A 288,358-nucleotide genomic window follows, 5' to 3' on the forward strand; every position below is an offset into this window, starting at 1 on the left:
CCCCACTTGGGGTCAAGAAGGAAGAGGTTGTGCCTTCCCCTCAATTCCTCATCTGAACACGCAATAGAGGCCACTTGGTGTGCTCAGGAACATGACATTGATGCTTGACATCTTGTCATGGAGAAAAATGGTAAGATTACATTATCTAAAATGATTGCTGTCCTTCCTTCTGGCTCCAAAAAAGGGCTCACATTGTGTGTCTGTGTGTGTGTGTGTGTGGGGGGGGGGGTGATAAGGGAAAATAATTCAAACTGAACTATATCTACCATATTGTGACAGCACTCACTAGAGAACTTTGGGGAAAAGCCACATTCATTATTTTGAAGCTTAAGAGTCGGCTCAAATACCGATTTAATGGATGGGGGAGGCAAATAGACCAAAGGGTTCATACTGTAGTCTATGCCTATTCTCAGCTTGGATGTCCACTAGAGCAACTTGTTTTTCAATTCAATAAGCACCCCCCCCCCGCAATAGCTTTGTCTCTCCCCAATAAGCAATGTCCTTCACAGGTATTGCTTGCATGCCATTTTATCACAGCCATTTCTCCTTATCACCCACTTGACACAGTGATGGTTCTCTCCAGGCAAGTAGACTACACGCCATCTCTTGGTTGGGCCATTTTCCTTCATCATTCTCTCCGATTTCTCCCCCCTTCTGGGACGGAAGCTGCTGCTCTTCTTGGACTGTAATCTTACCTCTCCCATCTTGAGGCACATCAAAATATTTTTCTGGAAAAGACATACATATATAGCAAACACATCGTTGCCAGCACAATTTACATCCAAAATGCTTAAGAGAAAAAACAAAACAAAACCCAGATTTTTTTCGAAGCATATTTCAAAATGTATATTTTCCACATGCCTAGGCACATTAACAAAATTGAATTCTGGAACTACAGTTCCTGTTACTGAATGAATGTCAGTACACCTACTGTGCTCCTTCCTGTGCAAATTGTAGTTGATGTACTGACATGCACTCAACAATAAAGTTCATTACACCAGAACTCTACTGTTTGTGCAGCTGTACAGCCACAGATCACCACGATCTTAATAAACTTATGCTTGCTGCCTGCTGGGAATGCAAAAATGGTGGGTAGCACATGGCTCTTGGATTTGGTTCAGCTGGGTGCATAACAAAATCTGCAAGTCACAATTGTTGTCACCTGAAAGTGATACTTTATATTACATTTTGGTAACATTAGCAGCTGTTTATACTATCCTCTTGGTGAGGAAACATTTGTTGAATTATTTCAGCACTTCCCAGTGCTGAAAATCTGAGGACAAATACAGTGGTGCCTCGCTAGACAAATTTAATTCGTTCCACGGGCCAATTCGTATAACGAAAAATTCGTCTAGTGAATCCCATAGGAATGCATTGAAATTTTTTATTTTATTTTTCCCATAGGAACACATTAATTGAATTTCAATGCATTCCTATGGGAAACCGTGATTCACTAGACGAATTTTTCGCAAAACGAATTCATCTTGCGAGGCAACCTCCGCTAGACAAATCTATTCGTTGAGTGAAAAATTCGTCTTACAGGGCATTCGTCTAGCGAGGCACCACTGTAAATGGTGCTCCATCCTCTGAAGGTGCAGTTCTATCCATACTTACATGGAAACAAACCCCATTAAACTCAGCAGGTATTATTTCTGCATAAATACACAGAGGATTGGGTTGCAGAAGACAAAACCTTAGCATGGGGCATTTACCTCCCCTGCTCTACTTGTTCTCGCAACACTCCACCCAAGTAAAATATTTAAGTAGCAATAAACTCAGCCAGGCAAAAGGTGCTATGGATGTAGGAAAACGACAACAACACATTCAGCTTAATTCATATTGCAAAACTAAGTAAATATTTATTGGAAAAAGCAAACACAATAAGATGAATTGAAAATAAAACATGACAGGCAGACGGCTCTCCCAAAATTCAGATTTTGTATGAGACAGAACTGAAGCAACTACCCAGTTTGTGTTCTCATACAGTATGCATTGTACAGTAATTGATGTTGCTGTGAAATCGCGAGTCCCAATGACCAGCTTTCAGCACCATATCATGGACAGCTCCATGGCTCTTCAGGCTTGTCCAGCTGAAGATGACCTCTGACTAGAGATTATTAAGGGGGAGGAGAGCCATTGCGGTGTGCCAGTTAGAGGGCTGCACTAGCACTTGAGAGATCAGGGTTCCAATTGCCACTTGACCATGAATGTCACTGGGTGAGCCTGGGCCAGTCACCATCTCTCAACCTAATCTACCTTGCAGGCTTGTAGCGAGGATAAAATCAAGGGAATAACTATGTGTCCTGTCTTGTAAACGGCACCCCTCCCAGCCTTCCAAACAGCTCATGGGCATAAAGGTTGCCAGCTCCTGTTCTAATATAATGACATTTTAGAAGGTGAGCTAGGGAGAAAAATAATTGTTTTCTTCACCTGAAATACAAAACCAGAGGACAAACGTCTGCTACAGATTGAAAATATGAAAATGTGGCAAGATTGAAGGGAAATAAAATGGGAAATGAATACTAGGAGAACTAGTAAATCCAGGAAGCTTATCATCTGTCTGAAGTCATTACAGTTTGGAAAGAAGAGCTGGTTCCCCCCCCAAAAAAATTCTTAGATAGTTTAGGCTGGCAATGAGTTTAGCATTCTGTTGACAGGGGAGATGTTTTGCTGTAGAAATATAAATGATTTTATAGGAACTATCAATCAAGTCCCCTCAATGTGGGATAAATGATTCAGGTGCCATCAAAATGATTGGCTTTTGGGAGTGAGGCTCAGGCAGGGGCTCAGCACCCTGAAGAAGTAGGCAGAGTTTACGATGGGGGTGAGCAGACGCCTTGCTTATCAGATCTACTTTGGTTTTTTACTGGAACCAAAAGACCTACCAACCAGAGCCAGGTGCAAAAGGCAATTAAAAAGCAGGGTGATTCTGACCATAATCTGAACTTCAGAGTTTCTTTTCTTAGTACCAGAATGAAGCTGAGCCCACAATGCTCTCATACACTCACTGGCTAATCCAAGACGTCTTCAACTCAGCAGCCTAATTTGAGGATGTGTGTTTGTGTTCTTCTGCTACTGCAATTGTTAACCGCAGGGAATTTGAAACCCTGGCCACTCTAAGAAGAGCCAGATGGGTCAGAGCAATGACCAGCCTCCTGTTCTCACAGAGGCCGATGGGAAGCCCGAAAGCACAGCTGCACTCTCCTCTTTTAAGGCCTTCCAAGGTGGTGGGCATTACTGCCTCTTGTCGGAGCAAATTCCACAATTTTAACTACTGTTATGTGATGTGTGCAGAAGTACTTTCTTCTGGAAAAACATTCAGCTTCATTGGATGTTCCTGAGTTCTAGTGTTATCTCTATTCACTTTCACCGCACATGCATAATTTTATACTCATCCAGCATAGCTCCTCTTACCCCTCTAACTCGCCACAAGTGCAGCTCTGTGGCGGTGAAAAAATTCAACAAATGGTTTTCTAGACTGGCCTTCAAAGCATGTTTCCCTGTCCTTGCTAACCATGAAGAATGGGGTTCTGATCTTGAATATTCGCCATATATTCCTGATGTATCATCCCGACAATGGTCCAAACCTAGCTAATGTTAGGCACCAAAGAGTCCTGTGTAAACCAGTGGAGCAAATTAGTCACAACTAACGTGGCTCTCATTGGCTTTAATGAGATACACCAGGCATCCCCAAACTTCGGCCCTCCAGATGTTTTGGACTACAATTCCCATCTTCCCCGACCACTGGTCCTGTTAGCTAGGGATCATGGGAGTTGTAGGCCAAAACATCTGGAGGGCCGCAGTTTGGGGATGCCTGCTGTAGAGCTTACTAGTGCCTACTAACTATGCTTAGGAATGCAACAATTGTCATGACTAACTTCAGCTGAACTGGAGCCCATATACTTATTCTAAGAGCTCTCTTTAACCCTGATTATGCTTGACCCTTCAATTAGAAAGATATACACCCTGGGAACACAGTGGCCACCATGTTAGCTTGATGGAACGAACCAGACGTTCTGTGTTGCTTTGCCATATTTCACTCATAATGAATCCAACAACATGTCTGATGTGGTTTAATGTGCCATATTTTACCCGTATCATTGGCTTTACCTGGTGGGCACAGGATGAGGATGAGAGAGCAAAGAGACACTCAATATTTAGTTCTGTCCTCAATGGCAAATTCTGCTAGTGGGAAATTTTGCAAACTTCTTGTTCATAATCCTTTGACAGCAATGAATTTTGGTGCAAATAACGGCTTGAACTGTTCTAATGATAGAAATAATGTTGAGTCAGCAAGAAGACTTCAGCGACTCCTCCTGTTATCACAACCACTGGAAGTGCCTCCAGGAAGGTTTCTGAGCATTTCACATATTGCAACACGCTTAAAAGCTGATCACTGTAATCAACCTATCATTTGCATTCATTTTTGACCCTTGGTTCAGCCCAAGAGAAAGCAGAGCTTGTTTTTGGCTCAGCTCCCAAATGTATGGGATGCAGGTGGCACTGTGGTCTAAACCGCAGAACCTAGGGCTTGCCAATCAGAAGGTCGGCGGTTCGAATCCCTGCAATGGGGTGAGCTCCCATTGCTCGGTCCCAGCTCCTGCCAACCTAGCAGTTCGAAAGCACGTCAAAGTGCAAGTAGATAAATAGGTACCGCTCCGGCAGGAAGGTAAACAGCATTTATTTGCGCTGCTCTGGTTTCGCCAGAAGCTTAGTCATACTGGCCACATGACCTGGAAGCTGTACGCCGGCTCCCTCGGCCAGTAAAACGAGATGAGCGCTGCAAGCCCAGAGTTGTCCGCAACTGGGCCTAATGATCAGGGGTCCCTTTACCTTTACCAAATTATTACGGGCCCATGTTGCTTTCTCTGGTGGCCTATGTGCAAATCCAGATGACCAAGGGAGCACACAACCGCAATTCGAAGTGGGAAAAGGATACAGCTCAACATTGCACCCAGAAGGGATGAGATTCAATCCCCAGCATCTTCAGATAGGGCTGGAAATGTGTCCTGCCTGAATTTCTGGAGGGCTGCTGCCAATGAGTGTGTTCAACCCTCAGCTGGATGGCCCGATAGTTTGACTCTGTATAAACTTGTGCCTGGATTGTATCACATCAAATTACAGGTATGTGCTCACTTGACTGTCTTAACCCCCACAAACCTCACACATTGAAAATGAACATGTCAAAGAGAGGTCTAGACTATAACCCTTGACCCCGATGTCTAGCTTTTTATAAGGAGAATTTATTATTATTATTATTGATGTGAACATGCAGTGGAAGGTGGTGCAGCCCAGAAAGAGTGAGGCATGTCTTTGATGTGACAGGATGTTGGCTCTTGATGCAAATAATGTGTTGGCATCGTGTTTAGCAAATAGGGTTTTCTGTCATAGGAGACCTCTGGATGTTATTAAACTAAAACAAATTAAGAACAAATAATTATCCACTGGTCCTGCATAGCAATGAAGATTATTACAAATTTTCAAAATGTGTTCGTCAAAAAGAACCTGTTAAAACAGGTGTTCTTTTAGCATTTTGGGAGTGCTTTTATGCCAGATTTTGAGTTCCCACTGAGAAACCAATTAAACCAGAACAGAGTGTGCTCACAAAATACTAGAGGCTTTAAGAGAGCATGCTGTCAAGGATGGGTGTGCAAAAAAGCCTTCTTTTGGACTCTTAGCTGATTTGCTCATTAAGGCAGGCAAGTATCAAAACCAGGCTTAAATGTTAGTCAAGGAAAGCTACTGCCAGCTACCCCAGTGGTTTCACTTGACCCTGCTTCTATAGCAAATCCATGCGCTCTGTGAAATTGTATACACCGACAGCAAACTCATTTTCTGAGTGTCTCCCCTTATGTGGCCAAACCAGTACCAACCACGCACAAGACAGTAGGAGGCAATTTGGTGGCCTGCCAGTTTGAAGAAGTATAAGTCTCTCCCCCCCCAAAAAAAATCCCAGCCCCTAAACTGCATGCTCAGTGGGCATGGAAACCTGACAGACAGTTGTAGGGGGAAGGAGGGATGAAATGGAGTGGCTGGAAAGCTGGAAAGGAGCAAATCCCACTTGTAATAGTCCATCTTCAGTGTTCTTCAACCTTGGGTCCCCAGATGTTCTTGGACTACAACTTCCATCGCCCCCTGCTAGTTTAGCCAATGATCAGGAATGATGGGAGCTGTGGTCCAATAATATCTGAGGAACCAAGGTTGAAGAATACTGGCATTTTTTAAAATCATAATGTTATTTACAAATGTTAGCTTTTCTAACTCTGAATTTTGGAACCAACTGCCTAACTGCACAGTTCTCAGATTGGAGAACTGGCCCAAACTGAGGGACTTTGTTTATATATAATGGATGCAGCACCTCCACGACTATTTTGGGCTAGCTGTAAATAATCGTGAAAAAAGAGCCACAGAAATTATAATAAAAATAATAAAATAGTAACCAAAACCCTTAGGCGAAACTTATTCCATCAGAATCATGGCCAAAACATCTCTACTCCTATTCCAAGGTCCCGTTCCAACCAACACAAGCATGGCAGTATGCAAGTAGAACGGAGGCCTTCACTGTATATTATTTGCAGTGATTTAACCAACTTTTGTTGGCTGTGATTGATAACCACCCATGTGAATAAGGCTGAAGGTAGGAAGAAGCTGAAGCTGGAGAGGAGCAATTATCAATGATATTTACAGCATCATCAATGTACATGATGCTTCGTAAAATAATTTAAGGGGGGGGGAACCCAGACTGGTTGCTGTCTTTAGAATCCAACTTTCAGCACAAATGAAGGAGAAGAAATGAAATATTTTCAAATGCATATATAAAGCCATTAGTATTCAGGTCTTTCCCAAATCTTAAGGGGAACTCACACACCTGCCAGCATAGCCAAAGGTTAGGGATGATGGGGCAGGCTGGTCGAGGGGAGCAGCACAACAACACTCTCCAGAAGCAGAGTCTTCACAAGATGAGGAGGGTGCCTGCCCATTTCACTTGCATTCACAAATTTAAATTAAGAGTGACCATCAGCTTCTGTTTCACCTTTTCAAATGCAACGTGAAACTGAAATTAACCAATCTAGTCATCTTTGAAGAGCCTTTTGAGAGCAAAGCACAGAATGACTAATGTTTCCCTTTTGAAATTCTGTTGTTGCAGCCTGCCTTAGAAGATTGCTGGGCCGATTTCCAGATTTGCTATCAAATCTAAACAACCAAACAAAACACAAAGCAACTGCTTTTACAGGGTTGCCAGATTTATTGTAGCAGAGCATCAGATGTTCAGGTGCAACAGTAATGTTAGGGAGGTGGAGAGACACAGGTCAAAATACACCTGGGGATAAAATGTGTCTTTGAACGCCATTAATTGGATTCCCCCTTTTCCATTGCGCTCTCTCTCTCTCTCTCTCTCTCCCTCCCTCTCTCTCTCTGTGCTTCTGTCTCTGTCTTGCTCGTCCTCATAAACAGCAGCTTCCACCCACACCCTGTCGATTTTGACTGATAGGAGGGTTTAACCCTTTCCTGTTTTTCTGCTGAAAATTGCCTCCCTGCCGCCCCCCATGGGTGTAGACAGGGGGGGCAGGAGGGGGCAGCTGCCCCCCCTAGAAGCAAAAAAATATTGTATTTTACAGACCATAACCAATACTTTGCCCCTCCAAAAACTGAAGTGGAAAGGGCTTTGCTTTAGCAAGAGCAGCTCTCCACTTGCTGGGGGCGGGAACACAGCTGTAACAAAAACACATCAAATAAATAAAGCAAAGTGGCTACCAGTACTTAAGCAGTTAAGACAATGGAGCAGAATATCCCTTCAGGCAAGGTCCACCCTATTCACCCTATTGTTATTCAGTGGGAGTTGTTAATGGGCATTCAGGGATCGCATTAACAGTTATATTGGCGATTTAATGAGGGTGCAGAGGATTCAATTTGACTAAGGTGGCTCTGCAAGGCTAAAAGGAAGTGAATAAGAAGGGGGGGGCTGTAGCTTTGATAGACACAGTGATGTTTATAAAAAGCATTGGTGTTCCAGTCTGCCCCTCCTCCTGCATCTGTATACTGTAAATCAGGGGTGGCCACCTCCCAAGAGACTCTGATCTACTCACAGAGTTAAAAACTGGGAGTGATCTACCCCCTTTTGGGGGGTTCAGGTCAAAGCTGTTGAGTTTTTTTAAGGAAGGGAAGCCCTGTTTTGGGGGGTTTAGGTCAAACTTGTTGAGCTTCTTTTAGGAGGGAGGGAGGCCCATTTTTGTTTAGGGCTTCAGGTCATAGTTCAACTTTTTTGAGGGAGGAGGAAAATTTTGGGTGAGCTTTTTTTAGGGGTGCCAGTGACCTACCAGTGATCTACCACAGACATCCAGTGATCTACTGGTAGATCACAATCTACCTGTTGGACGTGCCTGCTGTAAATCAAGCAGAGAGAAAGCTGCTTACAAGGCTCCTGTACATGCAGAGTTCCAGCATCACAGCGTCACCCAGAGGCACCCACAAATGTGAGTTATCCCTCTCTCTATTTCTTCCTTCCTTTCCTCCCTCTTCCATCCTCAATAAAATACTGGGGGGGGGCAGATAAGCCCCACATAGAAAGCCCATCAACATGGGGGGGGAGGACTCTTTAAAATACAGTATTTACCAGTAATTTCTTTTGGGGGGGGGAGGCACCTAGGCCTCTAGGAGTTGGCTGCTATGCCTAGGACAATTCAAGAAAGCAGAATCATGCATATGCTATGGTAATATATCTAGAGAATCATGGAATTGTAGTCGGAAGGGACCACAAGGGTCATCTAGTCCAACCCCCTGCAATGCAGGAATTTTTCCCCAATGTGGGGCTTGAACCCACAAAATGGTTGAAATATTATGCTGATATGCAGCAACGCCTCGGAGCCATCGAGACTGCGGCCCTGTCTTGCCTCGCCCTCGCCTGCCCTGCCACCCCCTCTCCCCTGCCCGACCCTCCCATCCTCTTGCTGCAGAGTTCCAGCTTCACAGCATCACCCAGAGGCACCCACAAATATGAGGTATCCCTCTCTCTATTATTCCTTCCTTCCCTCCCTCTTCCATCCTTAATAAAATACTGGGGGGGGCAGATAAGCCCCACATAGAAAGCCCATCAAAATGGGGGGGTGACTCTTTCAAATACGGTATTTACCAGTAATTGGGGGGGGGGGAGAGGCACCTAGGCCTCTAGGATTTGGCTGCTATGCCTAGGAGTAGGACAATTCAAGAAAGCAGAATGATGCATATGCTATGGTAATATATCAATGGAATCATAGAATTGTAGTCGGAAGGGACCACAAGGCTCATCTAGTCCAACCCCCTGCAATGCAGGATTTTCCCCCAAGGTGGGGCTTGAACCCACAACATGGTTGAAATATTATGCTGATATGCAGCAACGCCTCGGAGCTGTCGTGACTGCGGCCGTGCCTTCCCTCGCCCTCACCCGCCCTGCCACCCCCTCTCGCCTGCCCGACCCTCCCATCCTCTTGCTGCAGAGTTCCAGCATCACAGCGTCACCCAGAGGCACCCACAAATATGAGTTATCCCTCTCTCTATTTCTTCCTTCCTTCCCTCCCTCTTCCATTCTTAATAAAATATGGGGGGGGCAGATAAGCCCCACATAGAAAGCCCATCAACATGGGGGGGATGACTCTTTCACATATGGTATTTACTAGTAATTGGGGGGGGGAGGCACCTAGGCCTCTAGGAGTTGGCTGCTATGCCTAGGAGTAGGACAATTCAAGAAAGCAGAATGATGCATATGCTATGGCAATATATCAATAGAATCATAGAATTGTAGTCGGAAGGGACCACAAGGGTCATCTAGTCCAACCCCCTGCAATGCAGGAATTTTTTCCTAAGGTGGGGCTTGAACCCACAACATGGTTGAAATATTATGCTGATATGCAGCAACGCCTCGGAGCCGTCGTGACTGTGGCCGTGCCTTGCCTTGCCCTCGCCCACCCTGTCACCCCCTCTTGCCTGCCCGACCCTCCCGTCCTCTCCAGCCAAGCAGGGTAGCCGCCGCCGTTGCCAGCCCCAGAAGCACAAGGTGGCCGCTGCCGCCGCTGCCGCCGCTGCCGCCACCACGATGTCGTCAGGCCAGCTGGCCCTGTAGCCCCGCCCACGTTCCCACTTTGTGGCCCCGCCCCTGAATGATCATGGCTTGCCCCCCCCCTAGTTTTGATCCTGGCTACGCCCTTGCCCCCCCCCCCCAATAGCAGTTTTGGGAGGAAAAAAACCCACCTGCATTGGGTGTTTTCAGTACGAAAATGGTACAGAGCAAAAGAATTTCATCATTCCTCCCCTGTGCAGCTGCTTTTGGTTTAAATGAAGCGAAGGAGAACAGAGGTGTACCTAGGCGCTTTTGCACCCTTGGCAAGGAACTGTATCGGTGCCTCTGAAGCTGGGAGAGATCATGTGAAAAAGTTTGCTTATCATCGCCTTTCACATGCCACCAGTGAGTTCCTCCATGGCCATCAGAGTTCATTCTGCTGTGCACTGCCTCTCCACTCCTCCACCGTTGGTCCACCCACCCACCTCCCTCCCTCCCTCCCTCCCTCCGCTCCCCACTCCCTTTTCCTCCTCCTGCAATTCTTTCCCACTCTCTCTGTCTTTCTTCCCTCTGAGCTCGCTGGATGCCCGCTCACGCTTCTAATAGTGCTGCTGGCTGACTATTCAGTGTAGCATAAGGTAAAGGGGCTCCTGACCATCAGGTCCAGTCGTGTACAACTCTGGGGTTGTGGTGCTCATCTCGTTCTATAGGCTGAGGGAGCCGGCGTTTGTCCGCAGACAGCTTCCGGGTCATGTGGCCAGCATGACAAAGCTGCTTCTGGCGAACCAGAGCAGCACACGGAAACGCCGTTTACCTTCCCGCTGTAGCGGTTCCTATTTATCTACTTGCACTTTGAGGTGCTTTCGAACTGCTAGGTGGGCAGGAGCTGGGACCGAGCAATGGGAGCTCACCCCGTTGCAGGGATTCGAACTGCCGACCTTCTGATCAGCAAGCCCTAGACTCTGTGGTTTAACCCACAGCGCCACCTGGGTCCCCTTCAGTGTAGTATACTATCAAAATAATTTTATTTATTTACAAAATATGGATAGATATCTTTTCAAAATGAGAGCAAGAACATCAAATGATACTGAAGACAATCCTAGTTGTGTCTTCCAATGTATTTCTTAGCAATAAAATATTTGGTTTGGCATGAACAAATTCCTATTCCGCAAATGTGGCCCAGAGGAAAAAAGTTTGAAAACCACTACATCGGGCAGATTGGGATGACTGCCTCATCTGCTGGTGGTGGGGTAGCTTGCTTGCCTTGGTGGCTCATCAAACCAAGCAGCTCTTGTGGGGCTCTCCAAAATGCTTATTCCTAAGAGTGAAGCATTCTGGGTGAGGTGCCCTGAGGGGTCTGTGCCGTTGTTGTTTTGCCTCAGCAGCTAGACAGTCTTTAAAAATAGTTGAAAAGTTTTCAGTTTATAAAGTAACCTGAAATATTTTATTTAAATGATAATTTCTAGCCACAGTGGCAGTGATAAAGGCACTCTTCTGGGCCCTGCCCACCCAGTGAGGTGGTGGTGGGTGGTTGGGTGGCAAATGCCCTCCCAAGGCCGGTGTGCTTCCTGCTTATCTGGGAAGGGGACTTCCTTCCAAATAAAGTTCAGGATCTGAATATTAGCCTTGCATAGTCGAGTACATGAGATCTTATAAATGCCAAAAGAGAACCTATAATTGGTTAACATGCAACTGCCATCGTTTGAGCAATTGAATTTAGGGCTGCAATTGACTGGATAATTACACTTGCATGGGGAAAATAACAGACAGATCATTCTTGTCTACTGACAGGGCCTTGTGGTTGTGTGCCATCCTTCCAGAAGAGGACAGAAAAAAATACAGAATTTAGTTTTCGGAATGCGTCAGCTTTCGATGAGAAAAAAATATGCAAGTTTCAAGGCCTTGTGGTAAAGATACGACTGAAAACGTATGCTCAACAGCTAGCAACTTGGAAAGGGGTGGCGGTTGGCAAGCCAGGGTTTCAATACAACTTCCCCAAGACTTAGCAAATCCAGAAATACCTAAAATAGTGACATTTCTAGGGTCAATTATTCAAAAGAAGATTCATACAACTGTGTTTCATTTGTGAAATATATTGCAAGCTACAGTATTAAGGTTTTCTGTTTCCACAGAATCCTAAATAGAGGCCATAATTTATATAAGCCCCAGTCTGTGTTTTCAGGTGGTCATGCTCAGAGAGGATCTTTCTGGTCAGATGTAGGGATGGAAAGGAATCCTTTCATCCAAAGTGGGGCTTGAACCCACTGTTGGTGGTGGTGGGGATGTGAGTCCCACTAAATACATCATGACCCATTTCCTTGTGCAAGAAATGCCACACAGCTGATCACAAGCATCTTTTTTTTTTTTAATTAATGCCCCAAATTTCTAGCCCAGTTTTCTACCAGGTATGCAAGATGGCTTACAGTTAAAAGCAAAACAGTATACAATACTATATAAAACGTCAATTAGAACGCAAATCATGGTCAAAGAAGTAAAAGCAAAAGACAGGCAACTCTCCATTTATGTGTGTTCAATGCATGTGCGCATTGCCACAAACCCAGAAGTGTCACGAAAAGGAGCAAAAATGGCCCTAAAAGAGCGTGAAAACAGCAAAAATGTTGCAAAAACAATCCCAGGAGCCTATTGAGCCTTTGAGGCCTGTGGAGTGTTTGGAAGGAGTGATTATGGTGGAGTTTGGGGGATTTTTTAAGGGCTTTTCAAGGGTTTCCAGAGCTTTAGAGGGTGTTTTCTAGCTTTTTCAATGGTGTTGCCAATATACACAATTTAACTCAAATGCGCAGTGCCTCAGAATGTACCCCCTGCATAAATGGAGAATTGCCGGTAAAAATAAAAAAAATTGACGGTAACACCACAGACTCATACTGAAAGCAATGTTCTTAACAAGCCGCCTTCATAAATGAATCCTTTGTGAAACAAAATCTCCTCTTTTGCCCCATCCTCCAGCCTCTCCTGAGAAGAATGATTTTTTAATGTTATTTTTTTTGCAATTGCTATCACTTAGCTAACAGTGCAATCCTATCCATGTACCTTTACCTTCCTGTACTTCAGGGTTCCTTCCTGCAGCGATACCACCAGGATTGATAGTCCTTATCAGTTGGACAGAATGCAAGGGGGAGGTTGGGATGCTTTTGGGGAGAGGCAATTTCTTTTGCTGGTGGTATCACTGCAGGAAGGAACCCTGAAGTACAGGAAGGTAAAGTGCCTGTGGCTGCAATGTGGTCTGTGGAAACCAGGAGAACTTTATGTTGAAAGTGCATTGGATTATTGCCCACTTTCTAGTGCTTTTGGTATCCTAAAGGCATACCTGCCAAGTTCTGGCCTGAGAAATAAGGGACTGGACCAGAAGTAGCAGACCGGAAGTAGCGCTGCCGCCATTTTGGAACTGGGCGGAGAATGCTCAGAAGCGACTTTTGATGCTGCTCTGCCCTGTTCCAAAATGGCTGCTGCACCAGAATAAACCGGGAAAAAACAAAAAAAAAATCCGTTTTTTTCGGCTGGGAACAGCTGGAAAAACGGGGGTTTCCCGGGGAATACGGGAGACTTGGCAACTATGCCTAAAGGGTGCACAATTATATTATCAAGCATGTGAATTATTATTCCCATTTCACAGATGGGGACCTGGGAACCATAACAATGGTTTGTTCGAAGTCATCACCCAAACAACTCTGGATTGAGTTGAGATTTGAAAACAGATCTTTCATAGGTTCAAGATCAACATTCCATTCAGTAGCCTCACAAGATTAATGTAGAATCATCTGTAGGTCTTTCCGTTTCATGGTTGCTTCTGTATATTTCCATAGTGCTTTTGAATGAGAAAGAAAGCAGATTAAGCAAGCAGTGACATATTTTTGCACCGATTTTTCTGACGCTTGCCATCAGACAGTGATTGCAAAACAGGTTCTATTCCCATCTCCTTCAATATAACCTGGAAATATGATCCATATACCTTTCTTTCTTTCACAAAAATCATTTTAAATTAAGCCATCCAGAGTGCTTTGGGGTAATGTCACCAATGCAAATGAACACAGCAGACTGAGAGTAAAAATAAATTAAACTGTCACCTCAGAAGATGGGAACCAATTTGTAATCATAATCAGAGAAGCGATTAGCCTCAGGTTAATAATAGGATTTCTGCAAAACTATAAACCTCTGATGTTGCTCTTCAGTCTCTGTTGTGAACACCCAAATCCAAGTTGCCAGAATTATGAATGATTGACACAAGCTGAGATCAGGACTGATGACTGTGATTTTTTTAAAAAAAGTACGGTGATAATAATATTGTATCCAGGCAAAGGGGCTACTGGCTTGGAGCTCTAGAGCACCCCCTTTCAGGATATTTTGACTGGCTATATATTGCTTATGTATTTAATGGAGACAATATTGCTTTCTTCCTATGTATCACCTTGCAAAAACCTATAATGCTGTCTCCTTTTAAGTCAAATCTTCAGGCCTTCTAAGCTCTGTACTTTCCAGTTTGCTGGCCAGCCGCTCGCTGAAGCCTCCAGCTTGAGATATATGCTGTTTCCAGACCTGTTACCTGAAATCCTGTTAAACTGAAAATGCCAGGGATTGGACCCAATATCTTTTGCACGCAAAGCATGTTCTCTTCCACTTCAGCAATGGACCCTGCCAGACAAGATTTAGATCAGGCGCCTTCTGTGAGAGGAACTGAGGCAGGTTACATGGCCAACTCAGGGAGCCTGCCTACCAGATTCTCCTTAAGTTCCTCTCCTCAGTCTGTCCTGCTCTCCAAGGGGTAAAAGTTTGCTAGAGGCCAGGAAGGGTGAGCTGGTGGTGGGTCCCAGTTGGACTGACTCGAGAGCCAGTGTGGTGTTGTGGTTAAGAGCGGTTGACTCCTAATCTGGGGAACCGGGTTCGCGTCTCTGCTCCTCCACATGCAGCTGCTGGGTGACCTTGGGCTAGTCACACTTCTTTGAAGTCTCTCAGCCCCCCTCACCTCACAGAGTGTTTGTTGTGGGGGAGGAAGGGAAAGGAGAATGTTAGCCACTTTGAGACTCCTTCGGGTAGTGATAAAGCGGGATATCAAATCCAAACTCCTCCTCCTCCTCCTCCTCCTCCTCCTCCTCCTCCTCCTCCTCCTCCTCCTCCTCCTCCTCTTCTTCTTCTTCTTCTTCTTCTTCTTCTTCTTCTTCTTCTTCTTCTTCTTCTTCTTCTTCTTCTTCTTCTTCCCTCCCCCCACATTTTTTCACCCCAAACTGAATAAAATGCTGCTAATGTATTGATGCTGCAGTGTCTTCTCCCAACTGGGGTCAAGAGTCGTAAACTTCCATAAATCCCTGGCGGAAAATGACTCTGGCATTTTCCCGCTGGGGATGGCGTTGAACCCCTCCCCCCCCCAGGCCCAGGTTGTAAGTGAAATGGTAGCTTAAGAAGAGGAACTGTGTGCTGCTGCCCTGCCAGGGGCCCAAGGAAAGCTTTTTTCCCCTGGGGAAGGAAGGACTGGGCACTCCAAGTATTCTTTGGAACTTGAGATTATTGCGACTACTTCTGAGTAACAACCTTCCACATGCTTGTCTTTCAAAAGTCTTTATTAGTGCACATTATTTACAGTGTAGTGAGTGGTCGGTTTCATGTCTCCTCATTCCGAATCAGAATCCGCCACTGCCCCCTTCCACAATTTGGACCAACATAAAAGCCTCGGGGCAGCGAATCTCCTCCCCTTTCTCCTCCTCAATTCTGGAGTCGGGGGGGGGGGGGGAGGGGAAGGGTCTGCGTTCTGCCTGTGTCCTCTCCTCTCTTTCCCTCTCCCTCTCTTCCTGCCTGTGGAGCAGGGGCTCCTGGATGTTGCCAGAGGTCTGGCACTCCCTTTCCATCTCCTGACTTTCCTCATCCGTCCCTTCGCTTTCATGACTGCTTGGAGATGGGCTGCTTCGGATGAAAGGGGGGGTTCTCTATAAGCCCTCCCCCTTACAAGAGGTTTCAGTGTTTGATTGGGCTACTCAATGAGGGCCCCATTCACTTTTTGAGTGAGCAGCCTTCTGCCTGCCAATCCTTAATTCAGATTCACCTGAGCCTTCGGTCATGCACAGACTCCACTGAAAAACATTTTGTCTCTGCTGATATTCAAAGAGATTGTATTTCTTGCCTGAGGTGTTAGGTAGGCTCATTCTGGCATGCAAGGAATTGCGTTTGTGCCTCTTATGGCCACAATGAAGTTCTCACTGCACGGGTCACACTCTGATCACATGCATGGTGGCTCTTGTGAATATTGATGACAAAGAACTTAAACCAGGCAAACTTGGCCCTCCAGCTGTTTTGGGACTACAACTCCCATCATCCCTAGCTAACTGGACCAGTGGTCAGGGATGATGGGAATTGTAGTCCCAAAAGAGCTGGAGGGCCAAGTTTGGCCATGCCTGACTTAAACCAAATGCACATTGATAGCATTTTTAAAGAAAAAGAAGAGGAAGCAATTCACAGGGGCACAAATGATCAAAAGAAGTGATGATATTCATAGCATGAATCCCCCTCCCCCATGTGCACACAAAGAGAGACATAGACTGTGGCCCAAATTATGGGTATTCTGGGAACAACAGGTTGAAAGGAGTAAGGTGGCATTTGATCATCGTTTAATGTTTATCTTATCTAACTCAACACTTTTATAAGATTAATGAGCCATCTTAGCAGAAGGAACTGCTGCTGTTCTTCTCCATGGAGCAAACGAACACAAAGTAACAAAACAAAAAGAACCTTTCAAATTTATTTCTTTGCAGTGTAAATGGGAAAAATGAGCATATGGGTGTTGCAGAGTTCTCTCTATTTTTATCGGCGTGGGGCCAGATTGTTTGCCTCCCCAGCTCCTCCCTAACAAAAAGTAAAATGTGTGAAAGAATTCTTGAAATAGTAGACTTTGTGAACTGGCCAGCTTCCTCCTCCTCCCGAAAGCACAACTCATCAAGAGGAGTCTGCCAGTACACACCGCAGCCTCTCGCCCCCATCTGCAATACCTAATTTGCTCTGTCAGAATTTGCTATATCCTGAAAGCTCCTGGAGAAAGCAGAGCAAACAAGGCCCTTGTACTCAGGACCCCTCCAGGCATCCTTTTTATGGCACTTTCATAATGATTTTGTGCTCATTATGATCCTGGTTTCAATACTTTTGCAACTGCAAAAGTTAAAGGGGAAGTAACTAGGGCTGGCCAATATCTGATTTTCAGCGTCACAATATATCACCAGCTAAGTAACAACGGGACACGGGTGGCGCTGTGGTCTAAACCACTGAGCCTAGGGCTTGCCGATTGGAAGGTCGGCGGTTCGAATCCCCGCGGCGGTGAGCTCCTGTTGCTTGGTCCCTGCTCCTGTCTACGGCGTTTCTGGGCGCTGCTCTGGTTTCACCAGAAGTGGATTGGTCATGCTGGCCACATGATCCAGAAAAACTGTCTGCGGACAAACGTCGGCTCCCTCGGCCAGTAAAGCGAGATGAGTGCCGCAACCCCAGAGTCATTTGCAACTGGACTTAACTGTCAGGGGTCCTTTACCTTTACCTTTTTAAGTATCACGATATCACATCACGATGTATATCTATGGCAGCAGAGGGCCTTGCTGGGCCTCCCTGCAGCACTGGAGGGTCTTAAAATGTAAGGAAGTAGTAGATTTAATAAAAATATTAAATAAACTTCCATATAATACATTTAATATAAAGGTAAAGGTAAAGGGACCCCTGGCCATTAAGTCCAGCGTGACCGACTCTGGGGTTGCGCGCTCATCTCGCTTTACTGGCCGAGGGAGCCGGCATTTGTCTGCAGACAGCTTCCAGGTCATGTGGCCAGCATGACAAAGCCGCTTCTGCCGAACCAGAGCAGCACACGGAAACACCGTTTTACCTTCCCACTGTAGCGGTCCCTATTTATCTACTTGCACTTTGACGTGCTTTCGAACTGCTAGGTGGGCAGGAGCTGGGACCGAGCAACGGGAGCTCACCCCGTCACAGGGATTCGAACCGCCAACCTTCTGATCAGCAAGTCCTAGGCCAGGCATCCCCAAACTGCGGCCCTCCAGATGTTTTGGCCTACAACTCCCATGATCCCTAGCTAACAGGACCAGTGGTCAGGGAAGATGGGAATTGTAGTCCAAAACATCTGGAGGGTCGAAGTTTGGGGATGCCTGTCCTAGGCTCTGTGGTTTAACCCACAGCGCCATCTGCGTCCCACATTTAATATATTTTCAACTATTTAACAGTAGTTTAAGTGATTTACTAGTCAAGTTGCATCTGCTTCCCCACTCAGGAGGTCTAAATGGAATCTGTGCACGCACAAGCACCATTGTGTTCAACTAAACTTACTTCTACTTTCCTGGGAGTAAGCCTCATTGAATTCAGTAGGGCTTGCTTGTGAGCAGATTCACATTTGCTTGCACTGCTTACCGAAAAACATCCTCCCCATCATTCTCACATAGTACCCAACCTCCCATTTCAGCCATAAGGCAGCCAACTAAATCTTCTCTCCTGCACCCCCCCCAACAGAAGCCCCCCCCCAAGCCCTCATCCCACCAAACTCTCCCTTTTTATCAAAGGGAAGGAGGGAGGGCAAGCAAGCAAAAAGGTAGTCTCCTTTAAATAGTTTTTTAAAAAACCTTTCTGATATGGAGGAAAGTTATTTAGGGGGGACCAACAACATAAACACCACCAGAAAACAAAAACAAAAATTCTTTCCCCTATTTTTTTCACCAGGGGGTGAGGAAAGAAAGAAGAGGTTTCCAGTTCTTTGTTTGCTTCTTTCTTCACTTTGCCACTGGATCTTGGTTGTCTAGCCATGGGGGGGGGGGTCCCTCCTGGATTGCTAGGATCTGCATAATTAGATGATGATGGAGCTGAAAGAGTTTACTGGTTTGTGTGAGGGCTTATCATCATTTCTTATTGGTTAGGAGGGAGAAGGGAGGGAGAGCAAGCAAAGCTGGAGACACAGTGCCTGCAAATTATCTGCAAAGTACCTGTAAAGTATTCTGAGCTACCCCCAGGGAAGCTGTTAAGTCTCCACCTCCTTTTGGTATATTGCCTTGTTGAAACACTTAAAGGTAAAGGTAAAGGGACCCCTGACCATTAGGTCCAGTCGTGACCGACTCTGGGGTTGCGCGCTCATCTCGCATTATTGGCCGAGGGAGCCGGCGTATAGCTTCCAGGTCATGTGGCCAGCATGACAAAGCTGCTTCTGGCAAACCAGAGCAGCACATGGAAACGCCGTTTACCTTCCCGCTGTAGCGGTTCCTATTTATCTACTTGCATTTTGAGGTGCTTTCTAACTGCTAGGTTGGCAGGAGCTGGGACCAAGCAACGGGAGCTCACCCCGTCACAGGGATTCGAACCGCCAACCTTCTGATCAGCAAGCCCTAGGCTCAGTGGTTTAGTCCACAGCACCACCTGGGGTCCCTGTTGAAACACTTATCACGATGTTATTTCAATACTGGTATCCAACAGATTTATTGCACATTCCTAGGAGTCACGCTGCTTCATTTTCAGTCCCATAACTTCCTGCTGAAACCGCACAACTTTTATGCCCCAAATGCTCTGGTTTAATTTTTGTCCTTCTTTTGTTCTACCATAGCCCCTCAGGATTGCAACAACATAGTAGCATTGGGGATTCATCACAGAAAAGTATACCAAAATAAATCTACCACCAGTGCTCTATTATTGTGTTAAGAAAATGTGGCAGGAAACAACTACAATGAAACAGCTGTTGGAGGGGTCTGTAGACTTTTCAGTTAAAATGCTAGCCAATTATAGCCTCCCTTTGGTCTGTTGCCTTACTGCCCCAAATGGGTACATTTCCGGCTTAATTCTCTTCAATAAATAATCTCCCCTGAGATTTCAACAGCTGGTAAGATTTGTTGAGCTCATGATCTTGCCGATGAACCGGGAAATCACCGTGGAGCAGAGCAAGAGAGCTGCCTCTTATTTAGTCGTGATCACCACCAGTGCGACAGCGTTTTGAGTATATTGTGGATGCATATCTCACAGAATCTTGATTCAGATCACACAACACTCAGATGGTTTCCAGACTAAAGAGAAAGAAATGCTGTAATTAGCGAGTGAATTTACTTGCTGCTAGAATCCTGGCGCTGCGTCAAAGTCAAAGTTATGGTTGCTGAACTTAATTAGCCGTCCCTCTTCGTCCATAAAACCCGGTCTGCTAGAGAGCAGCCAAGAATGTATGACAGATCCCAGACTCCTCTGGCTGTAATAATATTTTGACTATACATAGACATCTTCTCTGCAAACAAATAACTAAAGTGGGCTTCCACAACCAAAAGGCTTCAACAATTCCAAACACCTTTGCTTTTCCATATATTGCTTTAGGAGAGGAAAAGTAAGAGAAGCTTCTCAATGGTTTTAAAGCAACTATTTCATATTTACAGAGGATGGAATGGAAGACTAACCAGGTGTTTCCATAACTGAGACTTAAAGTGGCTCTTGCTTCAATTGAGTTGTAATATAGAACCCACATCATCAAAGAATCATTCACGCTACAAATGCCTCCCTTCCACATTTACAGCAATCAGATATTAAAATAAAGAGGACAAGAGAGGCTCAAAGGTGTTTTCACGTGTGAAAACACTGTTAGACTTTCAAGGATTTGGCCTGACACAAGAAAGAAACGAGGCTGTGCAAATTAAGTCACAACAGCATGCATGTAGGGAATTATTTTACTAGAAGGATTCCAACAGTTTCTGACCTAATCTGACATTTGGGCTACTGGTTACATTCATCAGGGGCATCAGCTAAACAGAGTCATCATGTAACAAATTGCCCTATTCACCTGACTATTCACCTACCAATGAGATGGAGGGGGAGATTATGTGCTGTTGGCCTGATTGATCTGGTGTGTGTGTGTGTGTGTGTGTGTGTGTGTGTGTGTGTGTGTGTATGAGTGACTGATGCTCACACACAGGGCAATGTGTAGTCCAGGACTTAGGGTGCAATCCTAACCCTGGCCAGCAGTGATGGGAATTGATGGAGTGGCACAGCCAACACACACAGCCTTGCCGCATGCTGGCCAGGGTGAAAGGTGGAGGCAGGAAAGAAATGATCCTATATCACACCAGCTCCCAAAGTGGTGCAGCAGAAGCCCAGATCAGGCCCACTGCTGTCACCTGCCCTCTTTGGAGGGCATCCTCTGACTACTGCTGGTGGGAACGGCACCAATGGTAGCTTCCACCCACCTGCCCTTTTGGTGGGTACATGGGGTCCTCCTCATCATTGGGCTTCCCTGGTGGAGCTACCCTGATGGCAGAGTCTGGTGGAGACGGCCAGTGCTGGGGGAAGGACCTCCTCTGCTCCATGCAATGCCACCCACTCCAGTGGACTGGAGGTTTGGATTGCTCTGCCCATTGCTAAAGTTCCATAGGTGGCACACACTCTTGAGAACGGGATGGAAAAGGTCCCCCTTTGACTCATTTTCTGTGGATGTGCCAGCCTCGTGGTGATGGGAAACAGCATGGCCACCTGCTCTTGAAATGGAAATTTTGTTGTTTAGTCGTTTAGTCATGTCCGACTCTTCGTGACCCCATGGACCAGAGCACGCCAGGCACTCCTGTCTTGCACTGCCTCCCACAGTTTGGTCAAAATGGAAATTTAAGCTCTCACATTATGCTGGCAGCCTTGGGAGCTGCTTCTTGCCATACTTTTGGAATAACCTGGACTGGCCCAAGAGATGTTGCTGCCTGGGGCAAAGGACAAAATGGCGCCACCTCCTATTCCATGCACAAAAGCTGACTGGACCGGCAGTTGGCTCTTACTTCAGCACCGGACAGCACCCTTTCTTGCATTTGAGGGCAGTTGGCGCCTTGGGAGGTGAAGAGTAGGTCGCATGGTACACACAGCCTGGTCTGCCAACACCCATTTTCTCAGGGATTGAATCTGCAGTGGGGAAGAGGCAAACCTCTCACATCGTCTAGGGCAGGCATCCCCAAACTGCGGCCCTCCAGATGTTTTTGCCTACAGCTCCCATGATCCCTAGCTAACAGGACCAGTGGTCGGGGAAGATGGGAATTGTAGTCCAAAACATCTAGAGGGCTGAAGTTTGGGGATGTCTGGTCTAGGGCTTTCCGTGTCACCCCGGCACTGCAGGCCCCCCTACACTGCAGGCATCTTATAAGAACAGTTTCTTAAGGGGGATCTCAAAAGCTTTTTGTGCCATAGCAAGCTCAAAGGAAAATAAAATCCCATTACTGTAAAAACCCCATTACGATACTAATGGTGATTTAGCATGCTTTTACAATTCCAGCAATGATTTCGAGGAAATCTGTATGTTCTTTTAATCCAAGTATGGAAAGAACTGCTGTGGTCCCATGCCCTGAAAATTTTAGTCAGTGATGAATGAGCTGTTTTTAATATTTGCACAGAGAAGGTTTTATTGTTGTTGAGACTAACCAGAGCAGATCCATAATCAGAGACTATGTAAAGTAGTAAGACTGAAAAAAACTAAAAGCACTACCTTTGAAATGGCTGAGCATGGAGAATGATTTGTTTATAAAATAAGTTGGTCATGGGTTTGTGACATGGCATGGTCCAGATTCCCCAGAATATTTTGCATTCAGTGCCTGCCACTGGTTAAGTATGAATTCAGTTCTCCCCCAAATCAGACTACAGACTCTAGTTATGAACTTAATTTGTTCCAGAGGTCCGTTCTTAACCTGAAACTGTTCTTAACTAGAGGCATGCTTTCGCTTGCTGCCGCTGCGCTGCCGGCACACGATTTTCGTTCTCATCCTGGGGCAAAGTTCTCAACTCGAGGTAACTCTTCCAGGTTAGCGGAGTTTGTAACCTGAAACATTTGTAACCTGAGATGTTTGTAACTTGAGGTACCACTGTATAAGCTGACAAGTATAATACAGAAGTACTGATTTTTCAACTTAGAAGTAGCATCTCCTCTTGAAATAATTTGTCGCGCAACACACTATACCAGACTTTAGCTTAGTGCAGGCATCCCCAAACTGCGGCCCTCCATATGTTTTGGCCTACAACTCCCATGATCCCTAGCTAACAGGACCAGTGCCCGGGGAAGATGGGAATTGTAGTCCAAAACATCTGGAGGGCTGAAGTTTGGGGATGCCTGGCTTAGTGAGACTGCATGAGGATATGAGCCTCTGGAGAGGAGCTCACAGGTGCTTTCCTCTTCCCTGGTCCCTTGGTTCAGGAGCAATGCAGAAAATGTCATTCTTGTGCTTAACTAGGGTCAAAAATCCAGCCCAGCACTTTGCAGTCATGTTGGTTTCAATGGGGAAATGAACCATGTATTTAAATGTCTGCCACTGAAATAATTATAAGTAAAAAGTGCTTAATCATGGCTCGAGCATGCCTTGCTACATGTTCGGGGGGGGGAGAGAAAAGTATTGCTTCTGTGAGACATTTCTACTCTACTAAGATCAACGAGAACCTGAGCGCTGGCATCAATGGGGTGAACAGAAACTCTATGCCTGATTTTTTTTTAAAAAAAAGGTTACTGAAACTTGCCATGTCTAACACCACAATTTTAACGGCGTCTTCTCAGAAGGGAGTCCTAATGAATTCACTGGGACTTGTGGTATTTCCTGATAAGTGGGGTTAGGACTGCAGCATTACTAGGAGGGGAGAACAAGAGGATCATGTGAAGGCAATGTCAATCCTTTGAACTGCCAGAGACTTTTAGAAGGAAAAGGGAAGAGCTGGGAGAGGAAATGTGGGGCAAGCCAGGTTTTGGGGGTGGGGTGTTGTCCCATCACAGTTGTGATTACAACTGTTTCAACTGTGTGGGCTACACTCACCTGATCCTAACATAGGACCCCCGTTTAATGCTTCAGAAGGCAAGTAAGAACAAAAACAGAAAAATGATGGTTAACAATGTAACAGCATGCATTTCTACTCATACAAATAAGAAAACATCACGCTTGAGACAAAGGTTTGAAAATAAACCCCCACCACCGCCGCTGCTGTCCTGCACTCTCAACTACCAAGATGGGAAATAATTGAGAACCTATTCTGCCTTGACTTGGCATGGAGCAAGGGGGGGGGGCTTTTCTGTCATGGGCAACCTTTGGGAGGTTGGGGCAGCGATGAGCAAGGCCATAGGCAAATCCTGGGTTGGTCAAGGGCAAAAGTTACCTCTCTGCCCTGTATTAACGGGACAAAAACAAAAACAAACCCCTGTGTTGCAATCCTATATAATAAAGTGCAAGTGTCTCTGCGCCCAGATTCCCTGTGTTCGCGCTACTGCACATGTGCCCCACAGACACAGGGACTGGACGAAGAGACTGCATGCACGTGCGCTCCCCCCCTGCCTCCTCCAACCGCCGCTCCCGGCCGGACACCGCCTCACTGCAGGGCACGTCGGGGAAGCAAGGGTGGAGGCCAGCGGAGGTGAATGGGGGGAGGAAGGGCGCACTTGAGGAGCCTGGTCCGGCTCCCGCCGCCGCCGCGGCCCCGGAGCCTGATGCCGCCATCTTGGTCCTCCTCCTCCTCTCAACCCTCCCTGGCCCGGGAGAGGTGCTGCCTCCAGCCAAACCAGGCCAGGCCAGGCCAGGCCAGGCCAGGGTGGGGGAGGAGCCTCTCCTCCCCGGTGTAGGTCCCGGGGTTCGGAGAAGCGCTGCGCAAGCGCTTCTCCGAACCCCGTGATGTCTCCTTCCTGTCGGCAGCTGGGGGAGAAGAGGGAAGGAGGAGAAAGGGCTGCTTTTTCCTCCTTCGTTCCTGTCCCCCTGCCGCCGACAGCATGGACAGGTCCCGGGGGTTCGGAGAAGCGCTGCGCAAGCGCTTCTCCGAACCCCGGGATGTTTTAGCGCCCATTTATTGAACGGGCTGAATTACACTAGTACAGAATAATCTGCTCAAATACAGCCGCAACAACACACGGCTAATAAATGTAGTAAATGTATTATTATTAGTGGTTAAAATGTCATCCAAAATTTACAAGTCATCAACTTCAAAATTATATATATATATATATATATATATATATATATATATATCCATAACCAAAAGGTAGTCAGTGTAATGAATTGCTGGGAGGGAACGCCACGTAGCAGGGAGGATGTCCAGATTGAATCAACTCTTTCGAAGGTGAATCTTTGTCAGCTGATGATGAAATTAAATATATTACATACAATAAATGACAACAAAAATAATACTGAGCAACCTGCATGTAAATAATGAATAGATAATAAATGAGGAATACATACCAAATAATTATTGATGTCATTCATTGTATGTAATATATTTAATTTTATCATCAGCTGACAAAGATTCACCTTCGAAACAGTTGATTCAATCCAGACATACTGTTCTGTTCTGCTTGTTTGCTGGTTGCTATTGAATTCTTCACGTTGGGACACCCACCACCCCAATCCTTTAGGGCATCATCCATTGAAGGGCATTGAATACATTTCCGTTCTCATTCTGGGGCAAAGTTCTCAACTCTTCCAGGTTAGCGGAGTTTGTAACTGAAGCGTTTGTAACCTGAGGATGTACTACATTTATTAGCCACGTGTTGTGGCTGTATTAAGGGGAGCAGCAGAGACCCCAAGCATACACCCTCTTTTGGTGCTTCTGCGTGGCAGGAATGTATCTTTGAACCTGGGTAATAATGCCTCTTGCTTGCTTGGATGGTGAGGTGTGTGCGCATGGAAACCTCTGGCTTCCATGTAGTTGGAATACAGCCTTACTATCCGAAAGGTGAGAGTAATATTTATTGCCCCGTCCACTTTGGTCTCTGGCCCTGCCCACCATGGGCACAAGGCAAGTGGAAGGTTCCCCATAAGCCAGGGGTCAGCAAGCTTTATCTTGCCTGGCCCGGATCGATCCCACAGAGATTCCTCCGTGGGCCGGATCACACATGCGCAGATGCGATTTTAGCACGGCTCAGTTCGGGGCCAGTCAAACAACCTCAGTGGGCCACTTCTGGCCCATGGGCTTTCGGTTGCTGGCCCCTGCCCATAAGCAAATGCAGGTTTGGACTGAAAAGGGTTCCCTGCCCTGCCCTACGAAAGCCGTATCTGAATAGAAACTGTTTCAATAGCAATGACCAGTGCTTTTTTTTCTGGGGGACACATACCCCTAAACATTTTGTGAATCTAAGTTTGGCCTCATTGAGGGGCAGTATTTCAATATGAGTAGGAAAATGAGAGTACCGCTAAACATTTTTTCAAGAAAAAAAGCAGGCAATAATGCTCATTTGCCTCAAGTGAAATTCCAAGAAAGAAGAAAACTCTCTCTCCCTCCCTCTCTCTCTCTCTCTCTCTCTCTCTCTCTCTCTCTGGGAGACACCTTCAGTATTCAAGATGTGGGCAGATTGCAACATTCGGAACACATGCTTAATTTTTAAACCTTCCAGCATTGGCACAAAATAGCTAAGTTGCAACGGAAAACTAAAACTACGGTCTGCTCCAGTTCAAATCAAGACAGCAGGCGTTTCTTCCACATCACAAGCGAGTGAGTGTAGGGAGGCCTTGTACATCACAAAGGCTCCTGAGCATTGTTGTGCAGTTCCCTGAAGAATTGCAGCCATTGAGGGCTAGAGGGAGCAGAGTCAGGGCTCCCGCCCCCAAGACGGACTGGCAGCTTTTCCAATTTTCAGGAAAATCACATTCCCTCTGCTGGCCTCTGGTGGTTCCAGGCACCAAGAATCCAACTATTAGTCACACTTAGGCCCTAGTGAAATCGATGTGAAGAGTTAGTTATGTCTAATTAACTCGCATTGATTTCAGTTGGGATGAATGCAAGCCAATGCATTTTGTGTTCTCAAAGTTTAGGTCTAGTACAAAACAAAATGTTGCCTAGATTTATTCATTTGCTTTAAAATTCATATGCCAGTTTTGACTTTCAAGGACATCAAAAAGTGTTGTAAAATCAATTTAAAACAACAACAAACAGCATAAAGTGATAGAACAAAGGAGACTGCATTCTCAATCGGACCGCACCAATGCCTAATAGCTCTTATTGTTGAAATGCTTCTTCATATATTGAGCAAAATCAGCTTCCTTACAACTGACACTCATAAGTTATAGTCCTGTCACCAAAAGGAAACTAGTTTGCTGCATCCTATGCGTCACAGTTCTTCAGGTATTTGAAGACCACATTCATGTATCCCCTCACCTCTATCCCAGGTTGCATCCCACTTATTCTACCCTATATGATTAAAAAAACCAAGCTGGTCTCTTACTACACATCCCCAGTTGAAGTTTCTTGGCACTATGTGGTGACTTGATGACACACTGTTGGCTGATTCACACATTACAGAGAGGGAGAACTCTTAAAAGTAGCCTGATGGAGTGGAACTCATCCATTTCACCAAACAAAATATCCCAAAGACCCAGCTCCTAGGATTGAGGGCCCATTACTCAGTGGCAGGACACTGGAAGCTCACTGGAAGGACAGATTGTGAAGCTGAGGCTCCAATACTTTGGCCACCTCATGAGAAGAGAAGACTCCCTGGAAAAGACCCTGATGTTGGGAAAGATGGAGGGCACAAGGAGAAGGGGACGACAGAGGACGAGATGGTTGGACAGTGTTCTCGAAGCTACCAACATGAGTTTAACCAAACTGTGGGAGACAGTGGAAGACAGGAGTGCCTGGCGTGCTATGGTCCATGGGGTCATGAAGAGTCGGACACGACTAAACGACTAAACAACAACAACAACACTCAGTGGCAGAGCACATGATGGACTCAACACTTTGTCATTAAAGGGATTTCCAGAAGCAGAGCTTAGAAAGAACTTTGCCTGAAGCCACAGAGAGATATTGGCAGTCAGAACTGGCTGTACTGGACTAGAACAGCCAATGGCGTGGCTCAGTATTCAGCCGCTTCATGTGTCCATATGCACATGCCCCGCTTTCTACAGAAGTTATTGTGAGAAGCTCAGTCCTCAAACAGAAAGAGAAGTCAATTAAACCATCAACAAAAACATTGTGCAACACTTCAGAACTTCATGTGAAGCACACAACCTCATCTTGTGGAAACTGTAATGACACATAATGAGGAAAACAGAGGCAGATTTCAGATCTGTGGACTGAAAAGTTCTTACACAGGTTGGATCACACTTCATTAATCTAACATTTTTCAGTTCAACTGCAAGATTCAATTTCCTTTTTTGTTTTCTAAATAGGCAGCTCTAGTCCCTAGATATAGTAAATTGAATTTATTATGGTCCCAGACCAGACTCACATGTCCCTAGATATAGATTCTGAACGTTTGCAAAGTTAGGGCAATTTGGATCTGGAGTTTCCATTTAGGCCACTGTAAGAACAAGAGCTATCGATCTATTTCAGATTAGCTCTGGTTTAGAGCATCTCAGAACAAAGAGTCCTATTTAGATTCTCCTCGAATCAAAAGGATAATGAAAATAAGCTTATTGAAATTGCATGAAATTAGAAAGGGGTGGTTTCCCCCAGGCATGCATTGCAACAGCTTGGAAAACATGCCAAGCTACTCTCCCCCAAACCAGAAATAATGCAATGTATTTTATGAGCTGTTCCAACATCTAACATCGCCCATCACTCTTTCGCTTACCCAGGCCAGAACCATCTAATCCCCTTCTCCCTATAAACTCAACTTACTGGGCCATGCCAGTGTAGCAGGAGTGATAGCAGGGAATTCAGCTTGGAGCAAACAGGCAGGTTCCTGGAGCATACCTGCCAAGTTCCGGCCTGAGAAATAAGGGACTGGACCGGAAGTAGCAGACCGGAAGTAGCGATGCCGCCATTTTGGAACTGGGCAGAACATGCTCAGAAGCGACTTTTGATGCTGCTCTGCCCTGTTCCAAAATGGCCACCGCACTAGAAGTCGCGCCGCAGCCATTTTGGAACTGGGCAAAGCAGCATCAAAAGTCGCTTCTGAGCATGCTCCGCCCAGTTCCAAAATGGCCGTCGCGCCAGAATAAACCAGGAAAAAACAAAAAATCCGTTTTTTTGGCTGGGAACAGCTGGAAAAACAGGTGTTTCCCGGGGAATACGGGAGACTTGGCAGCTATGTCCTGGAGTGGAGATTGCAGCTGCAGCACCTGGCCATGCTGCTGTCATAGATTAGTGCTGTGGTTTGTAGTTTAGTTATAGTTTAGTGCTGTGGTTTGTCTCTCCCAAACAAACAACAAGCAGTAAAGGAGGAACAAAGCTGGTTACAGCTCATCATTTGTCTGGCATTGTCTGAGGTGACTTTGATGAGGAAAAGAAAGCAAACTACACTTAAACCATAGTTAAGTGTATATCCATAAGTGTAATCCATAGTTAATACATGTCTGGATTCACATGTAACAAGATTCAACCATTGTCAAGGTCAGTAAACCAACAACACACCATGGCTTGTTTTCCCCCAACAAACTATACTTAATAAACAATATTAAGTATCTGAAGAAGTGTGCATGCACACGAAAGCTCATACCAAAATAAAAACTTAGTTGGTCTTTAAGGTGCTACTGAAGGAATTTTTTTATTTTAATAAACAATAGTTGCAGTACTAGGATGGGTTCATATGTAACACTAAACTGTGGTTTATTAATTAAGGTTTACGCAAATCATGGTTTAATGTTATGTGTCCATCAGAACCAGTGTATTGTGGTCAATAAGCCCTTAGGCTCTTCATTATTTCTGTGGTAAATCATAGAATCACAAAATTGTAGAGTTGGAAGGGACCGCAAGTGTCATCTAGTCCAACCCTCTGCAATGCAGGAATCTTTTGCCTATCATGGGGCTCAAAGCCACGAGCCAGATATTAAGATTCCCACGCTCTACTCCCCGAGGATTCCCAGCTACACTATCAAGTATCCGCTCCCTTACTGTAAGCTTCATGTACAGGTTTCCCATTTTTATTTTGGATAAATATTGGAAAAAGCTCCCTCTTTCTCTGTCTTTCATTATTCTCTTGCGCCTCCTTCTCCAGGAGCCTGGCATTTCCCTCCATAGTCCATGCAAAGGCTGCACAGAATAACCTTAATTTGCAGTAGCATCTTCCACGCCACCATTTCCTGTGAATTCTTTCCTTGTGCTCCAAGTTCAAACTCTGGAGAATACTTCTGATATCAAATGGCTCATTTCAGCATATCTCATGGGTGACTGAAGACTGAAGCCACTAATAAATCCAACTGAAACTTTGTCTATGCAGCCTGCGCTTGGAGCAGGCTCCCTCCAATAACAATATGTCAGGAAGAATTATTCACACATGCAGCATATATAACCGAGGGTTGCTGCGTGTTAGGCATACCTATCCATACCAAATACACAGCTTTCACACTGGGAGCAATGCCCTTGTACCCTGGAACTTATACCCTATAGTATCTTTTTATTAGAATAATTGTTGTCACGCTGCAGTTTGCAGGAGAAAGCAGAAAACTGTATGTAAAGAAATGGGGGGGGGGGAGAGAGAAAGTGAGTTACACTTCACCACTAGGGGTCCCCTTACTCCCTTGTCTAATTTCTGCAGAGAACAAACTTTGCAAGTTCCCCTCTCCACTTCGATAATGAGTAGGATGAGGGACGCGGGTGGCGCTGTGGCTTAAACCACAGAGCCTAGGGCAGGCATCCCCAAACTTCGGCCCTCCAGATGTTTTGGACTACAATTCCCATCTTCCCCGACCACTGGGTCCTGTTGGCTAGGAATCATGGTAGTTGTAGGCCAAAACATCTGGAGGGCCGCAGTTTGGGGATGCCTGGCCTAGGGCTTGCCGATCAGAAGGTCGGCGGTTCAAATCCCCGCAACGGCGTGAGCTCCCGTTGTTCGGTCCCAGCTCCTGCCAACCTAGCAGTTTGAAAGCACCTCAAAGTGCAAGTAGATAAATAGGTACCGCTATAGTGGGAAGGTAAACGGCATTTCTGTGTGCTGCTCTGGTTTCGCCAGAAGCGGCTTTGTCATGCTGGCCACATGAGCTGGAAGCTGTACGCTGGCTCCCTCGGCCAATAACGTGAGATGAGCGCCGCAACCCCAGAGTCAGTCACGACTGGACCTAATGGTCAGGTGTCCCTTTTAGGATGAGGAATAATGAACTTAGGCTCATTAGCTGGCAAGGAATGAGAACTCTCCCAAACTGTGGTAGAATGGGTTGTCTTCATTACAAGATGGTGGAGGTGGGGAAACAGAAAAGAAAAAGTCTGAAAGCAGATTTCTGCATAGCCATACTGGAAAGCAGTGCCTCATATGATTACAATCCTCACACTTGAAAACTACAAGGCCACTTAAAATATTACATATTGTGATGGGCTGGTGTATTTCTTAACCGTGTGACACTGGAAGTTGCGTCGACGTAACTTCCGGTGTCGCTTTGCCCTTCTATGGGCACCAAAAATGGCTGCCGCTGGCTTTGAAAGATACTTGTACGCATGTCAGGAAGTGCGTCGACGCAACTTCCGGTGTCGCTCTGCCCATCTATGGGCACCAAAAATGGCTCCCGCCGACACCGGAAGTCGCTTCTATGCACTTCCGGACATGTGTAGATGCGACTTTTGAAGCCGGCGGTGGCCAAATCGGAAAGAAAAAAATGGCCGCCAGCAGGAGAAAATAACGGAGAAAAACGGGAGACGAAGTGATACGGGGGACCACTGGGAAAAGGTAAGTAAAAACGGGGGTTTCCCGGGGAAAACGGGGTACTTGGCAGCTATGGTATTTAGGAGCTCTCGCTCATGCACTTCTCATTAAAACAGTGCAAACATAAACCCTTTAATTGGGGAAGTCACAAATTTAACCAGACCCCCTTTATAGGAATGACCCATGGCCTCTCTCTAGTGTGGAACATCACATTTCAACTTGTATGACTATGATGTACTTTTGAAGCTAGAAATCTCTACAGTGGTACCTCATGTTGCGTACGGGATCCGTTTCGGAGCCCCATACACAACATGAAGCGCCGCATCTGCAATGTGTGCGGCCTGATCCGGCGATTCGGTGCATGCGCATAACATCATTTATCGCGTCTGCGCATGCGCGAACTGCCGAACCCGGAAGTAACCTGTTCCGGTACCTCCGGGTTTGGCACATACGTATCCCGTGTCGTACGCAACCCGCAGCATTCGTAACAAGAGGTATGACTGTACTCACAAAGTAGAAATACAGGGTTTAGCAACTGCAAATATACAAAGGCTGGTTCTTCCTTGCTACTCACTACAAAAACCACTTCTATTAGCTAATTCAGGTACAATCAGCAAAAGAGGGAACCCCAGACCAAATGCACAAAGTTTCACAGAAAAAATGGGTCTCACATGACCCAGCCAGGTTCCTCCATGTTCTTTCACCATGGGATGGCTCAAGTCACAGACCTGGTACATCCACGGCCCATAAGGTGAGGTGCAAGCTTGAAGTCAGTCTCTTGCCATGTGTATGAAAATAATGAAAAATAAATAAATGATGGGTATTCCATGACTGCATGTGGCTGTTTCCACAGCAAACAGATAATGTGGAATGGAATAGGAAGCTATGTGCCGGCTTTGCCCTCCAGTTTTTACAGATTCTTCATGTATTTGTGTGGACACTTACAGCTCACAAACCAGCACAGGGTGATCGAAGTGAGGAATCATTCAATAATAATATTTCTCATCTGAAATGGTAGTCACCTCCATCCCAGGACTCTACTGCCTGTTCCTGGTGCATCCACAGATCTGGCTTAGTTCAGGTGATGATGGCGGGCCTATATTCTCCATACTGTACAGGCACCAAAGTATTAACAAAATCGCCCTGCTCTCATTGTCATGAATGATACACTTTCCTGGATAGCTGCCAACTGAAAACATTACAGTGCAAAAAGGGGGTAAAAAACAATAGGCACCATGGCCTTAAAAACTTACCAGGCAGTTGAACTCGGAAAAGACATCAGTGGCGGATTTAAAGCTTCTGCTCTTAATGCATGTACTGCCTGCAAGGTTTGAGGCGTAGGCTGAGTCTGAGCCTGTACTTGTCTTGGGTCCTGAGCAGGTTTAATCCACCGGCTTGCTTCCGGCTTCATCCATTTCCCCTGGATTCCCCATCTTGCCAGGTACAGTTTGCAAATATCGTAGTTCATCGAGGAGTAGTACAAAAGGTCCAGTACCAGCAAAACCACCACAAAAAACCCATAGATCCAGACGCCTAACAAAGCACTGTAATTACTGCAAAAAAGAGACAAAGCAAAAGTTAATAACGAGCCATGACTATTTACCGCTCCAGTCAGCCACTTAATATTTTAAAATGCATACAAGTATTTTCTGTCTGCCAGAATGTAGATTTTTTTTACCTCTCTCTCCCTTTACAAAGCTCAAAGCTGCTTACAAGGGGACTCTCAATGTTCATACAGTGCTACCTATTTTCTTTACATAGTCCAAGTACCAGATCGTGGCTCAAAATCACTCCAACACATGGCTGCTTCTAAAAGCCAAATTATAAGCTCAACAGGTTTTTGCTGGGCTGTAACCAACTTCAGTCTGCAGGTTGGGGAGTTGTGAGATGAAATGCTGCCCTCCACTTAAAAACAGCAATTTTTCATTGAAGACTACAGAAAACAAGCATGGCAGGGAAAACCTTTTCCTTGACACCTAATTTGCACTGGTTTTTTGTTTTTGTTTTGGTTGTTTTTATTATTTTTGAGACATTCAAGCATGCAACTGCTCAGTTCTGTAAGAACGGCAACCCATGATTCTGCTGATTGTGTGGTTCAGTTCTAAGAATAACACAGATAACACTGAATTACTCTTTTTCGTCTTGCTTTCAGCTTGCAGAAGCCTCCATAAGCACTAACATAAGGATAGCTTCCAAAACACAATGTTGAAAGCGTCCTTCAGTGGGTGTTAATGAAAAGGATATGAAGGATATGAAGTGTGTTGTGTGTCTGGTGGGGGCTGGAGCCAGCATACTTTCCTGGAAAGTAAGTATTTTTATTCCATAGTTCTGCTTTGGTTAATACCTCCATCGAACTCGTTGCATTATGCCATTCTGCTCCCAGCCTGGTTCATTTCTATGCTGCCCAAGATCCTTTGCTGTTCAGGATGTCACACAAATTACATTTGGGTGCCACAAATTACCATTGGAATTAAATGACAGGGAGAGGAAAGCATTTTATATGTAAATTTTATTACCCCAGTAAGTAGGAAAATTAAAAGACAAGAAAAACCTATTTGAACAAATTTTAACCAGACCTTTAAATGATTCCACCTCTTTCAAATACAATGGTTAAATTCTTACCTAGCAAGCTGCATAGCACTGGTCCTGTTTCAGAACAGAATGAAGCCATGTCAACATAAAGTAGGTTTTAGCCCAAAGTGGTTTATTATACATGCTTTACACTGCAAAGAATACATTTCTGCTGATATTTGCTTGTAAAAGTCAACTCTTCAATTATATAGAAAAGAGAAAGGAATTGGAGAAACCCCCAGGGTCTGTTGGGCCATAAACTGATGGTTAAGCAGGGCATGTGTCCAGCTTCACATCCGATGAGTCAGGAGACAGAAGTACCAGTTAATGCTCTGGGCGCTGCTGTGGGACATGAGCATTACAGCATTTTTGTGGAGGAGTGATTTGCTAAATCGGATCCTATAGTTTGCATTGCTTGCACTGTATGAATTCTGACTGTATGGCTGTAGCCCTGGGATGTCTTGTTTAGAATGCTTTCCAGTGCCTCTGTGTCTCTGCACCAAAGTGTGTCAAAGGGCAAAGCAAAAAGGAACAGGATGCCCAGCTGAAGGCTGGATGATGGCTGGCTTTGTCTGACGCGCAGTCTGATGCGCAGAACAGGCAAGATAAGCCAAGGCTCCTTGAGGGCAGCATTAGTCAGCATGTGTTTACGCACATGGCATAATGTGTGTTTATGAGAACAACTGGACACAGGAAGATGTGCACACCCCCTTGCATGCGTGACCCCCTTGCGTACGCACTCTTACAGAGGATGGGGAAAGAGCCCAAAAGAAGGGTATAAAAAGCTTTGCAATTTGTGTTGCTTTACTCCTGTCGTGAAACATGGGTCACCAGGAGTCTCTCTATATAGAGATTAAAGCTCTTTCTCTGAAACTCAACCCGGTGTCGTTTTGACTATCTTTTGTCCTTGCCTGGGTGCAACTTGAAAGGACCCTTACTAGCTGATAAGGTACATTTTAAGCTGCCTGCTGGAGGAATACTTAGCTGGATTAGAACAAGGAAGAGGTTAAGACAAAGATTGGGGGGGGGGGAATGTCTTAGATGAGCTGTGGAAATAAATATCTATCACCATGGTAACTTTATCACTTCTTGTAATAGAAAACTTCCATAAGATGTCACATAGCTGGTATCAAGTCCCACAACATTCAGCAAAGATACATCCAGATGTTAATGGAACATGCTGAAAATGTGGGGAGAAAGTCACAAATTATGTTTTGGTGGAGGTGTGAAAAGATTATGAGGTTTTCAATAGTTATTGCACATATACAAGAAATAATTGGATACTACATTCAAATGAACTCTAGTTCATATCTTAAAGAAGATGTGAAACCAAAATATCCAAATTTAGTTGGAGTTTTGTTAACTGCTACCAAAATATTGATAGAACCTAAATGGTATGCTTCTGTAAGTCCAACAGAATAAGTATGGTTTAATCAAATTTGGTTTTTTTGGCACCATGACAAAACTGATGGTACAGTAGTCAAAAAAATGAACAACCTGGAAATTTATGGTTCATTCTTATTAAGCACATGAAAACAGAATATTAATTAGAACTATTTAAGGCTTTTTCACTGCTGTCATAACCAACTAATTTGCACCATGGAACCTCTAAGTATATGATACAGGTTTCCAGCACTGTATTTTATATTTGCGCCGCATTACATTAAAGCTACTATTTTAGTGGATGATGATATAAACTGTAAATTTAGTGAATATTGGAATATGTGATTTGTCAGCCATAGAATAAAAGGGTAAAGGGGCCCCCTGATCATTAGGTCCAGTCGTGACCGACTCTGGGGTTGCGCGCTTATGTCGCATTATTGGCTGAGGGAGCCGGCGTATAGCTTCCAGGTCATGTGGCCAGCATGACTAAGCCGCTTCTGGAAAGCCAGAGCAGCACACGGAAACGCCGTTTACCTTCCCGCTGTAGCGGTTCCTATTTATCTACTTGCATTTTGACGTGCTTTCGAACTGCTAGGTTGGCAGGAGCAGGGACCAAGCAACGGAAGCTCACCCCGTCACAGGGATTCGAACTGCCGACCTTCTGATCAGCAAGCCCTAGGCTCAGTGGTTTAACCCACAGCGCCACCTGGGTCCCAGTCATAGAATAAGTTGGCTATAAATTATAAAATTTTGAGCGAGAAAAAAGGGGGAAAAGGGGGGGGGGTGAAGCAAACATATCTGGTGGGATTATTATGACACAAACACAGCTGCCCCTCTAAAATAGTTAGGCCAGTAGTTCACAGACACTGTGCTAAATGCAAACCCCCAAAGAATGCAGCTTTTCATTGGGAACAGTTACATGCTTACACTGCTAAAAAGAGCAAATTCCCATACAATGGAGAGAAGTGCAGGCAGTGCCCTGCAGTGTTCTAGATCTTCAATACTGCACAAGAGGCAGAAACAGCCCCTGGATTCAGCCCCCAACCCCAACTGAGCTCTATTAACCATCTGAGAGAAGGAGCCATGCCCCTTCTTAATTTAGGGTGGGTGTTGTCTTGAACCACCCAATGTATAATTCCCAAACACCATTCTACACTCCTGGCACCGGCACCTCTTTCTCACTGCAGTTCCACAATCTGAAGAGCGCTCCTGTTCAGTCTCTCGCAGAGCAGAGACCATGTTCAGTTTGTCAGTAGTGCAACATGTAAAACAGTGCTGGATCACAGCCATCAGAAAGACTTCTGATTTCCCCTCAAAAAAAATTCCGGAGGAAGAGGGAGAATGGGTGATTTGATTGTGTCAAACAACTTCCTTTGGTTGGCGGATTGGGGGGGGGGAGGTAAAAGAAATTAAGAAAAAGCTATTAGTGATGGAAGAAAAATGACTGAACTGATAGCGATGCTGATGAAATCACTCTTTTTTGGATTCATGAACCATTGCTACTCAGAAAAAAAATGAAAAGACAGAGTGCTATCAAGGGCAAGCCACTCACGAAACTTCTACACAGTGGACCAATGTGGATCCCAAGTGTTCAGGAAGAAGGACAGGCAGGACCCCCTCAAACAAGAGGTTTTTATTTCTTCCTTACCTTGCTAAAAGTCATGGCACTTGACAGCCCAACAAGAATTCAATGGCACAAATATTAGTGCCTCTTTAGATCATCATCATCTGTTTACCCATACACATAGTTTTTAAGGCACTCATTTTTGTTCATTAAAAATCATTTAGTGAAAAATGAATAGTGCTTTAAAATGGCAGCTTAATAAATTGACCATATGTGAGAGCTCCATCTGTTCCTTTAAAATAACATCTGCTTCCAACAAGTTAAAAATGAAAAGCCAGAAATAATCATGACCCCCCCCCCACCGCAAAAAGGGTTTTGTTTAAATCCTAAGGCAAAGTGGATATACTTGTTCCTTATTCCATTAAGCTCTGTCTTTTAGTATGATCTGGCAGGTCAAGTAATGGAGTGATCAACAGATACCACTTTATTGTACTATCACAGCTCTAAAATGAAATTCTTCTGAGCACTGGGGCTCTGAAGTGGTGTGCCCTCTCCTTTCCTGGAAAGGCTGCCCAGGGTGAAAAGGGGTTTGGTGAGTTAGGAAATGGGTCTCTGTGGACTTACTGGGCCAGAGCCACTCATCTTTGAGTGTTGTTGTTGTTTAGTCGTTTAGTTGTGTCCGACTCTTCGTGACCCCATGGACCATAGCACGCCAGGCACTCCTATCTTCCACTGCCTCCTACAGTTTGGTCAAACTCATGTTCGTAGCTTCGAGAACACTGTCCAACCATCTCGTCCTCTGTCGTCCCCTTCTCCTTGTGCCCTCAATATCTTTCCCAACATCAGGGTCTTTTCCAAGGATTCTTCTCTTCTCATGAGGTGGCCAAAGTATTGGAGCCCCAGCTTCAGGATCTGTCCTTCCAGTGAGCACTCAGGGCTGATTTCCTTCAGAATGGATAGGTTTGATCTTCTTGCAGTCCATGGGACTCTCAAGAGTTTCCTCCAGCACCACTATTCAAAAGCATCAATTCTTCGGCGATCAGCCTTCTTTATGGTCCAGCTCTCACTTCCATACATCACTACTGGGAAAACCATAGCTTTAACTATACAGACCTTTGTAGCAAGGTGATCATCTTTGATAGCTCCCACCAATTTCTGACTGCAATAAAAAGGCTTCCAATCCTTGACCATCAAGTTCCCAGTGGCTGTGAAGGGACCTGACCTCTGCCTAAACTGCTACACAAAATGCAATCACAAAATGCATGGATAGGGGAATATACTCCCTCTCAGTGCTGTTGCAAATTCATTTACACACCATGTATAGGGGTAAATCTCAGTCCTAGAAATACTGAAAATGGTGTTTATTAAAACAAGAAAAATAAAAAATGATGTCTTGTTTCCAATGAGGGCATGAAACAGGGCTCAGGCAGCGTAATATTTTAAATGCACACAGCTGAACGAGAGAGAAAAAGTCACAATATGCCAAAGTGCAAAGCTCGCAAGGGAGTCAGATGAATAATTCATCAAAGTTTTATAGCCTTAATTCATAAAAGAACTTTAAAGCAAAATAAAATGTTAAAAAAAGGCAGAAAGTGGAATGAATTCAATTTGCTGCTAAGGTGCTTTGATGGTCACTACTCACATTAGATTCTAAAAATGTGCATGTAAATGAATTTATCACCGCATGAAACTTATGAACTAGGGAAAGGCTTCTTCTTCTGTTTAAAAGGTAGGAAAGATCTAGTGCGATACAATCAAAGCAGGATGTCAGCCATGATGTTGCAAATTAGCTAAGGGAATTCACCTGAAATAACTTCTCTGGTTAGATTCATGGGACCAAACCACCAGGGTGTGACCATGTCAAAGTTAAAATGCTTTTAAGCCACACTTAAAAGAGAATTAAGCATTTGTGTCTATAGCTCTGTGATAGGGAGGCGCTGCAGCACCCATTAAATGGCAGGAGACTTTATACTAGTAGTTAATTTCTCCATGTTGCCAGCACAATTTACTTCGGCTGGCTGCTTTCTACTCAGGAGGCAAACTCAGAACAGCAACTCACTCAGAAACGCAGTCTTGGTTCCTCCAGTGGAAATAAATGCTTATCCGTTCACACACTAAAATAAATCCTTTTTGGGTATATGGCACTGAAGTGTGTCTTAATTATGCCTTCTCTGGAAAGTGCCACTAATAGAATCATAGAATTGCAGAGTTGGAAGGAACTATGAGGGTCATCTAGTCCAACCCCCTGCAATTCAGGAATCTTTTGCCCCACATGGGGCTCGAATCCACAGCCATGAGGTTAAGAGTCACATGTCTCCTTTCTTTTTCCAGCAGTGTTTCCAGCAATGCAGGCGATATCATCATTTCCTTAACCTTTCCTACAATAAAATGGTGTTTATTCCCGAAGAAATATCTTTAGCAGCGGGCCAGCAGAAGAAAACTTGTTTTATTCCTGTAGTCAGGATGGTGCTATGATTTAAGTAAGTTCTTAAATCTGCATGTTCTCAGAGCAAGTGTTCCTTAAAAAACAAAACAAAAAAACAAACCAAGGTTGGGAAACTGTTTTTTATTTGTTCTTAAAGGTAAAGGGACCCCTACATTGCAGTAATGATGTTAAAGGTAAAGGTCAAGGGACCCCTGACCATTGGGTCCAGTCGTGAACAACTCTGGGGTTGCAGCACTCATCTCTTGTTATTGGCCGAGGGAGCCGGCATACAGCTTCCAGGCCATGTGGCCAGCATGACAAAGCCGCTTCTGGCAAACCAGAGCAGCACATGGAAACGCTGTTTACCTTCCCGCTATACTGGTTCCTATTTATCTACTTGCATTTTGATGTGCTTTCGAACTGCTAGGTTGGCAGGAGCTGGGACCGAGCAACGGGAGCTCACCCCGTCACAGGGATTCGAACCGCCGACCTTCTGATCAGCAAGCCCTAGGCTCAGTGGTTTAACCACAGCGCCACCTGGGTTCTTAGCTCTTTGTTCTTAGCTCTAACCTATCAGGGATGTTGAAGCAGTTGCAGCGCATGGAATGACAGTGGAAGATAGAAATGGGATTGTTATGTACTGAGCTGAATCCTAGAACAATAGGATTCAGAATCAGCGGGAGCTACCCAATCCAACTCCAGGTGGAAGTGAATCCGCAACCTGATTGGCCTGCTGGAGCAGCCAATCAGGCGGCTGGCAGAAGTGAATCTGCTACCTGATTGGCCTGTAGGAGCAGCCAATCAGGCTGCAGGCAGAAGTCAATCCACAATATAATTGGCCCACAGGTGTAGCCCTGAAGTAGCCAATCACGCAAGGCCCATTGTGTAAATAATGTATATAAGCAGATGGTTTTGGGAAAAGAGCCATTCGTCTTCTCTTCTTCTCCTTGATGAATATGAGCTGAATAAAGAGCATGAAATTCACTCTCGACTCCGAGTATATTTCACTGGCGACGAAGGTGGGATCCTGATGAGCTGACCGCCACCACGCACTGCACCGCAGCACCGCCACCTGCTGCACCGCTGCATCGCACCGTGCATCCAGGCTTCAGCTCCAGGACCCAAGGAACCCAGAATGGCAACCGACAGCAGCTTCTTGCCATTCAAACCAGCATCAGGAGACTGGGAAGGGTACGCCGCCCGTTTCAACTTCCTCCTGCAAGCGAAAGAAGTCACCAACGATGCCATGAAGAGGGCGACATTCTTCAGCGTCTGTGGAGAGGAGACGTTTGAAATCGCCCGGGCTCTCCTTGCACCTAGAGATGTCGCTACCGTCTCTTACAAAACAATAATGGAACGGCTGAAGGAGCACTTTTCACCACAGCCCTCGGTGGTAGCTTGCCGAAATGCCTTCTACGCAAAGCGGCAAGCCCCGGGGGAAACCATAACTGGGTTTGTGACCTCCCTCCGCCAAGCCGCCCGGTTATGCAACTTCTCAGAGTTGGAGAACATGCTTCGTGACCGCCTCGTCGGTGGCCTGAGGGACGAGATGTTGCAACGACGCCTCTACGCCAAAAAAGACCTCACGTTCCAGATTGCTCTGGAGGAAGCCCTGGCAACCGAAGCCGCCGAGAGGTCAACGCAAGAGGCACGACCGGCCCCGCCATCCCAACCGAGGGTCTACCACGAAGACCTCACCGACGAATCCGAATCTGACAGGGAGGAAGTACACCGAGTACAGCGGCGCACTCAAGCAGCACACACACCACAGCAGCCTCGACGAGAAGGAGGGAACTGTGCAAGCTGCGGGGAGAACCACGAGAGGAGGACCTGTCGTTTCCGCAACGCAGAGTGCAGGCAGTGCAGAAAATTGGGACACATCGCCCGGGTGTGTCGGGCTCGACTCACCCGTCGACAAGCATCAGATGACCGACCCAGGAGCCCCAGGTCACACGGCACCATGCACCAAGGCAACTCGACGGAGATCACGGACTACCAGGTATTCCAGTTGCCCCATCCCAGCACAGAGAAAATTTATATAGAGGTACAGATAGAGGGAGCCCCATGCCGCATGGAGCTGGACACGGGTTCAACTCTATCCATAATCTCGGCCCGAACATTAAGGGAACTGTGCCCTAATGGGGGTCCCAAACTAAGGCCGGCCCCATTCACCCTCCGGGACTTCCAGAAACGTAAGGTCCCTACAATGGGGGTGGGGACCTTCAGGGTGCAATATCGAGGGCGAAAGCAACAATTGGACTTGCTGGTAGTTAAGGGCCCCTACGTTAGCTTACTGGGACTGGCATGGTTTGGACCTCTGGGGCTAGCCGTTACCGGGGTGAACCGCACTAGCTTACAAGTGGACGTGGACGCCATATGCAAAGAGTTTCCAGGGGTTTTCGATGGGGCATTGGGACGATATACAGGACCCCCCATTGCCCTACAGCTAGACCCCGCTGTACGACCCATCAGGCACAAGGCCCGCCGGGTCCCGTTCGCCCTGAAACCCCGCATAGACGAGGAATTGGACCGGCTCGTGGAGCAAGGAGTGCTGGAGCCGGTGCCCAACGCCCCCTGGGAAACTCCAATTGTCACACCCGTCAAGCCTAACGGTTCGGTCCGCATCTGTGCAGACTACAAATGCACCATAAACAAGGCTCTCACGGCCCATGCATACCCAGTGCCAGTGGTCAGCCATGTCCTCGCCACCCTGGCTGGGTCAAAAATCTTTGGCAAACTGGACTTGGCCCAAGCATATCAACAGTTGCCTGTGGACGAAGGCACAGCAGAGGCTCAGACGATTGTGACGCACAGAGGGGCATTCAGAGTAAAGCGGCTGCAATTTGGCGTTAGCGTGGCACCAGGCATATTCCAGAATCTAATGGACTCTCTCCTTAAAGGGATTCCTGGCGTCACCCCCTTCTTCGATGATGTACTGATCGCCGGGCCCACACCAGAGGAATTTGAGGACCGCCTCCGCTCCGTCCTGCACCGTTTCCAGACGGCGGGCCTCAAGGTGAAGCGGGAAAAGTGTTTACTGGGAGTGCCGCAGGTGGACTTTCTGGGATTTAAGGTGGACGCAGAAGGGGTCCATCCAACCGGTGACAAGGTACGGGCCATTTGTGAGGCCCCAGCGCCCAAGAGCAAGCCCGAACTTCAGTCATTCTTGGGACTATTGAACTTTTACCATGCCTTCCTTCCCCATAAGGCAGCGGTAGCGGAGCCCCTACACAGACTCCTAGATAAAAGGGCCCCTTGGGTGTGGGGCCAGCGACAAAGGGCCGCATTCCAGGCAGTCAAGGACTTGCTCGTCTCGAACTCGGTCTTGGCACACTTCGACGAGAGGCTGCCAGTGGTGCTGGCATGCGACGCCTCTCCCTATGGCATCGGCGCTGTCCTGGGACACCAACTCCCGGATGGAAGAGAGGTGCCGGTGGCATACTTCTCCCAGACGCTTGCTGCAGCCGAACGAAACTACTCACAGATTGACAAGGAGGGTCTGGCAATCGTGAAGGGCGTAAAAAAATTCCATGATTTCTTGTACGGGCGGCCCTTTACCATAGTGACTGACCACAAGCCGTTGCTTGGCCTGTTTGCCCCCGAGAAGCAGACCCCCCAAGTGTTGTCTCCACGTGTCCTCAGGTGGTCAATTTTCCTTGCCGGCTACCAGTATGCACTAATCCACCGCCCTGGGAAGGCGATGGGCCACGCAGACGCACTCAGCAGGCTACCACTACCAGAAACAGGCCCCGACCCAGCGCCTGCGCAAGAGGTTATGACCCTGGAGCTGCTTCCCGACCGACCCATTCAGGCACAAGAAGTTGCGCACCATTCCACAAAAGATAGGGTCATCTCCCGGGTCCTGGACTGGGTGTGGCGAGGATGGCCCAGCAGCAGCCCCGGGCCAGAATTCGCTGGCTACACAAACCGCAAATATGAACTGTCGGCCCACAAGGGGTGCCTGTTATGGGGAAGCAGGGTTGTTGTTCCCCAGCCCCTCCGCAAAAGGGTCCTCACAGCCCTACACGAGACACACCCAGGGGTAGTGAGGATGAAGGCCCTTGCCAGGAGTTATGTGTGGTGGCCGGGGATTGACAGAGAGATAGAGGCCTGGGTCCAACACTGCCAGACCTGCCAAGAATCCCGCCCGGATCCCCCAAGGGCCCCAGTCCAGCCCTGGGAGTCCGCCCGACATCCATGGTCACGCTTGCACGTGGACTTCGCTGGCCCCTTCCAGGGAAAAACATTCTTCATAGTGGTGGATTCCTACACCAAATGGCTGGAGGTCGCACTGGTACCGTCCACTTCTACGGCGGCAGCCATCCGGGTACTACGTAAGCTGTTTGCAACCCACGGGCTCCCTGACACCCTCGTCTCGGACAATGGAACCGCATTCACGTCAGAGGAGTTCCAGACCTTCACAGCGCAGAACGCCATCCGCCACATCCGCTCAGCACCATTCCACCCTGCCACCAATGGCCAAGCGGAGCGCATGGTGCGGACCACCAAGGACAGCCTCCGCCGCATAACACAAGGGGACTGGGAATACCGCCTTGCCGCATTTCTTCTAGCACAGCACAGCACCCCAAGCACAACGACGGGCCGGAGCCCAGCTGAACTACTCATGGGCCGGCGCCTTGCAACTAGACTGGACCGACTTCACCCCGACAGAGCTCAGGATGAGGTAGTGGTGGGGAAAGGCAGGAACCCCCGGACATTTGTGGCCCAGGACCCAGTGTATGCAAAGAATTTTGGGGCAGGCCCAGCATGGGTACCCGCCACAGTCACCAAGGTGACCGGTCCCGTGTCGTACGAGGTACTAACGGAAGGGGGGCAATGTTGGCGCCGCCACTGCGACCAGCTACGGCGACGATTCCCAGGAGGAACCCGGGAGGAGAGCGGGACAGAGGGGTCCCAAGGGGACAGCAGGGCAGTGAGGCCTGTAGAGCGAGAGGGGTGGGCAGGGGAAGCAGAAGCAGTAGGCACAGAGGGGCGCCCCGAGGCTGGAAGGACACCGGAACCAGAGTCACAACCTAGTGGTTCAGTGGCGCCAGACCAGACAGCCCCGGCACAGCCAGCAGCCTCGGAACACGAGCCAGAACCAGAACCCCTGACCAAGGTACACCCCAGGCCACAACGCACATGGAGGCGGCCAGCAGACCTTGGGGACTACGAATGCAACTTCCCGGGCAGGACTGGAACTTAGAGGGGAGGGGTGTTATGTACTGAGCTGAATCCTAGAACAATAGGATTCAGAATCAGCGGGAGCTACCCAATCCAACTCCAGGTGGAAGTGAATCCGCAACCTGATTGGCCTGCTGGAGCAGCCAATCAGGCGGCTGGCAGAAGTGAATCTGCTACCTGATTGGCCTGTAGGAGCAGCCAATCAGGCTGCAGGCAGAAGTCAATCCACAATATAATTGGCCCACAGGTGTAGCCCTGAAGTAGCCAATCACGCAAGGCCCATTGTGTAAATAATGTATATAAGCAGATGGTTTTGGGAAAAGAGCCATTCGTCTTCTCTTCTTCTCCTTGATGAATATGAGCTGAATAAAGAGCATGAAATTCACTCTCGACTCCGAGTATATTTCAGGGATCTTCCCACCCAAAGCCTCTCCAAGACTGTTAAGTCCAGGGTCTAAAATTACCACTAGCTACACTGCCTGCTTTAAACCCTTCTCCTCTTGCATGACGAGAAGGGCAAGCCTAGTTGCCTACGGCATAGCAATTACTGTGGATGTTTAGCTGGGACACCTGAGGTATAAATTATGCTTAATGAAGCACAGACAGTTTGATCTAACAGCAAAGGGACCTCTTCCTTCAGTTCAGTTTAGAATGAAGTTAATTACACTTGGAAAATAAGCTAGCAGTGATAATGCACATCATGTCTGCAATAATTAAAAAGAAGTTGGAATGTATTATTGGATTAAGACACAGCAGCCTTTGCAGAGCCAAAACTTTTTTGTGCAGCTGATAAAATGTTCTTCGAAACTCTCTCCAAAAACTTTGCATTTTCACACCATTTTGCTCCTGCTTTCCTATCCCCCCCCACTTGCAGATTTGGTGCATTTAAAAAATGAATTAAAAGATGGGTCCACTGACTGTGTGATCCAAACAATGAGGAGTCATGAAGCCAGTTGGATGATGTCATGGCAGCATGCAGCCAATCAGAGTTAGCCACAAGACAATACCTTGAAACCAAATTGTCCCTGCCCTCCCTCTGCATAAAAGTACTTTCTAACAAAAATATGCAAATATGCAATGTAAAAATTAACACACACACAGCCTCATTTCAGCTCAGCCCTAGCATATACAATACACAAAGACATCCTATGCCAGGCATCCCCAAACTTCGGCCCTCCAGATGTTTTGGATTACAATTCCCATCTTCCCTGACCACTGGTCCTGTTAGCTAGGGATCATGGGAGTTGTAGGCCAAAACATCTGGAGGGCCGCAGTTTGGGGATGCCTGTCCTATGCGATGCCCTACAGATCATAGAATCATAGAGTTGGAAGAGACCACAAGGGCCATCCAGTCCAACCCCCTGCCAAGCAGGAAACACCATCAAAGCATTCCTGACAGATGGCCGTCAAGCCTCCACTTAAAGACCTCCAAAGAAGGAGACTCCACCACACTCATTGGCAGCAAATTCCACTGCCGAACAGCTCTTACTGTCAGGAAGATCTTCCTAATGTTCAGGTGGAATCTTCTTTCTTGTAGCTTGAATCCATTGCTCCGTGTCCGCTTCTCTGGAGCAGCAGAAAACAACCTTTCACCCTCTTCTACATGACATCCTTTTATATATTTGAACATGGCTATTACATCACCCCTTAACCTTCTCTTCTCCAGGCTAAACATACCCAGCTCCCTAAGCCGTTCTTCATAAGGCATTGTTTCCAGGCCTTTGACCATTTTGGATGCCCTCTTCTGGACATGTTCCAGCTTGTCAGTATCATTCTTGAACTGTGGCGCCCAGAACTGGACACAGTACCCCAGGTGAGGTCTGACCAGAGCAGAATACAGTCTGACATGACTTATTTTTCGGGAAACCCATGCTGACTTTTAGTGATCACAGCGTTCCTTTCCAGGTGCTCACAGACCGTTTGCTTAATGATCTGCTCTAGAATCTTTCCTGGTATTGATGTCAGGCTGACTGGGCGGTAATTGTTTGGGTCCTCTCTTTCCCCCTTTCTGAAAATAAGGACAACATTTGCCCTCCTCCAGTCTGCTGGGACTTCGCCTGTTCTCCAGCAATTCTCAAAGATTACTGCCAGTGGTTCGGAAATCACCTCTGCCAGTTCTTTTAATACTCTTGGATGTAGTTCATCTGGCCCTGGAGACTTGAATACATCTAAACTAGCCAAGTATTCTCATACTACCTCCTTACTTATTCTGGGCTGGATGTTGTGGGCTCCAGCTCCCATTTGCCCATGATTATGGGAGTTGGCTCCCTCTAGTCTAGATGTTTTGAACGACATGTTGGCTACCTCTGCTTCTGCACTTCACATTCTCTCGGTCACAACAAGACAGAGGTTGAATGCTTAAAGAACAAGACGTTCCAGAGAAGCCATCCCACATCCATTGTTCTGCCAAGGGAAACTTGTGCACATTGGCGCCATAAAGATTTTTTTTTGTACTGCAAAGTACATCCTACATACTAGAAGATTTAGGGAATCTCTGGCCTGTGGACTTAATTATGGCCAAGCCACACCCACCTTCCCCACACCTGATGTCCTATGTGATTCCAGCTTACCTTCCAAGTCCCGGACTGCAGAATCCGGGACCAGCAGCCGTGTGACACCGGAAGTTGCATCAACGTAACTTCCGGTGTTGCTTTGCCCTTCTATGGGCACCAAAAATGGCCGCCGCCGGCTTCAAAAGTAGCTTCTATGCATGACCGGAAGTGCGTCGGCGCAACTTCCGGTGTCGCCACGCCCATCTATGGGCACCAAAAATGGCCGCCGCCGACACCGGAAGTCGCGTCTACGCACTTCCGGTCATGCGTAGATGCGACTTTTGAAGCCGGCAGCGGCCATTTTTTTGTGCACATGGAAGGGCAAATAAGAAAAAATGGCCGCCGGCAGGAGAAAATAACGGAGAAAAACGGGAGACGAAGTGAAACGGGGGGCCACCGGGAAAAGGTAAGTAAAAACGGGGGTTTCCCAGGGAAAACAGGGTACTTGGCAGCTATGGATTCCAGGTGTGGAGCAGGTAAAGACTGCAAGCACAGCCAACAGGCTGGTCAACAGGGCTAGATTTCAAACTGCATGCATGAAACATTGTGTTGTCAGGTGATTGACAGATGGGCCACCTTTCCCACCTGTCAAATTTGGCATCTAGGGGGTGGGGTAGACAAGGATGTGACCCAGGCCACCGGATCTAGATCCCTGCTCCCTGTCCAAAGGTAACCTCAACCATTAAACAAAGGGTCCCCTCTTTCCCTCTCTCAAATTAAGATGGGAGTGACTGAGATCTCACCAGCGCTGCCCTTTGCAGTGCACTCAAGTCCCATGTAAGCAAAGTTTTGTTAAAAAAAATGGGGAGGGAAAGGGGCAAAGTCATCCCATAGCAAAACCCTTGGTGACTGTCGCAATTCTCTAGGCAGGCAGGCAGGCAGGCAGGCAAGGAAAGTTCCCATCAACAGAGACATAGACATTATATTTTAAAAGCAGAGTGATCATCATCTAGAGATGGGGCTTTTGATGCCATTCCCCCCTCCCACTCCCGTTTCCTGGGGAGCCAAGAGGCAGCTGCCATTAGGAAAACAACAACAGAGAGGAATTCAGGATTTCAGCATAGTTGTAAGTGGGAAGCAGTGTATCTACACACTGACCTCCCCTCCCCGGAAATAATACATTCATGTAAAATGTATTTTTTTAATAAATAAAAAAGCAACAAGTTTCTAAGCATTAAAAATTGTCTTCTTAATGCAATACATAGTACAGTTATCACACCTGTGCTGCAAATTAGGGAGCAATAGCTAAATAAAAGGTAAAGGTAAAGGGACCCCTGACCATTAGGTCCAGTCGTGACCGATTCTGGGGTTGCGCGCTCATCTCGCATTATTGGCCGAGGGAGCCGGCGTATAGCTTCCAGGTCATGTGGCCAGCATGACAAAGCCGCTTCTGGCGAACCAGAGCAGCACATGGAAACGCCGTTTACCTTCCCGCTGTAGCGGTTCCTATTTATCTACTTGCATTTTGAGATGCTTTCGAACTGCTAGGTTGGCAGGAGCTGGGACCAAGCAACGGGAGCTCACCCCGTCACAGGGATTCGAACCGCCGACCTTCTGATCAGCAAGCCCTAGGCTCAGTGGTTTAACCCACAGCGCCACCTGGGTCCCAGGCTTAAAGACAACCCTAATGGCTTAAATATAACCCTGTAGTGTAGCCCACTGCTGGTATTGTAAACTGGAGATGCAGCTGAGGCTGAAAGGGCGATTTTCAACAAAAGCTTCATGGTGAGAACCCCCACCTCTTTTTCGACTAAAAAACACTGGCAACACCAACAACTCTGAGTAGCAGCGGCCTTTCCCAGTCTTGTTACCCAAGAAAACCTGAGCTGTGCCTCGTTTTCCGTTTTTCGTTTTAAAGGCACACCATGTTTCCTTCAGTGACACATGCTTTTCTGGGATTTGAACAGAGAACCTCTTGTCGTCAAAGTAAGCCTTGTGTCTCACTGCACTTGAAATACCATGATCACACAAACACAAGAGGTCAAGCAGATCGAAGCCTTCAGCTGATCCATACAGCCTTCAGGCATCTTATCACTTGCCAGTTAAGAGGATTTTTCAACTGGTTTTGCCAGACAGCTCCTGGTCCAATTCTAATGCTGGTCCTGCTTTTCAAGTGAGGTGAAATGGAGAGCATTTGGGCTACTTCCAGTTATTTAGTGGTAAGGGGAGAACAATCTGTACATGCTCAGTGGCACCAGGACCTAAGTTTGAATACAACATGAAGTCCCTGTTTAGTGTTATGTGAACAAGACTTTGGTCTCGGCACCTCTTTCCCTTTTCCCCCTCCAGCAAAAGCATTCACTTCCACTTTAAACCAACCACACAGATCATCATTTTGCCTGAACTGGGACAAATGCTTTAATTTAACTATAGCTTGTTCAAAGAAGCCAAGTTGAAAATGGAAGTGGATTCTCCCAATCTTTTTTTCTTGCAGCTGTGCCAGAGGAAGAAAGGGGAGGGGGCAAAACAGCTTGGATGAAATGACAATCTGTGGTTAGTTAAAAATAGAAGCAGACACTTCCAAGCTCCTCATCATTGCTGTGCTGGAGAAGGAGAGGGGAGACAGAGGGAGCCAGCTCTCGTATGCAAAGTGCGATTTCCAGTCCAGGCCACTATTACTACTTCATCTTGGCCTTGGCACTAAAAAGAAGATTTGGGGCTAAGTAAGTCCTGGGGAGTTCTGGCTCAATTGCAAACTTGCTTTCAAAATTTGTCTAATATTTCCTTTTGATTTTGATACTTCTTCAAAAAGTATTCTTAGAAAGGCATTTTTTCAAAAATAAAGAGAGTTATGGGATTGAGGCAATAAAACAGGCCACAGAGTTAAGATTAAAATATAAAAAAGGATTCTGGGGGCAGATTACACTCCACAGACACACAATCAAATGCACCTTGCTGTTTAAGTGCATGCGATTGCAAATAATTAATATGCAAAGCATGCACAAATTTAAAATAACAACTAGTCCTGCGAAACATTTGTGCTGTGCAGAAAGGCCATTTCCCTCTCCAGTGTTCTTCTCATCTTTGCCAACTTTTTTTTTAAGTTATGGAAACACATTTCTGTTTTCTGTAGATGCAGTACAATTTCACCAGGATACATTTGGGGGGGGGGAAGCTTATTTACTTACTTGTGCATATATCCATCTGCATTCCCTGTTAGGTTCATCTGCATAACAGTCTGAAACTCCGTCTCATTACAGCAGTATTTAAACACGGTGTTGTTATGGTGACAGCAAAAGATGTACGATTTATTGTCAGAAAGACGTGGACAGTGGAATCCAAAATGGGAGCGGCCTTTGTAGTCTGTGTATGGCTCACAGACTCGAAAATGTGTGGACAGAGCTGTAAGGCAAAAAGCAATTTTCTTTCTAACTCAAATTGCAAAAGAAAAACCAATAGATTCTGCAATATAAAAGCTATTGAAAACACCAATTCAGCAGAAGTTGATTTATGCTTGTTACAAAGTCGCAAGTTAGTTAAATGTTAGGGAATGAATAATTTGAAAGCTGAACTTCTGTAGTTAAGATATAATCCAAACAAAGGTTAAACTCTTTGAAATTTGATTTTTCATGTGTGAGATATAGCCATATACTTTATTTTCCCTTTGAAATCCATGGGACAAAGTGGTTAACTCTGGTGGAATCATACCCTTAAATAACTCCAGTCCATTGATTTCTATACGTTTATGTTGGATAGCCCCCATTGTGTATGGCTAATGGTCTTACGTAAAAAGCAAAATGTACGTCAGTGTTCAGAGATCAAAACAATCCTCAATTTACTTGGAGCCCAAGGATTAGTCCCCACAGTTAGAAATTCCTTTTAAAGACCTGTTTATGGAACATTTATCCTGGTTTCTTTGCACCATGTTTGTGGGGAAGTTGTATGATGTTGTGTCAAACAATGGTCACCCCACACGTCCCAGTGCATTTCTCCACCACTTTCCATTTAACAAAAAGGCCGATTTTTTTAGGATGAAGCAGGTTACTTGTGTAAGATAAAGCTCCACTATTGAAGGTCCTGGGGACCTGTCCTTTTTTCCACCTGGTCACCTCATTTCAGATATACATCAAAGATGTTTGGACCTCACAAGACCTAACTATTTATAGATGGAAATTAACTGCTGATTCACAATGTAGTTTTTGACCTTGGGTACAAAAGTCAAATGATCCTGGCAAAAGATGCACACCATGCAATCAGGAGGGTTTCTCTGCAACATATTCAGAAAATGAAAAATTGGAAAGGACCAGACTCTGCACCTCTCCGCATGGTATGGCAAAGCCCAGCCATGGAAACAGGAATGAACTTTTCAGAGTAGCTGATTCTATACATATTTTGCTATTAAACTCCAGCACTTTTTGTACTCTAGTTTGAAATATGGCTCATAGTAAGTTCTAAATAGCTTTACATGTGGTAACAATTAAAAATAAAACAAAGAAAGAAAGAAACAGGAAATATGACTACTGCATGCAACAAGAATATATATATATATGAAATATGAACAGGATACTGCTAAAGGTAAAGGGACCCCTGACCATTAGGTCCAGTCGTGACCGACTCTGGGGTTGCGCACTCATCTCGCATTATTGGCCGAGGGAGCCGGCGTATAGCTTCCAGGTCATGTGGCCAGCATGACAAAGCCGCTTCTGGCAAACCAGAGCAGCACATGGAAATGCCATTTACCTTCCCGCTGTAGCGGTTCCTATTTATCTACTTGCATTTTGACGTGCTTTCGAACTGCTAGGTTGGCAGGAGCTGGGACCAAGCAACGGGAGCTCACCCCGTTACAGGGATTCGAACCGCCAACCTTCTGATCAGCAAGTCCTAGCGCTCAGTGGTTTAACCCACAGTGCCACCTGGGATACTGCTAGCAGTGTTTTAAAAACTCACAAAGCAATTCAGCCCCCAACCTGACATGCTGGAGGGGATTTGGATGGAGGCAACCTGCCCTTCTTTCCAGTCATGCTTGGCTACAGCAGCTTCCACCGGCAGGGAAGGTGTATGCCATCAACAGGGAAGCTCTGACAGTGAGGAGTCCCCCAATGTGCCTACCCAAACTGTGGGTGAAACTGCACACCCCCTTGCAGTAGCCGGCAAAAAAACCCCAAAACAAGGCATCTGAAGGGAGGAAGAGGGATGGGGATGCCTCTGATGCCATCACCTAACAGCAACAGGTCCAATCTGGGTATCCCCACTATCCCAGCCTGGGAGTTGATGCAATGAAAGGGCCTTTCTCCTCTCCCTACTGCCCCAGTTTGTGCCCTATTTGGTGTGAGCACTGGGGTTGTAGATGCTGCACTGGCTATGGCCAGGTGTTAGGACTGCATCCTAAATTAGTAAAAACCTTGGGGCAACATGATGCACAATTTTACACTGCTACAAAGAGGACACGAGGGGAGGAAAATGCAGATTTGATTGCAAAAGTAAAGACTAATGGCTAACAGGGGCCAAATACAGTCTTTGCTGTGCTCATATAAGATGGCATCATTAGATTCCTATAAAACAGATTCTAAACTATTAGAAAAATGACAGATGCAAAGTATCACCATTTTCCAGGCCTCATATAAGATTTGTAAAATAAAAAAAAAGAACATCCAATGGCATCTCCCCCCCCCCTTTAGCTCAGGCAGATTTCATCTGGCAGTTAGTCTTCTTTTGGAAAGTCAGAAGTAGAACATTTTTGGACAAGTAATTCCAGTCTTTTATATCTCCATCAAAAGAACAATCGTTTTCTACTGCTGTGATTCTACAGATATCTGGATTAATATTAAGTGGATGGGAGAGAACACGGCTACACAATGGTCAGCACTGCTGTTGTAGATGGTGGAGTAGTCACCACCCCAGCTGTGGAGCTGCAGGTCTATGTTGTCCTACTACCGTATTTCACTGAGAATGGCTGTAACTGCTCTGAACAGTCTCAGCAGCCCTGGAAGATAGGGCATTAGAAGTGGGCCAAAGTTTCTGAGCTCCAGAGATGGCTTTGTTTGTTGTGCTACTGGTACAGGAGAGGGTAGGGTTACATGCTTGTGCAGTAGGTGCCTGTTGCCAGTTGGGTCCAAATTAATTAGTTACTTGCTTAATTTGCAGCTCAGATATTCTGAGAAGTTGGATTTTGTAGAATAGTGGGCAAGAAGGATGAAGACACAGCTCTCAAAATAACCAGCTCTTTATTCTAGCTCTGAGTCCAGACTGAACAGTAGCTTAGCCAACTGGCTTATATAGTACTCAGTAACTTGCGACAGTAATAAACTTCCCCTAGCTACCCAATCCGTGAACAGCACTCTCAATCCTTCATTTGCATGTTGTGGACCTGAGTGAGAACTGCAGCCACAGTGGGCAGGGTAAGAACTGCAGCCACGGTGGCCAGAAGGAGTACTGCAGTTAACTTAATACATAACAGATTTAACCATAGCTGCCAAGTTTTCCCTTTTCTCGCGAGGAAGCCTATTCAGCATAAGGGAAAATCCCTTAAAAAAAGGGATAACTTGGCAGCTATGGATTTAACATCAGAAGTCCTCATTATAAAGATGTATTTTTAAACTCTTCCAGAAAGAAATATTAGCAGACCTGGGTTTGACCCCTGTCAATCTCAACCTGCTCCAGATTTCATCAGAACCACTGCTACAACTTCCCATGGAATGATGGGGTTGGAAAAAAAGTTCCACCTTTCATCTTCATTCTTCCCATGTCCACTCATGGACTGTACTCTGCATATGACACCACAGCCAACAGGATAAGAGGCCATATTTGCTTTAAGTGCCATCAGGTTATATAGAACTATGATGTCAAATGGCAAAGGGAAGAACTTTAGGAAGAAGAGATAGGCATGTGATGAAATTAACTGGCTGACTTACCTAGGTTTCTATGTTGGAAATGCTATAAATAGTTCATTAGTAGAATTGCATAAAGTTTCACAGACCACTTGACTGCTCAGTTTTGGGCTATGTCAAAACAGTAAACATAAAATGCATGCAAAACAAAACAGAACTCCATTTTAGATCGAGGAAGGAAGCTCTGCGGGTATATTCTGTGCCAATACACATCTGGACACAAATTAGATTCCCCAGCACATCTGGTGCTTATCTGGATGAGACTAAACTTAATAACGCTTTTCCATTTGCATTCATGACCAAGTGAAATAAGCAAGCAGGCTGTATTTAACAAAATCCTACTGATAATAATAAACCACTGAAATTAATGAATGTAAGTAAGTTGTATTCATTAACTTAAGTGGGCCTACTCTGAGTTGAATACCACTGAACACTACCCAATATTTAGCAGATATCCTTATCTCTGCAAAACTCTTGGACTCGTTCTTTAAGGTGTTTCTGCTGCAGAATACTAAATGGAAGCATTCTTCTAGAATTTAAAAAGAAACCCAAGCCAAATAAAATACAAGGCTTACCTGTTGGCAAGAGCAAGGAGAAAACAATCATCAGCGTATTTAAGGATTGTAGACCACAACTTGTCATCGTTTTGTTTTCATCAATCCGTTTGAGAATTACCTGCTTAACAAAATGATATTTCAGAGTTAAGTGGCAGTAGCGATTTGCATGTGTGCATTCGTTTAACTATCAATTTTTCAAAAAAAATGCTTTCTTCAAAGTGTAATGCATGATGAGACCCCAAGGCACAATTCTGCGACAACTTTTACAGGTAGGTAGCCGTGTTGGTCTGAGTCGAAGCAAAATAAAAAAATTCCTTCAGTAGCACCTTAAAGACCAACTAAGTTTTTATTTTGGTATGAGCTTTCGTGTGCACACTTCTTCAGATACACTTGAAACAGAAGAGTCAGACCCTTATGTATATACAGAGGGTGGGGGTGGGTGGGAATGGATGATGGGCTGATGGGAGTGGCCTGTTTGTCCAATATAGAGAGCTAACAGGCCAAACCCTACGCCAAAAGATAAATGGACATAAATCTGACATCAGGAACCACAAGACAGAGAAACCAGTAGGAGAACACGTCAATCTCCCAGGACATTCTATACAAGATCTCAAAGCAGCTGTTTTATTACAGAAAAATTTCAGGAACAGACTGGAAAGAGAAGTTGCTGAATTGGAACTCATTACCAAGCTTAAAACCATGGAGCCACCTGGGATGAACAAAGACATTGGATTCTTACCTCATTATGCATGATCAAGCTTTCCTTAGCGCCTCAGCCCTTGCTTTCCCCCCGCAGGACCAATTGCAGTCATCAGCAGTCGTTAACAGCCATCTACAGGTTTACCACTCCCATCAGCCCATCACCCATTCCCACCCACCCCCACCCTCTGTATATACATAAGAGTCTGACTCTTCTGTTTCATGTGTATCTGAAGAAGTGTGCATGCACACGAAAGCTCATACCAAAATAAAAACTTAGTTGGTCTTTAAGGTGCTACTGAAGAATTTTTTTTATTTAACTTTTACACATGTAAGGTTTGCACACTTAAATGCTACTGAACATGCTCAGCTGCTATATGTATAAATTTGACAGGGAATCTTTAAGGAGCACATTCAGGAACAGCAAGGTGGAACAGAAGTATATCCTCGGCCTAAAGGAGCATCTCCACCCCCATCGTTCACGCAGGTCCTCCTCTGAGGGTCTTCTGCTGGTTTCCTCACTGCGAAAAGCAAAGTTACAGGAAGCCAGGCAGAGGGCCTTCTCAGTAGTGGCACCCTCCCTGTGGAACACCCTCCCTTCAGATGTCAAGGAAATAAACAACTTCTCTGACTTTTAGAAGACTCCTGAAGGCAGCCCTGTTTAAGGAAGTTTTTAAGGTTTGATGATTTAGTATGTTTTGATATATGCTGTAAGCCACCCAGAGTGGCTGGGGGAGCCCAGCCAGATTGGCGAAGTATAAATATAATCAATATTTATCATCATCATCATCATGCTGTTGGCAATGATCCCAGTTAGAGGAGGCTATGGTCTGACCTAATATATTCTATCTGCACTGTGGTCTACAGTAGTGGGTTCAGATAATTCCCAATTGTTGGTGCAGACCACTTCATGGTCCCAGTTATCTCATAGTGTTGGGAACGAATCTAGGCATTTCAGGCTACAATTGAACAGGTAAAAATGTGTTTCCTTTGATTCCTGGCCAATCAGTGGTGCTAGCTGCCAAGAAGAAGGCACACATCAGCTGGGCGATGCAGCAAAGACATCATCTTGATTTGCATACTATGCAAATAAGGCTGCCCGGTCTTGGGCAACTGGGCTATGTTAACACTATATAGGAAGCTTCCTTATGCAGGTTCAGACCATTGAGTCCTGCTAATTCAGTGTTGTTTACCCTGACTGGCAGCAGCTCTTCAGGGTTTCAGACAGGAGTTTTCCAAGCTGTACCTGAAGATTCTGGGGACTCAACTTTCTGGGAACTTTCTGCCTATAGAGCAGATGCTTTACAACTGAGCTACAACCTTCTCCCCATTTCTCTGCTCCATTTGAGCTTCTTCTTTTTCCATTCCATTCTTTTATATTAGTACTTCCCAGCCTTATCTTTCCCGGCTTTTCTTTTCCAGATTTTTAATTTTCACAGAACTTCCCTCTCTGTCCCTTTCTCTTTCTTCACACCAGAGCAAGTCCAAGCAGTTTGCTCCTTGCAGGCTCTAAAACAGGCATCCCCAAACTTCGGCTCTCCAGGTGTTTTGGACTACAATTCCCATCTTCCCCAACCACTGGTCCTGTTAACTGGGGATCATGGGAGTTGTAGGCCAGAACATCTGGAGGGCCGCAGTTTGGGGATGCCTGCTCTAAAAGATGTTGGACTGGCTCCTTCAGATTCAAACTATTTCCATTCCTCACCATGACATATAATGAAATTAAATGTATAAACCAAAATATAAAATTTGACATCTAGTACTCTGAAAATGAAGGGGGAGGGGGAAGCTTACTTTGTTCTCTTGTTCCTCCCTTAATAACAAAAATTGAACCCCAAACATCCTTTCTATCTCCCTGAACCCAGCACACATTGAAACTTCGGATTATCTCCAAATTTTGCATATCACCATCCAAAAATGCATTATATGATGGGAAATTATTTGCAAAAAAAAAATGAATTGAATTGTAGAATTGAATTGAATTGTAGAGTTGAAAGGGGGGAAAGAAAAAAAGAATTACAACCTTAGTGGAACTTTTGTTTTTACTCCTGCTGTACAGCAGCCTATGCATTAACAATATTATAAAAAAATTCCTTCAGTAGCACCTTAAAGACCAACTAAGTTTTTATTTTGGTATGAGCTTTCGTGTGCATGCACACTTCGTCAGATACACTGAAACAGAATCAACCAGACCCTTATTTATATTCAGAGGGTGGGGGGTGGGGGGTGGGAATGGGTGATGGGCTGATAGGAGAGGTGAACCTGTTGATGGCTGTTAACGACTGCCCCAACAACATCCAACATACCATCTCAGGACTATTTAATTGCTCATCGTCTAACATTGTGTATGCCATCAAATGCCAACAGTGCCCTTCAGCTCTCTATATTGGACAAACAGGCCAAATCCTACGCCAAAGGATAAATGGACATAAATCTGACATCAGGAACCAGAAGACAGAGAAACCAGTAGGAGAACACTTCAATCTCCCAGGACATTCTATACAAGATCTCAAAGCAGCTGTTTTATTACAGAAAAAATTCAGAAACAGACAAGAAAGAGAAACTGCTGAATTGGGACTCATTACCAAGCTTAAAACCACGGAGCCACCTGGGATGAACAGAGATATCGGGTTCTTATCTCATTATGCATGATCTAGCTTTCTTTTGTGCCTTGCTTCCCCCCCCCCCCCGGACCAATTGCAGTAAGCAGCAGTCGTTAACGCCGAACCCGCGCTCCGTCGGGCTGGGCTCCGCCTCCGCCCACCAGCCCTGCTTCTAGGGAGGGGCACAGCCCGGCGGAGCGCGAGTTCGCCATTCCCGCCGCGCCGCGCCGCACCCTCCCTCCAGCTCCCCGGCGCGCCCTCAGGCAAGGCCAAGCACGGCGGGGAACCAGGGAGCGCGGCGCAGTGGGCGGGAACGCCGAACTCGCGCTCCGCTGGGCTGGGCTGGGCTCTGTCTCCGCCCACCAGCCCTGCTTCTAGGGAGGGGCACAGCCCAGCGGAGCGCGAGTTCGCCGTTCCCGCCCGTCGCGCCGCGCTCTCCCTCCAGCTCCCCGTCATGCCCTCAGGCAAGGCCAAGCGCGGCGGGGAACCAGAGAGCGCGGCGGGCGGGAACGCCAAACTCGCGCTCCGCTGGGCTGGGCTGGGCTCTGTCTCCGCCCACCAGCCCTGCTTCTAGGGAGGGGCACAGCCCAGCGGAGCGCGAGTTCGCCGTTCCCGCCCGTCGCGCCGCGCTCTCCCTCCAGCTCCCCGTCACGCCCTCGGGCAAAGCCATGCACGGCGGGGAACCAGGGAGCGCGGCAGGGGGGGCTTCCTGCCCTGGCGAACTCCTGCCTTGCTGCCCCCTTTCCTGGCGCAGCGGCGGCTGCACTATTGCCGGCGCCTCCCCAGCTTTCCTCTCTGTGACAAAGGTGCCCGCCTTTGGCCAGGGTCTTTTCGATTGGCTCCGTCATCTGCCCGCATGCAAAACCGTGCAGGGGTCAGCAGTTGCTGAGAACAGGGTCGCAAGGAGAGAGGGGCGTCTGCGCGGTTCCAGATCTCTCTTTCTCTCTCTCTCTCAATCTCCCAGCTGGAGGGAGGTCGCGCCACGGTGCGCTCTGTCGGGCTGTGCTCCGCCTCTGCCCATCAGCCCGGCGCCTCTGACTGCACTTTCCCCGCCCACTTTGTGGCCCCTCCCCTTCCGTGCCTTGGCCCCTCCCCTTGCCCCCCAGTTTTGATCCTGGGTACGCCCATGGGTGCTCGTGTGACGGATAGGTTCTGGTTCAGGTGATAGGGATGAGGGAACGCTCTTGCTATCCTTATGTGAAAGGTATTCTGTTAAAGGAATCCAGGGACTCAAATGGTTTGGTCAGCCCCTGAGAGGGGATTGTGCCCGTGCCTGAGTCTAGGGGGACATCTGGGTGGTGAACATAGCCTGTTCCTGGCTTTCCGCCTATCCAGGTGTTCACCCTTGGCTGACCTATGCTGGTGCCCTGGGTCAGCGCTACCTGCAAGGGTGCAGGGAGCTAGGCAAATCAGAGCCTATACTTTCTGTAATCAATAAAGTTGTGGCCTAAATTCTGCCAAAAACCAAACCAAAATTGGAGTCAAGTGTGAATTTATTTAGGGGGGAGGTCTTTTGAGTCTGAACACGCAAATAGCTCAGCCTATTTCTGAACTCATTCAAGGGCGTGGGGCTGAACACTTCTAATTGCTCCAGCTCTCTCCGGTGCTTTCAATAACCCCAAGTCATTCTCTTGCCTATTAAAATGATTTACACCAATCCAACAATCTTTATGAGTAAAATATGAATCTTTGAAGCTATGACTCTAGGCACCTAGCAGGAATGCCTGTTATTGCCATTATTACTGGAGATTTCATTACAGCCATTAAGAATATATATATATATATATATATATATATATATATATATATATGGGTTGAGGGTAGGATGTAAATCACTTTAAAAATCTCTTTATATGCAGATTGTGTAACTTATAATATTACCAGAGGGATCATTTGCAAAGGTCGTGAAACTCTTCGATGAATTTGGCCCGATCTCTGGGTACAAAATTCATTTCCAAACATCAGAATGGTTGGGGTATTATATGCAGAAGAATCTCAAGTATGACATTGCCAAAGACATCTAATTCCATGGAAGAAAATCTCAACTAGATACCTTGGGATTTGGGTAAATCAGGAGTTTAATGACTCTAACCTGATGCAAGGAGACAAAGGGTAAAAGAGGATCTGTCCAGTCTGGAAAATTCAACACTTTCTCAGAAAGGAAGAAACTCAGTTATGAAAATAAACATAGCACAATGTATTTTGTTTCCATTGTTAAAAGTCTCCTTACACTGAATGATTAATCGCTTAATCCAGAATTATATCTAACATACTTCATCATCAATTAAAAATAGGTGGTTGGCATTCCTGAAAATAAAACAATAAAACAACACGGCCATTCTTGGACACCTAAAATATGGGTTAAAAACTCTTTTTACTAGATACAGAGCAAAATGAACTATCGGCAAACCCCCCCCCCCCCCGCTACTGGCAAAAGCCTGGGTTTATCAGCACTTACTACAATGCTGAATGTGATAAGAAAGTCTTATTGGGTGGCATGAAGCTTTAAGCACTGGGGGCGGAGAGCAGGTGCACTGCCCCCAGGGACGTGGCACGCGTTCTGGGGGTGGGACACGCGTTTTGGGGGTGGGGTGGGCAGCCGTGATGGGTCCCCTGAGATCGCACTGCCCAGGCCGCCCTGCCCCCACCGCCCCTATATTCCTTCGCTCCTGGCTTTAAGGAGAGTCATGGAATGCTCAAATCAGGATCATAATAAAGGAAGAATTGGTAAAGATCTTTCATCAGGTGAAATGGGATCCTGGGTCAAGAGCAGCTGCTTTCTTTTCAATATTTCCATATGGGCATATTGCAAATAGATTACTAAGGCTTCATGTTTCATTAAGGAATCACACAAGTTTTGAAATACTAATTTCAGCTGCCAACTGCATAGCGCATAACGACCGATTTATAAAATAATTGCAAATTTAGGACCATCTGGAAACTATTAAGTAAAACAGGAATTTGATATGTATCGCTGGATAAATACACATGGTTTGGGGATCTCAAAGAAACTTTTCTACAATATTAGATAGGTGGTATTTGATACCAGCCAGATTAAACAAGATCTGCCCAAGGCTTAGTGGTCAGTGCTGGAGATTCAAGGCACCTGGAACAAATACATTTCATATTGTATGGGCTTGTCTATAGATTAAGACATTTTGAGAAACTGCACTGAAATAAAGTATTCTGGGTCAAGATCTCCCCAGAGATCCTGTTGCAACGTAGATTTGCCATCTTAAGGGTACAGTATTAAATGATGATTTTGAACTGATAGTTCGTGTAGAGGCTGAAGCTAAAATGGCAATATACCAAAATTGAGAAAAAGCTCTTTCACTTTCTACTGATTTATAGTTGATCAGAAGTTGGGATACGGCTTCTTTGATGAAATTGGTAACTATTGCCAGGGTAAGAGGAGGTAGGCAGCAAAATAATATGTTTCTGAAAAATGAATCCTGTTTGTTCTTTATTGGAACAACAAAGTACAAGATTTGATCAATATAAATCCATATTATTTTTTGTGGGAAAGGGTATGAAAGTATATAGCACCACACGGCTTTGCTTGCAGTTTCAGTGTTACACAACTTTGTTTAGTTTCAGTATTATAGAACTTGGCTTGTAGCCTTTAAGCCACATAGAATGTGATGGCTATTAGAACAAATAGGAACATCAATCAGTCATCTGGTACAACTCTAGTTACGTAAGTTCGGCCTCTTTATTAGCTACGTCTATGAACAAGCAGCCATGATTAAAAGACAGCGTGAATACCCCAGGGAACAGAATGAACAATAGGGAAACTTTTAGTCCAGTTCCTAAAGAACAAAATGGAATGCCACTTATTCATGTTATGGTGAGAAAATGACTAGCGTGTGGGTCTGTGCTCACCCCCTTTTCCTTCCATCATTCATTATAGGCGTATTAGGATCTATGTATATACAATCTATACTTGGCTTTCTGACTAAACACCTGTATTGATGGGGGAGGGGGCATGTGCTTTGCCCAGTTAGCTCTGTCTGCATCCCTAGTGTGTTCCTTTGCAGATATTCCAACGTGCTTTGGCATGTATTGAACTCTGTGTTTACTTAAGAACTAGAAACTGCCTGGCCAGGAATTTCTTGTCGTTAAAATCTGATTTGCCCATCTTCTCTGGACTGATCTTTTTGGCTGGAAAACACAGCAGGAAGGAAAGGGGTTAAAAGAAACCCCCATCAATGCACTGGTGGAGGAATTGGGAAGTGCCAGGCATAGCTCTAGTGGCTTTAGCCCAAACGTAGCAGAGTTTTCCTGCACAGCGCAGAAGCTAGTTGAGGTGGAAATGACTAGTCGGCTAGACGCAGAATAACTATTTACAGGATTTATTAAAAGAAAATAAAAGCAGCAGAGTTTCTGCATACAAAGCAAAGCAAAATAAATCCTCTCTATCTCTCTCTCTCCAACCATACGCAGCACTCCTACTCCTAACACCCAACAAGAAACAACTGTGCTAGCATTCCTAGATAACAGAGTTCAGTGCTGGTCATTAACCAATCAGAGAGTAGTTTCCAGGCCAGGCAGACCTTGGCTTTCTGCCAAGAGTAAATTGACACTGCCTTGAGTTAATTGTATGAAGCAAGAATCTGTAAGTTTCCCATGAGAACCAATTAAGAGAAACTGAACACACCACCCCCTGCACCATCGGGGAGGAGGCTCCCATCGTGGCCGTCCCCCCTGACGCGTGCTGCGTACTCCCTCACTGCGCCGGGTGCCACGCCCCCAGGACGCACCCCGCACCCCCATGGGTGGCATGCCATGCCCCCGGGGTGCACGCCATGCCACCTCAGGTAACGTGCCACACTCCTGGGATGCCCCCCCTGGGCAGCGTGCTATGCCCCCAGGACGCGTACCAACCACACCCCTGCCTGCTCTCCGCCCCCAGTGCCAGAGCATGTAACTTCACCATTGCATTAATGTATCCTTCCTAGAGGCATCCGGAGGAAAGAACCACAAAAGTCCATGTAAGGGTAGTCTGAGCATAAAAGGTGTGTGTGTGTGTGTGCTCATGTGCACACATATACAGCAAATTATGCACCGAGGTGTACACTTCATGCATCTGGCTAAATGGGTTTTGGGGTACAAAAGCTTCTCTGCATTAACATTTGTTAAGTGTTTAAGATACCACCATCTTTTTTTTCTTTTTATCTAAACCTGATTGTCAAAATTCATTGTATAGTCCAAGTAGTGGATAGTTTTTCAGACATCTGTCAAATTTCAGACATTCATTTAAAAAAAGTCATTCATCAGAAAATGATAGGGCGGAAAGTCACCCAAATTTGAAGTTTACCAAGCATCTTAAAAAATTTAGGAGGGCACAAGGAACTGCCAGAAGATTCTGATATTTGTTAGTAAATCTGAAGCCTGAGTGCTCTTGGTAAATGATTGAATTTTGTCATCATTTATATTGGCTCGTTTGTAAATGCTATTTTTAAAAAGTCTTATGATACCATTTCTCAAATTTACTGTTACTTTTCAAAACAATTTTAGTTTTCTTTGAAAACATCAGACATGTTACAATCTCATGTTCTAGGATACAGGGATTTGTCTTTCTTGTAAAATCAACAGCATATATAAAAATCATGTGCAGCATTGTTGAAGAAAACATTTATGATTATCTACAAACAACACAATTTTGGAATATGACCCAAACATATTCATATAATCATGATCATATACCATGTTCATATAAAGTTACTCTTCAGATAATAAACTTGTCTAAATTGGCCAGCAACCATTTAATTTTAAAATCATCTCACTGGACTTCTAGAAAACTCTGAAATGAACAAAGAAATCTATCCCTTGGTGAATTGTATTAATTACAGAATATAGTGCACATTAGGCCAAACTGAAGACAATCTGTATATACAGACAATCATTTGTTGACCTATTTAAATTTTTAACCAGTCAGACCTATTAAAAAAAAATTCTGGTCAAATAATAGTAATAGTAATAATAATAATATTTCAATGCCACCCATTTGACTGGGTTGGACTCTAGGTGGCTTCCAACCTAATAAAGGCACAACAAAAAAACAAACATTAAAAACTTCCTGATGAGCGTAGTTTGAAATCGAAGCTGAGTAAATGTGTGTCTAGCTCTAGCAGGAAAAGAAGTTAATTCCTACAGATATGCAGCCCTTTTACAGATGATTTAATTTTAACATACCAAACTGAGGACTCAGAATTCTTCATATATTCAAAGTCCATCTTGGCATCTTCAGTAAAAATTACATCGCAGATTTTTGGGTCAAAAATGTCCTGCGATGAAATAAAAGGAAAACAATGAATAACTCAACAGCAAATGGTTAATGGCCATCTCACCCCTTGCTTTTTTCTAATTGCAGTCGTTAACAGGTTTACCACACCTATCAGCCAATCACCCATTCCCACCACCCTTCTGAGTAATACCCCTCCCCACCCTCTCACTATATATAAAGGTCTGGTGACTTCTGTTTCAGTGTATCTGAAGAAGTGTGCATGCACACGAAAGCTCATACCAATGACAAACTTAGTTTGTCTCTTAGGTGCTACTGGACAATTTTTTGGTTAGCTGTTGGTCTCTGATTTTAATTTTTGTAACTATTTTGTAGATAGATGATAGATAGATAGATAGATAGATAGATAGATAGATAGATAGATAGATAGATAACCACTTTGATATTTCTTATGATATCCAGGTGGCGCTGTGGTTAAACCACTGAGCCTAGGGCTTGCTGATCAGAAGGTCGGCGGTTTGAATCCCTGTGACGGGGTGAGCTCCCATTGCTTGGTCCCAGCTCCTGCCAACCTAGCAGTTCGAAAGCATGTCAAAATGCAAGTAGATAAATAGGAACCGCTACAGCGGGAAGGTAAACGGCGTTTCCGTGTGCTGCTCTGGTTTGCCAGAAGCGGCTTTGTCATGCTGGCCACATGACCTGGAAGCTATACGTCGGCTCCCTCGGCCAATAATGCGAGATGAGCGCGCAACCCCAGAGTCGGTCACGACTGGACCTAATGGTCAGGGGTCCCTTTACCTTTACCTTTACCTAGAAATTTTTATATAAACAAACATCTGCAGGTCTTAAAAACACAGTTCTGCTAAATATTGCTCTGACATCACAAAGCTGTTCTGCTAGGCAGTTCCAAGTACAAAGGAGGGGCAAGGGGAATAGCTAAGGCACTGGAAGTGAGAGCTGGACCATAAAGAAGGCTGATCGCCAGAGGATTGATGCTTTTGAATTATGGTGCTGGAGGAGACTCTTGAGAGTCCCATGGACTGCAAGAAGATCAAACCTATCCATTCTGAAGGAAATCAGCCCTGAGTGCTCCCTGGAAGGACAGATCGTGAAGCTGAGGCTCCAATACTTTGGCCACCTCATGAGAAGAGAAGTCTCCCTGGAAAAGACCCTGATGCTGGGAAAGATTGAGGGCACTAGGAGAAGGGGCGGCAGAGGATGAGATGGTTGGACAGTGTTCTCGAAGCTGCGAACATGAGTTTGACCAAACTGCGGGAGGCAGTGGAAGACAGAAGTGCCTGGAGTTCTCTGGTCCATGGGGTCACGAAGAGTCGGACACGACTAAACGACAACAAAAACAACATTCCATGGTCAAAGCAACAAGAGAGTTTATTGGCTTTGGCAGCAAAGTTTACTGCAAAGAAAACAAGTGATATGGGTGAAGATTCTCACAGAATGATCATAAGGTCTATATATTCATAGCCCGTGATACCATTCATTAATGAAATGCTTACTAGTACAGTACGGTATATATAAGTGTTTCAGGCATTGCCACCACAGACAAGCCAGGTGTACTGGGAGGTGTTTTCTTTTTTAATGTACCGGTACTTGCGGGTAGGAAATAGAATGTAAGTGATGCTCAAACAAATAGAATATTATTTGCAAATTCATGTATATCAAGTGTTCTGAATTGTTTGAACTGCTTAAAGTGCCTGACAGGGGTCTGCTTGGAAGCCTCAGTTGCTAATGGTGACTGTGTTAAGGCCAATTCATGCCACATTTTTCTAAAACAAAATTGCTCCGAGTGGCTCACAATCTGCCGGGTGGGTGATATTATAAAAAACAACAGGAACAAAAACAGATAAAAAGATGAAGTTACCCCTGACCATTAGGTCCAGTCGCAGATGACTCTGGGGTTGCGTGCTCATCTCGCTCTGTAGGCTGAGGTAGCCGGCGTTTGTCCGCAGTTTTTTCCAGGTCATGTGGCCAGCATGACTAAGCCGCTTCTGGCAAACCAGAGCAGCGCACGGAAACACCGTTTACCTTCCTGCCAGAGTGGTACCTATTTATCTACTTGCACTTTTTGGTATGCTTTTGAACTGCTATGTTGGCAGGAGCAAGGACCGAGTAACGGGAGCTCACCCCATTGTGGGGATTCGAACCACCAACCTTCTGATCAGTGGTTTAGACCACAGCGCCACCCTCATCCCTACAAAAACTGATACTGGTTTCTAGAAGAAGATGAAGGAGCAGTTGCATTCAAAGTTAGTAAGTAGAAGGTCTTAAGCAGCGGGCAGAATGCAGACTGACAGGTGGCCCAGTGTATTCTCCATTGACTCATGAAGCGAAATATGTCAGTGTAGAAGGGTTCCTTTTCAAACTAGGCAGTACTTCTACAGAAGAATAACTGAGGGATAGATACCGTCTAGTTTGAAAATAATCCTCTCCACACACCCTGACATATTCACTTTATGAGCTGATGGAGAATACACAGCAAAAACATGAGAGGTGTGGGATCAAATGGAAAAAACCACCAGCACAACTAAAACCAGATACTATAGTATTAAATTACATGGAGTAGCATGGAATGGAGCCACAAGGAAAAGAGAAAACCACACCATTCCTGTAATGTTAGAATTGAGCCTGCTAAATGACTTTGATAAATGACTTTGCTCAGACATAAATCTAAATTGCTGAAGGAATGAGCCTGGGTGAGTCTTGAGCTTGGCACCCCCCACTCCCAGTCTGCCGCTGCCACAGGCGTGAAGAGGAGACTGGACATTTTTCACTTCCTTTTTCAACTAACTGTGGTTACTGGTTTTGTCTGAACTGAAAACTCTTGTTAGTGTTTCTATTTCACAACCTGAAGTTGGCTCATTTCCTGAAACCAAATGTGGCCCCTTCAACCCTGAGAATTCTCCCTTCGCCACATCCCTTCCATGTTCTTGTAGGCCAGGGCCTGGATGTACCCTCCAAGTGTGATAAGGCCTCTGAATTGACTATGTGGTGGAGAGAGAGAGAGAGAGAGAGAGATGTGGGTGTAGAAACATCTGACTTTTATGCAGCTGGAATGTAGCCTCTCTCTGATTGGCTACCCAGACAGACAGACAGACAGACAGGGGTGGGCGGAGCCAGCACTTTGGGAGGAAGAATAAAAGGAGCTGCTTTTGAGAGAGGATTCAGCAGTGGCGGAGGAAGCCACTGTGTCACCCGGGGCGGCAAATTGCCGTGCCCCGGGGGGGGGCGTTGCTACGTAATGGCACATGCATCACTACGTAACGAAGCTGCGCATGCATACAACGTAGAGGGGGATTGCCCCCCCCCCGCAACTTCAAAAAGGAGCGTCCAGTCTCCTGGTAGAAAGCCTCAATCGGTGCGGTGAGCGGGTGCCACCCTGGAGCTGATGGGGGGGTGACAGTCGGCGCCCCCGACTCCCAAGCATCCAGCCTCCAGGTAGAGAGCCTGCTTGGTGCAGCATGCCGCGCCGCGCCACGCCACGCCGGCTTTTTACCGGAAGGCTGGAGGGGCTCGGCTCGGGAGTTGCACAGTGGGGTGCCAAATGTCACACCCCCCAGAGTGGAACCTGGGGCAGACAGCCCCTATCGCCCCCCCCCTGTTATGCCACTGGGATTCAGAGAGGGTTTAAGAGAGAGCAGGAGGGAGAGAAAGAGAGTTGGTCCTTGTCTGTGTGTGTAACATCCACCCTGGGAAAAATATCTACAGCTAGAGAAAGGAGTCTCTGAGCTTAGACAGGAAGACGGTGCAGAGTGTCTTGGGAGAGCATTCAGACAGGAGTTAACTGGAGGGCTGAGTTTGAGGCAGGAGGAGGAGAAGCTGTGAGGATAAAAAGTCTCCTTGGGTCTCCTTGCAGTCAGGAGGGGAGAGATCTTCCAGAAAGAGAAGACTCCCAAACCAGGCAAAAGGGGTGTGTGGGGATCCCCTGGGTCTCTTATACTGCCAGAGGTATCTCAGGAGTATGACTGATCAAAGGTTGGGAAATGGACAGAAAGTACCACCTCCTTGTTTAAGAACTAAAGTATTCAGCTGTAACACCTTCACAACAACTAAGTTTAGGAACTGAAGTGAAATAAGTGGAAATAAACTGAGCATTTACCATCTAGTCTAGAAACCTGTAACATCTAACTGAGGAGTAATAACTGAATTAAAGCAGCTGACATTTAAAAGAAGCTGTACATTTATTACCTTTTTTAGAAGCCTGTATCATCCACCAGATTAAGTATAATTATTAATAAGTTAACGGTTTCCTGAAAGAACATTATCTCCTTACACTTCGTTTTGTAAAATAAAACTTTCTTTATTGGTTCAACTCCTGCCTGAGTCTTCAAGGATATAACTTTACCCTCACACAAAAATACAATAACACATGGTGGCTATATTTAGAGTATGTAAGGTGGGATCTGCCGCAATTGGTAGCCAGAGCAGTGGGATCTGCTACAAACGCCAATAAAATCTACTTTGGAGAATATTACAGCTCATCCAGTCAATAGGCAATAAGACATACATAGATATGAACAACAACCTTGATTATAAACCAAGTATGAGTTATGCTCATCACGGCATAGCTTGAACTGAAATGTTTCATCTATGAAAACAGACACAGCTGTATTCTCTGCCACATTTTCCAAATCATTTGTGGCTGAGTTTGTTATAGCCCTTGGCCTTTTGTTATGTCATCGTTTTTCAATACTGCCACCACTGGATTAGAATTAATGGCATGATATTAATACTGGCCCACGTAAACAGATAAGTTGCCACAGTACCAGGAGCAATGCAAGGCACCTGTCCATTCCCAAAATTGTGGCGTCAATTATATACTAGGTTGCGTTTAAATATTAACCCCCAAATTTGGTATCCCCTCCAAACCGATGCCAAAGTTTTGTGCTAGGTAATACATTAAAATCACAAAAGGTCTCATATATCTTAATGATTATAGAAATGAATATTATTAAATAGCAAAATTATAAAATGCTTCTAGATGTGAAAAGGATAACTACATCTAGAAAACTGTGCATGGCTTGTTGTTGTTTAGTCGTTCTCATGAGGTGGCCAAAGTATTGGAGCCTCAGCTTCAGGACCTGTCCTTCCAGTGAGCACTCAGGGCTGATATCCTTCAGAATGGATAGGTTTGATCTTCTTGCAGTCCATGGGACTCTCAAGAGTCTCCTCCAGCACCATAATTCAAAAGCATCAATTCTTCGGCGATCAGCCTTCTTTATGGTCCAGCTCTCACTTCCATACATCACTACTGGGAAAACCATAGCTTTAACTATACGGACTATAGTTAACTATGCAAGGCTTACATCTAGGCATTAACATAAAATGTGTTGGAAAGCCAAACTGTCACCCAAGCCACCCAATGTCCAAGGTGCCAGCTTGGATTCAGATGAAGTGGTTGGACCAATTACAGGTAGGTAGCCGTGTTGGTCTGCCGTAGTCGAAACAAACAAACAAAATCCTTCCAGTGGCACCTTAGAGACCAACTAAGTTTGTCATTGGTATGAGCTTTCGTGTGCATGCACACTTCTTCAGATACATGTACACGAAAGCTCATACCAATGACAAACTTAGTTGGTCTCTAATGTGCTAGTGGAAGGAATTGGTTTTTTTTTTTACCAAGTTAGCAAAAATCTAGCATACTCTTAAAGTCAAATCCCAAGATGCTACCTTGCCTCCCAAAATCCCTCCACTGCTCCCCTAAACCACCAATCTCTGCCCCTCCCCACCCAGTTTCAGCACTTAGCTTTAAATTATGAATATTTGAGAATCCTAAGCTGCCTTCTCCCCAAATGGCACTGCTCACCTTCCAAATATCTTACATGTAGGGAAATTTCTGCTTTCCAATATCACCAGATAGCTAGAGGGCGTTTCCAACCCTTTCCAGGAAAATGCCGGCAAACTGTGTACTCCATTCTAATGCAACCCACTTTGCTCCATATTCCTAAACACTGCTCAAAATTGAAAAGGAACAGTCTTTGCTGTTGTAAGAAGTAGCAGCTACTGGCGAATCAGCCCTGCCTAAGGGTTTGCTGTTCCTAGCCTTGAAGATGGTTCAATAATCCATGCAGGCCAAGGAGCACTCCAGTTGGACACCCCAACCGGCCAGATAACCAGCCCCTCCTTGCTAGGCTTTGTGTGTGACAACCCCGACTTACATGCATAGCAGGCAAAGTTTTCAATTAATAAGCTCGTAGCTTGACTTCAATTTCCCACCTCCGATTCCAGAACAAAAAACTAATTATTGCATGCCACCAGGGGAGCAGACACTACGAATTAAAACCTGCATCCTTTTGTCAAGCAAGACAAGGCAGAAGTTCCATGTAATGACAGATTAGAACTTTCCAACAGAACCTAAAACTATACAAAGGGAAAAGTTTTAGGCTCTCTCAAAGCTGACAGGCAAAGGGTGAAAATGCAGGGAGGGAATAAAGAGAACGAGCTGGTACAACTCCCTCACAGCCGAGTGCCATTTTTTGGACTTTAGACTCTTTTGCCTGCCCAAGCAGCTATGTTGCCCAGTTCCTGTCCAGTTCCCAATGAATTATTAATTCACTGGAATTAATTCATCATTCAATGAATGAATGATGTCACTAATAACATAAATGAAGTGTTTATAAACAGCTTGGGTCAAACATATCATCCTGCCTGCACCTTCAGATGTGCTCCACAGGCTCTTCTGATGCACCCACCCTCTTGGTCAGTTAAGGTGGGTAGTCATGAGTGGAAGGACCCATGGCTATGGAACTTCCATGCTCTCTCTGGTTCTGGAAAAGAATTGGAATCTAGAGTGAGAGGCTGATAGAAGAAAGGAAGGCTCCTAGGTGAGAGCTGGAAGGGACCACCACTTTCTGTGTGAGACAAAGGTTAAGAACTACCCTTTGAGAGAGACTGTGTTCTCTTTTCCCTTTCCCTTCTCTCTCTCTCTTTTGGCTTTTATTCAGATTAGTCTCTTTTATCTTATTGTATTATGAAAAAGCTTTAACAAAATCTTATTTTAAAAAAGAAAGAAAAAATGTAATGTTAAGTTTTTATAACGTTTCAAATTTGGTGCCATTTTGTCTTCCCGTTTTGAATCTAAGCCATTTTGGATGGGGGGAGCCAAAATATTTTAAATAAAATAAATGCAAATAAATAAAGATGAGTCTCACCTGAACAAGGTGTATCAGCTTGAAAGAGGGAAAACAATAGGATTTTGAATGTTTTTTTGTAAACTACTAAAGCTCTGACTTTGAAGGAAAATAAATTGACAGAGCTATCATAAGTTAGGAGAGATCTTCCGTTATGAGTGAGGTCCAGCTCCAAGACTCCCAGGATAGCCACAAATGGTTTTTATATGACTATTGCTGTTGCCTTTATGAAAAGTGGCAGAATGTCTGCATCAACTTCTCTGTCTTCAAACCTTATTACAAGGGACCACTTCAAATGAAAACTCTTATGAACTGTGCTCCGACAAAGACACGAGGCTGAATGACTTTTGGAGAGCTAATAAACTCCTTTACAAGGAAGTCAAGAAGTAATTCAAACTGGAACATCTGCAATTTTCTCCCCCCCCCCCCCTGCCACATCCTCTTGACAATTATAGAACACAACAATCCATGCTCCCCAAAGAACAAAACAGCTGAGAACATACAGGCAAGAACTACTGATGCACAAAAAAGATTTCCCTTACTGGATATTTGCTGCTCACTGCATGAATGAAACAGGGTCATTCAGAAAGCCAGGCAGTGCTCATGGCTTATGAAAAACAGCCAGAGCCTCTAGCTCAAGCAGAGTGGCTAAGCTCTGAATATGTATTCATCTGTGAATTAACCAACATGGGATATATTATTATTCCTAAAAATAGCCAATATCAGTGTGGAAATTCAAGTGACAGGAAGGTCAGGCCAACCAATATGTGAAACGTAATTTTAACCTTCCTTTCTTCTTGACTGCCAAATTATGTAGTCTCTAAAATTCAGGGTATATGGCTGAAAGCCAGTGAATATTTCCAATGCAAGGTGATCAAGACAGTGCCTGTAGCAAAGCACATTTATGGAACTACCAACACCAGAGGATATTCAGGAGAAAGTGTAACATTTTTAATGTTTTAATAATATGTTATGTGTTGTTGTTGTTGTTGTTGTTTAGTCGTTTAGTCGTGTCCGACTCTTCGTGACCCCATGGACCAGAGCACGCCAGGCACTCCTGTCTTCCACTGCCTCCCGCATTGATCCCCTTCATGGATCAATGCCTTGTCGTGGTGAAGGGGCTTGAATAACTCAGAGAAGCTATGAGCTATGCCATGCAGGGCCACCCAAGATGGACAGGTCATAGTGGAGAGTTTTGACTAAACGTGATCCACCTGGAGAAGGAACTGGCAAGCCACTCCAGTATCCCTGCCAAGAAAACTCCATGGACAAAAACTCCATAATATGTGATATCTTGCCAATTTTATGTATCATTATAGCAGCTTACATCAAGCTCTCACCCACCTGAGCCATGACCTGCTCAGCTTTAAAAGTCATGCACTCTTGAACCATTCTCTAAGACAAGTTTCTTGCTACAGGGCAGAACTTTCCAAGCTTTTCATGTTGGTGACACATATAGCTGCCAAGTTTTCCCTTTTCTCGCGAGGAAGCCTATTCAGCATAAAGGAATTTCCCTTAAAAAAAGGGAGAACTTCGCAGCTATGAGTGACACATTTTTAGACATGCATCATTAAGCCCATTTCCCAACTACATTTGCTGAATTATGCAGAACAGGATGTTTTCTCTTAATATTTCAATACTAAATGAACATCAAGAAGAACTTGCAACCCCCAGCCATTTCCCCCTCATAGTCAGCTATGCAGGCAAGGGATTCAGAAGGGTCTGCCAAAAACACTGTTTGGAAGCAAAAAAAAGATACAGCCCTGGTTATTTCCTGGCTGGAAGCTAGAGCTGTTAGTCACAAGACAACCTCCATAGTCTTCCTTTCCCGTTGTTGTTGTTGTTGTTGATGATGATGATGAAGAGCTTGGGGGTGAAATGTCAACTATTTCTAAACAGACAGACTGAAACCAGCTCTCTGAATGTTCTAAGTCAGGCATCCCCAAACTTTGACCCTCCAGATGTTTTGGACTACAATTCCCATCTTCCCCAACCACTGGTCTTGTTAGCTAGGGATCATGGGAGTTGTAGGCCAAAACATCTGGAGGGCCGCAGTTTGGGGATGCCTGTTCTAAGTCTTCTGAAGAGCAGCAACTTTTGGCGCAGCCTAGTTTCAGGGAAGCCCTGCTTTGCACTGGACAGACTCCAAATCATTCTGAAGCAGCCCACTTAGATTCTGGATTTGGGCATTGTCTGAAGTGGAGACACATGCCTATTGGGCCATTTGAATTAAACATTTTGCTCCCAACATGAAATAAGTTTCTCATCGGGTACAGAATGTGCAAAATTAAGGGAAATGTATTTCTTTGTATTTCTGGAAATGTATTTCCAGGTGGCGCTGTGGTTAAACCACTGAGCCTAGGGCTTGCTGATCAGAAGGTCGGCGGTTCGAATCCCTGTGACGGGGTGAGCTCCCGTTGCTCGGTCCCAGCTCCTGCCAACCTAGCAGTTCGAAAGCACGTCAAAATGCAAGTAGATAAATAGGAACCGCTACAGCGGGAAGGTAAAGGGCGTTTCCATGTGCTGCTCTGGTTTGCCAGAAGTGGCTTAGTCATGCTGGCCACATGACCCGGAAGCTGTACACCGGCTCCCTCGGCCAATAATGCGAGATGAGTGCGCAACCCCAGAGTCGGTCACGACTGGACCTAATGGTCAGGGGTCCCTTTACCTTTTTATTTCTTTGTACTGCATAGTTTACATTTTGATACTGTTACAGCCAGCAGAATTACATATAGTGGTGCTTCTGAACAAAAACCCTACATATAATCTGTGATGTGAATTTACCATGCGGCTCTTCAATATCAAACACAATATTGGCTTTGTCCCTTTCATAAACCACACCACAATATAAACATACTGCAAAGCCATTGCAAAAATGTCAGCACATATGTGAAAAGCGCAATAAATTCTAACCTCTAGAGAATGACTTTCTTTACAAAAGAGAACAAGAGTGTTAATGAAAACTTGGGTTGGTGTTTTTTTTAAAACACACGCACACACAAGAAACTCAGCACACTATGGCAAGAAATGTACCAAGCACAAGATTGTTGATTTGGAGGTCTGAAAGGAGGGACAAGCAAATTCTGGTGCCTCTGGTTTGGGAATATTCTGAAAAGTGGATCAATATGGTAGATGTCTGAAAATGTAATTTGGACTCAATCTCAACTAGGCTCCTATGAACCAGCATATGCTTACTATTTTTAGTGTTTGACATTTCACTGTATTTTTTATATTCTGTTGGGGGCCACCCACAGTGGCCGGGGCAACCCAGTCAGATGGATGGGTTATAAGTAATAAATTGTTGTTTTGGTGGTGAGGGAAATTCCTGCCTCAGAGAACAAAAGGGTGGAACTTCCAGGGAACTTCTGAAGAGCCGAGAGTGTCTGCTAGCAGTTCCTAATAAAGTTAATTGCTATGCTAGATTGCAAAATCTCAACCTAGGACACCAAATTGTTTGATTAACACCACACGGTAGCAGCACAACCTGACTTAAAAAGGGGGGAGGGAGCAAGAGATACTACATTCCACCAAGAACAGCAAGGGAATACAGTGTGATAGTGTTAGAAGGCAGCAATTACCCTGTTTCCCCTTTTTAATACGTAGTCATAAAGTAAGCCATGGCAGGGTTTTTAAGCATTTGAGAAATAGAAGACATACCCCGAAAATAAGCCAGACTTCCGCGCCATGGAAACCAACCCCCACAGGCCCCTCCACTCACAGAGTCACTCCATGCAGCCGGCACTGCAGGAGCGCGATCAGCTGTGAAGCGGCGCTCCAAGAGCTCCGCTTAACAGCTGATTGCGCTCCCGCCTTGCTGGCTGCATCCCCGCGCTCTGCCTTCCCGTCCACCGCCGTCCCTGCCGCTTCCGTGCTCGCCGCCACCACTGGGCTCACTGCTTCTTCCTTGCCTGGCCCCGCCAAGGACGCCTGCCGCCCCGCCACCCGCAACCGGTGGCTGAGCACTCAAGAGAGCCCAGCAGCGCCCTGAGCCGTAAAAACCATACCGGTAATAAAAAAAAATAAGACATCCCACCGAAAGTAAGCCACCCTGTGTTTTTTTGAGGGAAAAATGTTATAAGACGGTGTCTTAAAAAAGGGGAAACATGGTAGATCTCTCTAGCAGCAGCTCTCATTTCAATTTCTTAGACCAGGCATGTCAAACCTGCGGCCCTCCAGATGTTTTGGACTACAATTCCTATCTTCCCCAACCACTGGTCCTGCTAGCTAGGGATCATGGGAGTTGTAGGCCAAAACATCTGGAGGGCATAGCTGCCAAGTTCTCCCTTTTTTTAAGGGAAATTCCCTTATGCTGAATAGGCTTCCTCGCGAGAAAAGGGAAAACTTGGCAGCTATGCTGGAGGGCCGCAGGTTTGATATGCCTGTCTTAGACTCAGTGCGCACACGAAGTAGCACAAGACTCTGCAATTGCATACAGACCATGAATGGAAGCCTTCCTGGTTATGGTCACCACCAAGTAATCATGTAAAAATTCCTAAAAATGTTCACCCAGCTATTCAACACAGAGGAAAAGTTATTCCCCACCCTCTTGAAGGTTAGCACTACAGTGGAGACTGGCTTAACCATCAAAAGCCTGGGTAAATAAAAATTCCTCAGCCTAGCACCTAAAACCTGACAATGGTGGCACAAGGCGTGTTTCACAGACAAGGAGCTACCACTGAAAAGCCCGTACTTCTGCAGCCAACCTCCACCACTGCCCTGGCACACAGATGAAGATACCTTTGGTGAAGACGGCAAGGTCAGGGTTCATGTTAGAAGAGGTGGTCCTTCAGGTACTGAGATCCTGAGTCACATGTATTATCATTTTTATATAATAAAATGTAGGTTGAGCCTTGATGAGGTTGTTATACTGCAGGTCCTTGAGACAAGATCCTGCTGTGCTACTTAGGCTGCAAACAGCCTTAACACAGTATCATATTTTTATATTACATTAGAGTCAGCATCAAATACTCATTTGCACACATGTGACAAAATTGCAGCCCATTTGGCCTTAATATTAGATGAGTCAAGCTATTTTTATAATTGTGGGAAGGTTAAATATTGTGGCAAAACACAAATGAGGGGGGATGTCATTATTATTTATTATATAATAAATACCAGGAAAAGATTCTAGAGCACCACAGTTCAAGAAGGATACTGTGCACCACAGTTCAAGAAGGATACTGATAAGCTGGAACGTGTCCAGAAGAGGGCAACCAAAATGGTCAAAGGCCTGGAAACGATGCCTTATGAGGAACGGCTTAGGGAGCTGGGCATGTTTAGCCTGGAGAAGAGAAGGTTAAGGGGTGATATGATAACCATGTTCAAATATATAAAAGGATGTCATATAGAGGAGGGAGAAAGGTTATTTTCTGCTGCTCCAGAGAAGCGGACACGGAGCAACGGATTCAAACTACAAGAAAGAAAATTCCACCTAAACATTAGGAAGAACTTCCTGACAGTAAGAGCTGTTCGGCAGTGGAATTTGCTGCCAAGGAGTGTGGTGGAGTCTCCTTCTTTGGAGGTCTTTAAGCAGAGGCTTGACAGCCATCTGTCAGGAATGCTTTGATGGTGTTTCCTGCTTGGCAGGGGGTTGAACTGGATGGCCCTTGTGGTCTCTTCCAACTCTATGATTCTATGATTCTATGATCATTAAATTTGTATACCACCTGTAGTGTGAGGGGAATTCTGGGGAAGGATTAAACCTTGGGTTTTGACCCTGCGTAGCTTAACAGGGGTGTGGAATCCTGGTAGGTGGAGAAGGGAGTGTGTGTTGGTTCCCCTTTAAAGAGAAACGCTGGAAGAAAGACGATGTTATCTGGGAGTATGGTGCTAAAAGCTAAATCCCCTACAGCTGGGGAAATTTGGGAGGGGCTCCTATCCCAGGGTCTTTGTGAATTAACATTCTCACAGTTGTATTACCTTGTTTTGCTATGCCAAATTAGGAGCTAGGTCTTTAATCATTGGATCTTGACTGAGTAAAGTATTCCTTTCACTGGCTTAAAATCGCAATACCTCATGGGAAATAAAAAAATTCCTTCAGTAGCACCTTAAAGACCAACTAAGTTTATATTTTGGTATGAGCTTTCGTGTGCATGCACACTTCTTCAGATATCTGAAGAAGTGTGCATGCACACGAAAGCTCATACCAAAATATAAACTTAGTTGGTCTTTAAGGTGCTACTGAAGGAATTTTTTTATTTTGCTTCGACTCAGACCAACACGGCTACCTACCTGTAACTAATACCTCATGGGGTTAATGAGGATATATACTCGGTGTCTAGAGGTGCACATGGTCCTCCCTTGGCGACCTTTGTCAAAGCAAATGCCTGACGTTGAGAAGATTGCTGAAAGTCTGCCAGAGTGGGTGCCATGCTCCTTGTGGGAGTGCAGGGACGGAGGGAGAGACTTTGTGATTTAATTTTCAGACGGCACTTTTTATGTGCGAGTATGTTAGATAGTAATATCAATTAAGGTTTTTGTTTTTATTTGTATGCTTTGTAAGAAATGTGCACCCTCTTTATAAGTAATTTTAGTTACAATAAATACTGAAAAGTATCTCTTGGTTGGTCTTACTTGCCTTTGAATGAGTGAAGCTGAATCCAGAGCCAGACCATTCGACGGCTACTAGATATTTTGTTGTTAATTTGGGTTATAATTTGTGAGTTAAACTGTGCAACCCAGATAAGGGCAGAAGGAGTCTCCCTAAACCTTCTAAGTAATAGCACAACTGGGAGTGGTGGCAGCCTACTGTAACTGTATTGCTAAGCTCTAAGCCAGCCCCTGGCTTTATTTACGCTAAGTTCCCGCTGGGGTAGAAGGGGCTTCAAAGGATCGCTACACCACCCTTGATCTGAAGTTCTCATGGTGGTTCGTAGCATGAATAACATCAATTGAACAGAGGTAGAAAGTTAACAAGAAAGGGAAGAGAAACAGCCAAGCTGTTGATTAATATGTTTTAGCCATGAAAGGGGAACAAATTATGAAATCAAGTGCAATAAAAGCCTTAATGCAAAACACACACATAGATGCTTAATTCAAGCTGAATGACTGCATTAGTATAAAGAAAGATTTTTTTTTTCAAATTTAGGTTGCAGGAGAATGGTTACAGCTGATTACTTTCAGTCATTTTTCGGAGCTCTCTCATTAGTAATGACATGTAAGGCAGACTGATAGAAAGTCATCATTTCTCAGATGACCAGAAGTTTGCTGCAATAATAGAAATGATACCATAATAATACATACTGTATACCCTTCCTTATATACTGGGTAAGAGCATAGAAAGAACTAAGCAGTTTGGACCTATTTCAACTTGTTTTGTGCAACGGCCTTTCCTCACTCTGATACATGACAGCACAAAGGATCAATGTGGGGTTCTTTCAAAGGTGCTCTCATACCAGTATTGGTATTGCTCTCCCTCCCTCCTTCTCAAATTCACAAATAACTAGCAATAACTTCTCAAATTCACAAATAACCACTCAATAAACTCCCCGGGCAAACCTTCATCAGTCATGATAAATAACGATTGGGCAGATAGAGGATGAAACAATCCCAAACACCTTTGTCTGCCTCTTCAAGTGTCAATAGCGGAAGCTCATTGGATGTAGCAAGATTAAGAGGGTCTGGACCACTGAGGATTTGGTATCCCAATTTAGCACTCCAAATCAGTACGGTTGTGAGGAATTTTACCTACAAAGCGCTTCCTAAAGCGGCCACAGCCTTTTCCAGTTTGGGGGCAGGGGAATTCATAAACCCCAAACTATGAGGATATGGCAAAGCAGTTATTTCACCACTCAGAGAGCTCTGCTGAAGGAAAAGCCTGCATAGGTGCAATGATGACGCAGAGGAATAATCTCTGCCACCACTGACATAGCCCATTACACTCATAAAGAGTAGTGGGGGTTGCGGATGAGCTCAAAAGAAATCTGGGAGGGGGTGGGCTGTAGTTAGGCTGAGTCATGGGGCGTGCCACAGTCTTTGATTGACAGCAGCATTTAATTTAACGCACGGGTTGCTTTCGTTTTCAGCCTTCGAATCTCCCGCCCGCCCTCCGCCATGTTATAGGCTTTAGCTGACATTGCTTTGCCTTTTTAGGGGTCGCCTGTATTCAGGGGCCCAGTAGGAATTTTGCCACTTGGCGGATTGGCTGTTGCCATTTCTGGTTTTTGCCTACTGCCGAGCAAATTGTCACAACTTGTTAGGTTGGCCATTAGGCTTTGGTTAATAAATTGGTATAGGAGGGGCATGGCATAAAATTGCCTACCCCCCTATCTTGCTCCTTATAGAAGTATTCCGTTAAAGGAATCCTGGGGCTCAGGGACTCTAGCCCATTCATCCTGCCATAGGCAAGGATGGTGCGGCCATTACAGAGCCGAGCCTTGGGGAACACTCCATGGGGGAAGAGAGTGCTTGTGAACAGTACCTCCAATCCCTTGGGGTGTTTACTTGACTTACCTACCATTAGGTAAGTCGGAGCTGGTCCTGACCCAAATGGGTCAGATGGAATTGGTCCTGCCCAACCTGGGCAGATGGAATGGTCCTGACCCAATGGGGGACAGATGGAAATGGTCCTGTCCCTTAGAGAGGACAGATGGATTAACCAAAGCCTAAGCCAACACTCAGAATTAAAATGTATTTTGAATGAAGTTGTGGCCAAAATAATGCCAAAAACCCAAACCTAAAATATCGTGTCAGTTGTGAGTTATTTTGGGATTTCTGGGAGCTTCGTCACGCCTTCAATCACACTCTGTGTCATGTTTGGTCAAATTCATTATAGGGCTTCTTCCACTTGCCTCTGGCCCTCGTTCCCAGACCTGCCTCACCAGCCAAGCCTAACATACCAAGAAGGAATTTTCACTCAGCCGCAAAAGGTACTCTGGGAGCTTCTATGTCTACACCCAAATTGTCTTCTGTAGAGACTCAGCCCACTAATCGCCCCCAATTGAATATAGCAGACCCACCACATGGTACGACAATAAAATGAATTTCTACAATTTACCACAAGCTAACTTGCGGGGGTCTTGTGTAAGGGAAACTTCAATTTGGGGGTGTCATGCAGGAGTTGATCAAACAAGAAAACTCTTATTTACAAAAAGAGGTTGGTGAAACAAAGTTGGGTCGGGAGATTGGTTCTTTCAGGTAGAAGTTAACTTATAAAGATGTCACAGCTTTTCTTAAACTTCAGTTGCTAAAAAATCAGCTTGTGCAGTTCAGTAAATGTCCAGGTTTCTAGAATAGGGGGTAAAATGCTTAACTTGGTTTCTGTTACTTCACTCTCATTCCTTTACTTAGTTATGTCAGCTGTGACAGTTAAATACTTTGGACACAGCACAGCTTGCTTCACAGCTTAATACTTTGGTTCATGAGTAAGGGGCACTTTCCGTCAGTTACCCACTCTCTTAACAATCCCACTCCTGAGGTATTTGAATTAGTATAACAGACCCAGGGAGTCTGTCTTCCCACAGGTTCTCCCTCTCCTGGCTCAGACTCAGCCCTCCAGGTAATTCTGGTCTGTCCACCTTCCCTAGACACTCCACCTGGTCTTCCTATCTCAGCTGCAAGGCTCTCTCCTCTTTCTATAGTCCCCTCAGAGCAGAAGTTCAACTCAAATCAGAACCAATTCTCCCTCGGACCATCCCTATACTAATCCCTATTTCCCAAACTAAACTGTATCGTAATCCCTAGCTAAAAACTGCCTCAGAAACTGCTCCTTTTATTCCCCCCCCCAGAAACTCCCCCCCTCAAGCTGTAGAGCCCAGCATGTAGATCAATCAACCTGCAGAGGTAATCCGTCCTAATACGTCCACTACCCTTGTGGAAATGAGGAGAAACATTTTTTTAAAAAAAGATCTCTTGCACCAAAGGCATTCCAGGTGTTCCTCAAAAGATTTCAGGGTGGTGTACAAAACAAACTAATCCGCTTAACATATAAATTGAACTTAAAACCAACCAACAAACACACAAGATACAAAAAAAAAGCCCCAAACTGCAGGGGGTGGGGTGGGGGGACAGAATAGGCACGGCTTCTCACAAAGCTTTTAGAGTTCTTTGAGAATGTTGACAAGCATATAGACAAACAACATGAACTTCCAACTTCCAAAAAGCTTTTGATAAAATAACTCTATTTTTTTAAAAAAATCTTAAACTTAGTAGTCATGGGAAAAGAAAAGATGTTAAACTATGAAATTTACTCTTACAGGAGGCACTGATGGGCACCAACTTGGATGGCTTCAGAAGAGGCACATCCATGTTGGCTAATGATAATAATAATAATAATAATAATAATAATAATAATAATAATAATGCTGTCAATGGCTGCTAGCCACAAGGACTATGCTCCACCTGTAGAGTGAGAGACAGTTCGCCTTAGAATACCATTTGTTGGGAACTAGAAGTGTAAGAGTTCTGCGATACTCAGGTAGGCATCCGGCTGAGCACTGTGAAAACAGGATACTGGACTACACGAGCCTTTGGTCTGATCTGGCAGGACAAAGTTTCAAAAAGCAGCTAAAATCCAAAATGGCTTGGTCAGTTCCAGACGTGCCTCCATGGAGGAGCAAGTTTTGAAAGGTCAGGGCACCAGCACAGAAAATGCTTGCTATTAAGAGGGTGCTTGGATAATGATAAGATCATTTTGGTGCGAGGTGAGGATATTTATAGCAAGAGTAATAAAAAGAAATGGTTATTTAGGGGAACTGAATTTAATTCTAAATTATATTCTGGAAACGTGGGAGATTTCAAGGGGTCAAAAATAATAATAATGGATGTACCGTACTATATTAGAAGCAAAAAAACTTGTTCTGATGAATTGGAAGATCTGCAAAAAGATTCCATTGAGCACATGGATTGATAACATGCACAGATTTGCTACATACGAACGAATTGCATGTCGACGCAAAATAGGAATAAATATGAATAAATCTGGAGCAAATATTTAAGCAATAAGGCGAATAATGGTGGGAAGTAGGGGGAGGAGAGAGAGGTGGGAAAATACTGTTCAAAAGGTGTAGTCATAGGTATATCAGTGTATTCAAATCTGAATTGTCAAATTGTGTTATTGTTATTGTGGTTTTTGTTGTATGTGACTTTTGCAGTTGATGTTTGTATTGAATAAAACTATTAAATAAATTTTTAAAAGAAAAAGAAAAAAAGAGGGTGCTTGGAGCAGGGATTCTGCAGAAGCTCTTAAGACACAAGGCAGGCTGGTATGAGGAGACACACTTCCCTCGGGTATTTGGGCCCCAAGCCATCTAGAGCAGGGGTCCCCAAACTAAGGCCTGGGGGCCGTATGCGGCCCAATCGCCACCTAAATCCGGCCCACGGACGGTCCGGGAATCAGCATCTTTTTACATGAGTAGAATGTGTCCTTTTATTTAAGATGCATCTCTGGGTTATTTGTGGGGCATAGGAATTCGTTCATACAGTGGAACCTCGGTTTATGAACACCTCGGTTTATGAATTTTCGGTTTATGAACGCTGCGGACCCATCTGGAACGGATTAATTCATTTTCCATTACTTTCAATGGGAAAGTTTGCTTCAGTTTATGAACGCTTCAGTTTATGAACAGACTTCCGGAACCAATTACACCCATGCTTCAGTTTATGAACGCTTCAGTTTAAGTACTCTGCGGACCCGTCTGGAACGGATTAATCCACTTTCCCTTACTTTCAATGGGAAAGTTTGCTTCAGTTTATGAACGCTTACTCCGCGGACCGTCTGGAACGGATTAATTCACTTTCCATTACTTTCAATGGGAAAGTTCGCTTCAGTTTATGAACGCTTCAGTTTATGAACAGACTTCCGGAACCAATTGTGTTCATAAACCGAGGTACCACTGTATTTTATTTTCAAAATACAAGGTGTGAGGGACAGTGGACCGGCCCCCTGCTGAAAAAGTTTGATGGCCCCTGATCTAGAGCTTTAATTGTCAAGCACCGCACCTAAAGCTGTGCTCAGAATAAAAAAGGCAGACAAAACAGATCTTTCAAAAGAGGTATAATATGAAGTCAAGCTATACCCATCAAAATTATAGCAGCTGAACTTTCCACCCACTGGAGCAGCCCCACAAAAAAACCACATTACAGTAATCCAACTGAGAGAGGTTAACCAGAGCATGCATCAATGTAGGAACAGCCACACCTGGCTAAAGGCACTCCAGGCCACTGAGACTATTTGGGTCTCAAATGACATTGCTGGATCAAGGAATTGTTCTGTCCTAGGCAGAACATAAGGACTAGGTTCTAACCAAAATGGCAACATAGGCCAACCACAGAATGCAGAAAGACAAAGGGTCACAAACCACTAATCCTGCTTCAGTATCTTGTAGCAAACTCAATCAAGCAGAGATCAGGTTTCAGCAGAGTAAGGTCAAACAAGCCAAGGCTGGACTCCAAAGATCAGATCCTACTGAGGTCAATCAAGCAAAGCAAAGGTCAAAAGAGCCAGACAAGCAAAGTCTGGCAAAACAGTACCCTGGATAGCTCCAAGTGACCAGCCAGTCAGAGAAGACAGAAGAATATGACTCACAAGCACTGAGCTGCAAGTAGACCTCCAGATGCGATTCCTCTGAGTCACTAGCCCCATCCCTAACAAGTGGAACCTCTACCCTGAAAGGGACCCAGCCTGTTTTATGTGCAGCTGGCTTAGATGATAGCAAAAAATAGAGTTGAGTGTCATCAGAGTATTTGGTAACACCTTACTCCAGATTCTTGAATGCAGTAGAGTTGTTTGGAGTTTGGGCAGAAGCCCCCACCCCTACAAAAAAGACTACTCACTGCTGGCTTCACAGGAAAGGTTCAGTAGGTTTTTCTTCAGTACAAAAACCACCTGTCCAGTGGCACCTTTGTTGTACTAGACATGCATTCATATGATTGGCAGCAAAATGAGCCATTAGGAAGAACTTCCTGACAGTAAGAGCTGTTCGACAGTGGAATTTGCTGCCAAGGAGTGTGGTGGAGTCTCCTTCTTTGGAGGTCTTTAAGCGGAAGCTTGACAGCCATCTGTCAGGAATGCTTTGATGGTGTTTCCTGCTTGGCAGGGGGTTGGACTGGATGGTCCTTGTGGTCTTTTCCAACTCTATGATTCTATGAGAAGCACTGAGGGTGATGATCCAGCTCAGATAACAACCATACAGAGCACCTGTTTGCACATCTGATGCCTGATTGAGGTATGGACAAGGATGCAGAATTCTGCTTCTACACAGGTATGGCCTTAGCTGGATTGGACTGGATATCCTAATACGGGGTGTGTGTGTGTGTGTGTGAGAGAGAGAGAGCACCCATAGTTGCTTTTATTTCCAACACAAATGCTGAACACACTGTGGGGAAGGGAGCGAGGGGGCACAGAATTCTGTAGCTGTATGGTGTCCCTGTTGTTGTTGCCAATAGCGATATCACATGTAGATTAAAAACATCAATAACATTTACACTGTAAAAAGGGATTATAGCAAATCAGGTACAACAGATGGCTTTCTTGATTGCATTTGTTTTGTTTCTAATAACCAGGCAATTTAATTTAGGCAGCATCTAACCTGTCTCTGGCTTTCATACAGATTTAAAAACCAACACTGACTCAGTGTTTCCAACACAAGATAGAACTTGTTGGACAGAGTCACAGCAAGCCAATTCGGAAATACTTTTCATCTTTAAAATTTAATCAGAAGTGTGTAATCTTCTACGTACAGATCACAGAAAATTTGTTGCACAACATTACAGAGTGAAGTGGTAGCCTCCCACAGTGGTTCTTTATTTTAATAAAAGTTTGTGGGAAATTACATGCAATTGCATGCAATTTGCAATTCAGCACTAGAATTTGTTCCTGATTTTGCCTAAGGCTTCAGCAAATTGCCAGAGGAATTTGAAAGACAAAAGGGGGGGGGTGTTGTTGTTGTTTTTTTGTTTTTTAGAAGTGGAAGTTAGCAGGGAAAGATGAGAGGCAGTAGAGAATTCAGATTTAATACCTTCCTGAATGTTTTGGAAAGCATTGGAAATGAAGAAACTAATTGCTGAAAATAATAATAATAATAATAATTTATTATTTATACCCCGCCCATCTGGCCGGGTTCCCCCAGCCACTCTGGGCGGCTTCCAACAAAACAGAAATTCTAAAATACAGAAATCCATCAAACATTAAAATACAGAGATCCATCAAACATTAAAAGCTTCCCTAAACAGGGCTGCCTTGAGATGCCTTCTAAAGGTCTGGTAATTGTTGTTCTCTTTGACCTCTAGTGGGAGGGCATTCCACAGGGTGGGAGCCACTACCGAAAAGGCCCTCTGCCTGGTTCCCTGTAACTTGGCTTCTCGTAGTGAGGGAACCGCCAGAAGGCCCTCGGAGCTGGACCTCAGTGTCCGGGCAGAACGATGACTAGAAAACATTTCTACATTGCAGTAATGATGTTAAAGGTAAAGGTCAAGGGACCCCTGACCATTGGGTCCAGTCGTGAACAACTCTGGGGTTGCGGCGCTCATCTCTTGTTATTGGCCCAGGGAGCCGGCATACAGCTTCCAGGCCATGTGGCCAGCATGACAAAGCCGCTTCTGGTGAACCAGAGCAGCACACGGAAATGCTGTTTACCTTCCTATTTATCTACTTGACTTTGATGTGCTTTGAACTGCTAGGTTGGCAGGAGCTGGGACCGAGCAATGAGAGCTCACCCCGTCGTGGGGATTCGAACCGCCGACCTTCTGATCGGCAAGCCCAAGCGGCACAGTGGTTTAACCCACAGCGCCACCCGCGTCCCTTTAAGGCAAATGTAATGATGTTACATTTGCCTTAAAGAGCCATCTCACATGTTACACTGGAGTGCAGCCAGAGGGCAGTTGCCAGTCTAACCTCTAAACCAGGCACCCCCAAACTTCGGCCCTCCAGATGTTTTGGACTACAATTCCCATCATCCCTGACCACTGGTCCTGTTAGCTAAGGATCATGGGAGTTGTAGGCCAAAACATCTGGAGGGCCGCAGTTAGGGGATGCCTGCTCTAAACTGTCCTTTCTCAACCTTGGGTCCCCTGATATTGTTGGGGGGGATGACCACGACTGAGCAGCTGGCAATATTAGATGAGGCATTATTAAAAATTCAGTGTCATAAACTCCCATGATCCCTAACTAGCTGGACCAGTGGTCAGGGATGATGAGAGTTGTAGTCCAACAGCTGGAGACCCAAGATTGAGAAAGGCTGCAGTCTCAATAATGCCACTTACATCATACACATTTCCAAACAAGTGTTTGCACACTTGCACATTTTAGGCATACAACCACATTTTAAGGAGCTAACTTATGAAGCAGCCCAAAACGAATAAGCAAGTGATTTAAGAACCTTGCCACACAGGCAAGCAAGGTTTGGACTAATAAAGAATTCTGTTCTCCTAGAACAAGCAGAGCTGTTTATTTCTGCTCATCTTCCATCCCCTTTAGCAGCTAATTTTCTCTAGGGGCTGGTAGGGGGAGGGGGAGGGAAAATTAGGTGTTAAAGGAGAGGGAAGATAAGTGGGAATAAACAACTCTGACTGCCTCTGGAAAGGCTTTCAGAATTCTCAATGGAGTCTGGCTTGCACACGGCTATTTTGGATGAGATGAGAGCAATGTGGAGCCAGACTCTGATACGTTCAGTCAAGACGACCCTATTTATCACTCATCAGAAGAGCTGAAAGAAAAGCAGAAAGACTAAATAATAGCAACTGCCCCATCTCATAACAGGTTTGTACAGAGATAACTGTGTGCACGAGAGAGAAAGAGATTTTGAGTTTTTATTTTTTATAAAAAGTCTGCAGATGACAATTCAACAGACTCCTATACCTCTCTTTTAATGATATATAATAGTTTTGTTCAGTTTCTGTTAATTGGTTCTCATGGGAAACTTACAGATTCTTGCTTCATACAATTATCTCAAGGCAGTGTCAATTTACTCTTAGCAGAAAGCCAAGGTCTGCCTGGCCTGGAAACTACTCTCTGATTGGTTAATGACCAGCACTGAACTCTGTTATCTAGGAATGCTAGCACAGTTGTTTCTTGTTGAGTGTTAGGAGTAGGAGTGCTGCGTATGGTTGGAGAGAGAGAGAGAGACAGAGAGGATTTATTTTGCTTTGCTTTGTATGCAGAAACTGTGCTGCTTTTATTTTCTTTTAATAAATCCTGTAAATAGTTATTCTGCGTCTAGCCGACTAGTCATTTCCACCTCAACTAGCTTCTGCACTGTGCAGGAAAACTCTGCTACGTTTGGGCTAAAGCCACTAGAGCTATGCCTGACACTTCAAAATTCTAAGAAGTTTGGGGCATGACCTACAATCTTGCTGTGTTGATAAGAGCAAGGCCATCCGAAGGAGCCCTGGGAGAACCTGAGCTATACCAGGAAACCAAACTCCTCCAGGGTCTGATTGTTTACTTCATTGATGGCATTGCTATCTCACCTTTTCTCCAAAGAGCACATGGCTCACTTCCTCCCCATTTCATCCTCACAGCAACCCTGTGAGGTAGGCTAGGCTGAGAGACGGACAGGCCCAAGGTCACTCAAGGACTTTCATAGCTCTCACCCCATATCTACCTAACCAGCCCCTGCGATCATCATCTGATCTTCATGTGCCCCCTCCATGAGAGGTCTGGAGTGTGGCAGCATGAGAACAGGCCTTTTTTGTGCCGGCTCCCCACTTGTGAAAGGCTCCCCCCAGGGAGGCTCACCTGGCACCTTTTCTTCCTGGACTTTGGCTAATTAGAATCATAGAATCATAGAGTTGGAAGAGACCACAAGGGCCATCCAGTCCAAACCCCTGCCAAGCAGGAAACACCATCAAAGCATTCTTGACATAGGGCTGTCAAGCCTCTGCTTAAAGACCTCCAAAGAAGGAGACTCCACCACACTCCTTGGTAGCAAATTCCACTGCCGAACAGCTCTTACTGTCAGGAAGTTCTTCCTAATGTTTAGGTGGAATCTTCTTTCTTGAAGTTTGAATCCATTGCTCCGTGTCTGCTTTTCTGGAGCAGCAATTAAACAATCTATGGCCATTTAAACGGGGTGGGGGGTGGTTTTTGTGTGTTACAATGGTGGGTATTTTTTCTTTTCTATGTTGCAAACTGTCTTGTGATCCTCAGGTGAAGGTTGGAATAGAAATTTAATAAATAATATTTTTTTAAAAAAATAGCTGAGCAGCAAGATGAGCTTCCCAGTCCGAAACTCTAACCACACCCCACACTGGCACAGCTATGACATCCAGGAAGTGGCAGAGCCAGAACTTCCAGCAGCATTGGCCATCTTTGCAAACCAACTTGAGAGCCCTTTCCAGTGAATTCATTAGGACTATCAGTTCAAAAGCACATCAAAGTGCAAGTAGATAAATAGGGACCGCTCCGGCGGAAAGGTAAACGTTGTTTCCGTGTGCTGCTCTGGTTCACCAGAAGCAGCTTTGTCATGCTGGCCACATGACCCGGAAGCTGTCTGCGGACAAACGCTGGCTCCCTCGGCCTATAGAGCGAGATGACTGCCGCAACCCCAGAGTCAGACACGACTGGACCTGATGGTCAGGGGTACCTTTACCTTTACCTTTTTATTATGAGTGTAAGCTCTTATAAATCAGCATATTTTGTTTACTCTTTGCATAGTTCTTTTATCAAAATTGGAGAATGCTGATTAAAAAGAATTGTTTGAGTGGGGGCTTTGCTTGTGATAAGGCAGGGGATTTGATGAATAACCAGGACCCCCCCATCCCTTTTAAATTATGGTTTATTTCATGCACCCACCACCTTGATTGAAAAGTTCTGAACCTGTTTTAAACATGATTTTTTTAAAAAAAAAAAGTTTGGAAAGCATTGTTTCTTTATATGCCACCCTTCAATAATAAAATATTTCCGAGTGCTTTACAAATAAATCAATAAATTATAGAATAAAATGCACAGCAAGCATAACTACTTTTTTAACATAAAGGTGATCATGACACCAATCATCATTTGAACATTTGGCTTCCCCTCCTCTATTACAATTTTTTTTGGGGGGGCACCTCCAAAAGGGGGTGGAAGGAAAGCAAATGCAGTAAGGCAGGGATACCCAACTGGGTACCCCTCCAGAGATTGTTGGGCTCCCCCTCTCAACAGACCCAACCTTTGCGCTACAGGGATAGATAGATAGATAGATAGATAGATAGATAGATAGATAGATAGATAGCTGCTTTATACCAAGCCATTAGTCCATCTAGCTTGGCACTAACTACATTAACTGGCAGCAGATCTCAAGAATTTCTGGCAAGGGTCTACCTTGTGATGCCAGGGACTGAACTTGGGGCCTTCTGCATAGGAAGCAGATGTTATACCACTTGCATGTTCTCCCTCTTTCCTGGGCCAGAGAAGGCTGGAGGCAATCATATTAGATTTCAAACTGTCAGGGGGACTCCCTACAGGGAGCCAGCGATAGCATCAGCAGCGGGTCAGGATGGAGAGATGAGGACTGGAGCGGTATAGAGGGAGGGCTCCGAGATGCTGCTGAGCCCTTGCACCGACTCAGACGGCCAGTAGAGGAAGGAAGGCTACGCTACGCAGCGGAGTCACAGCAACGTCCAAGCCAACAAAGGGGAGAGGGGACGCAGCCCCTTCCGGCGCTCAATTTGAGGCGTGCGCCCAGACGTAGGGCGAAGGGGAGGCGTTTCGGGGTTCCCAAGCTCTTATGTTGGACCAGAAACCGGAAGGCGGTATTGCCAGATTCTGGGAGCGACTAGGCAGTCACATTTTCTGATGTCTCTGCGCTGTAAATAAAACTCTTAAAGACAGAGCGGACTGGGGCATCTTTACTCGGGAGTAGCCGCAACAATCCCCTGACACAAACCAAATTCTGATCCTGTTGACTTCTGGCATGTTTAAACTATGGTTTGAGAACAAGCCAGGATCTGAAGCCATGGTTTGGTGCTGGCTTGTTCTCCCTAACTTTAGTTGAAACAGGCGATGGGGCTCAGAGTTCAGATGTCATGGTGAACCATGGTGGGGTTTTTTTTAAGTGGAAGCTTTCAATCTCCTTTTCTGATGTAGGGAGTGTCAGGGTGTTTGAGCCTGAAGTTCACATATACGTAGGTAAGCCAAAGTTCCCTGTTTGTTTGAAATGGGCCAATGTGAGACGCTAGCAAAGATCAGCACTATTAGAAGCTTGCATAATCCTGTACGGATTCATTGCATTTTGGATCTCATTTGAGAGTATGAATGAGCTTTGAGGGTCAATTACAAAACACCCCCAAGGCATTTTTGAAGTAATACATTATGTTTGTGGTATTGACAGTTCTAGTGCAGTTGGACAAATGGGTCTTTCCTCTTGCAACACCAGCAAAAAAAAAGAAAGGAAAAGAAAAAGATTTAGTGGGGAGAGATGGGGGAGGGGCGGGAACTACTCTGCTTCTCAAGAGGGTTGCAGGTGCCAGTGCCGAATACTTGCTGCACAGAGTAAGCCCCCTTCCTATTGCTTTGCAGAGGACTTATACAAAACCAGCAAAAGCTCATGATGTGACACATAATGGGGAAAATTCACCTGAAAATGTCTATATGTCAAGGGTGCTATTAATGAAATAATGAAAGAAGCAGCTTCTAAGCCAGGTGCACATGAAATGTGTGTTTTATTTGGCCCAGCACCCTTTTAGGGAAGAATGGAGCACTATGAAAAATGAAATTCTATATATGCATCTGAATAATTTCAGTAAAAGAACTCTGAAAAACACACCTCAAATCATTGTGATTCTAAACAACAAGAAACCTATAGAATGGAACAAACTTCAAAGAAAAAAATAGTATTAACAAGAAAATTCAAAGCATTTACATCCAGAAGTTGGTCCTTCTATTTGCAGTAGAGTTTACTCCCAGGTAAATGTGCATATGATTGCAACCTAAACTAGAATGTACAGGGCAATCCTGTACTTTTAGAAGACATCTGAAGGCAGCCCTGTTTAGGGAAGTTTTAAATGTTCAATAGATTATTGTATTTTAATATTTTGTTGGAAGCCGCCCAGAGTGACTGGGGAAACCCAGCCAGATGGGCAGGGTATAAATAATAAATTATTATTATTATCCTAAACATGTCTACTTAGGAGGCAGAATTCAATGACACTCTTGGGCAAATGGGGTTAGGATTGCAGCCTTTGCTCTGTGTTTGTGTCATTTGTTCACCATTTGTTACATAACATGGGTTTCTGTTATCACTAAAATTATTCAAGTGGACATTTTTCAAAGCGTAGGGTTCCTGATGAAGAAGAGTCTTTGGTAGAAATGCTTTGGGTCCTAATGAACTACAGATTCCTAGAGTACTTTAGAGGACAACGCTTTTTGTCATTTGTGTACATCGTGCCTTCTCTCTTGCAGGCTGCTGCGAAAACACAGAAAGAGCTAGAAAAAGAGATAATAGTGTATGCCTAAATTCCACATCGAGTCTTTCCTCAATTAGCAAACATTTTCCCAGGAAAAGCCAGCTGAGATGTTCACAGGCTCCAGGTGTTAATTTATTACCCATCCCTCTGGCCCCTGGCCATGCCCAAGGCTTCATGCACTACTTAATTACCTAATGAAACTTTCCAGCCAGCTGACCAAAGCACATCTGGGGCTTAAGGTGAGGACACTACATAACAGAAATGAATAAGGTGGCATGGCCAACCAACAACCCCCTCCCCCGCTAAACACACACAGGCACACCACACCAGCAGGATTTAAAGCATTTTTCTTCCAGGCTTTGCAAGAAGGAAGGTTTTTCTTTTGCTCCTACCTGAAAGCCAAATACCTTTTGTAATGTAAATTAACATTTTAATTGCTTTTATATCACAATGCAATTATGTTCTGAAAAGTAATTCCGTGCAAACAACAACCTCACTTGTCTAATGATTTCATTAGCAAATTTGCTCCATTTAGAAATCCAAAAGATATATTTTCTTTGGTGCCATTACTGTACTTTAAGCTTCACTAAAGCCTGCAACTCTCAAGCCACTCAAGGACAATAAACTTCGACTGTTTTGGAGTGGAAAGAGGTTGACTGCTTGACAAACCACAGACATTTTATATCCATGCAAAGTGGTCGTAAGAGCATCTTCACAGATCACTTGCAAATGTATGAATGTTCTATGAATACGCATGGCCAAAAGCAGAAGGGAGTACTTTTTAAAACTGATTTTAAATACAAGCCAAGGCAGAGTTTGCATGAGACTCACCTATGTCATGCCATAATCCCTTCTACCAATAAGGCAATGAAACTTTCATAGTCCAAACTCACACATGAAACTACAGAAAGACAACAACAAACCATGGTTTATTTTTCCAACAAAGATGCTGGGCCAGGTCTGCATATACTGCTAAATCATTTATGAATGAAGATTTTTTTTAAATAAACAAAACAAAAACCATGGTATAATGTTACATCTGAATCAGGCCATTTACCAGAAGAGAAATAGGTGGAATTGGTGGGGTGTGGGGCCTTCAGAGCCACAATACACCATCAACAACAAAGGTGTGTGTACAGGCAAGCTATGAAATCTGTTCAGCAGCAAGGAACTTTTTTGAACTCATATGGATGTTTGGTTTAACTTGCATCAGTCCTCCGATTATTTCAACTATAGTCACAGACTCAAGGGGTCCAAAAGAGATTTGCTAGAAATGAGTTGTCAAGTACACCAATCTCAGTTCACTATGCATACACTCAGTCCCATTCTGAACTCTCCACTGTGGTTTGGTAAGCCACACTGCAGAATTCAAGCCTCACAATTCACCCCAAGAACTGACATATTGCCTTCACTGCATGTTTGGATGAACCCGAGTTTACTGGAAGAGTAAGGAAGGAATACTGCAAACTTTAATGTACAGTAGACCCAACTGATCCTATCTGGGCAGATCATGACCAGGATTGGATAGGAGTTCTGAATCCACATTCAAGTGGATTTCCTTTTGTTTCTAAATTTCCTTTTTTAAAATCTCCAGGGAAGTCTTGATGGTTTCTTGAAGCCATGTGTTTTGAACAGAGCAGAGGAGCAAGTCACCCCAGAAGCAATGGGACTTGGCGATGTTCTGCAACTGTCAGAGGAAACTCTACAGCAAAAACACAGCTCCCTCCATGTAAACACTGGATCCATATGGAAATGGGATGGAGCAGATTTAGTGCCACACCCTTGTAGAACTGGACTGGACATGAATGGTTTTGACACTTAAGTACACTGGGTTACTACATTTTTCACCTCCTCCTCTGCCTTTAACATCAGCGTGATATCAAAATCAAATGTGTAAAGCTTTTCCTGGCAGAGAGATTTGTAGAGGAAACTTACACCCACAGAATGCATGTGCGTCAAGCTTCTATTAAAAAGCCACAGCAGCAACATCAGGAAAGGAAAAGGCAACCCTAATTTCTACCTCATTATACATTTAGCTGTCAGTGATACCCTAGGTCAGGCATCCCCAAACTTCGGCCCTCCAGATGTTTTGGACTACAATTCCCATCTTTCCCGACCACTGGTCCTGTTAGCTAGGGATCATGGGAGTTGTAGGCCAAAACATCTGGAGGGCCGCAGTTTGGGGATGCCTGCCCTAGGTGTTATACAGAACACCGAAGGCAAGATCATTGAAGATAATCTGGAAGTCATGATAACTAAACAGAACCCCACCCTGTTTCATTTTACGCCTAAATGCCAACTGCAGGCAATGGCCATCCCTCTTCATGAGCTGCTGGTGGCCTTCCAGAGGCAGGTGGCTGACCTCTGCTAGAAAGATTAATCTTGGCTGATCCAGCAAGGCTATTCTTGAGCCTGTGTGGTGTAGTGGTAAGAATGTCAGACTAGGACCTGGAAGACCATGGGTCAAAATCCCTACTCAGCCACAAAGTTCAATGGGTCAGTGGCCTTCTCGCAACCTAATTTGGTGCAAGGGTAAAATGGGGAAGCAGGGTGGGGCAGAAACAAGGCCTTCCATGTCAGAATGGACACTGAGAGAATATGCTTGTCTGAATCCCCACAAGGAATTGAGAGATACAAGCAAATGCGTTCTTTTCCTCAGTTGCAAATCCACCCTGTTCCACACATCCACTCTGTCATTCAACTGCAAAGTCAGGCAAAAATCAAATGTGTCCATTTAAGTTCTTTAATAGCACTCAGGACTCCCCAATTCAGTTAACCGTAGCTGCCAAGTCTCGGTTAGAAAAATACAGGATCAGCAGCGCCGGTACTGGAAGTCGCTTCTACGCATGTCCAGACATGCGTAGACGCAACTTCCGGTGCGGCGCTGCCCGATTTCCGGTGCCAAGACATGGGCAGAGCGGCACCGGAAGATATCCGGGGGAATTACGGGATATTTCGCCATTCTGGATGACAGCAGGAAACGGCTTTAAAAACGGGGGTTTCCCGGGGAAAACGGGAGACTTGGCAGCTATGCATTGCCACCATCTACAAGTGATGTTCTGCCCAATTTTTTGAAGTTCCCCTCTCCCTTCTGCTAGTGCTGGAGAAGACCATTCCCCACCCTGCCTAGCCCAAATAGTGCCCCACAGTGCCCTCCAGGTAGACTCAGGTGCAAATTCATAGGTGTCCTAGTCCAGCCCTTCACTTTCACCATCCCTACTCTAAGGTGCACACCAGAGCAAATGGCAAACAGCCAAAAAGTTTTTTTAATCTCTCTTCTCAACTTTGTGCAAGATCACTAAACAGCTGAACACATTTTCATTTCACCCACACGGATTGAAATGCCGGCAAGTTCACCCTAACCTTTCTTCTCTCTACACAGGTGGAAGGAAAAAAGATACACAGGAGGTGTGTCAAGAGACAGGAAGGGACATTTGCTTTTAAGCAGGATAATAACGGTCATCCATTCTTCTGTGCAACTATGAATACTGAGCCTAGCCAGAATGATAACCAGAACAATCTTAGGGGTCACATCGTCATGGAAACAAGTTTCCACAAATGAGCTCTCCAAGAAACCAGTGATTAAAATCGGCAAACATTGACTCATAACACGAATGTACAAGGAGCAGTCAAAAAATGTTTTAAACATTGCAAACAGGCATGCTAACCTTTCCCCTATAATAATAATAACAATAATAACAATAACAATAATAATACAGCAACATACCTGGCTCACTTCCTTGTTTTTTAGTTTCTTCAGCTGCATGCTCTCCCCACACCCAAGAATGAGGCAGGTAAACTGACACCAGAAGATTCCTAGGACAGCTGGAAAACCGACGTCCAGAAATACAGAACAAATCTTCTCCAGCGCCTTGTTTTCTACTCAGTGGTTCTTTCTAACAGAAGAAAAGAGACACTCCTTATCTATTTCTGATTGAGGCAACGCTGCCAAAATTTGTTTTAGCACCAGAACATACATACTCTGTTCTCCTTGACATTTTCTTCCCTGTTTTAAACTTAGGCCACTTCCAGATTGTTGCCAGTTTGCAAGTGGGATGCAATCATACTGAGGTTGTGTAATTAAAGTAGATTTGTTCACTCTTGTGCACAACAAACCTACTTCTAAAAAGGGACAGGAGTTTTTTGCAGTAAGGAAAGCAAATGGAAATCCTCTGTAAAGTGTGATATAGCAATTGTTTGATACAACACTATATAACCTTGCTGCAAACACATCAGAATAAATGCTCAATAGACAGATCTGGAAGCAATGCCCTGGAGGAAGAAATAGGTGGAGAAAAACCTCTCTTATATCAGATGTTCAATTCTTCTGCCATACTTTTCAATCATCCCATTGAAGTTACTATTAGCCTCACAGTAGAAAACACGCTGTTTTATGCAGCAGAGTTAACAGCAGCTTGAAAGTAGATTGCGGTCAAGGCATGGAGACAAGGGTTGAACTCTCCATATCACTACTCTAATCAAGTAGTGAGCCCTCACAACTCACAAGCAAAAGCCTCTACCAAATCTAATCAGAAGCGACAACAAAGACAGATCTGGTACCATAAACACTGAAATCAAAGCATTTTCAAATCCAAGTCTTATTGAAACTGGCTATCAGGTGAAGCCACGAAGAAATTTTACATCCAACAATGAGCCAGCAAATTTGCTGTCTCAGTTTTGAATGCACAGCAGTCTGCAAGGTTAAAAGTGAGGTATATTCCACAGAGTCCTCCAGGAGGGAAGGAGAAACTGGTACCGTATCTGGTAGCAATATCCCAGTTAAGAAAGTTGGCTAGAGGACCACAGCATGGCAACCATCAGGTAGAGAGAATCCTGGACTTGGAATCTTCAAAAACCCGCCGAGTCGGAAGCATGAACAGAAGTACAATCCAATGCATGTTCAATCTGACTCAAGTCTCACTATGTTGAATGTGGCTTACTTCATGATCATTGTATTTTGGAAGGCAGTCTGGGTAACCATGATATTTCAGCCTAACCTCCACTGAGAGTGAAGGTTACCCATCTTCCTGTTCTCGTATATGACTCACCTCCCCATACAGCTGTGAATCCAATTAGATGTGATGTGGCACCTTAGAATAATCTTTTTCCTTGGGGGGAAGGAGTCCTGGGGGGGTCAGGACCATTTGTGTCAGAGCTTCAGTGAATAGGAAAGGGGTACACCCTCCCCTATACAACACTGCCCTGATCCAAGTCGGGGGCCCCATCCAAGGCCCCCTCCCCCACAAAAAAACCTATTAGCCATGGAAGGGAAACTTTAAGGGATTTATGATGCCAGGGTGCTGAATGTGGATCTCCCCCATCTCATCTGCTGCTCCAGAGAAGCGGACACGGAGCAATGGATTCAAACTTCAAGAAAGAAGATTCCACCTAAACATTAGGAAGAACTTCCTGACAGTAAGAGCTGTTCGGCAGTGGAATTTGCTACCAAGGAGTGTGGTGGAGTCTCCTTCTTTGGAGGTCTTTAAGCAGAGGCTTGACAGGCATATGTCAAGAATGCTTTGATGGTATTTCCTGCTTGGCAGGGGGTTGGACTGGATAGCCCTTGTGGTCTCTTCCAACTCTACGATTCTATGATTCTATTCTATGATTCATCTACTTTTTGAGCTCCCTTTCCCATCTCTTATTTACTGTCTCTCTTCCTCATCTCCACCACCACTTCCCCCCAAAGCCAGAGGTGCTCTCTTAGAGAAAACAAACACATGAAATGATTAAAATAAAATGTTCCAGGATGTTTCTACTCAACAAAACAAGGTGAAATTGTTTGATTGGGATTTAAAAAATCAAACAAAACACCCCAGCCATCTCTCTCAGAAGTGTTGTATTATTTTATAAATGGAGAGGAGCCAGTGCGTACTGTATACATAATGGAGAGTGATATTGATGTCAACTAGTGATCAGGAAAACCAAAAGGTTGACCTGGCTTCCAAAACATCACAGGACCACCTCACTGTAAAAACATCATTTCCTCCAGCCTTCACCAACCCTGGCATAATTTGGACTACAGCTTCTCCCAGCCTCAGCTACCACATTTGTGAGGTCCAAAACACCTACAGGGTACCAGGCTGGCAAAGCCCAATCTACCTGATATTACCCTGGCAGAAGGACACAGTGCCCAGGCTCCCAGGATCCTTCCTAGCCTTCTTACTTCAAAGGAAGGGCAAGCAGGCAGGGTGTTATCCAACTGCCCAGCTAAGAGGTGAACCAATCTCCCACTGTGCACACTGTGCCCCAATGAGCACAAAGGCACAAAGACAAACGTTGCCATTTGCAACCATGAACCCAAATCCTCCTCCCTTCCTCAGTTGCAATGGGAACATTTATTTCCAATCTTTAATTTGAAGCGCATTCAAGATGCATGGTCGTCTCACACAATTCAAATAACTTTGACACCCAATGCCCAGCTTTCCTCCCCCTGTGGCCCCAGCTGTTTGGGGCTGATGGGAGTTGTAGGACAAGCCATCTGGGAGGCCACAGGGTGAGGATGACTGCTGCTTGTGACTGGGTTGAGGTTGTTGTACCCTACCCCACAAACTGCCTGCCCCAAACAAAACTTCTGGCTAAGGGCAGGGCTGTCCCAAGACATTTTGGTACCTTAGGTGGAACCCAAAACGGCACCACCCTCCCCGCCAGGGAAGAAGGGGAGACTGAAGATCTATGTCGTGATCCGCTGCCCCGTGGGTCCTGCCTCCTGAAGCAGTTGTTTCACCTTACCTAATGGGCATTCTTAATTATCCATTCTTAAGGAAACTAGCCCTGAGTGCTCACTGGAAGGACAGATCGTGAAGCCGAGGCTCCAATACTTCGGCCACCTCATGAGAAGAGAAAGACTCCCTGGAAAAGACCCTGATGTTGGGAAAGATTGAGGGCACAAGGAGAAGGGGACGACATGGTTGGACAGTGTTCTGGAAGCTACGAACATGAGTTTGACCAAACTGCAGGAGGCAGTGGAAGACAGGAGTGCCTGGCATGCTCTGGTCCATGGGGTCACGAAGAGTCGGACATGACTAAACAACAACAATGGGCAGGCAGGCCCTGCCTTAGGGGCCAGCCCAGTTTCCAAAGAGGCTGCCTCCCTCGCAATCCCCTTTTCGCCCGCTAGTCCAGCTGTTCGCCCTCTCCGTCCTCCGACTTGTGCCCCACACCCCGCCACGCAAAACCAATTGGGCCGCCTTCTGGCCAGGGAAACTTCGCCCTCGCGTCGAACAGCATCGCAACCTCCCCGATCTTTTTTTTTTTTTGCGGGGGGGGGGCGGCCTGGTCTCGAGGGGGGTCCCGCGCTCCTCTCGGGTGCAACCTGCTTCGGGGTCGAAGCGGGGTCGCTCGCTTCCAGCCCTCGTGAACCCGAAGCGCCGTCTCCCCAGCGAGGGTTGGCGCACGCATAGGAACGCACGGGACCTGCGGAGAGGATCTCCCTGCGCCCAGGGCGCGCGCGCTTGGTGTGTTGTTGTTGTTGCTTAAAAAAAAGACGGCGAGCGATCCAGAACCAGAGGCCAGAAAGAGGCAAGCCATTCTTGCGCGGAGTTAAGTTGGATTCAGTTGCTTCCGTTTGCCAACCAGAGCAGCAAACTCACCGGGAACTGGAGCGTGGTGAAGAGCCAAGCAAAGCGAGAATCGCGCCGTGGGCGCCCGTTTGGGGAAGGTTTGCATTGGAGGACCGCGCACCTGAACAGGTGACGCTTGGAAGACACCCCTCGCGATGCTGGCGTTACAGGAGTAACTTACTTGTTTCCAGCCTGATCCTTCCTTGGAAGCGAGTCCCATCGAGGTCGATCGGCTTCCTCGGAGGAGACGGCACCGCTCTGCGCGCTTGCCCCGGAGCGAGTCCATGCGGGTCTCAAGCCAGACTTTACTTCCGAGTAAACCCGCCCAAGTGCGCCGAGAAGTAAAAGGTATGCCCACGATCGATAGCTTCGAAGGAGGAGGAGGCCGGGAGCGTGGAGAAAAGCCGCCTGGGGAGAGCTGCGCTCTCGACCGGGCATCGGAGCCCACGGCAGCCCACGGCGCCCGGAGGAGCTCGCTCAGTCACCGCGCGGCACCCTCTGCGCCCACCGCTTCCGCGCAAGGGACGTAGGAGCCGCGGAAAGGACCCGCGCCAGAGGGTGGGACGGCAGCGCCCGAAGTTGGCCGCCTGGCTGGGAAGCGCGGTCGCCTAGGCTCCGGAGAGCGCCGGAGACCCCTTTGGAGAAGCGACTCGATCGGCTCCTTTCCCTCGGAAGCGAGCTCCGGAGAGCAGCTTCCAGGTGCCTCGGGACCTCGGGGACGGGGAGGAAAAAGAAGAGGGAGAACGGGTCGCCAAGGGGCGCCTCACTCACCTGCGAGGCGAGCAGGTCCCCACGGGGAATCGGCGCCGGCGGAGGCGGCTGGAGCCGAGAGCGCCATCGCCCTGGGAAGCGCCAGGCGCCGAGCTGGGCGCCCTCCTTCCTCGCTTGCCGTCTTCCTGGGGGCTGCTTTTTCCTGGGGCGGCGGATCAGGGAGCGCCCCACATCCTCGCTGGGCGAAGGCTGCGCTTCTTCCCCGCTCCTCCGCCTCGCTGTGCTCCGGATCCAGGGGGAAAGAGGAGGGCGGCGGCGGCGAAGAGCAGGCAGGCTCTCTGGCGCCTGCTCGCAGGTCGACCCCGCCGGCGCGCTTAAGAAGCGGCGGAGGGGGCGCAGCCGCGCCGCCCGCCTTGCTCAGGGCTGCCGAGGCACGAGCAGCTCCTCCCCGCGGGGCGAGGTCAGCTCCGCGCCCGGCCGGCCGGCGAGCCAAGTCGGAAGCCAACTTGCGGGGGAGGGAGCTGAACTCAATGGGGCGCCAAGCAGCGGGCGGCGTCACTGGGTGGGGAATCCGCCTGGCGGAATTCCGCGGGATCCGTTTCCGAGGAAGCGCAGGCAGGATTGGGCTGCGACTCTCGCTGCGCTCCCAGCTTGTTTACTCGCGAGCAAACCCCACTGCCTTCAATGGGACGCGCTGTCTACTAGCAAGTATTGCTTCTTCTAAGTAGCAAGTCCCACCGAGAACTCATGTTGGGCTTTCCAGTGGCCTCTGGTTTTCTGGGCTGTTGCAAAAGCCCTACAGTCACATACTCATTCCCAAGCAGGTGTGGTCGAAAGTTGCTGTTTCATAGAATCCTCTCCTAGACAAAAGAGCACCGAAGAGGCCATTGGGTAGCCTTTGCTTTCCTTGTATCCCTTAGAATTAGGCTACATCTGATTACTTCTTTGAAAACAGTTCTCATAAGACATGATGTCACACTTCAGATAGATGGATGGATGGATGGATGGATGGATGGATGGACAGACAGATAGATACACATAAATTATATTGCCTGTTTTATGGCCTGGTTTGCAAAGTTAATTATAATTGCACTTGCCAAAGAAACAATATGAGAGGCCAACTGAAACAGGAAGACAGGACGTGAGTTTCCATGTGGGTTTTGGAAAAATGACAAGCTCTTAGTTCACTTAATTCCAACAACAATGGTTCCAGACACTTTACAGTGTCATAGCAAGCCTTGACATGGGGTGTGATTCTCTTCCCCCTCCCCCTAATATTACTCTGGTTTTTTAAAACAAACATACAAACAATGGTTAATGGTAAATATTTCAGATGAAGTCATTCCTTTTAAATTAATGTTTTTTTAAAAAAAATTACTAAATCACCAGGATAAATCCCATTTTAGAAGCCTTACATTTAGAGCATAAAACCCTTGTTTTCAAGACTTGTTTCCCTCCCCCATTTCCTCCAAGGAGCTCAAGACAGCTTGGGGGAGGGGAACCTGTGACCTGTAACCCTCAAGATGGTTGAACTACAACTCTCTTCATCTTCCTCTATGTCCACTGGCCATGCTGGTTGGGGCTGATGGGAGCTGTAATTCAGCAACACCTGGAGGGCCACCACTGGCATTTAGTGTGCCTACTCCCATTATATTCTTGCAACAGTCTTCTGAACAAGGTTTGTCTGACAAAGAGTGACTGAGTTTCATAGCTGAGTGGGTACCTGAAGTTGGCACTTCCCAGTCCTAGTCGGATGTCCCAACCGGCTTGTGTGTCTAGTTTTACATGTAAGGCAAGCACTCTTAAGTGTGGCTTTGATTTTGCATATGGATGGTATTATATTGCCATCCTTATACTGCATTGTATGTCATGGCCTAGGTGTTCAAATTAAAGAAAGGCAGGGAGAAGCCCACTTCCTTCTCAAATCACAAGCACCCTGTCAGAAGGAGCAGGAAAGTCACGGAGGCAGACAAAGAAGGCATCTGAGGCTGCCCCCCAAAAGGTAAAGGGACCCCTGACCATTAGATCCAGTTGTGGACAACTCTGGGGTTGTGGCGCTCGTCTCACTTTACTGGCCGAGGGAGCCGGCATACAGCTTCCAGGTCATGTGGCCAGCATGACTAAGCCGCTTCTGGCGAACCAGCGCAGCGCACAGAAACGCCATTTACCTTCCTGCCAGAGCAGTACCTATTTATCTACTTGCACTTTGTGCTTTCGAACTGCTAGGTTAGCAGGAGAGGCTGCCCCTATTCTGAGCTTAATTGTTCTCACTTTACCACCTTACCTTACCAGGTTACAGGACTATCTACCGCTTCCATGTGGCTGGTTTCATTTGTTTTGGTGAATCTATTCGGGTTATTATTATTATTATTAAATGTTATAAGCTGCTTAGATTATTCTTGTTGAAAAGCGGGGTGGCAATCAAACAAGTTGTAGTGATACTGTAGTTTGCAGAGAACTCCTTACAAACTCTGATCCCCCATTAAAAGTTGATGCAGGAAAAGTGGTAGCTTTTTCTTTTGTTTTCTTTTTAGGACCAATGAAATATCACAAAGTAGCCTGTAAGCTTTTTCGTTCATTAGAAAATTGCTTCAGGCCAGATGTTAAGGCAAAATTTAAAAAGGTGCAAGGAGGATTAGAGCAGAAGATGGTACACTTTAGGAGTGCTTTTCAAACATGCAGTCTTCAGAAAACACGAGTCACATCATCTGCTGTGGAACCCCCAGGTTCTTACCCTGGGACTCTAGCAAATTCAGTTCATGTGGGGCTCAAGGTGTCACCATTGTCCTGTATAAACTGAGAATTTGCCCAGGAAGGAACCCCAAACCCCTGTATCTCCATAAGGCATGACAGGGAGTGCAAGCATGCTGAATAATCTGTCTTTCTGAGAAGCTTTCCTACCATTATTAGTTTTCTCATTTAACCCCTAAGCTTCTGAGGAACTTCAGGGTTTCCCCTAGAACATAAAAGCCATGTTTCTAAGGGAAGGAATACCTGTTGCAGGGTATCAACCTGGCTGAAAGGAACCTGGCTGAAAGGAAACAAATCGCTAATCGAGGCTACGTTACTATGGTAAAGGAGAAGAGCCTGGATTTTTGTCTGTGGCACCATATCACCAAACAGGCCTCAATTAGTGCCTGAAGCGAACCTAGCAAATGCGAAAACCATTTGTTCTGAGGATACGGCAAAGACTCTGAATAGCATCTCCTAGGAGCAGAATGACGCAAGCAGCCGTTTCTGGTGTCAACACTGCCAGCCAGCAGCCTATGCTTAGGGGCAGGTTAATATGAAACGAAACGAGATTGCAGCAAGCTACTCTGTACTAGTCCATAGGCTAGGGGGGGGGGTATAAATGTGACCAGTTAATTTGTAGTTTTATCCACCTAAGCCCAAACATTGTTACTGCAAACAGAAACACTAGGGCAGAGAGGAATAAATATCAGTCCTGTTTAATAAAAGACCAGGAGAGCATCATATGAGAGGGAAATGCCACAAGGGCATTTAAGTTGCCAGTTAATCAGAAAAAAAAGAACCTGAATTGATCTGTGCTTAACAGCAGCTTAAACTATGGAAGTCAATAGGTAAAGCGCTGGTGATAAACATTTTCACCTGCCAGTATCTACACAGGTGCAGGGGCCAGTAAAAAAAATTTGCCAACCTTAGGAATATTTAAAGATCTCACTTTAAATGCCTGTTTCATGCAAGACCTGGAAATAGACAATTAGAAAAGACACAGAAAAATGGAAAAGGAATTTTTTGTGTAACCAAGATTCTTGTCACCTGATACCTTCCTGTTGCAATGTAACATGAAAAAAGACAAAAATGCAGGAAGGCATGAGCTCAGAGTGGATCCTGCTCCCTTCCTCACAACTGCTCTCACTCCAGCTTTGTGCTACGATGCTCTGAGAAGCTGTGTCTAATTTCTTACCCTTACATCACAGTTGGCAAAAGACAGGATACTACCTGAGGTGACCGGATCCACTGCTCTTCCTCTTCTCTCCTCAAGAGTTTTACTGCTGCTAATGCAGCAGAAGTTTGGACAGACTATTTGTCTCCCCCTCCTCTCTGCCTTGCTGTGTGAAGGGGGGGGTCCTTCCTTGGAAAAGGTGTTTGGGACACGCTGCCCCAGGAGAGTGTCTGTGCCACTGCTTTTTCATGGTGGCTAGGAATGATCCTTTACATTGTGTGTGTGTCACTACTCCTTCTCAGCCATCTCATCTGCAATACAAAGCTAAAAACACTTGCCCACCTTTTCATTTTTAGTTACATATTTTCAATATTTGTTTTGATTTTCAATAGGGTCTCAAGGTGGCTACAGAATGGAATCACAGAATTGTAGCATTGGAAGGGACTACAAGGATCATCTATGCAGTGCAGGAATCTCTTACCCAGCATGGGAGCAGTGGCTGAGGTCTGGGTCAGGGAGGCGGCGGCTGCGGAGGAGGCCAAGCTGGGATTGCTGTGTGGGATGGAACACTGGGGCAGACAAGTCACAACAGTTCCTAGAGTGTCCACTATCAGGAACTCACCTGCAGGGACACCTGACTAAGTTCCTGTTCCTCCAGATATGCAGATGAGATGGATTAGCTGGGACAAAAGTCCCTAGCCAGCAGCCATTCTCTCCCTTAGCCTTTTCTCCTTCGATGGGAACACATCTCCAGAGAATCTCCAGTTAGAATGGTCCTCCCTCTTGGCCTGCAGCCAAGAGAGAGACCAAATGGAGCCTCACTTTACTCCAGATGTATATCCTTGTAACTTTTCTACGCAAGCCTGCCTTTCTGAGATTATGCTGTTAACTCAGGATGAAACTGTAAGTAAACTCTATCTTATTTTATAAACACTGTGTTGTGTATTTCTTTTAAGAGGGACAAAAGGGGACTTTGCCAGGAGGTATAATATTGTACAGGTTTTAGCAAACCTGAACGCACACGCTTTGCTGCGCGCAAAAGGGGAATGTCACTCTGCTGATATTGAAAGCTTGCTAACACAAGCTTGGATAGGATCTATCTAATAATATATCCTAATCCACATCCCTAACATTCCCACATGCTGCAGGCAGAGCAGTGGCGCTCCTGGCACTGGCTCTGCCAACAGTAGGGGGGCCATGGCAGGCAGGCAACAGCGGGGTGTGCAAGGGCAGTGGGTGCCTACTAGCATGCCCCCCGCCCCTGTGGCTCACCACCGCCACCCATTTACTCGGCCTGGCTGAAGAGGAGGGTACCATCACTGCCTACTGAGGAGGGAGGAAGAGGAAGGTGGGAAAGCGCCCCGAGGGGGAAATGCCCCCCAGCATGCGCCTCCACCCCAGCTGCTCAGTTCATGGGGGGGGGCGCACAACACTTGCCCCACCCTGGGTGCCAGCAACCGACACACCACTGCATAGCAGCATGGCAGTAGCCAGAAAGGAGGAAGAACAGCCAGGATTTTCTCTCTAGGAACCCACAAGTTTGCTCTTTTTGTGCGAAGCCTTGGCTTGGGGTTATGTGTTTGCTGGGTCAGAGAGCGACAACATAAAAACCAATGAGCGTTTATCGAGAAATGCATGTTCTGTTTCTCCTTCTCCAAACACGGGGGGAATCTCTGTAGGCACTTTGGGTGAACATATGATGATTCATTCTATTACCCTGGTGGGGAATGGTGCTACATCTTAAATGAGGCTGGCTCTGCTTAATAATGTAATCCGCTGTATTCAACAGCATAAAGGCAGCCCTGCAAACCATTAGTTCCCCCTCTGCTTTGCAATGGCCAGCTGCTGAAAGCAGAGCAATATTAAGTCTGCTTATTTTAGAGCAGAGAATCCAGAAAAGTGGTTCTGTGTAACTACTAATTCCCACTGCTTACAGATAGATGACCCACCCATGGGCTTTTACTACTCAACACTTGTGAACCAATAAATGAACATAAATTCCAAATGAACTGTTATTCAGTACTACTAATTCACAGCAAATGTCAATTAACAGAAATCCCTCTAAGAAGCTTTTACCAGCCTCCTGCTGGTTTTCAAGCTATTACCGTAGCAGGCCATTTACACATTATCTCTTTCTTTCTCTCATTCAAAAAACCACATGTGCAGCTGTGATCCTAAGCATGTTCACTCAGGAGTAAGTGTCCCTGAAATTAATACACTTGCACTTTCACAAATGTGTCTAGCATTGCAACCTCCAAAATTAACAAATCTTAGCTACTGTAATATAAAATACTATACGCTCAAGTTATCCTCATATCAGGTAGCCAGCCCTGAAGAGATCTATTTTGTAGTATATTATGAGGACTACTAGATTTTTTTCTCTGTCTTGGAAAGTGTAGAAGCACCGAAAAAGCATGACTGTCAGAACTGTAGACATTGGGCTACATTAGAGGATTCGGTGCTAAGAAACACAGATTTGTGTTTGTTTGTTTTTTGCAGAATATGAACAACTCTGTACACTGGATGTATAAAATGAATATGTACCATCAACTATGAACAAGCAACCCCATCTTTCATTTTTATGAGTTTAAAACACTATGATAGCATGCCTGTACTATAGCATGCCTGTACTCATATTGTCAAAGAAAAAGAGTAAACCCTATTAAAATCTCTTTCCTTCCAAGGTGCTGAAGGTGTCATCCTCATACAGAATCATAGCATTGTAGAGCTGGAAGGGAGCTCCAGATGAGAACTCCACATCATCCTCAATTAGCAGGACACTGAGAATGGAAAACAGGAGGAATCTCCTTGCAATTCTAATAGAAAGTGAGTGTTCAGTCTATTTTGTCCCCAAATGGGGACAAAACCATCGAGGTTGAAATGCATTGCTCTTGCACAGCAATCCTTAGAAACAGTCCATCTGAAGAGTCACTCAAAAGTGTGATTCTTTACCCCAGGCTCATCCATTAAAAGGTAAAGGGACCCCTGACCGTTAGGTCCAGTTGCAGACAACACTGGGGTTGTGGCGCTCATCTCGCTTTACTGGCCAAGAGAGCCAGTGTACAGCTTCCGGGTCATGTGGTCAGCATGACTAAGCCGCTTCTGGCGAACCAGAGCAGCACATGGAAACACCGTTTACCTTCCCGCTGTAGCGGTACCTATTTATCTACTTGCACTTGACATGCTTTCAGGGTCGTCTCTAGGCTCGGGTCCGGTGGCGCGGGGCGCCAGGCCACCAGGGGCACCGCTGCGCCCATGGAGAGGTGCGGCGGAGGCGGCCCCAGGGGCGCCTCTGAGCTGTTCAGAGGCTTCAGGCTGCTCTCCGGAGGCGTGCGACCCTGGGGCTGCCTCCGCCGCGCGCAGGGGCGTCGCAACGGGCGGGGCAGCGCCCCCTGGCCCAGGGCTGGCCCTACGGCCAGGCTGGGTGGCACCGCGCGCCGGCCCTCCAGGCGGCAGCCGTGCTGGGAAACGGGGCGGGGGGGGCCGTCAGAGGGATCCGTCGCACCAGGGCGCCAGATATGCTGAAGAGGGCCCTGCATGCTTTTGAACTGCTAGGTGGGCAGGAGCTGGGACCGAGCAACGGGAGCTCACCCCGTTGCAGGGATTCGAACCACCGACCTTCTGATCAGCAAGCCCTAAGCTCAGTGGTTTAAAAATATATATCCAGGTGATAGCAGATAGTCTATAATTGCCTTTTCCTTTTTGGAAGCCCCTGCTTCTATTCCTCTTTTCCTTCTGCTTGTCCTGTCCTTATCAGGGGTCACAAATGATCTGTCAGTGGCACTCCTGAATTCCAGAATGTTTGTGACAGGTAAATAGCCGAGCTAACCAGTGCCAGCCGTTCTTTGAGAGAGGGGGTTTCCACCTTGTAAGTAAACTGCATACAGACAAGGTGTATAGAAGACCGAACCAGCCCAGAAGCAGCACAGTCTGCAGTGAATTAAGGGCCAAACTGCTGACTGTGAATGAAGAGAAGCCCAAACTCAGGTGGTTTGGACAGGGCGCCCACCACAGGGTCTTGAAGGAATGCCAGCAAAGTCAAGGAAATGACTCGGAGGCCAAGCCTTGTAGTTGAAAGCCAGACTACACATATCAGTTTCAAGAAGGAACAGCAGTTCTCTCCAGGCGGATACCTAAAAGATGGCCACAGCCCAGCACATTTGGCTCAGTTCACGGCTGCAGCCTTTGAGGGCAGCTGTGACCTCTGCAAGAGATTCTGCAAGAGATTAACTGCCCAAGGCAAGCGGTGGGTCTTTGCTGGAGAGAGTGATGACTGAAGTAATTTATGTTTTTGGCATAAGTGGATGTGCAAAACAACAACCTGTAACCGGGCTCCATTTCTATAACTGCCTCTTTACAGGCAACACACATGGTAAAAAGACATTCTATACAAGATCTCAAAGCAGCTGTTTTATTACAGAAAAAATTCAGGAACAGACTGGAAAGAGAAGTTGCTGAATTGGAACTCATTACCAAGCTTAAAACCATGGAGCCACCTGGGATGAATAAAGACACCAGATTCTTATCTCATTATGCATGATCAAGCTTTCTTTAGCGCCTCAGCCCTTGCTTTTCCCCTGCAGGACCAATTGCAGTCATCAGCAGTCGTTAACAGCCATCAACAGGTTTACCACTCCCATCAGCCCATCACCCATTCCCACCCACCCCCCACCCTCTGTATATACATAAAGGTCTGGTTACTCCTGTTTCAAGTGTATCTGACAAAGTGTGCATGCACACGAAAGCTCATACCAAAATAAAAACTTAGTTGGTCTTTAAGGTGCTACTGAAGGATTTTTTTTATTTTTGGTAAAAAGTAAGGATGTCATCATTTGCCAACCACAGTGTGAATTTTTACAGCTGGTAGTCAGACCTGGAGCTTCCATGAAATCTGGGTGTATCTTTACGCCCTTCTCCAACTACAGGTGATTTGTTGACAGGGGCTGCCCTGTAGCTCTGAGGATCACAGATGGGAATGAATCCATAACACATTGGCTGACTTCCAGCTACTGGTTCTTAGCATCTGTCTGTCTCAAGAGACAATGGAGTGCGCCTCCAGCAGCACCAAAGTGACCTCCCTGGGGCGCAAGCTTGGGCAGGGTGTAGGGAGGTCCTGGGCTGCCCAGACAACAAAACTCCTCTCTCCGCCTTGTTGATGTGACCCAAAGGAAAGCAGAGCAAGGCATTCGGCACCAGCTTGGCTGCAGGCATATCCAGCCACCTTCGGGATTCCATTCCAGATTTGTGAAATGTTCACTCCTTAGCCTTTTCTTCTCTTGAAGACATCACACAAGGCAGCAGAGGTTTGGGGTCAGAGTTTTCCATCTCCTAGATTGGCAACCTTCCCAGGTTGATATATACCATGGCTTTATACCACTGTCAGAAGTAGTGCAAAGCAGATGGTGTATGTTTTGGAAACCATGGCTCACCCAAAAATTTGTTAGATTAGGTAGAGAGATAGTGAAGCAATTCTATAGTAAAGACAACGAAGTCAACTGTGAGATAAAGCATAATATTGTGAGTCGGGGGTGTGAAATTGTGTGCTCCCTCTAATCCCTGGATCTATTTTTGGGAATAGCCAGGCTAGCCTGGTAAAGTCGTAGCTGGGGTGATTAAGAGGGGGGAAAGGAAAGAGGCCCCATCTCAGGCTCAGGTTGCAAATATGCGTAAATAAACCACATATCCTAAAGACACCACAGTCTCTGCTGTGTCTCATTCCAAAAGGAAACATGAAGCCTGAGTAAGCGCCTGGAAACCATGGAATCTCATATCGCTCAGAGATTGAGGTGGTGTGCAAAGGTTAAACATCCCTAATTTCTTAGAAAAATTAAATTGATTGGGAGCAATTAAACATCTCCCTCTCCTGAGCACAAGCATTTCTGCTTGAGAGATGGCATGGTGCCCCCTCTCTCCCCTCACTTTTCTGGGGCTTCCCCTGACCTGCCAGGTTGGAATTGGGGGGTGCAAGGGAGGGTGAAAACCTCATTGTGCTAGTGGGAGACCTTGTGGTGGCTTTGGCAAGCATACTGGGTTAGTTGAATTTATTTACACTACAGTCGTACCTTGGTTCTCGAACGTAATCCGTTCCGGAAGTCCATTCGTCTCCTGAAACAGTTCAAAAACCAAGGTGCAGCTTCCGATTGGCTGCAGGAGCTTCCTCCACTCAAGCGGAAGCCGCATTGGACATTTGGCTTCCGAAAAACATTCAAAAACCAGAACACTTATTTCTGGGTTTTCGGCATCCGGGAGCCAAAACGTACAAGTACCAAGGCATTTGAGAACCAAGGTATGACTGTATTTATTTACACACCTGTTTCAGAATACAGAGCACTGGCTCTTCTTTTCGGTAATATGTGACAATATTAGTCAGGGCATCTGCTTGGGCAGTAATTCCAGATGTGAAAATACGGCTATTCTGGACATAAGAGGCTGTCTTATGAGGGAAAGGCCACTAATTCATGTAGCCTAATATCCTCTCCTCTGATTTCTCAGCTCTGTTACCTGAAATCCTTTAAGATGGGGACCGTGCTACAAACCACATAAAAAGCATCCTCTCTGTCTTTATGGGTTTTCTCTGAGTGGGAGTGTCGCAAATAAGAACAAGTGTCCACATTTCATCGGTGAAATGTAGGGTGCAATTTAATAGCATTAAATGCTTGTGTGCATGTGTGTGTACTAGAGAAAATGATCACACCACTTCTCGGGGGAGGGGAACAATCACACACCTTCTGCCTGTGATGCGTCTTGTCTCTTTACTAGTAGGGAGACTGACAGGCATGTCAGTCCACTGATTTAGGATGGGGGTTGAGAGCAAACATGGGATTGTGAAGCCTCCTGAAGTCCTTAGGTTGCAGCTGCATGGAGCTTGTCTCATGCGAAACCAAGAATTATATTCTTTATTTTCAGGGAAGAGAAATGGACTTTCCGTCTTTAAGCAGTGAAGGTTTCATTTTGATGCTGCTATAAATAAACAAGATTTTCCTTAATCTGATGTGTAATTCATTCAAATAATCTCTCAGTTGGGGCTTCACATTAATCCCTTTTATGGAGGAGGGTTGGGGGGGGGGTATGTAGAAAGAGGCAGGGCGGGGAGAGAGAGGTTAAGCAAAGTCAAAATACTAATCCATGCCACAATGTTTTCCTCTGTAGGTGACTGCACATAGCTGCCAAGTTTTCCCTTTTCTCGCGAGGAAGCCTATTCAGCATAATGGAAAATCCCTTTAAAAAAGGGATAACTTGGCAGCTATGTGACTGCATGATAATAAAGACTAGTGTTTCTTTCCCCTTTAAAATTTAATTGAAAGGATTCCTTGCAGTTGATGCCTAAATGATAATAAGAGGATATAGTGCTTTTTGTCGAAGGAACATGCAGAGTAAGAAAATGTTGTGTCACCAAGGGATTTCTCCACTGTAGAGCAATAAACTTTGCGAAGCTAGGTCAAGCGGTTTTTGAACCCAGAGTTTGAAGCACGTTCTGCAGTTGCTTATGTTTATTCTGTCTCCATAGATCCCATCAGCACAAAGTGGACCAAAAACAAATTACAAAAAACAACAAGCCTGATGTAAACAGATCTCTTTCCCACAATGTTTTTTCATCAGGGCCGATTTATCCTTGTTTTAGGGCTTCACATAAACCGAATCCTTTTAACTGCTTATGGCAGTGACTGATATAAATGCCTTGTGCATCAATGAGAAATTAAAACTTGGATACAATACTGTGGCTTCCTAATTCACCAGTGGGGAAGCATCCTGGGCAGGGGAAAGAATTTCCTTAATGAAGTATTTTTCTTGCGGGTTTGAGTATCAATTACTCAGTTTGAGGGAGGCAGTGCAAAACACAGGGGTTGTGGTTAAAAAACTGTACAAAACTATTGCAAAAGTCTCACAGCAGTTTGGAGTGAATAGGACAATGTTTGATATTTGGGTGTTAACTACAAACACCAGTTTGATGTATCAATTACTCAGTTTGGGGAGTGGTACAAAACGTGGGGTTTGAGGTACAATGAAATATAATGTATTGGAAATAAATGCCGAAACCAGAAGCTTCTCTTTTAGGTATTTTAGGTCCAGAGATCCCGAAGGACCAGACAAAATTATTCATGTATACAACCACAGCTGCTGTTAGCCGAGAGATGGAAGGATGGAACAACTCTGACCAAGGAAGAGTGGCAGATAAAACTGATGAACTATGCAGGAATGGCAAAACTTACAGGAAGAATTAGAAACCAGGAAGAGACCGACTTTAATAAAGAATGGGGAAAGTTTGCATTTTTTAAAAAAAATTACTGTAAACACACACATTGGGAGGATTGACATAGAATTTGTAGCAAAAATTTGAACTATGGAGTGATAAAGGGTTTATAAAAATAGAGCTACGGAAGAAATGCAGAGGGGGAAATCGTTAGATGAAGATCCACAAAGGGGGGTGGGAGGAAAGTCAAAGGGGATTTTATGTTTATTCATTTTTTATTCTGTTTGTATATTGTAAAATTGAAAATGCGAAAATAAAATAAAATCATTTAAAAAAAACACCAAAATGTGGGCTTGAGTTACAAAATGAGTAAAAAACTTTGGCACCAGTTTAGAGGGGATCCCAAATTTGGGGGTTCGTTGTGTCAATAAAAGCTCTGGGGTCGTGTGGCTTTGACCACCATTGCTCTCCTGGCTTCCCAACACAATGGGTCCCTTTGTGGGAGAGAGAGGATGTGCAAGGAGCTTGACCTGGTGTGCAGTGCATGGCAGAGGGAGCTTCAGATTGGAGCAATGGTCTTCCACCAATGGCATCTCACTGGCTGCTAGTGGCTTAGGGATTCCCTGACCTGCCTTGAGATGCCTCTTTAATGGTGTGGTCCCAACTCAGAAATGTGAGGATCTTCTCAGAATCATGCAGATCCGCCTCGTAATTTGCGTACCTACAGAGCTGGTGCACTGGGCTCTCATTCCCTTTGATGCCAACAGCACTACCCGCAAACACATGTTGGTTGCACATAGATTTCACTGGTATTAACTTCAAAGTTAAAGAATAGCCAAACAGTGGATGTGTATATCTTAAGGAAGCAAAGGCGAGAGAGTTGGACCAGCTGCCCCCTCATTTTAAAGATCAGCTGGCCTGTAAAGATGAGCTAGTGGCTCCATGGTGTTCTGAAAAGAGCCACAAGAGAACAGCACCTCCACTCCTTCCTTTGAGGAAGGTCTTCTGTTCTCCCTCTGCCTGCTCATTATGGATGCAGCAGGTGGAGTGGGAGATGTTCATCCAGAAGCCACCAAACCAATCGAACCCAAATTGGCATTCAATTTTGTTGTACTATGTACAATGACAATAAAGTATCTATTCTATTCTATTCTGTTCTATTCCAGTGTGATTTGTGGGTTGGACTGTAAAGATTTACATCCTTTCAGCATGATTATGTGGGCAACGAAGTCACGGAAATATTCAACTGAATAATAAAAGCATACCACATTTGTGAAAAAGATACTTACTGTGTGCCATGTGTTCAGGAAGTCCAGTAACTTTGTTTTGATTAAAAATTATTTTAAATTAAAAAGTATTTTCTATTTTGATTTACACTGCCTTACCTATCCCTTTTGTAACCAAGGAGTACAGGGTGATTAATTTGGGTGTTTTGGTTCCATAACCAATCCTGTATGTGTGCAGAATATTGATTTAAGTTAGTCATTTAAAAAATGGATACACCGTTTCTTCAAGGCTTGACGTGGCTTCCAATAAAACTTATTTTTTTTAATGACAGTAGCAAGAGTTTAGACCATCTCTGGGCTCCTCCAGATGTCCTGTTTATTGAGCATTCATCCTGATTTGCTTGCATAAAGCTTACACAGTGGTTAGCCTATGGCCAGTCTTTCTTGAACATCTGTTCCATTTTTCTTCGTGGGGCACTTATACGACAACGAACATTCCTTTTGATTTGCTTGCAGGGTGTTTGCACATCTTTCCTTTAATCATTCGTTTATCCCACACTTTTCAATACATCTCCCCTTCACTTTCCAAATCTCAACAATTCTTATTCATGTATTTATTGTATTTGTCCTGCTTGAATTGCACAAACTTAAAATACTGCTAGGAGCATGAATCCCTCAATCAAAGTCCCTACAAGACAGTCTGGAGGCATGCTGTGTCATAGGCGACACCCCAAACCCAGTAAAATATTCGGAAGCGGCAGAGATAAAGTGGGTGGGGATTGTTTGTGTAGGAAGTTCAAGGGGAATTGGTTTTGAAAGTTGGATCTTGTGTGCTTTGAGGTGCAGAATATGAATTTCTCTTCACTAAGCAATTTCCAACTGATATGGATGGCAGGTAATGTGGCTTTTCTAAGTGCTAATAAAATCTAGATGTTTCTATTTTGCATAATATATTTGGGATTTTTGTCAGCGTTGCTTGTGTAGGTTCTCTGCTGTTCGCTTGTGTTCCTTTGGTGGTGAGAAATGTTGGGGTTGGCCTAGGATATCGTTGTTCATTTGTGATTGGCTGTGGTGGTCTTTGTTTCGTGTGTGCGTGGGGTGGGTGGGTATTTTGGATCAGGTTAGCCATATTGATTTGTATGCTATTGGTGGATTTTTGTCATTGTCTTGCTGGGCTGTGATGTGATAAAGCGGAGCCATACCGGGGTGAAGTCATCTTCTTCTATTTGTCCCCGTGTCAGTTTCAGCTTATTGGTTAATTTTTTCTAGTAAGGCTGTTTCCCATACTGTTTGGTACCATTGGTCCATGCTTACTTCTGACAGGTCTCTCCGGTGTCACCCAAATATACGTTTTGGATGCATCTAAAAATTCAGAGGAACAGAAAAGGGCTTGCCGTTTTTGTGAAAATCTATCGCGTAAGGAAGTCTTAATACCTCAGTGTAAGGTGAAGGGACTCCTGACCATTAGGTCCAGTCATGACCGACTCTGGGGTTGCGCGCTCATCTCGCATTATTGGCCGAGGGAGCCGGCGTATAGCTTCCAGGTCATGTGGCCAGCATGACAAAGCCACTTCTGGCAAACCAGAGCAGAGCTGTAGAGGTTCCTATTTATCTACTTGCATTTTGACGTGCTTTCGAACTGCTAGGTTGGCAGGAGCTGGGACCAAGCAACAGGAGCTCACCCCGTCACAGGGATTTGAACCACCGACCTTCTGATCAGCAAGCCCTAGGTTCAGTGGTTTAACCACAGACCCACCTGGGTCCCTCCTCAGTGTAAGTGAATGCAATTTGAAATAAGAGTTTACTGCAACTGATGTTTTGTGCTGTCTGATTTGAATCTTGGTGGAACCCCTTCCCGAAACAAACACAGAATTCTGCCTCTCCTCACTGCTTCCTTTCATTATGGTAGCAGCTGCCCTTGTTTAGGAGGACACTCCACCCAGACAACACAACGCATGAACAGAGCAACAATGGACTCTCTTTGCAGGCCTCATCAGATGGTCCTGGCCCCAGCAGTTACCTGACTGCCGAGTGTAGGTGCTAGCCAAGCTTCTCCAAGTCCGCTCTGCCCCACTACACCACAAGGGCTCTATAATTTTATTTACTGTTTATAAGCAAGAAAAGACTGTTTAATTAGTTGCTGTTTTGGCAATATTATTCTCTAAGAAGAGTGGTGCTTGCTAGCATCCTTTCCACAAGATTCTATTTACCGTATGTGTGTGACACATATCTGCAGGCCTACATTTGGAAATGTGGTTGGCTGGTTTTAAGTGCTGCAGCTGAAACTCATAGTTCTTCCTTCTGTGTGCTTTCCTGCCTTTTTTGGCAAGCCAAGTTAAGAAAAGAAAAAACCTTAAGAGATACTCATAAGTGATGCTCTGGGGAGTAGTGTTTATTTGCTAACTTCATCTTCTGCAGAGCAGTAGGGGGTCCTCCTCACAAAGTATTGCTTCCTTGTGTTGCTCCACCACGGCCAAGAGTATGAACAGATTTCAAAAAGCTGCTGCTAAAACACATATTGATTTTCTTGGCAGCCGCTATTGTGATTTACGGCAGGCTCTGAAGACTCATAAGTTCAAGCAATGGGCAAGATCTGCTGTGTGGATAACAGACAGGAAATGTCTTTCCAGTCTTGGCTGAATTAGTAGAATGGAAAGCTTGTCCAACATTTCATATGCAGATATGTGTTTAGCTTTACTTGAGTTTAAAAAAATCATGTAGTCTTTGCTCTAGCAGGATGTCAAATTAGGACAGCACCGGTTGGCACTTTCTTTTTCTTTTTTTTAAATTTTAAAAAGCTTTATTTCTTATTTTTTTTAAAAAAGTTACATGCACACAAACCACATAATCAACAAAATCAACGCGAAAAAGTAAACACAAATATAACTGCAAATAATATATATACCAAATTATACATCAAAACTCTGAAGAACAGAAACAAAGCAAAGAAGAAGAAGAAAAAAGAAAAAAGAAGAAGAGAGAAATAAAAGAGGGGGAGAAGGAAGAGAGGGGATAAAAAAGGAAAAAAAGAGGGGGAGGAAAAAGAGAGAGAAAAAAAGAAAGAAAAAAAAGGAAAAAAAAGCATATATGTATATATACATATATTTAAAAATAAGAATAAAAGAATGAATAAAAAAACTTCCGATTGATGATATACCGTTTCTCGCCATTTTTCTATTTTCCCTGTTTTCCTCTTCCTTGTTTTCCCACCTTTTGTGGGTAACTCTTCTCCCATTACTTCCCCTATTTTCTCTTTAAGCAATCCTTAAATTAAATTAGACAAACTACCAATTCACAGTTCAAACCCTCTTTTTTTAGGTGATCTTCCACTGATTTCCATTCCGTTTGTACTCTCTGTTTTGCTACATTCCTTATGGCCGCTGTCATTTTATCCAAATTCATATATTCTATCACTTTAGTTAACCAATCTTGAATTGAAGGCACCTCTTCCCCTTTCCATTTTTGTGCTATTGTTATCCTTGCTGCAGCTCCTGCATACAATATTACGTTTCTCTTCTCTTTGGGAATATTTTCTGGTAGCATGCTTAACAAAAATAGTTCCGGTTTCTTTTCAAATGTTATTTTTAAAATGCTTTTTAATTTCTCGTAAATCCCGTTCCAAAATTCTTGTATTTTTTTGCAGTGCCACCAGCAATGCATGAGCGTACCAATCTTTTCTTGGCATTTCCAACATTTGTTGGATCCTGCTTTGTATATTTTATGTAGTTTTTCTGGGGTTAAATGCCACCTGTAAATCATTTTTAACATATTTTCCTTTATTGCCGTGCAGGCTGTAAATCTCATGCTTTCATTCCAGAGTCCCTCCCATTGTGTACAATATATAGTTTTGCCAATATCTTGCGCCCATTTCACCATTACATTTTTAACTACCTCATCCTTTAAATTCCACTCTAATAAAAATTTATATAATTTAGTAATTTGTTTATCCCCATTTTCAATCAATAATTCCTGTAATTTTGATTTCCCTTCTTGGAATCCCACTTTTTTATGACATTGGAAGAGACTCTGGACCTGGTTGTAATGGAGCCAGCTTGTACATTCCTTTTTAATCTCTTCATGTGATTTCAATACAAAGTTCCCCTCTTCTCTCCTAACTATCTCCTGATATGTTTTCCATTTCCCTTCTTTTTTCCCTCTATTTATGGCTGTCATCTCAAATGGGGAGGCCCACCAGGGTGTTTTTGGCTCTAAGATTTTTTTATTATCCTCCCAAACTCTCAATAGTGACCTTTTTATAATGTGATCTGTAAACTCTTTATAGCTTCTCTCTCTCTCCTTCACCAGGTAGGTGTGCCAGCTCAACACATTCCTAAAACCTTCTAATTCCAATAGATCTTTATCTTCCTGTATGATCCATTCTTTTATCCAACATAGACTTGTTGCTGCATAATAAATTTTGAGATCTGGCACTCCCCAACCTCCTCTTTCTTTAGCATCTGTTAGAAGCCGGTATTGGATCCTCGGTTTTTTGTTTCCCCAGATAAATTTACTTAATTCCTTCCTCCATTGTTCAAAAATTTCAGTTTTCCCAATTGTTGGCAGCATTTGAAAGAGGAAAAGAAATTTGGGCAAAATTGCCATTTTTATGGCGGCTATTCTTCCTGACATTGATAAATTTAAATTCCCCCATTTTTCTAAATCTTTTTTAACTTGCTTCCAGATCTTCCCGTAATTTTCTTCATATAGGTTTACATTATTAGATGTTAAATTTATACCTAGATACTTTACTTTTTCAACTATTCCCCATTTTAATATTTTTTTCATGTCCTCTAGTTCTTTTCCTTTTATATTTTTGGTAATTATTTTTGTCTTTTCTTTGTTAATTTTTAGCCCTGCAATTTCTCCATATTTTTTCAATTTTTCCTCTAAGAACGGGATTGAGTTTGTCGGGTCTTCCAATATGATTACAATGTCATCAGCGAACGCTCTGATTTTAAATATGCTGTTTTTAACTATTAACCCTTTTATATTATCGTCTTCTTTTATGTCTTTAATGAGACACTCTATCGCCAATACAAAAAGTAGGGGCGATAGTGGGCATCCTTGTCGGGTCCCTTTACTAATTTTTAAATCTTCCAATATCTCCCCGTTAATTATTAATTTCACTGACTGTTCATTGTAAATTGTTCTAATCCCGTTTAAAAAATTCCCCTCGATACCAATTTTCTTCAATACCCTTTCCATAAACACCCAGGTTAAGTTGTCAAAAGCCTTTTCGGCGTCCAAAAAGATGAACGCCGCTTTTTGGCTTGGGTGCCAATCTAGGTATTCTATCGCATTTAATATAATCCTCATATTGCTTGCCATTCTTCTCTTGGGTAGAAACCCTTGTTGTTCTTTATCAATCAATCTACTTAATATTTTTTTTAAGACGCTCTGCCAAGATAGATGCAAATATTTTATAATCTAAATTTAATAATGAAATCGGCCTAAAATTTCCTACACTTTCATCTTTCTCTTCTCCCTTTGGAATTAGTGTGATGAACGCTTGCTGCCAAGATTTGGGAAAGGTCCCTTTTTCCAAAATTTCATTCACGAGTCTTTTATATATCTCTTTTAGTTCGTTTTTAAATATCTTGTAGTGCTGTACCGACAGCCCATCTGTCCCCGGGGATTTTCCTTGTTTTAATTTCCCAATTGCTTCCATTATCTCCTGATCTGTTATTGGATTATTTAACATTATTCTTTCTTCTTCCTTTATTTGCTCCATGTTCCTCTTTTCAAAGTATTGCTCTAATTTCTTTTTACTTATTTCTTCTTTCTTATATAATTTTCTATAATAATTGTTGAAGCAATTGTGTATATCCTCTCTCTTTGTCCAATACTTTTCCCCCTCCTTCACCGCCGTAATTATCCTCTTATTTTGTTCCTTTCTTAATTTCCACGCCAATAATTTTCCTACTTTCCCTCCCATTTCGAATGTCTTTTGTTTTGCCCACTTTATTTTCCTCTCAATCTCATTCCCCACCAACATCGACAATTCATTCTGTAATATCTTAATTTGTAATGTTATTTTATTATCTGTAGGGTTTTTAGCCAATTCCTTTTCTTTTTCTTTTATCGCCTCTTCTATTTTACCTACTATTTTACCTACTTTTTCTCTTCTTTCTTTATTAATTTTACTTTTCTGTTGGATGTAGATGCCTCTACATCCAACATCACTTTCAGCTTCAAATGCTCAATTGTGGAATTTACGCCAGTGACATTTGTCTGAGATGGTATGCCAACAATTTTTGTGCTATCTAGGGTTTCATGTGCCGCTATCCATCTCCCTAACTTGGTGCCTCAATCCTAATACTGTATATGGGAGGTGGGCATCCAGAGGGAAAGACTTGGACAATGCTACCCACCATTGCACTCAATGTGTTTTGAATATATGCGGTTTGGACATTAGGCACGGTCCCTGGAATATAACCCCTGTGTAAGTTGCAGACCTGGGACTCAGCTAGACTGGTAAAGAAAAAGCGATTTATATGTGCTGTATGTGTAATATAACATTGTGCCACCAGATAGAGATGTGGAGCCCCCATTTTATTCTACCTGTTTTCCTTGTTTAAATTTACAACGCTTTAAACTGAAATGCTTCTTTGATGCGTCTAGATCCAGCCTTACTGTAAAGTTATCTCTATCCACAGGTACTTCCTGCCTTCTGTGCATTCTGGTAGGGACCCAATTTATGCCCACCAAAAGCAAAAATAATAATTTGAAGTCTGTAAAGTGGAAATGTGCATAGGAATATCTCATAATGAAAGCAATTGGCAGCATGCACATTAAATGCACATGCCGAAGTATATTGTATTTACAGCTGTGTGTTTTCTCAAAGCAATGCTATCCAAGACAATGAGTCAGAATAGCAGAAAACAGTATAAAAATAAAGGGACAGGCTGCATGCATCCCTGTTATTTGTTAATTTTGCTGTTCACTTAATTCATGTCTGAGCACAGTTGAAAGGCCGGGGTACTTTTACATATTGTTTCAGTGTTTCATTAATTAATGAGCACGCTACTGCGGTTTAAAACACTGAGTGCTAAACAAGGACTGCACTTAGAAAATCTTGGACAAAATTCACAGCAATAAGCAAGGAGAAAAATTAAGGGCTACTGATGAAATAAATGAAAGAATCTGTTGCTTGTGACAGATTCAAACCATGTTAGGTATGCCATGCAACAAATTATAATTAATTTGGCTTTGAAATATTTAAGCAATGTGGCATGATAGAGCCTAGAGCAAAGGAGACACCAACAACCTTTAATCTCCTGCTAAGTATCGTCGTCTCAGCACAGAATCATAGGATCATAGAATTGTAGAGTTGGAAGGTCATTTAGCCCAACTGCCTGCAATTCAGGACTCTCAACTAAAGCATCCATGACAGGTGGCCTTCCAATAGCAGGGTATACTGTTCTCCCACTGCACTTGCAGATTGGAACGCAGGGGTACACATACCCCTAAACATTTTGTGAATCTAAGTTTGACCTCATTGAGGGGCAGTATTTCAATGTGAGAAGGAAAATGAGAGTACCCCTAAACATTTTTTTTAGAAAAAAGGCACTGGTCATACAAATGCCCTTTGCTCCTCTCTATGAGAGAGAGGAAGGGAGGGCCTACAGTGTCCAGCTGAAGTGACATCATAGTCCCACTCTATTCTGCCTTGGTCAGACCACATCTGGAAAACTGCGTCCAATTCTGAGCACCACAGTTTAAGAAGGATGTTGATAAGCTGGAACGTATGCAAAAGAGGGCAACAAAGATGATCAAGGGTCTGTAAACCAGGCCTTATGAGGAACAGGTGCTTTTGGGCATTCATAACAATGTTGGGAATTCAGTTCCACCTTAAGGTACAGGTATGTAGCTGTTGTATGTCACATGTCTGTGCACTTCCGTTGTGTATTGCTTTTCCTTTTGCTCTGCTGTGCTGATCGAGTAGGATAGGACATGTTTTTCTCTCTCCTGAGATATGCTTAATAAACGCTTGTAAATAATGCAACTATCCTCTCTCTCATCATTTCTGACTGCGTGGACTCTGCAACAGTGTGCCTAGGCTCTTGGAGTCTAGGTTGTTATCTCAAGCTGCACCGGAGGGTGAGACACCCGGCAGGCCGGCCGGGAGGGCACGGAGCCCTGGCGTCTCCCATGGTGTTTGCTGACAATCTCCTCTCCTCTGTTCCAGGCTAAACATACCAGCTCCTTCAACCATTCCTCATAAGGCTTGGTTTCCAGACCCTTGATCATCTTGGTTGCCCTCCTCTGCACAACTTCCAGCTTGCCAATATGAACTGATGGTTTATCTCTTCACGCAATTAATCCTTTACAAACTCCCCCCCCCATGTTTACAATAGAATATTTGAATCTCCCCTCACTGTACAATAATTTCTTCATCATCATATCCACATAAAGGTAAAGGCCGAGGGAGCCGGCGTTTGTCCACAGTCAGTTTTTCCAGGTCATGTGGCCAGCATGGCTAAGCCACTTCTGGCAAAACTAGAGCAGCGCACAGAAATGCCGTTTACCTTCCCGCCGGAGCGGTACCTATTTATCTACTTGCACTTTGACGTGCTTTCGAACTGCTAGGTTGGCAGGAGCTGGGACCAAGCAACAGGCGCTCACCCCGTCGCGGGGATTCGAACCACTGACCTTCTGATCGACAAGCCCTAAGCTCTGTGGTTTAGACCACAGCACCACCTACATCCCCCATATCCACATAGTATAAAATATAGTGGCATCGTTCCACACCCTGGAATGAGTCACTTGAGACAATATTGCAAAAAAGTTTGGCTACTACTGTTCTAATCCTTTTATTCTTCCTTTTCCTGTTTAATAGATTCTTTTAAAAACTAGGCATGAAGCAAGAGCAAAACAGCAACGCAGAAATTTGCTCACAACTGAACAAATTCAGCCGAAGTTGCTTCCAAATAGAAAATTGGAAGCAAACACATAGCTGTTGCAAAAACTGGTGTTTGGATTCAATAGGTGACTGAGCTTTCATATCAGAATATGTATTAAAACAATGACTCAGCAGAGTGTAGAAGGGATCCTGTAATAGCTGTTGCTCTGAAGCATCAAAACAACAGAACAGCACTGGAGGTTCTGTCAAAAAAAATAAGACACTTTTCTTACAACTAAAAAACACAATCTACAAGCAGTAGAATGAAGTGGTACAGCTTCTCCTGTCTTGGACATTTGAATTATTCTCCTGAAATCAAAACGCACACCATGTTGATGGAAAACTAGCATCTCAGAGGGAAGGATTCAGCACACCCCTCTCCCCCAAATGCTATATTTTCTGTGATATATCGTGAGTCATGATGTGTGTTCTATGTAAAAACTCGCGATGCGGGAAAAACCATGAAGCCAGTCATCGTTTCTCTCAGGATTCCTTCTGCTCCGTTGCGCTGAACTATAAAATAACAGTTGCAGCAATATGTTAAGGTAAGTAAAAATGTATCCGTTTTAGGCCCCCTAAGTCGCACCAGGACATTGCCCTGTTCACCTCTACATAGTTACATCCTTATTTCAGACATCGTGATATATCAGTATATCGTGGTGTTTAGCTGGTGATATATCACAATGTTAAAAGTCAGGCATCACTCAGACCTAACACATATCATAATTTGTGCTCTATTGCCAAGGTCAAAAATTATGAAACCAAGACACCATGATATGGGCTTCAAACCAGTTTTGGATGATATATCAATAGCCCTAGTATCCAACTGGATGGTCCTGGGAAAACCACTTCCGCATCCCAACGGAGGTGGTGTTGTGGGTGGGATCCTTCTGCACTCTCGCGATGGGGCTGGGAGCCCAGCCCCTCGCATGCAGGGAGTTCCCGCCTACGTCATGCCCGGGCTGACCAATAAGGTCGGCTAGGGGGCGGGGCCTCACCCCCCTTTAAACAGAGCGGAGGCGGGAACTCTGCCTCTTTGCCCGCTTCCCCCTCAGCTGTTCGGATCACCCACCCACCCACCCTTTAGGCTAGGCTGACGCTGCTATGGACTTCGGTTGGTCGCCTTGGTTGGCCAGGGGGCCTGGTAGGACTTTTCCCACTTGGGCTAGCCAAGATGGTTTTTTCGCCTACCTCATAGCAATTCGTCACAACTTTGGTTTGGCGGTTAGGCATTGGAAATTTGCATAAATTACATCATCATCTGCCCAGAGAGTAGTGAAATATTCTGATAAAGGTGTTGGGTTGTCCTGAGCCTGCGGAGGTCAGGGCCGTAATGCACGCCCCAACGGCAGCCACAGAAGGCTGCTCCGGTAGATGTACATCACTGGGCACCTTGCTGGTGGTTAACTTCTCACAGACTGCAACACACGGGTTGCAGTCAGATTTAGTGGTTAGGTTCCAATGCCTAAGCCAATACCGCTCAACATCCGTAACCAATAAAGTTGTGGCCTTTTCGCCCAATTAAAATCTATACAGTGTGTATTGTGTCTGATTTCATGGGAAGGAGGGTCATCGCCACACAAAGTTGCAAACAGAACAAGTTCAGGGTGGTCATCATCTGTGGTTTAATTCCAGCATTTGGAACTCAGGCACATTCTTCCTCTGAATATGGAGGTCATAGTGAACTTCTCATGGCTAATAGCCCCATCTCTTCCAGTAATAGGTCATTGGTTTTAAAAGAGAGGGTTGTAAAATAACTCCTGAAAGGAGCAAGGGGTTGTTCTTTGAGTCTCAGCACAAGCCATCAGCTCAAAGCGAAGTGCCTTAGAGAAAACAGGAAGATAAGAGTCTATACTTAACCATCTGGCTCAGGAGACATCCACAGATTCTGGTCTAATGGATCCAAGGAGAATCCTGTGTCTGTATGGAGGGCTTTCCTTGGACCAGAAAGCTCCTGGCAAGACTGTAATTAGACATTTGGATAAGCTTAAACAAGGATGTGGAAACTGGAAAGAGCAAAGCTACGTTCATGTAGTCAAATCTTAGAGAATGGGGAATCCAATATCTGGGGAAACAGTATAATGTTTGTGGACTATCACACCCTCAGATTGACAACCAGCTTTACAACATTTTGAGAAGAAATAGTAATTTTAACTATTTCTATTGATACAGTATAAAACAAGTGATCAAAACCTTCCATTAGTCATCTAATGATACCCTTGAGACAATAATTACATACGCTAATACAGATTATTATTATTATTGCTTGTGTAAGAATGAACCTTCAATCTTTTAATGCTTCCCAAAACAGGGATGGCAGAACAGTGTGTCTTTGCATGAGACACAAGGTAAGGTTGTTAAGACTTAAACGTTTCTTAAAATTTCAGTCAAAAAACAAATCCATAACCATTAAACATCTTCTTAAACATCTGAGGACACTGAGGTCCCCCTCGGAGGGCCTTCTGTCAGTTCCCTCACTGCAAGAAGTGAGGTTACAGGGAACCAGGCAGAGGGCCTTCTCAGTAGTGGCGCCCGCCCTGTGGAATGCCCTCCCATCAGATGTTAAGGAGATAAAGAACTACACAACTTTTAGAAGACATCTGAAGGCAGCCCTTTATCAGGTAGTTTTTAATGTCGGACATTATGTTTTTAGATATACTGGAAGCCGCCCAGAGTGGCCTGGGAAACCCAGCCAGATAGGCAGGATATTTATTATTATTATTATTATTATTATTATTATTATTATTATTATTATTATCTGTTACCCCACCATCATTTAGCAGTGTCATACACAGTGCTTTTTAATGGGGGGGACGCAGGGGTACACATACCCCTAAACATTTTGTGAATCTAAGTTTGACCTCATTGAGGGGCAGTATTTCAATGTGAGAAGGAAAATGAGAGTACCCCTAAACATTTTTTTTAGAAAAAAGGCACTGGTCATACAAATGCCCTTTGCTCCTCTCTATGAGAGAGAGGAAGGGAGGGCCTACAGTGTCCAGCTGAAGTGACATCATAGTCCCACTCTATTCTGCCTTGGTCAGACCACATCTGGAAAACTGCGTCCAATTCTGAGCACCACAGTTTAAGAAGGATGTTGATAAGCTGGAACGTATGCAAAAGAGGGCAACAAAGATGATCAAGGGTCTGTAAACCAGGCCTTATGAGGAACGGTTGAGGGAGTTGGGTATATTTAACCTGGGAAGAGAAGATATGATAGCCATTTTCAAATATCTCAAGGGCTATCACATGCAGCAAGCTTGTTTTCTCCTGCTCCTGAGCATAAGACCCAAAGCAATGGATTCAAGCTACAATAAAAGAGATTCCAACTAAACACCAGGAAGAACTTTTTGATGGTAAGAGGTGTTAGTTAGACTGTGGAACAGACTCCCACAAGAGGTGGTGGACTCTCCTTCCTTGGAGGTTTTTAAGCAGAAGTTGGATGGCCCTCTGTCATGGGTGCTTTAGTAGATATTCCTGCATTGCAGGGGGTTGGACTAGACGACCTTTGATGTGCCTTCCAACCCCACAATTCTGTGATTCTTTGGTTTCTTACACAGGGGTTTGCAGGACAACATTGATACTTGTTTCCCGAACACTATATACCACATTACATTGCATCTATCTATCTATGAAAAAAAGCAGTATATGCAAATGAAATGGTATATTATGCAGAGGGCAAATACCTGACTTTTATGTGCATCATCAAGCCATGTTCAAGATTGTTGTTTTGTCCCATTGTCTGTTGAAAATCTAAGCAGTGATTCCATCAGGTCAAAGGACAGGTGCAGAGCTGCCATTCTTCATTTCCTTGTATACCTGAAAAGCTAAGAAAGAGAATATTAAAGTGAGAACACGCACCTTTAGAACATTTCTAGCCTCTGATTCTTTTGATGTATTAATTATTACATTCTAAAATGATTGGCATTTATACCTATGTGTGTGAGTGTTTGATGTTTTATTTTTTGCATGGATAGAGCAGCTATTGCTTCCAGGTGGTTTTTGTGTGTTGAACACTCCTCTGAAATCTTGTGCTTAGAGCCGTATAAAAGCCAAATAAATAAACAAACTAGGTGGGTTTGATTGACTATATAGCTCCATGATACTATCATGGCCACTGGTCCCATCACCTCCTGGCAAATAGAAGGGGAAGAAATGGATGCAGTGAGATATTTTACTTTCTTGGGCTCCTTGATCACTGCAGATGGTGACAGCAGTCACGAAATTAAAAGACGCCTGCTTCTTGGGAGAAAAGCAATGACAAACCTAGACAGCATCTTAAAAAGCAGAGACATCACCTTGCCTACAAAGGTCCGTATAGTTAAAGCTATGGTTTTCCCAGTACTGATGCATGGAAGTGAGAGCTGGACCATAAAGAAGGCTGATTGCCGAAGAATTGATGCTTTTGAATTATGGTGCTGGAGGAGACTCTTGAGAGTCCCATGGACTGCAAGAAGATCAAACCTATCCATTCTGAAGGAAATCAGCCCTGAGTGCTCACTGGAAGGACAGATCGTGAAGCTGAGGCTCCAATACTTTGGCCACCTCGTGAGAAGAGAAGACTCCCTGGAAAAGACCCTGATGTTGGGAAAGATTGAGGGCACTAGGAGAAGGGGACGACAGAGGACGAGATAGTTGGACAGTGTTCTCGAAGCTGCGAACATGGGTTTGACCAAGCTGCGGGAGGCGGTGCAGGACAGGAGTGCCTGGCGTGCTATGGTCCATGGGGTCACGAAGAGTCGGACACGACTAAACGACTAAACAACAACAACCATCATGTTCACTTTGTGATCCCTGACTGGCTGAGAAGAGGTCCATTCAATTAAACAACAACAACTGGGGGGTCTGGGGTGTGTGGCAAAGGAACATTTACAGATGGGAACGATGGCTGTGTAGAGGAACCAAAAAGGGTATGATGTCCCCCTCCATGAGAACCCCCCTCTCCCCATCCCAAATGTTTGCAGAAAAACCTGAACCCTACAAAAGTTAGATTCAGCCCTTCACATAGTCATTCAAGCTGCTCCATGTATCCCTGTGTGAAAAGGAACCTTTATCAAAAACATTACGCCTTTCCCCGAGGCTCTCAGATAAATGACGTTATGCTCCAAGTTAATGCCTTTTCACTAGAATCAACTTTACTTGTATAGACCCTTAACCCTGTGAGAGTTTCATGGGCATAAGGCTGTCAGCCATTATTAGAACTATAATGTTTCCAGGCTGAAATGGGTATTTATTCCCCAAGGATTCTTGTTCCAGAAGACAGTCTGGATACAAATCTTTTGTGCATATATATTTAATAACTGTTCAATCTGAGTGCAGGATCCAAATATTGTGAAGGGACAAATAATTTTGAATGACTATCAACAGTTTGCTTTGTTAAGTCTTCCATCTATGTTATTAAGCTTTGGAGCTAAATTGGGGGAGGAAAATGAATTATTTTTATTAGAGGATACTAATCAAAAGCAGTTCAGGTAGATTTTCACAGAACTCCACCCACACAGTTCTTCTGCATAGATATTAAGGTAGCAAAATGACATCAGCGGAACAAATCGCCATTGGCTGGTAAGTGATCCAGAGGGCAGTTCACGGTTGCTTAGCAACGTCTGGGAGCTGATTTTTTAGTATTAACCCTTCCATAGGCCTCATAGAATGTAACCTACTCCCTCAAGCAAGACAAAGAAACAGTAAGGGATTTGCAAACTTTAATCAGCAGATTAAAGCTTTAAGCAATTCATCAGTGTGGACCAATTTTAATCAGTGAGCGGAAACTTTAACCATTGACACACCCACACCCAAATTAAGACCATTTTTGTCTTTGTCTTTTGATGTTGTTTTCACCGTAGTCTATTTCGGTTCTGGTTATATTAAATATAGCCTTTCCATCAAACAATGAATGTTGCCTTTTAATTAAATTGTAAAATATCTTAAGAGTTCTCACACTCTGAAGAAAGCACCTGCAGTTGAGGTTTTGGTACTCTCCATCTTTATTTAAATGTAGCTAACAGTTTAAGTCTTTATAAACAGACGGTCCCAAATTGAAACTTCCTTTTGCCATGAACCTATGAGGTGGCCTTAAGGCAAACTATTTCTCTGTCAGGCTTAGCCCACCTTCTCTTATGGGCAGGGTTGGCCCGAGACATTTTGGCAAGGAGGTGAACTACAAAATGGTGCTCCCTCCGCCCCACCAGGGAAGAAGGGAGTCATGAAGATATACATCGGAAACAAGGAGGGGAATCAAATCAATATTATCCAACAGCTAAAGTGGGAATCAAAGGTGGTGGGTCGCTCAATCTGAATCATGCAGAGACCCCAGAGGGCAGCTCCCGACATTACATTCCTTGGGGTAGGAAGAGACCAGCAGTCATGGCCAGAGCCAGGATTTATGTTGGGAGGGAGCAGGGCACCCACCTGTCATAATCCTCTATCTGGTTCTGGCTAGCAGATTCAGAATGAAATGTCTTGAAAACCGTTGTTTTTAATTACTGTCTTTTGACCCCAGGTGCTCAAAATCTGCCAACAATGTCTACTTTTAGTTAAGTATTTTTGTTTGTTTGCTTGATTATGGGGGAGGGCAGCTGCCCCCCTGCCTACGCCCATGCCAGCAGTGCCTCCTATTTGCTAAGAGACCACTATAGAGATGCCAGGGGGTGAGGAACAGCCAAGGAGGCTGCAGAACTGGCCTCCAAGCAAGACATGGCAGCAGCAGTGGGCAAGGCATTATTTGGAGGCCAGATCTGCTGCCCTTGTGGATCCTGACACTTGACGCAGTTGCCTCACCTTGCTTGAAAGTTGGTCTGATCCTACCTATGGGGTAAAAATAATAACCTACCTTACAGGGTTGTTGCAAGGGTTACGTATTATATACAGTATGCACGAACCCTTTGAACACTCAAAAGACCTATGCTATTGATTAATTTGTTGATCAGTCAATTATTTGTCAACAATGTTATTTAATCATCCTAATTTTTGGATATCGTGCATTTGGTTTAAGGTGGTTAAAATTGTGCTATAATTCAGTTGAACGGTACTGTGTTTTATAGTAGTTTTCTATAATCTTATTATCTACTCTAAGCAAGTAAATGCACACTTTAAAAAAAAAATCCATTGCATAGCTTGGGTAGCTGGTCGAAGGGTTGGCACTTCAGTTTTGGCAATAGGCTTGAGTTCCTCCCAGAACTTTCCCACAGCCCTTTGCCAGATCACTTGAGAGGCCCTTCCTTCCTCCCTGCTACACATTTAATGGGCTTGGTGGGACTCCATTGACTTGTGCCACTAAAACTGCTAGTGCCCGCACTGCTTCCTCCTGAACCCAGTATCTTTGTTCCTGTTGAGAAATGCCTGTTGTTACAGCACTTGGAAAGGGCAGAACATGAGTTCCAAAGCAGGTGATGAGCACCTCAGTAATCTTGACTCTAGCAGGTCTGGGGAACAAGGCAGGCCACTCTAGACACATGGAAACTCTGGAATATATGGTGCATTTGTCCCAATGGGATGGTGTTCAAACAAAAGGTGTTCAGTTGATAATAGCTGGCAATTGGCAAGCATTTCAATCCAAACTCTACCCAACCCCATAAGTTCTTATGCATTGCCGGAAAGTAATTTATTCTGCCAACCACCTGGTAGGATTTAAGGAGATACGAATAATGGTCAAGCTTGATCACATTTAAATGGCCTGCCTTTGGCAGTTCCAAATCTTGTTTGAATTATGGTGCAGCTTCAGAGGGAGCCAAATTAATTTGCAAGGGGAAGTACATTCTGGTTACATTTTTTTTTAATTGGTTTTCTTTTTTTCTCATTACAAATATACTTAAAACATACAATTTACATAACACCCCCCCCCTTTGGACTCCCATCAACTTCCATTTCTGATTTATTATCTTCATTATTATATTCTGCTATTTTCTACAAATATCTTTTCCTTTTATTGCATTCCTAGTGTCTTTCAGCCCATTCAGTAAACGGGTGCTAGCCAGGCGGGAACGGAGGGGAAGCCCTGGGACCGCGCAGGCGTCGCCTCCGTCGAGCGCCTGAGGCCCACCGGCCCCTCCTCTGCCTCCTCCCGCTGCCCCAAGTGGTCTCCTCCACCTCCCTTCTCCTCCTCACCTGAGGAGAAGGAAGAGGTCTCTGCCAATGCCTCCCGCAGCGCGCCTCAGGTAAGCGCGCCGCCCCTCGCTCTCCCCCCTTGCCGCCCCCGCGTCACTCCGCCGCAGCTCCCGCTCTCACCCCACCTGCCGGCGAGCGCCTGAGGCCCCCCAGCCCCTCCTCCGCCTCCTCCCGCTGTCCCGAGTGGCAATGGCCTCCTCCACCTCCCTGCTGCGGCGGAGTGACACGGGGTGGGAGGCAGCGGCAGAGGGCTCTTCCTTCTCCTCAGGTCAATATTTAAATCCTACCATCAGGTCAATATTCTTTCTTTGTTTCTGCAAATATAATATAAAAGGTCCCCACTCTTTTTCAAAATCCCTATTGTCCTTTTCCCAAAGTCTGTCTGTCAGCTTCGCCAACTCCGCATAATTCATCGGGGGTTTTTTTTCCCATTGTTCTTTTGTTGGAATTTCTCCAGTCTTCCAGTTCTGTGTTATCAATATTCTTGCCGCCGTCATAGCATACATAAATAGTGTCCTTTTCCCCTTTGGCAGATCTTGTCCTAAAATACCCAACAGGAAGGCTTCTGGCTGCTTAACAAATGTTATTTTAAATATTTTTTTAATTCATTATAAATTCATTTAATATAAATTTAATATAAATATAATTCATATAATATAATATAAATATAATTCATTTAATATAAATTTAATTCATTTCCCAATATTCCTTAACACTTTTACAATCCCACCACATATGGCAAAAGATCCCTTCAAGCTCTTTACACCTCCAACACTCTCTCTGCCCATTTTTATATATACCAATTTCACTGGTGAGATATACCACCATGGAAGTACATTCTAGATCTCTTTTCTGAAGCCAAAACAGTTTCACAAGTTGCACATCATTCTCTGTTTTCTTAGTTACTACTCTGGTTAAGCTTTAAACACCAAGCTATTATTCACTGGACAACCGACCAAGCATGGGTTTTGCATTATGGATTCACCCCCTTTCTTTGATGGGTCAAATGCTAGCCCTGCTGAAAACCTTTAATCAGAATTCCACATTTGATTCCAGTCTCATTCAAAGCTAACATTCTAAGTTTCCAGGCTAGCAGTCAGAAAGAAAAACATAGGTTTGCATTTCTCGTCTCCCTGTGGGCTGCCTGCCGTTTTTGACCTACAGGCTTCTTTCTGCGCAGAATGTGTAGGTGGAAGCAATCTTGGAATACTTTGGCTACATTCTGAGTTCTGATTCGCATTTCTTAAAGTTTTGCGTAAACATGAGCAGCTGAATTATTCATGAAGTTCCTCTCCCTTTTGATAAGACTGCAGGGTTCTTTGTTTTTAACAAGAAGGGGGAGAAAATGCTTCTATGCTCATTTTATTCACAGCATTTTGCCACACAGCAACCATAAAAGCAAGCAAGCAAGCAAGAAAGAAAGAAAGACAGACCCCTAAATCTTTGCGTAATATAGCACGATGGGAGAACTTGGATGCAGAGATGCTAATGTCCTTTACTATTTCAAAGGCTTGCAAGATTAAAAAGGTAATAGCCCTTAAATTGCACACTTGCTTGCTTTCACAAGCCACAGAAAGAACCTTGATTCATTCTTTACATTTCAGATTAACCTTTTAGTGTAACCCATTCTGATTTTTGAACACCGAATGAAGGCCACAAATATGGTGCAGGTCAGCCAGGTTTCGTGAGGCCCTTCATCACAGATCCTTTGCGCTTCTTCTCATGAAAGGATTTCAGGTATTTGAGAGTGCACAAGACTGGGCGAGATGGAGCAAGGCTCTGACTCAGCCTCAAATGCTAGGTCCCTTTCTCAGATGTCAGCTTTTGTCTAGAAAGATTAAAAAGTACCGGTACATTTCCCTGCCCAATGAAATCAAGCAGGTACCTTCACTGTATTGTTATGAGTTGGTGGGTACAAGACACCATAAATTCTGGATCAGGCTAGTGTTAGAATTCCCATGTGTTAGAATCTAATCAAGATCCATGTATATTAGGCTGTGTGTCAGACACCCCTTTAACTATGGAATCAAACATTGAAATTTACTGCATGTACTGCCCTGAAAGAGAATGTCTTGAAGATGATGTATAGATGGTATTTAACACCAGTAAAATTAGCCAAGATGTATAGGATGAGTAGTAAAATATGCTGGAAATGTAAAGAGAAGGATGGTGAATTTTATCATATGTTGTGGACATGCGAAAAAGTTAAAAGATTTTGGGAAATGATATACAATGAATTGAAAAAGATTTTTAAATATACTTTCCCCAAAAAGCCAGAGGCCTTTTTATTGGGACTAATAGGACAGGAAATTGTAAAAGTAGATCAAGTACTATTTTTATATGCGACAACCGCGGCTAGGACTTTGTTAGCCCAAAAATGGAAAACCCAGGAGTTACCGACGATTGAAGAGTGGCAGACAAAAATGATGGACTATGCGGAACTAGCAAGACTGACTAGCAGGATCCGAAACCAGGGAGAGTCAGGGCCGGCTCATCATAGACCCCTGGTGGCGCACAGCTGCCCAGCTGCGCGCGGCGCGCGGCGCCCACCTGCCCACCGCGCTGGGAAACGGGGCGGGAGGGCGCCGTAGAGATTGCGCTGTGTCTGCCCGCCCGCCCGCCGCGCAGCAGCGCCGCGCCCACCCGCCCACCGCGCTGGGAAACGGGACGGAAGGGCGCCGGAGAGTCAAAGTTCCAAAAGGACTGGAGTAAATTTGTGGACTATATGGAGAAGAACTGTAGAAGTTTGAAGACACTTGCAGGACTGAAATAAATCCTATGAATTGACTTTAGATAGACGGAATAAAGGAATTGACCAAAAAAACGGCTGGAGGGAGGGAGGGAAGTCAAAGCTCGTCAGAGCAAAGAAAATTGTAATAATTGATAAGATGATTAGAAGAAAATTTTTGTGTTAATTATGTTCATGTGATGTTGTGTTTGTTGTTGTTTGTTTTGTTATTGTTTAATTGGAAAATTTAATAAAATGTCTTTTAAAAAAAAGGCACCCCTTTAATCCTAGGTAATCAAGAAATGTTAAAAGCTAATTTCCTTTTGAGGTGATGGCCTGGGGATGAACCATTAAGACAACATAATGGATCAAGGGAAATTTTCATTTGCAAATGAGTGGTCTCCCTCCATCTACTGACCGTTAGTTTAAAAGACAATGCCAGTATTTTAAGGTAATTTAGGATTGAAGTTACTGTACTTTTCCAGTAAGATGCCCCCATGTATAAGATGACCCCTATTTGGGGGGACTCAAATTTAAGAAAAAGGGGGAGAGATGGCACAGAGTTGTTGAGCTTTTTTTGTAGTGGGGATTGCCAAAAATCGCTCACCTGCATGCGTTGCTAAATCCGCCTCCCGTCTGTCCCATCGCCAGCAGAAGCTGCCAATCGCCTGCCCAACTGCCGGACCATTAGCCAATCAACACCACCCATTAACACAGCAACCAATAACACACACAATAGCTGCTGACAGCCACGGCAGCAACCAATCAAATGTCCACCCTATGCACTACCGATGTATAAGACGGCCCTCACTTCTTGGCATGATTTTAAAAGAAGAAAACATAGTCTTATACGCAGAAAGGTATGGTAAGCATTATGCAATGGAGATAGCAAAAAGCAGGCTGGAGAGAGACTCAGAGAGCAAAGTTTGAGATCAATGGTTGGAGTCTCCTTAAGTCCAGTTAAGTGCTGTGGCTAGGGAAGAAAACAGAACAGTTAGGGGTGTTAATGCCACCCCACTTTCTGATTCCGGAATGTCCTATTTTCCCTTTTCCCTCTCCTTCACGTCTTGGAGAACAATTAAAATTAGTGGAGAGATCAGATGCCCCGTCCTTTTCGGAAACAGGAGCGTTTGCACTCTCTCTCTCTCTGTGTGTGTAGGTACAAAAATGGTATTATATTGGATATAAAATACCTGCACCAAATGAAGGAAATGGTGAAGCTGGCATACAAGCCTCTTTCCCCAGCTCGGACTGGCAGTAGTCACAGCGTGCAAAGCACTCCAAGCCTGATAAACCCAGGCATTTCCTTTAAAATGTAAAAATCCACCTGGATGGGCATGTTGGCCCCCCAAAAGAGAACATGTCCAGTTTTCCCCAGACATATGGAAACCATACCTGAAGCTGTTCACCAATAGTTACCACCTGGAGATCAGACCTGAGCACACAGGTCACCAGTATGTTGCAGATTCAGAATTTACTAAAGATGATATGTAAAGAATCGCAGAAGGAGGTGGAAAGAGGAAGTCAATAGATTAGAAATAAGGGTTATTAGTTAGAATTTTTGTTTTTGTATTTTTGTTTCTTTTTTGTTTCTTTTCTATTTTTGTATGTTTCGTTGTTGTTTTTTTAAAAAAATCTAATAAATATATGTATATTTTTTAAAAAAGAGCATGCTCAGAAGCGACTTTTGATGCTGCTCTGCCCAGTTCCAAAATGGCTGCAGTGCGACTTCTGGCGCAGCGGCCATTTTGGAACTGGGGAAAGCAGCATCAAAAGTCACTTCTGAGCATGCGCCGCCCAGTTCCAAAATGGCGGCAGCGCTACTTCCGGTCTGCTACTTCCGGCCCGGTCCCTTTTCTCCGACAGCAACTTGGCAGATATGCAACCACCTGGACTGAGGAAGTACCAGGTGAGGCAGCTGCCAGCATCTTCATTATCCACAATGAAGCACACATTTGGGGTAGGGCTCTCACAGGTAATGGAAACTGTGGCAGCTACAGCTGCCTGGCTCAGCACTTATGTTCACAGACTCAGTCTATTAAAAAAGATATGTAAACATTTGTTTTTTAAAAGGAAGCTCTCATCAGCTATGGTAGGTGGTGCCCTTTACTATACGCTGATGCTAGGCTTGCGGCAGCAGTTGCTGAAGCCGAATAGGTGACCAAGTAAGATTTTCATTGGTTAAAACAAAGCTGTGGGTTCCTTAGTATCCCACCTGTGAGCAGCAGCAGAACAGAAATTGCTGGGGGAAACTATGCAAATTTGCTCAGATTTTCCTCCTCTTATCAGGTAACAAAATCCTGCTTTTTCTGGGACAGAATTTGGATTGCTTGGACACAGAATCTCTAGCTCAGAAACCTGGTTTTCAGATTCTAATCTCATATTTCTTCCCCAAATGTACCTGTATCTTTCCATAGCTCCATTAAGTTGAAGTGTCTTTTCGTGTAGGTTGATTCACTGTTATTGGGCTCCAGTAGAATTATTGGTCTATAAACCACATGGGCTTCAGTTTACCTGGGTGTGGATTGGGCTTGCCTGTTCCATTTCCCACAAGTGTTTTTACATATAAAAATATTATTAATCATAAATAAATTGCCCAGGAGCACACGTATATTGTGTATGTGGGAGTAGAGTTATTTCCATCTTTCACTGCCCCTTGGTGAGAAAATGAGTGGGTGGATGATGTGGGAATCTCTCAGACAGCATCGCTCTCTATATTATGCACTCAGAATACATATTTCTACTTTCTAGTGCAGATGAACAGAAGGGCGAAGGGAAAGAGTTTCAGTTTCCAAACAATATTTACATTCTAGAATGGTCTGATGAAACTTTGTGGGTTTTATTTCCTTCATGTAGATTATTATGTGTCCCTTTATGCATTTTTTGTCAAGTCGCTGCTTTGTGTCACAAGACCGGTCCAGACATAATTTCCTTTGGAACAATTTCATTTCCTTTGGTATGATGAGGACTGCTTAATATGTAGCATTTATAATGACATTTGCGAATGTCTGTATCTCTGAATGCTGTGATCCTTTCAGCAGCCTTTTAATGCAGACGACGTTTATTATTCCCCATAGTGTAGTTATGGCAAGGTCATGGCGAAAGGGAGATTCCAGTGGAGAACTTGCTAATATGCACACCTTTGTCTGCTAGCCACGATACTACATGAGATCCTTACTTCACATATTGTGAATTTCCTTCAAAGTAAAAGCTCGTAGATCACTACATCGGATGACTTTAATTGCATCTGTTTCAGTTCCTGTTCACAAACAGTGAATGCAGGGCCATTCCATAAATGAGTTTTGGAGTTTCTCTGGGGCGAAAGAGTCAGATTTTTCCTGGCTTTAGCTTCAAGTTGGGGCTGTGTTGTAGACATTACAGCAGCTGCACTGAAGTTGCTTTTTCATGGGTTCATCACATGAGTGCCTGCTATCCAGTTGATGTACCACTCATGACACACACAACTGTGTAGTAAGGTCCTACCCAAGTGGTGTTGGGTGTAATAACTTGACAGCAGTGTCATCATAGAATAATAGAATTGTAGAGTTGGAAAGGACCCCAAAAGTCATCTAGTCCAACTTCCTGCAATGTAGGAATCTTTTAGCTAAAGCATCCATGACAGCTGCCCATCCAACCTCATTGGATGGATCTATGAAAGGGCACCAGATTTTCTGCATAGTTAGGCGAAACTGACATTGAGGACTTCTGCAGACACTACTTATGGCTCACTTGCTATGTTGCAGTGTCTCTTCTCAGAAGAGGAATTAATATCAGAAGAGACCCTCACCCAGGGAAGTTCTCAGACTATAGCACCAACCTGATTCCACATCAAGCGAACTGTAAGGCAAAATTGTAGAGTCCTGTAGGCACAGCCAGCGCAGAGATGTTCAGGGAAGCAAAAAGACATTCTGGGGTGGAGCTGAACAAGGGAGGGTGGAGAAGGGTTAATTGAGGCTGTAAATTGAGAGCCAGTGTGGTGTAGTGGTTAAGAGTGGTGGACTCGTAATCTGGGGAACTGGGTTCGCGTCTCCGCTCCTCCACATGCAGCTGCTGGGTGACCTTGGGCTAGTCACACTTCTCACACTTCTTTGAAGTCTCTCAGCCCCACTCACCTCACAGAGTGTTTGTTGTGGGAGAGGAAGGGAAAGGAGAATGTTAGCTGCTTTGAGACTCCTTTGGGTAGTGATAAAACGGGATATCAAATCCAAACTCTTCTTCTTCTTCCTGAAGGTGGTGTATGTCTTGCCTCCCTCAGGTAACAGAAGCTTCATGTCTGCCTGAGGCATGAGCCTGAGGCACAAGGCAAATGGCACTTGTCCTGTGTCTACCTCCGTGAACGGAGCGAGTGACCACCAAGATCCACAGATTCAACAAGAGGAGAGGAACAACAGAATTGAAATGTTTTGCTGATGTTGCCTATCATGAAGCCTGAGACTGTAAAAGAGATCCCATCAAAATCCGAAAAGCACCACAGGAGGACTTTTCACATCTCCAATTGCTGTAGAAAACAGTCTAATTACAACAACAAATTCAAAAAGTTGAATTTGGAGGGCAAAACAGCAAAATGAACTTGTGGGTTTTTTAAATTACATGCTCCGCCATTCTGCCCATTCCTTACTCATATTTCCCTCTTGCTCAGTGGCTTACAATCTCCTGAAATTTAATCAAACCTCAGTAGGAGCTCTGTTCACCCCTGCTAATCAGACTAGGCTGTGTGTAATTAAATATCATTCCCTACTATTCTAGGTGACTCAAAGGCAACTTTGTCATTGCGCCTGAAGTCTTCTGAGAGGTGGTCATGTTTGTTTATGCTTTCAGGGAGAAGATGCAGGTTCAGTGATATGAGCCCGATCACACTGAGTAAAAATTAAATCCAAACCTGCCCAATTAGAACACTTGAGCCACTGGGAATCATCTATTGTTAGAGCTTCCTATTAACAGTTCTCACCCTACAGACTCCTTCCTGCAAGGAGCAGCCTGTCTTGATTTGCACTGAAATACCCTTTGATGAATGTTTCACCTCCAGGAAAACTTCAGTTCTTTCACCTTTTCTCCCCTCAAGCGGCTTGCTGGCAGATTTAGAGGGCAATGCCCTGTGACCTCAGCTGTTGCAGACAAAGGATCAGGGAGCAAGGGGCATCCTGAAGCCCCATGAATCGGGGGGGGGGGGGGAGGATGACTGCAGATGCCATGACACACATGCCATGCTATGTTGCCAGAATGGCAAAGGTGGGAGGAGCACTGTATGTATATCTGCATCTATTGTACCTGTTCCCTTCCATTAAGCTGCTTTTGCAGGCTTTGCACATACTTAAAACTGAACTAGGGAAATACAATGCCTCTTTTCAGAAGTCTGAGCGATCATGAGCAGAAGCTGTTGCAGGTGACTGTTGGCTGGCATTCATAAAATCATAGAATTGTAGAGTTGGTCATCTAGTCCAACCCCCTGAAATGCAGGGGCTTGAACCCATGACCCTGATATTGAGACTCTCATGCTCTACCAACTGAGCTATTCCATGACTGAATGCTGGTGTTGCTCCTCATCCCTGAAGAACTCCTGCTTTTACAAGTTAAAAGCAAAACAAACATATCCCTCTTTATGAAGGATGAACATGTATTCAATTGCTATGCTACACATAGGTAGGGGGGGGAGTCAGTTCTGTTTGCATTTTAATGTTGATCTACCTAATTTGTGCTTCTTGAAACAATATGCTCTCCTTGGGAATTAACACTTTTCTGAATTCAGTGGTGCAGTTCTCCTAGCAAAAAAAAGTTTATATTTTTTGGGTGTACAAAATGCATTCTATCAGAGAAAATGGCTTGCAAAAATGTGTATACTAATGTGCATTAAAATCCTTACAAAATTTCATGAGGACTTTTTAATTTAAAAAATTGCAGAAATGTACAGGGCCGTCTCAAGCACGTTGGGCGCCCTGGCCCTGGAGATCGCTCCGGCGCCCCCACCCTGCTCCGTTTCTTGCCACGGCTGGTGGGCGGGCGCAGCGTGCAGCACGGTTTCCGTGCGGCGACGCCCTGGCACCCCGCGCCACCCAACCTACCCCTGGAGCCAGCCCTGGAAATGTATTGTAGCACATTGAAGATTGGGGGGGGGAAGCAGAGACGAATGAAAAGTGTCCACCGATAGTTAGAATTCCAGGCTTTCCATGTGTATCGGGGCTCTGTTTCTGTGGAATGAGGTTACTGGAGGTTTACTGGTGTTATTGTGCTGTTTGGTTGTATATGCATTGTGTTGAGAAGAAGTGAAGATTTTAAATTTAGTCTTCCATTCACTGCTCCCCATCAGATTTCTAGGGGGCCAGCAGGACAATAGGATTCTTGCAAAGAGCAAGTCTGTGTGTCTCTTCCAGTCCAAGACTAAACCCATCCTAAACACGCACACGGCTTTTTCGCAAGCAGCTCCATGGCATCATTCCCCACAGAAGCAAGACATGCTCTTTTCAGAAAGAAACTTTGGCCATTTCCTTAGTTATGGGGAGATTGGCCATTGAGCCCCACTAGAGCCAATAAACCTGACCAAAGGACAGTGACCAGGCTAAACTTGTCCACCCAGTTTGACTCTCTCTAGCAGTCTCTTTTTTTACATCTAGGTTTGATAATCCTTGAGAGATCACACAGACCAACCAATAGTACCACTGTATTCTGTTCTGGTCAGACCTCACCTGGAGTACTGTATCCAGTTCTGGGCACCACAGTTCAAGAAGGATACTGACAAGCTGGAACATGTCCAGAAGAGGGCAACCAAAATGGTCAAAGGCTTGGAAACAATGCCTTATGAGGAACGGCTTAGGGAGCTGGGCATGTTTAGCCTGGAGAAGAGAAGGTTAAGGGGTGATATGATAGCCATGTTCAAATATATAAAAGGATGTCATATAGAGGAGGGTGAAAGGTTGTTTTCTGCTGCTCCAGAGAAGTGGAGACGGAGCAATGGATTCAAGCTACAAGAAAGAAGATTCCACCTAAACATTAGGAAGAACTTCCTGACAGTAAGAGCTGCTTGACAGTGGAATTTGCTGCTAAGGAGTGTGGTGAAGTCTCCTTCTTTGGAGGTCTTTAAGCCATAGCTGCCAAGTTCTCCCTTTTATTAAGGGAAATTCCATTATGCTGAATAGGCTTCCTCGCGAGAAAAGGGAAAACTTGGCAGCTATGCTTTAAGCAGAGGCTTGACAGCCATCTGTCAGGAATGGTGTTTCCTGCTTGGCAGGGGGTTGGACTGGATGGGCCTTGTGGTCTCTTCCAACTCTATGATTCTATGATTCATCCCATCACAGCTGCCATGCAGCATCGGAGGAGCGGCTTCTGAAGACTTTCCAGAAATGTCAGCTGGTTCAAATCCAACTCAGTCCTCTGCTCAGTCACTGTCTAAACTAACCCTCAGGGATGTTGTGAAGATACAAAGGGGAGGGGGAGACCAATGCATAGCACCTGGGAGGAAAGGTGAGATATAAATGAACAGAATAGCTGCACTTTCCATTTATTTTTAAAGAGTGTCTATAACAAACCTCCTTCTGCATAGAAGTTGGTGTCTTGTACATCACAGTGTCATGAAATATTTAAAGCATAATTTTGTGACAAAATCAATAATAGAAAAATCAAATATTGCATTATTAATACTGTTATTCCACCCCTTTTAGAACTTTTCAGCTCGAAAGACTGCAAAGTGCTTTATGAACTGAGACCCCTGATCTTCCTGTCTATGGTGTTCCAAGGAGGTCTAGGGAGACTCAAGGGCTTTGTGTAGTAGCTTTCCTGCCTTTCAGATGAATCAGATGAAAACTTCTAGTCCATGAGGCATATGGCTCCCTTCTCAAATTCTTCCATCTATCTTCACATTAACTCAGATTAACTATAGGGCATAACGAAGCATCTGCCAATCCCTGCCATTTCCATCGCTTTGCCAGAACTCCCCATGGCTCAGTTTGGAACTAGACTCAACCATCCCAACAATTTCCCCGCAGAGCTAGAAATAAAGCCAGTTCATATGTTACGTGGAGTATTGTGGGCTGTGCCATCTTGCAATTGCTCCCATGCTGCTCTGGGGCGCAGCCAGTAGGGGCCTGGGTGGTGGGGCAGAGTTTTGCTCCCCCTGTGGCCAAACTAGTTTGGCTCCTAGTTTCCAGAATGTGAACATTTAAATTTGGAGTGGTGTTGCACCCATAGCCCCCAAACAATTCAAACATAAGAGAATAATGCATAGCTGCCAAGTCTCCCATATTCCCCGGGAAATCCCCGTTTTTCCAGCTGTTCCTAGCTGAAAAAACGGATTTTTTTGTTTTTCCCCGGTTTATTCTGACGCGACGGCCATTTTGGAACTGGGCAAAGCAGCATCAAAAGTCACTTCTGAGCATGCTCCGCCCAGTTCCAAAATGGCGGCAGTGCTACTTCCGGTCTGCTACTTCCGCCCGGTCCCTTATTTCTCCGACAGCAAGTTGGCAGGTATGATAATGGGCCTCAAGGAACTCTTTGCAGTGTATGTGTGTGTGTGTATGTGTGTGTGTGTGTGTGTGTGTGTGTGTGAGAGAGAGAGAGAGAGAGAGAGAGAGAGAGAGAGAGAGAGAGAGAGAGAGAGAGGATTTTCTACTTCTAATGTGCACCATTAACTGGGGGAATCAACATTCATGGTGTTATGCCTTGGCTTTTTAGTATATTGCAAACTGCCTTTTCTGCTATAAAAAGTCAAATGATGGTAAAATAATAATATAACGCCTTTCTTACATCTTTATATGCCCTATTCTTGATTTGGCCTAATAAAGACACGACTTTATCCTTTGTGTTTTGCCAGCAGAACCCTTGGAAAATCCATGTTTGATCTCATCTATAATGCATAGAAGTTTTATCTCTTTTTGCATCTTGGACATTTACTACGGTAGTTTCCCTTCAAAGGTGGGATATAAAAAAAGAAGATGAAAATTTACCTCAATAGCGACTTTTTCTTCAGTGAAATGTTCTTAATTTTTATTTTCCTTCTTTTACTGTTTCCCCTCTTCTTCTTCTTCTCCCCCCTCCTCCTCTTGACAAAGATACCAACAACGGCAGTGCCATGAAAATTCATTGCCACAGTGCCAGTTTGATGCTGCAGACTATTTCAGAATGCCTCATGAAATTACAATGTGACTCATATTTAAAACTCTTCCCTTGGCCTAGTTTTCCTGAGGTAGTGAAACCTGTGTCTGAGTTGTGCCCCTTCAACTACATATGGGGGTGCACCTGACCAAAGGAAACTCTCTTGCAAAAATAAGTAAAAGCCCCCTCAAATCTACATAGGAAAAAAAAATACAGATCAGGGAGAAGCATCTAGACAATTTCTCTAGGATTTTTCTACTTTAAATTTAGAAGACCATTCCGTCATGTGCCCTCCCCCAATACTCTCTTACGTTGTATAGCCCAGGAACAGGTCTACCATCTCAGTGAGAAATAGGTATTGGTTACACTCGAGCCAAGGGACACAGGTGGCGCTGTGGGTTAAACCACTGAGCCTAGGGCTTGCTGACCACAAGGTTTTGGTCCCAGCTCCTGCCAACCTAGCAGTTCGAAAGCACGTCAAAGTGCAAGTAGATAAATAGGAACCGCTATAGCGGGAAGGTAAACGGCGTTTCCGTGTGCTGCTCTGGTTTGCCAGAAGCGGCTTTGTCCTGCTGGCCACATGACCTGGAAGCTGTACGTCGGCTCCCTCGGCCAATAATGCGAGATGAGCACGCAACCCCAGAGTCGGTCACGACTGGACCTAATGGTCAGGGGTCCCTTTAACTTACACTCTAGCCAAGTGGTAAAGATGGAAATGAGACCATCCGGATGTGTGACTGTTCTTTTAATGGCCCCATAGCTACCCTTTCGCACTGTGGATGATTAAAACAGAAGGAGAGGGGGTGGCGGAGGTTTTCAGAAACTGTTTGCAGAGGAAGGGCCATAGATCACTGGTAAAGGACATACTTTGCATGCAGAAGGTCTCAGGATTAATCCTCAGAAACTAAAGTTGAGGGTTTTTCTTTTTGTTTTGTAAGAATGAAGGTAGGAGAAATATCTCTGTCTGAAGCCTTGTAGGCCTTCTGCCAGTCAGGATTCGAGAGACCAATGGCATTACAGTGGTGCCTCGCTTAACGAATGCCCTGCTTAACAAAATTTCCACTTAACGAAAGGATTTTTCAAGTGGAGATTGCCTCGCTAGACGAATTCGTTTTATGAAAAATTCGTCTAGCGAATCGCGGTTTCCCATAGGAATGCATTGAAATTCAATTAATGCGTTCCTATGGGCAAAAAAAAAATACAAAAAAATTCAATGCATTCCTATGGGATTCGCTAGACGAATTTTTCGTTATAAGAAAAGACCCGTGGAACGAATTAAATTCGTCTAGCAAGGCTATACTGTATGTGATGCATGCCCACCACTTTAACATGAAATTATAGGGCACAGGTGGATGTGCCGTAGCAGACAGAACTCTCATTGGCACAAAAATTGCTTTTTAAAAAAATAAGAAAGTATATAGATCTCTAACATATAATTTTGCTTAACATAGGGCTGCAGGTGATGCTTGTTCAGTTTGCATTGAAATGCAAATTATCTTATCCACAATTCCTGAACCAGTGCATGAACTGAAGGAGGGCTATTATTCAAAGTGTGCACTTCCCTGAATCTTGTGATATTGTTCTCCAATCAATATATGCATACTGAAAAACCTATATTAGATCCTAATGATTAGGCAACAGTAGGCACAAATATATGTATATTAGTGGAAATAATGTATAAAAGTGCATGATATCCGGGGAAATGCATATATATTAGGAGAAGAACACCCTCAATCTGACATGCTCTCTTTGGAGAGAAGCAACCCAACCTTGTGAAAAGGCTGCCTCTGAAGCCTCGTTCTGCTTTAGCTCTCTGTAGGAATACAGCTCCTTGAGGGCATAGCTGCCAAGTTATCCCTTATTTTAAGGGATTTTCCCTTATGCTGAATAGGCTTCCTCGCGAGAAAAGGGAAAACTAGGCAGCTATGCTTGAGGGGTCCACACACAGTTCATTAACCAAAGTTTGTTTGGTTGTTGTTTTTTGCCATTGACTGGTTAAATCCATAAGAAAACACCCAGTGGATAAAAAGTCTGACATTTAAGCAGCTGGTGTTCCTGTTGTGTTTGGAATATAAGTTCATTAGCATGCAATTCCTTTGTCCGTTACTAAATTATCATAGAATAAAATGCCATGGAATTCTTTTTCCTTTTTTCCTCCTTTGACATATATTGTACTACAATTCCTGCTTCATCTGTTGCATTCTACACAACTGGTGGTTTACACACACACATACACACACACACACACACACACACACACACACACAGAGCTGCCACCCAAAACAAATACAGGTTGTCACAGCAAAGCAGTATTGAGTATCAACTATAAAAAGCTTGCTTAGGATTTCAGGCATTTGTGGAAACATTCAAATGACTGTAAAACGGCTCTGCTTGCTGGTCAGAGAGAGTGCAGGCAATTTTGCATGGCTCATAAGAAAGTACAGTGGTGCCTCGCTAGACGAAATTAATTCGTTCCACGGGTCTTTTCTTATAGTGAAAAATTCGTCTAGCGAATCCCATAGGAATGCATTGAATTTATTTTTATTTTATTTTTTTGCCCATAGGAACGCATTAATTGAATTTCAATGCATTCCTATGGGAAACCGCGATTCGCTAGACAAATTTTTCATAAAACGCATTCGTCTAGCGAGGCAACCTCCGCTTGAAAAATCCTTTTGTTAAGCGGAAATTTCATTAAGCAGGGCATTCGTTAAGCGAGGCACCATTGTACAGCAAACTGATGGAAAATAGGTTGCCAGCCCAGCTGGCCATTGCTTGACTGATCTGACCACTAAAAACTATTAAGTAGCAGGTATCAAAGCTTGATATTCCAGTAAACAAGGGAAGAACCCATCTGTTTTTTTTCAGTTTTTCAGTTTTTCAAACCAAACTGAAACATATGCAAAAATGTGCAAAATGTGCAATTTCCCTAATGCAATGCAATTTCATAATCTGTTTTCACTGACATTTGCATTTTTAAGCACAGTTTTCCCCAATATACCAATTTTTGTACACATTGTTTGGTTGGAGAACTGCATCACAAAATCTGGACAAATACAAATTTCTAAGGATAACTGTGTTTCAGTTTGGTTTGAAAAGAGCAAATTAGGTAGTTTCTCATTAAAATCCAATCAAAATTGGTTTCTTCTCCATCCCTTCTTCTGACAGACTCCACTCAGCATTCTGACCAGATTCCACCCCAACTGCCCTAACATAAGCCTGCCATAACCAACTCTGCCCGACCAATTTGAACAGGAATTCTGAGTCTGAGATTTTTAGCTTCCTTTACAGGTTCTCCAGAGAATGAAGAAAAAATCTCAAATTAAGAGGCTAGATCAGGCATAGGCAAACTCGGCCCTCCAGATGTTTTGGGACAACAACTCCCATCATCCCTGACCACTGGTCCTGTTAGCTAGGGATGATGGGAGTTGTAGTCCCTAAACATCTGGAGGGCCGAGTTTGCCTATGCCTGGGCTAGATTCACCGAGGTAGGCTAATTCTTGTTTCGCTTGCAATGACATGCCATTCTTTCCAGCCCTTACTCTGGTCCCACTTAATAATCAGCCCAATGCCATCACTTATTTCCCAAGATCCTTTTGCTGCATCTCATGTCTGAGTCCCAGGAGACCTGGCAAACATACGCCAGGCTCTGCCCATGAGTCACCAGGCTCTTCCAGTCTTGGCTCCCAACAAGACTTGGATTCCCCTGACCTGCCTTCCTTCTTGCTCCACCAACACTATTTTTATAAATCAAAGGTTCACCACCCTGTTGGTAAAACTATGACTGATCAGGCAAGCTGTAGGTGTCATGGGCTTTGAAGAAACCATAGCTGCCAAGTACCCCATTTTCCCCGGGAAAGCCCCGTTTTTACTTACCTTTTCCCGGTGGTCCCCCGTATCACTTTGTCTCCCGTTTTTCTCCGTTATTTTCTCCTGCCGGCTTCAAAAGTTGCATCTACGCATGACCGGAAGTGCGTAGACGCAACTTCCGGTGTCGGCGGCAGCCATTTTTGGTGCCCATAGATGGGCGGAGCGACACCGGAAGTTGCGTCGACGCACTTTCGGTCATGCGTAAAAGCTGCTTTTGAAGCCGGCGGTGGCCATTTTTGGTGCCCATAGAAGGGCAAAGCGACACCGGAAGTTACGTCGACGCAACTTCCGGTGTCACACGGCTGCCGGTCCCGGATTCTGCAGTCCGGGACTTGGAAGGTAAGGAAGAAACTCGATCTCAGGACGCAAGGGGGAAACATGCTAAGAGGAAGGCACGCTTGGCAAATCCACACCATGATCAACTCCCGCCTGGAAACCAATGTCCTCACAGTGGAAGGACGTGTGGATCCAGAACTGGCCTCCACAGTCACTTACCGACCCATTGTTAAAATCGTGTTTATGGAAGACAATCTTACTCGGCTACGAGTGATCGCCAAAGAAGTAGACGTTATGTGCATATCACTATATCAACATAAATTAGCATATTGGATGGATGTGTCTATTTGGGGGAAGTGCCAAGCTCTCGCTTGGACTACTGCAATGCGCTCTACGTGGGGCTACCTTTGAAGGTGACCTGGAAACTACAACTAATCATGAATGAAGCAGCTAGACTGCTGACTGGGAGCGGCTGCCGAGACCATATAACTCCGATCCTAAAAGACCTACATTGGCTCCCAGTACGTTTCCGAGCACAATTCAAAGTGTTGGTGCTGACCTTTAAAGCCCTAAACGGCCTCGGTCCAGTATACCTGAAGGAGCGTCTCCACCCCCATCGTTCTGCCTGGACACTGAGGTCCAGCGCCGAGGGTCTTCTGGCATTTCCCTCGCTACGAGAAGCCAAGTTACAGGGAACAAGGCAGAGGGCCTTCTCGGTAGTGGCACCCACCCTGTGGAATGCCCTCTGTGATGGATCCCCCACCTCACTGCTTTAACCTCAGAGGCTCTCCCTGTGCTTCTCCACAAACAGGAGAAAAAAACCTCCAGAGTCCAAATTGGACTTGTCTCCAGAGTACCTCAGGCTCTGCGTTCGAAACCTATTGCCACCAGTGGGGTCTCCCTCCCTGGGATCCCTACTGCTACAGTGTGCCTCTCCCTTAGGCAACTATGTGGCTCCTTCGGCTTCGCTAACCAGCCCTTTGTATGACAGGAGAAACAGCAAACAGTTTCCTCTTCCCCAGGAAAGCTTTGTTCTCCCCTCTTTGTCACACCTCTGAAGGTACTGAGTCAGTGAACGTTTAAGCACATTTAACTTTATTATTTAACTTATAAACATGAGTTTCTTTGGTTCTTAAAAGCACATATCTTCTTTTTTTATTTAACACAGTTTTCTTCATACAGCTCCTGCATCCCTCTTTAACACTCTACTCTCTACCAACTCCCTAACCCCCAACTGCCAACCACCTAACTGACCAAACCGCTCCTTTCTCCTTTTAAACTGGGAACAGTCCCGCCCCCATCAGAATGTTATGTCAGTCAGGCTGGAGGTGGATTAACTCTTTTCCAGCCAGGTAGGAATAAATATTTCAAAACTGTGTCAATCCGTTACACCCTCCCACTAGACGTCAAAGAGAACAACAATTACCAGACCTTTAGAAGGCATCTCAAGGCAGCCCTGTTTAGGGAAGCTTTTAATGTTTGATTTCTGTTTTTTGTTGGAAGCCGCTCAGAGTGGCTGGGGGAACCCGGCCAGATGGGCGGGGTATAAATAATAATTATTATTATTATTATTATTATTATTATTATTATTATTATTATTAGTGTAGAATGATCATTCTTCAGTGGCCAACTTATTCAACTGGCTTTGATCCCCTTCCTTCTAGAGCAGTCAGGCATATAGATCTCACGAAACTTTCTCCATCATCTTACTGCTGTGCCAGAAAAGGTTCCACCTGTTAAATATCTGATGCATAGGCACAGGAGGAGGAACAGTTTGAAAAATGGGCTGTTGCAGATTTATCTACATTTCACTTCATTCACGGCAGCGAAACTGGGTTTGTTTGCCACTGATTATCAACTTATCCGTATTCGGAATAATGAATTTTCTTTCCATGCTACCCATTTCCAATACCATTAGCTGGAAGCAGCAAGGGGGAACAGACACCGTCAGATGTGGATCAAGAATAGCACAAATCTTGCTGAGGCCTAGAATTTGTCCGCTAGGTATGTAAGCACGGAATACCACACCTCCGCAGTTACTCTGTAAAAACTTATGCAAACATTTTAAGAAGCATCAAGTGAAGGCTTGGATCTCAGGAAATGCTCGGCTGGCATTGCTTATGAGAATATAAGCCTGCAGCAAGCTGGTAACCATTATCTTGCTTGAACTAGCTTTAACAGCTGAAAAAAGGAGAAGAAATTGCAGCATCTCAGAGCTGCAATTGATTCAGAAGGTCTTTCAAAACACATCCAAACTATTTATTTCTTTGGACTGAGATTCCACCAGACTTCTGGTGGTGACTCATTGTCTCTTGCCCTTTACCAGACCCATAGAGGTATGAGCGAGGAATTTGAGCTGTGTGTTTCAGATGTACTTAAGATATTTTTTTGCTTGCCTGAGGAGAAGCACTTTGCCTCTCCATCCCAGAAACTGTCTCATGTCTCACAGCAGCCCTTCAGGAATGATGGCAGGGCTGCTACAGGAGTGAAACTCTGCAGCTGAGCGCCAGGCCAGGCCAGGCCAGGTTCTGACAGAGCATGTCTCCAAGGCATTTAGGACATGAAACCATAAAATGGCTCTTGACACCTAACTTGTGCCAGAGAAGACCAAAGGATGGAAGATGAGCAACTGGTTAAAATCTTAGGCATTTCGAGAAAACAGATATCATTACAGGCACTTCTTAAAGAGTGGGAGAGACTGAATCATGCAAATATCTAGAGGCAATGAGTTCCAAAGATAAGGTGCTGCCAAAGGAAAGCGATGGTGGTGTGAGGCAACGGATGTGATCTTTGGTCTAACTAACAGATTGGTATCAGAAGAACACAGAGCTCTGGGAGGAGTAATTTTAAAAGAGAAATAAATTGGATTTAGAAGTAATAAGCAGAATTTTAAAATCAACATGAAGAGGGAAAGGAACTCTGTGCAAAGAGAAAAAGCAAAAACATGACCATGTCTGTGGAGAAAAAAAGAGAAATGTTCTCACCACCTCAGCTTCAAAGTAAGATTGTAAACTTCTCAAGGCAAGGACTTCTTCCTTTGCTTCCTTGGCAAAATGCCATGTACAGTAATGGCACACTAATAAAGCAACCATAACGAGGGACTAAAATCTAGTAAACAGAATAAAAGAGGTAAAGCAGAGATGAGGGTTGAGGGAAGGCTGACTAGTGTTGCCTAAACTTTACCCAATTCTAAATTTACTAGATCTCTTGCATCCCCACCCACACAGTAGAAATACACACCATGTCACTGTTGCCAACCAACTGTGAACATTTGGAGCTGCCTTATACTAATCGCGGGTGGTGCTGCGGTCTAAACCACCGAGCCTCTTGGGCTTGCCAATCGGAAGGTCGGCAGTTCGAATCCCCGCGACAGGGTGTGCTCCCATTGTTCGGTCCCTGCTCCTGTCCACCTAGCAGTTTGAAAGCACGTCAAAGTGCAAGTAGATAAATAGGTACCGCTCCGGCGGGAAGGTAAACGGCGTTTCCGTGTGCTGCTCTGGTTTCGCCAGAAGCGGCTTAGTCATGCTGGCCACATGACTAGGAAAAACTGTCTGCGGACCAACGCCAGCTCCCTCGGCCTGTAAAGTGAGATGAGCACCACAACCCCAGAGTCGTTCGCAACTGGACTTAACTGTCAGGGGTCCTTTACATTTACCTTTTATAGTAATCCAGTTTCCGTGCATTTGGTGAATAAGTGAATAACATCCATGTGTTCATCTGGAAGGAGAGCAATGATGTACACTCGTTGGCACTGTTCATTCTATGGATTTGTAGAGTGGGATGGGGAACCTGTGCCTCTCCAGATGTGGTTGGTCTAACTCCCATTAGCCCCAAACATCATGCCCAAGGAACAGCTACTTCTTGTCTTGCATTCTGCAACATGTCCTGCATTCATTGAGCATATGGAAAGGTTTACTGGAGAAGCCCATTCTACTGTGGAATTATACACCCTGACTGGCAATGGCTTTCTAAGCCGTAATTCTAAGGCACTCAAGGTCTTTTGTCTGAATTAAGTTGAAGGAGGATTGCAGAAATGGCAGCTGCACAGCTATGGCAAGCACAAACTGAACGGTGTGGAAAGCACAGTTCATAGAATCATAGAATCATAGAGTTGGAAGAGACCACAAGGGCCATCCAGTCCAACCCCCTGCCAAGCAGGAAACACCATCAAAGCATTCCTGACAGATGGCTGTCAAGCCTCTGCTTAAAGACCTCCAAAGAAGGAGACTCCACCACACTCCTTGGCAGCAAATTCCACTGCCGAACAGCTCTTACTGTCAGGAAGTTCTTCCTAATGTTTAGGTGGAATTTTCTTTCTTGTAGTTTGAATCCATTGCTCCGTGTCCGCTTCTCTGGAGCAGCAGAAAACAACCTTTCTCCCTCCTCTATATGACATCCTTTTATATATTTGAACATGGTTATCATATCACCCCTTAACCTTCTCTTCTCCAGGCTAAACATACCCAGCTCCCTAAGCCGTTCCTCATAAGGCATTGTTTCCAGGCCTTTGACCATTTTGGTTGCCCTCTTCTGGACACGTTCCAGCTTGTCAGTATCCTTCTTGAACTGTGGTGCCCAGAACTGGACACAGTACTCCAGGTGAGGTCTGACCAGAGCAGAATACAGTGGTACTATTACTTCCCTTGATCTAGATGCTATACTCCTATTGATGCAGCCCAGAATTGCATTGGCTTTTTTAGCTGCTGCATCACACTGCTGACTCATGTCAAGTTTGTGGTCTACCAAGACTCCTAGATCCTTTTCACATGTACTGCTCTCAAGCCAGGTGTCTCCCATCCTGTATTTGTGCCTTTCATTTTATGAAACAGTTGATGTCACACAACGGCAACTGATAAACTGGTGGGTGCGGCTGTTTAATGTTGGTGGGCATTAATATTTTTTTTATATTTGGTTGGGGGCTACCCAGAGCATTTAAACCAGGCATCCCCAAACTGCGGTCCTCCAGATGTTTTGGCCTACAACTCCCATCATCCCTAGCTAACAGGACCAGTGGTCAGGGATGATGGGAATTGTAGTCCAAAACATCTGGAGGGCCAAAGTTTGGGGATGCCTGATTTAAGCACTTTTGCAAAGAAAATTCTCCTAGCTACAATGCATTTTTATATGACATTTTCACAAACAAAAGCATTTTAAGGTACACTTTTAAGGCGCACACTGCAAAATTCAGAGGAGTGTGAGTTTGAAAGGACAGATGTGTTTAGGACAGATCGTGAAGCTGAGGCTCCAATACTTTGGCCACCTCATGAGAAGAGAGGAATCTTTGGAAAAGACCCTGATGTTGGGAAAGATTGAGGGCACTAGGAGAAGGGGACGACAGAGGACAAGATGGTTGGACAGTGTTCTGGAAGCTACGAACATGAGTTTGACCAAACTGCGGGAGGCAGTGGAAGACAGGAGTGCCTGGCGTGCTGTGGTCCATGGGGTCACGAAGAGTCGGACATGACTAAACGACTAAACAACAACAAATTGTTCCAGGAAATGCAGATAGCTAGGTTGGCCTCCACAGACAGACAAATTGTACTGAATTTTTCCATCATTACTACCTAGCTCTGCTCTAAAATCTCAGGGCCAAACTACATCCTATGTTCACAGTTTTTATATCCCGGAACTGGGCATCTCTTTCTTGGCAAAAAGCAGCTGGAAGGGTTGCGGGGGAAGCTGTACTTGAAGAGTTTTAAGGTATCTGTGGCCTCTTTTGATGGGGCAAGAACTGCTAGATCCATATTTCATATGTATAGATTCATTTGTTAGGTTTTTAATTGATTGGGTTTGTTGCAATTGGTTTTAGTATTTCTACGGCATTTGCAAGCCGCTTGGAGTCATTTTCAGCAGAGTGAGTTATCATTATCGTCCCAATAACGTGTGTGTGTGTGTGTGTGTGTGTGTGTGTGTGGTATTGCATTGGTTGCTGGATCATACACTTTGGCCCCCAGACAGAGGAGAGAGCAAGGCTGTACTTGGGACCTGCTGTGTGATTCTGCCACCGAACAATGCATCAAGTCACGAAAACTTAGCGAAAATTGTCCACATGAAACATTTGCAGAACTCACGATTGGAAAAAACTTTGGCAAACCTATTCCCTTTGAGTTATTCAGTACCAAATCTGGATACTTCTGCACACCCCTGTTTATGCAATAAGGCATGCCAAGATGACACAAAGATATCTTTTCTACCAGGCTTGCCACAGGCACTTTGCAAATGTAGCTGAATTTCAAAATACGATTTCTTTTTTCCTGCTGCTGCTACTGCTAGATGTTGTTGGAGCAGGGGTTTTTGTGTTAAACCCTCTTTGTTTCTTTTTATGCTATTGGTGTTCAGCAATTTTTGAGGGGTATAGCATCTGTGAGCAGATCAGCAACGGCTGGTTGGTTTTTTAGTCCAAAGCAGCAGGGGAGGGGAGCCCCCGAGACTGGATTAAACCCTTCCCCTGGAGTGGTAGCATCAGGAAAAAAAGAGCACTCGGGGGAGCCGCACAGAACAGGAAAAGCAATTTTCGACGCAAAGGGCAAGTTTTATCCTGCATGTTTGATTTGTGAAGGAAATAAATGAATTCTCCCCTGAGTTGGGATGAGCTGGTTGTCTAGGTGGAAGCATTCATCTCCCTTATTACATCTCTGGTGATTCCCATGCCCAAGCAGTTCCATTGATCCAAATATTTCTTGGGTTTTTTGTTAGTTAGTTAGTTAGTTTGTTTGCTTGCCAATGATTGTTTGTATGGCTTTCATAATGTTGTTTGACAAGTTTTATTTTATTGCCAATATTCATATAACACCCTTTGAGTTGAAGGGTTGCTTAAACAAGTTAATAAACCACTGAGCCTAGGGCTTGCTGATCAGAAGGTCGGTGGTTCGAATCACTGTGACGGGGTGAGCTCCCGTTGCTCGGTCCCAGCTCCTGCCAACCTAGCAGTTCGAAAGCACATCAAAATGCAAGTAGATAAATAGGAACCGCTACAGCGGGAAGGTAAACGGCGTTTCCATGTGCTGCTCTGGTTTGCCAGAAGCTGCTTTGTCATGCTGGCCACATGACCTGGAAGCTATACGCCGGCTCCCTTGGCTAATAATGCGAGATGAGCGCGCAACCCCAGAGTCGGTCATGACTGGACCTAATGGTCAGGGGTCCCTTTACCCTTTACCTAATATAAAATAGCTAGGGTCTGCCACACCTGCTCGCCAACCCCACTTCTCCCTTCACCCTCACCCTACACTAGACCAACCCCCCTTTTTACATCTGACCCACCTCCTCTCCCACCCCCCACAACTCACCCCAAGCCCCACACCCTTCACAGTGTCCCCCCCTCCATTAAACAGCTCAGCTGAGCAGTCTGGCAATTCCTCATGCTGTAGTTTCATTTCCCTATGAAAATTCATTAATTTCAATGGGTTTATTCTGAGTAAAATATAGGTTGAATACCATCCTTATGTTTAACGTTCCTATAGGGATCGCACATAGTTTCTTCAGCCACGGGTCCAGAGGTGGATTGCATTAGTTGAAAAACTTAATGTTTGAAATCAGGTTTGTCTTGAAAAATCATTGCCCTAATGTTTCCTGTTTACAATGAAAAGCAGAGAAAGGTTTCCAGATAGGCAGCAGACCAACTCAGGTCCCCATTGCCAAATCTCAAAAGCAGTGTCGGATTTACATATTAGCTAAACAAGCTGTAGCTTAGGGCCCCTCTCTCTTGGGGGCTCCAAAAAAATTTAAAGCAAAAAAATGGATGTACAGTGGTACCTCAGTTTATGAACACAATTGGTTCCTGAAGTCTGTTCATAAGCTGAAGCGTTCATAAACTGAAGTGAACTTTCCCATTGAAAGTAATGGAAAGTGGATTAATCCGTTCCAGATGGGTTCACGGAGTACTCAACCTGAAGCGTACTTAACCCGAAGCATGGGTGTAATTGGTTCCGGAAGTCTGTTCATAAACTGAAGCGTTCATAAACTGAAGCGAACTTTCCCATTGAAAGTAATGGAAAGTGAATTAATCCGTTCCAGATGGGTCCGTGGCGTTCGTAAACCGAAAATTCGTAAACCGAGGTGTTCATAAACTGAGGTTCCAGTGTACCTTTCCAAAATATAAGATACAAAAACAAATAAAATGGCTTTAGATACCTATTAGGTCCATAAATTTCCATATAGCATATATTCAACACAAAAAACAGCGGCAATTTGTTGTTGAAAAAGGACAGCTGGACATATAAAGGGCCCCATTACCTTGCCAAAATTATGAGAGACAGGAAGCTCTCCTCTGCCTCTTTTTTGCTTGTTTGTTAACACAATACATGGCATGGCATGGCACTGTGCATTGCCCTGCTTTTGTATCATTCACTCTGTCACTGGGAGAGGGCAACACACAGCTGTTAAGTATAATTGTTTAATTGATACTGGAATGGAAAAATGCCTGTGTGTATTGCTGAAAGGTTTAACACTGGGAAATTCCACTGGAGTGTATCAAGAAGAGCTCTCTGAGATGGGTTGATAATTAACTATTGTTGTTGTTTTCCAGTAGCTCTGATGTGGTGTTTTAACCTTGGAGCAGATGAGAAGTATTGAAGTACAAATCTGCCATCTTGGAAGGGTGGTGGCTCAGTCTTCCTTCTCAGGCTCTGTTGAAGTAAAGGCATGTAAAAGAATCTTCTGAAGGGGGACAACAGTTCCAGGCAAAATGGAGGCTCTAAGGAGAGAGAGACCTCTGCTTCTAGGTCTATTTTATCTTTTATTTCTAAGATGCTGAGCCTGTGCTGGACAGCACAATATCTTACACGGAATCTTTGATGTTTTTGTTCTGTTTTGAAGGAAGTTCTGCAAGTAAAGCTTTGAACCATCTAACTGGTCTGGACAACCCTTCATTCCAAAAGGAGTCAGTTTTACATCCAGTTACTTCAAACTGCACAATATGAGTATCTGTAACAATAGCATGGAATCATAGAATCAGAGTTGGAAGGGATCCTGAGGGTCATCTAGCCCAACCCCCTGCTAAAGGAGCTATGACAGATGGCCATCCAACCCCTGCTTATAAACCTCCAACGAAGGAGAGTCCACCACATCCCAAGGGAGTCTATTCCACCGTCAACCAGCTCTCACCAATGTTCTTAGAATCATAGAATCATAGAGTTAGAAGAGACCACAGTCCTGACCACAAGGGCCATCCAGTCCAACCCCCTGCCAAGCAGGAAACTTCCTGCGGTTCAGTCGGAATCTCCTTTCTTGTAACTTGGATCCATTGGTTCTGGGCCTACTCCATCTTCCATGTGAAAGCCCTTGAGATATTTGAAGGTGGCTGTCATGATGACTTCATGTCACGTGTTATATTACGCAAGACATTAATAGGAGATCTGGAAAAGTTGCAGAGCAACAGAGGCTCCATGGATCTTGTAACATCAAATTCTGCCTTCACTAGGGCTTTATTTAAATGTGCAAATTTATTTAAACATTTAAATGTGCAAATCAGTCTATACCTTATTAATCATTGCAACAAAACGTTTTGAAATAGTTCAGTGTGCACTCAATTTTGCAGGTGGGAAATTGAGGTCAAGAAGCAATGCACTTTTTCAAAGTACAGAAGAAAGTTGGGATTGAGACCAGGTCTTCTAGGACAAAGATTGGCTAATATTCCACACTGGCTTTCAGATGATATTTTGAATAGACTTTTGGGGCTGGAGACCCCAGAGGGCCCCCAGTTTGATTCTCATGAGAGACAATTACTCATTTACTGCTAAATATATATTTTAGAGTGCTTCCTTATGAGAACAGACATGCAGTTCAATGAAATCCACTTAACATTTCCTAAGAAAGATAATTCTTTCTCCCTTACTTAACTTTCATCACTTCCTGCCTGGCTGAGTGTGAATCAGAAGGAATGCATGGGAAATTTATTGCCACATGAATCTCAGCTGGTAAGCATATTTGCTCCTTAAATTATGTGAGCCACTGACAATGCTCGTGAAACAATTGATGAAAAGGAAGCCAGGAAAGTTGTTACCTTCTCTAGTAACAGGAGCTAGATAACTCACAGCCCCAATTCGCTCTTAGCAAGTGAATGGGTGTAATAAAATTCAATATCAGCATAAGAAAGAGCATGTCATTAAATATTATACAGCATACTTGAGCATGTTTTACTAGTAAGTGGCAATTTTTGGTATTTTCCATTTCATCATTTATAAATCTGAGCCTATAAAGGGATGTATCCAACTAAGACCTACTCAGAGAACTGATTGAAATTAATGCACCTAGGTTAATCCTAAGAATATAGGGAGAGCTTGCCAATGACCCATCTAGTCCAACAGCCTATTCTCACAGTGGTCAATCAGATGCCTGTTGAAAACTCACAAGCAGGATCTGTGCACAAGAGCAGCACTCTTCCCTCCTGCGATATCCAGTAACTAGCACTCAGAAGCATCGCTGCCTCTGACCGTGGAAACAAAGCAGAGCCATTGTGGCTAGGAGCCATTGATAGCCCTCTTCTCCATGAATTTGTCTACTCCTCTTTTAAAACCATCCAAGCTGGCGATCGTCACTGCCTCCTGTGGGTGTGAGTGCCATAGTTTAATTATGCACTGCATGGAAAAGTAATTTATCTGTTCTGAATCTTCCAGCATTCAGCTTTGTTGCATGTACACGAGTGTATGAGAGAGAGGAAGAAAAACCTTTCTCCATGTCATGCGAGGCAATCTGTTTTGAGCCTGCTGTGCGTTGGAGGGAGAAGGGTTGAAAACTTTGTACTGGGCTCTCAACCTGGATCAGGCCTCTGTCATCCTCTAACGGACCTGCCTCCTGCCATGCTCAAGAGAGGACTTAAGAAGTGACTAATGCTCATTTGACCCTAAGGTGATGATGATCTCAGTGGATGGGCAGAGTGATGGGGAAGTAGGCAGTCTAGCAGATATTTGGGGTTTCTTGTGGCAATTTTCAAATATAAATAGTAATACTATAGACATCTGTATGCATATAAAACATTGGAGTTGGTAAGATCAGACTGGTTGAATCATCCAAGATCTTTGCTGAAATAATTTAGAAACACACCAAGGTAAAGTTCCATTATAATGTTGCGTGTGGGATGTTACTCGTATATTTCTATCCATTACTGAATTGAACTTTCCTTAGCACTGCCTAGAAACATCCCCTCCTAACGAGCCACATTCATTCACTCAACTATTATAGGAAAACATGAAAAAATGGTTACAGTTATTGAATCCAGATATCAATGATCTGTTTAGCATAATATGTAAAAAGGAACACATACGCTCGCTCATAGTGGAAGGGAAAGCAGAACTGTTATCACTTTGGTATAAAGATAGCAGATTATTAAATAGCTACATGATGGGCATGGCTGAATAAATGCCCCCATCTTCATTCAACAGCTTGCAGAATCTCCAAGAAAGTGATTTAAAGGGGCAGCAAGAGCTGAGCTGGCAAATACAGCCACTAATTGTGGGCAAGGAGGACAAGATGAAGTTATTACGTCTAAAGCAGTAGGAGCCACAGAGCTTTATTGGGGCATTCCAGAGGCAGACAAAAACATTTTCTTGAAACCTCCCTCTGTGGTGCTATAAACTGTTATGATGCCCAGGTCCAGGCCTGGCTGCCAGGCTCAAGCGTATGTGCTTTATTGCCATATAAAAAGGTAAAGGGACCCCTGACCATTAGGTCCAGTTGTGACCGACTCTGGGGTTGCACGCTCATCTCGCATTATTGGCCGAGGGAGCTGGAGTATAGCTTCCAGGTCATGTGGCCAGCATGACAAAGCCGCTTCTGGCAAACCAGAGCAGCACATGGAAACGCCGTTTACCTTCCTGCTGGAGCGGTACCTATTTATCTACTTGCATTTCGACGTGCTTTCGAACTGCTAGGTTGGCAGGAGCTGGGACCAAGCAACGGGAGCTCACCCCATCACAGGGATTCGAACCGCCGACCTTCTGATCAGCAAGCCCTAGGCTCAGTGCTTTAACCACAGTGCCACCTGGCATATACAGTATTGCAAATAAAAGCTTGAGGGAAAGAGAGCCAGCATTGGGTAGTGGTTAAAATGCTGGGCTAAGACCCGTTGGACCAAGGTTCAAATTGCCACTTAGCCATCGCCATGAAGCTCAATGGGTGACCTTGGGCCAGTAACAGCCTCTTATGCCAACCTACCTCACAGGGTTGTTGTGAGGATAAAATGGAAAGGGGGAGAACTATGTATACCAGCCTGAACATCCTTAGAGGAAGGGAAGTGGGATACTGTACAAGGTACTACATAACTATTGAGTATCCTCCCTCCCTCCCTTATAGCATGGGGGAGGTTTTTCACTCCATGCACCCAATTCTAATTCCCAACCAAAATCCTATGAATTGATATGGCTGAAAGCAGGCCATTCTCCTCTTGTTTATTCCTCCTATTCTCTCCCTCTCTCCCCTCATTCAGGGAGAGTCATTGATAATACCTTGAATTTGGACTGTAAACTTATTGATGGCCAGTGCAGTACCTTGAGAATTGGCGTGATATTGTTCCAGCGAGCCAAAAGTGAAAATCCAGACAGAAAAGTTGTTGAGCTTTGCTTTGAGCTATTTTTAAGGGGAATTGCCAAAAACGACACTGCTGACATGGGTTGCCATACTGTATACCCAGATTTTCTCAGACATTTCAGCAATTTCTGTCCAGACACTGTTTCCGATGGCCAATTGCCAGCTATATTCCAGACGTATGGCAACTTGATGCTGGTTTCTGGATGATGGTAAATCGTTGTAGTTTTCTGGTCTGATTGGTTATGCTTCCACCATGGAAGAAAAGCACCCAAATTTACCAATAGATGCTATTTTAAAGTAGAATATGGCAATTTCTTTTTAAATAGGCTTTCTATAGTCAAACAAATGGAACTCATATGGTACAGCTGCAGAAAAATTGAATATTAGTGAACATGTGCACAACGTTTAGATGGTTATGCATCGAGGGGGAGCGCATTAATCTCTATCCTTGAATGTCATTAAAATTTTGCTGAATGCAGTAGTAAATTAAATATCAGTACACGGGTCAAGAAATAAGGACATCTGGAACATTGTTCTGGAACTCTGATAACAAATTCTGAAGTTGCTTATTCATGTCATAAAGATGGATGACTACTTTTGTCACTGGACAAATTGAAACACCTTTCAGGGAGAATCACACCCAAGAGAACATTTCTGAACTAATGGTCTATGGACAGGCATTTTTGAATATCCAGAACAAATAGCTATTTCTGTTATAATGTGAATATCATGCTATACTTCATTCATTTGGGTGGATTTAGTCACTTTAGGTGACTAAAGGGAACTTCGAATATAACAAAATGCTTTTTGAGACTCCTTCGGGTAGTGATAAAGCGGGATATCAAATCCAAACTCTTCTTCATAGCTGCTCTGAGTTATTCAAGCCCCTTCACCACGACAAGGCAGTGATCCATGAAGGAGACCTGAGTCATAGAGCCAGAAAATTGTAGAGTTGGAAGAGACCACAAGGGTCATCTAGTCCAGCCCACTGATATGCAGGAATCTTTTGCCCAATGTGAGGCTCAAACCCACAACCCTGAGATTAAAAGTCTCATGCTTGAATGACTGAGCTATAAGGCTGGTCAGTGCAGAGCAATTTTCCTCAGAATTGCTTAGCTTCTGAGAGTCCCTAGACATCAGCCATTTGTAAAAGAACTTCTAGATCAGAGGCTGTTTCCAGACAGATTTGGGCTTTTTCTAGAAATCAATGCCCTTGTGATTGCCAGGCCTCCCTAGGCCTGGTCATTTTGCCTTCAAAATGCCAGAGCACACAAGATTGACATACCCTCTAACATTTCTCCGATGAAAATAGGGATGTCCCATTCCATAATGATAATTTTACCCCATACATCTTACTGGGTTGCCCCAGCCACTCTGGGCAGCTTCCAACATATATAAAAACATAATAAAACATTAAACATTTTTTTAAAATCCTTCCCTATACAGGATTGACTTCAGATGGCTAAGGGGTTGGATAACTCCATACCCCCAACATTTCTCCAATGAAAATATAGTGGTACCTCGGTTTACAAACACAATTGGTTCCGAAAGTCTGTACTTAACCTGAAGCATACTTAACCTGAAGCGAACTTTCCCATTGAAAGTAATGGAAAGTGGATTAATCTGTTCCAGACAGGTCCGCGGAGTACTCAACCTGAAGCGTTGAGTGTAATTAGTTCCAGAAGTCCGTACTTAACCTGAAGCGTACTTAACCTGAAGTGAACTTTCCCATTGAAAGTAATGGAAAGTGGATTAATCCACTCCAGACAGGTCCGCGGAGTACTTAACCTGAAAATACTCAAACCGAGGCGTACTTAAACCGAGGTATGACTGTAGGGACATCCTAAGGAAAAGCAGGACATTCCAGGATCAAATCAGAAACGAGGACGGATTCTCTAAATCAGGGACATCCCCGGAAATTAGGAACACTTACAGGGTCTGGATTGAGTTTTTGGCTCAAACCATTTCATGGAGGATATCAATGGCTACTAGTTGCATGTGGAGACCTTTTAACCAGCCCTAGGAATAAATCCAGACTCAAATTTTGGTTTGGTTTTTGGCAGAATTTAGGCCACATCTTTATTGATTGCAAATCAAGTGAGTGGTTGCATAGGCTCTGGTTCGACAAGCTACCTGCAGCCCTGCAAGCAGCGCTGACTCTGGGCACCAACCATAAGGCAGCCTTGGGTGAACACCTGGGAAAGTGGCAAGCAGGAGCCCTGCTTGGCCTCCACCCAGATGAGCCCTGGACTCAGGCTCGGGGCACAACCCCACACGGGGAGACCAACCATGGCGTCAATGGATTCCTTCTTAAAGGAATATCCAACGCATAGGGATGGCTAGGCATCCTGCCACCCCTATCCACATGAACCAGAGCCTAGCCGAAACCTTACAAGTTGTGACAGTTTGCTACGCAGCAGGCGAAATCCAAATGGCACCAGCCAATCAGCCAAGTGGGGGAAATTCCTGCCGTGCCCCTATCTTAACGACAGGCGACACACGGCGGGAGAGGTGGGCGGGTGTTCAGATGCACTGAGGCCAAAAGAGGAAGCTCAGGGACATGTGCATCAGCTTAAGTAGTGGTCCCTCAATCCCTTTGACTGGCGTCCCGTTAGCCCAATTGCTCCCAGGATCGAGGGACCACCAATAGGGTGTTGTGGCCGCTCCAATGTTCCCACCCACAACACAGGGCCTGCTTGCCAGGTCCCACCGCAACACGTGCGTTAGGGAGGACCCGATTAATGATAGCTTTACTACTACCCAAATGAAAATGCATATACAGTGGTGCCTCGTTAGACGAAATTAATTCGTTCCACGGGTCTTTTCTTATAGCGAAAAATTCGTCTAGCGAATCCCATAGGAATGCATTGAAAAATTTTTGATTTTTTTTTTGCCCATAGGAACGCATTAATTGAATTTCAATGCATTCCTATGGGAAACCACGATTCGCTAGATGAATTTTTCGTAAAACGCATTCGTCTAGCGAGGCAACCTCCGCTCAAAAAATCCTTTCGTTAAGCGGAAATTTCGTTAAGCAGGGCATTCGTTAAGCGAGGCACCACTGTACCTCTGAAGACCATTTACTGGGAATAGCAGAATTCTGCCTGTGTTCTTTCATAGGTTTCTGGTTGGCCAATGAGGGAGAAGAATGTTGAACAGGCCTTAGATCTGATACTCCAAAGTACAGCAGCCCCACATTAGTTGCCATCTTTGACCAGAATCATACCTGGTATACATAATACCTGGCAGACATAATATAAATCAAATTAATAATAAAATAATACCGTAGAAGTAGATTTTCACCTGTGAACACTACTTACACATTTATTTAAAACATGTAAAACACCCCATGTTTAAAGGGTGTGCAATCAATTGTATCACAGCACAAATACAATGAAACCACGGGGGGGGGGAATCCTTTTTCAATTTGATTTCACAACGAATTGAAATGCTGGATGAGTAAGAACATTTTTGTTGGTTACCCAAAGGATTTCAATGTAGGCACCCCACAGCTACTATTCCTCTGCTGAGAAAGCTCTTTCCTTTGTTGTTAAATAGCGCATCTCTGATGCACTGTGGAGAGGTATATTTTTATTTTATTTCTCAGGTAAAGTTTTGTTTCAAAGGAATGCGCAGGGGAATTCACACTGTTCAATGTAAAGGGATTTGTGTATGTAAACTGTTGCTCTTTCTGCTGAGACCTGTGGAGAGGCACGTCATCAGCAGGACGGCTGCAGGTGATTTAACTGCATTTTTACTAAAAGATGATTCTGGGAGCAAGCTTTCATTATAGACAGACGCAGCAGACTGAAAACTGGCGCATTCTGTGTACATCCTGACTTTATCACCTTGGACCATAGTTGCAGCCTGATGAGAGGGGAGAATTCTACCCAAATTTGACATGATTGGCTGGAGAAAGGTCTTTGAGAGTATCCTGTAGCTAAGAGCCACTGGGTGGCTGAATGCCAGAGGTGGCAGAGGGTGCATAAGAGACCCCAGGGGTCTCCAACCCAGTGCCCGCAGGTGCAGAGACACCCACAAGGTGTGCCAAGGCAGGACCCACAAGTGCAGAACTTCTGATTATGACTCTGAAATTACATACCCTCCAAGATGCCACACAGGGAAATCAGGACGCACATTTTTGGGGGCCATACCTCAGTGCGAGTGATGTGACTCATATGAGAGCAAGGCCCCTAAAACATGCATCTTTGGGGGAGCCAAAACGAGACATCTCGAGGTGGTATACAAATGTAATTGATAATAATAACAATAACTCTTTAAAAACTTTTAAAATTGATGTAATATTAATACGCCTGGCTGTACCAATCAAAATTCTGACTGTTGCATTCTGCAGCAACGGAAGCTTCTGGGTCACCTTTAAGAGTGGTCCCATGTATAACAGTAATGAAAATGGGAACTTTATTGCTTGTCAGCCAACATGTTTATGAGAGTACTAAATAGGCATTACATGGATCTGGTCCTCAGCAGCCAGAGATTTTCAACCATTCTGGTGCTAATATCAAGCACAGAACAGTGGTTTCATTTCTGGGCCATTTTTGCCTGAATTGATGTGAGATGTCATGACCAATAATTACATTTAAACGAACTGCAAAAGGAACTTTGGCTATTTAATTAGCAGCACATAGCTGAGCTGGCTGCTAATAATTAATTGTTTTACATTTTGGTTGATATGCTGCAGGTTGCCTAAATGGAGCTTAGCTTGTTACACTGTTAATTAAGGACCTGCATTTAGTAGATTTCCCTTTTCACAAGAGCATTTTATCAGCCCCTTTTCCGCCCATGAGAAATAATCTAGCACCCTGGGGCTGGGCAAAATTGTCTTGCAGCTCTGGCATCTCACTCCCTGGCAGACTTCGTAGACAGCTGTGTCTGTTATGTTAAAATTGTGTCTTATTTCTACACTTTGTTAGGTTCTCTTGTTGGAGTGTCAGGTCTGTCTGCTACTCAAGCGATAACTTAACTCTGCTGGCCTGGTCTTGAAGAACACGGGTGTCACGGTCTGGTCGGCAGGAGGTAGCAGGTCCGCCTGAGGACGCCAGGACTGGGGGGCAAGATGATGGTGTGGAAGCAGGAACGGGGTCCGGATGGTGCAGGGCTGAGGGCCCAGCAGCAGGCAGTCGCAGGGTCAAGGAACCGAAGGTTGGGAAGCAGGGTGTCACGGAGGCGAGGGCCCGAGGGTCAAGGAGCAAGGCGGAGGCGAAGGTCTGGGAGTTGAGGAGCAAGGTGTCGGCAAGGCGAAGGTCCAAGGGTCAAGGAGCAAGGTGAAGGAACAGGAGGCCAGGTGCAACAAGGCAGGGATCGCGTTGCTGTGGCAAAGAGCTGACGGAAAATGCTGAGCTTTTCATCCCTCCCAGCCTTTGCCACCAGGTGCAGTGAGTTATCAAGTGGCCTCACCTGAGTGGCCACTCCTTGCTTCTCCAGCACAAGCTGAGGCAGGACCCAGTCCTGCAAAGCACTACAGGCCCCAGAGCCTGACTCCTGCCCATACGCCTGACAACTGGGCTCTGGGATCACTGCTACAAGTAACAACCCTAAGAACACTGCTACAAGTAACAACCCTAAGAACACTGCTACAAGTAACAACCCTATGAACTTCTGCACTAATCAGAATCTGAGATCTTCAGGGATTTTCATGTTCCAAGCACCTGCCAGGTCTGAAAATAGGCTGATAGTTGCAAGGAACATGACTTGTTTGGTAGTGGAGCCCTTCTTTGTCTATAGAGGCCTGACAGGTCTCTTTCAGGCTAGTTCCAGAAAACTCAGAAAAGGCGAATATACATTTTTTTTGGGGGGGGGTAGCATCTCTCCTATGCCTGCCAAAATTATTGGGGTGTGTCTCTATACCCACTTTGAGTTCCACCCCAGCACAGTATAAGATTTTTTTTAATGTCAAAAGCAGACAACCAAAGAGGCCCAATCTCTCCTGACTTTTTAAAGTCTACATAAACCGTTTCATTCTGGGAGTTCTTTGAGGCACCTGGCTAGATAATGATGTTTGTCACTGTTATTTTGCTAGTTGTTTCATCATTTATTTATTTGCTTCACAGGGAATTTGAATACACACCCACATGTAAGGACTGTGTGTGGTCTGCTTTGGTCCTGAGAAAGCCCATTGCGCTCATAGAGTGCAGTGGGGGTTGCGGACGAGCTCAAAAGAAATCTGGGAGGGGGTGGGCTGTAGTTACGCTGAATCATGGGGTGTGCCATTGATTCTGATTGACAGCACTTTTCTATTTAAAGCCCATGTTACTTTCGCTTTCCCTTCTCTTGGAAAAAGCCTTCGAATCTCCCGCCCGCCCACCGCTGCATTTAGGCTTAGTCGACACTGCTTGCCCGTTCGCGGGGGTCGCCTGTATTCAGGGGCCCAGTAGGAATTTTGCCACTTGGCTGATTGGCTGTCGCCATTTGGTTTTTGCCTACTGACAATCAATTTGTCCCAACTTGTTAGGTTGGCCGTTAGGCTTTGGTTAAAAATTGGTATAGGTGGGGCATGGCATAAAAATGCCTACCCCCCTTACTTGCTCCTTATAGAAGTATTCCGTTAAAGGAATCCTGGGGCTCAGGGACTCTAGTCCATTCATCCTGCCATAGGCAAGGATGGTGCGGCCATTACAGAGCCGAGCCTTGGGGAACACTCCATGGGGGAAGAGAGTGCTTGTGAACAGTACCTCCAATCCCTTGGGGTGTTTACTTGACTTACCTACCATTAGGTAAGTCGGAGCTGGTCCTGACCCAAAGGGGGTCAGATGGAATTGGTCCTGCCCAACCAGGGCAGATGGAATGGTCCTGACCCAACGCGGGTCAGATGGAAATGGTCCTGTCCCTTAGAGGGGACAGATGGATTAACCAAAGCCTAAGCCAACACTCAGAATTAATATGTATTTTGAATAAAGTTGTGGCCAAAATAATGCCAAAAACCCAAACCTAAAATATCGTGTCAGTTGTGAGTTATTTTGGGATTTCTGGGAGCTTTGTCACGCAAACAGCTACTTGTGAGAAATTAGAGTAAGATCTGTTACCTCGGCACTCTCAGCTAAGCAGCTACACAGTGTTCTTATAGGGTTACAGGGTCCTCTGCAAAATTCATGTCGAACACGACATATCATGGCAGTAACAAATGAGATCTTTTCTCCCCTTCATCCCCTTGGATTTTCAGATTTAGCAGAAAGCAGAAGGGCCTTCATCTGAGCTAAAAATGAATTTTATACTGAAGAAACAAATGGACTCTTCGTGCTCATCATTCATTCGTACACTGGGACCGGTTAGGCTGCTTGTTTCTGCCCCAATGTCTTCATAATTAAGAACCAGCAGGAGCATGAGAATCTGCAGAGGGAGCTGTCTCTCCCTGCGGATGAATTGGAAATCCCTACTGCTCACCTTGATTTTTAAAAAAGAACGATTGAATTTTTAGCATTTGTACAACCTGGGTTATCGGGCAAAATGTACACACAACGGTCGTCTCGTTTTTGTGTGAGAAACTAGCCTGCTCCCCACTTTCAGTGTTTTACTTTGCCCACCCATCCCAAAAAAATATCCCTGCAGACCCCTGTGCTGCGGTGCCCAGTGCTGAGGTCCAGTTGCGCTGGCTTGGGCTCTTCTGCACGGAACACACCTTTAAACATGCCTGCATTTCAGGACAAACCCCTTCCTTCCCATTCAGGGCACTGACGTCGGCCCCAAACTGTGGGTGCCCAATGCTGGCATGTGCCATGCCATAATGATGTCTCAATGTGATGTCATTATGGTGTGGCACGCATGTTCCGGCACCACGGCCTCTGCTTCCACTGCACGCTGCCTGCCACGGCTGCCACCTCCGACTGCACCAGGCCTGAGTGCCAGAGACCGTCACAGCAGGCCCTGCCAGCCCTTTCAGAGGGCGCGCCAGGGCTTCTCCCTGCTGTGGCTGCATTGGGCCCTCCAGTCACTCTGATGGGCTCTGGCTGAGCCCACTGCCTGCAGGCGATGGGTGGCATGCGGAAGCGGTGGGGGGCATTGCACATGGAGGCAGCAGGCGGCAGTGGTGGGAGTTGTGGAGGCCAAGTACCCACAGCTATAAAAGAAATTGTGGGAGCCCGGGCACCCAGGGCTCTGGAGAGTTGGCACCTATGTTCCCATTCTGAACAGAGGAGAACCTCGGATAACAGCTTCTTTATATTTTAAACTAACTACGGTAAAATTGCTGTAGAGGACTCCATTCTAGTCTGAAGGTTTTCAGAACTAATTGCCTTCTATACTCCTGATTGCTTTCTTCCTGTGCCAGGCTCTAGGAGTGACTACTGTCCCATTTATTACACACAGACACAAACACCACCTTTCCCCCTGACGGGGATTCAAGGCACTTTACAGATAAAATAGGAACAGCTAAAAACATGAGGGTGCAGGGGTTGTAATCATTGAAAAAAAATTAAACATTAACAGAATTAAAGCTATATATAGAATCAAAGAACAGTAGCGTTGGAAGGCATCATTAAGCAAACGACAGAATTACAAGCCTGGTAGATGAAGGGAATGCTGTGGATATAGCCTATCTTGATTTCAGCAAGGCCTTTGACAAGGTGCCCCATGATATTCTTATAAAGAAGCTGGTAAAATGCGGGCTAGACAATGCTACCATTCAGTGGATTTGTAACTGGCTGGCTGACCAAACCCAAAGGGTGCTCATCAATGGCTCCTCTTCATCCTGGAGAGAAGTGACTAGTGGGGTGCCACAGGGTTCTGTCTTGGACCCAGTCTTATTCAACATCTTCATCAATGACTTGGATGATGGGCTTGAGGGCATCCTGAGCAAGTTTGCAGATGACACCAAATTGGGAGGGGTGGCTAATACCCCAAAGGACAGGATCACACTTCAAAATGACCTTAACAGATTAGACAACCGGGCCAAAGCAAACAAGATGAATTTTAACAGGGAGAAATGTAAAGTAATACACCTGGGCAAAATTAAAAAAAATATTTGAAAGGCACAAATACAGGATGGGTGACACCTGGCTTGAGAGCAGTACATGTGAAAAGGATATAGGAGTCTTGGTAGACCACAAACTTGACATGAGTCAACAGTGTGATGCAGCAGCTAAAAAAGCCAATGCAATTCTGGGCTGCATCAATAGGAGTATAGCATCTAGATCAAGGGAAGTAATAGTACCACTGTATTCAGCTCTGGTCAGACCTCACCTGGAGTACTGTGTCCAGTTCTGGGCACCACAGTTCAAGAAGGATACTGACGAACTGGAACGTGTCCAGAAGAGGGCAACCAAAATGGTCAAAGGCCTGGAAACAATGCCTTCTGAGGAACGGCTTAGGGAGCTGGGTATGTTTAGCATGGAGAAGAAAAGGTTAAGGGGTGATATGATAGCCATGTTCAAATATATAAAAGGATGTCATATAGAAGAGGGTGAAAGGTTGTTTTCTGCTGCTCCAGAGAAGCGGACATGGAGCAATGGATTCAGGCTACAAGAAAGAAGATTCCACCTAAACACTAGGAAGAACTTCCTGACAGTAAGAGCTGTTTGACAGTGGAATTTGCTGCCAAGGGGTGTGGTAGAGTCTCCTTCTTTGGAGGTCTTTAAGCAGAGGCTTGACAGCCATCTGTCAGGAATGTTTTGATGGTGTTTCCTGCTTGGCAGGGGGTTGGACTGGATGGCCCTTGTGGTCTCTTCCAACTCTATGATTCTATGATCCCAATGGTCATCTAGTCTAACCCCCTGCCATGCAGGAATCTCAATACATAATCCCCCATTTAAAACCAAAAGAGAGCATGCAACCCTTTTTTTACCTGTTTTTCAGGTGATTACTTGCTGTTTGGGTATAATGCTGTTTTCCTCTGGCCTGCCAGCCCATTATAAACTCCCATCTCACCGCAAGGTGCAGAAAGCAGAACAATGGCTTCAATCAAGCTTTGTGAGGATAATCCTAGATCACTCTTATCTCCAGAGCAATTGATATAGCCAGGCTATCTGTTTGGCTATTATCAACCACCACATAGTTATCTTCTGTCAGCTGGAGCTAACAGAAAGGTCCAGGCTTCCATTCCTCTCAAGCTCTCCCATTCAGCTCTATTTCTCTGTAACATCTAAGTCAGTGTCTGGTTATAGCTGTGGGATGGATGAGGATCTATAAACTGGGATAGAATCCTGGTAAGTGGTCTTGTGGGTGGGTGGCTCATGGATCTGGGAAGGTGTTCATTTGCCTGTTCTGGGCAGGGTGACTCTCGCCCAGGTTCATTGTCTAATTCAGCTTTGTCACTAGAGACTCAAGTGGCTTCATTGCCAATGGTGGACTTTGGGATCTCAAATTTCAACAGCACCCTGTGCGACACTAAAATTCAGTGCCCTGATTCTCACGCTCCATTCTACAGCATTGCTGTGGTGCCCAGCGTGGGCAAACCAGTCAAGTTACGCTAAAACCACCTGTGCCATTGCATAGTTGTGCCTTCTGCCATTTCAGCTGCTGGTATGACAGCTATGGCTATTCCTGGACAGGGGTAATCTGGCCATCAGTAACCTCAGTGCTTGGGATGAACAAAGACATTGGATTCTTATCTCATTATGCATGACCAAGCTTTCTTTAGCGCCTCAGCCCTTGCTTTCCCCCCGCAGGACCAATTGCAGTCATCAGCAGTCGTTAACAGCCATCTACAGGTTTACCACTCCCATCAGCCCATCACCCATTCTTCCCCCCCCCTCTGTATATACATAAGGGTCTGACTCTTCTGTTTCAAGTGTATCTGAAGAAGTGTGCATGCACACGAAAGCTCATACCAAAATAAAAACTTAGTTGGTCTTTAAGGTGCTACTGAAGGAATTCTTTTTATTTTGCTTCGACTCAGACCAACATGGCTACCTACCTGTACTCAGTGCTTGATTATTGCAAGGCAATCTATGTGGGGCTGCCTTTGAAGTTGTCCAGAAGCTGCAGTTAATCCATGTTAACATAAAAATGCTGTATAATAATTTCTACATAGAGTGGGTTCCTAAACACAAGACCCATTTCTGCTAAAGTAAATACACACACCTGTTAAATCTTTCAGTGCTATTTTTAAGATCATTCTCAAATACCAAAGGTAATAACACACTGGATGCAAGCTGGATTTCGAAAGGGCAGAGGAACCAGAGACCAAATAGCAAACATGCGCTGGATTATGGAGAAAGCTAGAGAGTTCCAGAAAAACGTCTACTTCTGCTTCATTGACTATGCAAAAGCCTTTGACTGTGTCGACCACAGCAAACTATGGCAAGTTCTTAAAGAAATGGGAGTGCCTGATCACCTCATCTGTCTCCTGAGAAATCTCTATGTGGGACAAGAAGCTACAGTTAGAACTGGATATGGAACAACTGATTGGTTCAAAATTGGGAAAGGAGTACGACAAGGTTGTATATTGTCTCCCTGCTTATTTAACTTATATGCAGAATTCATCATGCGAAAGGCTGGACTAGATGAATCCCAAGCCGGAATTAAGATTGCCGGAAGAAATATCAACAACCTCAGATATGCAGATGACACAACCTTGATGGCAGAAAGCGAGGAGGAATTAAAGAACCTTTTAATGAGGGTGAAAGAGGAGAGCGCAAAATATGGTCTGAAGCTCAACATCAAAAAAACCAAGATCATGGCCACTGGTCCCATCACCTCCTGGCAAATAGAAGGGGAAGAAATGGAGGCAGTGAGAGATTTTACCTTCTTGGGCTCCTTGATCACTGCAGATGGTGACAGCAGTGACGAAATTAAAAGACGCCTGCTTCTTGGGAGAAAAGCAATGACAAACCTAGACAGCATCTTAAAAAGCAGAGACATCACCTTGCCGACAAAGGTCCGTATAGTTAAAGCTATGGTTTTCCCAGTAGTGATGTATGGAAGTGAGAGCTGGACCATAAAGAAGGCTGATCGCCGAAGAATTGATGCTTTTGAATTATGGTGCTGGAGGAGACTGTTGAGAGTCCCATGGACTGCAAGAAGATCAAACCTATCCATTCTTAAGGAAATCAGCCCTGAGTGCTCCCTGGAAGGACAGATCGTGAAGCTGAGGCTCCAATACTTTGGCCACCTCATGAGAAGAGAAGAATCCTTGGAAAAGACCTTGATGTTGGGAAAGATGGAGGGCACTAGGAGAAGAGGACGTCAGAGGACAAGATGGTTGGACAGTGTTCTGGAAGCTACGAACATGAGTTTGACCAAACTGCGGGAGGCAGTGCAAGACAGGAGTGCCTGGCGTGCTATGGTCCATGGGGTCACGAAGAGTCGGACACGACTAAACGACTAAACAACAACAACAACAAATAACACACTCATGCTTTTACCACACAGTAACTCCATGCTGGTTCTACCCTAAAATATACAGAGATGTGGTGAAATAATAATGGCAATTATGTTTACTTTTGCTATAATCATCTTCAGAATTCATTTTTTTCTTTTCAAACATGCTCTCTGCAATTATAATCCTTTTCTCCTCTTTGTAATCATATATTTTAAGACTCATTGTTCCTCTTTACAATGATTTAAGAACTCTGTTATTACCATCTCCTGTGATACCACCACTAATGTATTGTATCTACTATATATGCTTAGTTTTGCTGTGCTTTGTGTTACTTTTTGGTGCTAAAACAGTCCCTCCCTTAGCTACCTTTGGGCATCATGTTCCTATGTATGTTGTATGTTTAGCTCTTAACAGGAACAGAGGAATTGCCTTCAGTGAGACCATTGGTCCATCCTGCTCCAAGGAATGGGGCTCCTTTTCAGCCCAGTGGGCTAGATTGCCAGCTAAATTTGAAATGTGGGTTAGGCAGCCTATCAGTCAACCAGCTGACATCATAATGATGCACCGAGTCACACAATAAGTTCAGAAGGATGAACTTGGGAGTTACTTTCCCCGAACCAATTATAAACCAAGTACCAAACACCACACAGGTTCAAGCCCGGCCTTTGATGGGCTCAGCTAATAATGATGTTGAACTCTGTGCAATAGCTAGTACCATTTGATCAGTTGCTGTTGATCATGTAGTTGAATGGACTACATTCAGGCCAAGGTGGGGGGGGAGGGGAAATCAAGTGACTACAATGTTAGAGATTCAGTTCATGTTTTATGCATGTTCCAGTTTGCCAGGGTCTGGAGAAATTCTGGTCCAGGTTTACACAAAGCTCAGTAGCTGTGGCTGCTACCAGGTCCCGAGGCAACCGAGGACCCAGATTTCTGGTGGGCTTTTCTCATGCCCAGTGTGTGTTTGAGTTTGTTCTAAATAAAGGCTGTGTACACACTCCTGTTTACTCTGCATTCAGTATGCTCCCACTGCTGGTTTGGGAAGCAGTAATAGAATACACATTGTTAGCTGTAATCCACGTCTACCCTGCAGTTTCTCCTGAAACATTGGATTTTGATGTGTTTTTGCCCCAAACCAGCTTCAGTCCAAATTGAGGGCTGTTCATTGGATAGACCCTCTTGTGTGGAAATACAGTAGGTGACTTAGATACACATCAGCTCACCCTGATGTGTGCAACTGTGTGGCAATGCAGTTTGAAATGCAGTGAAAATGAACTTGCTGAATTTTAAGCTGGTAATGTATACAGCAACCCAAGAGAATTGTTCACCATTCTTCATATAAAGAGTGTGACCTACATGCATATGGGAATAGTCTCATAGCCTGGAGTTAGCTGTTCAGAAACTGCTCAAACTTATTGGGAAAGGACTGTTGTTTCTGGCCTTAGCTTACAGCCCTCTATGATGATTATGAGACAACAACCCTGTATGCACTATGGAGAAAAGTATACATTGATCTGATATTAACAATGCATTCATCCCTTTGTTGGATGCATTGACACACTACAAAGCAAATGAATTATAAAGCTGGAATTAGAGTACTTGCTTGCTAGAATTTAATGTGAAAATGAAATAGACGTAATGGCTGTGTTTGTCAAATAAAGCCAGTGACTTGTGTCTCCTTTGTAAATGTATTTGAGGCAGTGTGTGTTATGAAATGAAGCCCTCTTTCAATGAGTGCATGGTTATTCTCTTAATATTAACTCTGTTCTAATGAGTATGAATGCCCCCCCCCGATACGTCTATATTTCCCATCCTTGGCTCAATATGCTGAGTAGCATCATCTTCACATTATGTTGTGTTAAAGCAAAAATAGTTTCATTCCTCTAGTCTCATCTCATAAATCATTTCCTCAAGACACATAATTTAAGCTGCCACTGTGTATATCAATAAGGGGCAATGGAACAAAACCTCTCTGGAGATTTCAATATATGATCTGCCTGCACAAAACCAATATAATATTTTTCTTTTCTCTTGAAGTGCCACTGCATTCTGAAAATATCAATTCAATTTCTTATCTGCAAAGCCTTGGAGATTCCTTTGGCAAGTCTGTTCACCGCATTCCTATGCTGAATCCTCCCCTTGTAATGCTTAGACACAACACTTACCTGTGTTGTGAAGCCATCAAAAGGCTACAAGGGAGACATTCCTTTAGATAGCTTAGTCCCAGACCATTTAAGACTCTTAGAGCACTTTAAATTCTACCCCAAAACAAGCAGGCAGTGTGGAGCTTTCAAAATTGATGTTCTGTGGTCCTTTTGAGCAGTAAACCTACATGCAATGCATTACTGTAGTCCAGACTGAGCTTACGATGCTATATATTATGGCCGCCCAAACCTTATTCTTCAGAAAAAGGATACAGCTGCCACAGAAGAATTCATGTCACATCCAAATCTTTCATGATCTCCACCAGTAACTTCATGTACTGTATTGCAGATGTTAAAGAGCATTTGGGAGATAATATTAATCCCCGAGGAACTACCAAAGAGAAACAAACACCACCAAACTCCATGCCAGGCAAAGCAAGACCCCCTATTCTGTGTGCAGTAGAAGGATTGTTGTACTGCTATTGCTCATCACACAAGCACTAATTTAGCCATAGCCTCCCCTTTTCTCTCCCAGTGAAGGTCATCCATTAATATGACCAATGCAATTTATGCCCCATAACTAACTGAGCTTGAGGCTGGATTGATAAGGGTCCAAATGTGCCCAGAACTGAGCAGTCGTTACATGCAGTGCACACAATGGTGAAAAAGTAACGATGCTTTGCCACCGTCACCACAGAAAAGGCTTTAAAATGAGCTCAACCTTGTGTTCAGTCAGATTTGTCACAAGTTTGTCTCCAATTACACTCTAGGTGTCATCCCTCCTGCTTCCTTGAACACATTTTCCAGCTATACTAGGGATCAATTCAGACTCTATTCAGTAAGGAAGGATGTCTCGGAGTAACAATTTTCCATGGAGACCAGAGTTTCACAGATGGGCTGGCAGATCGAGCTGAAAAAGCCCCAAGGGCATATGGCTGCTGAGTTCTTCAGCCAGTTCATGCAAACTGCTGGTTCTGTAGATCTCAGCAGGCAACGATCTGTTCATGACAAGAGAAGCCTTGCTATTGTCTACTCTCAAACCATTCTCTTCCCAACATGAACAAAACATCAAACTGATGGTAGAGTTTGCCTCATGATGCATGATTGAACTGAAGCAGCCTGCCCTATAGACCAGTGGTCCTCAACCTTGGGCCTCCAGATGTTTTGAGACTACAATTCCCATCATCCCTGAGCACTGGTCCTACTAGCTAGGGATCATGGGAGTTGTAGGCGAAAAACATCTGGAGGCCCAAGGTTGAGGACCACTGCTATAGACAACCGGTTCTATCTGTGGTCATGGTGGCCATGTAATCTTGTGTGGGGCATACTTGATGGGCTCATCGCCTCTTCCTGGGCACAAGCAAGATCTGAAATGGCATCCCTCTGTATCACACTATGTATAGGTGCTTAATATATCTGGAATCACTCCACTGTTCCATATGAGATGACAAATGCTAGAGTGAAAACAGATAAATGCCTCTGGCTGGCCCAGCCCCTAGTCTGCACGTTCAGTTTCAGCACATCTGCAGTACATTAACTATAAAAACCCAAAGCAAATTGTTTCTAAAATATTACAAGGCAACAATACATAATAAAGTAGCAGTCCTTACACAAGGGAAACATCTGGTTTTAATGTTTTTATGTACTGCCGGTTATGACTATTTACTTGACCTTTTACAGTCTGGTTCACTATGTGTTATTAAGAGTTCTTAACTCGATGTCTTTAATACTTTGCTCATACCAACCTTTCAAGTGTATAAATAATATCATCCTCAGTGGTAATAGTCACAGCACACTCTCTTGCACCTCTGTGCATTCCTTAGTGATAGATTGAAATGATTACCTTTTCATAAAACTATTTTGCTAAAATTCAAGGTACATTTCCATTACTTCTTGCAAAGGTTATGCCTAAAGAACTACTCTGGAATTACTCATAGCTGTAAAAATGGCTTTGGTTTTCAACTGGAATTGTTCCCTGCTGCCTGCTAAAGCCCAACGGTATGAAAATCTGGGAGTTATTGGCAACTAGGAAAGTCACAAATCAAATTCAAGTAGCCAAAGATATGGGAAGTCCTGACAATTTGTATTAATTTATTTATTTGCAATATAGACTTGGCTTATAAATTATATAGGTACTCATGAAACCAATTCCATATTTTATAAAGAATAGATATATTTGAGACATATATAGTTATCATACACTTAGTATGATATAATCCTAATACGAGATTATATTTGATTTCTATATGGTTTCGTCCTTTGCTTGAAGCTGCTTAATATAGTTCACTAATAACATTTGTAACTGATTTTATATTTCATATAAGCTGTTTAACAGTGCACTCTTATGGATCTATACTCAGTAGTAATGCCTATTGAATTCAATGGTACTTACTCTCAGGTAAGTGTGTGTGTGCAGGGCTACAGCCTCAATTATTTAATTCTGTTGTGGGGTGTGGACTTTTTTCATTTATGGTTTTATGTGCCCTGTGTTAACTAATATTTTACCCAACCTTAACTTTCAGTTTCATTGCATGCATTGTGTGGCCTCTTTCTATATTTTTCTTTTTTTCTGAAATAAAATCTTTTTAAAAAAGAAACATACAAGATGCTCCCAATAGGGTATATTGCTGTTTATATATCTCACAAATATATGCATGCAAACATTTTAATATGAGAGCATTAATCTTTGGTTTGTAGTTGTTTTGTATAGAGACCTATCAGAGCTATTCTTCTTCCGCACAGGGTCCGCCTCCTGGCACGACCCAACCAATCACTGAATGGCTAAGGAGGAGAACACTCCAATTAGAAGCAGGCTAGCGAGCAGGCAGTTCCCCTTTAAGGGAACACACATAGTATGGGTTTCTTTAGAGTGCTGTTTAACTCTGGTGTTTGAAATAAATTGAATTTTGCAATGAAAACTGACTCAGCCTCCTTTTAAGATGAGTATATAACACTGGTGACAAAGGTGGGATACTAGGGCCCTGCCCTCCCCCCCTGGTTTGAGGCCGAGTTGTCACCACAGCACCTCCCAGCCGCTCCGGTCAGCGCAACTTAACTACCACACTGGACCCCACAGAGAATGCCAGCGACGAAGAAGGGCCTGCTGCGCCTTCACAAGCACCCGCCACCGCTCAAGCAACGACATCAGGTACGTAAATGGCCACCGGCCAGAGTAGACCACTCCCATATTTCGATATGAGCCACCTGGAACAATGGCTCCACCAGATAAAGAGCTCTGTGCGGCTGCAAGGGTACACCAGAGAGATTGATAAGGTAGACGTACTACTGACTGTGTTGGGAAGCTCCGCCATCACTTTGTTGGAAGGGTTGATGGCACTGAAGGACACTGATGCCTGTTCTTTCGATGAACTAGCGAAGGCCATGACTGGGCATCTGGCACCCCAGCCAACCAAGAACCACCGCTGTTATGATTTTGCCCATATAGAGCAACAAGCACAAGAGTCAGTGAGTGAGTACATTGCAGCACTCCGGGCAATTGCGATGTATTGCAAATTCTCCAACTTAGATGAACGACTGCTTGAGAGGTTCATCATTGGTGTGCGCGATGGCTGTCTCCGTCGCAAGCTGCTGGCGAAAGATGACAGCACGATGGCGGAAGCCATGAGCATGGTGACGGCTTTCGAGAAGGATAGTCCATGAGAAGGGGACAAATTCCCGAGCTGATGGGGGCACGCATTGCATCCAGCAAGACCGCTCCCCCCACGAGGGTGTCCACCGAACCCTGGACCGACCTGACTGAAACCGCTGTTTCCAAGCCACACGCGCATTGGCAGACCAGCGTGAGTCCGATCTGTGCCAGCTGCGGGGAGAAGCATGATCATAAGACGTGCAGGTTCCGTGACGTCACATGTCGGGGATGTGGAAAGGCCAGGCACATCGTGCGGGTCTGCCGTTCCAGGAACGCAGGGACACAAACCAAACAGCGCGTTCATGAGGCCCTTGAAGAGGAGGAGCTGCAGGCAATCTCTTCAGCCAGGGTATTTCAATTTCCATCCCCGGGGTCCAATAAAATTAGGGTGCAAGTCAGTATAGAGGGGAAACCATGCATAATGGAGCTGGATACTGGCTCATCGTATTCCATAAAATCGGCAAAGACATTTAGAGAGCTTTTCCCCGATTGGGGCCCCCCACTCCAACCGGCCTCCGTGGTGTTACGTGATTTCCAGAGAAAAACAATTCAGCTAAGAGGGATGGTCACGGTCAAGGCCCAGTTTAAGAACCATTTTAAGAAATTGGACCTCATCATAACAAAAAGTACATTCACCAGCCTTCTGGGATTGGCATGGTTTAGGCTGTTAGGCTTAAACGTGGCAGGTCTTATAACATCAGAGTTCCCCAGAGACCGGATTTGAATCGATCTGCCAGGAGTTTCCATCCGTCTTCGACGGCACCTTGGGCCTTTATAACGGGCCCCCGATTTCACTACAGATCAACCCCATGGTGCAACCCATCAGAGTCAAGGCCCGTCGCGTCCCGTTTGTGCTAAAACCCAAAATTGAGGAGGAGCTAGACTGTTTAGTACTGCAAGGGGTTTTAGAGCCTGTCACATCTGGCACCTGGGAAACCCCAATCGTCACCCTGGTGAAGCCAGACGGCTCAGTCTGCATCTGTGGCGATTATAGATGCACCTTGAACCGAGCCCTGCAGGACCACGCATACCCGGCCACGTATTGGCAACCCTGGCGGGGGCCAAGATCTTTGGAAAGCTGGACTTAGCACAAGCGTACCAGCAGCTTCCCGTGGATGAGGCTACAGCAAATGCCCAGACAATCGTGACCCATAAAGGTGCATTCAGGGTTAACCGCCTGCAGTTTGGGGTTAGCATGACCCCAGGTTTATTCCAGAGTCTCATGGACAATCTTCTCAAAGGCATCCCCGGAGTCACGCCGTTCTGCGACGATGTGCTGATCGCCGCATCATCGAGAGAGGACTTCGCCGCAAGATTGAGGACGGTGCTACAACACTTCCAGGCGGCAGGACTGAAGGTGAAACAGAAAAAGTGCCTATTGGGAGTGAGCAGCGTGGGCTTCTTGGGGTTCCAAGTGGATGTGGACGCCTCCATCCAGCAGAGGATAAGGTGTGTGCCATTTGTGATGCCCCTGACCCGAAGAACAAGGCAGAATTACAAGCCTTCTTGGGACTTCTTAATTTTTATCATGCGTTCCTGCCACACAAGGCAGTGGTGGCCGAGCCTTTCCACAGACTTCTGGACCAAAAAGCGCCCTGGGTCTGGGGCCCACGACAAGCAAAAGCTTTCCAAGGGGTCAAAGAGCTGCTGGTATCAAAATCAGTGTTGATGCACTTTGATGAGGATCTCCCAGTAGTGCTGGCTTGCGACACTTCCCCCTATGGTGTGGCCGCGGTACTGGGCCACCAGCTATTAGACGGGAGAGAAGTCCCAGTGGCGTACTTCTCTCAAACCCTCACACCAGCTGAAGGCAATTATTCCCAGATTGACAAAGAGGGTTTAGCAGTAGTTAAAGGAGTAAAAAAGTTCATGATTTTCTTTATGGTCGGCCCTTCACTATCATGACAGACCACAAGCCCCTCTTGGGACTCCTAGCCCTGGATCGCCAGACACTCTCTCCTTGAGTTTTACGTTGCTCCATCTTCTTGGCCAGTTACCAATACTCGCTACAGCACCCCTGGAAAAGCCATGGGCCACGCTGATGCTCTCAGCCGCTTACCACTGCCAGAAAGCGGACCAGATCCTGCTCTGGCTCATCAGATATTGCTACTGGAGGACTTACCGGACCAGCCCTTGCATATGAAAGACGTTGCTGCTGCAACAGTGAAGGACAGGTTGTTGGCCCGTGTTGTGGAGTGGCTGGCCCGGGAAGCCAGGACCGGAATTCGCAGGCTACATGGCTCGCAAGGACAAGCTATCCATGCACAGGGGATGTCTACTGTGGGGTAGCTGAGTCATAGTCCCTCCCCCACTTAGGAGAAAAGTTTTAGAGGGCTTGCACGTGTCTCACCCGGGGATAGTCCGGATGAAGGCACTGTTCCGCAGCTATGTCTGGTGGCCAGGCATAGACGCCGAGATTGAAGGATGGGTTAAACATTGTGAACCCTGCCAGGTCTGGCGGCCGGATCCACCCAAGGCACCAGTGCAGTCTTGGGAATCCACACAGTCCCCTTGGTCCAGGTTGCACATAGATTTTGCAGGGCCCTTCCAGGGCCAATTGTTATTCATAGTGGTAGACTCCCAGTCCAAGTTGCCCGAGGTGACGCCAACCTCAACCACGTCCAGTAGAGCGACCATAAACGCACTCAGGAAGTTATTCGCCACTCATGGCTTGCCTGACACTCTGGTAAGTGACAGGGCCGTCTTAAGCGCCCCTAGCGCCGTGGTGCGCCAAATCCCTCCGGCACCCCCCCGCCCCGTTTCCCAGTGCGGTGGGCGGGCGGGCGCAGCGCGGCTGCCACAGGCGCTGCTGCACGGCGGGCGGGCAGGCACAGCGCAGTTGCTGTGGGCGCAGCTGCGCGTTGAACCGGCGGACCGGCCGGCCAGCGGGCAGGCTGGCTGCGTGGTGCCCTGCAACACCCAGCCTGGCCGTAGGGCCGGCCCTGGTAAGTGATCGTGGTGCCGCTTTCACTTCAGCGGAATTCTGTGAGTTTGTTTCAAAGAATGGAATCCGCCACGTTAGGTCAGCTCCTTTCCATCCGGCCACCATCGGCCAAGCTGAACGCATGGTACGTACTCTAAAGAAGCGCTTAGACATATCATACAGGGAGACGGGACCCTCCATCTAGCAGAGTTTTTTCTGGCCCAACATGACCCCCAGCATGGCAACCGGCCGGAGATGTTAATGGCAGAGATGTTAATGGGATGTTAATTTTAACATAGGTTTTAATATATATCTGATATTACTTGCATAAAAGTTAAATGAAAGATATTTCCAAAACACAAAATGACAGGAAGGTACACTGCTCATTAGAGAAGCGGCACTTAAAACCTCTTGTTAGATTAAAAACCCCATAATCTCAAAGACTACACCTGAATTAAACTGCCTCCTACATTAAAAATATTAGGTTGCCAATATGGATAAACAAACCAATTACAGAGGCTGCAAATGGAGAAGCTCATAAATGCCATTAAGTCACTCTGATGAAAGAAAACAAAGCACTTCAATGGGGAAGAGTTCTGAGAAAAAATAAGTCACAATTAATGGCAGGGGTCTATCAGACAGTTTTGCAGGCTTGCGAAAGGACTAACACTGGCAGCATCTCATAAATAGTGAGAGTTCTGCATTTTTGGAATTGAGGGAGGGAGGGAGGGAGGGGACTAGAGATTTAATTGACAATAGTAGCACTATTCAGTCAAAATTCCAGTTTAAACTGAAGAAAGTAGGAAAAACCACTGGGTCAGTAAGATACAATCTGAATCAAATCCCTTATGAATACACAGTGGAAGTGAGGAACAGGTTTAAGGATTTAGATTTGGTGGACAGAGTGCCTGAAGAACTATGGATGGAGGCTCGTAACATTATACAGGAGGCAGCAACGAAAACCATCCCAAGGAAAAGGAAATGCAAGAAAGCAAAATGGCTGTCCAATGAGGCCTTACAAATAGTGGAGGAGAGGAGGCAAGCAAAATGCAAGGGAGATAGGGAAAGATACAGGAAACTGAATGCAGATTTCCAAAAAACAGCAAGGAGAGACAAGAGGGTCTTCTTAAATGAGCAATGCAAAGAAATAGAGGAAAACAATAGAATGGGGAAAACCAGAGATCTGTTCAAGAAAATTGGAGACATGAAAGGAACATTTCGTACAAAGATTACCATAATCAAGGACAAAAGTGGTAAGGACCTAACAGAAGCAGAAGACATCAAGAAGAGGTGGCAAGAATACACAGAGGAATTATACCAGAAAGATATGGAGGTCTCGTACACCCCAGGTAGTGTGGTTGCTGACCTTGAGCCAGACATCTTGGAGAGTGAAGTCAAATGGGCCTTAGAAAGCACTGCTAATAACAAGGCCAGTGGAAGTGATGATATTCCAGCTGAACTATTTAAAATTTTAAAAGATGATGCTGTTAAGGTGCTACACCCAATATGCCAGCAAGTTTGGAAAACTCAGCAATGGCCAAAGGATTGGAGAAGATCAGTCTACATCCCAATTCCCAATTCCAAAGAAGGGCAGTGCCAAAGAATGCTCCAACTACCGCACAATTGCGCTCATTTCACACGCTAGCAAGGTTATGCTTAAAATTCTACAAGGCAGGCTTAAGCAGTATGTGGACCGAGAACTCCCAGAAGTGCAAGCTGGATTTCGAAAGGGCAGAGGAACCAGAGATCAAATAGCAAACATGCGCTGGATTATGGAGAAAGCTAGAGAGTTCCAGAAAAACGTCTTCCTCTGCTTCATTGACTATGCAAAAGCCTTTGACTGTGTCGACCACAGCAAACTATGGCAAGTTCTTAAAGAAATGGGAGTGCCTGATCACCTCATCTGTCTCCTGAGAAATCTCTATGTGGGACAAGAAGCTACAGTTAGAACTGGATATGGAACAACTGAGTGGTTCAAAATTGGGAAAGGAGTACGACAAGGTTGTATATTGTCTCCCTGCTTATTTAACTTATATGCAGAATTCATCATGCGAAAGGCTGGACTAGATGAATCCCAAGCCGGAATTAAGATTGCCGGAAGAAATATCAACAACTTCAGATATGCAGATGACACAACCTTGATGGCAGAAAGCGAGGAGGAATTAAAGAACCTTTTAATGAGGGTGAAAGAGGAGAGCGCAAAATATGGTCTGAAGCTCAACAAAAAAACCAAGATCATGGCCACTGGTCCCATCACCTCCTGGCAAATAGAAGGGGAAGAAATGGAGGCAGTGAGAGATTTCACCTTCTTGGGCTCCTTGATCACTGCAGATGGTGACAGCAGTCACAAAATTAAAAGACGCCTGCTTCTTGGGAGAAAAGCAATGACAAACCTAGACAGCATCTTAAAAAGCAGAGACATCACCTTGCCGACAAAGGTCCGTATAGTTAAAGCTATGGTTTTCCCAGTAGTGATGTATGGAAGTGAGAGCTGGACCATAAAGAAGGCTGATCGCCGAAGAATTGATGCTTTTGAATTGTGGTGCTGGAGGAGACTCTTGAGAGTCCCATGGACTGCAAGAAGATCAAACCTATCCATTCTGAAGGAAATCAGCCCTGAGTGCTCCCTGGAAGGACAGATCGTGAAGCTGAGGCTCCAATACTTTGGCCACCTCATGAGAAGAGAAGAATCCTTGGAAAAGACCCTGATGTTGGGAAAGATTGAGGGCACTAGGAGAAGGGGACGTCAGAGGACAAGATGGTTGGACAGTGTTCTGGAAGCTACGAACATGAGTTTGACCAAACTGCGGGAGGCAGTGCAAGACAGGAGTGCCTGGCGTGCTATGGTCCATGGGGTCACGAAGAGTCGGACACGACTAAACGACTAAACAACAACAACAAGCACTATTCAGTAACATTAACTGTGAACTTTTGTCTAGCTCAGCCACTGATGCTACCAAGAGCTAGAGGCAAAGTCAAAAGCAGAGAAAACATTATCAGTTTATCACAACACAGCAGCTGTGTCATGTTTTAAACAGAGATGTCTTCTTTAAAGAAGTACTTTAATTTTGACCTGAATGAAGAAATGAATAAAGCAAAAGGAGATTGGTTTTAAATCAGGCATGCCAGAGGCTTCATTAGTGCACTGCTGGAAAATACTAATTTTGGTATTTCTTTCTCCCACAACTTGCACGAACCTTCCAATTAAGAAAGAAAAGTCTTGTTTCAGCAGAAGGCTATTTGGAAAAGCCATTAAAGGGCCTTCTGCCGATCAATCCTATAATCTGATGAGCTGCAGCTATCCTAGCAAAAGCAATTACTCAGAATATTAGCAGCATTTGTGTCTGCCGGAGAGTCTTGGAGTAGCCTCATAGCCGTCCTGCAAGGTAGGTTAGCACATCACTTGCAAAGTGTAATGTTTGGGGGGACTTGCTATACATTCCACTGCAATCTAGTGATCGTGTCACACCCAGACCTCAAAAAGCAACTACAGGCAGTGAAGGATCAAGCTGCAATTCAAGAAATGTCAGCTTGTGACTTGATAGTGAACAGTCACTCTTATCATGATATTTCAGTCTGCAACAATGCAGAAAAACAATAGCATGTTTTTAAAGTGCCTCCATTCAATTGGCTACTAACCAGAAACAGAGGTAGGCAAAATGGGGGATGCACATAGCCAAGCCACACCCAGCATCTCCCATTTCTTCCCTTTGGTCTTAGGTACTTATTAATGGAACACTTGAAACATGTGGAACACACAAACCCATTTCATCTAAAAACACCACCCCCAGGATGTAATGCAGTGAATGGACTTCAGTTTAACTATTCTCTGCTCAATGGCTTCAAGTTACAAGAAAGGAGATTCTGACTTAATATCGGGAAGAACTTCCTGATATTAAGAGCCATTTAACAGTGCAATGGACTCCCTCCGAACGTGGTGGATTCTCCTTTATCAGAGCTTTTCGAGCCAAGGTTAGATGGCCACCTGTCATGGATACTTTAGCTGAGACTGCTCTATAGGAGAGGGTTAGACTAGATGACCCTTGGAGTTCCTTTCGACTCTACAATTCTGTGGTTCTATGATTCTTGCGATATAAGTAGTTCCTAAGGCTTTGACACAACCTTTCTGTATAATGAAAGCAGTAGGACACTAGATGTTTCTCTTGGCTTGGTGATGGTTGGTTCTCAATCCACCCAAAGCTGGAGCTGTAGACTCAAAAAGTCTCTGACATTTCCCCCTCTATAAAAATGATTTACTGTTTATGGGATGACAGCACAACATGCCCTGTGTGCAGAATTTCTCTGTGTGGAATAAATTTGGAAGTTAAGAGTTTTTGGAACACTGCAGAAACACTTAAAACATTGTGCCCAAATCTGTGTCAGGATCTCCCTTAGTGTTAGCCAAAGTTGCATGTGCCAAACGGAAAATAAATATGGACTCGTTTCAGCTTCAGTTTTTATCAGGCCAACAATTCTAAACACACACTTCCCCATTTTCAGGACATACTTAGCTTTGACAAGCAAACACCACCTGCACCTCATTATAATGGAATCATTCATTTATGTTCATTGCATCCCCCATGTCAACCTTGCAAAATACTGATTTTACAATGTGAAAGAAGAACCTATTTAAGCAGATAGGTGGAATCCAACCAGTAGACCTGACCTGGGGTTACTCAAGGTGATAAATGGGTCCTTCCCCAAATTTGCTAGATCACAATCTGACTTCACAGTCAATGGGATAGGAAATGAATAGAAAAAGCTGACTCACTGAAGCAGCCCTAATAAGGGTCTGCAATTGTGCTGATACCGTTGCTAAAGGGGTGGCTATGTAACATTTGAGGTTTCAGCAGAAACCAGCTTTTATATGAGCCGGTAGAATCAGAAAGGTCATAGAATCGTAGAATTGGAAGGCCCCCCCCCAAGGGTCAGCGAGTCCAACCCACTAAAGCATCCATGGCAGATAAAAGCTCTATACTGTTTGATTGTTTTAAAAAAAAACAAGCCAAAAAAAACAACCCTCAAAGCCGTGAGGTGGACCTTCCATTACATTGCCCATACTGTGTGGTAGGGCTGAGGTGATTGGGTTGGCAGCGAGGGCAGCAAGGTGCAAATGCACCAGCAGGAAGACCACATTTGCTCAGCAGGTGTGTTTGCACCGCATTGACCTCGCCCATCTCACTCTGTGTAAGCAGCAGTGACTCACCTGTTGGGAGGTCAGGTGAGCATGCCAGCCCCACCATGCCGTCACTTACTGCCCATAGTTTATAGGTCAATGAGGTTTTGGGATTCCAGTGAGAAGCTGGCGATTTATAATAGGCTTCTGAATTGAGAATATAGGGGCAGGGTTTCTGAAGAAGAAATTCAGAAGAGAGAGGGGATGCAAGCTTGGAGAGAGTCTGGAGCGCAGAGCAGCCACTGCCTGGCATAGCTGCCAGGTTTTCCCTTTTCTCGTGAGGAAGCCTATTCAGCATAAGGGAATTTCCCTTAAAAAGAGGGAGAACTTGGCAGCTATGCTGCCTGGCAAAGCAGCAAAGCACCAGGAGGGAGTTGAGAGGTGGAGGAAAGGGGTCCCTTAGGCAGTTCTCTTTTTTTGGCAGTACTCACTGGAATGCTGTACCTCCCCTCCCCATTTTGGCATCTAAAGTGAGTGTGCACACCTTTTCTCTCCTGCCCAGGTGGCAGCACTTCCTCCCATCCTTGTCCTGTGGCAGCACAGCTGCAGGAAAGTGCTGGGCCGCCACTAAACTCGCCTGCTACGTGGTCCACCCGGCAGCAGGTGTCAGCCAAGAAAGGTACTTTATGGGGGGAAAGGGCACTGCTTTTAGATAGTTAAGGAGCCAATGCCCTGAAGCACAAATCATAGAAGACAGAAACTACAAAGATTTTCAAGGGGTGAGGAAGACTCCAGCCGTCGTCCTTCACAAGAGCTGAAGCCAAAGAGCCAGAAGTTGGCAGTTAACCTGGACAGCAAAAAGGGTTCCCTCTGAATGGGCAGCAGCAGGAGCAACAGCTGCCAACTGTGGGTTGTGTGTGGGTTTTTTTAACAGCATGCTTTCTGAACTGATTTGCTGTAGAGTCTAGGCAGCAAGAAACTGGAATTTGCAGCATTAGCAACAACTATAGAAAGAAAATAAGAAATATTCATAGTGATAATGTCCTTCATCCTGAGGTCCCAGGGTGGGTTAGAAAAATTCAAAATAAAAGGTTAAAAATAATTTAAAACAATTACCAAAAAATGCTATCACAAAAATAGGATGGGTCTTGAAAATATATCACAGGTATCTTTTCAGCATTGATTTTTTTAAAAGTACATAATGAACTTGCCAGACACACCTCTGTGGTTGAGGGAGTGTTGAAGAGAGGTTTGGAAGAGAGATTCCTACTCTTAAATAGCAGAGTTAAGCAAAATGGTGATTGCCCAAAGCATATTAAAACTGCCCTCATCCACCTTTAAACAAATATTCTCCACAAAAATACTTAGGCTAGAACAAATCACACTTAGCTTTGCCAATGCTTGAATGTTTTACTCACAGAGCTTCCAGAAGTTACAGCAAACAAGTCCCCATCTGCTGGAGACAAGAGTTCCAAAAACAAATCTCTGCTGGAGACAAGAGAAATGTTCCAAGCAGCGGAAAGTACTTTGTTTCCTTACAAAAAGGACCATGCAATTTTGGGGTTAGCAAAAATGCAGGCTATAAAATCTCCCTTTAGACAGATTCTTCGTGCACATGCAACATTTGCTGAGTTGGGAGCCAAGCTACAGGCTCCTTCTTTGCTTGTTCCAAGAAGCACAAAGAGAAAAGAAAAATGGGAGTGGAGTGGGGGGCAAGGGCTGCTACCCACACTGGTAACTTGAGATCAGGTTAACCCTTTCATGCATGCAAGTGTGAGTCAGTAACTGCATATCACAACAAGGAGTTCCACACCTTAGAGGCTGCCACAGAAAATGCCACCATCCTCCAAGCCTCTGAGGGTGGTGGAACTTTGAACATGAGCTGTGATTGAGAAACAAAGCCAGAAACAGCAGCTTTATATGACCAACTGGACCTCAGCCAGCTCAATTCTGCTGAGCTGGTAGCTCCAATATCACCTGTTTCCCATCTGCAATGGTGCTGAAGTACAGTAAAGAGCAGGCCAGAAATGTCTCCCTTATCTGGCAAGCTATGGAGCTGCCATAGGCAAAAACGTGCCTGGATCCTCTGGATTCAAGTCTAGCAGCACTTTACCTATTGAAGTTTGAGTCGACATAGATAAATACGTTTAGCTATTGCTAAAAGTGAACAGATTGACTTATGGACCTTTAGATAGAAAAGAAAGATGCTTCATTTTCATAAAGCCATTATCTTTTTTTTCTAGTTTCTTTTCTCAGTTATTATACACATTTACATGTCGGCTTTATCAAGTGGAAAAAGCCATTAAAGTTTCTGGAACTTAAAAGAGAAGTGTAATTTCCTCCATCTCATTATGTCCTCGAAGCTGTCAACATTGCAGAACATGCTTTGGTTTTTCTAGGCCACTAATTCTGAACTCTGCATTTTCCAGGTGCTTCATATATCAAACAACTGTTCCTTGTGCCTAAAAGGGCTGACTTTGTTCACAGTTAAATAGACTCTTTCTTTAAACAAACTTCTATAATCACAGAATTAAACATAGATTTGTATTCTTTTGAGAACAGGAGGTGGTGTAAAGCAACTGATTAAAGCTATCTTTTTTCATTGGCTACAATTTTAAACTGTGCTGTATTTAAATATAATTGATTTCCATTAGTTTTACACACACATACACATACCTACCTACCTACCTACCTACCTGTACCACCTTCTGGGATCTTCCAACTGCACAGCAGCAGAACCACTGAAGAGCAGTTCAAGACCTGCTTGTTAAACTGTAATTTTCCCATCAACACTCCACCGCCACCCCTCCAATTCCACCAGCAAAAGAATTACTGAAATGAATGGATGCCACGCTGGAAGCTTTCTTTTAGTTTTCAGAGTTACAATAATTAGTGGTGGAGTGGTAAATTTTGCAGAATTGCTCAAGATTGACAGTCATGCTCCCAATAAGAGTCCCAAAATGCAGGTGACACTGTTGAACGCCTTGAAACCCTTACCGGTACATATACTTTTAATGTGTAAGAGGGCTTATTTGAACACCTTAAAAATGAGAGGTTTCTCTCTTTCTCAGTTCAGCCACATAAACTTTGGCAACTATCAACCATTAGGGTGTGTTATTTTAGGGGGTGAAACTAAATTTTTGCAAATTTCTTCAGTGAGGGGTCTTAAAAACATGTTTTCGGGTGTGCGGAATTCAAATCTGCTATTACTTTTGTGATTTGACAATATTTAGCTTGTTTGGATTTGATGAAGATGCACATAAATAGCTTTTGGAAAACAAAAAGAATTACTGTACAATTTTACCTTTGGAAAATGTCAGGTAATGCTAAATAATTATCATAATATTAATATAAAATATAACTGCAAGTACTTGGAAATCATTGTTAATGATTTCTATGCAATTTTACACATGCTTTACTTATCAAGCAAAAATATTAAATTAGCCAAGACATATTTTGAATTCCCAAGTCATGTTACAACTTTATAGCACCCCTCATTTTTTGGAATTTGAAAGTTGAAAAAATCAACATGTCCTAATCAACCATCTTAATATCAGGCTTGAAATGTTTTTGGTTTGTTTGTATACTTTCTTAACACTTGTCTTATTCCCTCAGTTTCTAGCTTGGTGAAGATTCAGTCTAAATGCCAGAAGAAGAAGAAGAAGAAGAATACAAATCTATGTTTAATTCTGTGATTATAGAAGTTTGTTTAAAGGAGGAGTCTATTTAACTGTGAACAAAGTCTGGGATAAAATCAGGGATTTTATAAGCTGTTGCTTTAACTTGGCTACAGTATATGACACACTGAAGAACTATGGATAGGCAGCAACTGAACAAATGCAAAATTCTTTCTTCAACACAATGATTTTTGCCTTTGCAATGCAATCAAATGCATTTTGATTATCTGATTAGAGTTCCACCTCTGGAGTGCCAGCAACAGAAATAACCTCTCTCCATAAAAACCAAACAGGCTCACTCAGACTGAACAGGAAACAGATAGAAAGATGCAAACCAGCTGCTGCTAAATCACCACAAAGGGGTGTGTGTGTGTGTGTGTGTGTGTGTGTGTGTGTGTGTGTGAGAGAGAGAGAGAGAGAGAGAGAGAGAGAGAGAGAGAGAGAGAGAGGGAGAGAGGGAGAGGGAGAGGATGCATTAGCAGCCAGGAGGCATAGGCTTGCCGCACTATGGGGGGAAAGAAGCTGGTTGTAGGAATCAAGGAGTAGGGAGGAGAAAAGATAGAAGGCAGGAAGAAAAGTCATCTGCTAACTAGATTCAAACTCCAAAGGCAACAGTCTGCAGGAAGGTGAGGTGGTGGACAGGTAAATAAAAGCAGTTAATGAGCCAGACAGACCTACAACCACACTGCGTCCCAAACATGATGATGCAGCACTTACTATGAGGTCAGGTTAGAGATCAGTGGGCTTTTTGAGGGTGCAGCCATGCTGGAATCTGAAGCCCTCTTTCCTTACCCTACAGCAGGCACCCCCAAACTGCGGCCCTCCAGATGTTTTGGCCTACAACTCCCATGATCCCTAGCTAACAGGACCAGTGGTCAGGGATGATGGGAATTGTAGTCCAAAACATCTGGAGGGCTGAAGTTTGGGGGTGCCTGCTCTACAGTTTTAAGTGGCTCACCATAAGGGAGTCAGTAGGCAGACCATAAGATTCCCAGATCAAATCTTGGCTACCCATGAATGCTAAAAGGGGGGGGGGAGTTTACTTTAACTGCCTTATAAAAGAAATAGACACTGTTTCATGTAACAAGACATGCCAGTCCAATAAGTGGTTTCTCAGTCACGAAGAAGGTATTCTATGCCCCAACTTTCTAACCCAGAAGGGCGGTCGACATGGAACATATAACTGTTAAACCTTCCTTTGTGTCTGGCATCCATCAGCTCCTTAGAAATACAGGAGAAATCTGGCACAATGCTCTCTCTTTTCTTTTCCAGTATATATTCCAGATTCAGTTCACACTCATGCTGTGGGCTCCATTTCAACTCTAACTTGAGGATGTGCCTGTTGCTGCTGGGTGGAAATTCCTTTGGGGTGGGGCTTCTCTCTGACACAGGACAAACCTTCGGTTTTGCATTCAAGTATGTTGACCACTTGGGGCCTCAAGGCGAATCACATAGAAACTGAACAACAAACCTATAGCAGACTATGCTGCCTAATCCAAAGAGTTTTAATCCTACATGTACAAGAAACCTAGGTTTTAACTACTGTACTTAACACAAATTCAGACACTTCAGCCTCCAAAAATATATGTGATACATTCACTTCAGTTATAACAAAATCAGCCTATGAAAGAACATTGTTGTTGTTTAGTCGTTTAGTCGTGTCCGACTCTTCGTGACCCCATGGACCAGAGCACGCCAGGCACTCCTGTCTTCCACTGCCTCCCGCAGTTTGGTCAGACTCATGTTGGTAGCTTCGAGAACACTGTCCAACCATCTCGTCCTCTGCCGTCCCCTTCTCCTAGTGCCCTCAATCTTTCCCAACATCAGGGTCTTTCCCAGGGAGTCTTCTCTTCTCATGAGGTGGCAAAAGTATTGGAGCCTCAGCTTTAGGATCTGTCCTTCCAGTGAGCACTCAGGGCTGATTTCCTGAAGAATGGATAGGTTTGATCTTCTTGCAGTCCATGGGACTCTCAAAAGTCTCCTCCAGCACCATAATTCAAAAGCATCAATAAAGGTGCTTTATTGGCTTAGATAGACTTTTGGTATCCTCACCAAACAAGTAGCTTGTGCAGCCCCAAATGCCAGAAAGGAAATGTGCAAGAAGCTGGAATGCTTCCATCCATCTCGGACAAATGAGATCTAACTAGTTAGACCCTGTGGGATCAATATCTGTTGCTGCAAACCTGAGGACCTGAACAAAACACCTGCAGCCGTGAGGCTGACTACCCTGTTTCTCCGAAAATAAGACATACCCAAAAAATAAGCCGTAGCAGGATTTCCTAAGCATTTGCGCAATATAAGCCATACCCCGAAAATAAGACATAGTGATAGGCACAGTTCTGGAGGGCGCCAAGGAAGAGGCGAGGCTGGACGCATAATAAAAACAAGACATCCCCTGAAAATAAGCCATAGTGTGTCTTCTTGAGGAAAAATAAATATAAGACAGTGTCTGATTTTCGGGAAAACGTGGTATATGCCCACTGAAACCCCTGCCTCTTATGGCACATAAAATCTAGTAGAAGGAGATTGACTGGGTAGGTCCAGACAGGTCTTAATGCACCAGTATGGGAGCAAGTTACCCCCACTGCCTTCAGAGAGGAGGTGGTGCAGGGCCTCTTGAAGAGCCCCCTGCCCCACCACTCACGGTTTCAAGAAATTCCACCCCCTCCCCCCAGGGCAAGGTGGTCATACTTTGGACTTCACATGAAACACTTGACATGTTTTGCCAGAGGATGAGTCTGAAAATTTGCTTCACATTATGGCTTTACTAATGGGTTGAAAGGAGAGTTTAAGGAGGAAAGGTTTGATGAAACTTACCCTTACTTACCCTTTTAAATGCCATTGCCACCTTTTAACAGCTTTGTTTTTTCACTAATTTGTGGATTCAGCATAATTTTCTTGAATAAGGTCTTTTCCCAGAGAAGAATGTAGGTATAACAACAACAACAACAACAACAACAACAACAATGCCGTACCCATCTGGCACCCATCATACAGTATCACATAACTGATCAGATTTAACTATGTGACAATATCAATAAGCCAAAGCTTGGGCAGCATTTACTGCACTTACTTGGAATTGGTAAACATTTTTACAGCTCTTCAGGAAACCTGATGAAGGAGGCGGTGTGTTTTGCAAGCGGCTAAGTATTTATTTTTATGATTGTTGTTATCAAATCTGCTTCTTCCCCACTTTGGCTAAAGCCTGCTTAAATTCTGCTTTAGGCAAAATCTGGCAAAACCCAAACAAATTCATGTTCCTGTATTTGTTGTGTTTTTTTAATGTTTTATTGTGAACCACTTCAATATATGATATATTGTAGGAAATGTTTAATTACTTACAATTAAGTGAAGAAAAAGCAATTCACAGAAAAGCTGACTTTTACGTTTTCTTTTTCTATACCCTATAACACACGAGAACCAAAATATTCACTTTTTGAAACCACTCCCAATTAAAAGGAGCTTCAGTCTATTAAAATTATACCTAGCAGATGAATCATACTTGATTAATTCACTGGTAAAAGCTTGCCTATCTATTTTTAACTGCCTCCAAGCCCCTCCAAGCCAGAAACTTTTAGCCTGTCTGGTTTATTTTGTCCCACAGAATTCAAGGGTGCTGGAAAGTTTGATGGAATATTGGGATCTGGCTTTTAGTGTTGCCAGAATATTCAAACTCATTTGACATTTATTTTACATGCATAAATTTACCAGATCTTCAGTTAGGTGAACAGGAAACCAAAAACACTCCTTCAAACATTCACATTCCAGTCATATTAAGAAGGGACTATCCCCATGAAAGCTTTGGAGATGAAAATAAAAGCAGCCATCTCACAGTTGACCTAGTAAGTAGAGATCATTACAACAACAACAAAGGCCCTTAATTTGAAGCAGACAAAGTTGTCTTGAATAGGAAGGCAAATAGGACTGAAATAGCAAAAGGAGGAGAAAAATAAGTGGCCAATTAATTACCGCCCTTTGCAGTCCTAGAGATGGAATGAATGAATGTGCCTTTATGGGGCTTTTATGTGTTCACATATCAAATTGGATTATTTGTTTGCTTTGACATATATCCAAATGAATGTTGCATCCTTAGAAATATATGATAGTCCTCCATTGACTCTGCCTAATTAGTGTCCTAATGTTGCCATTTAAAACTATGTGATTTGCATCGTGTTATTTTATCTGTGCTTGTGAAATGCCACTTACTTAGAGGAACAGGAAACTACAGATACGTAAAAAAGATTGCTATGAACTCCTAAAAAGAAAGTAGCTCTTTAGATAGCTGTAGGAACATACAGAAAAACCTTATATAAATGTAGATTACTAAGGACACAGACCTGACTTTTTCACCTTCATATTAATATAATTCTTCAAATTGTAGTTAGTTACATTTTATAAAATAAAGTAAAAAATATTGAGCAGTGATCCTAAAATAACACTACTGGATTAAATAAAAAAAGTTCCTTCCAGTAGCACCTTAGAGACCAACTAAGTTTGTCATTGGTATGAGCTTTCGTGTGCATGCACACTTCTTCGACTACGGCAGAGCGACATGGCTACCTACCTGTAACTACTACTGGATTATATTGCTTCTAGGAGTATCAATGTTTGGTGTCTCAACGATGCAGTCCATAAGTCCTGTAATGCAGCAGACTAGGATTCATTGCTTCTCATGCGGAATCAGGGATAATTGCATTGTTACAAAAGTCGGGTGCCTCCCCCGCTCTCTGCCAAGAAGTGGCGAGAGCCCGGGAGGTTCCAGGCACTCGCCCGGGGGCTGCGCTCCTTTGGAGAATTGAGACACAGAGGAGACTGTCATAACTTTAAGAAATAAGGCCCTCCGTCATTTCAAGAGGGGCCTGTATGCCACAGCAGTGCAGCCCTGGATTCCAAGGCATCTCTCCCAGCCTGCCTCCAGCTAGCCTGCCCAACATGGACCCCAGCCCTTTTTCTTCCTTCTCCTTCCTAGAACCACTTGCTACCAGACTCCCTTTTCCTGTCACCTCAAACACCCAGTTACCCTGGCAACCTTCCAAATCCGCAGTCTCTGTTCACACCTCAGGGCAAGTGGGGAGGACAGTTCTTTTGCATGCCAATGACTCTCAATGGCCCTGTCTTGTTTCTCAATGGCCCGAGCTTGGCCAAGTCATTTGCACAGGCTTGCCCATTCCTCTGCAGTTTGTATTTCTACCTTCGCATCCCAAATCATCAAAATCCTACCATTTGTTAATTTCTAGGGTTTAAGGGAGTCCCCCTCCCTAAATCTATAACAGTACAGTGGTACCTCTACTTACGAATTTTATGCGTTCCGAATGCACATTTTTAAGTCGAAAAAAATTGTAAGTCGAATCCCATAGGAATGCATTGGGAGAAAAAATTCGTAAGTCAAAGCAACCCTATCTAAAAATTCGTAAGTAGAAAAAATCCTATCTAAACCACATCCAAGATGGTGGACGGAGCTCCATTTGTAAGTAGAAACATTCGTAAGTAGAGTTATCCGTACGTAGAGGTACCACTGTATTTTCAATTTCTCCATGACAGTCATGTGGTAATGTTTCAGTCACATTGTGGTTGGTTTCTTATTTGGGTTTTTAAAATTAGCTCTGCATTGACCAGAATAGAATAGTAACCTTGCCCAACAGCAGGTCTGGATCATATACAGTGGTACCTCTACTTCCGAACACACATTCATAAGTCGAAAAAAATTGTAAGTCGAATCCCATAGGAATGTATTGGGAAAAAAAATTGTAAGTCTTGTTTGTAAGTAGAAAAAATCCTATCTAAACTGCATCCAAGATGGCGGACGGAGCTCCATTCGTAAGTAGAAACATTCCTAAGTAGAGTTATTCGTAAGTAGAGGTACCACTGTAGAACTCTTAGCACTGTTCTCAGGATAAGTGTCTGATGTGCACTTGGCTTAAGGCATTTTTAGCAGGTGAGACATTGGCCCCATGTTCACTGTACATTTGAAACTCTCCTCCCTCTCCCCAGAGAACTGGGAGTTGTGTAGATGGGGCCTTAAAAGTCATGTTAATCTCCAACATATGTAATCATATATTGAAATGTTCCAGTGGTTTATCACTTTGTGATTAATCAATGATTAAGAAATCGAATCCAAAGTAGGGGTTTTAATAGGGGTCTACACTGAGATGTCGTTCTCAGTGATTCTCCGAGTTCTATGGGAGAAAATTAGATGCACCAAGGATCAAAACACAGCCAAGGTCTATGCCACATAATGTGTGGGATGGCCTTTCAATTCAGTTCATCCTTGACAGAAGTGTGTTTCAGTGGATTAATGACCAGCTTGAACTGGAAAAACCTGAGTGTGATTCCCTGTTTAGCTTTGAACTTCATTCCCTCCCCCCTCAACTTTTGGTTCTCCACAGGGTTTTGTGAAGATACAATGGGGTGGCCGTATGTAGCCTACCCCAGCTTTCTTGGATTAAGGGTAGGGCGGCTTTGTCATGCTGGCCACATGACCTGGAAGCTATACGCTGGCTCCCTTGGCCAATAATGCGAGATGAGCGCGCAACCCCAGAGTCGGTCACGACTGGACCTAATGGTCAGGGGTCCCTTTACCTTTACCTTTTATACATTGGATATATTATTTCAGCTAAATGTTATGCCCGTAATATTTAACGTGATAAGTTGGGGAAGAACTTACACTAAGGGACTCTGGGTAAGACACTGACCACATGTGGATGATCATGTCTTTACTTAAAGGCGACTTCACTCCTCCTTTTCACATGAATGGGGAAACAGCTCAGCAGACTGCAGTTAAACATAGCTGCCTGTTATGTGTGAACCAGAAAACCATGGCTAATGACTTCCAAATGAACCAAGATATTAAGCCATGGTTTGTTTATATAAGCAAACATTAATAAATGTATCCATAGCTTTTCAAATGCCCCAAAGTTGTGAGAACAGCTCTTGTCTCTGAGAGTGAGCAAGAAGCAAACTTGATTCCGTAGGAAGGTTTGCCTGCTGTAAAAACTGGACAGCCAAAGACAACAACAGTTTCTCCCATTACAGAGAAGTTGCAGTATAAACCATGCCTTTCACAGCCCTAAAGTTACTGGAATTTGAATTTGCATAGCACATCTCAAAGAGCCCAAGAGAATGCTAACAATGCTGGGGAGCTGGAAATATAAGAAATGCATAACATGTGATAATATACAATATAGTATAATGAAATATTCATGTATGCTAATCTGCTAAAGATTGGTTAGCAACAGGAGCATTCACTCAGATATATTGACAGTGGTAAGATTTCTTCAGGAAAAGAAATCAGTTATCTCTAAAAAGTGGGCATAATGAAACTCTAGCACCAGCTGCTAAATAAATTCCATTCTATTACTGATCCCAGACACTGGTTCAGCATTTCCACAGCCTCACCTGGATCGGCTGAAAAGGAAAAAAATCCATCCCACAGAGTGATTTTCCTCATGTGAAAATAGAAAAGTATCTGTGAGTAATACATATATTAGAAATGTGTTACTTCCAATCCTACATAAGTTCAGTCAGTAGTGCTCGAGGCTCTTAATCTCTGGGTCCTCAGTTCAAGCCCCACATTGTGCAAAAGATTCCTGCATTGCAGGGGGTTCAACTCTAAGACCCTTGTGGTGCCCAGGGTCATCTTAAGCATACCCGGCGCCCTGGTACGAAGAGCCCTTCGGCGCCACCCCCCATTTCCCAGAGTTGGACCCCCCCCAGTCCTTCCAGCTTGGCGGCGGGAGCTGCGTGGGGCTCGGCGGGGATGTCTTTGTGGCCTTGCGCCGCTGGCTAAGCTGCTGGGCGAGGCGCTAGCGGCGCCCGACAGCTCGGCGGTGCCCGTGGCCTTGCTGCCGGTATGGGGCGCCTTGCTCATGGGGCTCTACTGCGGCACTGGCAGCAGCGCAGCCGGAGCCGCTGCCGCCATCGCGGCAGGAGCCGGAGCTGGGCCGGGCGCGCAGCTGGCCGCCTTTTATGCGTGCTTCCAGCCGGCCCGAGGCAGAGCCGGAGTGGCGCCGGACCAGGCAGCAGCAGCAGCAAGCGACAAGCCCCGCAAGGTGGGCGCTGCAGAGCGGAAAAGGGAAGCCGCCGCGCAGCTCCCCCACTTGCTGGGGCGCCCCTCTGTGCCCCTCTGCGCCCTCTCAGCCCCCAGGCGCCCTGGTGCATGGCGCCACTAGGGTCAATGGGCGAGCCGGCCCTGCACTGGTGCCGTCCAACTCTATGATTCGATGAGTCTATGATTCTAATGCAATTTCAAAAGAGGACATCCAGATCCAATAGGGAGAGTATAGATAATGGAGGTCTTGAAAGGACACACTTGTCTAGTACAGTGTTGCATACATAACGTTCAGGGCCAGATTTAGGTTTGATGAGGCCCTAAGCTACTGAAGGTAATGGGGCCCTTTATAGGTCCAGCTGTCCTTTGTCAACAACAAATTGTCGCTGTTTTTTGTGTTGAATATATGCTGTAAAAGGGTCTAGAGACTTCTGTTTCAGTGTATCTGAAGAAGTGTGCATGCACACGAAAGCTCATACCAATGACAAACTTAGTTGGTCTCTAAGGTGCTACTGGAAGGAATTTTTTTATTTTGTTTCGAATATGCTATATGGTAATTTATGGACCTAATAGGTATCTAAAGCCATTTGTCACTGCTGCTGTATGTAGGTTTTATTTTATTGGTTTTTATCTTATATTTTGGATATGTACATCCATTTTTCTCTTTAAAAAGCTATAGCTTGTTTAGCTGATATGTAAATCCAGCACTGATAATGTTACAGTGAGTGGCAAATATGTGTAGATATTTGCTAAATGAAAGTAGAATTCTAGCTTTAGCTTTTTCCTCTTTGCTTTCTAGAATGTCACCTAACAGCTCCCTAGGACTCCCGCACAGACTCATGGATAAGCCGAAGACCTTAAAACTCCTATTCAGGTCACCCATGTTGAATTATTCAGCAACTCTACAAATAATTAAATACTTTTACCTCACATTCTCCTCTTCTGGATTTGTGTTCATTTTGGGGGCAGCCACAGCTGCTGGTCTGTCTAAGATCTATAGTTTCATAGGAGAATTACAGACTCAGATACCCAATCTCTATTTTATGACAGGCAGACATTTACAAAGTGCCTATCTTACTTTTTTGGGGTGCTGGTATAGAAATTTCATCTCACCATGTACAGAAAGAAACCTGACCTTCAAAGGCTCCTTACGACATTGTGAATCATCCTCAGTGAATTTTGAAGCAGTGAAAAAATGCAGGAAGTGAGAATGGGAAACGTCCTTGTCAAAAGGTTCCTCAAAATTAATTCCATTTTAATGTTAATGTGTTCTGATAGGGCCATATTTATTGAAAAGTAAAGGTCATTGAAAAGAAAATCATTGCATTTTTAATTAAAAGCCAGAAATATGCAGCTGTCAAGAAGTGCATCAGATAATAAACCAGCAAAAAGAGACAGAATAATGTTAGCTCAGTGATGGAAAGTCATTTGAAATTTGTATTGAAAAATATATATATTCTCAAATAATAATAGAGAATCGAGGTTTAAAAGATCCCGCTCTTCATAATCAAAGTATTACAATACTAATACATACTTAATAATTGCAGTAAATGAAAATCATTAACTTCAGGAATCTATAGGCCATATTTAACTAAAAATTTCTACTGGTGGGGTGGCATACTAGCATACAAAAGTTGTTCCCTCTTCCACTGTTGGGGTTTTTTTTTGGGGGGGGGATGTTCCCAGAACTGCACGCTTAGCCCTGATTTGAATTCCACCCATTGTCTTTTATACCAATACTTCCAAAATGATTTCTATCTTCTTTTGAAAATATTGATCTTTGCTGCTGATTCCTTGCCCAAATATTGCTTGTTAATTTATGGCTAAATCCCAAAGTATTGCCAACCAGTCCTTGAGTATTGGGGGAAATTATTATTTTTTGCTTCCAATATTTAGATTTGATATTCTAAACAATCACATTAAGTAAAATGTTTTCTTTTTTTCTTGTAGCTTTCAGTAAAGCGAAATAATATATTTTGGAATCAATGAGCAAATTAATTTCCTGTATTTCTGGAATCATTTCTATATTCATTTAGCAAAACGGGTTCAGGGTTACACTAAGAGCCTCTAGTCCACCCTCAATAGATTATGAGCCATGTCAATGTTTTAGAGTGGAATGGGGAACCAGTTACCTGCCGAACGTTATTTGACTACAACACCCATCCTCCTTGACAATTGCTAAGTTGCTGGGGGTGATAAGAAGCAGACAACATCTGAAGGGCTACAGGGTAACCATAGAATCGTAGAGTTGGAAGAGACCACAAGGGCCATCCAGTCCAACCACTCCTAGGCAACTTACATCTGATTCATAGGTGTCAAGTTCTCCCTTTTTAGGGGAAATTCCCTTATGCTGAATAGGCTTCCTTGCGAGAAAAGGGAAAACACGACTGCTATGATCTAATTCTAGGTCAGTAAAACAGCACAAGAGGGATCTAGGAAACAGGAATTACTGTATGAATGTATTGCTTACTGAATTGGTGTTTTCTTAGGCAGTGAACCGAAAGTTTATATGTTCATGGTACCATTTTTATTGTGGGATAATTTTCACAGTTTGCCTTTTGAGTGTGTGTGTGTGTGTGTGTGTGTGTGTGTGTGTGATGTTGATAGCTGCTCTGGGCTTCCTTTTTGGAGGGGAAAGGGAGGCACAATAAATTGAATGAACAAACGCAATAAAAAATAGTAGTTTGCCTGGAAGTAGGTTTGCCTTTGCCTTTTCTCCTCTACTGGGAGGACCAGAGAAGGGTCAGTAGGATGGGTCAACTTTGGATCAATTGAAGCAGCTCCGGTCAGAGCATGTAGCATGGGTGTACCCAGGATCAAAACTAGGGGGGGCAAGGGGAGGGGCCAAGGCACGGAAGGGGAGGGGCCACAAAGTGGGCGGGAACGGCGAACTCGCGCTCCGCCGGGCTGTGCCCCTCCCTAGAAGCAGGGCTGGTGGGCGGAGGCGGAGCCCAGCCCAGCGGAGCACGAGTTCAGCGTTCCCGCCCGCCGCGCCGCGCTCTCTGGTTCCCCGCCGCGCTTGGCCTTGCCAGAGAGTGCGACGGGGAGCTGGAGGGAGGGCGCAGCGCGGTGGGCGGGAACGGCGAACTCGCGTTCCGCCGGGCTGTGCCCCTCCCTAGAAGCAGGGCTGGTGGGCGGAGGCGGAGCCCAGCCCAGCGGAGCGCGAGTTCGGCGTTCCCGCCCACCGCGCCGCACTCCCTGGTTCCCCGCCGTGCTTGGCCTTGCCTGAGGGCGCGCCGGGGAGCTGGAGGGAGGGTGCGGCGCGGCGGGCGGGAACGGCGAACTCGCACTCCGCTGGGCTGTGCTCCGCCTCTGCCCACCAGCCCTGCTTCTAGAGTAGGGCAGCTGCCCTAACTTGCCCCGTGGTGGGTACGCCCTTGGCATGTAGGGAGATTTTATATAATCATTATCACCCATTTCTGGCCCAATTGCCAGACAGACCTCAAAGGGAGCTGATATTAAAGGAAGCAAACACGCAGCAAATATAATGGATAAAACTACTTAGATAAATGAACATGGTGTGCATCTGCTGTTCTGTGCCAGAGGGAAGGATAGGACTACACAAGGGAGTAGGAGTGTGGTTTGGCGTGTGAGTGCAGGTAGGTGTTTGTGGGCTGCAGCAGCAGTTATGTGAATTCAGGTGTGTGGCTGAAAGGGCCAGAAACCTTGTCCCCAACTTGTATTAAATAAATTATTCTGAAAGTGTCTTGATCTTGTTTATATTCAGAGGGGTGGGGAGTAAAGCAGTCCCTGTCTTTCCTACCTCCCCAATCTATCATTCTCCATTTAATCCTATTTTATCCATTTTACATGTATTTTTGTTTTTTACGAATTTCTCTCAAAATGGAAACTATTCTCATGAGCTAAATGCCGGCATTTAAATCCCAAAAGGCAGAGTTGGTGTAATCCCTTTACAGAGAAACCCTCATCTAAATTATTTCTGGAGAGTCCACTGTTATTCCTGCCTTACAACTTTGAGTATTCTCATTGGTATTCATAAACTTTCCCTTAACATTGTGTAAAAAAATAAACCCCCAGTCTTTGCCATTTGTTTAATGCCTCTCCCTGTCTCTTTTAAAACAAACTCTTGATCACTTCCATTCTCTTCATGCACACAGAATCTGACTTTGAAATACTGTAGAACATTGTTAAATCTACTGAACAGCCCTGTCCCCTGAGCTGCAGGTGGGGAGAGTGAAAAAAGTTGCACCGGATGAAGTCTCTTCAGTGGCCACAAAGGAGCTGTCCCCCTCCTTCCTTTTCTTTGCCACACACAGAATGTCTCAATTCTTCTAGCATTTAGCCTACTTGGTAGGTTCCATTTGGCCATTATTGCTGACGGGGGGGCTTTCATGGAAGAAGCCAGAGTGGATGGAGAAAAGCAAATCTGGCAAATGTGGGTGGGTTGGCTGGCAAGGGACTTGAGAACTGCAGCACATCCAGTTTTGGGAGGCATCAACTTATCTTGATTTTGTGTGCCTTGGAGACGAAATAAAGAAAATGGTCAGAAACCAGTATGACTCAACAGTGTTTCGAGATGTTTAATTGTAGCCTCTTTTAGTTCACTTTTTATCATTAAGCATAGTGTTTAGTTCAGCTCAGAGTTTCATTACCTGCAATTATTCACCAGGTCTCTTACCTCTGAATCGACAAAGAATAGAAGAATTAATTAGAGCAAATCTAATGTCCCTTGATTATACAGCTCAGGTGCCATGTCGCTAGGTAGGAAATAGGTAGGAATAGAGAGAGAATAGCCTGTCTGCAAAAGAGCCCGCCCAGCTCCACTTGCTCCTTTGTAGATGGTCAGCATAACTACAATATACAAGATGAGCAAAATACTTCTTTTTTTCTAGTGCCCACAAATTGCTTTATGCACAGCGCAAGAAGCTAGTGGCATTTGTTTGCTCCATTTGTTTTTGTTTTTTTTATTTCCCCCCATGAGTTTTTATATTCGTATAACGTTTTAACGATATATTAGGGAAAGATGGTAGTCCTTTCTTCTTCAGTGAGTTGAAGGTGGTTTGATAAAAGTGTTGTGTGTGTACCTATGGTGTGTACACTCACCCTGCTTCCTGTCTAAACGATGCAATGCTTGGAAAAGCTTAAACTACATTTCTAATATTTATTTAATATACCTAAGAAGTGTGGTGTAGTGGTTAAGAGTGGTAGACTCCTAATCTGGGGAACCGGGTTCGCGTCCCCGCTCCTCCACATGCAGCTGCTGGGTGACCTTGGGCTAGTCACACTTCTTTGAAGTCTCTCAGCCCCACCAACCTCACAGAGTGTTTGTTGTGGGGGAGGAAGGGATAGGAAAATGTTAGCCGCTTTGAGACTCCTTCAGGTAGTGATAAAGTGGGATATCAAATCCAAACTCTTCTTCTTCTATTATATGTTTGTCATGAACTTATCACAGAGGTAGAACTGGATACAGCCCTCTGTCAAGAATATTCTGATACAGACACTTAAAATTTTGGGAGGGTGCCTCAGCACCCATTCACACCTGAACATACCTTCTGTCTGTCAAACATTGTATTTAGCTGTGCAAGGTCCATGCAAAGGGGGGCATAAAGCTGCATATGACACAGAGCCATTAATACACACTTGTGCCCTCTTTTGCAGGTGGGGCAGAGGGCTCAAAGCACTGGGACTAGGAAATTGTGCTGGCACCCTTGGAACTAGGTACAATCTACGCTAACAGCACTGAGTACAAGAAGTCAAACCCCAAAGCTCCTTCATGACAAATCCACCCTCTTAGTATGAGTTAATACAGATGTGGGAAAAAGGGGAAAGCAGCCGCATGGCTCTCATGCTAAATTAACAAACTGCCAGAGGCAATTGCCTTGTGTGATGTCTGCAGCTTTAGTTTATAACCGAGCCAGGACTCGGAGCACACTAAGTGACAATGACACACTTGTTTCAGATTGAGGATGAGGCCAACAGTCAGGGCAAGGTGAGGCAACCACCTCAGGCGGCAGGGTCCATTGGGGCAGCAGATGCCAAGGTCAGTCTTTCTTCCCGCCTTGTTCCTGATGTAAAGGTAAAGGTAAAGGGACCGCTGACCATTAGGTCCAGTCGTGACCGACTCTGGGGTTGCGCGCTCATCTCGCATTATTAGCTGAGGGAGCCGGCGAATAGCTTCTGGGTCATGTGGCCAGCATGACAAAGCCACTTCTGGCGAACCAGGGCAAAGGAATCCTGAGCAAAGACACACCGGTCAAGTATAGGGAGATTTTCTTATATGCATCAGCAGCCGCTCAATTGTTAATAGCGGCCAGGTGGAAAGGGGACACCGTCCCAACACTCAATGAGTGGCAAAATAAATTGTCAGATATGGTAGATTTGGCCCAACTAACAGTTAGTTAGGGGAACCACCAAACAGTCATTTGCAAAAAAAATGGGATGTGTTTAGGAGATATATGCAAGAGAGAAATAATTATAACATAATTTCCATGGCAGCCTTAGAATGACTGGCTTTTTATTAGAGAGTATAAGAGTTGTTGGTATGATCGGATTCAGTGATGTACAAAAGAGATTATAAGAAGATGAAGAGGAAAGTATGTACTTTGCAAAAAAAGATGAGTAGCACTACGGGAGGTGATGGGAAGTCAGCAGTACAATAATAGTATAAATTATCTTGTTATTTTCTGCTTGATGATTAATCTTTAGTTGAGTTGAGTTTTCGGATTTATTGTATTATTTGTTTCAAATATTTGATGTGTTTGTTCTGTTTTAAATTTCAATAAAAATTTTAAAATGCAAAAAAAGCAAATTCCCTTACAATTAACTATGTAAAATCTAAGATCCTAATTTTCTCAAATTGCCGTAAACTCCATAATTGGAGAATTGATGGGAGGGTCATTGAACAAGTCTATAGATTTCAATACTTTGGAGTTTGGTTACAACATAACCTTAGATGGAAGGCCCATGTAGCTTATGTTAAAAACAGAGCCAAAGCTATATCCTTGGCGATCTAGTGATTCTTCTTCACCGATGGGGCCCTTCACATCCCATCGGCGTTGAAAGTGTTCAAGGCCAAGGTGATCCCGACAATTGCTTATGCCATCTCAACTTGGGGGACTTTTGTCAACCTATCTTAGAGGTTATTCAAAATCAGTTTCTAAGAAGGATATTGAAACTGCCCAACTGTGTAAGTAATACAGCGTTACACATGGAACTTAACACTGTATCCCTGGAAAACGCCCTGTGGAAGCACATACTTTGTCACTGGTTATCACTATGGCACAATTTCTCAAACCTGTATTTGATACAATGTATGTGGAGAGATGATTTCCAGAGCCCATGGGTAAAAATTTTACAACTGAAAATTACAGCGATGGGAATCTCCCCATCTAAATTACTAGAGCAGAACATAGTTCCAGCTAAAAGATAGATTTTCCAATGGACAGATATCGCTCTTATGTGATTGTAATTGTGGGGTACCGGAATCGTTGCATCACATAATCCTTGATTGTGCTCTTCACTCATCGGCCAGGAGCAAGTTTCTTGCTCCATATCTAAAGGGAATCGCCGATGATTTGAATGAAGCCAAACTGAGATATCTACTAAATGATGAAGACCCCTTAAGATCACTCACGGTTGCCAGATTCTTGATCAGTGTCCTATCCCTAAAGAAGAAAAACGGACTCCTGTGCGGCTCGGATAACCCTTTTAAACCATGATTTATGTTTTAGGATGTAATTAGGTGATATCATCATTGATGTCTTTTATTAATTAATGAGCAGAGGGCGATGTTTATGTTGCAAATTTATTGTATTGTATGTTGTTGAGTTTTGTTTTGTTTCTTGTAAGTTTTTGGCTGTTTTAAATTTGGAGGTTTAAGTACATATATGTTGGTTTGGGAAATTGTTGTGTGATGGGCCAATGGCCGTAATGAATATCAATCAATTCCCTGGCACGGAGGAAGGCGCCATTCCAAGAAGGTCTGATCAAGAGTCACTTGGACTGCTCAGGTGGACAAGAGGGAGATGACAATGTCCTTCACCCAACTCCTCTGTTGCCACGACTGTTGTGGGAGCCTGCAGCAAGGAATGTGGTTTTGATTCCAGGGGGCTCAGAGCTGCTGAGGACTATATATACTTCATATATACTGGGGTTGCCATATGTCCTGCTTGGCAGGGGGTTGGACTGGATGGCCCTTGTGGTCTCTTCCAACTCTATGATTCTATGATTCTATGTCTGGATTTCCCCAGACACGCCCAGGATTTCAAGGGTGAAATCACCATCCGGGCAGATTTTTACTCTGTCTTGCTTTGCCCTGAATCCTGCTTGGTTTCTTTGACTGTTTCCTGTTTGTTTGCTCTTAGTTTTTCCTCTCATCTGGTATGCTGCCTATGTTCTTCTGTCTGTAAGGCTTTGCGATGGGAGCTATGTTGACAACTTCATGGGGACTAGCCAATGGAGCCTTTTTAAAGGAAAAAAACACTGAAAGTTTTGTCCAAATGAAGATTTAAAAAAATTCCGCTTTTTTAGCCACAAAGCAGGCAAAGAAAGAATTTCACTTAGTGAAACAGAGCCTTCTATATTTCATTGTCCTGAGAAACAAGAAAAAACATCTGAAAGTCATCATAGATGTATAATCTGAAAAGGGCCCCTTCTTCCAGCAACCACACCAGACCAAATTCAGGAAAACCAATTATTTAATGTGAAAATTAAATCAGCACCATTGTCTAGCTATTCATTCTTTACAAGCAAAAAAGTTGTGTGTTCCCTCCGTGCAGAAGCCAGCTACCATTATATGACTGCATGGTCATTAAGTGCTAATTAATTTCTCTTCTCTAGCAAAACCCACAATACATATTTTGAAGATTATTTGAAAGGAACGTAGTGAGGGATGTGTGCATGTTTCAGTTTGAAAAGGTTTCAGCTGAATAGTTTCAAATGAAGGTTATGTATGTATAGGACGTCCCACAACAAGTTGGAAAATACACAATCATGTGAACAGTTGAAATGCACCCTGCTGTGTACTTCACAAAGCAGCTGTCACATTCCCGCCCCACATGATCAACCATGTGACACAGGGTGTACACACCAGTTGAATGGCAATGCCCACCCACATTGGAGAGGCCCGGACCCCTCAAACCTCAGCCCCTAGGAGTTGGCTCCTATGTCTCAAGGGCTGTCACATGGAAGAGGGAACAAGCTTATTTTTTTCCTGTTCCAGAAAGGTAGGACATCAACCAATGGATTCAAACTTAAAAGACAGAAGATTCCAACTAAACATCAGGAATAACTTTCTGACAGTAAGAGCTGCTTGACAGTGGAACAGATTCCTTCAGAAGGTTGTAGACTATCCTTCCTTGGAGGTTTCTAAGCAGAGGTTGGGTGGCCATCTGTAATGGATGCTTTAGCTAAAATTCCTGCATTGCAGGGAGTCCAACCGAATATGTGATGTGATACTGGAGATGTGCCTATTCCCCTGGGCCCAAAGTGTGCGAGAGAGTGTAGATATTTCTGGGGAAAATATTAAAGTCTCTACACTTCATATAAAATGTGGGAGAGTGATCACAGGACATGCGAGTGATGCATACTTCCACTTTGCATCAGTTCCAAGCTCTCAGCAAACAAGTATGCTGGCTTGGGCCATTTGCTATTCTCCTGCCACCCCAAGTTCATGTCATGCCACTGGAAGACTCCCTGGCAGTCATTTAGAACTACTTGATTTCATAATTGGCCCAACAGTGGCTCATCTTCAGGAATGTTCACCTTTGCTCTTCCATCTGTCTAGCTAGCTGTCTACCTAACCATCTATATAAAAAGAAGTAATTCGATATGTTTGCCATTAAATCCTTGGCAACTGCTGCCGCTTGCCAGTTGTCATCAGAGAATGTAACGAAGCTTAATGATGCAAGGAACTTGTGCCATCAATTTCGAATGCATATCAAGTTTACTTGCAAATACAAAACATCAACAACAAAACACTGTTTCACAGCCAGACTTTAAAGAGTGGCTCCATTAGCATAAACTTTCCTGATTCATTCATCTCAAAATCAGTGTCTGAAGAATCAGTTTATAACCAAAAGAAATTGGATGGAGTGGTTCAATGAGCCCTTGAAGTTAGAGCTAAGTTACCTCGTTTAATGTCATAAATACAGCTTCCTGGATTGGGGATTTTAAGTCCTTGTGAACACTTTCTATTGTGTCTATACTCTTCTTCCTCTTCTCCTTCTCTGGCCTTCACCTTATTTACCATTGTTGTTGTTGTTAGTTGTTTAGTCGTGTCCGACTCTTCGTGACCCCATGGACCAGAGCACGCCAGGCACTCCTGTCTTCCACTGCCTCCCACAGTTTGGTCAAACTCATGTTCGTAGCTTCGAGAACACTGTCCAAACATCTCGTCCTCTGTCGTCCCCTTCTCCTTGTGCCCTCAATCTTTCCTAACATCAGGGTCTTTTCCAGGGAGTCTTCTCATGGGGTGGCCAAAGTATTGTAGCCTCAGCTTCAGGATCTGTCCTTCCAGTGAGTACTCAGGGCTGATTTCCTTCAGAATGGATAGGTTTGATCTTCTTGCAGTCCATGGGACTCTCAAGAGTCTCCTCCAGCACCATAATTCAAAAGCATCAATTCTTCGGCGATCAGCCTTCTTTATGGTCCAGCTCTCACTTCCATACATCACTACTGGGAAAACCATAGCTTTAACTATACGGACCTTTGTTGGCAAGGTGACGTCTCTGCTTTTTAAGATGCTGTCTATTTACCATGCTAGTATTTAAACCTTATTGAATGTCATGACCTACATCCTTCTGTATAACTGTAGCAGTGTTAGGTCTAACACTATGATATCATGGCTAATGAACAAAACCAAATAGGGTTTGCCATTGCTAACAGGATTAACTGGCAAGGGAGAGCAACTGAGCCTGGGGGCAATGAGGACAAACAAGAATACATAGCACAATGAATATATTTGGAAGGGGGGAGGCTACTTTTGAAAAAAAATATTACAATTAATTGATGCAGTCATCCCATAATCCATCAATAGAAGGCCCATTGCAGAAGGGGGGAGAGGGGAATACACATTCAGTATTCATATTTCAAGAGCAGAAATAATCCTAGATTCTGTAAGTGCTTTAGTCATCTGATCTCCCCTTTCACGGGGAATTTGGGATCAAAACTAATCCTTTTGCTTAAAAAAAATTCCCCCTAAAGATTAGATTAAGAATCCATTTGGGGAGTAATTAATGTTGAGGGCATTAGAGGGTCTTTTTAAGTGTATCAACCTAAAACCATTCCTATTAGAATATGGTGATCCATAGTTCATGCAGGGTTTTTTTCCCCATTCAGCAACATATGATTCCTTTTTAAAACTGGAAAAGGAAATACTATGTACGCTGTAGCTTCAAGAACCTCTCCAAAAATATATGATGAATTGGAGACCAGGATTTGAACTTTGAGCAACAGAAATAATTAGGGATTATTGTATTATGGTTGTGATACAAAAGAGTGAAGATGGAGTGCAGCAATGAGATAGAATTCAAAACCCCACAGAAAATGGCCAGGCCCCCTCAAATATTTTATTGGGTGGGTGAAGACACCTCAGCACCTAGGAGTTGGCTCTTGCTATTAGCCAAATAATGCTTCTGTGTACAGTGACTGTATACCTCTGATTGATGAAGATAGTGGGAAATAAATACATTTGTCTCTTGAAGGCAAGGGATGGTCATGTTTTGAAGCACAATGCTGAACGGGGTATATCTAGGATTGATGCAGCACAGACAATTCTTCATTTATGGTCCCAAGGAGGAAGATCTACTGCAGCCCTTAGAACTGCATGTTTGCAACGAGGCCACCCCCCCACTTCAAATAATATTTAGGATGAAGCTTTTCGCAGAAGCTTATGAAAAGCTTGGCCTATCACTCAACAAAGTGCTGCACCAACAAGCACAAAACAACACCTTTGCAGCACCACAAATCCATCTCAATGGTGTAACATTGGAAAATGTCAATCACTTCTCCTACCCGGGTAGTTATCTGTCCACAAGGGCTAACATTGATGCCGAAATCCAGCATCGCCTGAGCTCTGCGAGTGCGGCTTTCTCCCGATTGAAGTGCAGAGTGTTTGAGGACCGGGACATTCACAGGGAAACCAAAATGCTTGTTTACAAAGCTATTGTACTACCAACCTTACTGTATGCTTGTGAAACATGGACCACTTATAAACACCATCTTCAAGTCCTCCAAAGAGTCCATCAATGGTGTCTCCAGAAAAAACAACAACATATCACTTGGGAAGACTAATATCAGTGTACTGGAAGAAGCAAAGATCTCCTTCTCCTTCTTCTTAGAATTTATATACTGCCCTATACCCAGAGGTCTCAGGGCAAATTCAAAATATAAAACCTCAAAATATATAATCAAAATAAAAACAGCAACCCAATAATCCCCCTTCCAAAAAAAAACAAACCCCACATTTTAAAATGGCATAGGATGTCAATCAAATCAACCAAAAGCCTGGTTAAAAAAGAATGTTTAACTTCCCTGGGGAGAGCATTCCACAGATGGGGAAGCCCTGTTCTTGCGTTGCCACCCTCCGGACCTCTTGAGGAGGAGGCACATGAAGAAGGGCCTCAGAAGATGATCTCAGTGTCCAGGTAGCTTCATGTGGAAAGAGGCGGTCCTTGAGGTATTGGGGTCCTGAGACGTTTAAGGCTTTATAGGTCAAAACCAGCACTTTGACTTGGGTCCAGTGCAGTTGGAGCAGGATCGCTGTAATATGCTCAAGACCGTCTTGCTCTGGAGAGCAACCTGGCCGTTGAATTCTGCACCAGCTAAAGTTTCCAAACACTCTTCAGAGGCAGCCCTACATATAATGCATTGCAGTAATCTAACCGTGAAGTTACCAGAGCATAGACAATAGTAGTTAGGCCAGGCTTCCTCAACCTCAGCCCTCCAGATGTTTTGAGACTACAATTCTCATCATCCCTGATCACTGGTCCTGCTAGCTAGGGATCATGGGAGTTGTAAGCCAAAAACACCTGGAGGGCTGAGCTGAGGTTGAGGAAGCATGAGTTAGGCTATCCCTGTCCAGATAGGGGCGTAGCTGGGCCACCAGCCGAAGCTGATGGAAGGCACTCTGGGCCACTGAGGCTACCTGAGCCTTGAGCAACAGCAAAGGATCCAGGAGTACCCCCAAGCTACAAACCTGCTCCTTCAGGCGAAGTGTAACCCCATCAAGAGCAGGCAACCTTCCACCCATCTGGTCTAGGGAACAGTGTCTCAGTCTTATCTAGATTGAGCTTCAGCCTGTTGGCTCTCATCCAGTCCATTACCGAGGCAAGACACTGGTTCAGCACTTCCACTGTCTCACCTGCAGATGTAATAGAGTAATAGAGCTGAGTGTCATCAGCTCCAGATAACCCCACCCAGCGGTTTCATCCTGTAGGTCTTAAACAATGTGGGGGATAGGATTAAGCCCTGCAGAAACCCACAGGGCGGAAAAGCATTCCCCAAGTAACACCCTCTGGGAACGACCATCCAAGTAGGTGATGCAACCACCCCCTAGTTCGGACAGTTGCTCCAGAAGGATACCATGGTCTATGCTGAGAAGTTGAGAAGAATTAACAGGCACATGTTTCCCTTGTCTCTCTCTCGACAGAGGTCATCATACAGGCCGACAAAGCAGTTTCTGTGCCAAAACTGGGCCTAAACCCCAATTGGAATGGATCCAGTAAATCAGTTTCTTCCGAAAGCACCTGGATCTGGGCTGTGACCACTCACTCCAGAACCTTGCCCAGGAAAGGAAGATTAGCAACTGGCCGGTAGTTAGTTAGGTTTTCCGAATCCAGGGAAGGTTTCTTAAGGAGTGGTTTTACCACTGCCTCCTTTAAACAGGCAGGGACCACCCCCTCTCGTAAAGAGGCATTGATCACCTCCCTGGCCCAGCCAGCTGCTCCCGCCCTGCTGGTTTATATCAGCCAAGAGGGGCAAGGGTCTAGAGTGCAAGTGGTCGTCCTAACCGATCTGAGCACCTTGTCCACATCCTCAGGCCTTACCAACTGAAACTCATCCAACACAACAGGACTAGACTGTGCTCCAGATGCTCCATGAGATTCATCTGCTATAACAAGCGGAGTCAAGGTCTTGGTGGATGCAAGCAATTATCGTCTTGCAAAGCAATTACTCTATTCCAAACTTAAAAATGGAAAGTGTAATGCTGGTGGTCAACAAAAGAGGTTTAAAGACTCTCAAGGCAAATCTAAACAAAATGTAGTATAAACACTGACATTGGCCTGCGAGCCCTCCAACTGGAGAACAGTCTTTACCAAAGGTGTTGTGGACTTTGAAGACACTCAAACTCAGGATGAAAGGGAGAAACGCGCTAAGAGGAAGGCATGTTTGGGAAACCCACACCGGGATGAACTCCTGTCCGGCTCTAAAGTCTAAATCAACACTGCCAGATATTTTGTCCTTTTCTGTCCGTATAGTTAAAGCTATGGTTTTCCCAGTAGTGATGTATGGAAGTGATAAAAATTTCATGATTAATCAGAGCACTGGGGGGTAACTGGGGCAATGGGAAGTGGTACTGGGAAATGAACAAAAGAAGGCGGGACCATCTCAATGCATTTGCATGCCTTAGGTGGAGAATCTAAAATGCTCCTCACTCATCTCCCACCACCTGTGGCAAAAATATAAGCACTACTGACAATCAGAAAGGAACAGGGGTCCACCAAGATAACTATTATTGGAGTCGTCTTCTTTTGATGATCACTTGTGGCTGAGTAGGATTGTCTTCCATGAACACAGTCTTAACAGTGTGTCCATAGGTGACTGTGGGGGCCAATTCTGGATCCACGTGTCCTTCCACAGTGGGGACATAGGAGCCAAATTAGATGTGATGTTAAAAGGTGTCTTTGCATCTAAAATGTAGGTGTTTACTAAAATACATACTGCATCAGGTGACAATTAACAGGATCAAAGCAGGCATTAAGAAGGCATTACTCTCCTGCAGATTGAAGCTAGTATTTGCATTTGGGGAAAATCCCCCTTTGGTGCTAATGAGGAATTTCCCCTAAAAGCTAACTTCAGAAGAGGTATTTTCTTCAACAGCACTGGAGGGAAGGAAAAAAGTTATATTCTCTCCCTTCCCCCTGTCCTCTCGGATTTCATTCCTTATTACCCCTCCCAGCTGATGCAATTTTGTTCTTACCCCCATCCCCACTGCAAACATGCATGTCTAGTTTGACCTTCTTACAAACTTTAAAGGTGTACTTTGGAACAAAGACCTGGAGGAGTTTTTTTTAATTAAAAAAAAGTAGAGGCCTGCTTCCTTCAATGATATTCCAGTTCCTTTCCATGATTTGCTAGTTTTCATTTTTTAAAAGGTGTGCGTGTACATACACACAATATTTATGTATTCTCCTGTATATATCTCCATATCTATCTATCATCTATCTATCTATCTATCTATCTATCTATCTATCTATCTATCTATCTATCTATCCCTAGCCTCTTCATTTACTTAGAGGTATGGAGAGATGTGCAGGCTACATACAATTGTATGGTAAAAAGTAAACCTGCTCCCAGCTTGCTCCCAGTATTCTGGCCAATGAACATCCGCTGGAATGTTGCCATTTTCTTAACATTATTTAACACATTGAAGAGTTCTGAATGCTTAACAATCCACTTTCATTTGGATGTTTGCTGTTTCAAATTGATTTATGATGACCTGCTCTGCCACAGGTAGACCTAAGCCTCATTACCAGTCAGCCCCTGGGTACCAATCCATATAAATGAATACATGCATGCATAGATATAATGCCACAACTTTTTTTGGCCCAGACCTGTTTCAGACACAGATTAAGCACCATAGAGTTTTGGAAAAGTACAAATTCCTGACTGGAAACTCCAGGATTTCTTCCTCATTCATCTATAATTCTTAATTCTGTACCAGTTGGGCACTATCTCTAGCACTGATGGAAGAAAGCATTGCCTCTGGATTTTTCAGTCGAACATCTCTTCTGAAGAAAACTAGAAAAAAAATGTTTTGGGAGGCAGAAATGAGTATAAAATACAATACCTGTTAGATGGGTGGTTGTTGCCATTAATGGGTCTGAGGAGACAGGTAATGGTGTTCCAATTGCTTGCCTGCTATTGATCTTCTTCATGTAGGCTGGTATGCAGCATGTTCAGAAACTGCAGCTCTGGTTAGCTTCAGTTCCATTGAATGCCAGTTCTTTCAAAGCCAGCCCTAGATGAAATATTCTGTAGTTATTTTTTACCTCATCAACCAAACAGTGGAAGGTCAAAAATTATTGAAAGCCACAAAACCTTCTGAGGCAGCTGGGACCCCACCTTTAGATTCAAAAGCAAATGGGGATTTAGCAGCACAGGTTTTACCTCAGAGCACAGAGCAGTTGTGACAATCTGCTCTCGGTATACCAATCCACAGCTCTTCCTAGTCTACAAGGTCTGCTCCTTTTCTTAGGTTGCTTGAAAGGTTTATATTTAGCACATGGTCTTTTTGAACTCGACAGATACTTAAAGAGCCTTTTTCAAAGAGTCAAAATTGTTGAATATAAATTCCCCTTCCTTCCACAGAGCTGAACTGAGCTCTGTTGTGAATTATTTCTGTCCAGTGAGTGCTGAAAACATTTGGGAATATTTTATTTGTCATGCTCTTCTTCCCCCTCCTGCCTTTCCTCATGAGAAGCACCAGAAAGATGGATGCTAATCCCACACTCTCCTTGTCTTCTGTGTTTCCACAATCAAGGCTAGTAACCCATTTTTGTCAAGTCCTAATAAAGGACTCCTCCAGAGTATATAATGAGTCTTTATTTCCCTTTGCAGTATAGACGGCAGCCAGTTGTTTGGTTTCTCTTATTCTTTGTGGCATTGTCTCATTTAAATAGAAACTGGGTCGAAGGCGGCATTCAGTTCTGGGATATTTTTATGTCACGTGCTATGCAACAGGCAATGTTGAAAACAGAGGTTCCCTGAGAGGCTTCAGAATTTCCCCAGAGATTTCAAAAGCAGTTGAGTAAGCATTTGTCTGAGGCGCACGCTTGGTCTGTGCAAGTAAAGCATGGCACATCTTGAACACACAGAACTTTTAAAATATTGCTTCTGTTTAGTACTTCAGATTTCCTGGCAGAGAGATAACTTTTTTTTTTTTAGTGGGGAAGTGTCATTTGTTCCAATTATATGTGTCAGGGAGTAGATTAAAAACATAATACTGGGGCCAGGAAAAAAAAACAGTAAACAGAGTTGCCACTAAAACGTTGACTAGGTCAAATGCAAAATGAATATGGTGTTTTTTTCCTCAGGCAAAAATTCGTATGGTGGAGAAATTTCAGCAATCTTTCCAGAAGTCTTTGACTTCCTTCGTTTCTACATTATGCTCGGGTTTTACTAATATGTTGCCTAATTCTGTAACTTCTCCAATTTTTTGGCACCAGGTTCCAAGAGTAGGGAATCCATTGCTTGTTCATCTCCTTCGCTGAAAGAACTGCTGAAGATCAAGAGCGACAATAGAACTGATAGGATTGCAAGAATGTGCTGGTGTGGTTGGTGGCGCTATGGATGCCTTTCCTATTCCAGCCAAAACAATCTGGGATGCATTTGCAGGAAGATATACAATGTTAGCTGCTGGAGCAGGAGTAATAGCAGGAAAGGAATCTACACACATATTAAAAAATGCTGTGAAAATGCTTTTTAAAAAATGTTTTGAAAAATATATTGAATTTGCCATAGCCCACTGTTGCGATCTAGTGTCACATTTGTAAATTGCGCTTTGCAACATACTTAAAACATTTTATTTGCAGCTGTATAGCTGAGTCCCATGTCCTCCCTCAAGAAATCTGAAAGTGGACATTAAAACTCCAGCAGATTTGCCCTCTAGAATTCTGCTCTGAATTTTGATAGTGAATATTCTCCAGGTATTCTCTGACTATTCAATTATTTTGCAGATACCCAACAAATATTTAATATCTGATTTTGACAACACTTGTGTAGTCAAGATGTCATGGTTCTTTTATAACTGACCATAGTAATTAGCTGAAATGCAATGGCAATTAATATCTGTCCATCCTTGATAGCTCAGGGTCTGGTTATCTGAGCAACGCTGCCTCCCTGCCCAGCTCAGCTGCTATTCTCAGCTGGGGGACCTTTGCTGGGGGTGCAAATGCAGCAGGAGGTCTGCTGGCTGTTATACAGCAATGAGCCTAGCTCCCACTTTATGGAACTCTATCCCTGGCTACCGGGATATGTTGCAAGCATCAAATGTGCATGTTTCTGCACCTGCTAAAAACTTTCTTCTTGACCCAAGCCTTTCCTGATCAAGGCATTTGTATTTTTACCTCTTCACTGCATGTTGTAACTGCATGTTACAACTGGAACCAGTATTTCAACCCATTTTGCATTAAATGCATTGATTTTACTGTGCACCATTTAAGTCTGTCAGTTTGAAGTGCTATATGAACAAGCAGCAGCAACTGTGGCAGCCATTGGTGTGAATGGGGGGTTTCCTCACAATGCAAACACAGTAACAACTTCCGAGGAGAGTGCCCTCAGATCCACAGCAAGGGATCACAATAATCATTGCCTCCCTGCCTTCTGTGATCCCTGTAATGATCGCTCCCCATCTGCATTATTTATTCATTTGTGATATTTATATCCCGCCCTTCACCATGAGGAAGAATATATGTCATGAAAAGGAGAGCGCATACATCGTTAAAATAATCAGTATCAATGACTTTAAAATCAAATAGATGTAGACTAAACTATTGAAACGAGTAACAGAACAATCAGCACTAATAATCCATTAAAACAGGGAGATGCATGATTTCTGATGGAGCGTCTCTTTTCAGTAAGCTTCATCCCTTCTTCCCAAAGGGCTGCATCTTCACCTACCAACAATAAGCAAATGACATGGTACAAGATGGCACCCCAGAGAGGAGATGATGCCAGAGGTGGGGGACAACCACAGAGAATGTCCTTTCCCCACTGCTGAAATTCCCTGTAGTGATGACATCATGAGTAGGACGTCTCCCGCACATACAGGCAGGTCAGGTTGATATGGTAGGAAGCCTTCTATGGCTTATGTTGCATCCAGCTGAGAAAATCCCTGGTCTCTTGCTGTCTGAGATTGGTAGGACACTGAGGAGCAGGGGCTGGATACGAATGAGTGGGCCCTGGGAGAAGAGACTGTGGGAGACTGACTTGGAAGAAGGGATCAGGGATCTGGGAGAGCCTCTAGCAGCCAGGAGATGAATCCAACACTGCAGCTATGGGAGAACCAGGACACTTTTGGGGTGTTAATGCTGCCTCCTCTGCAAGAGGGTGGCAACACAGGAATGGACCTTTTTCTGTGGTGGCTCCCCATTTGTGGAATGCTGCCCCTAGTGAGGTTCGCCTGGCACATTTGTTATATATTTTTAGGTGCCAGGTGAAAACATTCCTCTTTAACCATGCCTTCGGCTGATTGACATCCAATGCCCCTTTAAAATGTGTTGTGGAAGGGTTTCTTTTTTGAGGGGGTTGTTTTTGTCTTTGTTTTTACATAACAGGGGTCAGCAAACTTTTTCAGCAAGGGGCCAGTCCCTCAGACCTTGTGGGGGGGCCGGACTATTTGGGGGGGGGGGAATGAACGAATTCCTATGGCCCACAAATTACCCAGAGATGCATTTTAAATAAAAGGACCCATTCTACTCATATAAAAATACACTGATTCACAGACCGTCTGCAGGCCGGATTTAGAAGGCGAATGGGCCAGATCTGGCCCGCGGACCTCAGTTTGCCTACCCATGTATATTTTCTGTTTTTTAATATTGTTCTTTTATGTTGTGAACTGCCCTTAGATCAGGCGGTATAAGGCAGTGGAAGGAAGGAAGGAAGGAAGGAAGGAAGGAAGGAAGGAAGGAAGGAAGGAAGGAAGGAAGGAAGGACCTGTCAGTTCTCTGCCAATCAAAACAGCCAATAATCTTCTGATTTCCCTGCCCCTCTGTAACATTCAGGCAGCTCAGCCAATCCTCACCAGAGGGTTCACCACCCACCAGAGCCAGCCCACTGATGAGGCAGTAGAAGCACAAGAAGCAGTGTTGTCTGCCCCACCAGTTCCCCCTCCATCAGAATGCTGCCACTCTTGCCGGCCAGAGGGAAGCGTTGCCGCTTGCCTCCCCCACCCCTAGGGTATGGGAATGTTGTGGGTAACAGGAGAGGATATATTGATTAAAATTATCCTTCCGAACTCACACTAGCAAGTTTCTTCATGCAGCAAACTGCATTCCCCCTTTGCACAGCAGGAAGCTAGTTGCAGATTCGTTGGAATCTCTTAAGTTCTATTATTCCTGGTAAGACCCCTCAATTCCCTCCTAAAAGAATAAAGACACAACAGTCTTATTCATAAGTAACAAAAAGAAGTTTACTCATGATCAGGCAGAGCACAGGGGGATCCCTGAAGGCAGGCTTTAGGCTTAAAGTTACAAATATGTACAAATAGGTTTAACCCAGTGTTTCCCAACAGGTGGTCCGCGGACCCCCAGGGGTCCGCGAGCTATGCCAGAGGGGTCCGCAACTTGGCGGAGCCAGAATGGAGGGGCGCTGGCCAGCCTGCCCGCCACCCGCCGCCCAGTGCTCCCCGCGGCTCTTCCCTCCTTTCCGCCTCCGCCTTATTCAGCTTCTCTTTGCTCCGCCTCGTGAGGAGAGGAAAAAGCGTGCGAAAGCCAAGCTCGCCAACGGGCGCTGCCGCCCTGAAGCAGGGCAAAAATCTGCTGTCATGGCCGGGTCGCTAGGCGCCCGCCTCGCCCGGAGCCGCTTCTTCGGTGGCTTCGTGTGCGGGGCGGCGCTGGGAGCCGCGGCCTCCGCACTGACTGACCGCAAACCCCTCGGGGAGCCCCGTCTCCCACCCGCGTCCCTGCAGAGCTCCGTGGCCGCCACCGCGCCTGGACAAAACAGCAAACCCTGAGTGACTGAGCTGATTATCACCCTTCCCCAAGGTCAGATCAAAGGCTCATTTAGCCCAGCATACTGTTTTCTACAGGCCAGCGGCTGAAAATGAAATGTTAACATTTCCTCAAATGCTTACATTTCTCTTCAGCACTTAAACTGATTTTTTAAAGATATTTATCTAGACTCCACTTTTAAGTGGGACTCCTGGTGGTCTCCCATTCATATCTATCTATCTTTAGTTAATTTCCCCCCCTTCTATAGCCACTAGAACCCTGTTAGCAATTTCTAAACAAAAAAAAATTTGCACAAATTTACAGTGAATTTGCCTTTCATTAATATGGCATTTTAGGTCCTTAGGAGTCCTGCTAGTTACATTTTACAGCAGGTCTGAAAAAACTGTGCACAAGAGAACAAAGTATTGGTTTCTTTTCTCTCTCTCTCTCTCTCTCTCTCTCTCTCTGTGTGTGTGTGTGTGTGTTTTAAATCTCTCCCCCATTCTCAGCATCCCTGGATAGGACAGACATCTAACAAAATAACTAAATAAAGCATGCTAATATCCAACCATTGGTGACCTCTGACCAGTGATGTTGGCAAGCTTCAGAGTTGGGTTGATGAAAAGAACCACCCTCAACAAGTGTTTCATGGTTTTGAATTCAGAATCCCTTTGAATTTTGGCTAGGTGTGCTGAAATGCTTGCGGCGTTCCAACCTGCTTCTGTTCCTCCCCTTTCCCCGAAATGACTGGGAACGGGAATGATGCTCTTTAGGCCTTAAAAACCTTTAGGCTCAAAGCCTTATGAACAGGGTATTTCCATGGCAAAGGCTCCTTTGTAAGGACCCATATTTTATTTATTTATTTTTATTTTTATTTTATTCCACTTTTATTTTTTCTAAAAAAGGTCAACAACTCTGGGAAATTGGGGGGGGGGGGCCTCCAGAAGGTGATCTTGCCTAGGGCGCAAAAAAACCTAGCACCGGCCCTGTCCACAAGATGCTATTAGAATAAAATATATATTAAATATATTTCGTATGATAACAGATTTTTTGTTTTGGCCGCTTCCTGCATGAGCAGAGTCTAGCGCAAAACTAGAATTAGATAGAGGCAGTAGTTCTGCTGTATGCCATTAGGTGGCGCTTTACAAACACTACTGTTTTGCAAAGAGGCATTCACCTCCCCAAGATGCTTTGCGTGCGTTGGCTTCATTTGTGTGCTAATGCGCAGGTACCCTGTCTTTTTAATTTTAGGATTAGGAATTAATGGGGGTCCTTGTCACAATAGCGGCTCGATGAGGGGTCCTCGAGAAAATTTTGTTGGGAACCCCTGGGTTTAACCCATATGGGAGATGTGGGGAGTGCTGAGAGCCAGCAGTGCGGTTCAGGTGAAGCAGGAAGCAGGCAGGACGAAAAAGAAGAGAGGTGGCTATGTGACCTGGCCTTTTACCAGGTCTGGAAAGGTCACACCCACCTACTAGTCACATGCAAAGGAAGGATGCTCCAGCCAGGTGTAACAGGAAGTTTGACTGGCTGGACCAACATCCCCTGCATGTACACTCTAGCAAAACAAGGAATGTGGTACTTGACTGCTCCAGTGCCCCTTGTCTTCTGCCCCCAAGAAATATGCTAGTTACTAAGACTTAGTATATGCTAGGCACTATGAAGACCGAGTTAGCTAAATAAACAACATGGCCACAGGGTGAGAAACCTTCCATCTTTGGAAAAAAAGGTTGTTGTTTTTTCAAATTGCTTTCTTGTTAAAAGAAAAAAATGCACATTAACATTCTTGCGCAAAACCTTCATGTCAACTGCACTGCTGTTTATATTGCAGAGGATGTTTACAGTCCTCTGAGCTTCCCTGCGGGTTTTTAATGAAAATGATGGTGGGGTAAGTCTTTTCCTCTTGGGTCAGGGAGAGTTCAGCACTATGGAGGGAAATGCTCTGTTTATGCATAGCACACGGAATTATGCCTGTCCGCCAACCCTGTCTTCTTCAACAGACAATATTTAATTTCAAAGGACAACAGCTTGAAAGCTCTTCTATCCCTACCACTGAAAGAAAACAGCCCTGTCCCGTCCCCCAATCCCCAGTTTGTTGAGTCTGGACACGGGGGTGGGGCACTGCAGGATGCCAAGCTGGTCTTCGGTTTCCAACTCAGGGTGCTTGCAGCCAGCGACTAGAGCTGGAGCTGGTGCATGCCAGGGTGAAAGGGAGCAGACCCTGAGGTCAATGAAGCATTTATTGCAAACTGTTAAGGTAGTTTGGCCTTGCAGCCACCACCATCTCCCAAGAGGCAAGGCAGCCCATGGGTAAAATAAAAGAAGGCGGCAGGGGGAGAACAAAATCTAAGAAAGGGAAAGGGGGAGAGAAGGGGTGGGGTTGAACACTGTGACTTCTGTGGCTACAGCTCCATTTAGTGGCCGGACATAGGAAAGTGTCTCAAACCAGTTATACAAGTAGCTCAGTATTGACTACAGTAACTGGAAAAGGCTCTTCAATCCTACTGGAGATGTCAGGGACTAAACCAGGGCCCCTTTGCTTCCAAAGTATGCACTCTGCTACTGAGCTAAGGCTGTGGATTTGGGGGGTATTTGGACACAGCTCTGATAGAGCACAAAACTCTTAATCTCATAGAATCATAGAGTTGGAAGAGACCACAAGGGCCATCCAGTCCAACCCCCTGCCAAGCAGGAAACACCATCAAAGCATTCCTGACAGATGGCTGTCAAGCCTCCGCTTAAAGTCCTCCAAAGAAGGAGACTCCACCACACTCCTTGGTAGCAAATTCCACTGCCGAACAGCTCTTACTGTCAGGAAGTTCTTCCTAATGTTTAGGTGGAATCTTTTTTCTTGTAGCTTGAATCCATTGCTCCGTGTCCACTTCTCTGGAGCAGCAGAAAACAACCTTTCACCCTCTTCTATATGACATCCTTTTATATATTTGAACATGGCTATCATATCACCCCTTAAACTTCTCTTCTCCAGGCTAAACATACCCAGCTCCCTAAGCCGTTCCTCATAAGGCATTGTTTCCAGGCCTTTGGCCATTTTGGTTGCCCTCCTCTGGACACATTCCAGCTTGTCAGTATCCTTCTTGAACTGTGGTGCCCGGAACTGGACACAGTATTCCAGGTGAGGTCTTCCCTCATCTAGATCAGGGGTCCCCAGACTACGGCCCGTGTGCCAGATGCGGCCCAATTGGCCTCCCAATCCAGCCCGCGACGACCCCCGCCGCCCGCTGCCGCCGCCCGCTCTTACGGCGCACAGCGCGGCGGTGAACTTACAAATTGGAAAAAATCACTGAAAATCCTTTGTGCGCATGCGTATGGGCCTCTCCCGACCCAGAAGAGGTCATTTCCGGTGCACTTCCGGGTCGGGGGAGGCCCATACGCATGCGCACAAGCGATTTTCGGCAATTTTTTCGACCTGGAAGCGCGCCAGCGTGCCAGTAAGTGTGTGTGCGCATGCACACAGGCGCACACTCCCCTGCCCTCCGGCCCGCTGCGCGGTCGGCGCGGCGGGCACCGGCCCAAAGCCCGGTAAGTCTGGGGACCCCTGATCTAGATGCTATACTCCTATTGATGCAGCCCAGAATTGCATTGGCTTTTTAAGCTACTGCATCACACTGTCAAGTCATGTCAAGTTTGTGGTCTACCAAGACTCCTAGATCCTTTTCACATATACTGCTCTCAAGCCAGGTGTCTCCCATCCTGTATTTGTGCCTTTTTTTTTTTTGCCCAAGTATAGTACTTTACATTTCTCCCTGTTAAAATTCATCTTGTTTGCTTTGGCCCAGTTGTCTAATCTATTAAGGTCATTTTGAGGTGTGATACTGTCATCCCTCCCAATCTGGTGTCATCTGCAAACTTGATCAGGATGCCCTCAAGCCCATCATCCAAGTCGTTTATAAAGATGTTGAATAAGACTGGGACCAAGACAGAACCCTGTGGCACCCCACTAGTCACTTCTCTCCGGGATGAAGAGGAGCCATTGATGAGCACCCTTTGGGTTCGGTCAGTCAGCCAAATCCACTGAATGGTAGCATTGTCTAGCCCGCATTTTACCAGCTTCTTTACAAGAATATCATGGGGCACCTTGTCAAAGGCCTTGCTGAAATCAAGATAGGCTACATCCACAGCGTTCCCTTCATCTACCAGGCTTTTAATTCTGTCAAAAAATGAGATGAGATTAGTCTGACATGACCTATTTTTCAGAAACCCATGCTGACTTTTAATGATCACAGCGTTCCTGTGATCTCAAGATTGTGGGTTCAAGCATTGCAGGGGGTTGGACTAGATGACCCTTGTGTTCCTTTCCAACTCTTCAATTCTATGTTTCCTCTAGGAATAGCCCCCACCCCCCAATCTGGAAGATGCAGGACATGGAAGCCAAGAATTTGCTCATCATCCCATCCCACTGTCCCTGCTGGCACCGATCTTCCTGCGTGATTTGTGCAAATCAACAGTGTTCACAATCAAACAGCATTTAACTTCATGCAGATTGCAGATACTTGTGATCTGGCTCCCTGACGATACCTGCAGATGCTGTCAGGCCAATAAACCAGGAAGCTGGAAGCCCCAGTATACTTACTATATTGATAGCTGCTGTTCAAGGTATTAACAGGGAAAGCCAATTAGCAGCAGGAACTGTTGCCCACATTGCATGGCTCCTACACTTTGCCGCAAGTAGAACCTCTTCTTACATTTATCATAAGCTGGTAGCCTTGAAGTCTGGATGCAGAAGCCAGACGTATCCTATGCTTGCTGGAACCTCAGCTTACCCTTTATGATTGTGATGATGCCACTCTAGTTAAATACAGTTCAGAATGGCTTTGTTTGGGATTACAGAGAATTTGGGACTTTCCGTGACCTTTCCTGCACACCTTTTCTGCACTCGCTCCCAATTTATGTTTCCCTGCTATCCAATTAGCACCTTGTTCTGCCTGCTTATCTGGAGTGCTCTTTCTTGGGGTCTTAGTTATTCGCCTCCCCCATTTCAACACCCAACAGCTGCTCTGACATGGAAGCCCAGGAACAGTTTCGCACATTGTCATGCTGGTTCAGAAACTGAGTGGCCATTGATTCCTCCTCCAAAATGGCAGGATCCTAAGATTTGCATGAAATGACTGCTCAGCCTTAATTTGTTCTTCAGTACTATATGCAAACGGACCCAGGTGGCGCTGTGGGTTAAACCACTGAACCTAGGGCTTGCTGATCAGAAGGTCGGCGGTTCAAATCCCTGCAACGGGGTGAGCTCCCGTTGCTCGGTCCCAGCTCCTGACAACCTAGCAGTTCGAAAGCACATCAAAGTGCAAGTAGATAAATAGGGACCGCTCCGGCGGGAAGGTAAACGGCGTTTCCATGTGCTGCTCTGGTTCGCCAGAAGCAGCTTTGTCATGCTGGCCACATGACTCGGAAGCTGCCTGCGGACAGGGCCGGCTCTAGGTAGAGCCCCAGTGGCGCGGTGCGCCAGGGCACCGGGCTGGTAGGTGGGGCGCTGCGCGGGAAAGCCGCGCAGAACCCATGCCACATCCTGCGAGGCCAGGGGCGCCAGAGCGATCTCCGCCCCTCAGCTCCAGGGCGCCCGACCTGCTCGAGACTGCCCTGCCTGCGGACAAACGTCGGCTCCCTCAGCCTATAGAGCGAGATTAGTGCCACAACTCCAGAGTCGGACATGACTGGACCTAATGGTCAGGGGCCCCTTTACCCTTACTATATGCAAAACACAGCCCTCACCATAAGCAAGAAAAAGTCATGCCTTTTTAATAGCTTCTCACTCAGATACTTAAAATGAAGACTCCATCCAGCAGCCTTTCCCAGCCTTGGCTCCCTAGATATTGTTGCACTTCAGTTCCCATCATCCCTAATCACTGGTACTGCTGGCTAGGGATGATGGGAGTTGTAGTTCCAAAACATTGCAGGTCCCAAGGTTAGGAAAGGCTGTTCTACAGTATTCAACGAAGCCTATGCTGTGGGAATGTTCAATATTCCCGCCCCCCTTGGAAAGACTCCCCGGAATTGGTCTTCTTTTGTGTGTTGTGCTACCTAAACTGTATCTCGGGATCACAAATAATATCCAACTGAACGTTCCCTTCCCTGCCCCCAGGATAATCTTCCATCAATCACTTTATGGGAAGGATCATGATTACTTCTTAATGTTATTTATTGCATTTTTAGAATTTGTAATTTAATGCTACCTGTAAGTCACGTCGAAAAGATGTGTATCTTGAAAGGTGGTGTGAGGGACAAGGGATACAGGGAAGTCCCTCCCATCTTAAGTTCCAGCCCATCCCCAAGCGCTGGAGAGAGCAAGGAGAGCTCTGCCTCCAGCGGAGAGTCAGGAAGTAGTGTCCGAGGCTCAGGCAAGGTTGCGGAGCCCATGCCCCAGGTGGGACAGGAAGATGGGAGCAGGGGGGGGGAGGCCAATTCCCCCAACTCCGGAATTGCGACGCAAACGTAGGGGGAAGAGGTTGGGTCTTCCAAAGCTTCTATGCTGGAGGAAAACGCGCCAATCGCCATTCGGAGGTTCTGACACCTCACCTTAAGGATGTATATTAACCGCTCTGAACACTGTAAATAATCAGCACTTAATAAAAGCCTAAAAAGACCATGCTGGAGTCGTTACTCTAGAGTAGCCACATCAGGCCCTCTGACAGCAACCTCCGAATCTTTTTTTTGGCTACTTTGGAGTGCCGCGATGAGCGCGCAAGAGGCTGAGCGTTGGAGGCAGGAGGCTGAAGCGGCGAAGCAGGAGATACTGAACCTGACAGCCCAGGCCCAGCAGCAATTGCATGCCGCTCAGGAGGAAGCGCGCGGGGCGCAGGAGGAGCTGAACAAGCTGGTGGACCAGGTGAGGACAAAAGAGGAGACTGAGAAGCAGCTAAGGGTGATGGTATTGGACCTGCAGAAAAAGTTGGAAGAGGAGAAAGCCACTAGAGGTGGGGGGGCGCCCCAGCCGCAGCTAGTCCAAGTGAGAAGGGGACAGAGCCTAGTCACCAAGTTTAGCGGCGACCCTAGGGAGTACCTAGGATTTGAGACAGAAATAAATTATGCGCTGGAATTGCATGCAGCAGAATTCCCAGATGACGCGCACAGAGTCTCCTTTATCATAGAGCATTTGACGGGGGCCGCCCGAGAATGGGTAAGACCACTCATCGCGCAAAAAAAAAGATTGCATGAAGAACGCAAAACTATTTTTAGAAGCTTTAAAAATTATGTACGCGAGTGACTCTGAAATGGAAGCCACAAAAGAGGAGCTTCATAACTTAACACAAGGAAAATCGACAGTTAGAGACTACTGGGCGAGATTCACCATGCTGGTGCACAAACTGGGGTGGGATCTGCACAGTGAGCCAGTGAAATCAGCCTTCTACCTGGGTTTGCACTCAGACGTTAAGGATGAGCTGGCGAGAGGTCCTAAACCGCGGACTATGGATGAGTTAAGCAAAGCTGCGCTAGCGGTGGGGGTGAGACAGGAATCCAGATGGAATGACAAACGACGCGCGCAGCAAAACCTTGGTTCCCACGCTCCCAGGACAGACCACATCACCAAACCCCACCCCAGGGCCCACCCCCAGCCCCGCCCAGACCAAGCCCAGAGCCGGAACCGATGGAGATCGGAGGAGCGCGCGCGCGGGCTTTTCAAACCCCGGCACCACAGAAACGCAAGGAGGGGAGGGGAGGAAACTGCTTTTTATGCCACTCCCCCAGTCACCTCGTCAGGAATTGTCCGCATCGCCGGGAATGGCAGGGAAGGGCGGGAACTGTTATGCCCGCCCCCACAGACTCAACGCAACAGCAGGGAAACGAGACTGCCTGGCTGCAGGAGACAAGGGGCAGCAGCCAGGCGCAATCGACGGAAACCAGCCCCCTCCCTCCCTCCCTTCCACAGAGGGGCAGCACCAGCCCACACCCCCCAGAGCAGGGGTGGTTCTAGAAGTGACTCTGACACTCCCTAATGGGTACCCACTGACGGTTTTAGCGTTAATCGATTCGGGGGCGTCGGCCAATTTTTTTTCAAGAAATTTTGCGGAAGCACACCAGATCCAACTGCTGCAGCTGGACTTTCCCCTGCACGTCTCCACCATTGACGGCAGGGAGTTGCTGGGAGGGGCCATCACCCACCAGACCCCCCCCATGAGAATGACAGTGGGAAGGCACTCAGAGACACTGGCTTTCAACGTCACCACCATCTCAGACCCCCCCATAGTGCTAGGAATGAGCTGGCTAGCACGCCACGACCCATCCATAAGCTGGCACCAGAGATGCATTACGTTTGGATCGGACTTTTGTCTGGAACATTGCATGCAGCGCCAGCCAGGGGAGGGGCCACCGATAGCCACGGTGGCCACCATGCACGTTAAGGGGGGAGAGGCAATTCCCAAACAGTACTGGGACCTGCAGGAGGTCTTTAGCGAAGCGGAATCCGACCACCTGCCACCCCACAGGTCTTTTGATTGTCAGATAAACCTGATACCCGGGGCAACGCTACCCCCAGCCAAGCTGTACTCCATGTCAGACCGGGAACTGGAGGATCTGAGGGAGTTCATCGACAAGAACCTCAAGCGGGGGTTCATCAGAGAAAGCAAGGCAGCAGGGGGCAGCCCGGTATTCTGGGTGGACAAGAAAGACACACAACAGCGCCGTCTTGTGGTGGATTTTAGACGCCTGAACTCCATGACAGAACCAGTGGCTTTCCCAATGCCCAGAGTGGACGATCTGTTGACAGCAGCGCGCAGGGGCAAGATCTTCACAAAGCTCGACCTGAGGGGGGCGTACAACTTGATCAGGATCCAGGAAGGCGATGAGTGGAAGACCACGATGTTCACGCCACTGGGCTCTTTTGAATATCTGGTGATGCCCTTTGGTTTGCAAGGGGGGTTGGCATGCTTCCAGGCCTTCATGCACCACGTCCTGGGGTCCCTCCTCTTCAAGAACTGCTTGGTCTTCCTGGATGACATCCTTATTTACTCCAATGACCCAGTGCAGCATGTGAAGGATGTCAGGGAGGTGTTGCAGCGCCTGAAGGAGCACCACCTGTATGTGAAGCTGGAGAAGTGCAAGTTTCACACCAAAGAGGTGGACTTCCTGGGCTACAAGCTGTCAGACAAGGGGCTAGCGATGGACAAGGACAAGGTGCAGACCATCCTGGACTGGCACAGCCCAAGGACGCGCAAAGATGCCCAACGCCTACTAGGCTTCGCCAACTTCTACAGGAAATTCATCAAGAACTTCTCTCGTGTTACGGCTCCCATCACTGACTGCCTGAGAGGCAAGCAGAAGTTCAGGTGGACACCGGAGGCGCAAGCAGCGTTCGAAAGCCTAAAAAAGGTGTTCGCCTCCGACCAGAACCTGTTCCATGTGGTACAGCACGCGCCACTGTGCATCGAAACAGACGCTTCAGACCGCACGGTGGGGGCCATTTTACTGCAACTGGATGCCAACAGAGAGTGGAGACCCTGTGCCTTTTTCTCCAGAAAACTGACCCAGCCAGAACGCAACTACACGGTGTTTGATAAGGAGCTTCTCGCGATCCATTCTGCGTTCCGGCACTGGAGACACTTCCTGGTGGGCGCCAAGCACCCCATCCAGGTGTGCACAGACCACAAGAACCTGGAGTTCTGGAGAACTGCCAGGGTGCTCAACCAGCGGCAGATACGGTGGGCAGAGTTCTTCTCACACTTCAACTTCTCCATCCACTACATACCGGGGGAGCAGAACGTCAGGGCGGATGCCCTCTCCCGTAAGCCAGAGTACATGGAGGAGGAGTTACCACCGGCGCCCCGACACGTGTTTCCCCCGTCGGCATGGTCCTGTGGAGCAGCAGTGGTGAGCGAGGCAGAACTCACAGCACTGACGGCAGCAGATGAGTTTGCCACCCGCATCTTCCAAGACCTGCGAGGGGGGAGGGAGCAGGCACGAGACTTTGAGGAAAGGGGGGGGTTGCTTTTTTACAGGGGAGCCCTGTACCTACCCACCACACAACTCAGAGGTAAGGTCCTCAAGCAGATGCACGACAACCCAACAGCAGGGCACTTTGGAAGGGACAAGACCACCCACTTAGTCATGAGACACTTCTGGTGGCCAGGGGTGCGGGAGGATGTCAGAGACTATGTAAGGGGCTGTGACACCTGCCAGCGAGCAAAGGTAGTCAGGGCAGCACCAGCAGGGTTGCTGGAGCCATTAGCCACACCGCACAGGCCGTGGGAAGTAGTGTCCATGGACTTCATCACAGACCTGCCTTCTTCCAGGGGCAAGACAGCAGTGTTGGTGGTGGTGGACCTCATGTCCAAAATGTGCCACTTTATACCGTGTGCCAGGGCGGTCTCTGCAGAAGAGACGGCCAAACTGTTCGTTGACCACGTATTCAGACTGCATGGGTTACCCTTGAGGGTTTTTTCGGACCGAGGCCGCCAATTTGTTTCCAGGTTCTGGAGGCGGCTCATGAACCTCCTGCAGGTGGAGGTCAGCTTGTCGACGGCTCGGCACCCGCAGACCAATGGACAGGCGGAGAGGGTCAACGCCATTCTGCAGCAGTACCTGAGATGCTACGTCAGCCAGAGACAAACGGACTGGGTGGATCGCCTGCCACTGGCAGAATTTGCCTACAACAATGCGGTGCACGTCTCAACAGGGGTGTCGCCCTTTAAGGCCAACTACGGGCGCGACCTCAGATCTTTCCCAGAGAGGGAGGGGGAGGAGGAGGAGGAGGGCCCGCAGGCAAAGGACTGGGCAGAGGAACTGGAGACGGTGCACCAACAACTCCGGGAGCACTTGGAGAGGGCCAAGGAAGCGTACAAGAAGGGGGCAGATCGTCACAGGCGACCGGGGGAGGTCATCAGGGTAGGGGACAGGGTTTGGTTGTCCTCTGAAGGCCTTCCCACCAGGGGGCGATGCAAGAAGTTGGCGCCCAGGAGGCTGGGCCCCTTCACGGTCACGCAACAGGTCAATCCGGTAGCCTTCAGGCTAGCACTGCCTGAGGACATGAGAGTGCACCCAGTGTTTCATAGATCCCTGCTGTCGCCGTACAGAGAAAGCACCAGGTTTAGGGACAGTGATCAGCCTCCAGAGGGAGGGGGGGAGAGGGGAGACGCCCGACGACTCAATGAGGCAACTGAGATTTTAGACTCAAGGAGAGGGGTGAGAGGGCTGGAGTACCTCATAGCATGGGAGGACACTCCGCCGTCCCACAATGAGTGGATACCTGCCACGGAAGTACCTGAGGAATTTTTAGTGGAAGAGTTCCACGCCCTTTTCCCCCACAGGCCCAAGCCCTGGCACATGGAAAGGGAGGGAGAGGGGGAGGGGCGGGAGGAAGGGATCGCAGGCAGCAGCTCTCCATGGAGATGGGAAGCGGAATTTGAGGATACGGAAGAAGAGGTATGGGTTTCACCGAGGTCGACTACGTCAGAGGCAGGAGAAGACTGGCAGAACATTTTTACTCCCACCAGCTCTGACGCCACAGACTTTTTGGGATTCCCGTCTTCTCAGGGGGAGGGGGAAAGATCGCCGGATTGGGGGAAAATTTTTACACCCACAGGCTCTGACACCACGGACTTCTTGGGGTTTCACTCGTCCCCAGCAAGCGGAGAGCCCCTAGGGAGGGGGGGAGAGGAGCCTGGGAGGGGGGTGGATGTGAGGGACAAGGGATACAGGGACGTCCCTCCCATCTTAAGTTCCAGCCCATCCCCAAGCGCTGGAGAGAGCAAGGAGAGCTCTGCCTCCAGCGGAGAGTCAGGAAGTAGTGTCCGAGGCTCAGGCAAGGTTGCGGAGCCCATGCCCCAGGTGGGACAGGAAGATGGGAGCAGGGGGGGAAGGCCAATTCCCCCAACTCCGGATTTGCGACACAAACGTAGGGTGAAGAGGTTGGGTCTTCCAGAGCTTCTATACTGGAGGAAAACGCGCCAATCGCCATTCGGAGGTTCTGACACCTCACCTTAAGGATGTATATTAACCGCTCTGAACACTGTAAATAATCAGCACTTAATAAAAGCCTAAAAAGACCATGCTGGAGTCGTTACTCTAGAGTAGCCACATCAGGCCCTCTGACAGGTGGGGTATAAATTATTGTAATAAAATAAATATTTAACAGTAATAAGTTGTAGTTACAGTTCTGGTGTTCTAGTCGCACCTGACCCAAATGACTTCCCAATGGCATCTCAATACCCTTCTAGATTGCAGCGTCACCACAGCAATCTCCATAATGGAAATTAAACAAAAAACAAAAGAGGTGCCATGATTACGGTATATTCTAAGCTAACTGACAAGGCACAGTCTTCTTTTCCTAAGTGATAAAGTAGCAGTGCTTTAGAAGAGAGTTCATGCTCCTCCAGATTATATCTGGACCAACCAGGCTTTATTTGAAGTGCAATTAAGAGGATCTCAGGAAAGAAGAGCTGCAGTATATCCATCATTCTCAGATTTAATCATGAAGGTTTTTAAAAAAATCCAACCCTCCTTTTCCCAGCTCATTCCTATGAAAAGTTCAGCTATTGTGGAGAGGTTAACTTCAACCTTCAAAATCTGCATTGATATTTGGATTAATATCATGAGATTCAGAGGTGCTTCTTAAGAATGTTATCATCATTCTAGAATATATTGGATAAAATGGTGGTGGTTGAAATGGGGTGAGGTTTCTTGGTGTTTTTCCCCAGATTATATTTGAAAGTTATTCTGTATTAATGATTTTATACATTTGTTGAAAAAATGAACATATGGAAGTAGACATTTATCTGATTTCTTTGTCCCTATGTGCATATGCAGCTTCTCTTCTTGTTGGGGGGATGTTGGGTTGAATCAGTCCTGGACTAGCACAGCAGAAAGACAGGCAGGCAGAGGAGCTAGCTCAAAGCGAGACTCCGAAGAACAGAGCCTTGGCCACTGCCCAAGGCAACTTTGCAGATCCCCACTCCAATACTCACCGCCATTTTTTGTGTGGCATCAGCCCTCCAACACAGACCAACAAGGCCCCAGAATGATGCTGGGTGTGAGGCATCATCTGAGAGTGAGATGGATGGCACATTTGCTGTCGTTGAAGGAGCTGTAGTGGGGGGGGGAGGAGGAAAGGAAAAGGAAACGGGGAAAGAAAGCAATTCTGAAGTAATCTCATCTTCCAAATTTGTATGATGCTTGCTCATGTCTTCTTATTTCTATCTTCTATTATGTTTACAGTGTAACATCACTATGGAAAATAAGAAAGTCTTTATTCAGAGAGAGAATGAGGGAGAGAGGGAATGACTAGGAACACGTTATAAAATTCTCAGTTCCCGCACCATACTGCAAATGCCAAGGGTGTATGTGTGTGTGTGCAGGAGTGGGTGGAAATTCAACTGGTATAAAACCACTATAAGTCTATAACTAGGATTGCCAGACTCAATAGAGGACAGGACCTCTGTGCCTTCAATTGCCCTGCTCTCTTTTGAGTCTGGAAACCTTAAAGAGAAACCAGCAGATCCTTTGTTTAATTTCCAAGCAAAAGGTCTGCTGGTTTCTCTTTAAGGTTTCCAGACTCAAAAGAGAGCAGGGCAATTAAAGGCACAGAAGTCCTGTACTCTTTTGAGTCTGGCAACCCTATCTATAATGATACAGTGCCTAGAGCATCTACATTATAATAATAATAATAAATTTAATAATGAATTTTTATTTATAACCCGCCCTCCCCAGTCAAAACCGGGCTCAGGGTGGCTCACACCGATAAAATTACAATAAAACATAAAAAGCAATTAATTAAAATACAGATTAAAATACAGTATTAAAATTTAAAATGCAGCCTCATTTTAAGTAGTCCATAAATCCAAGCCATGAGGGAGGAAAACACAGGGGTCAGACTAAGTCCAACCCAAAGGCCAGGCGGAACAGCTCTGTCTTGCAGGCCCTGCGGAAAGATGACAAATCCCGCAGGGCCCTGGTCTCCTGTGAAAGAGCGTTCCACCAAGTTGGTACCAATACTGAAAAGGCCCTGGCCCTAGTAGAGGCCAATCTAGCCACCTTATGACTCGGGATCTACAGAATATTGTTGGAAACAATACTTAATTTTGGGTAATCATGTGGGACCTAAACAGACTAGTCACATTAGCAAAGGAGAGTAGAGAGTAGCTATACCTTTAGTGAATAATATATACCATATTATAAATAGTTGAAATTAAATTCATGAATTGAATCAAAACATCAACAGATTTGAAGCCAAGTAGCCTTGATTCCTGTCCCAATTTATCCCCACCCCCGCACTACCAAAGAAATATTACGTTCCTTTAACCAAGAAGTGGGATCAATTTTAATTTCGTTCAGCTTTGTTAGAGAATAGCCTGCAGGATTTCAGTTCTACTTAATGACACATCCATTTCTTCTGCATTAGGGTAAAAACCAATATTTATATGACAATGAATTTTACAGTGGAATTAGTTGCAGTGAAATCAAACAAGCCAAAAAGGTGTCTGCAATGTAAATGGATCGTGCTCTTGGGAAAATACACCGAGGTCTGCAGCTATTCCTGGAAACATGCCAATTAAAGTCGCCTCATATTCAGGCAGCAGGAAAACAATTCTATTATCCTAATAGGACAAAGTCTATGCTATACATGTCTTTTATTTCAAGGATGTTGTTATTCCATGCTAAAACCAATGAAATAGCTTATAAATGCAAGATAGGTAAATGTAAATATGATGGTCCTGAAAGCCTGTTAGCCACGCTGCGTTTGGACAACAGGGTTCATAAATCCTATTTTTAATTATTTGTCAACATGAGGTGTCAGAGGAAAAGGGGACAGCTTCCAAATATGTGAAGTCCCTGTGGGAAATTTTGCTACTTTGATTGGATTTTTTAAATATATTTTTTCTAATATTTTTTGCTTCCCCTAGAAATTCCTCAAATGTTTGTCTCAGGAGAAGTACCCTAGCTCATTTTTCCACCTTTAGGATGGATCTGGTGACAAATAGCATCAGTTACCTGCTCCAGGCATCTTTATCTGGCTTTGTCTGACTGCTAAAGCTGGACCTTGCTGTTTTGTACTTTATGATGCTATATGACGTTGCTTCCAGTGGTTTATACTGCCAGATTTATTGTGCATTCGAGTTTTACTCAACATTTTACTGATGTTAGGGATTAAAAATAATAATAATAACTAAGCTGTTTAATAAATAAAAGTTTTGGTGGCAACTTTATACCCCCCCCCCCAAAAGGAGACATGAAGACAAGAAAGCAGACCACCCAAAAGTCCTCTGAAATTATTTGTTTGCACTGGTTGTTGTTTAGGCGTGTCCGACTCTTCATGACCCCATGGACCAGAGCACGCCAGGCACTCCTGTCTTCCACTGCCTCCCACAGTTTGGTCAAACTCATATTAGTAGCTTCGAGAACACTGTCCAACCATCTCATCCTCTGTCGTCCCCTTCTCCTAGTGCCCTCAATCTTTCCCAACATCAGGGTCTTTTCCAAGGATTCTTCTCTTCTCATGAGGTGGCAAAAGTATTGGAGCCTCAGCTTCACGATCTGTCCTTCCAGGGAGCACTCAGGGCTGATTTCATTCAGAATGGAGAGGTTTGATCTTCTTGCCGTCCATGGGACTCTCAAGAGTCTCCTCCAGCACCATAATTCAAAAGCATCAATTCTTCGGCGATCAGCCCTCTTTATAGTCCAGCTCTCACTTCCATACATCACTACTGGGAAAACCATAGCTTTAACTATACGGACCTTTGTCGGCAAGGTGATGTCTCTGCTTTTTAAGATGCTGTCTAGGTTTGTCATTGCTTTTCTCCCCAGAAGCAGGCGTCTTTTAATTTCGTGACTGCTGTCACCATCTGCAGTGATCAAGGAACCCAAGAAAGTAAAATCTCTCAGTGGTCCAATGTGTTCCCAGTACAACTGCTATTCCTCATTGTGTGATAAATCATTGTGTGTTATGCTGCTTGGTCAGTTTCCTAAAATACAAAAAAAGATGGTGCAGCACTCATCCAACAAATATATTACCGGTATTTGTTGATAGGATTTATATACACCATCTTTTAAGTGCAACTGCCCCTTAGGTTAGAAATGATTGCAACGGGTTGTCAAACTGTGGAGTGACAAAAAATTGGAAATGGTGGGAGTTTGGGTAACTAAAACTTTTCCCAGCAATATCTGTGCCTCAGTGAGGATGCCTACTGACAAAATAACTGGGTAATTAAACGATCATGGGTACAGGCCTGTGGTCTCTGGAATGGTTTCCCAGGGCTCCAGGATGAATCAGATCTACACTTCCAGTACAGTGGTACCTTGGTTTACAACCGTAATCCATTCTGGAGGTCCGTTTGGAAACCAAAACAGGTTGTAACCCAAGGCACGCTTTCGCCAACGGGGCCTCCAAAAGGAATTTGTTCGTAATCCAAAAAAAAAAAATTGGGTTGTAATCCAAAAAAAGCTTGCAAACTGGGACATGTACTTCTGAGTTTGACGTGTTTGTAATCCAAAACGTATGCAAACCAAGGTACCACTGTACTGGAGTCAGCTCTGATGTCAGAGAGGGAGCTCTGATGTCAGAGCCTCCCTCTTTGGCAGCACCACTTCCTTCAGTGCCCTGACCCAAGCAACATCAAACTGCCCATGTTGGAAAAGTCGTCCCCTCCTGATTTATTGTCACTCCTGCAAATTGGGCGGGAGGTGCTGGATTAGTCATGCTTCTGAAACAATGGGGGGGAGCTTTTAAAGTGTTTTTGAATCTGGGAAATGGTTGGAAAATTGCAGAACATTGTTCTTCTCTCACTTCTACCTTGCTGGTAGGGTGCACCTGGACATGGGACAAGGCACCTGCACTACTTAATGTTGTAGTCTAAAATATAAGTGAATGTTGTTGTTGTTGTTTAGTCGTTTAGTCGTGTCCGACTCTTCGTGACCCCATGGACCATAGCACGCCAGGCACTCCTGTCTTCCACTGCCTCCCGCAGTTTGGTCAAACTCATGTTCGTAGCTTCGAGAACACTGTCCAACCATCTCGTCCTCTGTCGTCCCCTTCTCCTAGTGCCCTCTATCTTTCCCAGCATCAGGGTCTTTCCCAAGGATTCTTCTCTTCTCATGAGGTGGCCAAAGTATTGGAGCCTCAGCTTCACGATCTGTCCTTCCAGGGAGCACTCAGGGCTGATTTCCTTAAGAATGGATAGGTTTGATCTTCTAGCAGTCCATGGGACTCTCAAGAGTCTCCTCTAGCACCATACTTTTTGTGAATACTTTTTGTCAATTGCCCACTCATGTAACTTGACTTATGTAGAACCAAATGGAAAATGTTTCCGTCTCGCTTATTTCATCACAGCTACCATGTTCATTACAAGACCTCTTGCCTTATATCTTATAGCTGGGCATAGTTGAATGTAATGTGTTAAACATAAAATATGTTGCCATTACATTTCCCAGTTTATTTGTTGTTGTTGTTGCTGCTGCTGCTGCTGCTGCTGCTATTTTCATCTCTTAATGCAAAATGCCTCTAGGGCTCATCTGAGCAGCCTTCTTCTATCATATTCAGCATTTAGCAACCAATAGATAGTCCCACAGCTGACAGATGGTGACTATTTCAGCAGGTGGCTGTTTGGAATGTGGCTGGTGTTTAATTCCCCAAAGAAATACTTTCACATTTAATTCTTTCTGTCCATATAAGTTGAATGATTTATTTTGTCACATTCCCACCACTGGTCTCAAAACTCTGGTTCTGTTTAAATCCCCTTGGACAAACAAAAGGTCTATTTTGTTTGCTTGTTCCTGAAGCTCCCCCAACCCTGGATGCTACTGTTGCCAGCAACTCAATAAATGAATCCAAAATGGATAAAGCTGTTCTTCTGGTGACCTTCGGCTAGTGTGTTACTGACTGCTGAATTTCACACCTCTAACATGGATAACCCACAACAGTGACTAAGGATGCATGACACAGATTCAGTGAAGTGGCAATTTTACTCAATGAATTTATAACGAGTACTTTCCCCTCCAGCTGGCTTTATTAAGTAGTTTATTTCAAAGTTATGAGATTAGAAGTAAGAAAGATGGGTGCAAAGCCTCAACCAATTCCCCGAGTCCCACTTCTGACAAATGAACTCCTTCCAGTTGAGGCAGTTCTAATGTGTCACTCCATGTTTCAAACCCACCTTCTCCTTAGAATTCAGCTTCACATTTAAATCCCACCCTGCTCTCATAGATTAAGAACATAAAAAGACAGGATGGGCTCAAAACATTTTGGTACCTGAGGCAAACCCAACTCCCCCTCCCCACCAGGAAAAAGGGGGCAAAGGAGGAACTGCATCAAGAATAAGGGGCAAGGAAAGATCTACATTGGGATTTTCTGCCCCTGTGGATCTTCTGACCTCAAATGGAGTTCTTCAAGTTTTTTTAAAAAAACAAACAAACCTGGAGTGTTTGTGAGTTTATGTAACTAAGCTAATTGATATATTGTAAAAGAAAGGCAGGTAGGATAAAACTAATTGCTTCAGAGACAGCAGCCTGCTGTTTGTTTAGGAACTCTGTTTATTTCATGTTGATTTTCATTAAACCAGGAGTCTTAACATTGATTGCCTGGGTTTCCATGGCTTATGTTTAAATGACAAAGGAAGAGTACACATGAGTAGCCAACGGTTGCAGGTCAGATGGACTAAAGCTCAGAATCAACTCACGTTTGCGTGAAAAGTTAAAAATAATAATGTTTCTTTGGCTATGTTTGAAGCAAGAGGGAGAACAAGCAAATAGTAGGTTCTCTGCGTGGAGAAATGCTATTGAGTGACAGAGGGAAGACAGAACTGCTCAACACCTACTGTACTTTGCCTCTGTCTTCACCCCAAAGGAAAGCAGTGCCCAACCTGGTGTTAACAGAATAATTGATGCAAGGAGGGAGCTGCGACCCAAGACAAGGAAAGAGGTGCTAAGGGAACTTTATATGAATTCAGATCTCCAGGGCCTGGTGGGCTGCACCCAAGGGTACTAAAACAGCTTGCAGATGTAATTTCAGTGTCTCTGTCTATAATCGTTGAGGATTCTGGACAAGTAGGTGAGACTCCTGTAGACTGGAGGAAAGCAAACATTATCCCCATCTTCAGAAAGGTAACTACCAGGAAAGGTCCTGTTGTTGTTGTTTAGTCATTTAGTCGTGTCCGACTCTTCGTGACCCCATGGACCATAGCACGCCAGGCACTCCTGTTTTGCATTGCCTCCCGCAGTTTGGTCAAACTCATAAACTCTAGGAAAGGTCCTAGAACAGATTAAATGGTCAGTCTGTGAGAACTTAGAAAAGGATGCTGTGATTATTAAGACCTAGCATGGGTTTCTCAAAAATAAGTCAAGCCAGAAAAAAAATCTCCCTTCTTTTTTTTGGACAGTTACAAGCTTGGTGAATCAGGGTGATGCTATGGATGTAGTTTATCTTGATTTCAGTAAGGCTTTTGACAAAGTCCCCCATGATATTATGGCATAGAAGCTGATAAAATGTGGGCTGGATGAGCTAGATTTGTAGCTGGTTGATTGGCGGAACCCAAAGAGTGCTTATTAACAGTTCCTTATCATCCTAGAAAAAAGGGGGTTCTGTCCTGGGCCTGTTGTTGTTCAATGTCTTTATAAATGACTTGGAAGAAGGTATTGAGGGGACCCTCGTCCAATTTGCAGATGACACCGAACTGAAAGCTGTAGCTAATGTTCCAGAAGATAGATTCAGGATTCCAGATTACCTTAACAGATCGGAGAACTGGGCCAAAACTAACAAAACAAATTTCAATAGGGAATTCAAATAACTTCAGTGAGAGTGCAGTGGGGGTAAGAATTCTTAAAAGTTCAGATGCAGGGTGTTCTCTTGCAACTTTTCTTGCATTCGTTTGTTGCCACTCAACCTTTTCTTTCAAAACATACACTTCTTATGCCAGGAGGAAAAGGCTCTTTGGCTTAGTGCTCTAAACAAAGAATTGACTGAAACAGTTCCTGAAATCAAATCATAGTTATGCTGCTAATCACAAAACGTATATAGCCAGGCACATGGAAGGAGACTCATCACTGTGTGCACTGAAGGTCAGCAGAGAGGACTAGATACACAGACTCTTGAGTCTGCAGTTTGCATTGGGTAGTTTATTTCAATCCTTTAAATCTTCTGACAATATTTAATATGTAACGCAGTTTACCTTTAACAGTAAAGGTAAAGGGACCCCTGACCATTAGGTCCAGTTGTCACCGAGACTGGGGTTGCAACGCTCATCTTGCATATTTGGCCGAGGGAACCGGCGTACAGTTTCCAGGTCATGTGGCCAGCATGACAAAGCCGCTTCTGGCGAACCAGAGCAGCACACGGAAATGGCGTTTACCTTCCTGCTGTAGCGGTACCTATTTATCTACTTGCACTTTGATGTGCTTTTAAACTGCTAGGTTGGCAGGAGCTGGGACCGAGCAACGGGAGATCACCCTGTTGCGGGGATTCGAACCGCCGACCTTCTGATCAGCAAGCCCTAGGCTCAGTGGTTTCATCCACAGCACCACCTTTAATAGTACTTAGCATTTATTTGCTGATTTTACTGTATTTTAACCATTGTCATACAATGGCAATTGGCAGGTAGGTGACATGCAGTAGTATTAGCATTTCACTGTATAGAGTAGCTGACAAAGTCAGCTTATGAGAAGTAATATTTGATAACATTCCTTTTAAACAGCTTACGTACATTTCAAATTTTGATGTAAAATGCCATTCAAAATTTAATTGCAGATTCAAAACCTGAATGGCAGGTTGGATCCACTAAAGTCTTTGAATTAAATCAAACCCCCTGAACCCCTGGATTCTGCAAGGGTTGAAATATAAGCCAGGCCAGTTTCCCTCATGAGGAAATCACCTGGGAGATGAGCCATTAGGGGGGGGAAGGGGGGGGCTCTGTGCCAGTCAGCAAGTGGGTGCAGCCCCTCCACCAGCTCTGATTTAGAAGACAAAGGCAGAGTTTGAAATAGAGTCTTTAGAGTTAGCTGGAATATGACCTGGAGGGGAAAGGTTGCAGTCTGGTAAAGGCGGCAAGCTGGATAGAGGGTCAGGGCACGATGCCTGATTTCTGAATTGAATCCACAGCTGCAGCTGTGGGAGAAGCAAGACCCTCTTGGGGTGTCAGTGCTGTGAATCCCTCCACTGTAGGTTCAGGTTGCATATGTGTGTAAATAAGACATATATCACAAAGACAACACAGCCTCCACTGTGTCTCCTTTCCTAAACAAAACACAAACCCTGGGTATAGCTCCTGGAACCCCTGGAACCTCGCGCCACTCAGAGATTGGGGTGAAGTGCAGCAATGTTTAGCTTCCCAAAGATTTTGACAAGGTGAGGGGTTGGGTCGTTTGCTTCTTCTTTTTCTTAGTTATAAGAGGCTTGTTGTTGTTGTTGTTGTTTAGTCGTGTCCGACTCTTCGTGACCCCATGGACCATAGCACGCCAGGCACTCCTGTCTTGCACTGCCTCCCGCAATTTGGTCAAACTCATGTTCGTAGCTTCGAGAACACTGTCCAACCATCTTGTCCTCTGTCGTCCCCTTCTCCTAGTGCCCTCAATCTTTCCCAACATCAGGGTCTTTTCCAAGGATTCTTCTCTTCTCATGAGGTGGCCAAAGTATTGGAGCCTGAGCTTCACGATCTGTCCTTCCAGGGAGCACTCAGGGCTGATTTCCTTAAGAATGGATAGGTTTGATCTTCTTGCAGTCCATGGGACTCTCAAGAGTCTTCTCCAGCACCATAATTCAAAAGTATCAATTCTTTGGCGATCAGCCTTCTTTATGGTCCAGCTCTCACTTCCATACATCACTACTGGGAAAACCATAGCTTTAACTATACGGACCTTTGTCGGCAAGGTGATGTCTCTGCTTTTTAAGATGCTGTCTAGGTTTGTCATAAGAGGCTTAAGGGAGTTATTTACTCTTATTTAACTGCTGGTATTATTCTGCTCCAAGCTGCTTTCATAATATTGACAGATGGCTGAGGTGGTAATGGGGAGGGGCAATTTGACTCTGGCCCAAATGGCCCAGAGTGCAGTGAAATACCAGGCCCACGGGGAGTGCAGTTTGGCTCCAGAACACAGCCACAATCCCTAGAACAGCCACACACCACAATCCTACGCATGCTTCCTTGGAAAAGCAGTCCCAAGGTGTTCATGGGTTAACCCCATGGCAAGCGATTTAGAACTGCAGCTGCACTTCAGGTCTTGGTGGCTGAAAACCCCACATTTCATAAAGGTCACTTTTACATTGCAACTGTTTCAAAGGAGGGTGCCCTGCAATATTTTCCAAGTAAAGAAAATAGTGTTGAGCTGCACAGCTGTTGTACCCAGTTTCTTTTGAGACAATGTATAACAGAGGTAATTGTCTCAAAATAAACTAATTAAAGGATGCAACTAGAACTAGGGTTTTTTTTGTAGGGCTCAGTTGAAGTATCCCTTAGCTGAAGCATTCCAGATTAGACTGCAGATTTGTGAAGTTTGAAATCCCCCTTCCATAATTTACCTTGCCATTAATTTCTTTTGTAATTCCTCTTGTCTGTCCTGAATCTTCCCTCATTCAGCTTCATTGGATAACCTCAGGTTCTAGTACTATGAATAATGGAGAAAAATGTCTCTCCAGAGACAGATTTAGTGCAGGACAACCAGTTCTGCTGCACTGGGCACCAAGCCTAGGGGGCGCTGCAGGGCATTACAGCTATGATGTAGTGAAGTGAGGAGAATGGAAGGTGAGAGGAGGGGCACACCCTGATTTCTGGGCTCACACAGAGTGTTGGTGAAAATCCAAAGTCCATCTCTCCGCATTCTCCACAGAGAATGTGCATCATTTCACACACTTCTGTCATGTCTCCTCTTCTCACCTTTCCTCTAAACCCCAAAGGCCCAAATGTTGTAGCTTCTCTTCCTAGGAGAGTTGCTCTATTCCCTTGATAATTTGGAGGCCCTTTTCTGAACCTATTCAACCTCTACCATCTCCTTCTTGAGGTGTGACTACCAGAACTGTACCCGGTATTCCAATATTGTCATGACATAGATTTGAATAATGGCATTATTATATTGGTATATTTATTTTGAAACCAATTCCTAATGATATCTGTGATATTTGATGTATTTTAATGTTTGTTGGAAGCCGCCCAGAGTGGCAGAGGAAGCCCACCCAGATGGGCGGGGTATAAATAATAAATTATTATTATACTAGTATCATGAAGCCCGTTGAAATAACGGGTGGCGACGGGGCACGCCAATCCCGGTTCCGCCTGAGGAGGCTGGAGGGATGGCGAGTGGGGCTGAGCAGGGACACACCGGCTGAGGCGGCTGAGGAGGAGGCGGGCGTCGAGCTGAGGGGGCCGCCGGGGAGGTCAGTGGTGAGGAGCAGGGCATCGCCATAGCCTCCACCGCGTGAGGGCGAGGCGCGCCCGTGAGGAGCCGCGAGGGGCGGCCAGAGCTGCCGGGAGGTGGGAGGAGGGGTCACGCTCCTGCTGCTGCTGGAGGAGGAGGAGGAGGAAGGAGCCCGGAGCTCGAGGCGGCCGCTCCGGCTGTGAGGGGATTGAAGGGGAGCGGCCGGCCGGGGGGCGGTCCTCGTGCCCACCTCGCCGCCTCAGCCTGGCTCATCTCCCTGCCGGGCCAAGCGGGCACCAAGCTCCCCTCTCCGAAGTGTCTCTGCGCTCCAAGTCCCAACGGCTGTCCGTGGGGCACATGCGCAGTAGTGCAATCCCACGGACACAGGGACTGGACGCAGAGACACTTGCACTTTATTATATAGGATGATTGGTGCTTTTTTTTTTTACAACAATTTCTGAATCCTTCCCCATAGGAGTCCTTTGAAGGGAATTTTCCACTTTGTATTTTATTACAGACAATAGGTGTTTTGTTTTGTTGTGCAGTGTCAGTCAGAAGACCAAGCAATGTGAGCCCAGGTGGAGGTATCTTTTTGATGACCTGAGGAAATCTACTCAATTTTTTTTTACATGTATCTATGTAGAAAAATCTGAGGCATAAGATACCACAAGGAAGTTAGAGTCTGATATGAAATCATTGTTACGCCTTGGAAAAGCTTTTTATCCAATATTAAATAAACAGTTGTAGTCAGAGTCCTGGTTTTTATTTTCGCCTGTACTGTACCTTGTTGCAAGGTCACTTTGCCTTTCATCTCTAGCTTAGCTTAGGAAATGTACAAGGCCCTATCCCACGTCAAATCTCAAAGCGAGCACATTCATTTCAAATTAGGGATAATTTATAGGAGAGCAGCCTCTCAAACATCAGGTCTCAAGCAATCAAAAAGGCGAGAAGAGCAGCTGACAAAATGGAAAATGCTGTTGTGTTCTCTGAAATGAATAGATGAGGAACAGATGCTGTAACAAGAGTGATGGCTTAACCTGAGATAAATGACGAAAGTACATTGGTAGGGAGCCCAATCAAGGCTGAATCAATGCTCAGATCTTGCAGAGCCTGACAAATCTTTCTTGCTATTTATGGCTGCTTTCCACTTCAACTTGCTCAGATTGCAGACACTGGCAGTTATAGGGGACCTTGTCAACATCTCTCTCCCCCACCCTTCCTCTCCCCCTCCTTATCCTTATCACTGTCCAGGCAGTGTATCAAGGTAGTACACATTATTTGTCATTGGTTGGGGAGAGGAATGAAAGGTGCCATCCAAGCTCAGTAAGTTTCAAGTGCTTCCCTATGCCTGCTCCTTTTCATGATCTTTTAGATCTTCATTCTTGCTGTCAATTTCATCAAAATGAAATTTGGGGGGTCCATGGACCATTGAGGATGCAGTTGCTAAAGTGAGCCAGCAAATTTTCTGCTTTGCCCTTAGTAAATGAACTATTGGTTCCACGCTCTGAGTGCCTCTAGAAAGGAGATCAGATCTCACCTCAGTTTTCTCGGTAGGGACAGAGAGCTACGGATTGTCTGCAGACTAATGCGCAAATAAAACAAAACCTAAACCTCGGACACAGCCAATCATATCACAGTCAGAAGTCACCAGTGTGAGGAACACCTGTGGTGCTGCATAAGAGAATATTTATGTACTGAACACACAGTGACAAGGAGTCTGAAACCGGAAGATGGGTGTCAGGAGTATGGGCAGGAGTCAGGCTCTGGGGCCTGTAGTGCTTTGCAGGACTGGGGCCTGCCTCAGCTTGTGCTGGAGAAGCAAGGAGTGGCCACTCAGGTGAAGACCTCAACTTGTGCTGGAGAAGCAAGGAGTGGCCACTCAGGTGAGGCCACTTGATAACTCACTGCACCTGGTGGCAAGAGCTGGGAGGGATAAAAGCTCAGCATTTCCCTTCAGCTCTTTGCCACAGCAACGCGATCCCTGCCTTGTTGCATCTGGCCTCCTGTTCCTTGGACCTTCGCCTTGCTCCTCGACCTTCAGACCTTCGCCTTTGTGACACCCTGCTTCCCAACCTTCGGTTCTTCGACCCTGCGACTTCCTGCTGCTTGACCCGCAGCCCCACGCCACCTGGACTCCCGTTCCTGCTTCCACCCTGCCATCCTGCCTCTCGTCCTGACGTCCTGAGTCGGGACTGCTACCTCCCGCCGACCAGACCGTGACAGTAGGGTTGCCAGACTCAATAGTGGACAGGACTTCTGTGCCTTTAATTGCCCTGCTCTCTTTTGAGTCTGGAAACCTTAAAGAGAAACCAGCAGACCCTTTGCTTGGAAATTAAACAAAGGGTCTGCTGGTTTCTCTTTAAGGTTTCCAGACTCAAAAGAGAGCAGGGCAATTGAAGGCACAGAAGTCCTGTCCTCTATTGAGTCTGGCAACCCTACCGGAAGAGGACGTGACAAATAGTATCATATCACAGGAGACTACACAGACACAATGGAATGTGCCAGGGAACAATCCACCTGCTATCTATGTGGTCAGTAAGCACTAGAAAGCCCTTCCTAGGGAAGAAACCAAATGGAAGACATAATGAGTGGTCTCCTATGGCCAGGTGTCATGAGCCCTTTGGAGATGTCTTGGCAAGGCTGGTCAGAAGGAAAATACAACTGGGATGAGACTGTGGAATTGGATCCTGGAAAGGTACCACATGCTGAATTGGCTCCACTCCCCAGTACAAAATCACTCTGCAGTGGTCCCATTTTTCTAGCAACCTCTCTGCCACCAAACTGTTGCATTCCAGTGTTTTCTTCCATCATATTCCATCAAATACATTACAACGTCACAACTCTATTTATTTTTGACCCCCCCCCCAAAAAAAACCTCAATAGCACAAATAAAAAACAGAATAAGAAGTGGACTTCTGTTGCAAAGTGGAAAAGAGTCCTTAAAGGGCCAGTTTCAATAATGTCAACAACGGGAAGGAATGTTTTCAGCAATGCCAGCAACGAGAAGCAGCAATTGTTGTGTTAAAACACACCAAAAAATTTCCTTCAACACCTAACTGATTTCTTATAGTGGGGATGTGGGAAGATCAAGTTGCTTTAGCTGAGAATGTATTCCAAGGCATATATTGCTCCTTTACTACATGAAAACTCCACGACTAGTAACAGGGTATCATAGCCTAAATGCAGGTATGTGCTAATAGGATAGATCTCGGAAGAAAATATTACTAGGGCAGGAAGGCCAGCTAAAGAGAAAGAAAAAGGCTCTGCCTGCTGAACCATTGCATTCCTTTATCCCTGCTTTCAGGTGTCCCTCATGGAAATTCCAAGAGAGGGTATTGAAGAAATAAACAAGACTGTCCATCCAAAATGGAATAATAGCAGGTATCAATTAAATAAAATGTTACATTTAAAGTAACAGATTTTGTATGCGTGCCCTCTTTAATTTTAGTTTTTATTAAAGCTGAAAGGTTAGGCTTGAATGGCACATTACTGCAGGGTGGCCTTTAAACATCACGATTCTGGTAGGTGAGTAATAGGCATTTATTCATTCTGGAATGGATCAAAATGCAATATAAAGGCTATTTCACACTCCTCTGGCCTTTATTGCCTTGAGGAGCTGCTATGCCATTTCTCGGTAATAAGATGCACCCAGTTTTCAGAAAAATCAGAAAGCTCTGAAAGAATTGCAGGAGAACTAAGTCAAGGCAGTTTAATGTGTGTTCGTCATTTCTGTATATCACAGCCAATTCCCAACAGCCTGCCATTTTGTCAACTTCTAGAGTGTTTTCGTGGGTATTTCACAAATCACACCAAGGCTTGCAGGAAATGTGCTACCACAGCTCCCTGACACATCTACCTGTGTGACACACATGTTTGCACTTAAGTGCCTGAGGCATATGCTGTTATTCTATATCTACTTACCTGGGAATAAGCACCAGGGTTGCGGCGCTCATCTCGCTCTATAGGCTGAGGGAGCCGGCGTTTGCCCGCAGACAGTTTTTCCAGGTCATGTGGCCAGCATGACAAAGCTGCTTCTGGCGAACCAGAGCAGCACACGGAAATGTCGTTTACCTTCCCGCTGTAGCAGTACCTATTTATTTACTTGCACTTTGAGGTGCTTTCGAACTGCTAGGTGGGCAGGAGCTGGGACTGAGCAACAGGAGCTCACCCCGTCACAGGGATTCAAACCGCCGACCTTCTGATCAGCAAGCCCTAGGCTCTATGGTTTAACCCACAGCGCCACCTGGGTCCCTGTAGTGTGTCCACTAAGGCTACTACAAACAATAAACTGGGTTAACATTTCTGTAAGTAGTTAAGAAGTTATTTTATGGCACGCCAAATCAGAAGAGTCTTTTCTTCTTCTTCTTTGCATGTAGTTTGTTGCATAGGTGAAGCTCAGATTCCCAACATTTGTATGCTTTTCGATTGGTGATTGGATTAACAGCTGCACTGATTTCTATGAGCAGCAATGCAAAGCATTTGGCTCAGGAGCTATTGGTCTTGGCACTTTTTGAAGTGGAACAAAACCCTGAAATCGCCTCCTGGCAGATTAAACAAGAGTTAAACAAGTTGAGTTTTATTTCATATTTATTTAGTTTTAATCCAACACAAATTTTGCTGCTGATTAGCAATTTTATATAGGACTCGGAGCTTATTTATTTAGAAAGCATTTTATTGCTGGAGCAAGGCACTTTAAAAAACCCCACCTACCTTGGTTTTCTGACAAGGCAGTATTAGATCAAGAGTGCCGGATGTCAGATATCATCAAAAGCAAATAAGCAGAAATCCCCTTGGTTACAGAACACAAAGGACGATAATTAGTCAGCCTTATCTATTTTCCATTTGTTCAGCCTAGATTTTTTTCCCAGCATCTGCTTGTGATTAACTATCGAAAATTGAAAGCAAACACCTTTAGTGTTCTTGAAAGGGAAGCAGGCTTTGGAAAATGCATGGCAAATTGGACATTCTCTTGAACATGCGGCTAAGGCAACATTTGAGACAGGGGATGGACTCACACAAAAAAGCGGCTTCACAACCACCTGTTTAAAAGACAACTAGGGTGCTGACTAGGGGCAGTAGGATCTGTTGCTTCCAGGCCTCTTATTCTCCCGTGTCCCCAGGATTAAATTTAGTTCTCCGCATTCCTGAAGCAATTAGCAAATTTGGTTTGGAAAAATTGTCATGAAGATTCTTTAGCATTTTGCTGCTGCAAATGAGGATCCAGGACAGGAAGCTAGTTTAGGTGGTGAACAAATCTGGCTTCAGGGTCTTTGAGCATCTTCCCCAGTGTCCATGTGGAGAAGCAATGAAGATGCGGCAGTAGTGGTTCTTGGTCTTGTCATTGGAGGTTGAGGGGGGGGGTGAGGTGGTTTTCTCACTCCTAATGTAATGTTAAAGAAGAGACAATAAAGAAGGCTGATGCACCAAAGAATTGATGCTTTTGAATTATGGTGCTGGAGGAAACTCTTGAGAGTCCCATGGACTGCAAGAAGATCAAACCTATCCATTCTGAAGGAAATCAGCCCTGAGTGCTCACTGGAAGGACAGATCCTGAAGCTGAGGCTCCAATACTTTGGCCACCTCATGAGAAGAGAAGATTCCCTGGGAAAGACCCTGATGTTGGGAAAGATTGAGGGCACTAGGAGAAGGGGACGGCAGAGGAGGAGATGGTTGGACAGTGTTCTCGAAGCTACGAACATGAGTTTGACCAAACTGCGGGAGGCAGTGCAAGACAGGAGTGCCTGGCGTGCTCTGGTCCATGGGGTCACGAAGAGTCGGACACGACTAAATGACTAAACAACAATGTAATCTTCTCCACTCATCCTGTGGGAACCTTAGCTGTACTTCTTGCCTTGTTCAACTCTGACTAAAGCCTTATGCCTCAGTGGAAATTTGGGACATTACCCTTATTTAGCCCCAGCGGTCTTGTGGCAGCTAAAATGAAAAACTTAGCAAAGTTTAGGTCAGCCAGCAAAGCTGCTTCTGAAACCCCTCAGACCATGGGGCCAGCTTGATTAAACTTACTTTTCTCTCTTTTTCACATTTGGCTTTGCAGTTCTTTAGCAGGTGCTGCTTCAAGATCAAAAGGCAGAAAACAGAAGTACTGGACAAAACCTCCTTTCTCAGCACTTTCTGCTCTAGCTGGGGAGATTAATTCTATCCCTGCATCCTTCCTTCAAATATCTACCAGGAACACTTTAAATATGTATCGTTAAAACGCTAATATATTATCTGGATATTTCCTTCTTTGCTCTACTGCAACCTTCTGCCTCTCTCCTCTATCTGAAACACACTGCAGTAAATTCCACATTCAGACTGCTATTTCCTTTTAAGTCCTTAAAGCCATAGCCATAGGCTTCCCTTCCCATTTGTGGCCTCACACCACAGCAAAGAACAGCATCACAGGGAGATGGCATGGTCCCCATTCCCCCCCCCCCCCGAAGTCTCAGGATGGGGCATTAAACAGGCTTCAACTTAGCATTAAATGAGTTAATATTTCCTTTGTATGCAGAATTTGTTCAGTATAAAATAATAGATTGTCACATGGTTGGTAAGGTAAAGGTAAAGGGGCCCCTGACCATCAGGTCCAGTTGTGTCCGACTAGGGTTGCGGCGCTCATCTTGCTCTATAGGCCGAGGGAGCCGCCGTTTGTCCACAGACAGCTTCCGGGTCATGTGGCCAGCATGACGAAGCTGCTTCTGGCAAACCAGAGCAGCACACGGAAACGCCGTTTACCTTCCTGCCGGAGCGGTCCCTATTTATCTACTTGCACTTTGATGTGCTTTCGAACTGCTAGGTGGGCAGGAGCTGGGACCGAGCAACGGGAGCTCACCCCGTCACAGGGATTCGAACCGCCGACCTTCTGATCGGCAAGCCCTACTCTGTGGTTTAACCCACAGCGCCACCTGGGTCCACATGGTTGGTCAAGTATGCTAAATAACTGGGAGGATCAAAGGGTGAAGCTAGCTGAATGTTTATCTTTCATAGATAACCTGAGAGTTTGGCTCACACTGTTTCATGAGAATATTTACAGCAGACCACCGTTTCCCTAGGAATGTGTCTACTATATATTTTGGGAAATTGTCTGTCTGTCCATTTGTTCTCTGTGGGTTCAGTTGCCTCTTGAGATTTCACCACCAAACTTGTTATGATGGTTCCCAGTGGGAGAGGACAGTCATCTTTCTCAACATTTGAATGCTGGCTGCCATTGTGAATCAAGATGGAAGTCTGAAACTTCACTTTGGTGTGACTTTGCCCATCTTTTTTGGCATATCATAAGGCCACATCTTGAGATGTAGACACCCACACCCCTTACTGGAACATGTTGTACCTTACACCACTCATTACATATTAACATATAAAATAAATATAAGCAGCATAAATTGCCAGGGGGGGGGGGGCTGATTTGATGCTAATACAAACTAAAACGACTGGGGAAATGAAAAGATATTTGGTGCCAGAATGACATTAAAAATGATATCGGGGAGAGAATTCAAAGCCAGGGTGTCAAGCTACCAAAGCCCCATCTATTGCACCTTGCTGGGGGGGGGCAGGTGAAGAACACATTTAGATAAGATAAGATATCTTTATTGTCATTGTCATTGTCCCCTTGCGGGAACAACGAAATTACTCAGTTGCTACATCCACTCAGATAAAGCATTCCGCATAATCCAAAATTACAAAACCTAATTAAAAACAGTAAATATAATACAAATAACAAATGAAATAAGATGACTTCAAAGTCCAGGCTTTCCATTTAAGGCCAAAATCGCTCTAGAGAAGAAACTGTTCCTGAGACGGCTCGTTCTTGCCTGCATAGTTCTATATCTCCGTCCCGATGGCAGGAGCTGAAACAAATGGTGACCAGGGTGTGTTGGATCTCTTGATAGGTCTAGTGCTTTTCTATGGCACCTGGTGGTGTAGATTTGTTCTAAGGTGGTGAGTGAGCAGCCAATAATGCTCTCTGCTGTTTTAATAATTCTACACAGCCCTGCTCTGTCCTGGGAAGTACAGCTTCCGTACCACACACATAAACCGTACGTGAGCACGCTCTGTAAGGCACAGTGATAGAAGGTAAGCAGCAGCTTTTGTGGAAGATGGTTTTTCCTTAAAATTCTCAAAAAATACAGTCTCTGCTGCGCCTTCTTCACAAGCCCCCTTGTATTAACGCTCCAGGACAGATCCTCCTGTAACTCAATGCCTAGAAATCTAAACGTTCTTACCCTCTCCACACAAATTCCGTCAATCAAAAGTGGCTGGACCTCGTTCTTCTGTCTTCTAAAGTCCACCACAAGCTCCTTTGTTTTCTTTGTATTTATGAGCAAGTTATTAACTCTGCACCACTCTGTCAGCCGCTCCACCTCATCTCTATAGTCCGTTTCATCCTCCTTATCAGACATGAGCCCGCTCACGGTTGTGTCATCTGCAAATTTGAGAACCCTATTTCTAGGGTGGGCAGCGATACAATCATATTCATTCATGCGAGCAATCCTCCCCATGTCCTGTCTCTTGAACACACTTGACCAGCCACCCCCAAGCTGGTGTCCTCCAAGGTTTAATACCAGTCAGCATCCCAGTGGATGATGGGTGTGTAGAACAAAATGTCAGATGGGCACCACCAATTTGGGGAAGGCTTCCCAAGAAAGTGGCAGCGATGGGACCAGGCAGCAAACATTTATGTAACTCTCCAAAGAAAGGCACTCTTTCAATCCTGCCTGTCATTATGATGGACCATGAAAATAGATTAAAACTTAGTTGAAGAGAGTTAAAATGTGAGACAATTGAAGCAGGGCAACCACACTCCTACCCTCCTTACGAAAGGCTTAAATCCGTACAGCAAGCGATAGAACACCCTCTTATGGGGATGTGATACAAAGATACGGAGATACGCAAAAGTAGCTAAAAATCTATATAATTCATGCTTCGTGAAAACAACTCAAAAGGCATTATGTACTTTCATACATTGTATAATCAATATGAAGTTCATAGCAGTAACAGCTAATAAAATAATTGCCTATGGGATGAGTTGCACACTGCTACATTTTATTTCATTGTAATGTACTATAGTCCCAGCATAGAGATAAAACTATTATGCTGGCAACTAAGAATCAGATCAGCAGTTCCTTGCTTTTGGCTTTTTGGGCGCTAACCTTTTGCCTTAATTATGTATACTTGGCTTGTTCATTATGTGTAACCTCAGATTGATGTAGACATACTGATTATTGCACTTTTTGAATACCTTTGAAATTCATGGGGTAAAAAAAATGGTCTGGAGGATAAATTTATTCCACATAGATATGTAACAATGCAAATTGCTTCATTGACTAGTCATCAGGCACTTATAATACAAATTACATCCAGCAAGGTTTGTATTCTCTCACTTTTTCCACTCAAGTGAACAGAACAGCTAAGCTACATACAGTGACACATCTTAACTCAAACATGGGTCTTATTATTATTATTATTATAGTTATTTGCACAAATTTTGGAGGGAAAGGCAACTTATATTTTAAAGAAAATAAAACTGTCATTTACTGGAAGTATTGTGTAGAAAAGGTCTTTCCCCAATCATTTAAAGTTTATTGGATATCCTACGAGCAAATGTCTTGCTCTGTGGGGGTTAATCCCCCTTCTTGTTTATTTTATTTTTTTAAGATTCAGTTTGTTGTTTTCAGCGGGTACATATATCCATTAAATTGAGCCTTAGCTGTTCTTCCCCCATCACCTAAGTGATTGATAAATTGCGCAGGGAAGGAAGAACTTTCTCGTCTTGGCGATAGCATGTTTAGAGGGAGCCAACATATCACCATATACAGTCAGCTTACAAATTTTTTATTCAAGAGTTTAGCCCTGGAGAGTAAAAGGTTTGTTGGGACTGAATGCAGAACATTTTATGATCACGCCTGCCGCTTTAATACGTGTTGGCTGCTATAGAACACAACTATCCAAATCTATATAGAATCTGGGATGTACTGAGTAACTGGCTTATTATTGCTGGCAAGTGTTAGTATGGAAAACAAATCCACAGAAAGTTTGAGAGATTTGTCCAAAGTCATAATCTCAGTTTAAGAAAAAGGCAATCGATTCCACCGTCCTTTCCTTCCAGTCTCACTTCCCCAAACAGGCGCTAATCCAGGCATCCCCAAACTGCGGCCCTCCAGATGTTTTGGCCTACAACTCCCATGATCCCTAGCTAGCAGGACCAGTGGTCAGGGATGATGGGAATTGTAGTCCAAAACATCTGGAGGGCCGAAGTTTGGGGATGCCTGCGCTAATACATACTGAGGCATCCTGCGCTATCTACCAGTAGGAAAAAATGAGGCAACTTGCGAATAGTGACCAAAAATATTCCTCTGATCTGAGCATCTGGAAGAAGAGCAATAGCATGTTTTCCTCTGCTTATTGCAAGCCTACTGCCTAGACTAGATGACCTCTTTCAGGTAGTTTAATTCAGATACACTATCGTTTGATAATCTCTTTCCTCCATGTGTATTGGAGGCTTTCGAATTTTCTCCATTCGTTATCTTTACCAAGCAGAGAATGAAGGGGGCCTGGAGAGTGTCGATAAAACAGGACTGGGCTCTACACACAGATGGAAAGCCGCCACTGCTTTCTCCAAAAAAGCACAACTCTGAGTATGTATTTAGCAGTGTGCAGCGGATATATTTCCAGACTCTGTTTAAAAACAGGAGAGAAAGTTTATGTGAACTTGAAGAATTGGGAGTAAAATTGGAGTAGATAAAGGCTTTAGAGATACTTTAAAAAAACAATGTTCCCTCTAGTCTTCTGAAGGCCACCTTTCTCCCCACTGCCCATTCTCTCGACCACAGGGTCAACTTATCCTCTTCCACTACCTTCCAACAGCATTTGGACTCCTGCCACTTCCGGAGAGGGTGATTGGAGGGGCAGCGATGCAGTTGGGCCTGTGAGGGGAGAGCAGCAGGGGCACCAGATTGGCTTAGCATAGTCCCAGTCTAACTGCCTCCACCCACCCAGCGGGCTCTTGAACCACTCCTGGTCTTACTGTTTCCTCCAACTCCTTTCAATGCCCTGCAATCTTGCTAGTGCTTTCTGCACTGTCACAAAATGCCCTGACTCAATTACAAGTGATTTCTTCGCTCCACTCCACTCATGCTGAAGTTTACCCAATTCTGTTCTCGGCGAGTTGCCTTCCTACCCAACAACCAGCTCATTCAATGTTTCCTCTGGGCAAGAGAAGCTTCTCCCCTGCCTACCTTATCTCTGCTGGGGCTTCTGGAGATGCAATTTCTGGTCCTCTTCTAATTCTCTCTCTCTCTTTCTCTCTCCGTCTCTCTCTCCCTCTCCCTCTCCCTCTCTCTTTCTCTGCTTTCTCTTCTGGCTGTCCAACTAGATACTGTATGCTCCTCAGGACAGAGAGATGTTCTTAATGCTTATGCTGATTTGTGAAGCACTGTTTTAATTGATCACACACACACGGGGTGTTGTGTTTAATTGAACGTCTTGTAACATAATGTGTGTGTGTATATATATATATATATATATATATATATATATATATATATATATACACACACACACACACACACACACACACACACACACACACACATATACACACACACATTTAAACATTTTCACACTACTTTTTAAATCCTTTGTAAACTGGTTTGCAAGGGCCATCTGAAAAGCACCCTGGAAATTAGTGATAGGGTATGTGTGTCTAACTTGAATATCAAAAAGGACCCTTGGGCAATGGGAGCTGAACCCTTCCTTCTTACCCCGCTGTATTCAATGGCTCCTTGTTTGTTTCTCCCAGTCCAGTCCAGTTCAGCTCCAAGATCAGAGATGGGCTGGAGCAGGGAAGAATTTGGGTCAGAAGTGGTAGCCAGTTTGGAACCCTTCCAATATGGTTGGACTACATCTCCCTCACCCCTAGGCAGCCCAGGGAATGGTCGGGGGTAACAAGACACACCCCACTACCTTTGGCTGCTATTATTAAACAGACACCCTACTACCCCCCCCCCACCATCAGAGTTTAGACATCCTTGGGGAGACACATGAACGAAAAAGAGGGCCTCTGCCATTGCATCTGAATGGCTTCCCATGTAGCAAGAGGCGACAAATTTGGCCAAGGAATAGATATAAAATCTGTCAGAAAGCAGCCTTCTGAACAACTCAAACCACATTTTAAATCAGCCAAGCTTCTGCTCTCTGTATTTGGTGAAGTAAAGGATTATGGTCACAGTAAACACCAGAGGTACAGTTTTGCTCTGCTGCTATAAACAATTAAATTGTGTGAAACCGAAGGTTTTAAACTTCAAACAGAGAACTCATTAATAGAGCCAGAGAATAAAATTAACCAGTGGGATGTCTATGAGCTTATATGGCCTACTGTGACGAAAATGGCTTCGTTGTTATGTGAAAATGAGATATAATGTCAAGCAGCTGACTTTTCAAAGGGCAGTCAGTCATAATGCTGTGGGAGAGGGCGTTCCAGGCAGCTTAGATACATTCAGTTTTTCATCATGTCATTCTGCAATGGGAGCACTAGGCACCTTGAAATTGTTCTCTGTCAATTTTCCCCATGTTGGTTAACTGACAAAAGTAAATGCATGTAGTATTATGTGCAAAACAAGAAGAGAAGGGGAAATAGCAAGGGGTTTTTTATTACTCAAATTGACAGGATCTTCACTTGTATTTGGACCTGATAATGAAATACTGAGCTGAGTAGTACTTTTTTATAAAGAACTCTTCTTTATAAAGAGTTGGATTATGACCAATGTTAAATCCCATATTGTCAGGGGATCACCAGGGGTCAGCGGAGAGTCCAGGAAGTCGGGACCAGGGCTCTCCGATGGAGACAGAGCCCAGGATGCTAGCGTCTCCCAGCATCCTTCGGAAGGTGATGCTGAGGCTCAGGAAGCGGAGCAAACCCTTGGGGATGCTGAGAGGGCTGAGTTTCCAGAGGGAAGGCTGGAGGGGGCGGACCAAAGCACTCTAGAGGGGGAGGCTCCAGAGGAGACAGCACCGGCCCCTCAGCTGAGCAGCTCTGGTGCAGAGGGCACTCCACCAGCCCCATCACCCCAACAGCGAAGGGGCGGAAAGAGGAGGGAGCAGAGGAGGAGATTCAAAGTGCCAAGGGGGCTCTGCTGGCGAAAGTCCCGACGGGGGGTGCTTCCGGATTCTGATTCAGAATAGGACAGTCATGGATTTTGATGCTCTGTCATGTACATATGTGTATAATAAAACTCTGTAAAAACCAGCCACAGAGTTTGGAGCCGTTTACTTGTGAGGAAGCAACCAGCATCATTACACATATATAAGGATTTTGCCTCTTCTAAATGTACTTTATCTTACGGAAAGGTACGGTAGCTTTTATATGGAGTGCATGCTTTAACGTCTGTATGTTTTGATTCTTGTATCAAATAACATTTTGAGAGGGAATCTATCATAAGAATAATTGCAGAACAAGTTTATTTAAATAAAGACTGAGCACTCTCTCACCCAAGTGACTCAAAGTTTTCAAAGCTTTCCCAATTTCCAGGCCACATTCTTGAAAAAAGAAAGGGAAAAAAGGAATGAGCTCAGTACTCCCACAAATTATTTTAAATGCCAGCATCAGATTTCTAATCAATCACTTTAACAGAGGCCTTGACAGATACTCATGTTTTCTTGCACGTGGAACAATTGTAAATGGGTGGAGATTTAAACTCATAAATGATACAGTTCCCACTGGAACTGGCTGCCATACACCAGGCTGCCATACACTTTTTCAGCCAGAGGGGTCAGTTCCAAGGGCCACATAGACAGACATGGAGGGCCATATTTGGCTCGTGAGTCTGAAAGCCCCTTCTCTTGCCATACGCCCACTGGAAGATAGTGGGGCCTGAGAGTCATGGGCAGTAAGCTGCCAGTGGCACCGTGCCACATATCCTGCTGCCTTGCCATTCTCCTCCCTGCTGGTGCCACCCAACTGGCTGCTGCTGGAAGCTGCTTATGTGCAACAGAATGGAAAGGTTGGCCAATCATATTGATTTTTTTCTGTCCCAGAGCAGCAAACAAAATGCCTACAGGCCAGACCCAATGAGCACCATTGGGTGGAAAGGTAGGGAACAAATTTAAGAAATAAACAAATAGCATTACCAATCTGTCCGCATCAGACCTGTAAAACAGTGTTCTCTCAGGTAAGCTGGAAAAAAACAATAAGCTCCAGAGCGTGCCATGCTCCTGAAAATTGCAGCAGGCAAAGGCAATGAGGTGCAATTGTAATTTAATAAATTGCTCCCAATACATTTGAATTCCTTTGTCAGGGGAAATTGTTCTACTGAAATTGAATCACTGATTCTGATGGGCCTTGAGCACAACCCAAGCATGACACAGCTCCGCTATAAATGAAGTACAAGTTTGTGTTTATCTAGGTATTGAGCAATTTCCCCTGACAAAGTTTCTCAAAATGTGTTGGGTGCTATTTGTTCAATTGACTTTGCTAGCTGCACTGGCTTTGTGCATCCCTCTTTCTTTTTTCTTTTTTTAATATTCCGATTACTTACATCTCACCTTTCAGAATACAAATCTTCCAAGATGGCTTATAACGAAGTTGAATGAGATAACTGTTAGGTGGATTTATAGCCGGTTGACTGACCGAACCCAAAGAGTTCCTTGTCATCCTAGAAAAAGTGACCCAGGCCCGGCTCTAGGTAGACCCCCGGTGGCGCAGGGCACCATGGCGCCGGCCCGCCAGGAGGGCGCTGCGAGCTGCGGCCGCCCGCTGGCCGGCCGATCCGCCGGTCCGCCGCGCAGCTGCGCCAGTGGGAGCCGCACTGCGTGCGGCGCCCACCCGCCCACCGTGCTGAGAAACGGGGGGGGAGGGCGCCAGAGAGATCGCGCTGTGCCTGCCCGCCCGCCCACCGCTGCGCCCACCCGCCCATCACGCTGGGAAACGGGGCGGGAGGGCGCCGGAGAGATCGCGCTGTGCCTGCCCGCCCGCCCACCGCTGCGCCCACCCGCCCATCACGCTGGGAAACGGGGCGGGAGGGCGCCGGAGAGATCCGGCGCACCACAGCGGCAGGGGCGTTTAAGATGGCCCTGAAGTGACCAGTGGGGTGCCACAGGGTTCTGTCCTGGGCCCATTGTTCTTCAACAACTTTATGAATGACTTGACACTAAACTGGGAGGAGGGGTAGCTAATGCAGAAGATACAACCAGGGACAGACTAAATTACAGACAGTTTGAGATGCGAGCAAGGCTGTGATGAGGGGATTATTTATACAACAAAATTCAATCAAAAGGAAATTGAAAGGAAAAAGGAAAAAAGAAATTCTAGATGAAATCATGGAAAAGGAGAAGGAATTGTAAAAAAAAAAAAGCTAATAAAGAGTCTATAAAACAAGCAATTAGAATATTACAAACCCAAAATTCTATGATAGTTAATGAAGAAATCAGTTGGAAAATAAAAAGAATGAAGCAGAAATAATTTGAACATGCAAATCAGGAAACTGCTAGCGTGGCAATTGAAAAAAAAGTGAACAAAGAAATTTCGTAAACAAAATGAATATAAATGGGGAAATTACAGATAAGATGAAGGAAATAAGAGAAGCATTCGTGAAATACTTCTCAGAATTGTATAAAAAAAGGAAAGGAAATGAATTTCAAAATAGAGGAATATATAAAAAATAGTAATCTACCAAAAATAAAAGAGGGACAATCGGTGATCTTAAATGCCCAAATAACAGCTCAAGAAGTCTTAGAGGCAATAAATTGGATAAAAAGTGGTAAGTCACCAGGACCAGATGGATTAACGGCAAAATATTATAAAAAGTTAAATGAACAATTAGTGAATCCATTAAAAGATGTGATGAATGAGATTTTAAAGACAGGTGAAATCCCAGGAACATGGAAGGGAGCTTATGTAACAGTGATTCCAAAACAGGATTCGGATTTAATGCAAATTAAAAATTACAGACGTATTTCATCATTAAATAATGATTATAAATTATTTGCAAATATTTCAGCTAATAGATTGAAAAAAATTCTAGGAGAATAGATACATCAAGATCAGGCAGGGTTTCTTCCAGGTTGACAAATGAAAGAAAATATAAGAAATATATTGAATGAGATAGAATACTTGGAGGTAAAAAAAATGAAAAAAAAAGAGGCAGCAATGATGTTTATAGATGCTGAAAACGCTTTTGATAATGTTTCTTGGGATTTCATGAAAAGATTGCTAGAAGAAATTAATTGTGGATATAAATTTTTAAAAGGAATACAAGCAATTTATTCAGAACAAAATGCAAAATTTATTCTACCAGGTGATAACGAATGAATGCAAGATACAAAAAGGAACTCGGCAAGGATGCCCGCTATCACTGTTACTGTTTATCTTGGTCCTGGAAGTACTTGCAAGAAATATAAGAGCAGATAAAAAGATTATAGGGATGAAACTGGAAAAAATGAATTTAAATTGAAAGCTTTTGCTGATGATTTAGTAATTACGGTAGAAGATCCAAGAAATTCTCTCCCTAAGGTAATAGAGAAAATTCAAGAATTTGGGGAAGTAACAGGATTTATATTAAATAAAAGTAAAACTAAATTATTAGTTAAAAATTTAAAATATGAAGAGAAAAAAGATTTGGTGCAAAGTATCAAGATAGAAATTCACAAAAAAGTAAAATATTTAGGGATATGGTTAACAGCAAGAAATATAAATGTGTTTAAAGACATTTAGGGATATGGTTAACAGCAAGAAATATAAATGTGTTTAAAGACATTATGAAAAAGTATGGTGTGAGACATGGGCGTACCCAGGATCAAAACTAGGGGGGGGCAAGGGGAGGGGCCAAGGCACGGAAGGGGAGGGGCCACAAAGTGGGCGGGAACGGCGAACTCGCGCTCCGCCGGGCTGTGCCCCTCCCTAGAAGCAGGGCTGGTGGGCGGAGGCGGAGCCCAGCCCAGCGGAGCGCGAGTTCAGCGTTCCCGCCCGCCGCGCCGCGCTCTCTGGTTCCCCGCCGCGCTTGGCCTTGCCAGAGGGCGCGACGGGGAGCTGGAGGGAGGGCGCAGCGCGGCGGGCCGCGCTCTCTGGTTCCCCGCCGCGCTTGGCCTTGCCAGAGGGCGCGACGGGGAGCTGGAGGGAGGGCGCAGCGCGGCGGGCGGGAATGGCAAACTCGCGCTCCGCCGGGCTGTGCTCCTCCCTAGAAGCAGGGCTGGTGGGCGGAGGCGGAGCCCAGCCCAGTGGAGCGCGAGTTCGGCGTTCCCGCCCACCGCACCGCGCTCCCTGGTTCCCCGCCGCGCTTGGCCTTGCCTGAGGGCGCGCCGGGGAGCTGGAGGGAGGGTGCGGCGCAGCGGGAATGGCGAACTCGCGCTCCGCCGGGCTGTGCTCCGCCTCTGCCCACCAGCCCTGCTTCTAGAGTAGGGCAGCTGCCCTAACTTGCCCCATGGTGGGTACGCCCTTGGTGTGAGATAAAAAGGAATTTAGAAATATGGGGTAGAATGAACCTTGCGGCGGTGAAAATGAATGTATTGCTGAAAATGCTCTTTCTCTTTCAGACAGTTCCAGTAATGGTTAAGGATGATTGCCTCAAAAGATGGCAAATGGATATTTCTAAGTTTTTTGGGGGGGGGAGCAAAAAACCAAGGATTAAACATAAGATACTTACAGACACAAAAGAAAGAGGAAGCTTCACCCTCCCAGACTTTAAATTGTACTACAAGGCTGCATGTTTGGTGTGGATTAAGGACTGGATAAAACTGGAACAGGAAGAAGCATTAGATTTGGAAGGTCATGACAACAGATATGGATGGCATGCATACTTATGGTATGGGAAAGGGAAAGTACATAAAGGATTCTATAATTAGGAAATCACTAATGAGAGTGTGCGAGAGGTACAAAGACTTAATAGAACAAAAAGCACCTTGGTGGTTATCACAACTGAGCAATAGATCGCTTGCTCCTCTCAGTTTCTGTGCAACCATGAAGTGAATACTGCAGAAAGGTAAATCTTGCATCATGACAGTTTTCTTTGTAATCCTCATGAACACCTCTCTTTCCCACACAACCAGGTCTTCTCCAGATTGGAGAACAATTGAAAGCAGAAATATAACATGATGAATAATTTTGTTGTTGTTTAGTCGTGTCCGACTCTTTTGGGACCCCATGGACCAGAGCACGCCAGGCACTCCTGTCTTCCACTTCCTCCCACAGTTTGGTCAGATTCATGTTCGTAGCTTTGAGAGCACTGTCCAACCATCTCATCCTCTGTCGTCCCCTTCTCCTTGTGCCCTCAATCTTTCCCAACATCAGGGTCTTTTCCAGGGAGTCTTCTCTTCTCATGAGGTGGCCAAAGTATTGGAGCCTCAGCTTCAGGATCTGTCCTTCTAGTGAGCACTCAGGGCTGAATTCCGGCAGAATGGATAGGTTTGATCTTCTTGCAGTCCATGGGACTCTCAAGAGTCTCCTCCAGCACCATAATTCGAAAGTATCAATTCTTCGGCAATCAGCCTTCTTTATGGTCCAGCTCTCACTTCCATACATCACTACTGGGAAAACCATAGCTTTAACTGTACGGACCTTTGTCAGCAAGGTGATGTCTCTGCTTTTTAAGATGAATAATTTTTTTAGGCAAATCTCTGAGGTCCGTGATACTTAAGAACCATAGTCTGTTGTCTAAAATGCTGCTGCACTTCTTCTGAAGACTGGAGAAATCTGTATCTCCACTAGAGAGATTCATCATCTCTGCCACAACTGGCAGAGAAGTATGGTGACTGTGAGCATTTTATGAGTCACTCATGCCTCTAGACTAGATCATTTCACATCTGACGCCACCCTCTGTGCAATAGCGTTCTGTCACCTCATTTGCGTTCAGTATTGCAATATAAAGAAACAATTTATGGAAGAACTACAATGGCATTCTAATTTTTTCACACTATATTAGGAACTGAAAAGGATGCATACCTGCAAGACATAAAAATAAGGATGAACATAATCTGAAAGTGTATCAAGAAATGCATACTTTATTTGGATTTCATTCTCAGCTCAGCTAGGTTGGCTCCTGAACAGTAATTGTTTGCAAAAGATGACATGTATTTAAAATAACTGATTTGCATACAAACAAGGTCATCTATCAAACCAATAAGCACGGGCTACAAAATACCGGCAAAGTTATGAAATCGAACCTCCAGGGAAATTTCAGCTCTTATCTTAATCTCCAATGGAGGAAACTATGAAGCAAATAAGAATTGCAACTTGCATAAATGAGATCACCCATATTCTATGTTCAGAGTCTTTGATAAATATTTTTGTCCTGCATACTTAAAAAAAAAGTCAAAGTGATGAAATTAATCTTTAGGGACATAATTACCATGACTCTTTCCTTCCAACTTCATGTTGCTCTGTTGTGAAATTGTTTTCATATGAAAAGCTATTTATTTTCACAAAGCAGTCAACATATTCATTTACATTTGCAGTGCTGGGCCACAATAGTTTTTTCTCTGAGAGGTTATTAGATTTTAGAAATCTTCATTGTTCACAAAATGTTCTGCATTTGTACAATTACATAGACAAGGAAAATTACAACCAGGTCTAAGCCAGTATTGGAACTGGAATTTCGATCAAGTAATTCTAGAGAGAGATCCAAACAGTTTGTGAAGAATAGCTTAGTCAGAAAGACAAGGCAGAAATAGATGTTACACATCAGACCATACATTTCTCTGCCCTCATTCCACTTCATCGGTAGCTTCTGGTGATACAGAAAGTAAGACTGAGTTTTACAGGCGGAGGACAAAGCAGTCATCTGCAGCAGCTGCTGCAAGTCAAGCAAACCATTCAGTTCTACCCTAATTGGTCTGCACACGAGCAGAAATCTCTTTTCCCAACCCACAGCAGAAGTTTCCAGCAAAAAAATCCATCTGCTTATTCAAATTTCATCCAATTCAGTTTGCAGCAACATTCCTTCAATGCTGTCAACTGCTCACTTCAATTAACAGTTCCAGATGCTGTCACATATTCATGTTTAAAAACCTGTTTCTGTGAGAACGGGGCTTGATTTTCATAATTAAATGTATTAGAAATAAGCCTTCAAAAAGCTTCCGGCTGGAAAGAAACATAGCTAATGGTCCAATGATATCGCCTTTGGTGCATGGTGAAGAGAGAGGAAGGGTTGTGCCTAATTTTTCCCCCTGTTTTAATCAGCATTTTATACATTCTTTAAAGACTGTCTACCGGCTACACCACTGATGCAGCTTTTTAAAATAATAAAAATACCGACAATCAAAAGACTATCTTTTCAAATTCACACTTCCCCAAATTTTTGGTGCATGTCTTCAACCCAAAAAATGTATGGATAGGGGAAATTGCTTTGGGATATGCATCTATTAGGAAAACTCTTTGTGAGAAGGCATACAATTTTTCATGTCAACTCTTCCCCCCCTTTTTCCTTTCTTTTTCTTTGTGATTGGAAAAATGAGAAACCAAGAAAACTGTCAGATTCATCCACCCCTAGTACAAACTTACTCCCCCAAAACATTTAAAGAATGTCTGCATATGGCTTAAGTGAAGTGTAAATTTATTAGGCCTAACTTTCTCTGGATTAATATTGATGCTTTGCTAGACCTTTAAAGCAGTCTGGACCATAAGCAGTTGGCATACATTAAATTGGATCTTTGGTCCATCTCATTCAGTCTTGTCAGTGGCAGCTTTTCTCAGCCTCGGATCCCCAGATATTGTTGGACTACAACTGCTATAATTCCTAGCTAGCATGTTAGGCGTTGTAGTCCAACAACATCTGGGGATCCGTGGATGAGAAAGGCTGGTCCACACTGACAAGAAGTGGCTCTCTACCGTGTTTCTCATATTATAAGACACGTCTTATATTTATTTTTTCCTCAAAAAAACACACTATGGCTTATTTTCAAGGGATGTCTTATTTTTTTCCTCCTCCTCCTGCCGCGGCCGGCATTGCTGCTGCGCCTATCACTATGTCTTATTTTCGGGGTATGGCTTATATTCCTTGAATGCTTAAAAATCCTGCTATGGCTTATTTTATGGGGATGCCTTAAAATATGAGAAACAGGGTAGCATTTCAGACTGGAGTCTCTCCTAGCCCTACCCAGAGATGCTGGAGATTAAACCTGGGACCCTTTGCAAGCATAGCAGATGCTCTATTCCTGAGCTACAGTTTTCCCCCTTCAAATTCTATCTTCATTATCAGAGGCTGCATGCCAGCTGCTGGTTGGCCACTGTGAGAACAGGATACCACCCCATAAATCACGTTTTTTTTCTCGTGAGAGCATGGCATCCATTTTGGGCGCCATGCTCTTTCGTGATCTTGCCCCGAAAAAGCACTTTTCCTGGGACTGTGATCTGTTGTGGGTCACGTGACTCACACAGGAGTGCAGCCACAGAAGGTGGCATCCTGGTTTAGGGCCACATCATGTTGGAGGGTATGGGATGCGAGACTAGATGGGCCATCGGCCTGATTCAGCAGACTCTTCTTATGTTCTTGAACGTTAGGATCTGAAAATCAAGTTCTTCATGCGAAGGGAGGCAGGAACTTGGAATGTCTAATTAGTTCTATGAACTTCACACCAGACCATGCGATTCTGTGGAAAGGCTATATTTAAGCAAAACAAAATCAAAATGAAATGAAACCCAGAGAACTGTGGGAATCACTGCAGCCAAAAACAACAACAACATTACGTCTCATGAGCAGATGTCGTTTCTGTTTTGTACCTCCTAATTTTCTCCTTACTTCTTTTGGATTTCACCATCTGCATTTTAAAACACATAGGGAATGAAAAGAGCAATAGACCAAAGAAATGGATATATTTTCCAGTTGGCTGCCTATAGCAGGATATGACTGACTCATAGAAGTTTAGTGTCACCCACAGGTTTTTAATGGGTATTTCTGGAAGATGGCAGGGAAGGCAAGAAGTCAACTATTGATCAGCACCAGTGTTGTGAAAGGCCTAGGCCTAAACAGGGACAGGTGTGAAATGAATGACCTGGTTGCATTAACGCAATTCTTTGTAGGGCTGAAATGTTTCAAAGATTAATCTATTTAATTATTGAAAATATTTTGATTACAAAGGTGGTTACAAAAGTTATGATTATACAAGAATCCGCAACCGGGGGGAAGAAGCGACAGAAGAAGAATGGAAGGATTTTAAGCTATATTTAAAAAAATATGCTAAAGTAACATATTAAGATTGGAATTAGGCTAAAAAGAAACTGTGGAATGTATGATTATGTTAAGTGGAAAGGAGTAAAATGAGTATAATATAGATAGTGAATACAATGGTTTAGAAATTGCTAAAAATTTAATTATGCCAAAGAACCGCAGTGGACGGGAACCCGAGGGGGTTCCCAAATATAATGTGAAGGAAAAAGGATTAAGTAATTTGAATTTTTGTGTTTATTTCCCTTTTTATTGTTGTTATTGTAGTGTTTTCTTTTTGTGTTATTCTTTTTATTATTCTGAAAAATTCTAATAAAAATTATTATTAACAAAAACAAAAGTTATGATTATAAATTGAACAGTAGGGTGCTTTTTAATTTAAAAAATTGTCTTACAAAAGTACAAGTCCATGTATGGTATGGTTAGACTGTTTGGGCAAGGGCTCTGCTCAAATCCCCACTCAGTCATGGCACTCACCCTGTGAGTTTGGGCCAGTCACCCTCTCAGAACCTGGCCTGCCTCACCAAATTGTTCTGAGGACAAAGTAGTGAGGTGGATAACCGTAATATATTGCCTTGAGCTCCTTGGAGGACAGTCAATAAGATAAACAAATAACTAAATTTCTGAACAGACATTCCTCATGAAGGAAGGGATTACTCTTCTCGGGTGGTACCTGATGCGCAAGGAAGCTCCGCTCATGCAGTGTTCAGTACAACCCCTAGGGAGAATGTTTTCCTCTTTGGAAGAATTAGTTTATCCATATGGAACTTTGTGTGGATGTAATCAATTAACCCAATATCGTTTTCAGCTAAGATCAACTCAGTTCCAGTCCTTTGGTTAAAGTATTTGAGCCTGTGGTCATAAATTTCAAAGTGATTTTAACTCAGTGACTGTACTTTTTTTGGGGGGGGGGTGAAAAAGTCACCTCTCCCTGCCAGGACAAAGTGCAGTAACTTTCTCCTGGTATCTGTTATATATGTGGGTCCAATAACAAGGCAAAGGGCAAAACCATGGGGGACATATTCCCATAGCTGCCAAGTTATCCCTTTTTTAAAGGGATTTTCCCTTATGCTGAATAGGCTTCCTTGCGAGAAAAGGGAAAACTTGGCAGCTATGTATTCCTCTCCTTCGCAAGAAGAGTTTTTCCAAAAGGGATATTCTCAGGAAGTGGAGACTGTGTGTGCTGTGCTCTGTTGGGGTTGGGGTTGGGGTGGTAGAAATGCTCTGCAGGTGGGGGGCACAAAAAATGGGGGATCGAGGAGGGTCATTTGTGCAGGAGTAAGAAATGCCCCTATTTTCATCTGAGAAATGTTGGAAGGTATGTGTAAGGGTGACTCCCTACAGGGAGCCAGCCCCCATCATCCTAACGTCCACCTCGCCAAGCACAGGGAGCAGCAGTGGGTCTGAAGCAGCCAGGGGGGAGGGGAAAGACTCGGAGGGAGGGAGAAACCAGCGTGCGGAATGATGGGAAAGCTGAGGGGAGGAGAGATGTGGGCAAGGGCTCAAGGATGCTGGAGAGCCCTTCCACTGCCCTGACAGGGAGGAGACTGAGAGGGCATCGCTCCTTCCGGTGCAAGAGTTAAGGAGAGCGCCGCGATGCAGGTCAAGGGGGAGGCGTTTTGGGGTGCCCCGACTACTTTGCTGGCGTAAGAACAGATGTACGCCATTGCCGGATTCTGATTTGGAATGAGAGGTCATGTTTAAAGCTGTCTCTGCACTATAAATACTTTGCATGATAAAAGTCTTTAATGACAAACTGGACTCAAGTGGAGTTATTCTAGAGTAGCCACGATGACCCTCTGACAGCATGCTTTTACTTCCCCCACAAAAAGCTCTTGGATCAATTAATCTGCCATTTGGAAGCCACGATCCACTCCACAGGGGCTCCTGCGTCAGTAAATTTCATTCTACTTTGATCAAATGTGGGGGAGTGGCAGCTGTTGAATCATTGTATTTTAATATTCTTCTGGAAGCCGCCCAGAGGGGCTGGGGAAACCCAGCCAGATGGGCGTGGTATAAATATATTACTGTATTATTATTGTTTCCCATTATAGTGAATGAGTAACAACTCACTTTCATTTTATGCAGAGCAGCCCACAACCTGAAATGAAGGCTGGAGTGAAGAGAGCCCACAGCAACTCAGAAACGGGCAGGAATTTTGTAAAATGCAAGGCTAATTTGGGAGCCCAACTACTATGGAGCAACTACTATGATAAGAAAGGCTTGTGTGTCTTGGCAGAATTGTGGCAATGGTGCATCTCATATGCTCCTAAAGAACAATCTAGAACTTCATCATCTCATGTTTCCACAGTGATTGACCCAAACATGCTCCTCTGATTTTGTATCTAGAGGAGTTGTTATATGAAGAGTTGTTGTTAAATGCTTCTGCCCAGAAGCATTTAAGCCCACAACAGGTCACAACGGATCACAGTTTGGCCTGCCAGGCCATTTCCTACAAATGCCAACTGCCCCCCACCTGATACGATATGACATTAGTTGTGGGGGGCACATGATAGATATTAAAGAGGATCAATAGCTGAAGAGGAGCTTGCTGTAACTGCCAATCAACTGGTAAGTGGGTACAGCAACCTTCTTTGAATTTTCTTTGAAACAAGAATATGAACTAAAGAATATATTCACTGCATTAGGAAAATGCAAAGGGTAGCAAGGTCCAAAGCATAGCATAAGAGAGGAAATGGAAGAATACTATGCACTTTTAACTGCCAAAACATCTGAATTGGATGGTAATTGCTTAAAACCTTGTATTTAATTAGCACCCTGGGTGTTTCTGAGCCAGCTGTATCCATATGTTTGCAAGTTAGTAGCTGAATTACAGTTCTAATTAGCATATACTATACATAAACTGATATTAGGGCCATGACAGATGACTAACAAGTATAGGGTTGCTTCTCTGTCTCCGAGGCCCTTGGCTTTTCCTCTGAGCTTTACAACCAGCCGATTCTGAACAGGGAACGTTTTTTGTTTCAGTTAACAGCTGTGCAAAGTTTCCTTGACATCCCAACAACACCCAAGTAAATAGCTCACTTTGGCCTGTTGCCAAAACCCTCCCTTCAGCAACTCAGGAAGGCCGTTATAGGAAGATAGCTTATGAGGAGAGGAAATGCCCATGTGGCTCTGGGCAGCTCAGGAAACAATGGAGCATGCCCTTCTTCATTGCAAGTATTATATAGACATTCAAACTACTGTAGGTTTATCCAACCCAACTTATATAAGTTTCCTGGGCGTTCAGAACAACTCGAGAGCCCAGAAGTCACATATTCAGTCGCCAGATTTTGCACTGCCATGATAGATATTTGATGAAGAATACAGTGGTACCTCTACTTACGAATTTAATGCGTTCCGAACACACATTTGTAAGTCGAAAAAATTTGTAAGTCGAATCCCATAGGAATGCATTGGGAGAAAAAATTCGTAAGTCGAAGCAACCCTATCTAAAAATTCGTAAGTAGAAAAAAATCCTATCTAAACTGCATCCAAGATGGCGGACGGAGCTCCATTCGTAAGTAGAAACATTCGTAAGTAGAGTTATTCGTAAGTAGAGGTACCACTGTAGTCTATGCTACAATTCAATCCTAAACTGAAGGCCCATATTGTTAGATCCGCACTTCTGAAGCCCACCCCATATAGCTGTGTTAACCGATATTTTAATTTTTCTAATAAATTTTTACTCACCCATTATCTATGCTTAATTAAGTATTCTATTGTATATGTTTGGTTCTTGCACCCTATGGCCAAGCTGGGTGGCGCAGGGCATCATAGCGCTGGCCCGCCAGGGGGGCGCCACGAGCTGCGCCCGCCCACCCGCTGGCCGGCCGCCCCGCTGCGCAGCTGCACCCACGGCACCCGCGCTGTGCCTGCCCGCCCGCCGCGCAGCAGCGCCTGTGGCAGCCCACCGCGCTGGGAAAGAGGGCGGGGGGGGCGCCGAAGGGATCCGTCGCACCACGGCGCCAGAGGCGCTTAAGATGGCCCTGGGTTCTTGCTCCTATTTATTTTATAATTATTCACTATTATGCTGCTAGAGGAGACTCTTGAGAGTCCCATGGACTGCAAGAAGATCAAACCTATCCATTCTGAAGGAAATCAGCCCCGAGTGCTCACTGGAAGGACAGATCCTGAAGCTGAGACTCCAATACTTTGGCCACCTCATGAGAAGAGAAGACTCCCTGGAAAAGACCCTGATGTTGGGAAAGATGGAGGGCCCAAGGAGAAGGGGATGACAGAGGACGAGATGGTTGGAGAGTGATCTCAAAGCCACCAACATGAGTTTGACCAAACTGCAGGATGCAGTGGAAGACAGGAGTGCCTGGCATGCTCTGGTCCATGGGTTCACAAAGAGTCGGACACGACTAAATGACTAAACAACAACAAAAAATATGCTATTTGTTTAGCTGTTTTGCTTATGCTGGTCTATGACCGTAATAAAGTACTTCATTTGACTAAAATATTTGTGGCTGCTCAAAGACATGGGCACTTGTGGTCTTTCACAATATGGAAGGCCTCGGCAAGCCAGGGAAGGTGTAGAATTGTATTTTGCCATTAGAATGACTGTTTACCAAGCATTAGTTTGCAATGGCCCACCATGATGTCACTTGGTCAACTGGGCACATGAATCCTTGGAAACTACTCCAGATTAAGTTTTCCACAGGACATTTGGTGGACTGGGTCTGCATAGATAACCAAATCACCAGAGGATGAGCTCTCAAATGCTGGGATGCCTTGGCTAATCCTGCCAACTGGTAAGAAAGATTTTACCACACATCCAAGTGTAGTTATTTGTATAGCAAGATGGCTACCTGTACAGTTTTCCTGTATCACTCTGACAAATGGTCAGAACAGGTACAAGTGATTTTGCCCTGTTGCAGATTTGTCCCAGCAAGCTTCTGAATTGTTAGCTGTTCCCAGGTCTGGACTGGACTTAACCAACCGGTCTGAGGATGAGGGACAGGACACCTGCAGACACCTGGCCAACCAGGTGCTCTCTTGACCCTTGACCATCAAGCCTTGCAAGGTCTAGATGGAAAGAATGAACTGGGTGGGGCCAGGAAGTGGTTAATTGCTCCGTACAGGAGGACATAGTGTCTACAGCCTTGAAAGAGGCAAAAGCATGAGTTCCACTTTTGCGGGGAAGGTGATCGGCCAGCTACAGACGTGCCCACTGTTGATGCCCATTTCCCTTTGGAATGATGAGAACAAGCAACAAGGAACAGGGTAGAAGCAGCTCAGGCAGCACAATCTCTTGGCCCAGCCCTGCCTTTGGGTATTGCTGGATTGGAATCTGGGTTTAGTGACAGCAAGGTTTGTTGAGAGAAGTTGTTTAACAATTTTGGAGATGATATCTAAGACCCCAGTCCAATTTTGCATTCCCACCAAGCATAAAAATTTGTTCCAAGGTTCCCACAGCCCCTCCAACAAAGGGGGGTTAGGGATTTATTGATTTTGGCTAGACGAACCGGAGTCCAGTGCCACCTGAGAATGATCTTTAGAGAAGCTTCTTGAAGGCGAAATGAGATAGTTCTTAAGGATGAGGTCCTTCATATGCCAACCCACGCAGTGCCGTTAATTCTTTTGCTTATATCTGTCTCCCATACTGAACGTAGACCCTTTGCATTATCCATATAGTGTTCTATAAGCATACTACAGATCAATGAAACCACACCTTTCATATCGCAGTGTGGTTCCATGCACCTTGATTTAGATATGGTGAGGAAATGAAATCCTTTCCCTCTTTCTCTACATGTTTAGCAAATTGAGAATTGATAGAAAATTGATAGAAATTTGATAAAAATTTGATAAAATCAATTTTGATAACATCACTGACTCTTGCTGTGGCCATAATGAATCATAAAATCATATAATTCAAGAGTTGGAAGGGACCCTGAGGATCATCTAGTCCAACCCCCTGAAATGCAGGAATATGCAGGTGTCCCATATGGGGCTCGAACCTGAAGCCTTGGTGTTATCAGCAACACACTCTATCCAACTGAGCTGTGAGTCACAGAACAGGTTGTATTTTTCACACTGATGAGTTGAAGGTGACAGAGGAGTTCGTAGTGATGGATTTGCAACCCCGAGCTTGGAAATAAACTTAACTACTTCCCCCAGTTTGGGAAGAGGAGGAGGAGGCGGAGGCGGAGGAGGAGGAGGAGGAGGCGGAGGAGGAGTTTGGATTTGATATCCCACTTTATCACTACCCTAAAAGGTAAAGGTACCCCTGACCATTAGGTCCAGTCGTGACCGACTCTGGGGTTGCAGCGCTCATCTCGCATTATTGGCCGAGGGAGCTGCCGTACAGCTTCCAGGTCATGTGGCCAGCATGACAAAGCCGCTTCTGGCAAACCAGAGCAGCACATGGAAACGCCGTTTACCTTCCCGCTGTAGCGGTTCCTATTTATCTACTTGCATTTTGACGTGCTTTAGAACTGCTAGGTTGGCAGGAGCTGGGACCAAGCAACGGGAGCTCACCCCGTCACAGGGATTTGAACCGCCGACCTTCTGATCAGCAAGCCCTAGGCTCAGTGGTTTAACCACAGCGCCACCTGGGTCCATATCCTACCCTAAGGAGTCTCAAAGCGGCTAACATTCTCCTTTCCCTTCCTCCCCCACAACAAACACTCTGTGGGGTGAGTGAGGCTGAGAGACTTCAAAGAAGTGTGAATAGCCCAAGGTCACCCAGCAGCTGCATGTGGAGGAGCGGAGACGTAAACCCGGTTCACCGGATTATGAGTCTACCGCTCTTAACCACTACGCCACACTGGCTCTCCAGTGTGCTCAGGGTAGCTCAGGATTTTTCTGAGCCCGCCTAAAGTTGCCATTTTTACATTTGCCCATCCATTTCAGCTGCTCTCATTTGTCCTCAATGACATGTTCTTTCAGTAGGGAGCACTGAATGGGTTGCATCTTCCCTGGGCCTGCAGTGTCCCAGCTGCCTTCCTGATGGTCATCACAGAGTCAGGGCTGGTGGAGAGGGAAGGGGCAGGGTGGTCAAGGCTGATGTCGACACATGCAAAGAAATGTTTCAGGGAAAAGAAAATTAAACAGCGCTTATGCCAAAAGATTCTGCAGACTTTCCCCCCCAAATAGAAAACTCTCCTTTGTTTTGAATGCATGCTTCAAGCAAGACTTGCTCTCTGGAGCCATAACTAAAACAATATCTGCCGGTCCTAGTCCCTTTTTCAGGAAGGTAGAAGGGCAAGAAGGTTCTATGTCTGGGAACGGAAGTGCAAACAGAAGGAATCTTTCTCTTATCCTGTGAAGTAAACGTCACACTCTTGACAAAATAAATGATAAATCATTAGCGAATCAGCGTCCATGCATTATGAAACACCAGCAAGGTTGGTCTTTAAAAAGTCAGTCCTTGACATATGACTTGGGCATCATTAGCCTTGTTTTCAAGGGGTGAGGAGAGACAGGCCTGTGGTTATAATGCCAGTCCCACTCCTAGGGCTGAAGATAGACTGTAATTCATTTTGCCTTATACCAGTATAAACACTGTGAAAGTTGCAAATAGACAGTCAGCGCTAGGGCTGGGGAGCATAGCTGCCAAGTTTTCGCTTTTCTCGCGAGGAAGCCTATTCAGCATAAGGGAAAATCCCTGTAAAAAAGTGATAACTTGGCAGCTATGCTGGGGAGGAAGCAGCACAAGAGTGGACTGGAGGTTGTGGCGTCCCAAAATAATGGGATTAGACTTCTGAAGGAAATGTAGCAGCAGCATTTACAGGAGGTCTAAGTCTGCAAAGGTGGGGAGACAGATAGACTGGGAATTCGGCTGAGAAGTGCAATATTTGGTGGTGGTGGTGGTGGGTCTATCTACACAGCCAGATAAAGCCAAAATCTTACTGATGTCCAGGCAAAGACTAACCTGAAAGCAAATATAACAAGGACTGTTGCTCAGTAAAGCAAACCAATCACGCAGCATGATATGGTGACAAACACATCTATATATATATAAAATGTTCCCACTGCGTGCGCGGATGTAACACCCTTCCTCTGTAACCGCTGAACCAAATTGCATCAAATTAGGACAAAGTGTACCTCGCCCATCAGGGAGGGATCTGGCATAAAAGTTTTTCCAAAAAAGCACATCTTTCACACCTAAAATAATGATTAAATACATTAAAAAGTGGTGCCCAAATTACACATCACCAGCAGAAGGTCTGAAGACTCCAGCAGCATCCAATAGAAAGGCATTTAAATACTAGCCCAAGCCAAGGCCGACAGACTAGGCCTCACCTCTACTTTAAAGCCTACAAACTAGGCCTATGCTCTACTTTACAGACTAGGCCTCGGCTCTACTTTACAGCCTACAAACTAGGCCTATGCTCTACTTTACAGACTAGGCCTCGGCTCCACTTTACAGACTAGGCCTCTACTCTACTTTAAATACTATCCCAAGTGGAGCCCTGGGTAGGGGGGAGGGGCCCGAATAGGTCATGGGCTGACGTAGGGTGGGGGGGGAGCCACAGGGTGGGGGAGGGGGGAGGGGATATCTCATGGGTCGCTACAGCTTGGGAGTAATCACAGGGATTGGGCACAACAACGGGGGGCACAAAGTCCAGGGGGGAATGGACACATCCTCCCCCTTTCCCGGGAAACAAGGACCCTGAGTCAGGCACAGCAAACAATCATAAGAAAACAAAAATAATTAAAACAACAAATCCAAGGACACAGTTCATACATCCGGAAAAGCCTATTACATCAAAACACTAACCAAAAACAAGTTATGCAACCATTACCATTCAAAACACAAATGACATCAATACTCCCCCCCCCCAAAAAAACCCACAGCAACGCGTGGCTGGGTCAGCTAGTTTTTTGTTTTTTTACATAAAAGTGTCCCTTACAAAGATGTTCAGATCTCCTACTAAAGTGTGGGACAAGCCATCTGTGGGCCCCTGCCCTCTTCCTGCTGCAATCCTCACCTCCTTCCTATGCCTCCATGTGGGACACTTAATCCTCTCTGCTCATCATAGCATTTAAGAAAGAGCAGGCATGCAGAATTCCTTCATTTGTATCTCACCATCAGACTGTCACAAAGGGGATTGCAGATCCATAAAGCAACACAAGTTAACACCCATAGAAATCAGATCCCCGAAAAACCTTATGAAGCATAGACCAAGGGTGGGGAATGGGACCACCCTCCTGCCACTCTCCTGACATCAGGTGATCTGACACCTACTGTCACCTCCTTTGAGGATGCACTTTCCATGGCAGCCAGATGAACACACTGGGAACATACGTATCTTCAAAGAGGCTTAGCAGCTCATCGGTAGCTACAGGGAGCCCCTTTGAAGCCTCTGCAGAGGGGGGAAGGCTGCTAACACCTGAGCATTTTGCCCTCTGCAGAGAAAGCGGTTTGTATTAAAAGTGCTTCTTCCAGGGCTTTGAATACAAACTGCTTCCTTTGGAAATAAAAAAAGAAATACTGGAAACCCAACCCAACTGAGAGAGCCATTATAAGCTAAGCAGATAGTACTCTGCCAGGTTTTAGGAAACAGAGGGACGATCTGAAAGGGTAGCCAAGGCACCTTCTAAGTTACTGTGGTCCTGGACATCTTACTGAGGATGATTGGCGCCTGCACATGGGAAGGGCATAGCTGCCAAGTCTCCTGTTTTCCCTGGGAAATCCCTGATTTTCCAGCTGTTCCTAGCTGAAAAAACGGATTTTTTTTGCCCCCCCCCCCGTTTATTATGGCATGGCGGCCATTTTGGAACTGGGCGGAGCATGCTCAGAAGCGACTTTTGATGCTGCTCTGCCCAGTTCCAAAATGGCTGCAGTGCGATTTCTGGCGCAGCGGCAATTTTGGAACTGGGCAAAGCAGCATCAAAAGTCACTTCTGAGCATGCTCCGCCCAGTTCCAAAATGGCGGCAGCGCTACTTCCGGTCTGCTATTTCCGGCCCGGTCCCTTATTTCTCTGACAGCAAGGGGGAAGGGGAATCTCGTCCTTCATGCCAAGGGTTGCATTCCCTCAGGAGAAGTGGCCAGGAGCTGCAGACTAGTGGACGGGTATCACCCATTACTGGTTTTTGTGTGGTTGTTGTGACTGCTGTATGCACCGATACTTTTTTATTTACTCTAAAATCAGGGCCTGCCATAACATGAAGCAGCTTGAAGTGGCTGCGTCAAGTGGCAGAGAACAACAGCAGGATGCCGCGAGGACGGAGCCTGCCTTCCCTCAGGTGCATTGGAAGACAGTGTCCCCTCTTCAGTTGCCTCTTCGGTGGCCAGTCTGGACATGAGAGGGGATGTCGTCTTGACCTCTGGCTCAGGCAGCAAAATGCTTTGTGCCAGCCCAGACCTGTATCCAGGCTGCAGCCTTGCAAAAGCTGAAGAGAGGGAGAAATACTTTCCCTTGGAAAAGAAACCTAATTTGAACTGGGTGTTAGAACCATTGCTTCTTTTGTCAAAACCTGTCATTCCATTTCTCCTTTTCTCACATTATGGAAAGTGAGGCTTATTTTCCTATCTCCAAGTGGAAACAGAGATTCTACTTACTGTATTTAGTTTTGTGCCTTAATGCCGCACCCTTCAAGCTAAATGCAGAAGGGCTGACTATAATGAGCTCCTCACTTGCCGTTACCTGAAGACCATAATTGCTACTTCCTTAGAACAGGAATAAAAGCTTTTCATTGACCACGGCTTGGTTGCTATGGCAACGGGCTTTGCTGTTTACCACCTCACAATGTGACATAGAGAAAGAGGGTAAGAAAAAGCCCTCCCTTGCTTCAAGAAGCGATAGCAGGTGTGCACATTTTCTGCTCTCCAATTTGCAGATGGTTTCTAAAAGGGGATCAAAATGTGCTCCCTTTCATAATGGCCCTCTTAAGGAAGACGACGCACTTGTCAGACGAACAAAGCCCGATCTTTCTCCATGCCACCTCCAGTCATTCTGCTCAAGTAATGTTTGTCGACCACTCAACCTTTTATTTTTTATTAACCTAGAAATGCAACAGGGAGCGTGGTGCCAAGTCAGGCCAACCACAAAAGGTTTATTAACAAATAGGAATCACAGTGTTGTTCCTGAGTGTAACTAAATACTACAGTGACCAGGGCCGGATTTAGGTTTGATGGGGCCCTAAGCTACTGAAGGTAATAGGGCCCTTTATTTGTCCAGCTGTCCTTCGTCAACAACAAACTGTCACTGTTTTTTTGTGTTGAAAATATGCTATATGGAAAAGAGCAAGCCAGTGATATTTTAGGGAGGAGGCGGGGGCCCATGACTTATATTATAGGAGCCTGCACAACACAAAACACTGTTGCTGTACCGTGTTTCCCACATTTTAAGACACCGTCTTATATTTATTTTACTCAAGAAAATAAGCCTATGGCTTATTTTCGGGGGGTGTCTTGGTTTTTTTATTAAGCAATCTATTTTTTATTAAGCAATCTTGGGTTTTTTTTAAAAACCAATCCTTCCACGCGGAAGGAGAGTACCGAGCCAGCAGCAGCAACGCTGGCCGCTGCAATAGGAGGCAGGCGCCTGGAACCAGCGATTGCTGCAGCCCCAACAAAGCGCGCAGCAGCGCCACTCGGTTCAAGGCAGTGGGACCCAGCAGTGTCATCCTCGTCCTCCCACTGCTGTTGCTGCTGCTAGCCCCTGGGGGCCGCGGAGGCGGCTGGGCAGCGACAGCTGGAGCCCAGCTGGGCAGCAGCAGCAGGAGGAGGACGGAGGCAGGCGCCCAAAAGCGGCGACGAGGCTGGCTGGCTGGCGGAGGAGGTGGTGGAGGTGGAAAAAGGGAGGCGGGTGGAGCCACCGCTGCAGCCCTTGTGGGAGCCGCCTGGCCGGCTGCTGGCTGGAGGGGTGCATACCCGAGCGGGAGCCGCCGCTGCCGTTGCCGGAGGAGGAGGAGCCTCCCGCTGCCGTTGCTACGCCGGAGGAGGAGGAGGAGGGAGGCGCATCGCGGCCAGGCGCACACAAGGAAGGCCGGCCAAAGGGAGCCCGCAGCCGCTCAACAGCACCTTGGCTCCGCTGGGCTTAGCTTCTCTGCCTTGCAGCCGGCTGTGGCTGCCGCCGCCGCTGCCTATTGTCACGGGAGAGGCAGGGAGCGAGCAAAAGAGGGCGCGTGCTGGCCCAGAAGGAGGAGAAAAGGTGCAGACAGGGAGAGATGGGCGCCCCAAAGCGCCCTGACCATTGGATGTATTCGCTGCCTCCCAGGGTCGAAAAGGAAAGCACCAGTAGCCCCAATAGGAAAGACAGGCCTGCTCCAGAGGGGCAGGAAGAGGCTTCCCCCCCCCTCTCCCTGTGCGCTCAGCAGGCGGTGGAGAAATCAGCTGAGAGGCGCGTTTTCCCCCCACGCCTGTCGCTGGTTCGCTGGCTCCCTGAGCACACAGGAGGGGCTGAGGAGGTGACAGGAACAATGGTGGCTTACTTTCGGGGCACGTCTTACTCATCTTACTTCTAGAAAAACCCTCCCATGGCTTACTTTCTGACTACGTATTAAAAAAGGGGAAACACGGGTATGTAGGTTTTATTTTATTTGTTTTTTAATCTTATATTTTAGAAATGTACATCCAGTTTTTTTCCTTTAATTTTTTTTTGGGGGGGGGGCAAGAGAGTGGGGCCCTAAGCTATACCTTGTTTAGCTTATACGTAAATCTGGCACTGACATATGCACTGGATATATAACTCAGGGTGCTTTGGTCAAAATTATGAGAGTCTCCAGTTGAAAACAGCAGAAACTGATGTATAATGTACAGTACCCACGTTTCAAGGGGGTGGGGTGGAAATTCAATGCCCAATGCCAACTACTTGGCAGGGGGTTGGACTGGATGGCCCTTGTGGTCTCTTCCAACTCTATGATTCTATGATTCTATGATTCTACTCGGATCACATAAAGGTAAAGGGTGAAGGGACCCCTGACCATTAGGTCCAGTCATGACCGACTCTGGGGTTGCGGCGCTCATCTTGCATTATTCGCCAAGGGAGCCGGCGTACAGCTTCCAGGTCATGTGGCCAGCATGACAAAGCCGCTTCTGGCGAACCAGAGCAGCACACGGAAACGCCGTTTACCTTCCCGCTGTAAGGTAAAGGTAAAGGGGCCCCTGACCATCAGGTCCAGTCGTGTCCGACTCTGTAGTTGCGGCGCTCATCTCGCTCTATAGGCCGAGGGAACCGGCGTTTGTCCGCAGACAGCTTCCGGGTCATGTGGCCAGCATGACAAAGCTGCTTCTGGCAAACCAGAACCAGAACCAAACGCCGTTTACCTTCCCGCCGGAGCGGTCCCTATTTATCTACTTGCACTTTGATGTGCTTTCGAACTGCTAGGTGGGCAGGAGCTGGGACCAAGCAACGGGAGCTCACCCCATTGCAGGGATTCGAACCGCCAACCTTCTGATCAGCAAGCCCTAGACTCTGTGGTTTAACCCACAGCGCCACCTGGGTCCCTACCTTCGCGCTGTAGCGGTACCTATTTATCTACTTGCACTTTGAGGTGCTTTCGAACTGCTAGGTTGGCAGGAGCTGGGACCGAGCAACGGGAACTCACCCCGTCGCGGGGATTCGAACTGCTGATCAGCAAGCCCTAGGCTCTGTGGTTTAACCCACAGCACCACATACTGCCACACAAAAGCAGGGCTGTCAGAGGGGAGAGACTGCCAGTTGCCATGCTTTCACTGGCCCCAGGTGGCAATGGCCAGTGGCCATGCTGAGAGGGGGCCCAAGCCAGGGTTGGCAGAGGCCTGTAGGTGGCGCTGTGCCAAAGGCCAACTCAAACCTGGCAATGGGAGAAGCTGCCCGTCTGCCCTGGGCAACCAACCAGCATGCAAGTGCCCACCTCTCTCGCGGTTCCTGTTTCTCGTATGTCATGTTTCACCGGATTGCAAGCTTTCAAGCAAGCAGTGCTTTTAATGGGCTTTTGATTTTGGTACAGTGTCTAGCATAAAATATTTAACCTGCGACACCATCATCATCAGGAGCAAAATACAACAAACACCATGTTAGCACAGCAAAGGAGCACATGCCAGCATGTTTCAGCCAAATGCTTGGGCAAATATCTGGGACTGAACAGTAACTAAGTTAATGCCAGATGAACAGTTTGGGCAAGAACTCTCCCTGGGAGCCAGCTGTCTTGTCTCAAAAGGCACATTTTATTTTTGAGAGTATGAGTTGTAAGCGTGATGGGAAGCTCCCCCTACAATTTTTTTTAAAAAAAACCCCTGCATTTTCTTTACTTTATAATAGACATCACTACAAAAAAAATCACCATGCATTGAAAGAGACTGAAGATTCAGATATTTCTTTTCTTTTCAGAGCTTATCATGGCTAAGTTGTGTGACAAACATGGAACTGACAAACATGGAAATGGGAAACTGGATGAGAAGTAGCAGCTGATTACCTCCTGCTATGTCCTATGTTCAAAAAAGAAATGAAATGAAAACAAGATGCTCCTCTAGAAGGTAATAGAATTACATAATCCTTGCTTTAAAAATGCATACAAAATATATCAGCCTGTCACAGGTAGAAGGTGTTTATGGCACATCTGGACAGATGCAACTGCTTCCCAACACAACCACCATAGAAAAAGTCCAGCAAGGGGATATCAAAATTATTTTAACAGAAGCTCCAAATGTTTTTTGGGCTAGGCTAACCTTCTTTGGGGTATGTTAAGGGCAGTTTAAAATCATAGGCCTGGTATTTTAAACCATAACTCCCATTACCCCAGCTAGCATAGCCAATAGTCAGGAATGATGGGAGTGGTAGTCCAAAACATTTGACCAGCACCAGGCTGGGGAAGGCATAGGCTCTGGGTACTGCTCAATTTCGGGGGTGGGGGTGGCGCACGTGTCATGTGTTGGGAGGAGGCCGCAGCTGTGAGTAGACCCAAGAGTCCCAGGTACCACAGAAGTCCTAGAAGGGTAGTGGGTGATGTGGGGAGGGAGATCCCCAGGAAAGACTGAAGTGGGGGGAATGCCACCCTCAACAAGGGCCCTGTTACTACTCAAGGGTTGATGGTGAGAGGTTGGGGTTCTTCACCCCTGCAAGGGAACTTTGAGGCTATATACTCTTCCCCCTGTGAGAGAGAGCTCCATCCATTGACTTGTTTAGGGCAAGGAGGGCACAGAGCCCCACAGACCTCTGCGCATACAGTGATGATCTCTCCACTAACTTGCAAAGATAGTGGAGGGCCATCTTAAGTGTAGAATAGTGGGCAAGAAGGATGAAGACACAGCTCTCAAAACAACCAGCTCTTTATTCTAGCTCTGAGTCCAGACTGAACAGTAGCTTAGCCAACTGGCTTATATAGTACTCAGTAACTTGCAACAGTAACAAACTTCCCCTAGCTACCCAATCCGTGAACAGCACTCTCAATCCTTCATTTGCATGTTGTGGACCTGAGTGAGAACTGCAGCCACAGTGGGCAGGGTAAGAACTGCAGCCACAGTGGCCAGAAGGAGTACTGCAGTTAACTTAATAAATAACATTAAGTATATCCGGCTCCGGGGTGCAAAGATACCTCCGGCGCCCGCCCCCCCACCCCCGGTTCCCAGAGTTGCTGATCTTTTTATGGCACTGCCGGCAGCTTTGCGGGGCTGGAGGAGGCGGGCAGCGGCTGGAGGGTGGATCCTCCAGCAGGGAAGAGACTGAGGCTCCGGGCGCCGTGCTGCTTCAGCAAGGCGGGCGAGCTGATGCCAGGAGGCGCCACACCCAGCCTCTACCTCTTCACTGGCACTCTCCAGAACTTGGCGCCCCGCCGCCCAGCACCACTTGCCTCTGTGAGCAAGATTCCCCTAGATGAAGGCATAGATCCATGTGAAAAACTTACAGAGTTTTTGATCTTTCTCCCCAAATCACTGTGATTGGAATGGAGAGGAAATCATTCACTGTGACTGAAAGCTAGATCTCAGGTTCTGGGTTCTTCCCCAACCAAGTTGGCCTCTCTCAGAGGTTGGGGGATGCGTTTTTTCACAGGCAAAGAAAGGCACAGAGGCACTCAGAAACTGAACCAGGACAGAACGGGAAACAACATGCCACAGCCTATTAACATGCCGGTTATGGAAAATATTCATGATTCAATAGTGCATACAATTGGATTGACTCTAAAGCTACAGAGAGAAAAGCATTTTGAAATTTACATTTGGATTATCTGCACTTAGACAAATTCTCTTTGCAGCAATATTTCTGTCAGAAACAAATCGGGGAGAAGCTGATGCTCTTGTCATACTGCCGTGAAATCTAAGTAGAGCTTTTGCTAAGTCAAACCTAATGCACATTACTTTCCATGGCGCGCGCACACACGCACACACACACACACACACACACACACACACACACACAGCTTAATGGGAAAGATGACTTGCAAATTTATTTCCAACAAAATAGACCTGGAATGTGTCCCAGAGGCTCAGCACATGCAAGATGACTAATGATGTAGCACTCCTAACAGATACTATTAGTTTTGAAAGCCACCTACAGCGCTGGTAGTTTCGAACAGCTTGTGATATACATAACAAGACACACAGGCATGAATTAGATTCACTAAGGCATTCCCTATAAACAGAAACACGGGATGAAGCTTTACATATAATTTCTCCATTACTTCCCTCACAGGACTCTCAGATTGGATAGCATGAATGTATGGTATTCATTGATGGGTTGGGGCACACAAGATGGGTTGAGGTCTCAATAGTAGTCACATACTGCCAGGATAACATAGGAACTGGGCAAGGGGTCTCCACTTAAGGAATTCCTAAGTGTTCACCAGCCTGGAGTGGATATCTTATTCCTGAAGGAGAAGGTTGTGATGCTCAGACACTGCTATACATTTCTATGAGTGTTGTATGATCTAACAGACGACAGGGCTGCATTGAATATCCAATACTCACTTTGGAAATTACCGTGTTTCTCCGAAAATAAGTCATACCCCGAAATTAAGCCATAGTGAAAGGCAGTTTAACCTTGTAGGTTAAACTAAAGGTAAAGGGACCCCTGACCATTAGGTCCAGCCGTGACCGACTCTGGGGTTGCACGCTCATCTCACATTATTGGCCGAGGGAGCCGGCGTATAGCTTCCAGGTCATGTGGCCAGCATGACAAAGCCGCTTCTGGCAAACCAGAGCAGCACATGGAAACGCCGTTTACCTTCCCGCTGCAGCGGTTCCTATTTATCTACTTGCATTTTGAGGTGCTTTCGAACTGCTAGGTTGGCAGGAGCTGGGACAGAGCAACGGGAGCTCACCCCGTCGCAGGGATTCGAACCTTCTGATCAGCAAGCCCTAGGCTCAGTGGTTTAACCACAGCGCCACCTGGGTCCCCTGTAGGTTAAACTGTACCATACTTAATAATAATAATAAAAGACATCCCCTGAAAATAAGCCACCGTGTTGTTGTTTTGAGGAAAAATAAATATAAGACGGTGTCTTATTTTTGGAGAAACACGGTAGGACATTTAGCACATAGAAAAATTGCAGTTCCAGTGCTACTTGACATCCATTTTGTTCCCCTGGCTGTGACTGCAGTGCGGTGAGGGCAGAGGCACAGAACTGCCCTCCCTCTGCCACTGGCACCACAGCAGTTTGCTGAGACAGGACTGGAGCAGGGGGTCAGCAGGGGCAGCGCTAGGTGGGTGCCTTGGTTCCTCATCATCCTGGGAAGAAAGGGACACACGGTGTCAGGAGTATGGGCAGGAGTCAGGCTCTGGGGCCTGTAGTGCTTTGCAGGACTGGGGCCTGCCTCAGCTTGTGCTGGAGAAGCAAGGAGTGGTCACTCAGGTGAGGCCTCAGCTTGTGCTGGAGAGGCAAGGAGTGGTCACTCAGGTGAGGCCACTTGATACCTCATTGCACCTGGTGGCAGGAGCTGGGAGGGATAAAAGCTCAGCATTTCCCTTCAGCTCTTGGCCACAGCAACGCTATCCCTGCTTGGTTGCCTCTGTCCTCTTGCTCCTTGAACCCTTGCCCCCTTGCCTTGCCAACGCCTTGCTCCTTGGACCTTCGCCTTGCCAACGCCTTGATCCTCGACCCTTGGATGCTTGCCTTGCCAACGCCTTGCTCCTTGACTCCCAGACCTTCGACTCTGCCTTGCTCCTTGACCCTGCGACTGGACCCTCAACCCTGCACCTGTTCCTGCTTCTACACCACCATCTTGCCTCTGGCCCTGATGTCCTCAGCCAGGGCTTCAACCACCCGCCGACCGGACCGTGACACACTGAGTGCTACAGGGCTCTGTCCTGGAACCGTTGTTGTTCAATGTCTTTGTCAACGACTTGGATGAAGGACTTGAGGGGATGCCCTCACCAAATTCTAGAAATTGGGAAATGATCAAATTTTGATTCTTTGGAGTATTGAAGTGAAGATTGGAGACCAGTGGAAAAAATACAGGCTCAGCTTTCTTTCCAAGCCAGTGCTTCACCTTGGATAGAGGCATGAAGATGACAAAAAGGCATTGATGGCCCATTTAAGAGAAATCTTGAGTCTTGGCCAGGGGTTCCCAAACTATGGCCCGTGGGCCAGATGCGTCCCAATTGGCCTCCCAATCCGACCCGCGACGCCCCCCGCCGCCTGCTGCCGCTGCCCGCTCTTACGGCGCGCAGCACGGCGGCACGCTTCCAGATCGGAAAAAAGCGCCGAAAATCGTTTGTGCGCATGCATATGGGCCTCTCCCGACCCAGAAGAGGTCATTTCGGGTGCACTTCCGGGTTGGGGGGAGGCCCATACATATGTGCACAAACGATTTTCGGCAATTTTTCCGACCTGGAAGCGCACCACCGCGCCAGTAAGTGTGTGCGCGCATGCGCACGGGCGCGGACTCCCCTGCCCTCCGCAATCGGCACGGCGGGCACCGGCCAAAAGCCGGGTAAGTCTGGGGACCCCTGGTCTTGGCAGACAGAGGATGCCAGGGTAACTGGGAGTGAGGTGACAGGAAAAGAGCATATTTAGGAAGGTGTGCTGGGAAGAAGAAGCAGAAGAACAAAGAATGAGATTCTTCTTGGGCAGGCTTGGACTCCAGGGCTGCACTGCTGTGGGGAACAAGCCCCTCTTGAGATGACCATGCTGTAAGATCAGGATTCCCTCCATGCACACTGAAGGTGCAAATTGGTGAATAAATCCTATTTCTTAAAGCTATGGCAGTCTCCACTGTGTCTTCAATTCTCCAAAGGAGCAAAAACCCTGGATGAGTGCCTGGGACCTCCGCTCAGCAGAGAGTGCTCAACTTTTGTAACAGTATACAAAACACCAATTCTAAAAATCTTGTCTTTGGTGGTGGTGTGGTGTGAGGGAAGTAATTTTTTAAAATAAATGCACATTTGCATTTGCAGATAAAAGTTCCAAACTTGCAATGCCACTTTTCAGGAAAGCGAAACTAGCAAATATTTCACCCAAGCTGCTTAAGAAGCTCTGTCCTTTATTATTGTTAATGCACCAGCAAAGGTAGCCAGCAGTGAAAAGAGGCATCTTTTGAAGGTTGTGCTGACTACATTAGAAGCAAGCATTAATTCTTTCCACTGCTGCATATTACAATAAAGCCAATTGGTTTCAGGTTATGTTAGAAATGATGCAATATAAATGCAAGTTGTACAAAAGAGATTCAGCTTTATGCCTCATAAAGCAGACAGAATGGAAAATCAATATATCTTTATGCAAGTGATAGAGTTTAGAATTAATCACTGTACTTTGGTAAAGTAGCAGACCATTTTCCTAAGCAAGAAAGAAGTCAGAGTAAGAAGGGCAAAGTAATTAACACTGAACAGGTATGGAGTGAGATCGGAGTGGATTTTGCAGTTCACGACAGGTTGCTTTGGTGCCAGAAGTACAGCTGCCAGCAATCAAAAAATTAGTTTTCATAGAAAACTTTGGGGAAATGGTTTATAATTTGAGCAAAATGTTCAATTTAAAACTTGGTAGCTGGAGCATAAGAAATTTATTCTAAAGTTATGATTATATATATATATATATATATATATATATATATATATATATATAAACCTTCACTAGGACTGTAAGCCAGGTTGTCATCTGTTGCCAACAATGTTATTTCAAGCTTTGTATTCATAGAATCATAGAATTGGAGAATTGGAGGGGACCCTGGGGGTCATCAAGCCCTGCAATGCACGAATATGCAGCTGCCTCATACGGAGATCGAACCTGCAACCTTTATGTTGTCAGCACCAATGCTCTAACCAACTGAGCTATAGACCAGCCATCCCCAAACTTCGGCCCTCCAGATGTTTTGGACTACAAATCCCATCATCCCTGACCACTGGTCCTGTTGGCTAGGGATGATGGGAGTTGTAGGCCAAAACATCTGGAGGGCCGCAGTTTGGGGATGCCTGCTATAGACAGTAAGTTCATTCTCTTGTGGCCTTAACTATATAGTCATTTCCATTGATTAGCTGTATACTACTTATTTATCTTACTAGTTATGCTTAAACGAGAGGGTTGTGTAGTGAAACTGGCTTTTCCCCAAACTGATGGGTTATTTATTTATTTATTTGCTTCCTTGCTAATCATAAGAAATAATCTTAGGTGTACCCCTAACAATATGATGTGAGAATTGCCCCCCAAAATCATGTGTTTTCAAGTGCCACTCCCTGTTTTGCTGTTGCTATTTTTTTAAAAATGTTTTGCACTATCCTGCCCTGGGATCTTTGGATGAAGGGCGGTATACAAATTTAATAAATAATCAGATAGCTAATACTGCAAATCTGGGAGAGGTTCAGAAAAGGACAAACAAAAAAATCATGCAACTCCTTGGTGAGTATTTGGGGCTGACAGAGGTGTTAAATTCTACAAAACATTGAAGCTCAATGTTAGAAGACTCGGGAGGACGGATGAAAGGAAGTACTTAATCATAGAATCATATAATTCTAGAGTTGGAAGTGATCCCGAAAGTCATCTAGTCTAACCCCTGCAATGCAGGAATCTCAGCTAAAGCATCCATGACAGATGGCCAGCCAACCTCTGCTTAAAACCCTCCAAGGAAGGAGAGCGCACCACCTCCTGAGGGAGAATGTCCCACTGTCAAAGAGCTCTTGCTCTCAGAAAGGTCTTCTCCCAGATGTTTAGTCTGAATCTCGTTTCTTGTCACTTGATTCCATTGGTTTGGGTCCTACTCTCCGGATCAGGAGAAAACAAGCTTTGCTCAATCTTCTTCACACAATGCATAGCTAGTTCACGGCATGTTGAAGGACCATGCCTATTAACAGACTAACTAATGATGGAATTCAGTGCCGTGATATATGGTGACATGCAAACTCAGATGGCTCTAAAGGGGGATTAGACCAATTCACAGAGAAGCAGCTGCCTACAGTGGCCTACTGAACATGATGGCTATGTTCTGTCTCCATTGTTGGAAGTCACAAGCAAGGAGAAGGCTGCTGCCCTCAGGTCCTGCTCAGTCACTATGTGACCAGAATGCTAGACCAGATGGGCCTTGGGTCTGAGTCAGCAGGGTTGCCCTCACTTCTTAGGAAAGCACAGCATGCAGAAGCTCACAGCTTCTAAATGAGCTATTCCTCTGTGTTAGCTTTCCCCATAATGAATAGCATTTAGCACCATTTTGACTTAATTGCCCAAGCACTTGCAAGCATTTATTAATTTAAGCTTTTTACAGGGGTACCTAGACTTACAAATGCCTCAACCTACGAAGGTTTCGACTTACAAAGTCCACTAACCCGGAAGTATTTTCGCCACACACGGTCTGCGCTTGCGCAATGCGCAAAATTGCACTTCGCGCATGCGCAAAATGGATGCTTCGACATCCGAAGGTTTCGACTTATGAAGAGTGCCGCGGAACGGATCGCCTTCGTAAGTCGAGGTACTACTGTATTATTAACTAGCTGGTCCGGCCACGCGATGCTGTAGCTCAGTCTGTTAAATGGACCCTCAAAGTCCCCCTTCAGACTTCCCTCACCTTCAGAGGCCCCCTTCATTTCGTTTGAGGTATTTTGCCCCCACCTCTCCCATTCCCCTGGCACATCCCTGTGAACGGCCCCACCCCGCCCTGCACTCCCCCCTCCTCCCCCCATCCCTCGGCTCATCCCTGTGACTTCCCACACATCCTTCTGCGGTTCCCCCGGCTCATACCTGTGAGCCCCCGGTGTCGGCATCGGTGTATCCTGGCCTGTATGTCAGGTATTTGGTGTTGTGGGGGGAGGGAACGGCGGGGCGTGGTCCACTTTTCGGCACGGTGTCGGTGGTGTCGGTGTGGCATGGTCTGTCTGTGATGGTTGGACAAGGGGGGCTAGGGGCAGGATCCCGACGTCAGCCTTTGTGGAGGAATGGCCTTTGTGGTGGTTATAGCATGTCAGTTGGTGACGTCACGATCTCGGCTTGGCCTTGGAGACGGAGCTTCTGGCTTCTATTTCCCAGCATGCAGTTTCGTCTGAAATGGGGTATGGGGTTTTTTACGTGGTACAGGTGTGACATCTGTCTACATGAACTGTATATGGTCACTCACATATTCTCTTGGGACGTTGTGTCAAAATTTGAATGCAATCAGTCAAGCGGTTTTGGAGAAAAGTGGAGACACACCCACATGGCCAGTTTACATTTATGTATATAGATTGTGTTGCACAATAACAAAAGGACTTTTTACAGTAGAAAGGAAACAAACCATTAATGGCCCACGATATATAAAGATGTTATTCCAAAATGATTACTGTTTGCTTGCATCCTTCGGGAAGTGTCAGAAGGGATTGTTATATATAGACTATCTGCTGAAGGGTTGTCAGGTTGTCAAGAGGGAGAGTTTTAACCCTTTCCTAGTCCTCCTGCCTGGCTTCTCTCCCTCTGTTCCTCCTCCCCATTCCCCCGATTCATAGGTCATCAAGTGGCAGGGTGAATCTTGGGCCACAGTGCTTTGCTTCCTAAAGCCACTTTGTGCCCTGCAGAGGAGAATGAACTGTAGCACCAGCACTACCCCCAGAAAATGAAAGCTGCATTTGCCACGTCCGGTTCGATAAGAATAGGGAAAGAAGCAAAGTTCTGCATTTCCCCCTTTCTTTTTCTCCTTCCCGTAACAGAGCTTCCAGTTTGCAGGCGAAGCATAGCTATCTTCAGGAACGGGAGGGGGAAGGTAAGATAGACAATATTTCTTCCCACATACCATCCTTTGTAGGGCTCGATCTACTCAGTGTCTGGCAGTGGGCAGATTTGTTCCACCTAAAACGTTATAATAATCCACACCACAAATTTAAAGCACATTCAACCAGGTCCGTGCTTTAACTGTGTGTTGGCTGCACATTGTGGTATGGCTCTGCCCCTGATCCTTAATGCAACACTGTCCTTTCCCCCATAGAAACAAATGACAGCAGCCAATTACATGGGCAAAAATGCCCCTGGTGACCCCAGTGTTTAACATCTGGCCTCCTTTCCACTTCAGTGGCAGCTTTCTTTCTTGGTTTTTGTTCCCCAGCATGGGCGTACCCAGCATGGGGCAGGAGGGGGCAGCTGCCCCCCCCCCTAGAAGCAGGGCAGCTGGAGAGGACAGGAAGGGACGCTGCCTGCTGTGCTCCGCCTCAGCCTGCTTGGCTGAAGCGAAGCGGCAGCAGCGGCAGCAAAGCTGCCTCCGTTGAAAAAAACCTGGGCCTGGACCTGGGCTAACTTCAGCCCACACTCCTTCAAGTCACAGCGAGCACAACACAGAAAGAGCTGTCCGACAATGCTCTGTGGCACCTCATTTGCATACATGCCTTGTTTTAGTCAACGCTGCCATTAAAGGAGCGGGCAAGGCAGGAGTGCAAGCACGGGTGGCTCTGTGTGCTGCCTTGCAAACGGCCCCCTTTCCTCTGGGTGGCGTGGATGTTGACCATGCCTCCTGGGGGGATCCTGGCCACATCATTGCCAGCTAGCCAATCGGGTGGCTGGGGGGCGTGGCTGGTGTGCCCCCTAGATCTTTGATCCTGGGTACGCCCATGTTCCCCAGAACTTCAGTGGGAGTCAACCCCAAAACTTCTTGACTCCATCATAGACTTGATTTCTTTCTCAAGATTCTTCCATCTGATAGGATGCTGGGAGAGTGAGGGGGGACATTGGGAGCTGGCTTTGAGAGAAATGAAGACACCAAGCAATTCTCTAAATCACACAAGCAAAATACCCACTGTATGTTGACAGTACCTTTGTTTTTGGTTACAATCCTATTATGAAGCCAGGCATTATTCAGAGAGCTGTTTACCAATCCGATTATTTTCCTCTTCTGAAGTGCAACCATGGATTACCTCATATTTAATACTGTAAAAGTAAACAAGTGCTGTCAACAGAAAGAGACAAGAGATACCTGATGCTTGAGAGCCAACCTAGGCGTTACATGGTGGGGAGAGAGAGTTGTAGGGAGGGGTTCGTGTTAAAGAAAAAATATCTGTGGGAAGCAGGCATTGGGAGTGGAGGAAAGGAAGCGAAGGAGAGTTGCCTAAAGAGAGAACACCTCTATTTTCAGAGAGAGGACAGAGGCACAAAGCTTTTATACAATGGCCTTGCAGTTGCAACTGGGGACACAGGGTCTAACTGTGAGAACGTGTTTATGTAGACACGGCGCTTAGCAGGCTGAGGTGTTGTGCATGTAATGTGATCGTTTCAGTGTCATGATACCTCTGAATTATGGCACTCAGGTATGGCACTCAGTATCAGAGACATGTACTGTGTGAGCAGAGAGACAGAGGATGTGGGCATAGGTGCGTGATGTTCTGTGGGTCTTGACAGCTTCCCCAGGTGATGGCATCCCCCTGGGTCCCAGGTCATGACACCTAGGTATCAGGAAGAGGCTCTTGGGGGAAGGTTGAAGCTGACATCACAACAGCTTGCCTATGATTATGTAGTCGCTGACAAGGTGAGCTTGGCTTGGAATTTTCTGGGCTCCAGGAAAAGCCTACAAAAGCCCTAGACGTGGCTCTTTCTAATAATCCAGTAAGAGGATTTAAGGACAAAAACTGGAAATTGGCAATAAAGGTAAAGGGACCCCTGACCATTAGGTCCAGTCGTGACCGACTCTGGGGTTGCGCGCTCATCTCGCATTATTGGCCGAGGGAGCCAGCGTATAGCTTCCAGGTCATGTGGCCAGCATGACAAAGCCGCTTCTGGCAAACCAGAGCAGCACATGGAAACGCCGTTTACCTTCCCGCTGTAGCGGTTCCTATTTATCTACTTGCATTTTGACATGCTTTCGAACTGCTAGGTTGGCAGGAGCTGGGACCAAGCAACGGGAGCTCACCCCGTCACAGGGATTCGAACCGCCGACCTTCTGATCAGCAAGTCCTAGGCTCAGTGGTTTAACCACAGCGCCACCTGGGTCCCTAGCAATAAGAGCAGCTAAAACTGATGAGGAACATCAAATCTCCTGCAAGAGTCACATGCATCTTGGAATCACAACTGTACATATACACACAAATTGTGGAAATAGGCTTATATGAATTCATATCTAGAATATATATATTCTAAGAATCTAAATTGCACTGCATAATATAATGCAATATAGACTCAGCATGCTTGGCATTATTTTATAAAGGCACAGATAATGGTATTAATGTACTGATTCTCCATGCTTTAGAGTCATAATAA

At 45.1% G+C, this 288,358-nt stretch overlaps 1 protein-coding gene and 1 long non-coding RNA gene across 9 annotated transcripts; both read right to left on the bottom strand.

The window, feature by feature from the left end:
• Positions 1-220: 220 nt before the first annotated feature.
• Positions 221-100,519, bottom strand: SHISAL1 (shisa like 1). 7 transcript variants are annotated; one of them, XM_035137632.3, is made up of 7 exons: positions 99,957-100,270; positions 95,351-95,519; positions 64,108-64,199; positions 54,629-54,728; positions 50,355-50,568; positions 32,801-33,100; positions 19,475-20,067 (listed from the first exon to the last, which is right to left on the bottom strand). In XM_035137632.3, the coding sequence occupies exons 4-7, from the start codon at positions 54,693-54,695 to the stop codon at positions 20,052-20,054; spliced, it is 597 nt and encodes a 198-aa protein (XP_034993523.1). In that variant the 5' UTR covers positions 54,696-54,728; positions 64,108-64,199; positions 95,351-95,519; positions 99,957-100,270; the 3' UTR covers positions 19,475-20,051. The 7 variants fall into 7 exon arrangements, with proteins under 7 accessions (XP_034993522.2, XP_034993521.2, XP_034993517.2 ...); XM_088669925.1 differs by having other exon boundaries at positions 99,367-100,230; XM_035137631.3 differs by lacking the exons at positions 19,475-20,067; positions 64,108-64,199 and adding an exon at positions 221-728 and having other exon boundaries at positions 54,629-54,731; positions 99,957-100,335.
• A 14,189-nt stretch (positions 100,520-114,708) lies between these two features.
• Positions 114,709-212,961, bottom strand: LOC148685541 (uncharacterized). Of its 2 annotated transcripts, none has more exons than XR_015950081.1 (5): positions 212,880-212,961; positions 212,560-212,730; positions 125,809-125,949; positions 123,983-124,085; positions 114,709-122,635 (listed from the first exon to the last, which is right to left on the bottom strand). It is a non-coding gene; the product is annotated as an uncharacterized LOC148685541 (long non-coding RNA). The 2 variants fall into 2 exon arrangements; XR_015950082.1 differs by having other exon boundaries at positions 212,835-212,939.
• Positions 212,962-288,358: the final 75,397 nt, after the last annotated feature.

Source organism: Zootoca vivipara, chromosome 5 (genome assembly GCF_965207765.1).
Source record: "Zootoca vivipara chromosome 5, rZooViv2.hap1.1, whole genome shotgun sequence".
Classification (NCBI taxonomy): domain Eukaryota; kingdom Metazoa; phylum Chordata; class Lepidosauria; order Squamata; family Lacertidae; genus Zootoca; species Zootoca vivipara.

What these genes read in the sequence shown, in the direction of transcription:
- SHISAL1 (XM_035137626.3), bottom strand. Translation starts at nt 95,389, where the DNA reads ATGCAGCTGAAGAAACTAAAAAACAAGGAAGTGAGCCAG. An exon ending in AAAACAAGGAAGTGAGCCAG is followed by an intron (nt 54,732 to 95,350) that starts GTATGTTGCTGT and finishes CATTTTGTTAAG; the next exon opens with CAGGTAATTCTCAAACGGAT. An exon ending in CTCCTTGCTCTTGCCAACAG is followed by an intron (nt 50,569 to 54,628) that starts GTAAGCCTTGTA and finishes TTTGCCTTACAG; the next exon opens with CTCTGTCCACACATTTTCGA.